Raw genomic sequence first — 257663 nt, 5'->3', positions numbered from 1 at the left:
TTTTGATGCAGATCGGTGGAGAATCGGTCCAGAAAGCGTTTAAGGTATTCCTGGCCAGAATCGGGGAAGAATTGGCGAAGATATAGCCATCTCAGGGGGCCATATGCCAAAAACCCACTTTTTGAAGGGGCCTCCCCAGGAAATTTTTGAAAAAAATTGAAAAAATATTTCGATGCGAGATTTTGATGCAGATCGGTGGAGAATCGGTCCAGAAAGCGTTAAAGGTATTCCTCGCAAGAATCGGACAAGAATTGGCCAAGATGTGGCCATTTCAGGGGGCCATATGGCGAGATCCCACTTTTTGAAGGGGTCTCCCCAGGAAATTTTTGAAAAAAATTGAAAAAATATTTCGATGCGAGATTTTGATGCAGATCGATGGGGAATCGATCTACAAATCGTTTAAGGTATTCCTGGCCAGAATCGGGGAAAAATTGGCGAAGATATAGCCATCTCAGGGGGCCATATGCCAAAAACCCACTTTTTGAAGGGGTCTCCCCAGGAAATTTTTGAAAAAAATTGAAAAAATATTTCGATGCGAGATTTTGATGCAGATCGGTGGAGAATCGATCAAGAAAGCGTTTAAGGTATTCCTCTCAAAAATCGGGGAAGAATTGGGCGGGATATATCCTTTCCAGTGGGGCACATTTGGAAATTTCGAAATATTGTTTTTTGTCGCTTTTCCCCAATTTAAATGATTTCATTCTAAAATATATGCACGTATGTTAAATAAATGCTTTGAATATTTCTGCGAATAAAGCCTATCAGTGGATTTTAACCTTTGACATCCGAAATTACGCTTCTGTCTATAATTGTTTGGCTTTCTCCCAAAGTGTGTCAATGGAAGGGTCGAGGCCAGCAAGCTCAGATCTGAGTAATATATATATTATATTATATATACATCCCATTTTTGGCTCTCTTATCTCAAAACTATGCCATTCAGTTCAGATTTCACAGACAGCTCTCGCATGAGTTTCGGGTCTGATAACAGATTAGAGTCTCTCGGGAGGGCTATAAGAGCCAGAGCCCGGGCTTTGGCTCCATCAGTCGAATTCTTCCAGTGGCCTGAAGGCAAAAGTGTGATTCTTAATCGAAAAAAAAGGAAAAATGATTCTACCCGCGGTGTTCCTGTGCTTAATTTCCATCTCCCTGGCATCGGACGAAGGAGTAATAGCGGTCTGGAGTGAAGTTGTTCCAAAATATTAACAAATATTCAAATTCCGTAGGCGTGCTACGTCACCAGTGAGATGGAGGATGAATGCGGGTCGGTCTTCTACCCCATCGTCAAGCCCCTTCTCAGATACTTTGAGGTTTGCCAGACGAAGGATCGGAAGAACGCAGAGCTGCAGGACTCACTGGATGAACTTAACCTCAAGTACTCAAAATTGCTAGACAAACATTTGGCATCTCAGGATAAGTGTATTGACGTTGCACTCAAATACGCAGAGATCCAGGAAAAGTTTCAGCAAAGAGGCCCAAATGAAACCAATTCGAAAAATGAAGAACTTCAGAATAAGCTAGTTGAAGTGAATCGTCAGAATGCGAGGCTGGAGGAACAGAGTCAGAATAAAGATGTGGAGCTCCGAAGTCTTAGGGCACAAATAGCTCAACAAGCTGCTCTAATCACTCGGTTGCAGGACCAAACCTCTGAACTCGGCAAGCTGAAGGATCTTTTCAGGGAAGAGATAGCAAAGTTGCGGGAAGTTGTGAAAAGTGGAAGTGGAACTGAACCCAATGAGGCAGAAAAGAATGCGACTATTGTGGAAAGTGAAGAACTGGTAAAAAATGAAGCTACGAATACTACTCAGTCCAACGCAACTCAAGTTAAAAGAAAGTTTCTGAAACTCAATAATTCGGAATGTGAAATAACAAATGTTTTTCAGATCTTCCAGATCGGTGTCCATCAAGACAGAATACATATCGGGTCTACCCAAAAATCCATTTCCCAGGATTAGAACCTTTTCAAGTGTGTTGCTACTCAGATGGGGAATTTGGATCTGGATGGATGGAGGTTTTTAGTAAATATTATAAATCAACGAAATCGAATCAAACATATGATCAGTATTTAAACGGATTTGGAGATGTGGAGGAGGAACACTTCATTGGACTTGAAAAATTACACATTTTAACGAGCCAGAAGCCGCATGAGGTGTATATTTTCTATTATTATGACAGAAGTTATAAAGTAAGATGCGAGAACTTCGTTGTGGGCGACTGGAGCGAAGGTTACAGCCTGAAACAGATTGACGGCTGTAGAGGAGATACTTCCTTCTTCAATCTCACTCAGGGAACAAAGTTCTCGACATTCGATCGCGATCAAGATGGAAATTCGTATCACAATTGGGCACAGGAATGGGGCCATGGATTCTGGTTTAGTTCCGAGTAGGTATTCGAATTCTTCATCATCTTCGTAAAATAATTGCTTTTATTTATTTTTCATTCGATAGAAAGCCAATGTGGGATAGAAGGTCAGAATTGCTTTTATATATCCGAAGGAAAGATTGAAGATCTTCCAAGCAACCACCTTCAGAAGTGGAATTTGGAAATAAAATAATGATGTCTGGAATTTGGAAATTTACATAATTTTATGCAATTTGTTGAAAAGTTAATACATAATAAATAATAAATAATAAATAATAAATAATAAATAATAAATAATAAATAATAAATAATAAATAATAAATAATAAATAATAAATAATAAATAATAAATAATAAATAATAAATAATAAATAATAAATAATAAATAATAAATAATAAATATCTGCTTAAAAATCGTTTCTCGCAGTGCAGTGCTCTGGCTCCTGGCTCCTGACCCAGGACCCGGCCTCCAGGCTCCGCCGGCGCAGTGGGGGTGGGGTGAGGGGGGGTTAAACAAAGACAGTGATAGGGAGGGGGGATGGAGGGGGGTTTAAAGTAAGACATTCTATATGAGAAACGAATTAAAATGGAATGAAGGAAACCATCAGCGATGAAGGAGCGTATTAAGGGGCAAGTGCAACGACGGCAAGGACGAAGGAAAAGGATAAGATGAGTCAAAGATAAAGAAGAAGACCCGAGGAGCCAGAAAGAGAAAGGTAATAAATACAGATAAATGGAATAGATAAGACAGATTACAGATGGAATTTATGTATGTGAGGCGGGGCGAGGGGGGTAGAGCAAAGAGAAGGGGAGAGAGCGATAAGGGAGCGATCCAATAGAGTGCCAAAGTAATGAGATGCTGGGGGGAGGGGGGAGCGAGGGAAATTAACCGGAAAGAGAGCTGGGAAATTGCTCAGGTATAACCCGCAAGTCAAAACAAAAAGCTCAAGAGAATGGAAAACCACACAAAGATAAGGTAAAGAGTGAAAATAACGGGACCCACGGTCAAAGATAACAAAGTTAAGAGGCCAGCCACAAGACGATGAAAAGAACAAGGAAGCCAGATGAGAGGAAATTAAGCGACAAAGCAACTTGAAGAAATGCAATATAATACAAAAGAAAAAGTCAAAAGATAACAAACAACAAAAAAAATAAATTTGAATTTCTTAAATAAAAAAAAAAATTACCCCAAGGCCTATAATAATTTTGTTTTCTTTTTTATGAGAAGAACTCATCTCTTATTTCCCCCTTCCCCCATCACTGGAACTCTTCTAGACTCCATTGTGTTGCCCAAAAGAATTTGCTCATTAGAACTTGGCGCAGTTCTGGCAGCAAACTTTTGTCAAATAGCGCGGAACAAAATAGAACAGAACAGGACCTACATACAAATACATGTATGTATTTATGTATGAAGGGTATATAGAGGAATGCAGCACAATTGTAGAGTACACCTACGATCATTCGCCCAAAAAGGTATGCTATAGTTTTTTTTTTTTTTTAATTACACTCAAAAGAGAATCAATTTGTATTTTTAAATAATATACTCTTAACTCTCTTAAATAAAAAATATTATCTTGAATTGTAACTAATATTTTGAACAGCAGTGTACCTTTAGTCTATCCCACTCCCACACTACGAAACTATGCGGTTGGGAGAAGTGTGCGCCAAGCATGTGGAACAAAACGCAAAAGTTGAGCAAACTTTTGCGGCGATCTCCACAAAAAGGAAATGCGAGAAGAGCGTTAAGAGAGCAGGAGGCGTTCAAAGAGGGCAAATGAAGCGTATGAACAAGGAATGTATGCACACACACCCTCACACACACACACACACACGGAGCGGTTGGATAGAAAAAACAATACATTTAATTAAAGTTGAAGATGAGTTGAAACTAGAAAATAGGAGCCATAGGAGCCATGCAACATGCAACATGCCACAGAACCAACTAAAACTACTTTAAAAATTGTTAAAGAGTTAAGAGAACGAGAGCTGGTCACACCTCATGGACGGACAAAGGTGAATGGGAGAGAAGAGCTCTCGAATTTAATTAAAATTATATTTTCAACAAAATACTCTCACAGCAGAGAAGAGAGGCGAGAGGAATGCAAAACTTTAAAGCGTAAATTATCCCCAAACTCCCGTTATCCTTCCGCCATCTCTTTCCTTATAGCATTATTCGGACCGTTATAGTGCTCTCATTTTCTCTCTTAACAGCACACTACTGTACAAGAGGTTTAAATACACTTAAAGAAATAATATAATAATAAGACAAAAATTAAATAATATATATTATTTTAATAATTTTTTTTTATTATATTTTTATTTTTTTAAATTTTATAGTTCAAGTTTTGAGATATTTTCGCAATTTCTATTTGCACAGTGTATAAGTTTAGCCGAAGAGCTGTTTTCGTCCTTAAAGGTAATCTACTGCTACTGCTGGGCCACCCCCTTAACTGCCCGCTACTCCCCTGGCTGTTGTTAAACAACGCTCGACGCTATCAGCTTGATGAATAAAACTTTCCAGCAGTTACCGTTACAGTGACAGTCACACAGTCACAGTCACACAGTCACGTCAGAATGTCCGAGGCTGGGAGTCGTCACGCCTTCTAACAAGTTACCCAGCCACGCCCACCCACGCCCACCCACGCCCACGGCGTGATTGTCAAGTCATGTTTTAAAATGTTGGCCAACCAAATTGGGCAAACATTTCGAAGTGCATTCGAAATTAGCAAATTGCTGTTGGGTTTTTGTAGTTTTAGGTGGTAGGGAGGAAGGGAGGTAGGGAGGTAGGTGGTAGGGAGGAAGGGAGGTAGGTGGCAGGGAGGTAGGTGGCAGGAAGTAGGCGTGGCTGTGGTATAGTCGAAGGATTCTCACGAAATTATCCCGAAAAATCATTTGTAATTCAAAGTACGCGTCGCCTTGATTTCAACAACGTCTTTTTCAACTCGTCCTGCCTTAAGGATATTTTCTGGTATTATTCTTGTTGTTGTTGTAAGCATTTCGTGTGGAAAAAGGGGTGGCTTCTGGCCCAGAGGGGACTACTAACTAAGCTTGCAGTTGAAATTGCGTTTGAGAGCAACAGTTTCCAGCGCGAAATGCCATTTCCTTTGGCTGTCGGCCATTTCCTAGGACACGACTGTCCCAAGGATACCCTGTAAGGCAAGGAGGGGTATAATAAGCTAGAGAATATAGAGATAGAAGAGAGACAATCATACAAGAACATGCGGAAACATGCCTAAACAGGCAGAAACATGCACAATCATGTTAAAAGGTATTATTATAGAGTAACCCCTTAGTTGATCATTAAATTCTGACATACACCTGCCATCTAACGGGAAATAGGTGCACCCCCCCCCCCGCAAAGGTGCAGAAATAATCGAGTTTTCGTGGCCTAAAAACCCAACTGAGGACTACTTGGCAACAATAAATGCTAATTTCCGTTCTGCCTCAACATAAAACATTCTTAATTGAAAGCGTTGACATAAATTGTGCTCAGCTATGGGGGTATACCCATTCAAAAAAAAGAAAATAAAAATAGGGGGTGAAACGAGTGGGAGGGCCATCAAGATTGACAGCTACTTAGGGTAAGAGAGAGGCCTTTTTTTCGGAGAGAGGCCTTGGAGAGAAACCAATGAGACAAGCCGCGAAAGGCAAATAAACAAATAAAGAGACAGCTTCACTAACACACACACTCACACACACTCACACACACACATACACACTCACACACTCACACCCACACACACTCACACACACCCACTTACACACTCTGAGATAAAGACCAAAATGCCGAAAAAGCCAAAAACAATGTAGAAATTATTTGAAAATAAAACATAAAATAGTTAATACTCTAAAAAATAATCGTATTACTTATAAAAATATTTAATAAATATTATTTTTTATTTATTTTCTTAAATTTTTACTAGTCGTATACTTGATATTTCAAAAGAAAAAGGCCAACTAGTCGTATACGTAATATTTGTATAAAAATCAAGTATACGACATGTTGTACACATTTTTTTTTTATTTTGAAAATAAATCTGAAGAGATAAATGACAAGGCAAGTCCTTGGCAGGGCATTGAAACAAATGGATAAACTTCGCCCAAGGAGTCCCGGGATCAGGACACCCACAAGGACATAAGCGACAATGGGGGAGAAGGGCGAGAAGTGAAAGCACAATATGAATATAATGAATAAATTGGCATATGTAATGCGTTTGCCCGAAAAGAATGGGGATAAGATGGGGGGAGCAGTACCTGAGGACACTCCCAAACACCCAAACACACACACACAACAAGGACACAACAGCCAGTGGGGGGAAGGACAACTTAGGACTTGACGACCTGCCTTCAACTTTGACATTTGTCTCTGTCACCGCAGATATCCATAATCACAGCTATCGGGCGAGATTTCTTCTGAGTTATGACTATCGATGGGCGATAAATGCGACAGTTTATTAATCGATTTATCATCATTTTCGACACACGCTTATAGGTATTCGCCTTCAGGATTCAGATTTGTCAAAAATATGATTCATTACTCGATTAATCGATAACTCGATAGCTGCGACAAATAGAGATGGACCTCTTGCAACGATAATAAATCGATAATTTCGATAACTATTATGAGAAGAGAGTTCAGGATGGGCGATAAATGCGACAGTTTATTAATCGATTTATCATGATTTTCATCGCTTCCAGGTATGATTCAGATTTGTCAAAAAAAAATTATTCATTATTCGATTAATCGGTAACTGCGACAAATAGAGATGGACCTCTTGCAACGATAATAAATCGATAATTTCGATAACTGCTATGAGAATAGAGTAGGTCGAGTTCAGGACATTTGTCGTGTCCTTTGCTCTTCGACAATTTGCCATCATGCTTGAATAAATTGGAAATAACTTTCCCATCTCCCGATTACTGCTATCGATGAGTGATGCTCCGGCATTAGTTGTGCCATTGATTGTGTTGGCAAATGCTGAAGGACGCTGTGCGACATCCTTCAATCTGATGATTTAACCCCATGATGTCCTGGGTCCTGGATCCTTGGTCCTGTCCCCCCCCCTCCCCCCTCCCCCCGCCCCCCTCTCTCTTCAATTCCCCCTTGCCAATGTCGAGTTCTTCAAATAAATTTAAGCTCTCGAGCATTTGACTGGTTTATGTGTGTAATTACAGACTGCTCTCTGGTCTTGGCCGCCCCTCTCTGGTGGCATCACCATTCTGTTGCACCATTCCACAACACCCCATCTCCCATCCCCCATCTCCCATCAGTGTCCTCATCACCCACTTGGCATACGACCCCCTTTAACGGTTGCTGGCCTCCCTCGATCCCTAATGCCGCTCCTTGTGCACACAAAATTACACGACATTAGCATAATGTGATTTTGTAAGCATCTGATTTGCACTCACACACCGACATGATACCTATATGTGTGTGTGTATGCGTGTGTGTGTGTGAGTATAGGTGTATGTGTCTCGTTGTCTGTGTGAGTCGGTCAGAGTGGTGGTGAGTTCAACTTGTTGACTTCATTTCGCCAAAGCACGGCGAGAAAATATTTAAGAAATATTTTCATCTAACTTGAAAAAGGTCTCGAAGGACCAAAAGCTTTTATTCTTAAGCGAAGGTCTTGGAAGGATCAAGTCTTCTCTGTCTTCTCTCTACAGAAATATGGGCTATAATATTATTAGTTCTTAAGCCTTTTTAGTTCTTATTTAGATGGAAATGAGTCTTTTTCGAAAGGGTCTCGAAGGACCAAAAGCTTGTCTTCTCGCAGCTCGAAGGACTAAGATGTCTCTGTCCATTCTCTACAGATTTCATAGAAATAAAGGTTATTATATAATTAGTTTTATAGAATTTTTGTTCTAATTTAGATTAAAATTGATTTTGGGAGTAGCCTCTTTCCAATAGCTCCTCTAGAAGTGGAGATAGAAGTGCTCCACCCGAAACATTAGCCACAAAATACTCTATCGCATAATTAGAGGCTTAGAGCCACAGTTCGCATTAACAAATTGAAATAAATCAGAGCCATTTCTCTTTCTATTTTCGTATTTATCTCCGTTGGCAAAGTGACACTTTGATTTCCACGTTCAACAGATATTTTTGTGTTTGAAAAACCGCACAATGATTAATGATGACTAATGTGGAAAGTCACACATATACATATATAGAATATATATTTTCACTGTGCATCTACCGACACACACACCCACTCATACACACACGCACACGCAGCAAGGAAGGACTCGGCTTCCTGCCACTTTAGTCCTAAACGCTGCAAATGAGCAAGTGTCGCATGTCTGCTCCCCTCCGCGACTGCATTGATTTCATGTCCTGCATCCTGCATCCTTGCATCCTTGCATCCTTGCATCCTGCGACTGTCATTGATGCAGTCATTCATTTTTATCAGGCCAACCGAACGCGAATGCAATAAAGGGGGGGGGCGCCACTTGCCACCCAGTGGCAAGTAAAAGCACTGAAATCAACTCTCGATGCAATTTCACACGATGTTCGTTCGGTGGCATGGTGGCAAGTAGTGTGGCAACTGTGGAAAGTGCCTGTGGTGGCATATATATTCCTAGTCTAGTCTCGGTTTATTTTTATTTTATGTGGCAAGTGTGGATATGGGTGGCAAGGATATACCCTTTCGAGGGTCACTTGACATTCAAAATCGATGTTTAGAAATCCTCCACACGCCTCATGAATAGCAATATTGGTTGAAAAATTTAAGAATTAATATTTAGATAAGTCCTATTGGATTATCCTTGGAGTATCCTGCCAAATCACCATCCAACCGAGATTCATTTGGCATTTTTCTTCAATTTCGATTTCGATTCCGATTTCGATTTGAAATTTTGCTCTTCAGCTGAGCTGAGCAGGGGGAGGAGGACTCTTTTCTCTCCAATTTTACCGTTATTCACCTTCATCGGTAACCAGTTACGCCATGAACCGGTAAGCGGGGTCTTAGGGGGCTTGTTTTGAATGCACATCTGCAGGGGGGAGGGGGGTGGGAGGCGGGGAGGGGAGTGGAGTAAAGTTGATGCAACGTATGCGCATAGCTAAAGCCTCTTCGGTTGCCCTCTTTCATTCCTCAAATCTGGCACTACACTGCGCGAAAATAATGAACATTTTCACATATTTTTTTTTATACTAAATATAAAAAATATTTAAATTATAAAGTGTATTTATTGTACTTACCTTGAAATAATATAAATATAAATATAAATATAAATACATTTGTATATTTAAATATTAAATATATGTATAATATGTATAATAATATAATTATTTATCAATTTTTAAATTGTATTAATTTTTTTTTTTTAGTTTATAACATTTTAAATATTTGACCAACAAATATTTCTCTCAGTGCACTGACTCTTGAAGAACTTACCTGATGAGACAGAGACAGAGACAGACAGAGAGAGAGATGGTCGAGGAGAATCGTAAGCAGAATCTGAAGAGCAGAAAAAAAGAAGAAAAAAAGTGGAAAAGGAAAGCATGCTCGGCAATCTATCTCCATCTATGCGATTGTCTATCCATTTCTCTTGTCCATTTGTCTGCCCCTAGCCACGCCCCATGGATGCTTCCTCCCCTCCGCCCATGGCGGTATGCGTGGGTGGTTCTGAATCTGCCGCTTTGTTCTCTGTACTCTGCTGCTGCATAATTTACCGTTCGAGTCAATAGTGTTTTCCCAACTTTAATTAAATTTGCGCTTCTCAGCGTATTGCGTTTGTGTATGGAATGTGTGTGTGTGTGTATCCTGGCAGGTGGTAACCCTATTGTCTGCGGTGACTACCATGGAACAAATAGCTCAAAAAATTTCACACCAACTAAAAAACACACCTACACCCACACACACATTTCAACCACAACAAACAGAGCGTAAAAATGATGGGAGAGAAAAAAAAACCCCCACACACACATACTAAAAAGAGAAAGAAAGAGAAATTAAAACCTCCCACCGAAAAAAAAAACAAAAAAAAATCATAGCATACCTTGAGGTGTTTATCGGGTAATTAACACTAAGGGTTAATTGGAAGGGGTTAATATGAGTGTATGGAGAACTAAGAGAGTTTAATTGGAAGGCTAATGGGTATTAAGCTCTGCTTGCACAGACATGTTTAGAAGTTGCCGGCAAGTTGTGCTTTTGATGTTTTTTTAATTAGCATTGTGCATGTTTCGACATGTTTATGACTTCTCTTCTGATTTATTCGTTTTAATTTTATTATATTTTTTGTTTTTTTTTTTTTAAATGATTAAGTGCTAGCTCTCCTATTGACCAATTATAATGCCCTGAATTAATATTGCTTTTGTTATCGATACTGATTGTATTATTACGCTTCGCTGCCTATCGATAATTGCATGGTATATGTTCGCTTCGATTCCGTTCGATTCCATTGTGCTGTGGAAGTAAGTTCCTTTGCTCTCCAATTCGCTCTGTTGCTTTAAGCATTACCACCAGCTGCGTGTCGATTTCTATCTGTCTACCGCTACCGTTATATAGGCCCCTCTCTTCTCCCATGCAGAGAGTGCCCCATACATATGCATATATTGGTGGTGGGTGTGGGGGGTATGGGGGTAGTGCAGTTCCATCAATCGCATCGAATTCAATGCGTTAACATTTGCCTTCCCATGCCATTTCGCACAACACCCCATAAGGATAGAAATATCCTTGGAGATGGCAACAATAATGTGTGTCTTTTAAATTATATAAAATGGTATTTTAAATAATATTATAATAAAGAAATAAGAAACTCACCTGTTTTTTCATATTATTTTCACTTTCAGTCATAATTATTGAGTTGTAAAGAGTAAGGATTTTACACGGTTAACGGCACTTTTCACTCCACGCACTTGAAAAAAAACTATAAGAGAGGCAAAGCGATCCTCTCAGTACTCTCTTAGTTTCTTCTCCGCATAGCATACTTTTCAGGAGTCACACAAACTAACGGTAAATAATCAATCAATCGATCTCTTCAGGAGAGAGTGTCCGAGAGCGCAAGATAATCTGAAAATATAGAGAAATTAGTAGAAAAAGCGAATGCGATCGAGAGAAAGAGAGAGATTTGTGTTTAAGAGAGTACAGGTAACGGGAAACTTTGATCCTGTAAAAAGAGAGCAATTCCTTTTAGCTCTCTCTTAGTTAGTTTAATTTTTGTTTAATGAAAAAAGAGAAAAAGTTATTAAAAAAGTATATTTTGAAAGTGCCATCACTAACCAATCATGGCAACCAATATCCCCGCCCACACACATGTGGAATAACATGGTCATGGGGCACACAAACATACCATGGCACGCATATCCTTTTGCTCCTTTCGCATCTCCTGCTATCTGGTGCACGCTGCTGGAGGTCCTGACCACATGCGGGCAGTTTTCCCAACTTTCCATTCGCTCTATCCCATACCATTCCCTCTTCCGCCCCGTCCACTCTGGCCAACAGGGCATCCTTCGCAGTAGTTTACAGTACCAGCCCAGTCCTTCGATTTGAGCTTGCACATTTAAACGACATTTAATCAATGCTGCCACCCAGCCGATGCACAAACCGCACGCAAAAGCCTCCAAACTATTTGCCCACACCCAGGCATAAGTACAAAGATACATATACAAAGATACATATACAAAGATACATATACAAAGATACAGATACTGATACAGATACAGATAGAGAATCCAACTGTTGCACAAACAGCAAGACTATACAGAAGAAGCAGAAGCACAGGTTGGCAGCCACAGGAATGGACTAATTGATAACCTCAACGGATGCGGATGCGGATGCGGATGGGGATACGGATGCGGATGCGGATATGTATGGAAAATAGCATACAGGAATGCCATTTACCTCGATTACAACCAAAACTGAAATAATCGCAACGGTAATTTGTCTAATAGTTTCAACCAGAAATTCAACCATTGTCTTGAAAACAAAAGCAAATACCAAAATGCCAAAATACCAAAAAAAAAAAAAAAAAAACCAAAAACAACAAATGAGAAAAACAATGCATTGTTTTGTTACCAACAAATTTTGGATTATGGCCAAAATAATCATTCAAAAATGTATGAGAAATAGAATAGGAATTTGTTCCATTCAGATCTATTTCTATTATTTGCCCAAAAGTGAGGTTAGCTTTTATTTACAGTTACATTTTACAGTTGGTATATTTTTTGTTCTGCCAGAACCCATTGAGAATTGTAGCAGCAGTGACAGCTTTTATTTGTATTTAAATGGATTTAAATAATCTACTTCCTTTTATTATTTTATTATATTATTATTTATTTGATATGTAATTTGTATTTGCATTTAATATTATTTGATAAATTGCTCTTCTGATTTGTTCTCTTTCTTTTCTCTCTTTATTGATTTACCTGGCAATTAATTAACTTGGCCAACTAATACTCTGACCTCTGACATAAATCAGTTGATACTTTCTGGCCAGTTTTCTGTCACTTTCTTTTATTGTTTATTGTTTGTTGTTTATTGTTTGTTTTGTCCTTTAACCGCAAAGTATTGCTCTTAATGCGTCCTGTGCTTTTTTCTCTTTTATTTTTGTTTTTGCGATTTAATTAAATGTCACTTTGATCGAAATAAACTGAATGTGTGTGTGTGTGTGTAAACATGTCTGTGCACGATTTGATCCAATAATGACGCACAGCATGACGATTTCCACCAAAAAAAAACATAAAATTCCCTCTCTGTCCACTCTCCTTTGAATCCTGCAGGGATTTCCCCCCAGAAGTGACGAAAGGGGGGGCAGGAGAGCAGGGGAGTTAAGAGAAAAGAGAAAACGAACGAAGAAAAAAGAGGGCAGCCCGCAGTTGAGATCCATGGGAGCGTAAGCAATGCAATTAATTATAAAAGAAACGAAAACAAAGGCAGCGCGCCAAATTGATTCATACACACACACTCACACGTTCACTCACACACACACGCTTATGCATAAATCCACTCACACACGCGAGTGGCAGCGAGTGTAAAGAAGTGTTGCATGCTTTTAGGCAGAGCTCACTCATAAATTGGCACAGCAGCCACACCCCCGCAGCCATTCCCCCGCTCAGTGGCGCTTGAGGCCCCTAAGAAGCCCCGCCACCTGATGCCCATAATCTTTTTTTTTTTTTTTTGTTGCAGACTCACTACACCGACAGAAATGGGGAGGAGATTATTTAAGGATATTATTTAACGAGATTTAATGAATAAATTTAAGGATTTAAAGGAAAGAAAAGAGAAAGGAAAGAAAGGAGAGTGGTTATCGATAGTTTGAATCGATTAATATTTGGATTTAATATTAAGAAATTAAATATTAACAAAATGAATTTAATTATGAAAATAATTTATTTGTGATTAAAAAATAACAAAATTCTATATATTAAATATTTATAATTTTTTATTATCCAATTAACATAAATTGTAATATTAATATTTTAATAAAAAACAAAAAATCAAGTAAGTAATTTGTGTCAGTGTAGGAGGGGGGCAGGCCAGAAGGTGCGTAAGCCTGTGTGTTTACAGTTCTATGTGTGTGTGTGTGTGTGTGTGTGTGGAAGCATCCTGCCATCATTATGAGAGGTTATGTTTATTTAATGAACTGTTTCCCCTTCAGGGCTTACAAGCTGTGGGCAAGGTCAGGCCAAGACCCACCACCCACTGACACCACCCACCCATCCGCTCCATCCGCTCCATCCAGTAGCTCCATAAATAACAATCAGCCACTCGAAAATATATATATATGTATGTATTTCCCATCAGGAGCATGTCCTTCAGCCCAAAACACAACAAAAATCCCAGATTATTGTCTTTAAAAGTTGCCATTTTTCTTATTGATTGACGATTAAAAAAAAAACATAAATAAAAAAATAAAAAAAAAACCATAAAAAAAAGGATACAAGGACAACAGCTGGAAGAGCCAATTGAATTTCGGACTGAATGGCACTTAATCATAAGCCTTTTACTTTCTCCTCTCGGTAGGAACAGTCATTAAATTTGGTTAACTGCCTTAACCCTTTACTTTCTCTTTTTTTTTCACTTCTTTACTTTTCTGTTATTGTTTTTGTTTTTGTTTTTGTTTTCAGTACAACGATCATAAAAGTTTTATTGGCACACTCCCCCCCTCCTGGGCGTCCTCTGGGCACTTGACTAGCCAGGATAACTGGGCCATCAATTATTAAGCGGCGTTAAATTATGGCAGGATAACGGCAGCAAGGATAACTATTCTAAAATATTTCAAGAGAAATAAAAAGGAGTCAAAGCTAAAAATACCCTCGGAGAAGTTATTTCGAAAATCGACGCGACTTCCCAGCATTTGCACACTTTTCACCAAAATTATAAACCCTCTGTAAGGGTATTAAAAAAATACCTGACCTCAGCATCGGATGACATGTTTTGGCTCTCTTATCTCAAAACTATTCCATTTAGTTCAGATGTCACAGACAGCTCGCGCATGATTGTTGGTTCTGATAACAGATTAGAGTCTCTCTATAAGATCCAGAGCCTGATTAGAGGAGGTCTATAAGAGCCAGAGCCCGGGCTTCGGCTCCATCAGTTGAATTCTTCCAGTGGCTTGAACATAAAAGTGTATTTTTGAAAATAAAAAAGTGAAAAATGATTCTACAAGCGGTGTTTTTGTTTCTGATTCCGGTTTCCCTGGCACTCGAACAGGAAGTAATTGCGGTGCAAAGTGAATTAATTTCAAAGTTAAGAGTCCTTTTTCCCCATTTCACAGTCCAGCTATCCTCTACTCACATTATTAGAGAAATGCCAATCGAAGAACTACCAGCTGCAGGAGAGACTTTCGGAGGTCCAGAGTCAACTATATGAAGTTAATCTCAACAGTCAAAAGAAAGATTTGGAGCTCCAAAGTCTTAAGGCACAGATAGCTCAACAAGCTGCTCTAATCACTCAGTTGAAGGACCAAATCTCTGATCTTAAACAGACTTGTGAGCTCGGCAAGCTGAAGGATCTTTTCAGCGAAGAGCTAGCAAAGTTGCGAGAAGTTGTGAAAAGTGGAAGTGGAACTGAAGCCAATAAAGCAGAAAAGAATACGACTATTACTTATACTACTCAGTCGAAATCAACTCAAGTTGGTAAGTTTCTGAAACTCACTAATTCGGAATGTGAAATAACAAATGTTTCTAAGATCTTCCAGATGGGTGTCCTTCAACGCAAGATGAAATCTATGTCTACCCAGAAATCCATTTGCCAGGATTGGAACCTTTTCAAGTGACTTGCTACTCATTTAATGAGATTGGATCTGGATGGATGGAGGTTTATTATAAAAATAATACGTCAACGGAATTGAATCAAACATATGATCAGTATATAAACGGATTTGGAGATATTTTCGGGGAACACTTCATTGGACTTGAAAAATTACATACTTTAACGAGCCAGAAGCCGCATGAGGTTAGGTTAAATGTGTATGGTGGCATATATTATGAAGTAATATGCGAGAACTTCGTTGTGGGCGGCAGGAGCGAAGGTTACAGCCTGAAACAGATTGACGGCTGTAGAGGAGATACTTCCCACTTCAATCTCATTCAGGGAACAAAGTTCTCGACATTCGATCGCGATCAAGATGGAAGTCCGGATCACAATTGGGCACGGGAATTGGGCTATGGATTCTGGTTTGGTTCTGAGTAGGTATTCGAGTTCTCCTCCGTCTTCATAAAATAATTGTTTTTTTTTTTTTTTTTTGTCATTGGATAGAAAGCTAATTTTGGGTAGAAACCAATTCTTGGATTTATTTATCCGAAGGAAGGATTGAAGATCTCCCAAGCAACCTCCTTCAGAAGTGGAATTCGGAAATTGAAAAATGATGTCTGGAATTTGGAAATTTACCTAATATTATGAAGTTTTATTTATAAATTGAACATGATTGAATATCTTAAATATATATTTCTTAATACATATTTAGTTGAATATGAGTCAGAATTCGTGAAACCGATCACTAAAAATGAGTCGGTTTTGTTTTTCAAATTAAATGTGGTCAATGTGTAGCTCGTAAGCAGTAAAAGTAATTCCCAAAATATAATTTCCAAAAAAAATTTATTATGCTAGTTATTGACATAAACAATTTCTTGACATTTTTTTTTCGTTTCGCTATATCTCATAATCTATTCGCTCAAATGGAATGAACTTTTCACAGCTTTTTACTATTTTGTCGTAGTTTATAATGAAATTTTTGTCAAAGCGAATTCTTTTTTATTTTTTTATTTATAAATGTTTATTTAAACAAAGTTTTTGCAAAATATCGTTCTGGAGCATCAAAAATTCTGAAAAAAATTATAAATATTCTATAGGTCTTATTTATTAACATATAAAAATTTCAAAGTGTGCGGATTTTTTGTTCAGAAGATACGATAGTTTGAACTTAGCGCTGCACGCGTAGCGTCTTTGAGTGCGAGAGCTAGCACTAAACAAAAACTCTTAATTTCATGACCGCCCTGGAAGTAGTGTGTGCTAGCGCTTGCACTCAAAGACGCTACGCGTGCAGCGCTAAGTTCAAACTATCGTATCTTCTGAACAAAAAATCCGCACACTTTGAAATTTTTATATGTTAATAAATAAGACCTATAGAATATTTATAATTTTTTTCAGAATTTTTGATGCTCCAGAACGATATTTTGCAAAAACTTTGTTTAAATAAACATTTATAAATAAAAAAATAAAAAAGAATTCGCTTTGACAAAAATTTCATTATAAACTACGACAAAATAGTAAAAAGCTGTGAAAAGTTCATTCCATTTGAGCGAATAGATTATGAGATATAGCGAAACGAAAAAAAAATGTCAAGAAATTGTTTATGTCAATAACTAGCATAATAAATTTTTTTTGGAAATTATATTTTGGGAATTACTTTTACTGCTTACGAGCTACACATTGACCACATTTAATTTGAAAAACAAAACCGACTCATTTTTAGTGATCGGTTTCACGAATTCTGACTCATATCTTAACTTGACATGTTAACACCTAATTTGGTTTAGGTTCTGGCTTATTATTTGTTATAACCACAAATATTTCTTCTAGTAGGACTCGAATTGAAACTCAAACACATTCAATGAATGGGGATTAATTTCTAAATTCCCCCAAAGAATTTTTCCTGGCCTTCTTATTATTTTGCGGCTTAAATCAGAGCCACTGCCACTGTCCACTGGGAAGCAGGTCTAAGTCCTTCTAAAAGGAACATCATCATCATTATTATTCGGCGAGCCATTCTCTGTGGCAGTTTAATTAAATTTGCTGCACGGCTCGTTTCAGAGCCTCATTAATAATGCAAAGGACATGTTGCGAGTGTTCTGGGAAAATACACACACCACATCACCGCCTTATTGGTCCCACCCACAACGAGCTGTTATCCTTTTGCTTCAGAATCCTTTCTCAAGAATTCTTTAAAATAAAAACTCTCCTTACCAAATTCCATTTTTTCGAAATCGTTAAAATCTCGGAAATTTGCAGAATTTTTTTTGGTCAAAATGGTCCTTTTTCAGCAATGTAATGACATTTATTATCGAAATCTTTAATTAAATGGCACGAAAGAGAGAGAAAACTGGCAACAGATAGAGATAGAGCGATGGGAGCTACTTACAAACACATTAACATACATAATTACAAATTAATTAGCGGACGCGACTCGCAAGGTCGAAAACAAACAATGCCACAATGACAGAATAATATTCCATACAAATGAATTAATAATTATATAATTTCTATAGATTAAATAATTAAAAAAAGGGAATTTTTAAGAACTAGTAATTGGTGCAATATATAGATATATATAATAATATATATTATAATATATATATAAATATTTTTTGGAAGTGCAGAGCGGACCATGAGACTCATGTCCTCCAGGCTCTACTCGTCTTGCCGCCATTTTCAGTAGAGAGGCGGCTGTCGTTTCCGGCGTAAAACCTTTTTTTTTCTTCCTTCTCATTATGGTAGACACCAACACACACCCACACACACCAACACACACCCACACACACCAACACACACCCACACACACCCATACATCCACATGGCAAAAAGAGATAATAACCGAAACCGGTCGACGCAACGGCGAGATAAAAATATTATTCTGTTCAAGTGAAATATGACACTCTCATGTATTCGCAATTATTTTCGCTATTCAGTACAGAACGGAAAAGTACTGAGCGGCACATAAACGGAGCAACTGACATGGCAGGACATCCAGCCAGGACACGCAGCCGCCAAAAAGGCGCAGAAAACTCCTGACAGTTCCTGTGACAGACCATCTCCAGCTACATACATAAAAAAAATATTTAAAAAAAAATATATATAAATAAAAAAAAAATAATTGTAATAATGCCATCACTGAATGATATCGAGAATCGATCGATCAAGCATCAAGTATCGAGAGCGGAAATTGACCTTCTTTTAAATCAGCTGTCACCTGATGATGGAACTCTTGGCACAATAGTCTCCATGGGCAGTAATTATACACTTTTCAGCACAAAAAAAGTTGAAAATATAAAGATTTTAAAATATATCGATATTTTCGATTATTTTTATTTAATCAGGTTTGTTTTAAACTAGAAGGAAAAGAGTACCACCATTAAAAACATAAATAAGTTAAGGAATAAGTTTCTAAATAATTCTCCTAATTATAATGACATCGATAAGTATCGATAAGTATCGATAAAAAGGATCGATAGTATCGATATGCAAATAAATCTAAAAATATTATAAAATAAACTAAAATAACTATAGCCTCGATGGAAAGTTCAAGTGTAGCATCATCTGTTGCATGTGGCATGAACCGCACTGTACCTTGTATCCTTTAATTTTTTTTTTTTTGTCACATTCCATACCCCAAGTACGAGTGAAAATTAATTTTTCCCATTTTGCGAATATTATTTTCGTTCCATTTCGTTTAATTTCACAGTTGCTACCCCCCCTTAATGCCATGTTATTAAAATATGAGTGCAAAGGGCAAAAATCCGCTTAAACAGCAAACAGCCCCTCTACCATCGCCCTAACCATCTCCAGTTACTGGTTTCTTTTCGTTAAGCTTTCGATCTGCTCTTGACATTCCCACAGACTTTCCCAAAAAAAAAAAAAAAATTGCGTAATATTTGTCATAAAACTTTATGGTGCACAAAATTAGTTTTACAGCATTGAAAACCGAAGACTCCCCCCTTTATTCTAGGGTTCTCGATACATTTTCTGCTTGCATGGCTTCTGCATTTTTGTTGCCAATCGATTTTGTAGCAACTTTAACTGGATTTTTTGCCAAAAGGTCGGAGCAGGGTCGGTGTTTGGGTGCCTCCCCACTTTGGATAGTGATGGCAAAGAGATATATCAAGAGAAATTAAGAGACTGTACTTTAGTTTTTCAATAAATCTACTGATATCGATAATTATCGATTATTTTGTATCAAAACTTTATTTTATTTATATTTCAACTGATATTTAAACAATTTCAAAGACTATCTATCCTTTCTAGACTTTAATCCACTGTTGTTGTAAGAAAAACATTCAAAATCGATTAATTTTCGATTATAATCGAATATTTTATCGATTATTTTATCAGGTTTTTTTTCGATATTCTATCAATATCATCTCTAGATTGGATTGGCAGTCACTTTGTTTGCACTCCTTCTGCGCTGAATATCCGTTGAGCCCTTGAGCCGTGCCTTTGCCAGCCATCCGTCCGGACTCTGGACACTAGACTCCGGACTCTGGATACTGGATACTGGACTCCGGACTGAATCACTACCACCCACAGTGCCAATATATTTATTTAGAAATTTTATGCCATTTAAGCGCGTAATTGTTTTTGCATGGCAGGCGAATTGCAAAAATTTCATTTATATATCCACATAGGACCCAAGGACACTGGCTGGCAGGCAGGACGTGAACTTAAAGGACGAGGAGCGAAAGAACAAAACCAAAATAGCAAACCAAAAAAAAAAAAAGGAAATTGACAGTTTAAGCGAACCGAACACCGAATGTCCTGCTGAATGAGAACAGCAAACCGGAAGTGAAAGGGATAAATATATGTGGTTAATTGAGCTTAAAGGATAAGCTATTGTTTGGCCAGAGAGAGAGATAGATATAGAGAAAAAGACAGAGAGAGAGAGAGTAAACAATATGTGGTTTTTGATTATTTTTTTTTTGAAAAAATACTTGTGTTTGACTTTAAATTAGAATTGATTTTGAGATGTTGGAGCTGGAAAACTAATTGGAAATAAATCACACATCCCAGCTATTTGATGAGGCATTCGTTTAATGGATACCTTGTCACCTTTTTCATTATCCTGAATAATACAAAGGATGTGTGCTGAATAATAATTGAATGCTTAATGGTAGCCAAGAGAGATAATTCTGTCGTTTAATCCTTTTGCTAACTGACTCTTTGGATTCTGCATACCCGTTTCATACCAATCGGTAATATAAATTATTAAATAAACATTTATAAAATGTTATTATTGATTTCAGTGTGTGTGTGTGTGTGTTTGTTATTTTTTTTTTTTTATTTTTTTTTGGGCATTCGGGGCCGAGAGCATACCATTGAAGGCTTCATTTTGTTTGCATTTTATGGCGTGGAAAGTATTGAAAATGATTTTCTGTTGGCAGAGCATGAATTTCATTATACTGTATATATAAAGGGGGGGTGTTATTATTTTCCCATTCACTATTATATACTATTATATACTATATGCTATTATATGTTTTCTGCACTTGAGCATATTAAGCGTTCATTGAAATGCCTTTCAATCTTTATAATTTTTAGCATTTATTTTATCATAGAATAGAATTTAAAAATTGAAAATGATACAAAAATGTCCTCTCAGGGCTTGGGGGGGGAATGGAAACATAATATTTGCCGAGCGTGTGATGTTCTGATAGAGAGAGAGAGAGAGACGCTGCGTATACGTAATATTTGAGGCGTACACTGCGTATGTGGAATATTTAATGGAAGGAATGGTTTTCCAATTTTTTTTTATTTATTTTTGGTGTGTGTTTACTTAGAAGTGGCAAGAAATGTGGCAAGCTGAACTCAATTGCCACAAAAATGTGTAAAACAAATACGAAATCAATTTCGTTGAACAATTGTGTTGACCTCATTGAAAAATCAGTCAGAAGCGTGAAAAAATCAAAAAAGAAAAAATAAAAGAATAAGAACCTTTTCCACTCGAGGAAACTTTCGAGTGAAAAAGATACTCCATCGCCATTTTTTTTATATTTTTCACCAAAGGAGAACCTCTACAGGACGAATCAGCAAAAGGATGAGCTGGATGGAAAGCGGAAAACTCCTGGAAGAAGCTGTCTCAGTTTTGCCAACTTTTCCTTTTTTTTTTTTGATTTTTTTTTTCGACAAAGACATCAACGATGAATCTGTGAATCAGCGAATTGCGAATTGCGAATTGCGAATGGAAGTTAACAGTTATACCATTCCGCACTCTGTCAAAACGAATTTATGCAAGCTGTCGCTGTCTTGTCTATCGCTTTTCCTTGACTTTTCCTCCAGCCTTCATGCCACATGCCCCCTAAGAGAACCTGCCACGAGATTTGAGATTTGAGATTCAAGCCTGCCCCTCGGGCCTTTCTGTGTGATGAAGCATATGCAGGTTGTAGATTTGCTTTTTTTTGTATTGTGCCATCTTATGGCTTCAGTTTGTTCAGAAATATGGCTTATGGGCTGCACTGAAAGCACAGAGATCGTCGCAAGTTCGCAGAGCCCATAAATGTATGCTACATAAATTTTTCAACATAATTATTGTGGCAAAATTTAGATATTTTGATTATTTAAGCTTTAATTAAGGGAAAATTATTTAAAATTAATAAAGTTAAAAATATTAAGGGTATTTTTATTGCAGAAATTAATTTAGGTTTTTTTTTTTAAGTAGGCATTATTTTTTAAATCATAAAATTATAGTTGAAAAATATATCTTATTTTAATAATTCTTTAAACTAAGAAAACTAACTTTAAAAATATTAAATTAATTTTAATTATTCTCTTTATAAGTTATAATTTAATATTTTAACTTGTCATGTATTATTCCTCAAGTGTTTAGATTTAAAAATCATCTCGGCCATATCCTTTGTCGTTTATTGTTATTTTCTAATTTAAAAGGTTCGAAGGATATACTTTTAGTGGCCATTACCAGAATTCGTTGTGGATCTGGGACCAACTCTATAGATGGTTTTCCAGCATATGGAGCTAGGGGGTTACACCCATGGTAATACAATGCGCATGCATTACACACACACACACACACACACACTTGGATCCTTGGGATGTTGGGATGTAGGATATAGAACCATCTACCTACCTCCACCCGAAATGTGGGCAACATCCTTGGGTAATATCTGGCCATTGTGTAGTTGTATTTCAAGTGTAGTTACATAATTTGCTGCTCGGGCGGTTGCCTAAGCTCCCCCTCCCCTTCCCCTCTCCCCCTAGACAAGCCATGGCCCCACTTCCATGAAACTCGGCGCCACTGTCTGCTACTGACACACAAATTACAGGCAAGGCCATAACATTCATGTGCCGGCTCCTAAAAATATGCAATAAAATGAAACTAAACTCTCGGCGTCAGCTGCCAGAGAGAAGGAGCAAAAAAAAAAAATAGAGCTAACAGAGTCCTGGACTCCTGGCCCCGGCAAGGATAATCAGCGTACCATAGAAAAACTGAAACTGAAACTGAAACTAAAAATGGGAAAAATGGCATTTGGGAGCGCTCCGAAAAACTGCAAACCAATCAAGAAGCAAATCCAATACAAGCCCAAGGGACTCTGGGATCACTAACTAACACACACACACTACCACACACATATATATATACCCAAACACCCCACATACACATAAAGAATACAAATCGTATTGCCACTTAAACTGAAAATGGCTTTCAACACATGTCCTTCCATATGCATATGACCCATTCATCTGTATTTGTAGCTGTGTATCCTTCCATCTGTGTATCCTTAGAACCTATCCTGACACACACAATTTGTGTGTGTGTGTGTGTTCCGAGTTGACATCGTGGGATTGCTAAATTGATTTTGTCCTTATTTGTGAGATAAATCAGTTTATGAAGTGACGACCAAAGACTTTTCTCCCAAGAAGTCAAGGAAAAAATAAAACAGTGGGTCGGAAACACCAAGTTTTAAAGCAAAAGCTTAAAGTTTAAGAATTCATTTAATAGAATTTAATATTTAAGAAAAGAACTCTAAATATTTAAGAACTCAAAATAAAAATCATAATTGAAAAGACTCTTCAAGTCACTTGAGGATAAAAAATAAACTAAAACACAAATACTAAGTTACTTTATAAATTAAGCTAAAAAATACTAGTACAAAAAACGAACAATAAAAAATATAAATAATAAAATATAAATAGAATATGAAAAAATAAAAAAAAACTAACAAAACTCTTCAAGCTTCAAGCTCAACATTTATTTTTAAAGAAATTTTCAGAGAAACCACTTTAAGAACCCCCTTTCTTTTTTCAGGCCCCTCTAGCTCTAGCCCACTTGAGACCTTAACCCTTTAAAGCCCCGTCCCAAAATCTCTTAACGATCGCCATGGTAGCAACGCTAACTTGTGGGGTGATGGGCTTTCAATTATGTCTGATACTGCCATAAAGTCCGAAACTGAAATGTTTGAATACATTGCCATTTGGATGAAAGACAGAAGCAGGGGCAGGATTGCAGGATTGGTGGATGGGCGATGGGTCAGGGGTCATGAGCAAGGGCGTGGCAAACGCATATATCACTTTGGAGTGCGACAGAAAGCGTAAATCAAATGATATGCGAGTGCAAGTATGACAAGTATGTATTATGTTGGTAACTATGTGTTATCAACATCACCATTTTGTCCCCCAAGTGCGGTAAGAGCGAGTGTCCTTGCCACAGGACACCGAACCGAGGGTGAGGATACAACAGGACAGGACAGGACAGTAGAGGACAGGACAGTACAGTACAAGACAGACATGTTTATCGCCATATTCTCCCAGCCATGACTAAAGATGCACAACGCATAAATAAATACTCTCTGAAAAGCCCAGGCGACAAAGCGGCTCAAAATGCCACCAAACACACACACACACACACACAAGGACGAAGGATAATGGCCAAGGATAGCAGTAGTGGTAGCAGGCAGTAGGCAGGCCGTCCTTCCAACATAAAGCCCCAAAGGCATTCACAAATCGCCGCTCTATGACCAAATAACAATGGGGCAACCAAAAATGCCAAACCCAATCCCAGATCCCCTCTCCACCGATAATTGATTGAAATCTCAACGATTGTCGATTGACATTTATGCTTAGCACTGGAAAATTGCACACAATTATCGATAATCAATTATTGAACAAGTGCCATCAATAAAAGTCAATTAAGAATGCACAGTGAGTGCTATTATGGTATTAATTGAAACCAAAAAGCCGATTATCCATCTTGCCTTCACTTTAATTAATTTTCAACATCAAACATAAAGCACAAGTACGAAACTTTAATTATTTATTTAAATAAAAAATTAAACGGCCTCATAATGGGCTGGAATAAATAATAATGGCGCTCCACTTTAATCTTTATTCAAATCAAGTTAAGAAAAGATTAAAATCTCATATAATATGCCTTTGAAGTGTCTTTAAGTTTAGTGTCTTAAGCGTACCGGAAGTTAGAAACTCTTTATTTTATCGATAAATTAATGATAGTGATGCTAGTTACTCGATAACTTGATAGAAGAGACTCCTAAACAAAAGCTCTTCAATTTTATCGAAAAAATCGATAGTTGTGCATTTTTATGAATTTTTATGCATTTTTACCAAAAATATAACTAAACAAAGCATAATTTCTGATACTCCTCTCTTTTATTCCATAAATCCTTTGAACTTTGTTGACTTTTGCTGCCACTCTATCGATGAACTTATCGATAACCCGCTTAGGCAATTCAGCCACCAAGAAGTGAGCGCTCTTTTTGGCTTCCATCTGGCAGAACAAATGACAAACTGCCATACACATTGTGACAGCTGTCCATGGCCCTTAGACCCACTCCACCCCCTGGCAGTCCTGGCAGAGTCCTGGCAGCATCAGTAGCGATAGTGGCCTGGTCGGACACCATCATCCATCTGCATAACATCCATCATCCAAGGCCCAGTCGGCACACAAAAAAAAAATATATATAAAAGCCCCCTCCAGCCCCAGGCAGTTACAATTATGGAGGGAACTATCGCGGGGTGTATGTGTGTCACTGGGAACTGGGAGCTAGGACCTGGGAGTGGGTAGTGGGTAGTGGGTAGTGGCACCCCCAATTGGCATTCCCAGAGTGCAATATTGCCGGGGGGGTGGTAATGCCAGAAGGGGGTCCTCTACGAGGGCACTAAAGGGACGTCACTGTCGTGTCAAGCGTAAAAAAAACTGAACGTAAAAAATTGTGAAAAAATGTTAAAATTTATAGCCTGGTTTATACCCTGCTTTATATTTTATTTGACTATTTTATTTTAATGTATATAGAATTGAAATACAGAATATAGAAATTTTTAGTGAGTCCAGTTACTTTTTTATTAAATTTCTAGAGATTACTTTTTCTTCAAAAATTGTGTTTATTATTCTATTATTATTATTCTATTTTTTCATAAGTCTTTTTCTTACTAGTTTTGGGCCAAACTTTAAATAAATAATATAAATTATTTAAACGTAATGTAAGGCCCATAATACCCCAACTTTTAAAGGGTAACACAAAGCGAGGGACCATCATTGAGATGTCAGATGTGAAAAGTTGCGTTGACTAGCAAGGATGAGTCCGCTTGAGTCCGGTTTTCAGTCCGCTGTCCGTTTGCCCGTTTGTCCGTAGTGTGTCCGTTGTCCGTTGTCTGTGGTCCTTTTCCCAGTAACCCAGAGTGTGTGAGTGTGTGTGTGGTGAGCCAATAAATATCGTGTTTAAGCCAAAACCCAGTAACAAACCGAGAGAAGGATACGGATGGGGGCGGCAGTCCTGGCGAGCATGATTTGGTTCCATTGTGTGGAAAACTGTGGAAAACTGTGGAAAGGCGTTGGAGCATAAACAGTTTTTGACATTGTCCGGCCAAGACACATGCTAATGCCACATACTGAATGGCTACCCCCCCTTTTACAGACAAAATGAATGATCGCAAGTGGCTAGTCTGATTGAGTCTTCAATGCCAGTTGAATTTTTTATTAAATTTTTATTTCTTAAAGTAAATAGTTATGGAATATATTTCTTAAAAAATAAAATAATATTTCAACAAATGGATTTGTGAAGTTTTAGTCCTGTTTCTGGTAGTGTTCCTCCTCCTGTTCAGTCGGCCGTGAATATTATCTACACTTTCTGGTCCTCAAAACCCAAACACCGAATTTTTCCTGCCAAAAATTCATGAATGACTTTTCTATTTTGTTTGTGTGTGTGAGTGAGTGTGTGTGTGTAGATGTGTGTGTGTGTGTTTGGTTGTGATATAAACCTCACATCTATAGAGAAGGCATAACCGTACTATATCTTTCGGCTTTTATAGCTCTCACCGAGATTCACGTTTTTAGGGTCTCGGCCTTTGGACTTTATGGACTCATTTTGTGACTGGACGTGATGTGAAAGTCCTCGTTCTAGTCCCTCCTTTTTGTCCTTTAACACACACTCATGTCATACTGCCACACACACACACACACACACACACACATATATATGTATACGTGTTGTGGGTAAACCGATTTGTCATTATTATTGAAGACCATAAAATCCTCCATGGTTGCATGGGGAGGTGGAGCAGCACATCGCTACTGATGTCCTGATGCCTCGATGTCCCTGTGTCCCTGTGTCCTCATTGTGTGGTTGGGTCACGGCAAGTCGAAACGTTTAGCAGACGCTTAAAAAGCAAACACAACAGCCTGACAGCCAACAGGACTCCAGAGCCTTGGACACTGGCTTCAATTTTGAAATTTGCCAAAATTGTTGGCCAAAATTGTTGGCAAAAATTTAAAGGATATTTTAAGGATATTAAGCGAAAGGAGAGTACAATCATGGCAACCGCATGAAGAAAATTCCAAGTGATTAGCCTGAACAATTTTTTTTTTTATATAATAAATGATGGAAAATGGAGGAAAAACTTCGTTTTGTTTGGCAGGCCAAAGTTGGGAAAAACTAATTAAAGCCATAATTTATGTGCCATAATTTTTTCACAGCTGAAAACGATTATATTTTTGGCCCAAAGCCTTTCTAGAAAGAGCTCCAAAAACTTCAAATAAATTGAAAAAAAACAAGAAAGGAAAGCTAACTTCGGGCGGAGCCGAAGTTTATATACCCTTGCAGTTCAGTCGCAGTCCGATAGGTGGCGCCACGCATCTATATTATTAGATATACAGCGGATCGTATATAGTCGGCCGATCCTTATGAAATTTGGCATATCGAATTATTTTGACCAAAGAAGCATACATTGAAAATCCCATCCTTCTAACTTGAAAAACAACGAAGTTATGCCATTTCCGATCAATCAGTTATATGGCAGCTATAGGATATAGTCGACCGATCTTTATGAAATTTGGCAGATCGTATAAGTTGGACCAAATAAGAATCCATAGAAAGTCCCAACCTTCTAACTTGAAAAACAACGAAGTTATGCCATTTCCGATCAATCAGTTATATGGCAGCTATAGGATATAGTCGACCGATCCCGGCCGTTCCGACTTATGTACTACCTGCAAAGGAAAGAAGGGTGTGTGCAAAGTTTCAACTCGATAGCTTTAAAACTGAGAGACTAGTTTGCGTAGAAACAGACAGACAGACGGACAGACAGACAGACGGACAGACGGACAGACGGACATGCTTATATCGACTCAGGAGGTGATCCTGATCAAGAATATATATACTTTATAGGGTCGGAGATGTCTCCTTCACTGCGTTGCACACTTTTGACCAAAATTATAATACCCTCTGCAAGGGTATAAAAATAAGAAGTTTATTAGGAAGAAGGAGGTCCTTTCAGAGTTTAGACTTCATTGAGAGAGATTCTTTCTGTCTTTAATTTACAAAAGAATTTATTTGAAAAGGAAAATTTTAAAACTCAAATTTAAATATAAATATGTAATATTCCAGAGAAAGGTGGAAAGTGTTTCGTGCCACAAGTTGCACAGAAAATGAGAATGAGAAGAAAGTGAGAGAGATATGTTTGTCGGATGACCCATACCGTCCCAGCATTACATTATGGAATTTCCTTTGTACTTCATTCCAATCAGGAAAAGTGAAATGTCCCCCGAGGAGAAAGCGGAAGAAAGTGGGAGAAAGTGGCAGAAAGTGGGTGTGTGAAATGTGGCAAAAGGAAAAGGAAATATTTTGTTGTACTGTAACCGAATGCAAAATGCAACAATTTGTGGCAACTTTTCTGCATCCTTCATCACAGGACTTTTTATTTCTTTTTTCTCATGTTTTTTTTTTCATTTTTGCTCTTTTCCCTTTTTTTTTGTGGGCTGGCCCCTCTTCCCTCCGATGTTTGCTTAACCAAATTAAAGTTTTGAGAAGAGAAACGTGTGGCCAGCAGGGTTTGCTTTTCCCTTTTTCCCTTTTGCCTTTTTGCCTTTTTCCCCAATTGGCAATTTTGGGGAAATTCTAGAGATGCGAGTGGCCAAGACTAACATCGGAAATGTATCGTAAGAGACTTGGGAAATTGATCGAATTAATCAACTTTATCGATAAGAGTGTAAGATCACACAATAATTCTACTATAATGTATTAAAAATTTCACAGAACTTTACCTAGTCATAGGTAGAACCGATTCTTATCGATATATCTGATAGATCTTTAATAGATCTCCAATCATTTTACCGATAAGAGTGTAAGATAATACTATAATTCAACTACAAAAATCACAAGTTATGTACTAGAAGCTCTTTAAAGTTTCCTAAACATCACTTATATAAAGCTATAAAGTAAAATCGATTTTTATCGATTTATTCGATAGACATTTACGTGCTTTTTTGATCATCTCTAGTGAGTGGTTCTTGCTTAATTAGTTGTAAGCGAATTTGTATTCAATTTGCCGGGTCTGTCAGTGGTGGGTGGTGCTGGCATTTTGGTTTCTCTTCCGGTTTCAGTTCCTGTTCCTTTTCCGGCTCCAGCTCTTGCTCCAGCTCCTGTTCCTGCTCCTGCTCCTGCTCCTTGGTAGGTCAGTCGATCTCATAACTCGGCCTGGCAGGCCATAAATTATGTTGCCTACGACTTGGCAATTAAGCTCCGTAGAACGAGCCTTGAAATATGAAATGGTATGAGGTTTTGGGAGCTTTTGGGGGAAACCAAAAAAAAAAAAGAAAATATATATATATATAAACCGGAAAGGCTGGCTAGTGGCGCGTGCCGAACCGACAAAATTATAGTTTTTGGTGGCACACTCTCTCACTCCTGGTTGTATTTGGATCCGTATCCCTGTCCCGTAATCTCCACCTCGTAGAACATCAAATTTACACCTAACTAACTTCATAACAAAGTCATAAAACCCAGGCACACGGCTCTGCTGGCCCATAAAAATGTTTTTGGGCCAAAAGGAAGCTGGCCAAGACGAGACCAAAGTCTCGAAAAGAGCTCCAGGTCTACCCTTTTTGTAATTTTTCTAGAATTTAATGCAAATGTTAGGCAGTTTCTTAGATAAGGTATCTTAACACTTGAAAAAAAATTAATATTTAATCTATCTTTAATGGTGTATAGTATTTTCTTCAAGTGCATAACCGCAGGCTGGAAAACTGAAACAGAAACTGCAAAAATGTTCAAAAAGAGCAGAGGATGAGAGTCGGAAAAGCGACAGAGGAGTGCTTTTCGGGGCTGTGGTCGGCCACTTAAAGGGCTCGGTAGACTCTTTAAAGTGGCCCAACAGTGGCAGCCCTCCCCCCCCCCCCCCCCCCCCCCTCCCTGCCTCTGGCTCCTGCCACCATCCCCCTTGAAAATTGTTCACTTTTTGGGGGGAAAAATATGCATATGAATGTATATAACGTATGCGGGTGGAAGGCAATGGAATGTGAGTGTGTGTGCGGTTTTGGTTTGAAAGTTTTTCACACAGACACGCCCCCCAACCGCCCACCTTCACTACCATCTCCACTTCCATCTCCACCTCTGACCTGAAGGCAGACAGTTTATGTTTGCATGTCACTGAGCCTGTAATGTATTCTAATTGAATGTTGAACTTGACCATCTTCACATATGCGACTAACTGGAAACGGAAAGGACCTCTCACACACAGACACAGATACAGAGAGAGAGAGAGTGTGTACAGGACACAGCAGGAAGCAGCAAGGCCTGGCCGAACAAATAGGAAGGAAACCCAACTAGGAGAGCTCTGAACTAGGATGTCAGGCCAGAAACCGAAAAGCAGAAAACAAGAAAACCATTCTCATTCTAGCCTATTAATTAATAAACTCCTATTATTTTATTGCATTTTTTATTTATTTTAAGATATGTGAGTGGCAGGTTTTTATTCAATTTCTGTCGTGTAAATAAAATGCAAAAATGACTAACAAAAATGCAATTAAAATGCAAGAATCATCATCATTTGCATGCAAGTTTTGTGTCCCATGTTGGCCCCAAAAAAAAAAAAAATCCACAAAATCCACACAAATGTTTAACCAAAATCCAGCCCTGATGGACTCTGTTCTATTTCCCTGTAATTTTATTAAAATTCATTGACCATCAAGCCTCGCCCATCCCTTTAAAAAAAAAACATAAAAGTTAACAATCGAATGGGAAACAATTTACCAAAAAAATATATATATATTATAGAATATGTATATAGAATATAGGTGCATTGTTGGCACGACAAATGCAATTTCCATAACAAATCAAATATTTTTTTGGCAAAAAACCCTGTGAAACATGGCAGGCGAGAAATGTGTCTAATTCTTTGCAAAAAGGCAAAGTGTTTCCACTTTCTAAATCACAAAATGGGTCAAAAATATTCACATTTCTCTACTAACAAATAAAATATATATTATATGTGTGTTTTGTGGTAATCCCAGTTGGTTTAGCCATTTTGCTGCAAATGATATTTGTCCCTTAATGTCCCAAACAGAAACGTCATAAATAAAACCGCACCAAGTCAAGTACGAGTAAAAATGTATAATAATTATTATTATTTCAAGTGGTTAACCCTTATTCTTGTGGATTAACTTACACACGGCTGTCATTATCAGTATAATAGATATGCCTTTGATTCAAAAAGACACACATTCGGAAATGCATATTTAATTCGTAACAACAAAACAGAAACTTGGCCACTTTTGGGCAAAACTTTTAAGCAATTTACGGTCAACGGGGGGCCAAATGAATATCCTGGCTAATCCCCAGCGACCCGGAACCCGGATCGGACAGGACTCCAAGTTTCCGTATTAATTTAAAAGTTTATGAACAAGTGAAAGAAACTCTTGGGCGATAATTGTCCTGTTGATGAAATTGAAATTTATTCACATTCTTTTTTTATATAAATTTTACAACATTTTGCTATCGATATTTATCGATTATTATTAATGGTTATTTCAAATAATATTTTATTACTTAACTTTTTAAATGGTTATTGTAGTTTTTAAGAAATTTTCTTTATTTTTTTCCCTATATTTTAATTTGAATTTAAATTGGAATCTTTAGTTATAGTTATCGAAATTATCGATTTTTAATCATTTTAAGAAAATATCTATATGTAAAATATTTCATATTTTATTTCATTTATCATGATTTTATTTTCTATTTAAAGTATTAATAAAATTTATGGAAATAATCGTTTTTTAAAAGAAACTTATATTGAAACTATTCCAAATGTGCTTTGTAATCGATAATCCGATTAAAATAATCCCAAATTTTTCTTCATTTTTATTAAATCGCTTGTAAGTAACCTAGTATATATTTTTTCTCAGTGCTGTTGCCTGTCTATTTGAATCCAACTTCCTGTTATCTATTTTCTATTCTGAATCTCATGCTATTTGTATCTTTGCATCTATTATTCAACGTCTTTCAGTCGTTTCAGTCGGCTGCTGATTGTTTTGCACTTGTTATTGTGTTATTTGTTTTCCATTCCGAAAGGCTACAAATAGAAATAGAAATTGGAGTAGAAATTGGAGTAGAAATGGGAATAGAAGTAGGAACTCTCACTCTTTCTGGATGAATGCTAAACTTTTAAGTTCACCGAAAAATACACATGTGATCAAGTGTCAACTACACTGTGTTGGGATTTTTTGTGGGAGGCGTTTGTAGGGGGGGGTGACTAGTATTTATACTGTGTGGGTGGGTGTGGCAGGCAGGCAGGGAGGCAGGGAGGGAGGCAGGAAAATGCGGAATGTGGCAGAAACATTTACACAAAAGCCCTGCGGCGACAGCAGCACCAAAAACCGAAACTAAAACTGCAGCAATTAACTGCCAGATTGCCCAGCACGAGGACACATACTACTCTAAACACAGCACCGGGCTTTATAGGGTTAAGGGCTATGCAGAAATAAATCAGGCGAAGCTAAAACTTTGATGCACTTGTTTTCCTCCCCAAAAAACATTCAAAGTTGCGAAAAATCGTTTAAGTAAGCCGGATTTTAAATACCGCATCAGAGGGTCATCAGTGGGTTAACAAAGGGCATGGGCGTGGGTGGTAAGCTTCCCTCCCTACCAAGTTTTTACGCAACTAAGCCTACGCAACCTGACCGAAGTAAACCCGACTCTACAGCACATCTTTTCCCCAGGCAGCAGTGGGTTAAGCCTCGGATGGACACACCGTCCTTAACCCACCATGGGCATGGGGAATGGGGCATGGGAAATGCAACAACAACAAAGCGCTTAACCAAAACCAAACACCAAATGCTGTCGCTGTCAGACAGTCACAAAGAAGGGGAGGGCGTCAGTGGGTTAAGAGGTAGTCGCCAGCTGCGAAAATTCACACCAACACTGAGAGAAATTTCATTTTTTTTAAATCAAGGGATTAGTGAACTAATTTATCAACTAAAATAACAAAAAAATATAATTAAAATATTTATAAAATAATTAATAAAAGATTTTTAGAATATATTATGGAATTATTTAACAGTATTATAATATTAAAAATTATCCAAAAATTATCTAAAAAAAAACAAATCTAAAAAATAGAATAATTTTAAATATTATCAATTATTTTAACTAATGATAAATTAAATAAATTAAATAAAAATAAAAATAAAAACAATTAAAGTGTATAATTTCAATTAAAATGTTTTAGAAAATGTGAAAAAGATATTCCGTTGATTAGCGACCGATGGGTCATTTTTGGTGGCAGTGCTACTGGACACTGCCACTGCCACTGCCGTTCATTTGGGCGTCTAATGAAGCCCCGCGACTGCAAATGTGCGTGGGCGGTTAAGCGACGTCAGCTGCTGCCATCAACAACGCAGCAGCCATTTTGGTGGAAAAAGTTTTTCCGGATAGGGTGAAGTAAGGGGGGTTGGGGGGCGGTGGTGGCAGGGCCATAACATAACGTTTCATTAGAGATGAGCTGATAAACATGCAGGCAGAACGGTAACAAAAAACCAAACATCCCACCAAAATGTCAGAACTTTTCAAACTTAACAAAATTTTACACTCGAAAAAAGAGAGAATAAAATGTGAAAAATAAATATAAAATATATCTAAAATAATATATCTTAATAATATTTAAATTCAATATTTATAATAAATGCCATTGGAGTACATGTCGTATACGTTATTTTTCAGAGACAGAAATTGCAGTAACTATTTTTTAAATTATTACAAAATAAATCTAAATAAAACAAGTTTTTATTAAAAATTAGATGTAATAATACATAATTATAAAAAATTAGAAATTTAGATTTAATTTAAATACAAATAATATTTGTATGGGACTACATGGCGTATGAGTTATATATTTTGTTAAGTATTATTATTATATAATAAAATATTAAAAGAAAAATCATATAACTGCTTAAATAATATTTAATCGTAGATGTAATATTTTTAAAAATTTAAAAGCAATTTTATTTTGTTCATATTTGGTACACACGGCGTATACTTAATATTCATTGAAGTGAAGGGCTTACGTGGGGTAATCTTTTTGTGAGAAACCGGCTTAGATACATATTTCCTCCTCCACATGCATCCTACACTTGGCAGCCCTAATCCTTTTTGAAGTCAACGCTTTTGTCGCCTGTTCACCGCATACATGTGTGCGTTTGGCGGCAATGGTTTTTATTTTTCTTTTTTTTTTCTGTTTTTTTTGTTTTTTTGGCATTGTTATGTTGCTGTTGTAATTGGTGTTTGGTCTGGAGCGGCTCTGGTCTCTTTTGTTTTTGTCGGTGGCCCCAACAATTTTGCACAGTTTCTTGTTTCTGGGCGTGGCATGCGGCAGAAAGAGGCGGAGGCGCACAGACCGAAATTCAGGAATGCCGGCGGAATGCCTCATGTGGTCGGACGCACGACAACAACAGCGTACAAAATTCGAGTGGCCACCAAGAAAAAAACAACAAAAACACACATAGAGTGGTAAAGGGGGAAGGGAGGTATATGGCACACCAATACAATAACAAATTAGAGGGACAAGGAATTTGGAATGTGGCACGGCTTAGCTCCGTGGTGGTGCCCCTTTCTGTTAGCACACCGAGAGAAAATACCAACATCTTTTGATATTTTCAAGATTGTCACTCACTTTTTGTAATTTGAAAACATTTGTAAGCATTTTTAGATATTATGTTTAAAAAAAAAGCAAGTTTGCGCTTATCAGTCTCTGGAATTCGTTGCGAAATATTACGACATTCGGATAACAATTTTTGGCTCTTTCCAAACTATTCCATTTAGTTTAAATGTGTTTTGAATTTAGTTCACTTACATGAGTGTTGGTTCTGATAACAGATTAGAGTCTGTCGGGAGTGCTATAAGAGCCAGAGCCCGGGCTTCGGCTCCATCAGTTGAATTCTTCCAGTGGCTTGGAGGCAAAAGTGTACTTTTGAAAAGAAAAAAAGGGAAAATGATTCTACAAGCGGTGTTTTTGTTTCTGATTCCGGTTTCCCTGGCACTCGATCTGGAAGTAATGGCGGCGCAAATTGAATTAATTTCAAAGAGCTAAGAGTCCTTTTTCCCCATTTCACAGTCGAGCTATCCTCTACTCACATTATTAGAGAAATGCCAATCGAAGAACTACCAGCTGCAGGAGAGACTTTCGGAGGTCCAGAGTCAACTATGCGAAGTTAATCTCAAAAACAAAGAATTGCAGGCACAAATAGCTCAAAAAGCTGCTCTAATCACTCAGTTGAAGGACCAAACCTCTGATCTTAAACAGACTTGTGAGCTCGGTAAGCTGAAGGATCCTTTCAGCGAAGAGATAGCAAAGTTGCGGGAAGTTGTGAAAAGTGGAAGTGGAACTGATTCGAGTCTTTTGAACTCAACAACACATGTTGAAGAAAAGTTTCCAGAACCCAATAATGCAGAAAAGAATACGACGATTGTGGAAAGTGAAGAATTGGCAAAAAATGAAGCTACGAATACTACTCAGTCGAACTCAACTCAAGTTGGTAAGTTTCTAAAACTCAATAATCCGGAATGTGAAATAACAAATGTTTTTCAGATCTTCCAGATCGGTGTCCATCAACACAAGATGAAACCTATGTCTACCTAGAAATCCATTTCCCAGGATTGGAACCTTTTCAAGCGGCTTGCTACTCAAATGATATGATTGGATCTGGATGGATGGAGGTTTTTTATAAATTCTATCAATCAACGGAATTGAATCAAACATATGATCAGTATATAAACGGAGTTAGAGATGTGAGGCAGGAACACTTCATTGGACTTGAAAAATTACACATTTTAACGACCCAGATCCCGCATGAGGTGTATATGTCCTCTTCTTATAGCAGATTCTATAAAGTAAAATGCGAGAGCTTCGTTGTGGGCGGCAGGAGTGAAGGTTACAGCCTGAAACGGCTTCACGGATGTAATACAGATACCGAGTCCTTACAGCTCACCCAGGGAACAAAGTTCTCGACATTCGATCGCGATCAAGATGGAAATCCGGATCACAACTGGGCACAAGAATTGGGCTTTGGATTCTGGTTTAGTTCTGAGTAGGTATTCGAATTCTCTACCGTTTTCATAAAATAATTGTTTTTTCATTTTTCATTCGATAGAAAGCCAATTTTGGATAGATTTAAAAATTTCAATTTTTTTATCCGAAGGATTGAAGATCTCCCAAGCAACCTCCTTCAGAAGTGGAAATTTACATAATTTTATGCAATTTCATAAATTAAACATGATTGAATATTTCAATTTTAAAATAAAGTGTTTGAATTATAAAAAGTAAAATATAGAAAACCGGCAATCGAAGAGTATATAAATATAATGTATTCTTTAATAAGTATATACCAGGAAGAAGAAACCCCACTTCATATCGCAAAATCTCACTTTATGAAGGAAATCCCCAGGAAATTTTTGAAAAAAACTTCAAAAATATTTTGTTGCGATATTTTGATGCAGATCGATGGGGAATCGATCCACAAATCGTTTAAGGTATTCCTGGCAAGAATCGGAGAAGAATTGGACGGGTTGTAGCCTTCCCAGTGGAGCACATTTGGAAATCCCACCATTTTCTCACCAATTTGAATGATTTGATTTTAAAACATACGTAAGTATTTCTCTCCCTATAAGTTCCACTTTTAATTTATAAAATATTAAAAGTATTGTATTTTTTTGTCAGTGTGGAAGTGGTGGTGCGTGACAGGATAATGGAGAGACACGAGAGAGAGATGCAGGGAGGAGGAGAAGGGGCAGAATGCACGAAAATGCAAATGGCAGCTCTGCCATTGGAGAGTTGGAGACAACGGAGGAGGAGGAGGGGGTAAGCCTTGGGCGACCATTACCGGCGATTACCCCGGTTAGCTGGCACCGTTAGCCGTTACCCGTTATCCTTTACCGTTAGTTGCTGCTCGAATATCCTTCCCAGCACGACAACAACAACAATGAGTACAAAGTGTTGACAAAACTTTCAAAAATAAAAAAAAAAAAACAAAATTACACTTTAAGAAATTCAAATAAACTCATTAATTTTATTTTTAATTTTTTGATTTTATGATTTTCCAATCAAAATGCCAATCGTTTAATTTCAAACTCAAATTTTAATGAAAATGTTTTCCCAGAAGAGAAAGTCTTTCATCTGCTTTCACTCAATTGTCAATCAAACTTTTAAGAAACAAAGCACTCAAAAAAATAGTACAGTATATTAAAATATATTTTATATATTTTCTATAATTAATAAAATAAAAAGAATAATAAAAGATATATATAATCTTAAAATATTTTATTTTTAAAATTCTAAAAGATTTTCTCCAAGTGCTTGGAAATGTGTTTGGAAAATGCAATTGGGGAGGAGATCGTGAAAGGACCTTCCCCCCTCCTCCCCCTAATAAAATCACGGAGACATAAAGTTTAGATTTGGAGACTTTTATAAAGTTATTATTACACTGTTATTGGCCCTGGCAACTGCCATTTAGGTGATTAAAGCCAAGTTTCTTAGCCATCCAATTATGTGTCAGTCATCTCAGTTCGATGATTGATTAAATGATTGATTGACAGACAGACAGGGGGGAGGGGGGACGGAGGGGAGTTGCCTTCAAGACATCCTGCAACAGGTAGCACAGTAAGTGGCAAGTGGCATGTGGCAGGTGGCAAGTGGTTTATGCCGACACCAAGTTGAAAGGTAAATTAAAACACCCGATATTAGGCCTTCGAGCATTAATTCGCTTACTTACTTACTTACTTACTGGAACTGTAAGTGGAACCGGAACCGGAACCGGAAAACCCCATACCAGCCTCCCCTCCCCCAGCCTAACACCTCTGCTCTATTATCCTTTCCACGACACAAAATCCCACTCAGCTACTCGTACACACCTGCTCAGGGCACCTGATTTCTCGCTAACTGTTCGAGACTCTTAAATGCAATAAATTGCAGGAGAACTTTGCACTTTCCACGGGCTGGAGGGGATTTCCCTAGTGATGGCAGCGTGAGGCGCAACTGGCAGGACTAGCAGGACTAGCTCTGCTTTCACTCCCAGAGAATACAATTTTATTCAAGCTATTCTGGCAAGAGATTAATAGGGATTCGATCTAAGAATCGATCAGAGATCGATGGAGAATCGATCCACAAATTTTTTAAGATATTCCTGGCAAGAATCGGGGACAAATTGGCCATGATATGGTCTTTCCAGTGGGGAACCTCGGTTATCTACCGAAAAGAATACCAACATCTTGTAATATTTTAGGATTTTCACTCACTTTTTATAATTCGCAAAAAATATGTACGCATGTTTGAATATTATGTTTAAAAAAAATAAGCAATTTTGCGCTTATCAGTACCGGGAAGAGCATTTTTGGCACTTTTTTAACTATTTAATGGGAATTCCACACAGTACTCGCTTGAGTGTTGGTTCTGGGAACACATTTGAGTCCCTCGGTGGTGCTATAAAAAGACAGAGCCGTATAAAAAGACAGATCAGTCGAATTCTTCCAGTGGCTTGAACATAAAAGTGTATTTTTTAAAAGAAAAAAGGAAAAATGATTCTACAAGCGGTGTTTTTGTTTCTGATTCAAGTTTCCCTGGCACTTGAACTGGAAGTAATGGCGGTGCAAATTGAATTAATTTCAAATTTTTAAGAGTCCTTTTCCCCATTTCACAGTCGAGCTATCCTCTACTCACATTATTAGAGAAATGCCAATCGAAGAACTACCAGCTGCAGGAGAAACTCTCGGAGGTCCAGAGTCAACTATGCGAAGTTAATCTCAAAAACAAAGAATTGCAGGCACAAATAGCTCAACAAGCTGCTCAAATCACTCAGTTGAAGGAACAAACCTCTGATCTTAAACAGACTTGTGAGCTCGGTAAGCTGAAGGATCTTTTCAGCGAAGAGATAGCAAAGTTGCGGGAAGTTGTGAAAAGTGGAAGTGGAACTGAAGCCAATAAGGCAGAAAAGAATACGACTATTACTTATACTACTCAGTCCAACTCAACTCAAGTTGGTAAGTTTCTGAAACTCAATAATCCGGAATGTAAAATAACAAATGTTTCGAAGATCTTCCAGATCGGTGTCCAACACAAGATACACTTTGGCTCTACCCAGAAATCCAATTGCCAGGATTGGAACCTTCTCAAGTGTGTTGCTTCTCATATGAGAGGATTGGGTCTGGATGGATGGCGATTTTTTTTCAAACTCTTCAATTAACGGATTTTAATCAAACATATGATCAGTATATAAACGGATTTGGAGATGTGAGGCAACAATACTTCATTGGACTTGAAAAATTACATATTTTAACGAGCCAGAAACCGCATGAGGTGTATATTTTCCATTCTAATGGAAACAGAATGTATGAAGTTGGATGCGAGAACCTCGTTGTGGGCGACAGGAGCGAAGGTTACAGCCTGAAACAGATTGACGGCTGTAGAGGAGATACTTCCCACTCCAATCTCATTCAGGGAACAAAGTTCTCGACATTCGATCGCGATCAAGATGGAAATCCTGATCACAATTGGGCACAGGAATTGGGCTTTGGATTCTGGTTCAGTCCTGGGTAGGTATTCAAATTCTTCATCATCTTCATAAAATAATTTCTTTTATTTATTTTTCATTCGATAGAAAGCCAATTATTGATCGAATCCTAATCATGCATTTATTTATCCGAAGGAAGGATTGAAGATCTCCCAAGTAACCTCCTTCAGAATTGAACTTTGGATATGTTAAAAAAAATATTTAAAAAAAAATAATTAAATAAAAAAATATATAAATTTTATTTCCCAATTTTTTCCCAGAAGCCTCCACTCCACTCTACTGTAAAATAGGTCCCAAGGGGTAGATAACCTTTAGAACGAGACGATACCCGTGGACATCTCTCTCTGGAGCGGGTACAGTGCGGTACATACGAGCATAAACTGGAAGCGCCAAAGAGGGACATAACATTATTGAGTTGGCGATGGTCGCCGATAGTTTGCGGTGAAATGGTACCCCCTTCTGGGGGTGGTCGGGTGGAGGTGGAGATGGCGATGGAGATGAAAGTGCAGGTGGGTTTCGTGGCTTGGCATCCTGCTGGCCACTGCGGTGCGGAGGTCGGGCATTAGTTTGACATTTACTTGGGCACGTCGTTAGCAGCTGAGTGCCACATGCACTCGTGTGGGTGCTGCACTGAGAGAAAATAGTAGCTTTACTAATTTATAATTTAATATTTAGTACATGAATAATTTTTGCAGAATTTATGCGCTCATTTTTAGGCTAAAATTGAGAGTAAAAGAAAGAAAAGTTCATAAATTGTTTAAAATATTAAATAAAAAGTAAATAGAAACTCTTAATTATTATTTATAATATTTGAATGAAAAAATTGAAAGAAAAAAAACCTCCTCCGAGTTGTTGAAATATTTAAAGAATTAAGCAAATAGCAACCGCTTTTTTGGAACTTATCTCCTCTTAAATATTTATTTATTATTTAGCGAAAAACAAAACAATTTTTTATATTATACAGTCCCCCCTTTTTTTTATGAATCACTTGAAGTCACGGCGAATAAACAGTGATATCAGTGACATTATAGTATAGTATGATATAGTAAAGTATGAATTATTTGGACGAGTGTAGCACTCTAATGCCATCGCTCCGACAATTCAAATAGTTGAAATTGTTTGAGCTTGATTTAGGCAGACACCCACCACCCACACACCACCCACACACCACACACCTAGGGCACAACCACCCATCATACACAGTGGCGTCAAGTTATTTGAAGCACTTTAACCCCACACCATCACCCTGGCCCATCTTGGAGGCAGCCATCGGAATGCCTTCGTGTTCCACCTCTCATAATATTTCCCCAGCCCCCAGACCCAAACCCCAGACCCCAGACCGAAAGCACAACAAATTAAGCCTTTTAACAAACACAAACAAAAGTCCAATTTGTTGCCAACTTGTCGGTGACGCTGTCCGATTCCCCCAAGTACCCAAGTACACATCCCCCAATATTCTGGACAGATCTACTAGATATCCTAGTAGGCGTTCGCTTCTGTTTATCTTAGATAATGGCGTTAAGAAACCCGGTGTCCGTAGTACCTACTCTCCCATTCCCAAACAAGGCAACTGGCTGCTGATGAAATTAAACAAATTGTAGCGTGGAAAAATTTCCACGTTTAGGTTTCGTCATTTTATTTTATTGCCACTGGGCATGGTCATGAGAGACAGTGGCCGGGAATACTACGGAATAGTCTTAAACTCTTCAACTTAATTTAATTAAATTCTTTTTTTTTTTGGGAATTCTGTCAGACTCTTATTGAAATAATATAGCTTATGGCGAAGAGGGATTATCCCTAAAAGACTATCTCTTGACAATTTATGTTTCTTTCCAGGAACTATTTACCACTTAATTATTATTCATGGCTATGATTCACGGCCTAATCATATTCTGATCCATATATATAGCCTCACTGTGCATCGGCCGGCATCATGGAAATTATACGAAAACAAATCGCAGCACACGCCAAAATGAATCCAATCCAGATCCCCCAAGCCAGAACAGAACAGAACAGAACAGACCACACAGCACTAAGCTCCTACATGAGTAATCGTAATCCCGAAAAGTTTTGCTTGGGAAACCAACTCATAACCCGTAATCATCGTAATTAGTTTAGCCCCGATGACGACGACAACATGGTTGGTGGTGCCCTGGTGCTCTGCTAACTGGGTTTTGGAGGCGTTTGCAAAATTTACGGGGGTTCTGGGGTATGGGGATTAAGGGTTACGGATTGCCACCAACCGTTGCCAAGCTGGAAACAGCCAACTGGCGGGTGCAAATGGCAAAACGGTAATGGATACACGGGTCCGGACTAGAAATTTTCGGGAGAAACGGGAGCAGGAGAGATGGCTGGGAGGCCGTGGAGGCTATGTCGTCATAGGAGCCCACAATCACAACAAGTGCAGGTCATAAACTATAAGCCAAATAACGACTAAACGATACCTGACACTCTGGTTAATAAATATACTATACTATCTTGTACTTCTAGGTTCGAAGTATTATTTTATAAAAAAGAAATCTATCTTTAATATTTATTTTAAACTCCAGACTATCACTATGAATCATTGTGATTTAAATAGCCAATATACCCTCAGGATTACGTGGACATTTTTGGATAAACAACAAATCAGTAAGCCAAATCATGACAGCCATAAAGCCGCTCCATTCGCGTGGACAGCCGGCTGTGGAGTGATCGCAAACGACAAGGTGCCTGATACAGATACGGGGATACGGTTGATGATGCTCCTCCGGACCTGATTCCGATGATTCTGGTGATGATGGGCGATGATGGGGAGCCCCATAAACGGCTGAATAAACAAAAGGTGGGAGGCGTTTAATTGTTTTCATGCCAGACCGAATGGAAGGGCTTGATGGGATTCGGAGCACCGAAAAGTGTGGGGTCAGTGATGGGTGGATGGGCTCTAGTTAGGGGCTCTAGACATTTAGGGAGGCTAGTATTTAAGGGGGACTAGATTTCGATTACAACAGAAAACTGTTCAACGGAAATAGGTTTAAACGATTAAAGCAAATTAAAGAATACAATGGTCGGGGTCACCATCAGTCGGTTTCGGGGTCACCAAACGTACTTTTTTCCAATTAACTCCAACCCCAAACAACGAAAACACCTCAACTCATACAGGGTAATCTTCCGTCGCCAGTTAGACGTCATACAACAGCATCTCGCTTGTTTTCCCCTGTCAACAGAGTGGATTTAGGGCCCCGACGCCTTCTAGCCAGGCGGTAAGATATAACGGAACCGTCCAACGCCTCAACTTCAGTTGGCAAAGTCGATCCAAGCACTCAGCACGATGACTACCGAGGAATCCACCGGTGACTCTAAGCTTCCCAAGATCACCGAGCTGGCGGAGCACTCCAATCCATCAGATCTCGGCCAGAAAGATGCCAACAAATCAGAGGCTGCCGATTTTGAGACGGCCATCGATTCGGCCGGATTCGGGATGTTCAACATGCTGTTGCTCATTTCCGCCGTACCAGCTGCGATGGGAACCGTGTACGAAACCTCAACGATGTCCTACATCCTGCCCAGTGCAGAGTGCGACCTGCAGCTGAGCCTCCTGGACAAGGGAATACTGAACGCGATCACCTATGCCGGCATGATCAGTTCGGCGGTGATGTGGGGCTACTTGGCGGATACAAAGGGGAGAAGAAATCTACTGATTGTTGGATTCGCGGCCGATACTTTTTGTGTGTTGGGTGGAGCTCTCAGCCAGTCGGTGCTTCAGTTGATGATCTTCAAGTATCTGGGGGGTTTCTGGTAAATATCAACAAACTATCCCACTCTTTTAGAGAATATATATTTCAATTATTTTGTAGCATGAGTGGACCGTTTGCCGTTCTGATGACGTATCTGACGGAACTCCATGGCCGGCAGCATCGGCAGAGAATAATGATGATCGTGGGCATTATGTTTTCGATAGCCACTCTAACCCTACCCGGACTGGCCATGCTGATTCTGCCCCAGCAATGGGATATTCAAATATGGAACTTATCGCGTAAGTCGCGAGGGTGTGTTTAGCGATTAAGATATCAGCGAATTAGATAATCGGATAATCAGACTGATAAGCTACCGAAGCTGAAAAAAAAAAAACTTTTCAAACAGCTGATTTTTTGGAGGCCCCATCCCCCAAGGAAACGAGCCCTCACATCCCATTATACAATCTGTGATAGGAACTGTTTAGGACCTAACTCGCTAACACTACTTGTTTGTTTTTAATTTTGATTTCAGTTACATCGTGGCAAGTTTTTGTGGCCATCACCGCCCTGCCCAGTTTCCTGAGCTTCGTACTCTTCTTTTTCTTTCCCGAGAGCCCCAAGTTTCTGATGTCCAAGGGCCGGAATGAGGAGGCCATGGCCGCCTTCCAGTTCATATATCACCTGAACACCCGCAAGCCCAAGGACTCTTTTCCAGTAAGTCCTTAAAGTGCTCTTTAAAGTAATATGTTATTATAATAATTTCTAAAAACAGATTAAGCTGTTGGCGAATGAAGTCATAGTGCCAGTTAAGAAGCACAAAGACATAGCTGAGGTCAAGAGCAGTGAGGTCAAGGACCAGGATCCCGAACAGGCTTCAACAAAGCCGGCAAAGAAGCCCTCAGGAGTCTCCCAGCTACGACCCTTGTTCCGTAAACCCTATTTGGGTCTCTCACTCTGGGTTTATCTTCTCAACTTTTGTGTACTCCTGGGGTAAGTTCTCTTCTGTTTATTAATTGAAATTAAAATATATTGTAATGTGTTGTAGTCAGAACACTATGCGACTGTGGCTGCCACAACTGTTCGCCTCCATCAACGAGTATGAGAATCTGATGGGCGATGAGAGCGATTCTACGAGTATCTGCAATATTTTGGAGTACAGCGTCAATCGCACCCAACAGCAACTCGCTGCCGCCGCTCTCAATAGCCCGGATGTGGTGTGCAAAGTTAATATCACACCCTCGACCTACACCAATAATTTGATTGTGGCTGCCGCCGGTCTAGTGGCCTATATGGTGGCTGGATTTTTGGTCAATCTGGTTGGCGTTAAAAGGATAATGAGTGAGTCTACTTTGCCTCTTAATTACTATAATATTTACTAATAGTATATGATTTTGTAGCGTTGGGCCTGTTCTGTGCCGGATGCCTGTCGATTGGGATGTATTGGTCCAACTCGGCGATTGTCACGGTCGCCATAGCCTCCCTGTTTGTGACCATGGGCAGTATATCGGCCACATCGGTGATCAGTGCGTCGGTTAATCTATTTCCCACATCGCTCAGGTAAATAGAGTTAATAAGATACTAGTTTAAACATTTTCTCTATAATATCTATAATTTTTTAATAGAACTATGATAGTATCGCTGGAAATGATGTTCGGTCGGTTGGGTTCTCTTCTGGGGAATATTTTCTTCCCAGCTCTAATGGGTCTGGGCTGTGTGCCGCCCTTCTTTATGATCAGTTTGTTTATGTTTTGTAAGTAAAAACAATTAATTTTAAATTGAAAATAGGTGAATAATTTGTTAAATTATTATTCCAGCTGGCTCTTTGATGGCTGCCTTCTTGCCGCTGAAAAACAAAGCCGTTCTGAAGTAAACCGACTGCAACCTCCAACTTCTGTATATAAATACTATTTAAATTAGTTTGTAGTTTCTCCTCCTTTTTTTTTGTTTGTTTTGTATTCTCCCCTTTTTTTTTGGCTTTGCTTTAATCAAAAGTTAATTTATTTTAGATGGAAAGTCTTCTAGGATTAAGCAATTTGTATGCAATTTCATTTCTCCTGTCAATTACACGAATTCCTCGCCATCAATTACCATAAACCGATGCACACTCTTATCACTGCCAGGGAAAGGACATGGAAAGGACTTGATTTTCTTTAGTGTGTCCTGGAAGAAATCAAGGAATAAATGCAGGCGGCGGGTAGATGGCATTCAACTGGCACCTTCCAACCGGACTTATCTCTCGTTCGACCGTAACATTGTGACATTCCGACCGGACGGCACAAATTGAGTTGGATTCAAAGGACTCGATGCCGTGAAGTGTGGCTGGAGAGCTCTTTTGACCTGATGGTGACTCCTTTCAAGGACTAAAATCATCCCACACCCACACCCACTTGTTGCCACACCACTTGGCCTTTGAACCCAAGGAGCTGGGGCATCCTTTATCGTCACCGGGCATGTCAAGGGTATTAATTAAAATCATTAAACCAAGGATATGCGATTTTATTGCTCGAATATTCTCAGATTCGGGTAATTTAGTGATTCTTTGATTGGCAAAATTTAAATGGCTAATAAAGTGAAAGAAAAGTGCTTCTTAAATGGATCAGATTCTTTGGAAACTTTCCTCAGCTGCACTGCCCTGGCATTATTTTAATTAATTAATCTACTTAGTCATAGATTTTGATTAATTGCAATTGAGAGAGAAAACAATTTGTGCGAAAATCCCATCAAATTCACAAGAAATCATCTCCCAAGACAGTCAAGCTGGTGTACAGAAATTCTCAGACCATAATCCGATGTAGTCCAAGTTATGGAGTATCTACTGTAGCATAATCTTGGACTGTGTGTGTCCTCCAAAGCTCCTCCAACCCGCAGGGACCTTATCTTTTTGGCCAAAAGGCGTTGATATACGAGCTAGCACTCGCCCCGAAATGAAAATGCTAATTATCTGACAACGGAGCCGTTCAACTTGAAGTTTTACATTTTTTTTTTGTGCTATTTTCGAGGGGGTTTCTCATCTAATATTTTTTGTTGGGGAGGCCCGTCACTTCTAGGCGATAAAATACACAGTTTTTTGGTACTAGCTCTGGGCCATGATTTCACCAATGCCCGAAATCAGACAAACTTTTAATTAAAAACTTTTTTTTTCGAAGCCATAGTCCGCCATTCTGGGGGTCTCTAATGCGATGCCAGGGCCTCGATAAAGAGCCATCATCGTGGGAGATTATCGGATGAGAAAACATGCCTGAGAACTTGGCTGAGAATCACAAGTATCCCGAGACACCCGAGAATCAGAGAATCTGAGAATCTAATAATCGAAAATCCAAAACGCGACCCGTTTCCAAGGTGAACTTCTACAGGTTGTTTTTCCTGGAGAGCTAACTTTGATTTGCGTCATGGCACACTGAGAGAAAAGAATACTACAATATTTTACACACAAAAAATAATAGAATAAAAATATAAGTAATATAAGAAAAAGAATATTGAGAAGTAGAGCAAGATGTTTATATTTAAAGCTTAAAGTATTCAATTTTTAAAAGATAGTTTCAAAAATTTTCAATTTCTTTATCAAAAAACTATATTTTTTAAATAGAGAACCACTTACTTGTATAAATTTGACGAGTAATTAATTTTTTTAATGCACTATATCCCTAAAAACAAACAAATATTAATAATGTTTCAATAAAAAAACGTGTTGAAATTAAAAAAATATACATATATAGTTTAAAATGTTATGAGTTTCTTATTCTACAAATATATTTTTAGAAGAACATTATAACTTACCTTCAAATAAAAAAAAGAAAAGAATTTAAGAAAGACAAAAAAAATCTTCAGAAAAGAGTTTTGAAACTTTAAAAATATAAATATAGTTTCAATATTCCGAAATCTCTTTCAAAAACAATATAAATATTTATATTTCCAGCTTCAAAAACCTTTAATTTCTATAAAAATATAAAAATTAATTAAAAAACCCTTAAGGTGACCCCCAAAAATGACTATTTCATCCCAAAACTTTCCGGTAATCCAGCCATAAAAACAATACCAAAAATAAATCCATTTATTTACTTTTCTCTCGCCGAGGAGATAAAATTTCTCCGAGTGTGGGAGAGTGGGAGGGCCGGCTCTCCCGCAATCTAATCAGATTTCATGGAGGGAGGGAGAGCTCCATAAATTCCGAGCCCCGAGCAGTCGCCGGCACCAGTTGTCCAAGATGAGTCTCAGCGAGAAGGTGATTATCGTGACGGGAGCCAGCAGCGGTATCGGAGCTGCCATTGCCCAGGTGCTGGCCCGGGAGGGCGCCACCCTGGCTCTGGTCGGACGGAATGTGGCCAATCTGGAGGCCACCAAGAAGAATCTGAAGGGCGTCAAGGCCGAGATCGTGGTGGCGGATGTTACCAAGGATGCCGACTCGATTGTCCAGCAGACGTTGGCCAAGTTTGGCCGGATCGATGTCCTGGTGAATAATGCCGGTATCCTCGGCAAGGGCGGACTCATCGATCTGGATATTACGGAATTCGATGCTGTCCTCAATACCAATCTCCGTGGCATCGTTCTCCTGACCAAGGCCGTCCTCCCCCACCTCCTGAAGACCAAGGGCGCTGTCGTGAATGTCAGCAGCTGTGCCGGTATCCGTCCATTTGCCGGCGCCCTCAGCTACGGTGTCTCCAAGGCGGCCCTCGATCAGTTCACCAAGATCGTGGCTCTGGAAATGGCGCCCCAGGGCGTCCGGGTTAACTCCGTGAATCCCGGCTTTGTGGTCACCAACATCCATCAGAATATTGGCATTGTGGGCGATGAGTACAATGGTATGCTCCAGCGTGCCATCAACTCGCATCCCATGGGCCGTGTCGGCGATGTCCGGGAAGTGGCCGAAGCTGTCGCCTTCCTGGCCAGTTCCAAGGCCAGTTTCACCACCGGCGCCCTCCTGCCCGTCGACGGTGGAAAGAACAATCTGACGCCTCGTTAAGCGCTCATCCGTAATTACATTTTCTCCATTAATATCTTACCTTTCACTTTTCCTATCCCACATCCCAATCCCAAAAACTCCTCCTCCCAAATCTTTATTTTCTTACATTTTTTTTTTTTTGGTTAAAATAAATAAGTTGTAACCACACTGAACGAAAAAAAAATGAATGTTTTCAGAGGGGGGAGGTTGGTAACTTTTTTGGCAAGACAAGTCATAAAATGTTTAAAAGTTCAAACAAAAAGTATTCTTGAATCAAAGCCAATTTTTTTTAAGGCTTTGGGTTTTATGAACTCTTCAAAATGAAAGGGTATATAATACTACTTCTCTCTAGAGTCTAAATCTCTAGATATATCTGGACAAGTAGAGGCAATCTTAACCCAGAGGTGACCCCGAAATGACCGTCATGGGCTTGCTGCGTCAGACACTCGATGGACTTATCTCTCCAGGCCCATCAAGAGCCCGAGAGTTTCCCCCAACTGATTAGAATTTGCTTGTCAACAAAAGCAAAATCGGAATCCGAAACAGAATCAAGTAACCCCCCCCCACCAAACTAGACTGCGGTTTAATCTCCGGTAGCCTCTTATCGGCTACTCAAAAATAGCGGGCATTCCATTATCTTATCAGTTCCCCAAACCACCCACACTAATACCCTATCCCCCCAAAGGTGTGCTGGCCGCGTGCTACCTTAGACGGTCCATTTGGTCGGACTTGGTTTGGTAATGTAGGTCATAATTGCCAAATATATATATATTTATACCCCGCCCCTTGGAATAATAACAAAATCGCGGCATTTGTGACAGCTTTTTGGGACGTGGTGAATGGGAAATTGGTGAGAAGCTCTCGATTTGGGACATTTTAGAGCTTAAAGCTCGGAATTTCCCTGAAAATATCCCAAGCTCTTACAGGTCCTTGCTTATCTAGCAGCTGACTATCAGGATAATCACTTGTTGATTCATTTTAAGGCATTATTATTACGATTTTAACAAGAAACTTTACAAAAAGTTTAAACTTTAGCTTGAAGGACTTCTGGAGTCAAAAGGATAGTTTTTAAAGGACTATTTAGCAACTAAGATACGATCTACAAGTTAGTTAGTTAATGATTTTAAAGAATATAAATATTAATTGCTATTAAACAAAGAAAGGGCAATAATTGTTGAATTTTCAATAAAATTACTTATTTTTTAGTGAATAAAAATCTAAGCAAGATCTTACCTATTAAATTTTGTCCTTTATATTATTATTTATTTATTAAAATATATAAATTGAATTGAATTTATTATTAAAAAGCTAAGCCTTGTTTACGAACCATTTTCCCAAGGGTTGCAAAGCTCAAAAGCTTTTGGGCTTAAGGGTTGTAAGAAAGTTTAGAAAAAGGATACAAGATTCAAGCTTTAAAGCTTCAAAATTAAGCTTTTAGATCGGGGTTTAAATCAAATTTAAGGGATGAAAAGCCAACCTATAGCTTTGAAAGCTTTTTCAGATTATTAAAAAGCTTTTCGGGTTGAAAAACTATATCCTTAATGATACTTTCCCTTACGAACCCTGGTTTAAGCAAATATTTGCTCTGGGGGGGATGAAAAGCTCAAGAAAGCTCAATGGAAAAGTTAAAAGTTTTCATCCCCAAAAGCGAAAAGTGAAAACCCATTGAGGAAAGCTTCCTGGTGGCCCAAGTGGCTGCCACAGGGATGTCAGTGCGTCAGAAACCGTCGCCGCGCGCTCTTCGTGGCCGCCAAAAAGAGAAAGCCAATACAGGGAGTAAAAGAGATAGCTACAGCGGGCCAGAGGGAGATAGAAAGAGCAAGGGAGCCCGACCAGCTGGCACACAAAAAAGCGAAACAAGCCAACAAATTGATTTTTCTCGGACCACGTTACAAACTAATACGGAAAATTTGAAAAACAAACATCCGAAAAAGGTAGTAGAAGAAGAAGGAGAAGTCTCCAGGATTTCCATATGGAAATGAAAATGGCAGAGGACCAGGGGGGGCATGAGGCCAAGGACTCGTTATTATGTGCCTTCAGGGTCGAAGGCCAGCAGCAGAAGCAGCAGCAGCAGCAGCTGCCAGCTGGCTCCGTCGAAGAGGAGCTCGAGGAGGAGCAGCAGGATCAGGAACAGGATCAGGAGCAGGAGCAGGATCAGGAGCAGGAGCAGGAACAGGAGCTATTAAGCGAACGCTGGTCTCCGTTGGGCGCCAATTATGATGACGCCAATAGCGCCAGTTCTGGCGTAGATTGTGGCGAACTGGAAACGGTATTGGATGGCAAGTCGGAGACACGACGTGGCAGTGCTGGCAGTGAACTGTCCCGTCTGAGAAGCATCGAGGAGGAGCAGGAGCTGCTCACCAGCTCCCTGCTAGCTCTGACCTCTCACTTTGCCCATGTCCAGTTGCGAGTCCGTCAAATTGTTGAGGCACCGGCGGAGGAGCGGGATCAGTTGCTGCGCGACCTTGAGGATTTCGCCTTCCAGGGTATACCGGAGGCGGCGCAACCCAAAGAATCATCATCATCATCATCACCATCATCCATGGAGAAGGACAACGAAAAGGAGCCTGGCAGCGACAGTCAGTTGATTGAACAACTCAAGTCCCAGTTGACGGAATTGGAGCAACTGGCGTATGAGGCTGGAGAGCCTGGCATTCTTCCCCAGCAGGTCCTACTCGAGAAGCAGAAGTTCATCCTCGACGAATTGCGCTCGAAGCTCAACCTCCAGGTGGAGCAGCATGAGCTTCCAGCCCTGAGCACCGAGCAGTTGCGCCACCAGGTGGACAATGCCATCGGTGAGTTTGTCGGCCCGTTGAAGATGAAGGAGCAACTGGTGGCCCAATTGAAGACCCAGATCACCGATCTGGAGCGGTTCATTGCCTTCCTGCAGTGCGATGCGGATCAGGGTTCGGCCGGGGATCGTCTGAAGCTCCTGTCCGGCGCCTACAACAGCTACGCCGCCAAGCAGACGGCCAAGATCTCTCAGGGAGCGGCTCCCATCGTTGCTCCCATGGCATCTGCTCCTCCTCCGGCCACTTCGTCGTCCGCTGGCGGATCCGTCGGCGCCGGCGAAAGCCTGCACAGCAAGGCCCATGGTCTGCTGGACAAGGCCTCGCTCCTCATGCAGATGTTCGCCAGCACGCACCTGGCGAAGCCGCGCCACGACGACTTCCAGCAGAACTCCCTCAAGAAGACGCACAAGGGCAACCACTGGGGGTGAGTCCACCAGACTGCTATTTTTCTAAATTCATTCATTTTTCAAAAATTTATAGTTTTTTTTCTCTTCTTTCATGTATCAGTTCTCACCTTGTCCAGATCCTTCCGAGATTCCATCCCATTCTTGATCGAAATACTCTTGTCCCATGGTGGATTGATTATCCAGAATTCCACATCCAAGCCTCGTAACAGAATAATTTTTTCATATTTTTCCCACTTTTGTAAGGGAATCCCTCCCGAAATCCTGGATATCCCTCTATGGCCCCTTTCCGAAGCTATATCTCTGCCATTATTTATCCGATTCCCAAGCGGAGTACCTCAAACGACTTGCGGATCGATTACCCATTATTCCACACCAAAATCTGATTACAAAATATTTTTTCAATTTTTTTCAAAAATTTCCTGGGGAGACCCCTTCAAAAAGTGGGTTTTTGGCATATGGCCCCCTGAGATGGCTATATCTTGGTCAATTCTTCTTCGATTCTGGCCGGGAATACCTTAAACGATTTGTGGATCAATTCCCCATCGATCTGCATCAAAATCTCGCATCGAAATATTTTTTCAATTTTTTTCAAAAATTTCCTGGGGAGGCCCCTTCAAAAAGTGGGTTTTTGGCATATGGCCCCCTGAGATGGCTATATCTTGGCCAATTCTTCCCCGATTCTTGCCAGGAATACCTTAAACGATTTGTGGATCGATTCTCCATCGATCTGCATCAAAATTTCGCAACAAAATATTTTTTCAATTTTTTTCAAAAATTTCCTAGGGAGACCCCTTCAAAAAGTGGGTTTTTGACATATGGCCCACTGAGATGGCTATATCCTGGCCAATTCTTCTCCGATTCTTGCGAGGAATGCCTTAAATGATTTGTGAATGGATTCTCCATCAATCTGCGTCAAACCCAAATATCAAAATACTTTTTGAATATTATTCCCATTTTTGTGGAGAGACCCCTCAAAAAATACATATATCTCTATATATGACCCTTTTCCATGGCTATATCTTTGCCATTTTTAACCCGATATTGGACAGGATCGCCCAAAATTATTGGAAGATCGATAGATCTTAACATCTTTGTGGCAAGAGACTTAAAACTAAGAAATAGACTGTTGCTTCAATATAATAAAGATATAAAAACGTAAAACAATAACTTTGTAACAGATTATGATTCAGTTCTAAATTCTAAATTCTTTTGAGATTTAAAATAAGGAATGAAATCATATGTCACCTTGTCTGTTCGCAGGGATCTGCGGGCCCAACTGGAGGTGGACATCCAGGAGGTGGCTGCGTTGGCAGCCACCCTGAGCTGCGACCGTGAAAAGCTGGCCAACATCAAGCGGGCCCTGAGGCAGCAACGCACGGAGAACAGCACTGGAACGGCCATTACTGCCCAAAACGGTGCCCTGACCACCGTGCCGCCCAGATGTCGACGGGCAGTGGCTGCTGGCCATGAACTGGCGCCCTATGTCGCCGGCGGCAGCGGTGCGGTGTCCTCCGACTCCGACGAGGACATATCCTACGCCAACTTCGAGTGGGAGAAGGAGGGCAAGAGCCGGCGGATAGCCCACATGCGTGGCGATTCGATAGCCACGATCGGTCGAGAGCTGACCACCGTGGTGCGGAAGAACTTTGCCCGAACGCTGCAGCAACTGATCCAGCACGGGCTGCGCATTCCGGCCGAGTCGGCGGCATCTAGTTTAATGGTTCCATTCATGCGGTGCCTGCATCCGGCGCCACCGTCTGTGGTGATTCCGTCGGCGGGTGGGGATTCGCCATTTCTGGGATTGGGTGGCCTCGGCCTGGGACGGGCCATGCACGCCTGGGAACTGGTCCTGGCCTACTATCAACTGAAGAACGGCGAGGAGTATAATAATACGCCGGCACGCAAGCTATCGCAGAGCTTCCAGCTGGACATTGTCGATGCCCAGGCGGTCACCGCCAAGCAGAGCCTGCTCAGTGCCGTGGGCATGATCCTGGCCATGCATCGTCCCTACAAGCGGAGCAACAACGCCCACTTCAAGGCCTTTGTCTGTGCCGGTCTCAAGTGAGTACAATCTGAAATAATCTCTATTTTATTTAACTTTTTAATGCTTGGATTGGAATCTTACAGTTCCCATTTGCTGGTGGAGTGGCTTAACCTTATACTGAGCTGCCACGAACTGGTGGACACATACTACTCCACAAGCAGCTATGTGGCACGTACAGGATTCCGGGATTCCTTGCGCTCCATCGACGCCCTGTCGCGGTTCGACTTTGACCTGCCGGTGGATCTCGCCATCCGGCACTTTCGCAACATCTAGGCGACTTGTACATTCGGCTTAGACTAGACTCGCACTATTCCAAATGATGTCCAGAATCGTTGTATTCTCTTCAGTCTCACTTAATGTATAAACTCGTGTATATAACTTTAGATATGTCCCATTAAATCAATTGCTAATCCTAACGAAACTCCCTTTTATAGAACTCGTACAGGCACTGGCTGATCTTCTCGCCCAGCGGCCGTTCCAGCGGACCGCATGGTATCTTGGCCAGCAACTGGCTGGCCTCCTTCGGCCCCGGACAGTTATCGTACGCCTCCAGCAGCAGGCGGGGGGTGGGATAGAGCTCCACGATGGCGATGGCACGTTCCAGGGAGAGGGAATGTAACTGCAGGAGTTGCTGGACAAAGACCTCCCGCACAGTAAGCTGGGCATTCTTGGCGGAGTCTTCGTACAGGGCACGGAACTTGAGCAATCCGATCGTGGAGGAGGTCACCAGGCAGTGGGAACTGGGCACGACACCCCTCTCCACGCTCTGCAGGGTCTTCCTGGCAAAGATCTGCTGCAAGGAGCGCGTCATGGAGGCCAAATAGCTCATCGATCGGTAGTGATTCTCGGTGCGTACCACCTGCACACCCGTCTGCACCCGGGCATTGGCCAGAGCCTGCTGCAGGGAGTCCAGGGGCAGGCCGAGCTGTTCGTTATCGCCATAATCCTCCACCAGGTAGATCACATGCCGCAGCCCGCTCTGCTTCAGGCGATGCTTCTGCTCGTGAAAGCGACCGTCGCGTATGCTGGACGCCAGGTCGTCCATGCGCTTCCGTTCGATGATGTAGGGCAGCACCAGCTCGTTTCCTGCCCGGTCCTTGGCTATCCAAAGGAAGTCACCAATGGTGAGGCGGCGGACTTCGTGTTTCGCTCCGAAGGATTCCAGGTAGCTTCTGGTCTGGTCCAGCACTCTCTTGTTCTTGCCACTCGTCTCTTGGGTGTCCACCAGAAGGAGAATTTCAAAGGATCCCGGTATCATCTCCACGAAACGCTCTCGCTCTTCGGCGGCCGCCAGTTCCAGTTGCTCCTTTTTGGTCAGCTTCTTGGGCTTGGGCGCCTTGGCCGGTTTCGCCGGTTTCCTCTGATCCTGTTGCGCCTCCTGCACCCTCTTCACCACCTTCTGCACCTGTTGCTCGTACTGCACGCTACTGGTGGCGGCCGTTGTGGTGGCCGTCACCAAACTAAGACCCCGATGCTGTCGCAACTCCTCGTCTATCAGCTGACAGAGGGTGCCACCGAATCCACGCAGGACAGCACAGTCCCGGCCGCTGTACAACGGAAGAGGATAGCTTTTGAGGGCCTCCAGAGCCAGTCGCAACTTAAATTGGGATTTTTGCTGTCGTCTCTCGGCTTCGCGCAGCCAGCGCTCCAACCACCGAGTGAACAGTGGATTAGGTTCCCTAAGACGCACTTCCAGACGCGTTTCCATCGTTTTAAATCGATTAAAAACAAATTTTGTTTTCACTTTTCCAATTAGTTCATATATTTCGCGCGTCTCTCAGCTGGCAATGCCATAGAGATGGCACTTAAGCATTGATATACAATCGATAAGATATATTTATCGCAAACTCTGAAACTATCGATATTTCGTAAAACATCTCCCTTCTCTGGCTGCCGCACGTTTGGTTTTTGCGCCGCCTACTTTCTGATTTTGATTTCGTCTGAAAACGAAAGTCCCCGATCCTGATATGACCAGCCAACTGGAGGACATCAAGCTGGAGGCTCTGTCCATCAGCGAGGGCATCCGCGACTCTCCCGTCTGCATCATAGTCCTGGGAATGGCCGGCAGCGGCAAGACCACCTTCACCCGCAGTCTCATCCAGCACGCCCAGGAGAAATTCAATCCGTACGTGGTGAATCTGGATCCCGCCTGCCGGGAGGTGCCTTATGCGGCGCACGTCGACATCCGGGACACGGTCAACTACCGCGAGGTGATGAAGCAATACCAATTGGGGCCGAATGGAGGCATTGTGACTGCCCTGAACATGTTCACCACGAAAATGGCCCAGTTTGCGGAGCTAGTGCGTCGGGCTGGGGAGCGAGGCCATAAATGGTGCATCATCGACACACCCGGCCAGATCGAGGTCTTCACCTGGTCCGCCTCGGGCAACATAATCACCGAGGGCCTGGCCACCCTATTCCCCACCATTGTGGTCTATGTTATGGATGTCGTCCGCAGCGCCTGTCCCACCACATTCATGTCCAACATGCTGTACGCCTGCTCCATCCTGTACAAGACCCGCCTGCCCTTTCTGGTTGCCCTGAATAAGGTTTATCTCCTGTAGATATCCTTTTTTGTCCTTAAATCTCAATTCCTTTATTTCCAGATTGACTTGCAGGACTGCAGCTTCATCAAGGACTGGATGACGGACTTTGAGGTCTACCAGGAGGCTCTCGAGGAGGAGCAGAGCTTCGTGAGCAATCTGACACGCACCATGTCCCTCACCCTGGACACCTTTTACGAGAACCTGACCACCTGTGGCGTGTCGGCCAAGACAGGCGTTGGATTCGCTGAGCTGCTGCAAAAGGTGCTGGAGTGCGTGTCGGAGTACGAGAAGAACTACAAGCCGGTCTACGAGAAGATGAGGAAGGAGCGGTTGGCCCAACAAGCTGCGCCCCAACCGGCTGCCAATGTGGAGGAGTCCGGAGTGTCAGTGCCCCTGGGCCTGGGTCTACAAGTAAGATGCTACGAAAAGTGAGATTCCTAGCTCATCCTTTTGATTTTTGTCCTTAGGATCCTCCTGCCAACACTGGAAGTGGTATATTTCTGATGGCTCCTGGCTTGGTGCCGATAGCAGCCGAAGACAATGAGACGGAGGAGATGGAACTGGACCCAAAGGAGCCGATGGAGGATCAGAACTTCCAGAGCTTCGTCCAGAGCCACCTAGACGCACAGAAAACCAAGAGGGATAGGCTGGCGCAGCAGGATCGGGACAATTCTTAGCAAGGATCATGGATCCTCATTAGGATTTAGATGAAAACGAGTGATAATAAGAATTAAAGTAATATTTTAAAGATAAAGAGTACTAAAGAATGATCTTTTTTTAGTTTTCTTCTTTATTATTCACTTTAACAAGCAAAAACATTCAATATAGTGTGTGTGTGTGTTGTGTTGTTCTTCACTTTATAATCATGTCTGTAATGTGTGTATGAGTAGTAAGTCCGGATCCGGATATATATATATATATATAGATGTGTATATGTATGTTTCTGTTTCTGTTTCTGTTCTGTATACATGGACTTGGTTTAGCTTTGCAAATTAGTGATAACATACACATATTAAGGATATATCCCGCTCTTAAATGCAAGCCTTATACTTTGCGTTACATTATATACTTTGTAATATATATATATTTTATACATATATACATATATGTATTGTATATACTGTTCGGATTGTGTGTGTATATATATATATATATATGTTGAGCAAATCAATTGTTTGTGGCTAGTGCCGCATCGGTTATCTTCTTACGCCTATATAGTTGCTTCTCTGGATTGGTTTTTGTTTTTTGTTTTTTTTATTGGCTTCCCGCATTAAATATTAAATATTACGCTTACAAAAATACAGATCATCTCAAATACTTGTCAATGCTTCACAGTTATACACAGTTTATATAGACATACAGTACTCCCCCGCTACGTACCACGTACCACGTACCACCACCCCTCTTACAATATCTGGATTCTCTTCTCGGCAAGCTATATTTTTTAATATCATTTTTATATATATATTTTTTTTGTGGTGCTCTCGGCGGCTGCAAGCTGTGCAGGATTTCTTTAGCCTCAAGGACCTTTAAATCCAGGCGTAAATGCATCGGCTCCGTATATATATATTTATATATATATATATATATATATATATATTTGTGCTAAAAATCAAGTACAGTCCAGACTCGTTAAAGAAGCACTGCTGCTGCTACTGCTGCTGTTGCGAAAAAAATATTCTCATTTCTGGACGTTTTCATTTGATTCGAGTGTGTTTGCCTTTGGTTAACACGAATTAAGTTTAAACTTTTCATTATTTTTTTTTTTTTTTGGGATATCTTTAAGCAGACCCCATTATTATATAATATATATATATTTTTTTCCCTTCAAAATACAGTGCTTTTCGGAACGGTAGGGTCTTTTTAAAAAGGTTCTCTAGCAGCTCGAAAAAAAAGAATATCAATTAGAAAAACAAGCTCGCTTTAAGTTTGAATTAAAAAATGTGTCATAATATTAAATATTATATTTTACTTCAAGTTCCTACAATTCTGAAACGCACTGTACTTTTTGTGTTTTTTCTCAAGAATTTTTAATATAATTTAATTTAATATGGAAACTGTTCTTGCCTGTAACTTAAATTTTCGTGCCTTGCTTTTTTGGAATATTTAATTAAATTTTGTAATTTTTTTTTTAATATCTATGTATCTTTTGGGATGTATCTAATACACACACACATGCACTCACACATTCACACAGAAACAAAGATACTGTTATTTGCTTTTTGGGGAATGGGAACTTTCGAAAAAAACAAGTTTTTGAAAACGAGCGGAAAATCATAAAGTCTTGGATCTTGTTTTTTTGTTTCAGAAACAGTCTTCTTTGGATACTTTTCTTTTTCATGTCCTCTTTTTGGTTAAATTTATTAATTTTTTTTGGAGGGAAAGGGAAAGGTAAATAAGAAATAAGAAACATAAGAGAGAAAGTCGATCCGATCGGATTAGGCATTAGCTTGGCTTTTGGCTTCCAAAGAGCTCTGAGATCTGATCTAATCCGATCCTGGGATCTGTGCCTGGAAATCGAAATAAGTGGAATCGTAGCCCGGAAAAGCTGGAATCATAGGTGAGTCTGGAGATATTGGGGCTTCGTCTAGACGAGTTCCAATTAATCGTCATCCGATAGGTTTGTGGTTGTGAGCAAAGTGGCATTGTCCTCGGCCCCCTGCTCCTCAATGTCCTGCAAGGATACAAAAAAAAAAAACATTTTAATTGTAAATATTTTATTTAAAAAATAACAGACTCATTAAAAATATATTTTAGTTGGTATTTAGAAAGGTTTTCTTTCAATATTTAAAGTTTTAAAAAAAAAAAGGAACATAAAAAGTATTTTTTTAAAAAAAAAGGTATTTTGAAAATATTTTCAAACCTGATTTAAAAAAATATATATATTTTTTATACAAAAAACTGTTAATTTGCATTAAATGGTAGTGTAAAAAAAGGAAAAAATTTTTTTTTTAATTGTGTTTGAAAATATTTTAAAAAAAAAGTTTTCTTGAAAAAAAAATTGTTGAAAATTTTGTTTTATTTTTGTAACCTCATTAGTATAATTAAAATAATAATATTTTACTAAAGAACAAGTTAATTAAACCCTAAACTACCATTTTTTTAACAGTGTAAAAATCTATATTTATTTTTAAATTAAAAAAAAAAACGTATTTGTGAAAGTAAGTTTTTCAAGAAATATTTTTTGCAGATATCTAAATTTTTTCACTTTCTCCCCACTAATTTCTGTCAGTGTAAAAATAGGCAAAAAAAAATATTTTATCGAGTCTCCCCAAAGATAAGTGCAGAAATGTCTCAATAGTTGTGATTCTTTTCTGTTTCTTTTTTTATCTAACAAATTATGTATTATTAAGTCGCGTTAAAAGTGATCTAAAGAATTCCGAATTCCTCCCCCCATTTTATTTTAAAGATAAGATAGGAACTTAATGCGAAAATGAATTACTTCCGCCCCGATACCGGCCCAAGGAAAAAATAGATAATATTTCAGTTTTCTTATACAAAATATATATATTTTTTTATATATTCAGCAAATGATTTGCTTTCTTTCTTCATTACAATCTTGTTCTGGTTCTTCGTATCTTTCTTCTACTATTTCTCTTCTCATTTTTTGTGTGATTTGTTTTTTATGCTTTTTTTTTTTTGTTTGTTTTTTTGTTTTATAAAAAATAGTTGTACATGCAAATAGGACGATTGGAAATTGTTAAATTATTTTTGTAAGCATTTTGAACAATTTGCTTATTTTTCAAGGAAGTTTCAAGGAAGAACAATACACAAAAAAAAATAATAATAATTAAGAACCACACACACATTACAATATTCTTACTTTTCTCTTTCTTTCTTTCTTTTTTTTTTGTTATATATATATATATTTATATATATTTTTTGTTTTTATAAAAATAAAAAAATTTGTTTAAAAAAAAATTAGATAAACTTAAAAATGAAACAAAACATTTAGGCTAGGAATTAGTGGCTGGTGTGTGTTTCGGTCTCGAGGAAGTAAATGCAGCAGAAATGTATCCAGTTTCCAGTATCCAGTTTCCGGTAGTTCTTGAGCTAAGACGAGATTTACAAAGATTTCCGGATAGTCCGGCAGTAGTTGGATGGTTGCTTGGGTGCTTGCTTCTTCAATTAAATATATATATCTGTTTAGTGTTTTTTTTTTTTGTTTAGTCCTTGGCGGGCTAATCCTTCTGTCCTGGTGCTGCGCTCTCTCTCACTTCTTGTTACTATCTTTCTTCGGATCGGTGTTGTTGGTGGTTGGAAGTGTGCGGAAGATTTTGTTGCTTTTTTGTTGCTGTTGGTGGAGAGGCTTGGACGCTTCTCATTTAACCTTCTGCTTGATGGGACTGGCAGAGGACTGATCCGCCTCGGGCAGATCGCTCTCCTTCTTGCGCTTCACCTTCTCCTTGATCGCCTTGGCCGGCTTCTTGGTCTGCAGCGCCAGCTTGGCCTCTCGTTTCGCCTCCTTCTTGGCCTCCCGCTTCGCCTTCAGCTGCTCGGTTATGAACGAGAACACCAGATAGCCCTGCAGGGCGATCAGGCCGCCCAGGGCGAGCAGAGAGCGTGCTCCACCAATGCCATAGTAGAGGGTCAGCACACCAATCACCGAGGTGGCAAATCGGATGAGGAAGAAGACACCGTTGTTAACCACACGCAGCTTGGCCAGGCGCTCCTCGCGATCAAAGACACCGATCAGCTGGAAGACGTGCGACAGCAGCTCACTGAAGTAGTGCAGGGTGAGGAGGACGAGGGCCAGACGCTGGAAACTAAGGATGTAGGCCAGGACGATCAGAGTGAAGCCACTGACCGAATGGATGATCTTTGGCTGCTGCTCCTCCTTGGTCTTGATCTTCTGGAAGTAGAGCTCCGGCAGCATGTGCAGGTAGTACGACAGCTGGATGATGAAGTAGAACTTGTGCAGGAAGCTCATCGGATGGTCGGGGAAGCCCTCCCACAGCTGGGCCACCTGGCCGAGGTAGCCCTCCTTCACCAGGATGTGAGCGCCCCAAAAGAACGACATCAGATAGAAGGCAACCAACTGTCCAGATTCATTGAAGCGGGCCAGCTTGAACTTGGAGAGATGCATCTTCTTGCTGATCTTGTCCAGGACAAATTCCTGGATAATCGCATGCATGATGATGCAGGTCAGGGTGTAGAAGAATATCGCACAGTAGTCCTTGATGCCGGCAATGTAGGTGAAGGCCTTGCCGTACGGCTGCTCCCGGCTAGGATCCTCCCCGCTAACATTATGATGCAGCGAGATGAAGGCGCTGGCGAACGCCGCCGTTGATTCGTTCATCAGACCGACGACGAAGACCATGGCCACGCAGGAGATGATGTCGGCATGATTCTGGATGACGAACTCGTGGCTCAGGATCGGTGGGTTCTTGTTGCTGGTCTTGCGACCCAAGCCAGGTTTGATGGCCATTTTATGTCCAGGCGGAGGCGCAGTAGCGGGCTAGGGGCTGTAAGAGTTGAATTTTTTTTTAAATTATTTTTTTTTGTTTTGTTTCTTGGGTGCCTGGAGTACCCATGTGGCTTTGCTACCTACTTTGGCCCAAAAAAAAGAAGAAAAAAAAAAGAAATGAAAACCCAGCAAGATGCTAACTTTCACCAACACCCCCCTTCCCCTCCCCAGCGACAGACACACATGCTGCTGACTGGGATTTTCTGGACAAGTTAAGATATTTTCTCTCTCAGTTAGATGTCCTTGGCAGGCATCACTGTGGCCAGGATAGCCAGGATGCTGCTCCACTAGTTGGTAAGAAAATAGAACCCTAAAATAGTGCCACGATTCCCACCGGGGGCCGCCTCCACTACAGCTCAGATCGATTATTCGCACATATCCGTTATATCCTGGCACTGTCACTGACCCGGTTCGGTCCTCTTGGCCCAATCTTCACTGTATTGGAGATGCTCCTCCGTGGATGCAACAACCAACAACAACAACATACAATTTGCCTTGTTGGCACTACTCTCACACACACACACACAAACACACACTGGGTAAGACACACAGATACGGATGTATGCCTGCAAATCCGCTAACAGAGCGCGCCCACACACACGCATCAGAGAGAGGAGTAGAGAGGAGAGAGCGGAGCATAAACTGGGGTACTCCTTGGGACACGATGGCAGTTTGTTGTTGACTATTGTTGATTTTTGAAACATTTTACTCACAGGACTTTGGCGAATCCAAGCGACGTGCAACGTGGTCTGCTGACGTAGGCGGTGTAGCGGTATAGTGGCACCCAACAGCTAATGTATATCTCCCGATTTTGAGACCGATTTGTTGATGTGTTGGCGGGTAGAGGTGGAGAAAAACATCGATTGTAGGCCGTGGCAATTATCGATTTATCGATGTCTCCCACGAGGGGGCGGGGGAACTATTTAAGAGGTCCATCTCTGAATCGGGTAATAGTGGCACATATTTATCGATAGTTTTGGTATTTTTTTTTTCAATCCTTCCATTTCCCGCTCGATGTTGAAAAGGATATGTTTGTAAATTTAAATAAATATGTAGAAAAGCAACTTAATTCCTTAAGTTCACGTCTGTGTCTTCCTTTTTCTGATGAATGGGTGAAATCCCGAAGCCTTTATGAGCCTAGAGATGCAAGTTTGAATGGAAACTTGGCGCCATAATTCGAATTTCACTTTGCACTTTGTTATTACATTTCTGATTTGATTTAAAAACTAATTCACTTTCACTTATTGCACTCGTAGATTTATGAATTTAATTTGAGATGCAAATGACTTAATTGGTTGACCCGTAAAGGAACATAAATTACGGAAAAAATTAAGTGCCGTGAAATTGGTTCAAGGCCGACGCCGGTCGTCGTGGCCCGTAATTAATTGCATTTTGTACTCACGTTGCGATTCCGCTTGCGGACGGAGGAGACGATGGTGCGCTTGTTGCGTGCCACCAGGCATACCGTTATGATCAAAATCACGCCAATCAGGGCAAAGCCCAGCAGAGCGGGAAGCAGCACGCTATCCTCGGCCTTGTAGCCCTAAAAATACAAAAAAAGGGTTTCAAATAACGGTCTAAAAATTTAGTATTTTGATGGGTTTTAGTATATTATCTATTTTAGGGTTAGGGGGTTATGATGGGGTTGGGAAACATGATACCCGGTACTCTGGTTTGGTATATTTTTCGGTATTATTTCAAAATGAATTCTTCTGAGTCCCCCGAGAACTTACCGTCCACTGGAAATAGGTAGAGGGATCGATGTAGGCCCAGTGCGTCTTGATCCAGGCGCTGTTGCTTCGGTTTCCCGCCACATCCTGCCCCTGTTTCGCCTCCACCGGCGCCTGATTCGGCTGGACTTGGTTGCCCTGGGCCTTGGCCAAAACCGGCGGCATAATCGGTTTCTTGGCGGCGGATTTCAACAGAGGCACCTGGATGATCCGTGTGGTGATGGTAGTACCCGGTAGCTGATGTCTCTGGACAGGATATGTGGCTGGTTCTCGGGTTGTGGTGGTTGTTGGAATTGTTGCAACTGGAGCTGGTGGCGGTGGCGGTGGAGGAGGAGCTTCAGTGGTTGTAGTTGTCGTAGTTGTTGTTGTTGTTGTAGTGGTAGAGGAGGAGGTGCTACTGGGTGGTGGCTGCTGGGTTGCTGCGGTGCTGGTGGTGCTCAAAGGATACGTTTTGTTCAATCGGAGGACGAACTGCTCGACTCCGTTCCGGTTAACGATTTGGACATTCCGGCCGACACTCTGTTGCAGGAGCGGCGATCCTGTCGGCAGCAGATCCCCACCAATCGGCAAAGAACCTGATCCTGATCCTGATCCTGATCCCGTTCCCGTTCCCGATCCTGATCCGTGTTGTATGAAAGCCGCTTTGGTTTTTAGGAACCACTCCTTGGGATTCGGCAGACATTCGGCGGAGACGAGGAAGGGTATTAAAATGGCGCCAATGATAACGGTACAGACGAAAATGAGACCCAAATAGGCGAAGAACGAGCGCCGACGTCGCTGACCCTTGACCTTGCCGCTGGCGGAAGTTGTCGCACCGGAAGTGGAGGCTCCACCGGAAGACGCCGATCGTCCTGCCCCCGATAGCTTGCCCTCGATACGAAAATCATCGTTTTGCGGCAAAATTGTATATTGCAGACTATTCTCGCCGTGTCTTATGGTTTTGTACATTTTTGAAGGATATTTTCGGTAAGGACTCTAAGCCACTTCTACTGATGGGTTAAAAGTTACAGTGTCTTCCTTGCTTGATCCTGGAAGTTGTATCCTTTTCTCCTGGAACTTAATTCAATTAAGTTGCCACAACAAAAAAAAAAGTTTCCACCTTAAGCCGCAGATTTTTTAGTATTTTTTTTTATCGCTGTTGTGTGTGTGTGTTGTTGTTGTTGTTTTTTTTTTTTTGTGGCTTAATCCTCGAACTTCAGCTCCAATCCCGTTGTTTTTATTGTTGTTTCTCTCACCTTTCGCACCTCGCACCTCGTCGCCCCTCTCTGCGTCTCTCCCCGCCTTGCCCCTTCTTCTCACTTTCTATTTCCGTCTCGCGTTTCGTGGTGTGCGTGTTTGTTGTCGCACAGGTAACGGTAAATACTCAATAATTGTTCAACTTTCCAGTGCAACGGATAACGGTAAATCGAGGATATTATTTCCAAATTGTTATCCTTATTTTTTTGCAGGACTATGCTATGTTAGTTTTGCGTCCTTTACGCAAAAAAATTACAACAATTACTCTCTACTCGCGTGTGAGTGATTGTTGTCCTTTTTTGAGGGGAATATTGTTTTTGTTCCTTTTCCTGTTCCTGCTGCTGCTGATGCTACTGCTGCTGCTGGTGTTCCTTGCGCACTAAATTTTATGTTTTTATTGATTGAGTGAGCGATTTGTTGTTATTTTGGCGCAGGCGCTGTTGTTTTTCCCCCCGTTCAGTGTTGCCAAACGACAATCGCAAAAGGACTCTCCGCCCAGTGTTGGAAAGGCGAATGTGAACATGAACTATCGCTTTATGCGATGATTTTCTTATTTATTTTCTTGATTATATAGTTAAGGATTATAAATACAATAAAATAACTAAAAATATATATTAATCTTATCACAATTAATTTGTTTTTATTCTTATTTTCCCGTTTCAGTGTTGAAAAAGTGTATTTGAGTACACTTTTCAGATCATGTTTTGAATATTTCTCGATTGTAATCATAATGCAACCAAATAACTTAAAATATCTCTCAATCTAATCACAATTAGTGGACTCTTATTAGGTATTTCAGTTTCTTCGGTAAGACTTTGCGCTCTCTGGTTTGTATAACAATAATAGACTTTGCACTAGAAGATAAAGCGGATCGCTATCTCAACCTCGTTAATGGATCAATCAGAAATTGCGTCCGCAGACAGATCCAGATTTACGAGCTAGTCATATACGGAGTCGGGTCCGTAAAACCCGCCCCTCATAGGTTACTCCGGGGTTTATCTTACAGGTGGTATTAGTATAGAGTAGCTTATCGACGGACGGATGATAAGCGACCGGGCTTCCAGTTCCCCACATTTCTTTGCCCAGTCAGTCACGTAAAAAACGCCAAGTGGTTAACAATTAAGACTCTATCGTAGAATCCAACAAAAAAATGGTCTTCCTACTCGCTTTGGGTCTATTCTTTGGCGGCCTATTGGCCGTCCTCAGTCTGGTCTTCAAGCTTTTGGGCTTGAAACCGCCCATGATCTTCGACAAGTATCCCCTGAAGGGCATCTTCTATCGCTTCAAATTCTGGATATCCCTGCTGGTGCTGAAGAATCTGCGATATAGGATCTATCGGAGGAACGAAGAGGTCCTGGGATCCGACGAGCACTTGGCCAAGATCGACAGGGCCCAGGAGCTGGGCAGTGATCCGAAGAGCTATGATGTGGTCAGCTTCATGGCGGCCAATCGAGAGGGCCAGAAGCTGATGGTGACTTTGGAGCGACGCCGGCGAGGTGTCCTGAAGGCGGCCCTCTACCTGTGGATGCCCGACAAGGGTGGACTCTTCGGTTCCCCCAAGCTACCGGACATGATACACTTTACCACCGAGGACGGGCAGGAGAATAACGAGTTCCGAGGCGGTGGCTTTCACATCAGCCAGGAGGAGTCCATGAAGGTATGGCGGATCCGGTACGAGGGTGTCCTGCGACGCCAGAATGCCAGCGAGGAGGATGTGACTGTAGATCTGGATCTGAGATTCAGGAGCTCCTCCGCTGAACACTTCGACTATAGCCGGGACTTGAGCTCCGCCCTGATAGCCGACTCGATAGCCCGCGAGGCGTGGAACGAGCGATTCTACAGTGTCCTGCGGAGCGTCAATCACATCGTGGAAAAGCGGACCCACTACGAGCAGAACGGGGAACTCACCGGCCAGATCCGCATCCAGAAGGAGGAGATACCACTGCGTATGTTGGGCTTCCGGGATCACAGTTTCGGCACGGAGCGGTGTCTGAGCTCCATCAATCGGTATGTGTACTTCGCCCTGTTCCTGGACGACGGCAGCAGCATGGTGGTGGGTAATCTCAGCCAGCCGAGCTTCTTCCTCTCCTCCCTGAAGGTGGGCTATGTCTGTACCCCCGCCGGCGAGTACCAGCCTCTGACATGGAGCAACTTTGAACTGTACTCCTACGGGGAGAAGGGTATACCGCCGCAGCATCAGAACTTCATTGTCCGGACCGAGGAGCAGGAGTATCTGGTCCAGATCCAGGTGGAGGGATCGGCAGTCCGTTATGTGGGCGGAGACTGGGAGTCGAAGGTGTTTAATCAGTTCCTCGCCTGCACCGTCAACGGGATATCCGGGCAGGGACATGCCGAGTTCCTCTACCGGCACAAGGGCGGCCGGCCCGAGGAGATCAATGCCAAGGATCCCAGCTGGTATCAGGACATCAAGCGGTTCGAGAAAAGTCTCAGTCTGCTGGAGGAGGAGGAAAGGGACTTTATCTTCTAATATCTCTCTTCCATCTCTAAGTCTGAGTTTTTTTTTTTTCTTTAAGGAGTTAAGTTAAAGGTGATCCTTAAAATAAAAAATTTATAAATTAAAAAATAAAAACAATATAATTTTATTTATAAATTAAGACACAAGGCCATCAGGTGCAGCTGCAATCGAATCGGTTATCTCATAAGCCTCTATAGATTAATGGAAGATTAGGGAACAAGTAGTCCGATAGTTGGTCCCCCGCGGAGATTCCGGCCGTAGCACTCCGTTTAATAATACCGGAGTTAAGTCCGTATAATAAATTAGAATTTGCCGGAGAGCTATTGAAGAGCGGATAAGATTGCAGAAGTGCTCAGGGTTTTCTCACAATAAATTATAGAATATAACTCGGTTTTATGGCAACTATGGAAGACAAGTCATGTAAGTCCATAAATATTACTTATTTTAGAGATATAGATAGTCAGTCTTCCAAACTATAGAATCTTAAAATTTCTAACACTTTCCGACCTACCGCAATGCCAATTTACGATCACCGATAAGTGATATATCCCATATCTCTGGATCTATATAGAATATATATATAGATCCAGATAAGCCCCCCAGACCGACAGATATTTCCACCGATTTAAACGGAATTCATTTTGTCATATCATTCAGTTGAAAAGTATTACTTTTTGGAATTTCTGTTCCACTGAAGTGGCTATTTTGGCTATTCCCCCAAAAATCAGTTATAATGTATTCGTTTTTAGATAAGCCAGTTATTGGAATAACAATGCTGATTATTAATTCGCAAATACGAAGATTATTTTAATAGAAAAGTTCTTTAAAAGATAAAGACTTCAGACTATAGAATTTCAATTCAAAAATATTCAAAATATTGTCATAAAAGATAGTCTTTTTCTCATTAAAATCCCAAAACCATAGTAGTTTTTTTAAGAAACATCATTTAAAATGTTGAAAAAGTTAGTTAATTTCCTTATTTCTTAGAAAACGGTTAAAAAAAATTTTAAAGATTATATTTATATTTTTTTTGGGTTTTTTTTTGCGAAATTTGAAACAACATGTACGCTGAGAGAAAAGTACCGGGGGGATTGGAGGGTGATGTCCAGCAGGATGAACTGAAAACGGCGGGCATTGTGGAATCGCTGCGATCCCTGGACACCCAAGGATCATCCGCCAGTCAGTTGGACGCCATAGAGCCCGCCTTGAGTCCGGCGGACTTGCCGGCACGCTGCCGTAAGGCCTTTCTCCGGCACATGATCGGACAATTGCCGGATACGGTGCAGAATCGTATTCGTGCCCTCCGTCAGAATCAACTGCAGCAGGTGCGGATTGCGGAGCAATTTTTCCGGGAGGTCTACGAACTGGAGCGACGATTCTACGGTCAGAGTTGTGCGCTATTCGATGCTCGGCGGGATATATTGGACGGAGTGCTGGAGCCGCCGTTGCAGACGGAGATCTCCTGGCCGGACGATGCACTGCCGCTGGATCTGGAGAGTAACGAGGAGCTGCGCCAGCTAGTGGGCCAATTGCCGCCAGTGCCGACGGATACGCTGGGCATTCCACGTTTCTGGCTAACCGTTTTCCGGAATGTGCCGCAGCTCTCCGAACTGGTCCAGGACCATGACGAGCCGCTGCTGGAGTGCCTGCAGGATGTGCGACTGGGCTACGAGCAGGATAGCTACACGGTTACGTTCCAGTTTCGACCCAATACCTTCCTCCACGACTCGTCCCTGCTGCTAACGAAGCGCTACTTCCTCCAGCACTCGGCCGATCAGGATTATCCCTTTCAGTTCGAGGGCCCGGAAATCGTCCGATGCGAGGGCTGTCACATCCATTGGCGCGACGGCTCCAATCTCACCCTGCGCACCGTCCAGAGCCGGCGACGGGGTCGGGCGCGCAGTGTCCCCAAGGTGATGCCGCGCGAGTCCTTTTTCCGGTTTTTTGCTCCGCCCCAGGCCCTCGATCTGTCGCTGGCCGACGAGAAGACGAAGCTGATACTGGGGAATGATTTCGAGGTGGGCTTCCTGCTCCGAACTCAAATAGTTCCCAAGGCAGTGCTCTTCTATACCGGCGATTTGGTGGACAACGTCAACGAGGCGCCGACGGACAATGGTTCCGTATCCTCCGAGAATATTGAATCAGAACAGTTGCCGTAAATGTCACAAACAATATAATAAAAAAAAGATATATAAATAAAGGTGATAATCATTTAAACTTGCTTTTATTGTGGCATTTTGATTTAAAAACTACTTGAATATGCTGGTGTAGTACTCCTCCTCCAAGTCGTACAGATCCATGGCCATCTCGTCCCTGAGTTTCATCAGCTTCTTATCACATTCTATTTGGGTGGCCCGGAATAATTGCGAGTTGTTGGTGATCGCCTCGTTCACCGAATGGAAGTCGTTCAGGATGAGGTACTGCTTGAGGTCCGCCACCAGCTTCATCAGGGATTCACCGGCGCGAACTGTAAGGGTAGGTGGTTCGTTAACACATAGGGTTACTTCCTGGGAACTCCATGATCTTACCCATGTTAGCCGCCCGCACCTGCATCTCGAGGGCATCCTGTTCGCATTGTGTCGTCTTTGAGATCTGACTGTGGCTCTCCCTGCGGGCCAATTTCAGTATTTCTAGACGGGCAGAATAAACGACAGATAAAGGGGTTTTTGGTAACAAACATAGCACTATTTTACCTTCAAAGTTCTCCAGCATGCTCCGGACGTCGTCCTTTAATCGTGCATTGTACGATTTGAGCAATGCCTCCTTCGACTGCGGTAGAATCGTAGTCCGCGAGGTACTCGCCATCGCCTGGGCTTGCCGAAACGCCTCCGTTTTGATTTATTTATATAAAAACACCCACAAGAAAGACAAAAACCAAGCGGGTACTAAATTGTTTTGGTTTTTGATGCGATTAGAGGTGTGCTCGTGAGAGATATCGATATTTTTGGGAATTGCCAACTCGATTCATATTCAAATAAAGAAATGTAATCAAGCACATAAGAAAACAATAATAAAAAGCAATTAGCATTAAAAGTAAGTAGATTATAGAGAAAATTTCAAATAATTTTCGTTCGGAATACAAATTTCCTATCTTTCGATAGACAATAGCGATCGTTTATCGGATGCGGCTCCTCGCTAACAGTGGCCACCCCCACGAGAGTGAGCGAGACGGAGCTAACGAACGCAACACATACCAGATTTTTCCCAATTTTCTGCTGGAAAAAAATAATATCTAAAGGAATTGAAAGCGAGCCCAGAAGGGAAAGGATCGAAACGATATAGATAACGGAGAGGACTCCGAAAGTGTGATGCATTAATGCTAAAGTCGTTCAGTGGCGGCATTGGCGTGGCATCCACGGGAGGAGGCACTGGCAGTGGAGGTGTCGTCAGCGGTGGCGGTGGGGGTGGAGGAACTGGAGGCTCTGGTGGCAGTGGCGGCAGTGGAGGCAGTGGCGGCGGCGCGGGATCATCAAGGAGTGGGCGTGCCAGTTGTGGTCTGGGCTCCAGTTCCATTTCGAGCGGATTGAGTGCCGTATGCGGTTTTGTGAGAGGCGAGGATCGAGGCACCTCCAGTGGCGGCAGTACACCCGCAGGCGTTATCTATTGCCCCGCCTGTGTGGCAGCCTCCGGCAGTCAGGGCCAGAGCACGAGTCCCGGCCAGAATCCGAGCCCCCACCACGAGTCCTTCTTCTCGCGCAGCTCCTCCAAGTCCAGTAAACGGCAAAAGGCTAGGAAGAGCGCCTCAACGGCTGGCTGTTTGGACGCCCAACATATTCGCGCCAATCTGAGAATGTCCACATCGAGTTCCATGCGGAGCACCAGTACCAGGGGCGGCGGAGGTGCCAGTACCAGTGCAGGGGCAGCCGGCAACTATAGCCTGGCATCCTACGATGCCGCGAGTAACGCCAGCAGCGGCAGCGGCAGTGGCAGTGGCAGCACCAATGCCGCCTCCCCCGGTAGCTACAGTTGCAACGCATTAAATGTCGATTTCAGCTCCTATACCGCCACCCATCAGTGGACCCGGATGCTGGAATGTGCCGAGTTTGTGGGTGCCAAGTAAGTAGCTTCTTAAATTGAATCGTAACGAATCCCACTCAATAGCTGTTCCTCTTCTATTCGCGATAATACAGGCGGAGCAAGCACACCGTGGTGGCCTACAAGGATGCCATGTTTGTGTTCGGCGGCGATAATGGAAAGAACATGCTGAACGATCTGATACGGTTCGGGGTGAAGGACAAGTCGTGGGGGAGAGCGTGCGCCACTGGTACACCACCGGCGCCACGATACCATCATTCCGCTGTAGTGGCCGGCAGCTCAATGTTCATATTTGGCGGCTATACCGGCGACATTCATTCCAATTCGAATCTGACGAACAAGAATGATCTGTTTGAGTACAAGTTCCAGAGCGCCATGTGGGTGGAGTGGATGTTTTCGGGTCGTCAGCCAGTACCGAGATCGGCCCACGGAGCAGCCGTTTATGATAACAAGATGTGGATCTATGCCGGTTACGATGGCAATGCCAGGCTAAACGATATGTGGACACTCAACTTGACGGGCGAAAATCAGTGGGAGGAGGTGGAACAGCTGGGGGACAGGCCACCGACATGTTGCAACTTTCCGGTTGCGGTGGCCCGGGATGCCATGTACGTATTTTCCGGCCAGAGCGGCCTGCAGATCACCAACTCGCTGTTTGAGTTTCATTTCAAGACGCGCACCTGGCGACGCATCTCCAATGAACCGGTATTGAGGGGCGCCACATCGGCGCCACCATCCCGCCGTTACGGACACACAATGGTCCATCACGATAGGTTCCTGTATGTCTTTGGCGGTTCGGCGGACTCGACGCTACCCAACGATCTGCACTGTTACGATCTGGACTCGCAGGTGTGGTCGGTTATCCAGCCGGAACAGAATTCGGATGTGCCGTCGGGTCGAGTGTTTCATGCATCGGCCGTGATCGGGGATGCGATGTACATATTTGGGGGCACGGTGGACAATAGTGTCCGACGGGGGGATACCTATCGGTTTCAGTTCTCCTCGTATCCGAAGTGTACGCTGCGCGATGATTTTGGCAAGTTCTTTGTGGAGAAGCAGTTCTGCGACATTCAGTTCATAGTGGGTGCCGAGGAGGTGCGCATCCTGGCGCACATCGCCTTCGTGGCAGCTCGATCCAAGTATCTGCGGAACAAGATACTGGCGGCGCGAGAGGCGCGTCAGCAGCAAATGGAGAAGGTGTATGGGGTGGGCCAGGTGGATGCCAAGGCGTTGAATACGGGTGCGGGCGGGGACCGTGCTCCCATGCTGGAGGTTCGCCTGGCCCACGCCTCGCCGGAGGCCTTTGACATTATACTCAACTACATATATACGGATCGGATCGATTTGAAGGATTCGTACAACAAGAACATCATCATCCTGATCACGGACATCTATCAATTGGCGGGCTTGTTCACTATGCCGCGGCTGGCCCACGGCTGTATCCAGTATTTGGATTACAAGATCAACAAGCTGAACGTCCTGGAGGCCCTCTACAATGCCGACAAGAGCAAGTGGGTGTAGTTTAGTCATCTTAGTTGCATATTCCTCATATTCCTCGAATATCCTTGTTTAGCATTAAAATCATCAAGGATCATTGCATGCAGTTCATCATCAAGGACGAGAACTTCACCGATGTGGTCATGTCCAGTGAGTTTAGCGACTTGGACAAGCCACTCCTCGTGGAGATCATCCGGAAGCGATTGCATCCCAGCAAACTGGTGATGGAGACCAGTTTCGAGTCGAACACAGGCAGGACCTTGGCATCCAAAAAGGATACAAATCAGCAACAGTGATAACATTGTATTTTTTTTGTATATTCACAGGCACTACCCTGGAGATCGATCTGTGCGCCTTCCTCGAGTCAACGGGCAATGATTTCTGCGACATAAGTCTCATACTGGAGGACCATGTTATACCGGCCCACAAATCTGTGTTATCATCACGTTGTACCTACTTCCAGGGCATGTTCCGTTCGTTCATGCCCCCGGATAACACCGTCAATGTAAGCCAACTCCGTCTAAATATAAATCTAAAACTAAAATGTATTATTTTAGATACAAATTGGCGAAATATCACCATCATTGGAGGCATTCCATTCCCTACTACGGTATATCTACTATGGTGAGACAAAGATGCCGCCCCAGGATGCACTGTACCTGTTCCAGGCGCCATGCTTTTACGGTCTGGCCAATAATCGGCTTCATGCCTTCTGCAAATATTCGCTGGAACACAATATCAACGATGAGAATGTATTGCAAACGCTTGAGGCGTCTGACATCACCAAAATCTATGACATCAAGGAGTATGCACTCAAGTTGATTGTCAAAGATTTTGCAAAGGTGGCCAGGCTGCCGAAGATAGCGGGTTTGTCGCGCGAACTGTTGCTGGAGATCATATGCGCTGTGGCCGATTCGCACGGCGAGTTTATGACACGGATCAATATCAATACCGATATTTGAAAGCTGGTGCTGCTCCAGCCGGCATTGCAGTTGTTGCTCGCCTGGTTGCAAATCGGGCGTAGCACGTAGTGCGGCAGTAGCGGTTGGCAGCGCCGAACATAAACCCAAAACCCAAACATTCTTTTCCCCTTGATCTATATACCCCCTGGAACCTATCTCCCCATCCAGTATAAATATTTAATCTAATATATACTATTATATATATATGCTTCCCTATGTGTAACACAAGTATTATCCCAAAATCCCCTAATAAGGCACTTCTTGAAATCCCCCCAAAAAATAGATTGAAAATATCCTGGCAGAGGACTATGCTTGTGCACTATTTATAGAAACTATCCCTCATCAAATGGTTCAATATCCTTGCCAGGATGCCAGGTCAAGACCTTTTTTTCTTGTTAAACGTACTCTCTCTTATCCATGTATAACTAACTCGTTGTTAAGTAACTAAATCTTAATATATATATATCTATATATGTATGTATGTTCTATGCTAAGGAATGTCCTTCATCCCATGAAACTTCATCCAGGACGAAAAATAAGAGAAGAAACAGAGTTAACGTTTTTGCCAAAACAAACAAACAAACAAAAAAGCAAACAATTCTAAACAATACAAATATTTACACACAATTTCTTATTCTATTTATTTAATTTGATTTCATTTTTCATTATTATACAATTATTAATTAATTATTATTCTTATTTCGATTTAATATATTCAACTATTGAAACTTGCCTCCAATATACAGCGACCAAAATTGTGATAATTACCCCGAAATTCGATTTAAATTTTGGATTATTAATTATAAAGTATGTTAATGTTGTACTTTTAAGCAATATTTGTAGAATTATTATTACTTGGTTATTCATTTGAATTGCGTTTCAGTTCAGTTGAATGTGTATGTGTATGTACGTTGATGAAAGTCAAGAATAAATAATATTATTATTGATGTAATCTAAATGGAAAAGCTTTTCTGGCCTCTGCAATAAATAGAGCTCCAAATGGCTGCCACAGATAAACTCATTTCAATGGAATTAAAACAAAACAAAAAGTCTCAAGTGCCTCGAGGCACGGGGCAAGGACAATGACAATGACAAGAACGAAGGACGAAGGAGAGCACCCAAGTTGCTTATCAAATGCAAATTACACCAAATCGGGTAGGTCGGGAATGGATTCTGCTTTCGATTCCCATTCCCAGATGTTGATTCCCAGAAATCCATTTTGGGGAAATGGGAAATTACTGAAAAGAAATTCCACAGAATGTAGCATACTTTTGAGGGCATTAGGTCGAGAGTCCTCCATTTTCAATAACCACCACATAGATTATGGATTTTTGTAAGCTCCTCTGTTAATCTAATTAATATTTATCAATTAAATAGATTTTTTTAGACAACTAAAAAAATATAAAAATAATTGTTAGCTGCCTTTAAGCCTTTTAAAGAAATTCTGCGGGCTGTAGCATACTTATGAGGGCAGAGTCCTCCATTTTCCAGTTTCAACCTTCTCTGTTGATCTAATTAATATTTATCGATTAAATCGATTTCTTAGATAACTAGAAAAATATCAAAATAAATGCTACCACCCTTTAACCCTTTTTTTTTTACATACATACATCCCTAATCTTAACCCTTGCTTATCGTTTGCCAACAAAAATGTCAATTATCCGATTCAGGTCAAAAGGGTAGAAACAAAAAAACTAGTTAACCCTTTTTCGCTTCGGCCTTTCATGTGCCTTGCCTGTCAATTTATAAGTTCATAATTTAGGGAACGGAAGGCCTATGGGTTGGGGTTTCGATTTCAGATCCTTCTCATGCCTTTTAATATCCGTTTCATGGGGATTTATTCGCATCAAGTTCACGCTGAGCGACAGCCCATAAATTTCATAGCCATACAGGGTAGTTGCTTCGCATCGAAGTATCGAACCATTGATACCCATTACGAGTGTTATTTCCATGCTCGTATCCAAAAACTGAGATTTCAGGGTTAGAGACCCCTGCAAATTGTTGGATTTCTCGATTTGCCCCACTGGGATGGCTGTATTTTGCCCAATTATTATCCGATTCTTAAATGGATTTTTGCTGGAAGCAACTTAAACGATTTTTGATGTTATTTTCCTCCAATCTGCATCAAAATCTGAGAAAAAATATTCTTCCGATTTTCTTTTTCAAATTTTTCCGGGGAAAATCGAGGTTTTAGGATATGGAGTCCTATTTCTTCTTCCTAAATTATACTTTTTCATATTTTTCATAAATTTATTAATCATGTTTAATTTATGAACTGCAGGATCCTTTTTTAACAATCAAATAACATAATATTCAAATTCCAGTCATCTTGTCATAATATTTTATTTTCCAAAGGCCACTTCTGAGAGCTTATGAGATCTTCAATCCTACCTTCGTATTAGAAAATGAATGAATGCCCCTTTTTCAAAAATTGGCTTTCTATCGAATGAAAAATAAATAAAAGCAATTAGTTTATGAAGATGATGAAGAATTCGAATACCTACCCAGCATTAAACCAGAATCCATTGCCATAATCCCGTGACCAGTTGTGATCCGGATTCCCATCTTGATTGCGATCGAATGTCGAGAACTTTGTTCCCTGAATGAGATTGAAGTGGGAAGTATCTCCACTACAGCCGTCAAGCCGTTTCAGGCTGTAACCTTCGCTCCTGTCGCCCACAACGAAGTTCCTGCATAATACTTCATAGAATCTGCGACTATGGATGCCTGCAGGAGGTGTATAATAGGTAATATACACCTCATGCGGCTTCTGGCTCGTTAAAATATGTAATTTTTCAAGTCCAATGAAGTGTTCCTCCTCCACATCTCCAAATCCGTTTATATACTGATCATATGTTTGATTAAATTCCGTTGAATAATAATTTTTAAAAAAAACCTCCATCCATCCAGATCCAACCCTCTTATATGAGTAGCAAGTTACTTGAAAAGGTTCCAATCCTGGGAATTGAATTTCTCGGTAGACCCGCCATGTATCTTGTGTTGATGGACACCGATCTGGAAGATCTTAGAAACATTTGTTATTTCACATTCCGGATTATTGAGTTTTAGAAACTTACCAACTTGAGTTGAGTTGAAGTGAGTAGTATTCGTAGCTTCATTTTTTGCCAATTCTCCACTTTCCGCAATAGTCGCATTCTTTTCTGCCTCATTGGGTTCAGTTCCACTTCCACTTTTCACAACTTCCCGCAACTTTGCTATCTCTTCCCTGAAAAGATCCTTCAGCTTGCCGAGTTCAGAGGTTTGGTCCTGCAACCGAGTGATTTGAGCAGCTTGTTGAGCTATTTCGGCCTGCAAGTCTTTTTTTTTTAGATTAACTTCGAATAGTTGACTTTGGACCTCCGAAAGTTTCTCCTGCAGCTGGTAGTTCTTCGATTGGCAGGTCTCTAATAATCCAAGTAGGGGTTGCCACAAAGGATAGCTCGACTGTGAAATGGGGAAAAAGGACTCTTAACTCTTTGAAATTGATTCACTTTGCGCCGCCATTACTTCCTGTTCGACTGCCAGGGAAACCGGAATCAGCAACAAAACCACCGCTTTTAGAATCATTTTTTCTTTTTTCGATTAAAAAACACACTTTTGCCTTCAGGCCACTGGAAGAATTCGACTGATGGAGCCAAAACCCGGGCTCTGGCTCTTATAGCCCTCCCGAGAGACTATAATCGGTTATCAGAACCAACAATCATGCGAGAGCTGTCTCTATGGGCAATAGTCTCTATGGGAAATAGTCAAAAAGTGCCACCCAATCCTAGGGTCAGGGTTAAAAGTATATTCTTAAGAACTTGATTATTTTCCAACGCTCCAAGGCCCCTCCAATTCATAAACTAAATGGTAAATCGATTAAGTTTAAAGAATAAGGTAAGAAGTCCAGAATATGGCCTTCTCAAGGAGTGAATTAGTAAATCCCATTTTTTGAAATCTAAAAATATTTTTTTTCGCGTATGTTTAATAAATGCTTTGAATATTTCTACAAATAATGGCTATCAGTTGGTTTTAACCTTTGACATCCGAAAGATTAGGCTTCTGTCTATAATTACCGACTCTGATACGAAACTCTCAGGTCCCTATCATAATAATATATATTATATATACTACATATACTACTAATTAGCTCATCAAGACTATTTCTTCCCCCTACCATTTTCAATTTTTGAAAATATTTCCGATGCCATCTTAAATGCTTCTATTATCCACAAATATTAATATATAAAGAAGATGGAAATAATCAAGCTTTTAATTAAATTGTTTTTAACCCTTAGCACCCTAGCATCGGATGACAATTTTTGACTTTTTCTAAATCTGTCCATAGAGACATGAGTGTTGGTTCTGATAAGAGACTCCCAAGAAAGCTCGGAAGTGCTATAAGAGCCAGAGCCAGGGCTTTGGCTCCATCAGTTTGAATTCTTCCAGTGGTTTGGAGGCAAAGGTGTATTTTTTAATCGAAAAATAAGCAAAAATGATTCTAAAAGCAGTGGTTTTGTTTCTGATTCCGGTTTCCCTGGCAGTCGAACAGGAAGTAATGGCGGTGCAAATTGAATTAATTTCAAAGAGTTAAGAGTCCTTTTTCCCCAATTCACAGCCCAGCTATCCCCTAGTTGGATTATTAGAGAAATGCCAATCGAAGAACTACGAGCTGCAGGAGAAACTCTCGGAGGTCCAGAGTCAACTATACGAAGTTAATCTCAACAGTCAAAAGAAAGATGTGGAGCTCCAAAGTCTCAAGGCACAAATAGCTCAACTAGCTGCTGTAATCACTCGGTTGCATAACCGAACCTCTGATGAAGCTACGAATGCTACTCAGTCCCACTCAACCCAAGTTGAAAGTAAGTTTCTGAAATTCAATAATTCGGAATGTGAAATAACAAATGTTTTCCAGATCTTCCAGATCGGTGCCCGTCAACACAAGAGTATGTTTTCGTCCACCCAGTAATCAAATTTCCAGGATTGGAACCATTTGAAGCAAATTGCTATGCAAATAATTTTTGGATTGGATCTGGGTGGATGGAGGTTTATAGCAAAAATATAGATTCAACGGATTTTAATCGTACATATGACGATTATATAAACGGATTCAAAGGAGGGAGCAAAACTCATTTCATTGGACTTGAAAAATTACATATTTTTACGAGCCGGAAGCCCCATGAGGTGGTTTTGTACAATTATGATTCGAGTGAATATACATTTAGATGCGAAAACTTCGTTGTGGGCGACAGGAGCGAAGGTTACAGCCTGAAACGGCTTGACGGCTGTAGTGGGGATAATTGGGTCTTCAATATCACTCAGGGATCAAAGTTCTCGGCATTCGATCGAGATGAAGATGGAAATTGGGGTCACAACTGGGCACAAGAGTTGGGACTTGGATTCTGGTTTAATGCCGGGTAGGTAGTCGAATTCTTCATCATCTTCGTAAAATAATTGCTTTTATTTATTTTTAATCGATAGAGAGCCACATTTGGGGAGCACGGGAAACTTGTACTTATTTATCCGAAGGAAAGATTGAAGGAAGCCACCTCCTTCAGAATCGGACTCTGGAAAATGAAGGCAAAATTTCTGAAATTATTAAATTGTATTGTTTTTGGCCAATTGAATTCCAGAAGATGACTTTTGATAGTTATGCCACAGTAATGTCAATAAAGTTGTTTGTTTCTCCATAAATTACCGAGCGATCCTTGGAGTTTTATTATTGCAGCTGGTGACCCATCCCTTGGACCCATCCCTCGGAGGTCCTTGAACTTTGGAAATGGACAGTTGATGGGAGAGTCTCCATTTCATTTGATGGAAAAATGTCACGAAAAGTTAATAAAAATTATGGGGAAAAATAAGTCCAATCTTTCTAGAATAAATATTTTGAATAAAATATTTTGTAAAGAAGATAATTCATCTAATTCATAAATCAGAAACTCAGACTCAAGCTCACTCATATTTTAATATATTTATTTTTTATTTCCAATAAAATCCAATCAAAATCATATTACGCATACGCCACCGTGCCCCAAAGGAGAATTCAGAAATCAAAACGCATCAAAATGTTGAGCTAAACTTTATTCGCAGACACAGGAATGAAAAAAAGTGCATTTCGAAATAAATGAAAAGCAGAGGAAGAGTGGGAAAAAGTCTGGGAAAATCCCAAAAGGGCTGGGAAACTGATGGGAAAATTCCTCAAAAAAAAAGGAGAAAATATTATTTGCTTTGGCAGAAAAGCAAAGGGAAAAGGATTCGGAAGCGCGGAAGGAAATATAATAATCAAAGTTAAAAAAATCAACTTAAAATATCTTTAAACAAGAAAATATGTATATTTTATTTGACAAAATTTAAATTTCAAAAAAAAAAAAATAATCATTTTTAATTCAAGGACATCCTATATCCTATATCTTATATCCTTTCCTTCCGAAAACCTCAACGCAGGGCTTTGTTAGCTCACAATGTTTATCCTTTCAGTTTGGCGTCGACATCGTAATGTTGCAAATGTTATTGTTAAATGTTAGTTTTGTTATCCAAACACACAGGCACACAGTAAGGGGGGTGGCTTATTCAGAGACTGTGAAAATATGAATAGTCAAAGTCGAAGTCTCGGCCATATGTTCGCTCCAACTTTATCCCACAAAGCATTCGAAAAATGGCGAAAGACGAGTTGCCAGCGGCAGAATGCCATGTTATTCTGGATACACTGAGAAACAAAATTCTATTCTACCATTAAACATACATATATATTTTAGCAAAAAAAATCGTAAAAACTAAATAACAAAAATTTAAAATTAAATATCAAAATAAATGCATATGAGAATAATAGAAATAAATTTAATTTTCAACAACCTTGATTATCGATGACTTTCGATTAATATTTTTTTTAATTCTTTGTAATATTTTTTAATCTTAAAATAGAGAAATGAAAAATAGTTACTTGAGTTATTTATTTTAAAGAAAAATTCAAAGTTATTACTTGATTTTCAAGCAAATGGTTTCAGAATTATTGAATTATCGATTTTATCGATTTAAAATCGATAAATTTTGATATAAATATTTGTGAGAAAAATGGTAAATATTTCTCCTTGTGTATTTTAGTAAGCGAGGCATGGGGGTAGAGCGCTAATGGGAATTTGTGGTGCCGGTGTGTGGGCGTGGGAAAATCGGGGGAAAATCGAGGAAAACTCCTGCCCTGGCACGTCTTGCACTTTAAGCTGCATGACAGAGACAGGGACATAGACAGGGACGGAAACAGAGAAGGCAACAACAATGGCGGCATGAAAATGCAGTTTCCGTTGCGTAGACACCGGAAGCTCCGGGAAATGCATAGAAAATGCGAAGCATTGGGGGAGGGGAGGGGAGTAACAACTGCAAATCGGCCACGTCGAAATTTTTATGCACAAAATCGTAAAGTGGCAACAAAGACAGAACTTTGCCACATGTTGTGGCCGTTTGGGGCTTCTTCCCCCTTCAAAAAATAAACAAACACACAAAATTACGCATACGCCCCGTTAACAAGACACCAGAGTCCCATACACTTTATGAATAAAATTAAATTATTACAAAATAGTTATAAATTTTAAAAAATATAAAATAAAAGAAATAAATATTTTTTATATTTTAATTCTCAAGTTCTAAAAACTTGTAGCTATTTCATTTTATTTATTTCGGAATTCATTCAGTTTTTGAGTTATTTTTTTTTTACATATTTGTTTTGCTGTGCAACATAGTTCCGGTTGAGGCATGTGGCATGTGGCATGCTGCATGCTGCATAGCTTTTGGCCGCATGAATATGCAATGCAGCCGGAAAAAGCCACTAAAGGTATTTGTTGGTTATTGGCTTTTAGCTGCTGTTGTTGTTGAAAAAAAAATAGAAAAATAGAAACAACGATGTCTGGTTGTGTTTTTGTTTCCAATTCCTGTTTCCGCATCCTGCGGCCATTTTGCTCGGCTTTTGTTCAATTGTGCATACCAGAGGGATATAGCCGGAGGAGCAGGCGTTGCAAGGATATAGAATAGGATAGGATAGCTTGTCCAGCACCAGCAACCATTAATAATCCCCATCTCTTCAAGTCCCTGACAAATGTTGTGAGTCCAAGACAACACAAAACAAAAAAAACCAATAAATAAAACTATCAATCAATTAATAATTTTAAATAAATTAAATAGTAAAATAATAAAATAAAATAAATCACTTAACTGAGTCTGTAGAAATGTTTGTCTATTTTGTTGCCTATATTTTTTTTTTGCAGTGACGAAACTAATGGCAAAAATTTTCCGCCGTCCGAAAGCTTTAACAATGTAATCCATATTTTGCTGCCTGATTGCCAGCAAATTGAAAATGTCAAGTGCACACACGCTTCCCAGTGGAAATAGTCGCTAAGGGTTAAAATAAAGCTTCGGAAGTTCAAATTTAATATTTAATATTTGTAGTTTTTTTGCAAGTGAGCGAGACAGTGAGAAAGAAAATTCAAATAACAAACTATTTCAAATCATTGGTTTGGAAATCTAACAATCATGGATTTAATTTTATTAAGATAATTTTCTTAGATTTTTGTCACGAAAGAATGAAATTTATTTAAAGCCACTGACTCGCTTGTTAAGGATTCAAAAAGCAACCCCAACTTCGACCTTCCCTCTCCCTAAATTTGGAAATTCAAAACAAAAGCCGTATAACAAATTTCGGAGAGAAATATAGGAAGAACAAATATTATTATTGCGAACTTCACGGCTGCCTTATCAAATATTTAACTCGCTTTTCATTGTCTGCCCGACGAGGTTGTCTTTTTTTTTTTTTTATTATTTTCCCTCAACGTTTTTTATGTTTATTTTTTTTTCATATGCATAAATTGTATTGCCCATATGCTTTTGTTTATGCGACTCAACAACAATGCCAACAAAAGTTAATGCAACATAAAATTTTCATTTTTTATTTATCACAAACACAAAATGTTGCTCATTTTTCTTTTTCGTTTTATTTGGTTTGTGTCTTGTTTATTTGTTTTTAGCCCCTCCACCCCCCACAAAAATAAACAGACACCCAAAATAATATCAAAAGTGAATAAAATAAACCATAAAATATAAGGGAAAAATGAGTTATTTTCAAATTACTCGACTTGGATGGTTTTCTTAAAAAATCAAAAAAATATATTATTAATAATTTAATACATAAAGGATATATATTTTATATAATAAAATACTTTATATTATTATTATACATTAAAATGGGAATTTTATAAAATTCCTTTAAATGAATAAAATTTTAGGAGAGGTCAATTTTCATTTAATTTGCCTAATATCCTTTTTGTGTTACCCAGCAGGCGCAAAAAAAATACAACAAAAAATTGTGGCAATAAAACTGCCACACACATGGCACAAACCACAGACGTTGGCCACGCCCCCCTCACACTCACACACACACACTCACACACACACACAGGATAGGTATGTGCACATATATCAGAAATATGCTAAATCAGCATATTTGCGAGTTTATTTACAAGGACATTTATAAAAATTTACGACCGTGTCGTAAATTGCAGCCGCCGGGCAGGTCTTGAGATTTATGCGTCGACGATTATACCAAAAAAAGTACAAAAAAAAGGGGTTGATAAAAGGGAAAAAGGATGGGTGTCAGGCCTACGGACCCAAAGGACCTCAAACCTTCAAATAAAATAAAAATTCAAAAATCAACGTTTCTCGGCGTTTTTTTTCACATCATTTAAAAGTCATTGCCGAATAATGTTTATTGAAAAGTGATGGGAAAATAAGAATATATTTAAAAAGACAAAAAACATATAGACTTGGTCACACTTAATCAATTCAATTTGTTGATTCAATTTTCGTCCTGCCGGATCCTGCTACACAAATATCACTGGCGTTAATCCTTTTCCAAATCATCAAACAATTTCATCAAATAAATCTAAAGTGATTTGTATTTGTCACACGCTTTTCATTCCATTTTATGCTATCCTTGCATCCTTGCCTTGCCTTGCATTTCCTTTTGATTTTCCTTATTTTCGTTTTCGTTGCATACCCCCAGGCGAACTGGCTGGGAAACCAACATGTCTGCCTCGAACTGTCACTCTACCATTGCAATGGAGGTATCAGCTTCCATAACAGTCTTGCATCACTTTAAGGTTTAAGGATATTTTTTCCATTGATTATAATAGATTTTAAAATAAAGTTTTATTTATATTAAGGTACGTATTACTTTTTATTTTATATTTTGTATCTGAAAAAGTGTATACAAAAAGTTATTCCTTATACGAAATGGTTTTTTGTAGTGTCCTTTTTTCGCCAGCTTGCTGATTGACTGGAATTGCTGGAGAAATCACCATTGACATCAGCCATTGGACTCACCCCCCTATAGTTTCTCACTGTGTATGTTTACTTTGCTACATTTGCCATTTAATGCCATGGCGTTGATTGAAAAGTTTTCCCTACCATCCATCCATCCACTTATGGTGGTGGCAGAAGTCTCAGTTAAGGGGTATGCTTATGACATTCCTACGTAATCCTACGTAATCATCTGGTCCATAAAGCAACAAATCCATACATGAGGAAAAAAGCCAGGAATTTATAAAAATATTGGAAACACAAAATAAATAAATAATAAATAATTGAGTCAAAATTATGCAAAATAGATGCTGCCATTCAATACTCTATATATCCTGGTATCCTCACACGATTCCCTTCCTTTATATTTTCACATTTTATTCCAAAAGCACTTCCACTCCCACCTCGGTCGGATCGCCAATTAAAATGCAATTGCCAGGTGGCCGAAAGAAGCGACAAAAGGACATTGTAGATATGCTGATTTTTTAATTAAACTTTGAGTGCCAGTGTGCCCCCAAATTGATGACTTTAATCAGGCATCAGCCACTGTAATGACACTTTATGCGCGGCAGAAGGACTTTCAATGCGAATCCTGCACGCTGCCAGGCCGGGGAGAGCGTCAGTGGGAAGGGAAATTAATCCAATTGAGCGCCCCCAACAGTCCCAGACATTTTTAATAATCGGCAATACGTGATAAGCTCTGAAAAAATCAAAAATTAAACCTGAAATTTGTCCAAATTCCACATATTAGTCTTCACATCATTAATTAATGGGATCTCCCCAGAAATTTTTGAAAAAATTTAAAAAATATTTTGTTGCGAGGTTTTGATGCAGATCGATGGAGAATCGGTTCACAAATCGTTTAAGGTATCCCTCGCAAGAATCGAAGCAGAATTGGCCAAGATATGGTCATTTCAGGGGGCCATATACCGAAAACCCACTTTTTGAAGGGGTCTCCCCAGGAAATTTTTGAAAAAAATTGAAAAAATATTTTGTTGCGATGTTTTGATGCAGATCGACGGAGAACCGGTTCAAAAATCGTTTAAGGTATCCCTCGCAAGAATCGGGTAAGAATTGGCCAAGATATGGCCATCTCAGGGGGCCACATACTGAAAACCCACTTTTTGAAGGGGTCTCCCCAGGAAATTTTTGAAAAAAATTGAAAAAATATTTTGTTGCGAGGTTTTGACGCAGATCGATGGAGAATCGATTCACAAATCGTTTAAGGTATCCCTCGCAAGAATCGAAGCAGAATTGGCCAAGATATGGTCATTTCAGGGGGCCATATACCGAAAACCCACTTTTTGAAGGGGTCTCCCCAGGAAATTTTTGAAAAAAATTGAAAAAATATTTTGTTGCGAGGTTTTGATCCAGATCGACGGAGAACCGGTTCAAAAATCGTTTAAGGTATCCCTCGCAAGAATCGGGTAAGAATTGGCCAAGATATGGCCATCTCAGGGGGCCACATACTGAAAACCCACTTTTTGAAGGGGTCTCCCCAGGAAATTTTTGAAAAAAATTGAAAAAATATTTTGTTGCGAGGTTTTGATGCAGATCGATGGAGAATCCATTCACAAATCGTATAAGGTATCCCTCGCAAGAATCGGGTAAGAATTGGCCAAGATATGGCCATCTCAGGGGGCCATATACCGAAAACCCACTTTTTGAAGGGGTCTCCCCAGGAAATTTTTGAAAAAAATTGAAAAAATATTTTGTTGCGAGGTTTTGATGCAGATCGATGGAGAATCCATTCACAAATCGTTTAAGGTATCCCTCCCAAGAATCGAAGCAGAATTGGCCAAGATATGGTCATTTCAGGGGGCCATATACCGAAAACCCACTTTTTGAAGGGGTCTCCCCAGGAAATTTTTGAAAAAAATTGAAAAAATATTTTGTTGCGATGTTTTGATCCAGATCGACGGAGAACCGGTTCAAAAATCGTTTAAGGTATCCCTCGCAAGAATCGGGTAAGAATTGGCCAAGATATGGCCATCTCAGGGGGCCACATACTGAAAACCCACTTTTTGAAGGGGTCTCCCCAGGAAATTTTTGAAAAAAATTGAAAAAATATTTTGTTGCGAGGTTTTGATGCAGATCGATGGAGAATCCATTCACAAATCGTTTAAGGTATCCCTCGCAAGAATCGGGTAAGAATTGGCCAAGATATGGCCAGCTCAGGGGGCCACATACTGAAAACCCACTTTTTGAAGGGGTCTCCCCAGGAAATTTTTGAAAAAAATTGAAAAAATATTTTGTTGCGAGGTTTTGATGCAGATCGATGGAGAATCCATTCACAAATCGTTTAAGGTATCCCTCGCAAGAATCGGGTAAGAATTGGCCAAGATATGGCCATCTCAGGGGGCCACATACTGAAAACCCACTTTTTGAAGGGGTCTCCCCAGGAAATTTTTGAAAAAAATTGAAAAAATATTTTGTTGCGAGGTTTTGATGCAGATCGATGGAGAATCCATTCACAAATCGTTTAAGGTATCCCTCGCAAGAATCGAAGCAGAATTGGCCAAGATATGGCCATCTCAGGGGGCCACATACTGAAAACCCACTTTTTGAAGGGGTCTCCCCAGGAAATTTTTGAAAAAAATTGAAAAAATATTTTGTTGCGAGGTTTTGACGCAGATCGATGGAGAATCGATTCACAAATCGTTTAAGGTATCCCTCGCAAGAATCGAAGCAGAATTGGCCAAGATATGGTCATTTCAGGGGGCCATATACCGAAAACCCACTTTTTGAAGGGGTCTCCCCAGGAAATTTTTGAAAAAAATTGAAAAAATATTTTGTTGCGAGGTTTTGATGCAGATCGATGGAGAATCCATTCACAAATCGTTTAAGGTATCCCTCGCAAGAATCGGGTAAGAATTGGCCAAGATATGGCCATCTCAGGGGGCCACATACTGAAAACCCACTTTTTGAAGGGGTCTCCCCAGGAAATTTTTGAAAAAAATTGAAAAAATATTTTGTTGCGAGGTTTTGATGCAGATCGATGGAGAATCCATTCACAAATCGTATAAGGTATCCCTCGCAAGAATCGGGTAAGAATTGGCCAAGATATGGCCATCTCAGGGGGCCATATACCGAAAACCCACTTTTTGAAGGGGTCTCCCCAGGAAATTTTTGAAAAAAATTGAAAAAATATTTTGTTGCGAGGTTTTGATGCAGATCGATGGAGAATCCATTCACAAATCGTTTAAGGTATCCCTCCCAAGAATCGAAGCAGAATTGGCCAAGATATGGTCATTTCAGGGGGCCATATACCGAAAACCCACTTTTTGAAGGGGTCTCCCCAGGAAATTTTTGAAAAAAATTGAAAAAATATTTTGTTGCGAGGTTTTGATGCAGATCGATGGAGAGTCGATTCACAAATCGTTTAAGGTACCCCTCGCAAGAATCGGGCAAGAATTGGCTCGGATACATCCTTTCAAATAGGGAATTTCGAGAAATGCCAAATTATGAAGGGAAATCGCAACTCTTTTTGCCCTTATGATAAAAACTCTTTTATTTTGAGTTAAAATATGCAATCATGATTAATTTATAATTTCTTTTCATAGTAAAATCATACAATTCATTTCTTCATTTCCAGAGACTACTTCCGAAGGAGTGGCTCCCTTCAATCTTTTCTTCGGATTAGGAAATACAACAATAAATATTTCCCCAAAACTGGCTCTCTATCAAATGAAAAAGAAATAAATTACCCAAACGTAATTGGGGATATGAAGGAGTTGATGAAAAAATGGAATACCTACCCAGAACTAAACCAGAATCCATGGTCCGTTTCTTCTGCCCAGTTGTGATCCGGATTTCCATCTCGATCGTGATCGAATGTCGAGAACTTTGTGCCCTGAATGAGGTTCAAGACCCGAGTATCTCCAACACATCCATCAAGCTGTTTCAGGCTGTAACCTTCGCTCCTGTCCCCCATAACGAAGTTATCGCATTTTACTTTATAGCGTGTGTCTTTGTAATTAAACACTAGCGCCTCATGCGGCTTCCGGCTCGTTAAAATATGCAATTTTTCAAGCCCAATGAAATGTCCGCCCTCCAAAGTATTGAATCCATTTATGTAATTATCAAATGTACGATGAAATTCCGTTGGGCCAAAAAACATTCCGATTTTAAAATAAACCTCCATCCATCCAGATCCTATATCCTTATTTGAGAAGCAAATAGCTTGAAAAGGTTCCAAGCCTGGAAGATGGATTTCTTGGTGGAATTTAAATGTATCTGTTGTTGATGGACATCGATCTGGAAGATCTAAAGCATTTATTATATTATTATTATATTTATTCCGAATTATTGAGTTTCAGAAACTGACTCGTAGTATTTGCAGCTTCAGTTTTCAGTGGGGGTGTCAGCATGGGCTGTAAAAAATGGAAAGTGGTTTCTTAACACTTTGAAATTAATTCACTTTCACTAATTAACCATTACTTCCTGTTCGACTGCCAGGGAAACCGGAATCAGAAACAAAAATACCGCCGATAGAATCATTTTTTATTTATTTTTATTAAAAAATGTACTTCCAGTTCGAGTCAGGGGAAGAATTCAAACTGATGGAGCCAAAGCCCGGGCTCTGGCTCTTATAGCACTTCGGAGCTTTCTCAGAGTCTCTTATCAGAATCAGTGACCTCAGAGTTCTGTCTATTAAATTGGGACTATATGGACAGATTAAATTCTTTAAAATTGTAGATTCCAGAAAGTGAAATTTCCCATCGCTTAATTAATAAATTATAATTTTTTTTTAGCTAAAATAGAGCCAAGGGAGGAAATGCCTTTGGATTGGATTGGTTCTGGTTCTGGTTCTGGTTTTGGGCTTGGGCTTGGGCCGTAAAAAGGTTTATGGCTTGGCTTCTAATTAGAAGAGCGGAGGGGTGGGAGTAGGGAGTAGCGCCCAAGGATAAATGTCCTTGGGCGGGATCGTAAAGATGTCGCTACGAAATGGCGCCGCGACATATTGAATTAAATATTCAATCATAGGAACAAAAGCCAAACGAAAGCGAGGCAAAAACTTTCTCTGCTGGCAGTACCGTACCTGCCTTATGTCCTTGCCACGCCTTCTGCTCAGCCGCCTACTCCTCTCCGTTCTACTCGTCGACTTCCTTTCGAGGAGGGCAGGAGAGTGACATTTTATGGCAACGACGTCAGCTGAACTTGATAGACAATTTCGAGTGCGTCATAAACATTTACCGTTCGACGTGAGCCTCCTTCAGATCCTTGGCTTATCCTGTATCCTGTATACTGCATACAGGACATACACACATACATACACATATCCTTAACATAAAATTAACTGCCACACACATGGTATGGTAGCTACAGAAGTGTCTTGCATCCGACATTGTCTCCTAGCTGATGAAGTGCCCAAATGAGTAGAGATCCTCCTTCGGACAGGGACGAGGTGAGGGAGGGAGGTGGACTTAGCCAGGACTTGGGCCAAGGATGCGGCTGATGGGCTGGCGTATGTTGTGGCAAGTACGAGTGTCTCATGTTATCTTCAAGTGGCAATTAACCGACAGATTAGAGTTCAACTGCAATTTTTTCATATTTTTATAATTAGTTTTAAAATTATAAAAAAATTAATACTATTAACAGACTAGTAACAACATATTTTATTGATTCTTGTGCTCATTTTTATTTATTTATTATTATTATTATTTAATTTGGATTATTTTACTCGAAATTAAATGCTAATAACTCAAGTTCTTAGTCCTCATTTCTCATTTCTCAACTGTGAACTTTAATCCGTGATAAATAGAAGCCTCTGCCATTATCCTGCAGAACCGGAACTAATCCCATTTGCCAGGACTTGGAACAACAAAGGGAATACCGCTCCGGGCGGCTAAAGGCTTAAGTGGGCGGATGGGGTGGCCACTTGGAAGTGGCTCCAAGTGGCTTCGAGAGCCACCACCACGTTGTGCATATGCATGGCATGTAATTTAATATTTTATGGCATACAATTAGGCGCAATGCAAATGCCCTGGGCCATTGCCACATGCAACTGCTACGTGCTACGTGCTTCACCAAAATATATCATACATATACACATAAGGTATAGCTCTCTTGCCACCCGTGCCACCCAATAATGCCTCCCAAAATCCGGCTTAGATGCGCTGCAGTTGTTATTAGTTATGTCGGATGGCAAGGCAATTAGCCAAAATAATTCGTAATCTTATTAGCTGCCACACAAATTGTCTATCAAACGGTCTTGCCTCACATCCTTATTTCAGTCAAAATTATAGTTTAATTTTCAGTTTTGAAACCTCAACTCCCTGGGGCCTTAAAGTCTTAAAGATATAATTCGTGGACAAAATAAAGAGTCTTCATATTTACATTTTACAATAAAAAATAAATCATCAAACTGACAATTTAACTTTATAAGAAATATATATTAAGGAGACTGTAAAACTTATTCAACTTCAAACTGCTGACTGTGTTCTTGTTACATTTTCGTATTTTTTTTCGCCCAACATTTGTCCTCAAAGTTGGCCATAATTTATACGGGTCTGGCGTCTACCAATTGGCTACCAATCCTTGTTGACCAGGTCCTGGTGCTGCTCGTGTGTGCAAAGTGCCATTGTCTTGGCCGACGGGGAGCAGATTTATGGTCTGCTGAGGCAGACGGCTCAAGAGGTTAATAATAAAGCTCAATAAAATTCCTTTCGCCTTACTCTCGGCTCCAGTTGCCTTTAATTTCCGGTTTCCGGTTACCGCTTTTCACTCCAATCGAGAATCAAAAAATTCAGGTGCTTCAAAGGTCGTAAAATCTTACGATCAAAAATTTATTTTTACTACACAAAAAAAAAACAAAAAAAAATTAAATTATATAGTCGGTCGCTCAACTTGATGAACAAGTGGCCATAAAAACAAAAAAAAAAAGACTTAACTGAAAATGGAAATGAGGACAAAAACAGTAGAAGCTGGAGACTGGAGACTGGAGGCTGGAGGAGATATCTGGAGGCATCTGGACGTCAGCATAAAAATCAATCTAATTTCATTAAAGTCAGTCAACATAAAAAAGCGGACAGCGCTCTTTCTTTTCTTGTTTTTTATATATATATATATGGGTATACCCTTACAGAGAGTACTATGATTTTGTTATAAAGTAATCCCCAGGTTCCAGAATATATCTAGAAGCCTGTCCACTTGTCCGTCTGTCCGCCAAACAGATTCGAAGAAGACTGGTCTTGTCAGTTTAAAAACTATCTAGATTAGCTCTAGATTTCTTACACTCTTTTTTCTCTTTTTTCGCATTTGAATATATATATTAATTATATTATAAATATAAAAGTAGAGAACAGAATCGTTGGACTATATCCTATAGAACTTTTCCCCTTTCTTCTTTATTTAATTTCTTTCTTTTAGGATTTTTCGATCCCCCTTAAAGACAGAGTAATAATTCATATATTTTTTTAAATAATATATTTTGAATAATATCTTCAAGAGTATTTAAACATCGACTTGTACCAAAGTAAGCCATTCTTTCTTATTTTTTCCTTCATTTTTTTTTATTCTCATCCTTCAGGACAATGGATGGCCAATGGCCTATAGGGAAAGGGCTTGGGACTGGGGAAATTTAATTTTGGATGAATAGGGGGTACTGCGGTGTAAAAAAAAAGATACTGCGGTGAAAGTTTAAATAATATTATCCAACTTCAAGTAAATTGAATTGGTTTAGTTTTAAGGGCATTTTCTTAACTTTTTAAAGCAATAACAAGGCAAACTTGTGACATATCCTTGGCAAAAATAAATAATAAATAATGAACGATAAATAATCGATAACTTATGGGAAGGTGGCAGTAATCGCCCCATCCCTAACTTGAAGGTACAGTTGTGCTTGGCTGGGAAAGTGCGGAAAAAGGTGAAAAATATGGAAAAGGGGCAACCAGGAGGTGTAATTTCTTTGCCAAGCATAATGTAAATCTCATGTTAGACCTCCACAGGCAATAAAACATTTCCCATTTTCCCATTTTTCCACCTATCCATCCATCTCGCTCCTATGCCGCCTTAATGACCCAACCGAACCACCCAACCACCCAACCCAACCACATCCCAAACCCACCACATGTGAGATGGTTGTTGGGTTCATAAATTCAATTCAATTCGACCAGCAGCTGCAGTTGATTTCCATTCTCCGTTCTCAGTTTCAAGTGATTTTCCTAATGTAGTTCAAAGGAAACTGAAAACTCCTTAAAAGGACCTCCTTGGAGGCGTGGTTGGCGCAAAAAGGGCTGCCCTTAGTGCCACCAAGGGGGTGGTTCGTTAGACTCTCATCTAATAAATTTTCACTACGAAAGCTAGAAAGTCAGAGCCAGTCTCTTTGAGTTTTCTTTTCTGAATGGTGTGGGGGGTTACAGATTTTTGAATAATATTTCACTTGCAGGTGGTTATGCATCATGTATGTGTGTGTGTGTTTGTTTGTTGGGTGGATGGGTGGATGGGTGGGTGGGTGTTTGGGTGTATGTTTGAAAAGAAAAGTCGCTGGTGTAATTGTCTGAAAAATTACCATGTCTACATGACACCCCCACGCACGCGCCGCCCTTAAATCACATTTTCAAAGGTGTCTCGGATAGTAGGAGGGGATCCAAACATGGGGTTACTTCTTTTCTTTCCAGATTACTTGATTCCTTGAGTAATTGTTTTTTCTTTCTGCCAGCAAACATTTTTCTTTTTTAATTCAAAAATAATGTGAAAATAAAATGAATTTTTAAGCAATTTTAGTTTTATTTTCGATTAAAATATAATCTTTTATTTCCCACTTATTTCCACGTGTTCCTTATCAGAACCAACGCATGTGCCTATATCTGTCAAAAAAAATTAATATTCAATTAATAATACAAGCAATTTATTTTTATAAAAATTAAAAATGAGAGGCCTGTCCTGATAAGCTCATCTTAGCCTTCTTATCTGAATCGATGAACTTGAAATGGAGGCTATTGGCACACTTTTGGAAAAAAGCCACAAAATTTCAGAGATGGAAGAGGTCAGAGGTCAAAAAACAATAGATTAGAAACAATAAATTATTGTTATTGTTTTCAGATTTTAAATACAACACCAACTAATTCTTAAATAATTTTTTTAAATTAATAAATCATAAACAGCTTAGTAGTTGTCACATTCTGGGGTGTCCGTTGACGAGAGGGTTCCATGTCCGCTGTCCTTAACATGTCAAGGCGAATCCCAGCGTTTATTTTATGTTTGATTGAAACTCTGATTAATTTCATCCTCCTCCTTGGATACCCGGATGAATGGACCACCACCCACCCACCTCGACCACCTCGGTGTGTGTCAACACCTTGGCACAGGTGTGTCTCATTCGCTTTCGGCTTTCATTTGTAATGAGTCCTGGGCACACGTACGGCAGCGGGAACTGTAACTGTAACGGTTACGGGAATGGTTCCGGATACGGAGTACGGAGTAATCTGGTGGAGTGGAGGAGCAGGATGCCGGTGATGCCATTTCCCATTTCACATTTTCCCATGTGTTTTGGTAACAATCTGTCATACACTTTTCCTAGGGTATGCCACAGGGTATGCACAGTTTTTGAACTCACTTAGAGTCTCTTAAATTATATATTTAAAAATATTTAATATTATATAAACATATCAGATAAAAAACAATTTTTAAAGGAATTATTTAAGAGCTATTTTTATTTAATTTATTATTATTGAAATTCTTTTTTATCTAAATAAATATTAAACCCTAAAAAATCCTATTTTTATTATATCTTTTCTAAAAAGATTTAAATATTAAGCAACTATTTATTAAATAATTAAATCATAAAATAATAAAATCGAAATAATTTCTTAGAGTATTTATGGTAGCCTGGCTTATCCTTTGCAAGGACTCGCCTGATTATCACTTTGCACGTCCTAGCCTGATGCTTTATAGTTGCTTGGCTCGGCCCATCTGCTCCTGGCACTGGCACTGGCATGTCCTTTCCTGTCCCGTATCCTATATCCTGTTTCCTGTTTATGCGCTTTGCGTGATCACATTTAGTCGTGGCCCCCAGGACATGCCGCTGCCACTCCCATTCCACCACCAACCTGCCTCATAATGTCGCCAACAAGCTCGTAACTCTCGCAGGATTTAATGGCCGCCAGTTGGTGTCCTTGCGACTTTTCTAGGGGGGAGGTAGGGGAGTAGGGGAGGGCTAATGCCAAGATCTAATTGCTAAAATCAGTGTATAACTAACTCTATCATTGCTACTCTCAGGATGCCGTCTTTATCTATAGCATGTCCTGTTTAGTCCTCTTGTCCTCGACTGTCCTGTGTGCTGTGCTCTCGTCCCGTTATTATCCTTAAAAGCCGGCAAGACATTGCCAAGACCATAACCAACTTAAAAGCAGCTAAAATAGACACCTGGGACAACCAGGAAGGAGTCTTGGCCAGGATGCCAGGATACTAGGATGCTGGGTTGCTGGGTTGCCAGGTGCAGCTTCAGATGTCCTGATGTCCGTGTATTGAGCAAGTCCTGGCTAAGTAAGTGCCAGCTCCAGCCAGCTCAGCAAGCTCATCTCCTCAGGACTCCAGCTCCACGTTATCCTGGCAAAGGCTACCAGCTTTGGGGGCCAATCCAGTGCCACAAAATTTATTGACTTTGTCGCTGTCGTGTCCTCAGGACTTTTCCACACTTTTCTCCACCTTTCTTCGCCTAGTTCAAGTCCTTTCTACACTGAAAGGATATTCGAGTCCTTTTTTTAAGTAGATTTTCGTATAAGTTCTCCATTCATTTATCGAAATAAAATGTAAAAAATATTTTTAAATGAAAATAAAAGTGTATTTGAAGGGAAATTTAAAGTTGGCAGGTGTCTGTCTCAATAATTGGACACCTGGCCAAAATTAAAACCCAGTCCGGGCCATAAATCCTGCAGAGTCCTGCTCCATCTCCCCCACCCCCTCCCCCAGGACAGAAGTGGCAGGACAATGCTTATGAGGATCATGATGATGGTGTTTGGTACTCCAAACTCGCCCCAAAAACTCCCATCCCTGCTGGCCACTCCAAATGTCCTGTCGTCCTGCCAACCTGCCACATCCTGGCCATGTTTTGTCTCCCGTTTGCCAGGACTCTGACTGCGACTCTGGCTTGTGGCAAGGAGTGCCAGGTCCGGGGAGGAGGTCCTGTTGTTTATGAGCACGTGTAATCACTCGGCCATGGTCCACTTGATGGCCATAAACTGCGACTCCACTTGCTGCATTCCAAAGAGTCTGTGGCATGTTCCTTAAAATCCTTGCCACAATTTTTAAACTATATTTTAAAGCTTTGCTTTAGGGAATTTTTTTTAAGAAAATATAAAATATTTTTAAAACAAAAAAAACTAAGAAACTTCAAACAACAAGTAGATAAAGATGTTGAATCATAAAGGACTTTGGTCACACTGTCTTTCTCCAATGATTATTTTATTTTATATTATTATCCTTACAAAAATATAGGTTAAAATATATTTAAAATAAGGAGCTATGAGGCTTCAAGGATTATAAGAAAAAAATATAAGAAATATAAGATAAAATGGGAATTCAACTTTAAAAAGAAGCCTTAAAGGACCTTGGTCACACTCCCTTTCTCCAAATGACAGCTCGCCTTCAACTCGATGACTCCTTGATTGCAGCTCTACTTGCACCTGCCGCAGGACACAGGCGGCCAGGCTAAGGATATGGGGGCAGACACATTCGAATGGACACACCAATACAAACACACACACACATGTATGGAAGAAGGATTTCGCATTCCTGTGAATTTTTGCGAATTGAAATTTTTGAAATTTCCCGTCAGAGTCGGAAAAACTCTTTGCAGCCGTCCAGACACATTGGAATCCCGTTAATTGCTCCAACCGGAACTGGGGTACAGTACGGTGTGCCACGCACCTCCCCCCTCCCCCCATTACATATGTCCCTGAAATACCTGTCACTTCCAACAAAAACAAAAACAAAAAAAGGGAAATAACGGGAAAGCCTATAAGAAATTTAAGAGAATGAAAGCAGTTTTAAATTTAATTTATAATTTAAGCAGTTAACAATTTATTTATTTGCTTAAAACAAATATTAAAAAAATGTGTAAATAAAAAATAAAAATAATGTTTAAGATTAAACATAAAGTTAAAAAAAAGAGTTTTAAATAAAATATACTGCTAAAAATAGATATTTTTAAGCTCTAAGCAATTTCCACTTTAAGTAATATTATAAATCATTTAATTAAATATTCCTGTGATAAGAATCTTTTAATTTATTATTTATTTAATATCTTTTCTCTTGACTCTCTCTCTTTGGCTCTCCCACTCTCGTTAACAGCGCTGTTAACAGCGGCGGGTGGAGAGAGCCATCGACGTGGCTTACTCTCACTTGGCGCTCTCCCGTTAACAGCTGTTGGCCGTTACAGAGCTGCCAGCAGAGCTTGAAAGCATCAACAAAAACAAATTTTTTTTTCAAAAAATCGGTCGCGTCGCTAACTTCGCTGCCGCTTCGCCGAGGAAATATTAATTCAAAGAAATCGCCTTAAATCGTGTTTAAAAATTAGTTAAAAAACGGTTGGTGTTTCATTTGATGTTTATTCCATTGTGGTTTGGATTTTTATTTAATTTTTTTCATCGTGTAACGTGTGTGTGTGTGTGTTAGTTTTTTTGTTTGTTTGTGTTTTCGCCACTTGGTCGATCAAAGCAAAAAAAAAGGAAAAATTAAATAAATTAAAAAAAAAAGCAAAGAAAAGAAAAGCAAAAAACCTTTCCCAACACAAAAGCAGCAGTGCCAACAACAACAAGTGCGCGAGTGCGAGAGCGAGAGCAAGAGCGAGTGCGAGAGTGTAAGAATAAAAACAAAACTGGCGACAGCTGTTTATAAAGTTTTTGGCCAAAATGCTAAATTAATACAGCCGCAATAATAAAATATAAATCCAAATAATAACAACAACAACAACAACAAGTAACAACAATGAAAAACAGTCGGTAGTTGGAGGGACATTTCAGCATTTACCGTTGCTTTTTTTCATTGCCTTTTGTCGCGGCAGCAGCAGCAGCAGCAGTCGCAAAGGAGGCACAGAAGAGGAGGCACAAAGTAAGGAGAAAGAAAAGAAAAACAATAACAAAAGAAGAAAAAAAAAAAAGTGCTGCCTGCGCAAAAGTCGTCTCTCACGTGTTTTGATAAATGCGAATGCAAAAGGTAGCCGGGCAGGGGGGAGACGAGGAAAATTCCCATGCGACCGCTTATTCCGCCCCAAAGCCGATGATGATGAAAATGAAAAGCAGCAACACGATAATGATGTTTGGAGCAAGCAGCAGCAGCAGCAGTAGCAGTAGCAGCAGCAGCAGCAGCAGCTGTTGAAAAAACAGAGGTGTGTACTGTATTTGTTTTTCTTTTTGTGTTTTTTCCTTTTTGTTTTTGCAAGATCCTTGATCATGACAGGTGGCTGCTCCCCCCATTTTGTTTTTCTTTTCTCTTTTTCATGTTTTCATTTTGTTGTTGCTGTACTCCTTTGGGAGCGGCATTTCAATAAGTATGTCAACAGAGAGAGAAAAAGAGAGGGAGCCGAAAGATGGAGAGAGGACATTTGTCGTCGCCTAATTTGGCAAAAAACAAAAAAAAAACAACAAAAATAGCAAAGAAAATAAAAAACACGAATAAGGAGACAAATCAAGAGAAAAACTGTAAATACAGTGGGTGTCATTCAAATAGGACACAGATTCTACTAAAATACTTACTTTTCTTACTTTAAATAATTATAGATTTAATTTTATTTTTAAGTTTGTAAAATATTATTTAAATAATTTTTTAAGAAAACTTACATGGAAAGTATTAATAACTAAAACAAATATATTTTTTAACAAAAATTTTATAAATAAACATTTTAAAATAATAATATATTAAGAATAAGTTAATTGTAAAAATTCTAAATCTAAAAACTTGATAAAAATTCTATTTTAATATTTTATTTACTAATAAAGCTTACTAATATTTCTACCCTTGACTGTAACTGGGCGCTAGTGGGTGGACTAGAGTGGGGTGTGGGCTGGGAGGGGGGTTGGGGCAAACATGGCGCAATATACCAAACAATTCCATTGATTTTTCTTGTGGGAATAGTTGGAGAAGCGACACTGTAGACATAGGAAACAACGGTTTGCTTTTCTTTTCATTTTTTTTTTTTTGTTGTGTCGCACCCCCCAACCCTCCTTGGATCCTGTTTACCGTTATCCTGGCATGCTCCACATCGTTGTCCTTTCCCGTTGTTGCTGTTGTCGCCTTCCTTTTGCGTCTGTCTGCTGTCGTTGAACTTTTTGCAACATGCTTCGACTTCTAGTTTACCGTTACTCCGCCCCTTGCCCCCCGCCCCCTCTATGTTGCATGAGTTGTGTAAGTAACAGTTTCTTCACCACCCACCCTTCCCCTCCCCCTGGCTAACGGAATTTATGTTAATTTGGTGCCACATTCCTTGAGTGCCACCCCCTCCATCTCCTATCCCCCCCGAAGGATATTCGAAATATCCTCAATTGGCCAAAATATGTGAAATATTTATCAAAAAAAAAATAAATATCAATCTGATTCCAAGGATATCTAAGGACAATAAAGTCATCAACATTGACAAAATATTTAATTTAATTTTATTTTTTATTTAAAACTATCAAGGATAATATAGAAAATTATACAAAAATATATAATATAGAAAACAGATTGCATTTTCAGCTGGGTTCTCCTGCGATTTCCTCTTCAAATGTCCTGCCAACACGTAGATACGTGACTGGGCCTCCATTTTCCTGCCGTTTTCACCTACGAACCCCGCCCCCATCCCATGGCTCCCAGACATTAGCCAAAAGGGTTGGACATTTTTCACTCCATTTTCCCCAACCACTTCCTCCTTATTTTCATTTTCATTTTTGTTGTTGTTGTTATTTGTTCCTTGGAAACACTTCAACACTTCAGATGCGTTTTCCACACTCTGTTCCTCTAGTGACGAGGAAAATAGCCAAAAAAACAAAACCGAAATTGGAAATTTTCTGGAAATAATTAGTTTTTGTTTTTCATTCTTCGAAGTAGATGTTTTCTCACAATTTTCAAAACATCTAGTCTTAATTCTACGAAAATCAAGCAGAAATTGGAATTAGATTGCTTTTTGAGTTGGTTTTACTTCAACCCTCTCTTTAACGGACCCCCAAAGCGGACACAGTAATTATTTTATAAATAAAACCCACATTTGGTTTAAAAAAAGGGTATATCTTTATTAGAACTTAGTGATATAGGATCTAAATAGAATTAAAACAAATTAGAGTTATATTTTAATGAAATTTATTTCTCAACCCTCTCTTTAACGGACACCTTCTTAAAGAGACACCCCTTTCGTTTAAAAAGATAATTGCGATTTGATTAGAGAAAAGGGTATATTCCTATTTAAACCATATAATAAGTATGAAAAGAAAGAATGATCTAATTGGAAGTTTTTAATTCCACCCTCTCTTTAACGGACAGTTAGGGGGTATGCCTGTTGAAAACTAGAAAGGGCGAATCAGATCTAGACAATTTCCTTGTGTTTTTGCCGGAAAAGGGGGAAACTTTAATAAAAACATGTCAAGAGCACTTTTCTGCCATTTCCCCACAACGGACACGGACACGGACACGGACATGGGCCGAACCAAAACCACAAAATAACCCACCCACCCTGGCTGGTCAAATGTGGGTACAGTGGGTGGGTGGTGCAGAAAACTGGCTAAAAACCAGCGAAGGAGACCGCAGTTGGCAGTCGTTCAGTGGCTGTTTTTAGACTTGACCAAGTTTATTGCCTGCCATATGCAATTGCCGTAGATTATTTTTGGGAAGGGGCGTGGGAAGAGCCACTGGCTCTCTCTCTCTGTGCTAAGGACATCGGCGGGGAGTCCTTACCAATTCCTAGCTCCTTCCAAACGTCCCATTGTGTGCACGGATTTGCCACGCCCCCGACTGCAAGCGGGGCAACTCCCTAAAAATAGCCACCGAAACTGAGACAGTGGCTCTTCTGTGTAGAGTGCATACACTGAGAAAAATTAAGGGGATTTTTTAATAGGGAAATTTAATTAAAATTTTTATTAGATAGTATTTTATTAGATAGTAATAGTATTTAATTATTTGTTAATATTTTATTTAAAATAGAAGTTTTTTTTTCAACGTGTATGAATTCGCATTCGACTCCGAATGCCTCTCAAGTCCGCTTGGCAAACGGGTCGGCTACGTGATGTTGCCTCACTTGGCCAATTTTGGCCATCTGCCCCTTCGCTGCCACGCCCCCTCTTGGCTCAAGTGGCCCTCCAGTCTTCCAGGCAGAGTCCTTGCGAAGGAAGAGCTTCGGGGAGTACGCAATGGGGATATATCGTTGCAGATATCGTCCTTGCTGGGATAGAGCGGGCTCTGAATGGAAAACTATGAGCCAGCTGGCAGAAGGATATATATTTAAGAGTTAAAGGAGAAGGAAGAAGTCCTATATATATCTACTATCTACTTCTATCTACTATTTAACTACTACTATATTACTACTACTATGCTACTATGCTACTACTACTACTAATACTACTACTACTACTAATACTACTACTACTACTAATACTACTACTACTACTACTTTCAAGAACTACTCTTCTCAATTATATGATACCCGGTACTCTCCGGATAGTCCTTTAAGCTTCAAAGTACTCTCGCGACATGAAAAATATTTAGTATCTGATAACTGACTTATAATTAACCAAAATGCCTGTAAAAGAAAAACTTTTAATTAAGATTCTCGAAGGTAATTGAAATAGTTGGAAGCCCGATTATAGAGTCCAAGTTGAACTTTCGTCGGTAATCAGTCATTCAGGGGGGGAGGGGGCTTCCCCTAATCGAAGTGGCTTTCGGTCCAACAAGGACCGAACGAGTCCTTGGAGCGCGTAACAGCGAACAGCGATTGCCAGCCTGCGGCACACGTGCCATAGCCCCAATATTCTTTGGCAGGATAAAGCGAAGGTCCTGCCTCTTGGCGATAGGGGGGTGAAAAAGTGAAGCCAGTATCCAAAAACTGCTGTACATTTAATTAATTATTTATACAAGAAAAGGTAAACGTGCCAGGATATGGATACTTTTACGAACAGGCAACAGGAGGAGGAGCAAGGAGGAGCAGGTTACAGGACTCGGGAGCAACCGTGGCAAACATTTTACGATACATCGTCGCTGTCGACGTCGACATCGTTTTTTGCATAATTGATTAAATGACTGGCTATATAACACGACAGGGGGGAGGGGGGTGGTGAGGAGTGCCAAGGATATACAGGACTACACACACAGGACTATGGAGGACTTTTCCAGGAGCCGTAAATGAGAATTTACGGCGGAAAGAAATCAAGCAGCTACACAACCTTCTAGATGGCAAATGGGCAATGGAAGAGCTGCCAGGACGAGCCAGGACGAAGAAAAAAAAGGATATATGTGTGTGTGGGGGGATGTTGCATGTTTAGTTATGGTGTTGGTAAATGTTGTGATTATTGGCCAAATGAAAAATTCAGGAAATCGTCCTGCCAATTGCCCGCAAAAACACCTTGTTTCTTCTTCCTTTTTTTATTTCCATCTCCATCAGCATTAGAGTTTTGGTCCTTGCCGTGTCCTGTGACCTGTGACCTCTTACCCTGACCCTGGAAAACACAGAGTTGAATATTTGAAAAGCCACTAATGTAATGAGTCAGAAAAAGGTTGATTTTTTAAATATTTTAAGTGGTTTTTTTTATAAAAAATAAAAATAATTAGTATAAGAGAAATAGAGTTTATAGAAAGGGAGTTGGGAGTACCGGTTATTATATAGTATTATTATTATTATATTATATTTTGGGATAAAAGGATTAGTTAATCTATTGTACTAGTATTATTAGCAGGAGTACCTGGTATCTCATAGTTATGTTTTTTTTTTTTGAGAAATTCAATTTTAAATGCAATGGAAATGGAGAAAGAAGTACCGGGTATCATATACTATACAAGAAATATGATAGTTGATTCATTTTATGAATATAAGAGAGGCTATTGAATGAATTTAGGTATAAGAGTCTAAAAAGTACCGAGTATCTTATAGTAATATCCTTTTTAGAGGAAAATTAGCTTGAAATGAGAACAAAAAGGTGGAAGAAGTACCGGGTATCATGCTATAACATATATATGTATAATAAAAATAAATAGTAATAGTAATGATCCATTTAAGTGATATTTATGGTTATTTTTTATGATAAGTATAAGAGTCAAAGGAGTACCGGGTATAGATATTTAAGTAAAAAGTATAAGAGAATATAATATAATATATATAAAAGGAATATAATAGATATGTAATATACATTTATTAGAATATAAGTAGAAATAGTTAATTTTTATACAATTTTTCTAAGAAAATATAAGAGGGCGAGTATAAGAGAGGATACTAGGCATATCCCTAGACTCAAATATCCCTAAAAGCGAACCCTATCCAGAGTTCAGTGCCACCAACTCGCCAAATCTATAATATTGGTCTAATACGTCTTGGCCATTTCTCCAGCGGAGCACTTTGTTTGTTTGTTTTCATTGATGGCCCCGATTTGGCCCATTTGAACTTTGAACCTTTGGCTGTCGGGGAGACAAGGACTGGCAGGAGCCAGGACCTGTCGTCCTTCTTTCCTTCCTTCCTTTTTTTTTTCTTTTTTTGTGTCGACTTAGCCTGGCTATGCAAACATGCACCCCGTGTTGGCATCATCAAATGGCCTCCCCACCCACCACCTCTCTCTCCTCCTTTTTTTCCCGGCCATATGCTAATGGCTTATACTGTACATGTGTGTGTGTGTGTGTGGTTGTGTCAAGTGTATATCCTTTTGGCATAGCGAGTGCATTTTCTTGTCAACGCTGACATTTCCTGCACTTCGGCCTTGTTTTTTCCAACCTCACTCCCTCACTTCCACTTCCACACTCTCCCCCCACTCATCCCCCTTGTCATTTCTCGTTTAATGAGCATTTCCCTTTTGTTTTCATGTTTTGTTGTCTCCCCAAACCCCCTTCTTTCTACCACCTCCCCCTCCCCCCGATGGATAAAAGCCAGGAATTATGATTGCTCCACATTCGTGGGATGTCACTCGGATTTATTTTCTTTTTTTCTCTTTTTTTTTTTTACATATATACATATATATATATAATTCTGATTCATGTTCTTTTTATATATGTATATTTTTCATTTAAATCTCAGATATGTAATACTATATAGATAGTGGGAACTATTGGAGGTGGATTTTTGGTTGGAAAAGTATCTAAACACCACATGGATGGGTTTTAAAATTTTATTTTTATCATTTTTTAATTTTTTTTTTATTAGAAATTTTGTTTAAATTTAAAATTATGATAAAGATTGATCTTTTCTAGGGAATTTATAGAGTAGATAGATAGAAAAATAGATAAAGATAAATATAGATATAGATAGAAAGATATAGATAGATAGATAAATATAGATATATATAGATATATATAGAAGGATATAGACAGATAGATAGTTAGATAGATAGATAGATAAATAGATAGATTTTAAAGATTCTATAGCTTGATAACCTTCTATCTTCATGTTCTTCTATCTTTACTTTTTAATATCTTATTAAATCTATTATTTTTATTTAAATATATTTTTATTTATTTATTTCTTTTTATTATTTTTAAAACATTTTCTTTCTAAATTCTTTTTTTTTTTTTTTTGAAAAAATTTAAAATCCCTTTCAGGAAAAACAAGGTCAGGGTCGCTTGTGAATCTATATTTTGTTGCTAAAGAATTTTCTTTATGGTCCCCTCCCCTTTTTTTTCCGCCAGCTCCCCTCCCCACCCCCCGGAAATCGCAAAAGTGATTCCCATTCTTGTTTAATCGATGGCGTCAATTGCACTCCACTTGACTCGCTGGGCTTTTTTTTATTATTTTTTTTTTATGGCACACCACCACCCCCACCCACCCATCCAAGCCCACGCCCACGCCCATGGCTGGTTTTTTTTTTGTATTGACTTAACAGGCTAAAACAATTGCACGCTATTTTTGTATAAACAGAAGCGAAAAAATGATATAAATTTATAAACATTTTCCATTGACTTGGCCGCGGGCTGATGAGAGATTCTTTTTTGTAGTTCATGTTGCCAGGGGAAAAGCGCCCACCGCCCACCGTCCACCGCCCAACCGGCATGCCAAGTCATCAGATTACAGTAGACACTCCATAAATAATACATTCCCATAAACAATTTATCTTCTTGAGAAATAATAATAGAAAGAATAAGAAAATAGTTTCTCATACACTTATTTTTATTAATATTTTTTTATTGTTTCATTAAACTAAGCTTCACTGTACATCCTATGGAATGAACCTTTTACAGAGCTCTGTTAACCTGCTCTGGAATGAACCTTTTACAGAACTCTCTCTCTCTCTCTTGTAAACGCACTGAGCATAACGGAGAGAGAGCGCTTGTAACAAGAGAGTGAGCCTAAGCTTGCTGTAACTTTGCTTTTTTGTTTTTGTTTTTTTTTTATATTTTTGTTGTTACTGTCATTTATTTTATAGATTTCTCTTCGTTCTCGTTCACCTCCTTCTTCCCCCTCCCCCTACTTACATTCTTATTCATAAGCATGCGCCTCGTTTTGTTTATTAATGATAAAAAGCAACAAAAATAACAACAAAAACAGCCAACAACTCTGCGGACTCCATTCAAAGTTAAAGTCAATGTCCCTCTTTCTGATTTTCCATATCTTATTGTGTCTCTATCTATGTGTGTGTGAGTGTTTGTTAGTGTGGATGTATTTGCATACAATCGGAATCGGTATCGTTGCTTATTTATAGTTATTTTGCATAAATAACGTATATTGTTCTTGCCAGCCGCCTGCTGCTGTTTGTTGATGCTGCATTTTAATTAAGATAACTTCGCTTTATGACACATCCGAGTCTTGTCTCCCTTGCCCCACGACTCCACTCCTGGGACCCCCATCCCCTCTCGGGGCACATCTTATAGGACTGTCACTCAAAATGCATTAGCTATCGGTGCCTCCCAGGGAAAAATTTCAAAAAATATATAGAAAATTAATAGCCATCAGATTTTAATAAAGATTAGTAGCAAATTGAACCACAAATCGTTTAAGGTATTCCTTTAAAGAATCGGATAAGAATTGGCCGAGATATAGCCTTCCCAGTGGGGGATATTGGGAAATCCCACTTTTTGAAGGGGTCTCCACAGGAAATTTTTGAAAAAAATTGAAAAAATATTTTGTTCCCAGATTTTGATGCAGATCGATGGGGAATCGATCCACAAATCGATTAAGGTATTCCTTTAAAGAATCGGACGAGAATTGGTCACGATATAGCCATCCCAGGGGGCTAGGGGCCCAAAACCCACATTTTGAATGGGTCTCCCCAGGAAAATTATTAAAAAAATTGAAAAAATATTTTGTTGCCAGATTTTGAAGCAGATCGGTGGGGAATCGATCCACAAATCGATTGAGGTATTCCCCGCAAGAATCGGATGAGAATTGGCCGAGATACAGCCTTCCCAGTGGGCGATGGGCCCAAAATCCACTTTTTGAAGGGATCTCCCCAGGAAAATAATGAAAAAAATTTAAAAAATATTTTGTTCTGGGATTTTAATGCAGATCGGTGGAGAATCAATCCACAAATCGATTAAGATATTCCTCGCAAGAATCGGATCAGAATTGGCCGAGATATAGCCTTCCCAGGGGGCTATGGGCCCCCAATATCCACATTTTGAATGTGGACATTTTGAATGTGGCCTTCCCAGTGGGACATATGGGGAAATCCCACTTTTTGAAGGGGTCTCCCCAGGAAATTTTTGAAAAAAATTTAAAAAATATTGTGTTCTTGGATTTTGATGCAGATCGGTGGAGAATCGATCCACAAATCATTTAAGGTATTCCTGGCAAGAATCTGACAAGAACTGGCCAAGATATAGCCTTCCCAGTGGGAGGAACACTTCCCAGGAATACTTTCGTATTCCACTCTTTTCCCGAATGTACCACCGGGCTTTTAATTTTTCCATTTAATTCTATTTTTAGGGTATGATTGTGCTATTTCTTTAATAAGTCCCCGGCTTAAGTTCCGTAGTTCCACTCTCCGATTTCTTTGTCGGCTTCAAGGGGGTAATTGGCTTTAATTAAATGCACGTCGTAAAGTCAACTGTGTGTGTGTGGCTCCGCCCCCCCTGTCGCCTCGCGTGCCCCGGCCAAACCGTGCAAATTTAATTAAGGCGAATGCGAATCATAAATATTGTAATGCCCCCTGCCCTCTGCCCCTGCCCCTGCCCCATGCCCCCTCCCACACACACCCGCGCCGTGCGAGCCAATTGTCAAGCCCTCGCAAAAGTTTGCGAAACTCAAGCCGCCTAAAAGCCCCAGAAAACTCAAGCCAGCCAAACTCAAGCGAACTCAGGTGAATGTAGGTCAGTGGTGGTGTGAGTGGTGGTCTGAGGGGGGAGGGGATGGTGTACTGGAGGGGGTGGTGTGTGGGGCATTACTAAGCACCTGAGAGTCCAACTTGGATCTTAAGCTTGGTTGCAATGCAAGAATTTTATAAAAATACTCTATTATGAGCTTATCGATTACTATTGTTCTTTTAGCTTTTAATATAAAAAACAAATCAATAAGCTATCGATACATAATATTTCTTAACAATATTTTATCTTTTGTGGTCAGCTATCGAAGTTTATCGATTACTCTCGTTCTATTAGCTTTTAATATAAATAAATCTACAACTTTTTATAATATTTATTAACATTATGTTATAATTTGTTGCCAACTATCGAAGTTTATCGATTACTTTCGTTCTATTAGCTTTTAATATAAAAAAATCGATAAATACCGATAAACTTAAGTAATTTTTATTAATATTTTGTTACAATTTATTGTTAATTTTTTTATTATTTATTGAAATACTCTTTTAATCATATTTTTTATGATTCGATTTTGGTAGAAAACAATCGATAATTATCGATGTCCTAAAAATATCATAATTAAAGTAAAATAGTTATCAAAAAAATAATCTCTAAATTTTTTGAAAGAGTATTTCCCCTGTCGTCTATTAAAAAATGTTCCTAATTATTAGTTTTTGCTTTTTTTTGTCTTTTTTGGACTTGCAATTGCAGTCCAAACACCCGCTCCATAAAGTAGACCCCCAACACCGCCCAGTTTCAGCCACCTTCTCTTAAAAAAAAACCCAAAAAATAAAATAAAAAACAAAGTAAAAAAAACTGGTCCATAGGAAGGTCGAAGTTGTTCTGCTGTTTTTTAGTTTTTTTTTTTTATCTGTTTCGGATTTGGGATTGTGGTCTCTGAAATGGCCAACGGTCATGCCTCTTAATTAGTTGCTTATTTTTTGACACTTTTTGTTTTTGTTGCTTGTTTGTTTGTTGTTTATTTGTTGTTGTTGTTGTGTTCTCATTAAGAGCAACATGCTGTTGTTGTTGTTGTCTGTTGTTTGTTGGAAGTTTATGCGAAGCGGGTGGCTAACCGGTTTGTTTCTTTTTTTTTCCCCCCCAAATCTTGTCAATTTTTGTCAATTTCTGTTGGTTAATATAGAAATATTCCTAAATTTTAAATATTTTTGCTTTATAGAGTTTCTATATTTTTTTAAAATAAATATTCAACACATAAAAATGCATCTGAAGTCGGAAAAAAAGCCAATTGACATGCATTATGCGGTCGGTCAGCTATTAAAAGCCATGAAGCACCCATGCTTGCACTTTCAAGGGACATGACACACACACACACACCCCATAAGTACACCCATTTAGTGTGTGCGGGAAGATATATGGACATATATTCCGTTGATCTAGACCCCAAAGTCGTTAGTCGCCAAGTCCAAGTCGGTGCTTTGTTGAAAGTCTTATTGCTTGTCACGTAGTGGGGGTCATGGGTGGTGGCAGGAGTGTCTGAAAAGGGGATAGCAAGGGATAGCTCTGCTCCACTGAAAGCCCTCTTTAAAAAAACCCGTCAACTACCATAAACAAGAACAACAAGAAGACAACCGCAGTTCACAGACAACAACCAAAAAAATAAAATAAAAAAGAAAATATACAAGCCAGACGCACCCAAGAGTTAAACTCCCCACTAGCTAGCCCCCACACACGTACACGCATTCATATATATTCTATGCACTGGAAAAAAATCTACAATAAAATATAAATAAGATTATAATTTAGAAATAATCTGAGGTACTTATCCTACTAAATGCTAGAACCATTTGAGAATTATAAACAAATTTGGAAGAATTGTTTGTGAAAATAATATCTTACAGTGTATAATACACTGTTTCACGGCTTGTCTGGCTCTATAGTAGTACCCCCCCTTTAGTACTCCCAGCCCAGCCGACTCCCTTCCGAAGTTATTGTGGCAGGGACCAATTAAAATGCGCGACATCACATGTGCGCTACCATTTATTATAAATTTTTCGTTGGAATTGAGTGAGAAATAGTTGAATGCGAAGGCACTGAGAGAAATATTAAGGACAGGGGGTGCTAGGACAGGACAGTGCTAATACAGAAACAAGTGTTTGAGACAAAGAAAAAGTCTAGAGAAGGTGTCTAGTTATCCTTTTTGGACACACGCCCACGCCCACTCAGTGCATGTTACAATGTTGTTAATATGACGCTTAGTAGTTACTTCACACCCATCCAACCAAACTCCACTCCATCCTCCACACCATTGACAATGACTGGGTATCCTGTAAAATTATTGGCATGCGAACGTTGCTGCTGGAGCGTTTATTAAATTTTTCAAGTGCCACAACAGGAGGGAGGTGTTCTATCTATCTATCTATGTATGTATAGTATGTGTATCTGAAGTGAAGCTCAACGAGGTGTTCTGTTGCATGGAAATTATTTTGCAACCAATATTCTGAGCTTCACTTTTCCACTTTATGTTCTATTAATTTTACTTTGTACTCCTTTCTGGAATATTTAACTTTAACACAAACCGGAAATGCAGAAAAAGACCGTTTCCCTTTTTTTTAGATATAGATATGGTTGGTATATGGATACATATATGTACATGTTGTATCCAATAAGGTTCCTGTATCTGCTCTGGCACTTCATTGGAGCCGTGAACAAGTTTTGCCAACTATTTGAGTGAGTTTTCCATGCCATGTCGCCCTTCTTATATACTCTACTACCTCCATTAGGGAGCTAAGCTAAGCAAAGTGCAAACAGAAGACAATGCAGTTCCACCCATCCACCATCCTCCGGCACTTAGAGAGCGAACTTTGGTGGCAGGGTGGTCGGTATCCGGTAGTTGTTCAACTGTATCTTTGTATCTTTGGCCTGTTTCCTTAACGGTTTCAGTGGCATGCGTGTGTGTGTGTGTGTGTGGCGAGAGCCAGTTGGCCAAGTTCATATTAAGCCGTGTGGTAAACAAAGATATGTACTAACAAGTTGGCAGTCGCAAAGCCCCGCTAAGCCGCTTACACTTATGACTTTCAGGCCTGCCAACCTGGGCCAACTTTTCTCCACATAATGCCGTCTAATGAGTTCGTTAAACCCGTCGAAAGGAAGTACACTTGCGCTGGTAACAGTACAGTAAGAAAATAACTACAGTCACACTATTTTCTCTTTTTCAAAAATGTGACCAAAGCACTTTAGTTTTCTTACAAATAGAAGTAGCATTACTGACTAAAAAGTTTAATCTTAAAGGCTCTAAAATATAACTTTTATCCCCTACCACTGCCACACTATTTATTTATTTTTGAAAATGTGACCAAAGCTCTTTGTGAAGCACTAGTGCTCTGTTGCCGTACTTCTCTGGCTAATCAAGTGGCCTGTGAGACACTTCCGGCTGCCCTGAACCGGAAACATGCTGAGACAGCCTCGGTCTCTGGCGCTATTGCCAATTTTAGGCGAAAACTCTAAGAAAATTAGAAACAATTTGCCGTAAAGTGCACTTAAAATCAAGCTGGAGAGAGAGAGGAGCTTGCAGCACTTACAAGTGAAGTGTCCTGCACATTTTGTCATATCAGAAACTGAATTTGAATTTGAATTTCAATCAACTCGAATTAAATCAAAATTTGCAAAATAAAGTGAACTCTGCCACCCGCCCCAGCACTGGCCATGTATGGAGTATAGTTATAGCAGCCAGCCAGCACGAAATTGGAATATAATTCTTATGAATGGGTCGAGACTCTGCCCTCAGACCTCAGGCTCTCAGGCTCTCAGCCAACCGCAGAGCCACAAACTCGATGGAAAATTCAAAAGACTGACTTTTCTGGGCTGGTGGGAGTCGAAGGATGGCTCACAAATGGAGTTTGGAGACTGAAGACTGCACTTTTGAAACTGAAGGCTCTTGGCCGCAAAAATTCACAGCCAGAAAAGGGGTGTTCCTTCATGGAATGGTGGCTAGATGGATGGATGGATGGATGATGGAAGTCCACAAAAGCGACCACAAAAAGATGAAAGCGTCCAGCATTTTGGTATTTGGTCATGCAACTGTAGAATGTCAAGTCTGCTGTCTATAATTTAGTGGCATATTCAATTTTCCAACTGGTTGGATGGACGGACCAGGACAGGACAGCCCTTCCATTTCCAAGCTTTTCTTTTCCTGCTTTGGCTTTCGTTGATTAAGAATTGCACACACGTAGTGGCAATTGATGCCCCAGATTCGTTCACCTGTTGTTCCCTGGCTAGTTCCCTACCTACCTGCCTGCCACCTCCCAAGATCAGACCACGTAGTCGGAGGTGCAAATAGAAGCTCTGGTGTCTGGTAGTGCCAGACATGATGGATGGCCAGATATCCTTTAGCCACAAGATTGATTTCCTTCCATTTGGAGAGTCAACAAAAAAAATATAATACCTTTTAGGCCTTTATTTTTGTCCTTTTTTGAAAGGTTAGTCTTCACTTGGAAATTTTACGTCGAGTTTTCCACTCCATTCGAGTCTGTATATATCCAAAAGTCCTGTCTTCGAGCCAGATAATCGGTATGGTAGGGATTCTAGGAAGGATCTACGAGGACCAAGAACCGAATAGTCTCTGGAAGATGCTGCGTCTGGCCTCCGCCGGAGCAGCAGCACTTCCAGTTGCCGGTGTACTTGCCAGATTTTCATTTCCCGAATCCGCCATGGCCACCACTGTGGCGGCGGATGACCGGCGTTCGGGCAGTGGCCGGGCGAGTGGTGCTGCCGGTATGGAGGCGGCAACGGCGGCCGCCAGGGCGAGGGTATCCTCCGAGGGATGGGAGGCCACCAGGGGCTGGGGCGTGGGCGGGGCGGCATCGGACATGGCCACGTTAGTGGGGGCCACCTGTGATTCGGATTGTGAGCTTGGCTGCCCGGATGGATTCTGCTGGCGGCCGTGGTTTTTTCCAGTTTTCGCTGCCTTATTGGCGGCACTCGTCTTGGGATTCGCCATTCTCCTGGTTACGGATTAAGTGTCCAAATAATTCCAAAAAAGATACAATTTGTTCCCCTTTTTGTGTGTGTTTTTTTTTCGGTGTGTGGGTTTTGGAATTAATTTTTGAAACTACCTTTTTTTGTGCCAAATGGGTTTTTGGATCAGGCAGTGTCCGAATCTCTGGCTCGACTGCCGGACTGAGAGTTTCGAGGCAACGACTTTTGGCAGCTCACTGCCAGGCTCACTAGATCTTGAATAAGAAAATATTTAGGAGTCTATATAGAGGAATGGAAATATTATACATTTTGTAGATAAATTGACTATTTAGGTCATGGAGAGGTCTTATAATCTGGTAAGCTAGAACCAATTAAGAATTATTAGGGACTTAAGGATAATTATTATTTTATTATAATTATATTGATAATTTTGCACATATTTTTTTCAAATTTCCGACAACTGACAATAAATATTAAAATTTTTGCAAAAAAGCTAGAACCATTTGGGAATTATAGAATCAAGAAGAGCTCTTGTCTTGTTTTAGATGCTAGAACCAATTAAGAATTATTAAGGAAGTAAAGAGAATTATTATTTTATTTTATTTTTCAGGTATTTTTGTTTAATTTTCCTATAGTGGGAATAACTATGAAATTTTTAGGAAAGAAATAATATCCACCGCTAAAACCAATTGAGAATTATAAACAAATAAACACTAATTTTTATATTTTTTATTTTATTTTTCAGCTCTCTTCTTCAAATGTCCGACGAAGTGCCTTTAAGTCGCCTATCGCAAATCTTCGATACCCTCACCAATCTCCAACAACAACAACAACATCCGCATCTGCATCCGCAACATCCGCATCCTCATCAAGTGGCAGGTGCAGAAGAGCAACGTCGAAGATCTGCCTCATCCTCACCCTCGCCATCGGCCAGTGCCTCTGCCTCGACCTCGGGTCGGGCCACGCCTTCTTTGGGCGTGGCCGGGCCACTCAGTTCGCTGCAGTATTATGGCCACGCCCCCCACTACTTTGCAAGGGGATGCCAGGATGGCCCCAACAGTGGCTACCTGCATACATTTCCATCGCATCTCTATCATCCGCAGATGTTGCAACATCACCAGCACTTGCAACACTTGCACCATCAGACCCAACAGCCGCCCTCGCTGCCCGCCCAGTTGGGTGGTGGTGTTGTCGGCGGTGGGCGTGGCATCCTTAGCGGATCACAATCCCTGCAAGGATCTCCGCTTCTGGCCAAGAGAGCCACATCGTTTAGCGGCCAAATAACCTTGGCCCAAGGTCGTTCGAATGCATCATTCGGCGGCGCCACCACCACCACTGTTTCCACGCCCAACAGTCCCCGTTTGTTGCCACGCCGTGTGCCCCGCCCGCCGCCCATACCGGCCAAGCCCGGCCAGACGAAGGTGGATAAGAAAGTTGATAAGATGCCGCAACCACCGGTGGCGCCACCACCTCCCAAAGCTGCACCCGCCTCCGCCTCGGCTGTGGCAGCATCGAATCCTGTTCTGGCCGCCCTCGATGCTCCGGATGCCCCGTGGCCGCACTTTTCGTCGCTCACCGAACACCTGGACGTCCGCCAGGTGAACAATTACGGACAGGCACTACCGGAGGTAAGAGGGGGTCCTTGAAGGCTGTAGCTTAGTCCTAAGATCTTAAAGGGGGGAATGGGTTTAATTCTTGTAAAAAATAATCCTTTTTTGTGGCTAATTTCTGATGAAACTTTTTTTATTTTTGTATTATGACATTAAATGGAGAATTGTAGAGAAATTTCAACAAATAGGGCATGTCCTTGTCCAAAATAACACCATTTCACTTTATATTTTTATTTTTAGGAGTCTATTTTAAAGTAGAAAGTATGGAATTTTTAATAACTTATATATCTTATACAATAAAAAAATCTAAAAAAAATTACGAAACTACTTTAGAGGGTTATCTAGTAATTAATATTAAATTAAATATTAAATACAATTAAAAATTTCAGCAGTTTATCTCTCAGATCTCTCAGAAGAGACTCTTAGAACTACAAGTCGTGCCACGAAATGGACTTAAACAGTTTTCCAATTTAAATAAATCACTTGAGAGTGCTCTTTAATTATTAATTAATTATTAATTACTATTAATTAAATGCCCGTTGTCTCTTCCGCAGATTAATTGGCAGGAGAGATGCCTGGAGTTGCAACTGGAGCTGCATCGTTCGAAGAACCAGGCGGGTCGTATACGCGATATGCTGCGTGAAAAGGTAAGTCCTGTAACGAGTATCCTCTAGGATAGAATGGCTGATAGTTGTGATTAGCCCAAATGAGTTAATAAGTAAAAAGCAACACACAGCGGTGCACAGGCATTAATTACTCTGTCCTGTCCTGGCGAGGGTCGGGGGCCACATCTTGGCGCCTAATTATGATTTATGATACGGGGGTGCCATGGTTGAAACATTTTTACGACACATCCCGCACAACAATTATCATCGGGGGAAACCGCCACACACACACAGGAGCAGGACACTTTACCACCGAGTCTAGAGTCCTTTTTTTTTCGCCGCCTGCGATGTGTGTGGGTGGTGGTTGCAGAACCGGAAACCATCTCCAGCCACATCCTAGCCAGCGCTCTGGCTCATTATTAGGCTAATTAAGTCATTAGGCATTTGGCCAAGAGTCTCGGCCATCTCGACCATCCCGGCCATCTAATGCAAAAACTATATGAATTATGTATTAGTCAAATATGGAGGAGGGTCCTCCCCTGGGCATTGGGATTGCTTTCATCTGCCATCCTCTGCCTGACACAAATTCATTTTTGCTTCAATGATTTCCAACCTCATGAATATACCATGAAGCTCTAACCTTTAACCTTTTCTCATTTAAAACTATATACTATTATATATATATATTTAATTGATGGAAAATGAATAATAAAAATAATAGAAAGTATGTCTAAAAGTATGCAATGAATATTTAATTTCTGTTTTATGCATTTTTTGACATTTTCCCTTTGTTCCTGTCACTCTGTATGAGTTGCTCTTTTTTTTATATTTTTTCTCCCATTTTGTCCTTTGAACCATTCAGTTGACTTTTGAACCTTTTGAGCCAGCTGCAGTTCAAGTGCATCATAAATTTTAAATTAGTTGCACTAAACTTGCAATGGTCTCCTGGACAGAGGACGTTGCCGGTGCCGGTTCCGGTGCCGGCTGCCATTTCGCCATTTTGCCATTAAAAATGCCAAAGCGAGCGCCCTTAAATATGCAATATTATTTATAAAATTTCAACTTCCGTTTCATTTGGCACAAAAAGCTCAAAAACAAGAAAATAAAATTATAGTCGAGTATATCAACTCTGTGATACCCAGCACTTATTACTATATTTTGAATAAAATTCTTAGTTTATATTTTTATTTTTTTTCTGTGTAAAGGACAAGGTAGAACCAGAAACAAATACAAGCTGTAACCACAAAATTTTGACTGGCCAGGAGTGTGTGTGTTTGTGTATCGAAGGTCCTTCGGGCTGGGGCAACAATGTGCTGAACGTTGAAATTATGGCCAAGCATATTGCAACATTCTTGTTGGACAATAAAATTCAAGTTTATTACCAAAGCCATCCGGCCAAAAAGAGAAGTCCCAGCAAACAAATGGCTCAGAGCGAATGGCCGAGACGGGCGTTGCCAATTTTCAGCCCCAACCTATGCATATTGGCAGCACTTTTGTCGCAACTGGGATTCGCCAAAGATTCCAAACTTCTGCCAAAAATACAAAACAAAAATATTGTCAGCTCGACGAGGGTCAGCAGCTATCCACTTATTGGGAAATAATTTTTAGGGGAAGGATTTTCCATCTTGATGAGCTTTTCTATAATTTCTTACTTGGAAGGCCATAACTCCCTCAATTCTCTTCCTATGCTTGAAAGGAATACCTCAATCGATTTGTGGATCGATTCCCCATCGATCTGCATCAAAATCCGGGAACAAAATACTTTTTCAATTTTTTTCATCATTTTCTTGGGGAGACCCCTTCAAAAAGTGGATTTTGGGCCCATAGCCCCCTGGGGAGGCTATATCTCGGCCAATTCTCATCCGATTCTTGCGGGGAATACCTTTATCGATTTGTGGATCGATTCGCCATCGATCTGCATCAAAATCTGGGAACAAAATATTTTTTCAATTTTTTTCATCATTTTCTTGGGGAGACCCCTTCAAAAAGTGGATTTTGGGCCCATAGCCCCCTGGGGAGGCTATATCTCGGTCAATTCTCATCCGATTCTTGAAAGGAATACCTCAATCGATTTGTGGATCGATTCCCCATCGATCTGCATCAAAATCTGGCAACAAAATATTTTTTCAATTTTTTTCATCATTTTCCTGGGGAGACCCCTTCAAAATGTGGATTTTGGGCCCATAGCCCCCTGGGAAGGCTATATCTCGGCCAATTCTCATCCGATTCTTGAAAGGAATACCTCAATCGATTTGTGGATCGATTCTCCATCGATCTGCATCAAATTCTGGCAACAAAATATTTTTTCAATTTTTTTCATCATTTTCCTAGGGAGACCCCTTCAAAAAGTGGATTTTGGGCCCATAGCCCCCTGGGGAGGCTATATCTCGGCCAATTCTCATCCGATTCTTGCGGGGAATACCTTAATCGATTAGTGGATCGATTCCCCATCAATCTGCTTCAAAATCTAGGAACAAACTATTTTTTCAATATTTTTCATCATTTTCCTGGGGAGACCCCTTCAAAATATGGATTTTGGGTCCATAGCCCCCTGGGGAGGCTGTATCTCGGCCAATTCTCATCCGATTCTTGAAAGGAATACCTCAATCGATTTGTGGATCGATTCCCCACCGATCTGCTTCAAAATCTGGGAACAAAATATTTTTTTCAAATTTTTCCTGTCGGGAAGTCGGATTCCTCATACCCGCTATATACCTTCAAAGATTACCAGAGATTATCCGATACTCCATGCCCTTTATAATTTAAAAACTTGATTTAAATAAAAAATAGTGTGAAGAGTTGAGTATTGACTTTAAGAGATCTGCGGCCAAATGGCGATACTCCGCCACTCACCTGGGATGTGGCCATAAATCTGCGCAGCCCGCTGGCCATGATTGCACATTGTGGAAATTGGCTGGGCCGTCAAAGAGCAAACAGCGTCAAAGTGGCCACATTAGAGTGGCCACCATTGGTCGTCCTCTGCCTCTGCCTCGACTTGGGCGTGGGCGTGGGTGGTGGGCGTGTTTGCGAAACGCGTTAACGCGTTGAGAGGAGCGCTTAGAGGCAACTGGCCGTCAGCCGTGTCATCCATTTCAATTTTCGTCCTCATATCGTATGAAGTCTAAGCTAAAAGTGCTCTTCAATAATCGAATTATAAATATAAATAATCAATAAAATATAAATTATATTTCTAGACTGCATGTAAAACACTAAAAATATATTTAAAAATATCAAAAATTTTAAACCAAAAAGTTATGAAAATCAAGAGACTCTATCTTTGGTTAGAGTATAGAACAAACGTAAAGTACTGACAGAAGTTTGGTCCCATTGTCGATGAATATGGAATATAGTCCTCGCGATACACCCACACAACCAAACACACACACACACACCCAAACACACACACACATCACGCGTCAGCAACAATGCAACATCCGGTGGATATGTCAGCTTCAGTTTCAGTTTCGGTTGCATTTGTTGTTGCAGCTTCGATGTTTTGATATTTGAGCCTCATAAGGAGGGGGAGAGGTGGTGGGAAATAGGGAGGGATATAGGGTACAAGGACCTAAAAAGGATTGTCGGGCTTTTCATGCCCATTTCATTGGTGATTCAATGTTCAACTGCCTTTTCAACTCAAAATGGGAAATGGAAAATGGGAACTGGGTGGAAATCTAAATCTCATTGACATTGATAATTAATCGATAAATTATGTTTACTCTGTTTCAATCGATAATTAATCGATAGGAGTGTTTGTTTTATTTAATATATATTGTTTTTTCTATATAAAAGAGGTATGGTATTTCGAAACTTCAGCCTTCTAGCTTTCCTTCAACCCCTAAGGTTCATAGTTCATGAGCTTCTGAGTAGAAGGCTAGGATTCGTGTTTAATTAAAATTTTTGACAACCTCGTGCCTTGGCATAAATTTCAGCATCGATGCCAGGAAGAATGCCCCAAAGGCTTCTGGGCCAAAAATTCTGGCCCGGATACTTCTCCCAACTATTTCAGCAACTAGACTTCCTTAGACTCTAAATGGAACTATGATACTAAACTAAAAGAATGAGGTTTTTATTTTATATTTATTATTTTTATTTCATACTATCAGTTAGTATATTTTTTTCTATTTTATTTTTATAAAATTAAAGGGTAATAAAGCTTCGGTTTATTTAATTTTCTTTTTAATAATTAGTGAAGGAGAAATGCCTTGTTTTGCGGAAAGATGAAAATAATTTCGATGGCTGCTTTGGAATCTGGCAGGCGGTTATTCAAATTAATTTTGGAATTCAGGACCTACTCCTTTTTCCACACACATACACACTCACACACATGTGTGCTCCCCCACAAGATAAGTTCAAGTCCGCAAAATAAATGGCCATCAGTCGCATAATAAATAAAGTCTTCCAGTCTTCAGAAGCAGCTCCGCCCCTTGCCCCGGGCCACGCCCACTACCAGAATAAGGCGTAGACTAGAACGGACAACGAAATATCTTGAAAGAAAGTTTTTTCAGATACCTCTTTTTGAGTTAAAAAAAAATATATAAATATATATATTTTATTTGATTATTTTTTAAAGGAGGTAGAGATGGTGGTGGGGGATTGGTATGGGGGGTAAGGGGAGTAAGGGAGGGGGTTCAAGGACTAACAAACTCTGTCGCGACAAAGCCATTTTGTGTATGCGGCACACATGCCGGCCACGCTCGTTTATTCATTTGAATTATTCCCAAAAGCGCATTTAATTTTAATTATGCGTGACAATGCCTCATACGAAGAGTCCTTCTCTGCCTCCCTTTGCCATCAAGGACGACGAAGAAGGACTAGTTGCTGGGCCTCTCCCCATCTCATATTTGCTATAGAGAGCTCTACAAGGCTATATATACAGATCCTTGGACTATATACCATTTAAAAAGGATATACAAGCTTCGGCTTCGGCTCCTTTGGAAAGTTAGTTTTCCTTTTCCTGAAAGATTAAAAACCGCAACAAAGTTGGAAGATAAGCGGCTTTGGTTCATATGTACTTAGCCCTTTATGGCGAAAATTCATACAAGTCTAATGCAGGACTCGGGCAGAACAGGACTCTGGGCGACAGGATGCTGGATAAATGGAATGGAACGGCTGAATGGTTAACTCCACTCCGAGTAATTCCAGAAAAAATGATTATAAGCGGATTGCGAGAGTCGCCAAAAGGGGATACATATACAAGAACATAAACATACATATATAAAGTCACAGGATCCCCTATTTATGACCTACGATCCCCTCCCGTACGCCACTGTGCTCTGGCTATGAAATATATATTTATGTTTTTGGAACTAAGTCGGGTATTAGCCAGTTTCCTTTGGACAAAAGGGATATTTTTAAAATACATAGCCAGTCGAAAAAAAGGATCTTGGAGGCTAGGGTCTTCTAAAAAGAGAGTCTTCCAATAATTGATTAATAAAAATAAAGGACTTGCTCGTACTAATATATTTAATTATTAATTAATTGAATTTAATATTCGGAAATATTCCAAGGGCAGTCCTTGGAATTTATATTTATTTTCTTCCAAAATATACATTTCCTTTTAGGTTCCATCTTAAGGAAAGTGTGTGTGTGTTTAAGGTGCCTGTGTCCTTTATCCTTTTTTGTTGTGGATTGCGGATCGAGCTGGCAGGCCTGACATGTTGAGCGTTTTGGCTTAATTGCTCAACAAGTTGGCCTCCTGCTGAGACCTAAACGCCATGTATATATGTACTTTTGGCATTCAATTGGATTTTGGCTTTTGTATATTTGTCGCAGCGTGTGATTGCGCCTGCCAGGACACCAGGACAACTGGCAGGACATTTGCAAAAGTGACAGCCAGCGGGTGTCCTTCCATATGTCATGTTCAGTTTAGAAAATAGCTTTTCTTTTTTATTTTTATTAAATATTATTTTATATTCAAATTATTATAGTTTTTTTTTGGTGTAATCCTTAATCGTAGTCGATTCCTTTAGTTGCTCAATTAAGCAGGAAAATGTGACTCTGATCCCGATCCTGACAAGACCCAAGGACACTCCCCCCATTTAATTGGCATTCGTTGGCATTTGGAATTCTGTTTCAGCTTCCCTTTTTGCTGCTCCCGGAAAAAAAAAAGGTCAGCCGAAAATCAATAGCGACAACTAATCTTCCTTCTACTCTACCTCCGCCCCGACTTCTTTCCCAGGACCTCCTCCAGGTGGGGGCTCCTGGTCCGCTCTTTGGTTTGATGTTGACATGTTGTCGTCATCATCATCGCTCGCTGACGACGACAACGGCGACGTTTAATTTAAAATTCAAATGCAAACATGTTTGGCAACGCGAACCGTAAACGAGGAGTAAGGTTACCAAAGTGGGCAGGTGGCAGGAGGCAGGATGGCAGGTGGGCAGGAGGCCCAGCGTGATATGGTTGGATGGAGGGTAGTGGGGGGTCATTAAAATTCGGAGGTGGCCAAAACATGTGGCCAACTTGGTTGGCTGGCCGCTTTAAGGTTAAGCGCCGGACTCCTTCGCCTTCGGACAATCAGAGCAGAAAAGTATGCTACAGAATGCGAGGGAATCCTGTGGGGGAGGCTGAGGGATGGGGGGCAGGAGGGGAGGAGCTAGGGAAGAGGGGCGAGAGAGCAGCAGGACCAAAAGGCAACACTCACCACGCCAGCGAAAGGGAAATCCAAGCCGCAACAAAATTCCCCCTAAATATGGGGAAATTCCTTTCAAATATCCTTTTCTTTTTTGTTTAACCTTTAAATTGTTATTTTTGTATTTTTTTATAATTAAATTTCAAGTTAATTAAAAATGTCAAATATAAAATGTTTTTAATTTATAAGAAAATTATTTACTTTCCATTTTTTTTATAAAAATAAAAAACAATTAACATTTAATAATTAAATTACTAATTTTAATACTCAGTTTATATAATTTTTAAAATATATTTTTTTCATACTATTTAAATACTTGCCTCCCAAAGGGTTAAGGATAACCGTAAGAATGCCCAGAGTTGGGAAATTCCCCAATTGTTTTCATAAAGGAAACTCACCACACTTTCCCACACACACAGACACACACACTTGCACTTGCATACCAATACTTGGAAAGCTAAAGGAAGCCCGACACACACACATGCGCATTCCCTGACAGCTGTTCGGGCTCTGGCTCCGTAAACCCTTATACCGTTATAACCACTACAGCCGTATAACGGTATATACAAGTGTATGTGTGTGTGTCTGTGTGTGTCTGTGTGTGTGGGTGGGAATGTTGTTGTGTGAGTCGGTAAATCACAACCATGGCATGGCACACGGCAATCAGTTTGTCTCCGGCTGCGTAACGCGTTGCGTGCTCCGTGCTCCGTGCTCCGTGCTCCGTACTCCGTTCTCCGTACTTCGAACTCCGTAGTCCGTACTCCATATTCCGTATTCCGTGGCACTGTCCGGGCTTCCGTATCCGCGTGCCGCGTGACTAGCAAAAAAAAACATAAAACAGAAAAAAAGTGAAATTGTTTGTTGACATTTCTCGGCAATTTTCTTTAAAAATAACATTTAAAAAATACAATAAATTAATTCTTTTTTTTTAGAGTGGTTAGTGAATAGTGTAATTTTTTTTAACATAAATTTTATGCGTAAAAAATGAAAATAAAAGAAAAACCATAAATGAAGAAAAAATAAACATTTTTTTGGGAAAATGTTTGCTTTTCATTTTTCGGCCAGAACTTAAAAAAATGAAAAAAAATATTAAATGCAGAGTTTGTGGCGCAATTTTATGGCACAGTTGGCTCCACACTCTCTAGTTTAGATTAGGAAGGATATGGAAGTTTCTATCAAGGACTATAACGATTTCTATATCCTTTAACTGAGCACTCTCACTCCCGCCTGGAAGCCCCTGAAACCCGTGTCCTTCTGGCGGCAAAGCGTTGGCTTTAAATTTCAAGCTTGTGTCATTAATATAAGCCTATGTGTGTGTTTGTGTGTGTAAGTGTGTCCTGCTTGGTCCTGTCTGCCAGACACACACACTGTGGCACTTGGGGCGTATGTATATTATCTCCAGTGAATTATGGCCCGACCATATAGATTCCAAAACGGCTTGTCCTTACAAGAACTCCTGCCACAGACCAAGCCAGCAAAGTTGAAAGTAAAGTGGAGGAGCTGCAGCCTGGCAGCCTGGCAGCCACTGGCCCATGTCCTGCCGCTCGTCCTTCCTCTGTAGGTGTGTCTGTTAGTGTGTGTTAGTGTGTGTGTATCATCATCATCGTGTGTGGCACACATTGTTAAATGGACGATACAAAACTTCAGACACCAGTCCAGCAGCAGCACACACACTTGCACTCTTATAGACATAGACAGTGTCCTGACCAGGACACCAGGCCTGGCTCCTCATCCTTCCAACAACTCCTCGCATGCTGTTGCATCGCATTTCTCTGACAACTTCACTCCGAAATCTGATCTCTGATGTCACACGGAGAAAAAAAAGAAATCAAATCACAGTCATAATCCTTCGGAAGTAGAGGACATAACATATATGTCCTTCTTGCAGTGATTTTTGTTGCAGTGTATATATCGTATATTCAGGCTTAAATCATGCCAATCTGTGGCGCATAATCGAAAAAGGTTTAGCCACTAATTAGCCAAGTTAGGGAAGCTCTCCCTCCCTCCTTCCCTCTTAAATTCAACTTTACAATCTGTCCCAGCACCGCGTCCTTCGAAGGCGTCCTCCCTGCCAGGCAGGTCCTGGACAACATTCCGGAGAGAATTTATTGATGGCCGGACAGCATTAGCCGGAGGGGTGATGTGGCAGGGCTGTGGAAATTGAGTTATTTATGCTCTGGAATTGATTGCTGCTTGTTGTAGATGGCCGGCGCGTCCAACGTCTGGCTCAAGTCAAGCGTGTGTGAAGTCCTTTCCTTTCCATTCCCTATTTATTTTTATTTTTTCCCTCAATCCTCAATCCTCAATCATTTATTTATCGGCTTAAGCATTGTAAAATCTGATACCTCCTGCCCTCGCTCGTGTGTGTTTTTTTAAATTTATTTAATAACAATACAAGTTATTTCACAAAAAAATAAAAGAAACCAAACACGATGATGATGGCGTGGTGTCTGGTGTCAGAAATCGGATTTAATTTATTTATATTGTGTATTCGGTTTTCATTTAACATTTACATTCTCGACTATACTTGTATGTATGTATATGTATATGTGCCTGGTGGCACACTGCAATTTCGATTTAGTCCCATCAAATGGCAAATGACAACAATCTGTTTCTGCGGTTGATGCCACCCCAGGACCCAGGACCTCTCATATTGTAGCTCTCGATAGGCCCCTGGGGCCATTAATCATGTGGGCGATGCGCCTAAAAGTATGCAGCAGCCTGCAATTTAAAAACAAACACTCGCCAACAGCAACATCAATTTGCATTGCCAGACATCCAGAGGGATAGAGAGCCATTCCTTGCAACTTTTTTTTTTTCACTTTTTTATTCAGAATTAAAGTGGCCAACGTATACTTTGAATAATGCCATGGACGGCGGACAGCCCAGTGTGACCAGTCGCTAGTTTTTTTTTTTTTTTAATGTTTAAAAAGTGAAAAGAAAGGACATCGCATCTGAAATCAAGCCACATGGACGCCACAAGCCACGGATGCCACGGAGGTGGCGGGACAACCATGATGCCACAACGGGAAACCGAAAGACCAGCATCTGGATCTGCGGGCGGAGCACCCGGAGGAGGAGGAGGATCTACAGTAACAGCCATGAACATATCCGGCGGCAGCACCACCAGCATGGAGGTGACTGTCAGCACCACCACCACCACCACCATCATAGAGTCCTCGAGTGCCGCGAGTGCTACTTTGGTGGAGAACGGCAGTTCGGCGGGCTCTCCATCACCGGGCAGTGGATCCCCAGCCGCCGCCTTCCTCCAGCAGCAGCAGCATCAGCATCTGCATCATGGATCTCCGCTGCACCACCTGCAACTGCACCACCATCATCATCATCATCACACGGCGCCGCCATCCCCGCTGGCTGCTGTTCGCAGCGCCGCCTTGGCGACTGGAACGGTTGCAGGATCCGGATCGGGGTCAGGATCGGGAGCTTGCTCTGCCATGTGCTGTTCGCCGGGCGGTTCGTCGCACCACCACCAGCTGGGGCATGTGGCAGCCCACCTCAGTGGTCATCCCGGTCTGTCCCATCACCAGCTGCCCCACCCGTCACTCTACCCGCTGATGGCAGCCGCCCAACTGGGCTACGCCGGCTCCAGTGGACCCAGCTCCCTGGTGAACTCCCCCGCCCTGGGACGACGGAAGCGGTACACCAGCACCTCCTCCAACTGCTCCAGTCAGTTCAACAACAACTACGCCGGCCTGGACGTCGACTCCCTGGACGATATGCTAAGAAAGGTGAGTATTCTGTTCGATCTGGGAAGGCTATCCATATCCATTCCTGCAATCCATAAGTTATGGGAATCCCTGATTTTAAAGTGTCTTTGGGGCCAAGGCAAATGGGCTTAGACAGTGAACTCCTTGCTGGTCCTTGCCAAGGAGGAAATCAACGCTTCGCTTGTTTGGTGTTTTGGGTTGAGTCTTTAGGCTCGAATTCTGGCCCCCTTCCTTGGAAGACCCTCTAAACTTTGTGGTTTTCTTGAAGTTTCATTGTTCCGGGGTAGTGCTTCAAGGGCTTCCAGTCCAAGTCCTCCTACTCCCCCCCATTTTTTTTATGGCCACTTGCCTTTCTTTCCCCATTTCCGTGGCCTGTCTCTGTCCGTCAGGCTCGTTCTTTAGGGCTGTCTGTCTTTTTCTTCGTCTTACTGTTTGCCCTTGTCTGTTTTGGTTCTCCGGCTGTCCGTTTGTCCGTTTGTCCGCTTGTCCGTTTGTCCGTTTGTCCGTCTGTCCGCTTGTCCGTCTGTCCACTAGCTCCGCCTGTCGCAAAGCCATAAATCTTGAGCCTAGTCCCACAAACACAGCGTGTGGTCCTCCATTCGTATCCCGTTTTCAGTTCTCGTATCCTGTGCTCCTCCAGTCCTGCTCCCGAAATGTATGCAAAGCTTTTTGCTTGTTTAACATTTTTAAGCCGACTTCTCTCCCCTCCCCCCTAATATATAATATATATATATATTTGTGTGGCAGTAGGGAACTAACCCCATAAATAATATGCGACAAGTTTTGCCGGCCCGGCCCGGCCGCATGCGAACAATTTAAATTGTAATGTTCCCCCAAAACCGACAAAGAAAAGCGGCAATAGAAAATGCCAATGCAAATGTGAGTGGCAACCCTAGTTGGTCATAATACATATGTGTGTGTGGGTTTAAGTGTGTGAGGCGATAATGAACTCGACACGTGCCAAAAAGGGGGTAAAGGCGCAAAAATGCAGCGCACAGTGCGGTTGCGGTTCGGTTCGGTCTCATTCTCACCTGCTATTGTCGCATTGCGGGGGGAAATGGCAGGACTCTGCCACTGCATTGCATTTGTGGCGGCCATAATCGGAGGGAAATCGGAGGGGAAGGATGGGAATATAGGATGGGAAATTGGAAAAGTACCGAGGAGAGCGGTACCGCCCGTTCGAGGCGGAGGCGGAGGCGAAGGCGAAACAGGTCGGCGTGCATAATGGCAATTTGAGGAATGATGCCAAATATGCGGACATTTTATTGTTTACCCAACCAGCCACTGAAAACGCTCTGCATTGGCATTCAGTTTTGGGCCAGAAACGGAAAAATATATCCTTTCTGGGTGGTAGGTAGGGGGACTAGTCCACAGATCCTGTAGATAGGGATTTTTAGGCTCTTTTTTAGGGGGGGGGGTTTAGGTCTATGAAGAGTGAGGATATGGAAATATATTCACAGATCGAGTAGATAAAGGTACTTATCATTGACTAGAAAGTGAAGAAAGCTTGCTCCTTTGTAGATAGGGACATCAGGAAAGGATCCTGTAGATCTTTCTAAAATAAAGATACAAGGGATTAGAAATTGAAGAACTTTTAATCGATTGTAGATAGGGGCAGTAAGAAAATGGTCAAGTAGCTTAAGAAATCTTAAAACTAATACAGTTTGAAGAACACTGGCTCGTTTGTAGATAGGGACAGTAGAAATAGATCTAAAAGATATCTCTAAAAGAGTGACAAAAGAAAAAGAAATAGAAGGACACTTACTCGTTTGTAGATAGGGACATAAGGAATAGATCTATGAGATCTTTATTAAAGAAAGCAACAAGGAACAGGCATAGAAGAAAATTTAGTCCTTTGTAGATAGGCACATTAGAAAAAAGATACAAAAGACAAAACTACTTACCATCCAACAGAAATTAGAGAGAACTTTAACTTTGACAAATAGCGACATTACAAAACCTAGTTGAACAAAAAACTAATTGACAAAAAAGAAATTCCCTCCAATCTAATCAAAAAATGATCCCAATCAAACTTCAACTGAACGGAGCGGCATCAATTTGGTATTAACAAGGCCAGGTCATAAAAGAGCTTAAACAAAAAACCATAAAAAGAAGCCAGAAACGGCCAGAAATCATAAAAGAAAAGCTATAAGGAAGGCACAGTCGTTTCCAACACACAAAGTCAAAGAAAACTTCCAATAGGCAAAAACGAAACTTAAATCGAATCGAATAAGAACCAACACACACACACACACACACACATAGAAGACGGAAAATTTTGAAAGGACTTGGGGAGCGTGGAGAAGAAGGCGAAATCCTGTGGTCGCCGGAACAAACTTCGCCAGTTTGGAGAAACTTTCAAGTGAATCGAGACACGAAAGATTGCCAAAGATTCCACAGAGTTCTGGTTATGACTAGAAAACCAGAAACAATCGACAGGACAATGCACTTTCCGAATAGAAACTTTCCGAGGTCCTTTGGCAAGTTCAATAGGTGGAGTTTATTGAAGAAAAAATTCTTAATAATATTACGTCTAAACAAATACATTTCTAAATTATAATTCTTGCCAAAGACTACAAAAACACACACCCTCCGCGAGGGACGAGTAGACGAGGTGTGGGTTTTAATATGTCCTGGTTTTTGGCTTCCTCTTTGGGGTCATGTGCTCCAGGACCTATGTGCTCCTGCCACTGGCTGGGGCCAAAATAAGGAACAGGGGCGTGTAGAGGGCCCAAAGTGCTCGTTAGCCAACATGAAATGCCTGCGTGGCAACAAATAAGCTTGCCCTCATGTCCTGGCTTCCTCCTGCTTCCTTCCATCGTCCTGTATGTGTGTGTGCGTGTGAAATAATGTTTTTATAAGTCACCTTTATGTAATGACAATGGGGAATCATTAAATGTCTATTTGAGCATTTTTTATTTAGCCATCTCCCTCGCTCGCCCACTTCCTCATTGTCCGTCGGAGTCCTTGTCCCAAAAGGAAGTCCTTTTTGGGGCGATGCTCTCCTGTTCTTTGTAATTATGCGCCATGCGAGCGGAAAAGTATGCTACGCTTTTTGATTGAAAGGATAAACCAAAGAAAAAAGGATAAATAAAGAAAATTGAGAGGGTCTGGATGCGTTTTGTTGTCTCAAAAATGTATCTACCCAGTCTCATATGGGAGATATCCCCAAATCGTTAGTCTAGAACTAACACAAGGTCATAAAATAGCCAAGAAAGAAGGGTTGCCACTCAGCTAGCTCCAAAAAAAAAAACAGAAAAACAGTGCGTGTCCATCAGGGATTTCCCTTCAATTAGGATTAATACTCAAGATACCAGAGCAAAAGCAAAAAAAAAAACCCCGAAAAAGAAAAACGAGTTGGGAAAAACGAAAACAACGGAAAAATTCAACCCAAGAGCAGACCCAGATCCAGATCCAGACCCAGACCCCACTCTAACTAGGGTAATGTGTTACATGTGTGTCCTTTTTACGCTGGGGGATGGGTCTTCGCCCGGAGACTGGACAATCCTTTTTTTTCTCCCCTCCAGGAATGGAACACAATTGAGGCATTATTAGTAAAGTAGTTTTACATACCAAGAGCCAAGAAAACAAAAATAAATTCAGAATGGAATTCTGGTCAGAAGTCAAACCCTTTTTTTTCCCTTGACTTTGATGAGGAGCTCCCTAGCTCCTCTGTTGTTGTAAAATATTTGTGTTTTTCTTTCGGTTTAAATTGCTTAAAAGTACAATTTATCACAATTGCCAATTGGATGACCTCTCAGCCTGCCCTCTGCTCCTCTTGACCGACTTGTTTTGGACACAACCTACGACCGTTTTTCCTTCTCGGTTCTCGCTTTTCACTTTTCCACCTCACCTCCATCAGCTGTCAAAATGACTTTTCTTTCTCTGGGCCCCCCATCTCACTGTTTATTTTTGGAGATTGGGTCATTGCAATTTATTTCGATTTTTTTGTTATTTTGTTTTTTTTTGTTTTTCTGTTTCTGTGGTCGATAATTTGTTGAAAAGTTTTGTATTTGTGTGTTTGTTTATTTATTCGCTTTCCAGGGTTGATTTGTTGTCCCAGTTATCGTTGTTTGTTTATTGCGCTGAGTTGCAATGAATAATCTATCGATGATGGGCATAGATAGTTTGCAGGTCATCGATAAATTTCATTTCTTATCTTGCAAGCTTTTTATTTGAATTATAGATTTAATGGCAGAGACTTTTAAGCAGAAATTTCAATAAATCTTTATAATTAGAGAGTTTTAACTATTCCTGCGATAGGTTTCGATAGTTATCGATTATTTTAGTGTTTATCCAGGGTTGATTTGCTGTGCTAGTTATCGTTTTTTTTTTATTACAAATCTATATCTATATCTATCTATCTATATCTATCATCTTTCTATTGTGGCCTTATTTCTCCGATATTTATCGATTATTTCATCAAAACCATTACCTAATCTTATATTTATCGACCTATTATCGTTTATTTCAAATGTAAGCTCTATTGAAGTCCTTTCCTGTTTATGAAATTATTATTTTGAGCAACAAAGCGTCCTTTGTTCGCTTTGTCAGCTCCTTGTTTGTGAATTTAAAATGGGATTTTGCAAAAAGCACCGCCAGGCATACTCCATTATGCAACACCTGCTGCTAACCCGATAACCGATAACAATGTTTTTTTCACGACACTGTGTGTGTGGCAGCACTTTGGCGCAATATGCAAATTTAATATGATTTTAATTTGGCCAAGCGACACGACGGCGAACCACCCACCCACTCACCTCCCACTTTCCAGTCTCAGTCGCAGTCTCCGGCTCTGGATATTATATATTTTTTTTTTCTATTTTCCTTAGAGGGTTAACAAAATGACGTCAACATGTCGTCAACGTCATTGTCATCGTCAAACTATTCAAAAAGGAGCTACAAAACTGGCAGCACTGCCAGGACTGCCAGCATTCAGGACTCTCAGGTTGTCCTTTTGTGCGACTCCCTCGCCTCCAGCGATGGTACATTCATGTTCACGTGTAGATTTTATTAAACATATGAATTCATTATGTAAATGCTGAGTTCCTGAAGCCGAAAGAAAGCCAGGAAAATTGTATGGAAATCATGCAGCACCTCCTCATCATCCTTTATTCTTCGTCCTGCGAACATTGTGCATTCTATATAGTTGGGCAGCGGTGGGTTAATGGGTTATGTGCCGTGATTTTCGAACGAAACTCCAACTCCACCACTTTCATTCGCAATTCCTTAAAAAAAAAAAATAAAAAAAAAGCAACTTGAACACTTCGCAGCCTTTGTTGATTTTTGTATAAAGCGCAAATTGATTTGCCATTGGGAATGGAAAATGGAAAATGGGAAAATGGTGAATGGAAAATGTGAAAATGTAAAGGACCAGGTCAAAGGCAGCAGAAAGGACTCATAAATGGAAGGACTCGTTATGGTTAAGATGCAACTATGGTATGAGTAATGGGCTTCAAGAATACCCTAGAAATGTCTTACAAATTGTGATTAATCATTAGCAGGATTTTTCTTTTAATTATTTTAAAATAAGTAATCGATATGTTATCGGTAAAATCGATAAAAATCTCCATCAATCCCCTTCCTTACCCTATAAACCATCTACTGATATGAAAAAAGCATCTTTATATCGTTGCTTTTATTTTTTATTGAACTTTAATTGGAATTTCCCGTCCTTTTTTGTATCCTTGCAGGTGAGTCTTTTGCTTCGATGAATCTGATAAACGAAAAGAGATGGAAATTCATAAATTTTGTAAGGTAAAAAGATCAATATTTTATCGAATTCCTACTCTGTTCTAACATGTCCTTGTCCATCTGGAGAATGGCGCGGGCGATGAACTGGCGATGGAAATGGACATCGGTGAAGAGGCCCGGGTGTCGGGGATTGTTGCAACTTCGAAACCCGCTCACCATCCCGCACACTTCTTCATCAATCAAGAGGGGACTCCCCGAATCGCCGTGACAGATTCCCTCCTTTTCCGTAGAAACGGCACACGACACACCTGCCGGTAGTTGTGGGAACTTCGATCGACACTGGTTCTGATTATCGATATCGATATGAATCGATTTCAATGGTTCCGATAGGTTTAAAACATTCCAGCCCACAAGCAGGACTTCGGTGCCATTCTTGTCCAAGGGCAGTGGCTTGGAGCACAAGGACATATAGCTAATGAATCGATTATATTGTATGGGAGTCTTGACTCTCAGAACGGTAATATCGTTGCGTAACGTTAGGGATGAGAAGTTCGGATGCCGATGTATCGCAGCCACCGATAGCCCCTTGTTCTTGTCCGATAACTTGTTCTGCCCGGCGATTATCGTTAGTTTTTCCGGCTTTACTTTTCCGGGAAAACAGTGGGCGACTGTCAGAACATAGCGGGCTGTAAAGAGTGTCCCGACTGCCAAGAAATTCTCATCGTGGATCTGTACAACATATCCGTAGTCTTGACGCATAACCGGCTCACCTCCTATCAAGGAATGGATTTTTTCGGGCAATACGAGTAGAATAAAAGGCAGAAGTAGCTTTACTTTGAGGGTCATCGGGTTGGTTTGTAGACTGAGACTGGAAATCAAGAGACACTCTAAGACTCTGACTTAAAATCCAAGGTGTGAAAATTATAATTTCCTCGGATCATGTCCATAAAAAACTCCATATGCCATGGCATTTATATATATACCCCCTTTTCTGTCAACCTCAAATCTCATTTGGCGCAAAAGAACCCCCCTTTTTTTTGCTTTTTTCCACACCCACACCCATGCCCTTTGTTATTGTTGTTCGCACACAATTAACACTCGAAATGTTTAACAGGCTTATCGAAGAGCTCAAGTGGCAGGCACTCTGGCAGAGGCAGAGGCAGGGGGTGGATGGCATGGCATGGGTGGCATGGAGGTGATTGCAAGTTGGTCATGCGTGGCCACATTCCCACATCCGCCCACGCTCTGGATGGCAAACAAAGCAACAACATGCCACTTAATTTCATTTCTTTTCATTTGAACCACTGCAATCCAAGTACAGTGTAGCCTAAGGATAATGGAATATAATATATTTTTTTAGTCTTACTCACTAGTCTTTTTAGTCCTTTTCTGTGGAAATACGTTGCTTAACTTATTTGAAAAAATATTTTGGAAATCTCCAGTCCAAAACCACTGTGCCTCCAGACTCCGGTTGTCATAAAGCGGCGTGAATGTAATCAAGGCGGCTATTATTCTTAGATTTGAAGCGCAAATGAAAACGCCCTGAAAGTCTGAAGTCTCCGCTCTTTTGGCTGTCGTCCTCCTTAGCCTCCTTGGGTTCAATACAAACAATGCCCCACGTATGTGGCATATGCGTGTTTTCCTCCAAAAAAAAAACAAAAAAAAACAAAGAGGCAAACGCGTTGTGGCACACAAAAGCCTCATTGTTTGGCTGGCTGCCGAAATGCTGTCAAAGGAGCTGGAACAGGACCAGAAACAGGACCAGAAAAATCACGAGGACCAAGACTGGAGGCTGGTGGTGGAGGAGAGCCAAGAGAAATGGGGCCTGAAGAAAGGCGAAAGTCCTGGAGGGGGGGACTCATTCACATACATAAGTGCTGTGCTTAAACATGCCAGTTTATTGCGTGCGAAGGCATTTCCTACAGCCGTTTTAAGTAACTTTTTGGTCTTCATTTCAGTGTTTACCCCCTCTTCCAATCACCACTGTTCTTTTCTCCACTCTCTTCTCATCAGTCTTCAATCCTTCGATTTTTAAATAGTTTTTTTTTGCTTTCACCCTTCCTAAACTTATATCTCAATTCTCCACTTTCTTCTATCCAGTCTCCACTCTCTTCTATCTTGTCTCCAATTTTTAAGGTTAAATTTAGAATATGATAAATACGGTTTAAGTAACATTCTGATCGAATTTCTCCAATTTCTTCGCTCTTTTCTTAAGTCTCCACTCTCTTTCCAGTCTCCATTTAATAAACTTGGTGTTCTTTCAATATCTACACTTAACTGTATGTTCTACAGTAAAAACTGTCTACTCTCCACTGTCTTCTCTCCACTCTCCACTGTCTTCTCTCCATTCACTTTGCCATTACGTATACGTAATTTTTTGTATTCCATCGAGTACCTTGATTTGTCATGAAAAGAGCACAAAGAAAACCGCACAGCCCAAAATTATGCAACAGTTAATCAGAAAAAGTGCAGCCCCAGGATTGCCAACACCTCGCATATCCTCTCTTTATCGCTTTTTATCTCTTTTTTTTTTATTTTTTGTCTTATTTTTTTAAATCGATAATGGCTGCGTCACTTGAAAATGACGATGCCAGGCTGTCTGCGAATTTTTGAGTGTTTTGCGGCCTTGCTGCTGCTGCTGCTGCTTTTCCCCCCCAACTCTCTTTCCACTCTCTTTTTCTTTTTTGTGTTTCCTCCCAATTTTTTTTGTTGGCCATCTTTGGTCCGACTTTTGGCTTTTGCGGAGGAAAATTTAAATTGGGAAATGAGGAAAGTGTGGAGGCGGCAGCGGAAAGACCTCGGCTTTCCATTGCCAAACAAACGCATTGTAATTTTTCACATAGGCCATGACTGGACTCGGCTATACATCGGGTATATGGGTTCTGTGTTTCATTATTTTTCTGGAAAATAATATCACATTTTTGTACAGAAAGGACTAAGAAATAATTCGAAATGGAATATGAAATTATGCTTTTCACTAAAAAACTTGATATTATGGAAAGGGTATTCTTCTAGTTGCATCACTCCTTTTTTTTTTTTTAATTTTTTTGTGGACTTTGTGCCACAGAGTCTGCCACTGCCACTGCAGCAGCTTTTGTTGCCACTGCAGTTTGGTGTTTTTTTTTTTTTTTTTTTGTGGTTCAGTCTACGCGTCACTGCCACAAAAGCCACTCGAAACATGTTTGCCTCGTGTTCCCTCTCTCTCTTTGGCCACACTGGCCGTCTCTTTCGGCAAACAGAATTATTGAACCGCGTCGACCGAAACTGTTTCGAAGCTGGTCAGTTTACTCCTGTTTTTTGTGCCACTTTCGCCCCGTCCTGTAGTAAAGAAATTAAATTGCAGTCCCTGCCCATTTGGTCTATGGCGTTAACAGTAACGATGGCCCGATAAGCGATAAACGATAAACGATAAACGATAACCGTATCCGATCCCATTATATCGAGGGTTTTCGGCGGCCTACAGAGCATAATTGGGAGTGAATAGAGATTCAAAAGCGCGTAATGGACAACCTCTCATCCAACATTTTTAATAATATTTATCTTTTTTCGCCATGAAACCCCCTGAAAAGAGGGATTTCCCCCATAGGGCCCACAAAAGTGGCTATATCTTCCCCAATTCTGATCAGATTCTCTAGCGGAATACCTTAAACGATTTCTGGATCGATTCCCCATCGATCTGCATCAAAATCCTGACACGAAATATTTTTTCAATTTTTTCTCAATTTTTCCCCATGGAACCCCTTCAAAAGTGGGTTTTCCCCCATAGGGCCCACAAAAATGGCTATATCTTCCCCAATTCTGATCAGATTCTCTAGCGGAATACCTTAAACGATTTCTGGATCGATTCCCCATCGATCTGCATCAAAATCCTGACACGAAATATTTTTTCAATTTTTTCTCAATTTTTCCCCATGGAACCCCTTCAAAAGTGGGTTTTCCCCCATAGGGCCCACAAAAATGGCTATATCTTCCCCAATTCTGATCCGATTCTATAGCGAAATACCTTAAACGATTTCTGGATCGATTCCCCATCGATCTGCATCAAAATCCTGACACGAAATATTTTTTCCATTTTTTCTCCATTTTTCCCCATGGAACCCCTTCAAAAGTGGGTTTTCCCCCATAGGGCCCACAAAAGTGGCTATATCTTCCCCAATTCTGATCAGATTCTCTAGCGGAATACCTTAAACGATTTCTGGATCGATTCCCCATCGATCTGCATCAAAATCCTGACACGAAATATTTTTTCAATTTTTTCTCAATTTTTCCCCATGGAACCCCTTCAAAAGTGGGTTTTCCCCCAAGGGTCCCACAGAGATGGCTATATCTTTTCCAATTCTGATCCGATTCTCGAGCGGAATACCTTAATCGATTTCTGGATCGATTCCCCGCCATTCTGCGTCAAAATCCTGACACGAAATGTTTTTTCAATTTTTTCTCCATTTTTCCCCATGTGGGTGGGATAGATGGCTATATCTTCTCCAATTCTGGTCCGATTCTCGAGAGAAATACCTCCAATTGTATTGGAAAAAGGTATAATTTGTTGAAACTTTCCTAAATATCGTGTCAAGTTTTTCGAAAACATGAGTATATTTTAAAAAAGTTTAATTGAATTCCTGGAAACTTCGATAACTACTCATTGTCGGATTTTCGCTTGCCTAACTCCGGCCCCGAGCGATTTTAGCAAAATGAGCAACTAACTGACGGCATCTGTTCCCAGTCCCATTCCCATTCCCATTCCCATTCCGGGAATCAACACAGCAGAGCCCCGACTCTGGCAATCTTTGAAGAATTTCTCCGGCTTTTGGCTCGGCATACGGAGCAGGAAAGTACGGCGTACAGATTGCTGTTGCCGTAGACCGAATTTTTGTTTTCCTCCTCAACTTTTGACTGCTCAAGCAGCAAATCATATTGCTTGGCAGGCGTTGTCCCGTCCCGTGGAAACTTTGTCAACAATGTTGAATAATTAAAATGCTCCCTCGGCATCGAGTCTGTGTGCAAAGAGCAAAGCGGGCCGGCCGGGCTTCAAATTCGGCACTGTCACCAAAAATGCCATTCACATTCGTTGCCTACTTTTGGGCGGGGGCAGTGTATATAATACCCGGTACTCCTAGTAACTTTTTAAGAAGTATTAGAACTATATGGCATAGTTTCCAGATATCATATTGTGTAATAATATAAAGGAAAAATATATTTTTCAGTGTACTTTGTTGTGAGCTGACAGTTTTTGGAAAAGGCAGGGACTAGCCTGGGTCCTGAGCCTGCTGGCAGGGCTCATCAGCAATTCTCAATTGCTATTATAATATTTTTTGCCTTTGTTGTTGCTCTCTCTCTTGCTCTACTCTATGTATGTGTGTGTGTGTGTGTGTTTTATGCTTTTGTGTTAGTGAACCTGGTAAACACCTGATACAATGCTAAAAGGGCCAAGAGTCATTGCTCATACTCTGCCTTTGTGGAGCACTGAGAACTTCAGTCGCTTAATGCCAAGTCCCCGTGCAGCGACGAAGTTTCTCGGGCTAAAAATTCATCAACTTTGTTGCATAATATTTCAATAAAAAGGAAAGAGACGGGACTAGAAATGGAGAAAGAGATAGGAAGATAGATGGAGACTGTTGGTGTCATAAAATTAAAGCATACTTTGCAGCGTTGACAGACGGGAGCCGAAATGAGTTGCAAGCTCGTCGAATAGTGCACTGGGGAGTGGTCTCCCTCCGTCCGTACCCTGAAAAGTGTGCTATAGAAAACATATTGTGGAATTTGTCAACATTCCTGAGGCCCAGACCACCCCCCCTCGTCCTTTTTCGCCATCATTTTCCCCCTGAGCTCTTGCTCCGTCCCGTCAACAAATTGGCTTGTAAATTAAATGAAGCATACTTTTGAGCTCTGCCCGGCCCTAATAGAATTTTCCATTTGCATTATAAAGCAGTGCAGGGGATCACAACCCAACCCATAGCGAATAGGGGCGATTTTTGATTAGGAAAATTTCGTATATACCTCCGGAGCTCCCTCCTCCGTTTTTGTCGCGACTGTACTTTGTCCTTTGTGGGCAGGTCTTTGCAATATGGGCCATGGGCCTCCATGGCATATGCCCTGCACTGCTCTGTGTATAATTTTGTATAATTTTAATCCAATTAAACTTAATTAACTTGTGTGCAGTCGGCCATTTTTTCACCCACTCATGGGCCTCTGGCATCCGGGAGTTGTAATTATTACCACTTACGGCTAAATACTCAAGTTTCCGGCAAACAATTTTCTTTCTTTTTTTTTTTTGTGATGGTTTTGTTTGCCTTTTGGCCAAGAAAGTTAAACGAATGTACGTGTGTGTTATGGTTGTGTATATTTATGTATAAAATATATATATATCTATAAACATATTGCCACAAAAATTCAACGTATCATGCAACCTCTGCTGCGCCAGCCCCCCCCCAAACCAACCAACAAAAGTGAAAAGTTTTATCCCAAAAATACCACCAGACTGGGATAAAGTTTTGGCTTTAATACCTTCCTTTTTTTTCACCTTTTGCCACGTCCTGCCGCGGCCGTTGGTGTTTGGCTTTTGGTGGTTTTTTTTCTTTTTTTGGTTGCCCACTTTTAGGCGCATCATATTTATGTTTTTAGCTCCAGACCGGGCATAAATCTTTGTTATGGCCAGCGCCAAAGACTCTGACTCGACTTTTATTCCCATAAAAGTACAAAGAGCTTGAAAAAAAAAAAGAAAATCTCGCGTAATTATTTTGGTCCCTTTTTTTCGGTTTTTTTTTTTTTGCACAACTTCACTCTTTACTTCCGCTTCCGCTTTTGGGTTTCCGGAAAAGTTGGCCAGGCCTGTGTGATGTGCATTTCATTTGCTGCTTTTAATTAAGGCCCGTTCCGGCCAAGGCAACTCCTTTTCTTTTCGTTTCTTTGGTAACATGAACTGGGAAATTTTTTCATATAATTCTTAGGTCCTTTTCCGGTGACTTTCTAATGAGTTTTAATAACCTGCAGGGCTTTAAAAATGTGAAATATGTCGGGCAATTCATCATGATGGGAGGGACTACCCACTTCTTAGTTAATCGATACTGTTCTCATCCATCAATCAGCGACAATTGCCTTGACATTAGCCATAAATTAAAGGAACGGAATGGAAGGCAAAGTAAACCATTTCGATCCGATTCAGTTGCATTCAATGAACCGCATAACAAACTGTAAACGGTTTCCGGTTGCCGGTCAGGTCCTGTAAATTAAATAATACGAAACACAATGCCAGGGACAAAGGACTACCACTGGATATTGGATACTCGGTACTGGATACTGGGTAGTGGGGAGAAAATCTAAATCAAATACGGCAGTCAGACAGTGAAATATTTATCGATAACTATTAGCAAGTGATGCATGAAATGCGATAACATTAATTAGCCGGGCCAACGAACCACAAGTGGTGACCCCGATGGTGACCCCGTGCATACCAATTACCAATTCTGCACAAATTTAATTGCCATCCATGGCTCCAGTAATAATAATAATAATAATAATAATACCCTGGTCATAACTCATGATGGAAATATGCGCCACAAATAAGGTTCAAAGTGGATTGGGATATATATCAAGTTAAATTATGGGTTAGAAAAGGGAGTACGAATTGGATTACCCCACTCGCTCGACCACTTCAAAATTGATTAAATAATGGTACACACATACCGTATACCTTATACCTTATACATTGTGTGTATATATTATTATTACGTTTTTTTTCTTGCTTTTGTTGTGAAAAGCTAAGTAGTGACACACACTTGGGGGTTAGGTGGGCCGTAGCCTCTTTTGTGTTTCCAAAAATATCCAGCCAGGCTGCTCAAAGGAAATTTAAGAAAGTGCGAAATGTGAAATGCGAAGTGCGAAGTGCGACTTACGCACACAAAGCCATACACACACACACCAACACACACACACTCATGCATGCCGTCGAGTGTGTGAGTGAGTGACACAAATACGAGACGACAGATGCCACTTAGAGAAAGGCAAAAGAAGCTCCGCAGGACGAAAAAGTGAAGGAAGGACACGGCTCAAGATGATGATGAGAAGAAGGAGAAGAAGGAGTGGGAGTGGGAGATGGGTGGCCTGAAGAAGGCACGGAGAGGTGAATAAGAGGACGGCCATGTTGGCAGCCATGTCAACACTTATCTTTATGAGTTTCCGCTTTCTGTAAAGTCATTGACATGTATTTTTTCTTTCTTCTTTTCGCTTTCCGATACCCCGCAATCGGTGGCGACATTCGAGGAGTGTTGGACTATATAGTTTTGTGATTTTAAATCTCCTTTTTAGCCGCCTAAAAGTATGCTTTGGTTTTTGAACAAAACTTTTGAAATAGCTAATTCATTGTTTTAAATTCTTTATATTTCTTTCTAGCCCCTCTTTCTAGTAGTGAGCCATTACTAGTCCTTGCTTTCCATTTTGGAAAGTCGCAGCTGTTCCCGCTGAGATGGAGGTACTTCTCCGCGTGTTTATGGGCTTGTTGTGCGTCTTATGGCTTGGCCCCAGTTGTTTTGTGTCCCCTATGTTGTCTACGGTGGCGCCCCCTGCCCTCCATTGGTATCTCTCGCTCCCCCTATCCCTCTGTCACAAATTGCTGAAATCGCAAGTGTGCTTTTAGGCGTTAAATGCTATAAATTACTTTTCGAATGGCATAAATAACAGTAAAGTCATTGAAATTTGCTCTCACAGACACACACACACACACACACACACATACATAGACAGACTGCACTCGTCGCACACCAGATGGCGCCACCCGGGGAATAGTCCTCGTCCTCGTTCTCGTCCTCATCGTCCTGTAATCAGCATATTTCCATGTATGTGTGGGTGTGCGTTTTTGATCCTGCCCCAGGGAGCCACTAAATGATGATTTGCTTTGGGGCGTAACCAGAGTACCGAGCCGAACAGGATAAACTTTAATTTCATAGATGAACAACCAATAAATTTGTCTGTTTTTTTTTTCTGGAGTAGTATAATTTCAGCTAAAAAGTATGCAATACATTGCTGACAAAGCCCTGTCCGTGTGTCCGCATATGTCCGCCAATTTGTTTCAGTTTTAAAGCCATCGAGTTGAAACTTTTTTAAAAATATATCAAGCACCTTAAATGCTACAAAATGTCCTGGGGGAGGATCTCCTCGAGCTTTTCACTTTTATTATCCTTTATGTGCGATTTCACACCTCCAATTGCACAGAAGGGCGACTTGAGGATGGTAGGGGAGGCAAGGCAAGGTAACTTGCCACACGTAGCACAGCAAATCAAAATCTTGAATTTATTCCACATACGAAGCGCATGAATTTCAAATTACTGTGGGAACATCAGACACACACACACAAAAAAACCAGAGAAGAAGGAATATACCGACTGACCCGGGTAACCCCCCTTTTTTGTTAGAACGTGTGCAACACGTTATGTGGCAGCCACATACAGCAAGGTGCCTCATACAGTCTCGTCCAGGATAATGACTGCTCTGTGGTCGTGTTTTACGATTTTTTCTCCCTTATTTTTTTTGTTAAGTTTTGTAAAAAATCGATCCTCCTGTTATCCTTTTTATATTTTAAGGTTTAGTTTCTATTTTTTCAAGATCTAAACTGTATGTATATTGTGTGGAAAGTAAAAATGAAACAAAAAGAAAGCCGGCGAAAGGCGACTCATTTGAAATTCATGCGGCCACTCACTGGGTGCATAAAGCAATCAAATCAACCACAAAACACCAACTTTCACACACATATGTGTGTGTGTATACTCTGGGATTCTTTGGGGATTTTTTTCCTTTGGATTTTTTCCAGCTTCCTGCTTGCCAGCTTGCCGCTTGCCTCTTGCCATCGGTTTTTATTCACGTTTCATTCGTGTAAATAATAAATAAGCTAAGCAGACTTTTGTGGCGTCCAAAACGTTTCACTCACCCCTCGCAGCAACTTGCACCTTTTTTTTTGTGTTTGCTGATATCTGAAAGGATGGGCCTGGGACCAAGACGGCTATCGATTCCAAATCTCAACCGAAACGTCAAGGAACGAGAAGCCTAAACAAAAGCGAAAGTTTGCCACTTGCTTACATCCCAGCCACAACCCTTTCGCCAAAAACAGTCCTCCATCGTTCTCCGTCCATGATTTATGCATGACCCCAATGGTTGGCTACGAAAGGGGGCAAAAGCTGCTCCAGATTTGCATGCGAATTGTCCATCTTGGATTCATTGGCTTTGGGGCAGATTTGGAACTGGGTTTACTCGTAAATACATTGTCGTCGTCGTCGTCGTTCCAATTGTTCCGGTGACTTTGCGGCTATTTTCCGGCCTCTTCAAAATGTTTTCCTACATTCAAATGTAATTTTCTTTGTCTTTTGGAATATGTAAGCAAGCTAGGATTTTAAATAGGACTCAGAAGGAATATATAAATCAATAGGTGACGAAAATGTAGAACTTTCTTTAGGACTCTTTAAGAAAAAAGAAATCTTACTGCTTAGATATTGCTTTGTAACTCTATAACTTGTCTATAACTAAATAAGCATCTCCTTCGTCACTGTAATACTTCTTGTAAATTGAAAGGGCATTCGTCACTGGAACTTGAACCTATTTGAATGCATTTCTACAAAGATTTTCTCCTGTTTGTCAGGTCTTGCTTTGTAATTGTATTATTTTTCATTGCCAGATGAGATACTCCTTCGTCACTGTAGTATTTGTAATTTAAGCTGCCTTCGTCACTGAAACTTGAACCAATTTAAATGCAGAATAGACCTCCTAATTCAGCATTTCTTTGGCGAACCAATTTCCATTTTCCTTTTCGAACTCAATTAGAGATTTTCAATGGAGATGGCCTGTGCAGCTTGGGATAAATTAAGTCCACAATGCAGTTGGACTGACTCTTTCACACCCCAAGCCCCATCTCTTTCTCTAGCCCCATCTCTTTCACTATCCCCATCTCTCTCTCTAGCCTTTCAGTCCGATGCACTCGATACCTTTGTCTGTGTCAAATCAATTAGCAAGTGCAATTAATGAAGCGAAATGCACGAAAATAAAACTTCCTACTCCAGCCCAAAAAAAAAATAGGAAAATAGGAAAAATTTTTGGTAGAAATCCAGGAAAATCAGAGCAGCGTAAAGAGAAAAGAAGCCGAGCGGAGAAAGTGGGGAAATTGCACACAGTAATTTGTCTTTTTCATTAATTATTTAGAGACGGCAGAAGCAAAATAATGATGATGGGGCGAAGAGCTAAAATGCAGATGCGGATGAAGGAGCTGCCCTGAAGGAGCTTCCCTTCAGCTATTGGCGGTTAATTAATTGAATTCTGTTCAGCAACGTGTTGCAAGTGGCACGTTGGACTCTGCTCTGCAGTTGCAGTGGAAACTTTTTCCCCTTCCATTAAATTGGTTGAGGAATCTAGTTACCTAACAACTTTTTGGCGCATAAAGTCATTAAAGTTTTCCGAATTGATTTGAAATCGTATCCCTCTTAGCCCCCATTTGCCAAGGGAAACTTTTAAAGCCATTAGGTGGATAAGACTTTCAAATTAATTTATGGCTGCTGTGATTAGTTTCGGCTAAGATCAGCAAGAAAAACAGAAAAATATGCGGGCATTTCCCCCATTTTCTGTAATCTTCAGGGAAAAGAATGCCTCAGTGTGACCTCCCAGCCTCATTTGATTATTCTGCAGCCCTATTATCACAAAATCCCCTAAAGCCTTTAAGTTAGGCGTTAGTGTGTTTGTTTCGGAAAAAGTAGGCCCTGCAATCGGTTTGATTTCTAGAATTTGTGACCCCTTGACTGAGGCCCAAAAAATATTCATTGGGGTGCCAGCCTTCGTCTGGCTAACATCCCTTTCCTCTTTTCTTATTTTTATTTTTAATTATTTTATTTATTATTTAAAACCTTGGGCTCTCCGAAACTGTTGTCTTGGCCTCAACCAACGGGTTCTCTTTTTTGCTGATTTTTATTTTAAATATTTTATTTTCATTTAAAGCCTTGGCCCCTCACCACGTGCCGATGCATGACATCTACTTCCTGATTTTCTTATTTTATTTTTAATTTTATTTAATACTTGGCCCCTCACCACGTGCCGATGCATGACATCCACCTCCTGATTTTCTTATTTTATTATTTTTATTTTTTTTATTTTTATTTAATACTTGGCCCCTCACCACGTGCCGATGCATGACATCCACTTCCTGATTTTCTTATTTCATTTTTAATTTTATTTTTTATTTAATACTTGGCCCTTCACCACGTGCCGATGCATGACATCCACCTCCTGATTTTCTTATTTTATTTTTAATTTTAAATCTTATTTAATACTTGGCCCCTCACCACGTGCCGATGCATGACATCCACCTCCTGATTTTCTTATTTTATTATTTTTATTTTTTTTATTTTTATTTAATACTTGGCCCCTCACCACGTGCCGATGCATGACATCTACTTCCTGATTTTATTATTTTATTTTAAATATTTTATTTTTATTTAATACTTGGCCCTTCACCACGTGCCGATGCATGACATCCACCTCCTGATTTTCTTATTTTATTATTTTTAATTTTTTTATTTTTATTTAATACTTGGCCCCTCACCACGTGCCGATGCATGACATCCTCCTCCTGATTTTCTTATTTTATTCTAAATATTTTATTTTTATTTAATACTTGGCCCCTCACCACGTGCCGTCGCATGACATCCACTTCCTGATTTTCTTATTTTATTCTTAATATTTTATTTTTATTTAATACTTGGCCCCTCACCACGTGCCGATGCATGACATCGTCCTCCTGATTTTCTTATTTTATTTTTAATATTTTATTTTTATTTAATAATTGGCCCCTCACCACGTGCCGATGCATGACATCTACTTTCCTGATTTTCTTATTTTATTTTTAATATTTTATTTTTATTTAATACTTGGCCCCTCACCACGTGCCGATGCATGACATCTACTTCCTGATTTTCTTATTTTATTTTTAATATTTTATATTTTATTAAACTTGGCCCCTCACCACGTGCCGTCGCATGACATCCACCTCCTGATTTTCTTATTTTATTTATATTTTATTTATTTACTTTTATATTTTGAAGACCAGTGGCCGCCTTGTTGCAAATTATCTAAATTTGGCCTTATTTTCTGATTTTCTTTTATTTTTTTAAATATTTTTTTTTTGCTGCCCAAAAGTTGGGGCTTCGGAGGCGTGGAAAAACTGTCGAAGAACTCGCCCCAGGCCTGGTTCAGGCTCTCCTTCTTTTATTTCATTAATTTAGTAACGTACAACCCCCCTTGGTTGGTCACGTGCACTGCGCCCTTCAGAGCCTCGTACCTTTCCGGCTTTTGTTCATTCTGATTGCTTTGTATCGATTACAAAATGCATTACAACAATTTCCAGATGATAAATAACCCAGCTAACAAGGGTGGAGATTTTTTCCCTTTTTTTTTATAGAAACTCTGGATTTACTGAGGGTGTGGCTGCTCCTGAAAGCTTGTTCTTATTTTCTTTATTATTTTTTATTATTTATTTTAAAAGAAGTCATAAAAAAATATAATATTTATAAAAGCAAGATTAAATATTTTTGCTTCAAACCTTTTTATTTTAATTTTGATTTTACAAACAGTGTGGCCCTGCTCCATTAATTAGCAGCGTCCTAGTTAGCCCAAAGTGACCATGCGCCATTAATAACACATTTCATGATTGCTTTCGAGTGACCATGTCCCATTAATAACAAATCGAAGCCACCTTCCTTCGAGCCTTCGAGCCACTGCTGCAGAAGTCCATTAACCCACACGTGACTGCGCTTCCCTCGAACGAAATAAAATGCAATTGCGTGATTATTGAACGATTTGTATCAATTTACGCAACAAGAGATTGGCCATCAACTACACATACATACATATATTTATTTATTTGAACTCTTTTTTCTTTTCTTTTTTGTCTTGAGGAGGGTGGCTTTGGTATCAATGATTATTGATATCTTTGGCTCGTACATACATATATGAACCCCTCACACTTATGAACAAAACTTGTGGCAAAAGCCGAAAACCAAAACCCCGAGGGGGTAGATTGCAGTGCCATAGCATTTATCGCAACGTGCAAAAACTTTGTGCCCCCCCCTTAACAAGTGTGGGGGGGTTTGAAACTCAATGCCCAGCGAGGGAGAACCTCCTTATACACTTGTTTGTTGGCTTCTCAAGTTTATTAAAGTGGCATAAAAGTGTCATTGGCGTCTAATGGGCGGCGATTAGTTGGAAAGGGGGGATGGCTCACAATCCCAATGCCCAAAGTCCCCAGAACGATCCAAAACAAAGTTCCCAGCCGGGAGTCAGACGACTGCCCACTAAAATATCACTTCCCGGAACAAAAATAGTAATTGAATGTGTCGAGTGGCAATGCGATTTGCTTAAACTTAATAGAAAATAATAATAAAACTGTTCAGTCTTTAAAAGATTAAAGTCTGGTATGGTCACATATGGTGGCACACGAATAATTGTTATTTTAGTTTATCGATATAGCTTATACTTATCGATTTAACAACTTATCGATATTAAACTTGGCATCTTTAATGGCCAAAAAGGAAACTTCATCCTGGCGCTGTGGCTCTTTGGCGCTTTGGGAGAAAACTTATTGAAAACTCATAAAAAGCATAAAATACAAAAATGGCTCAAGACGCTGCAAGGCAGCTTCAGAGCTTGTGGAAGCTATGAAGCTGCAAAGGACATAAACTGGGGGAAGAAGCCAACGAAATTGTTTTCAACATCCTTTTTTCAGTATTTTCTTTTTTTTTTATCCTTTTCTGTGTGTGTGTGTTTTTATACCCTTGCAGAGGGTATTATAATTTTGGTCAAAAGTGTGCAACGCAGTGAAGGAGACATCTCCGACCCTATAAAGTTTATATATTCTTGATCAGGATCACCTCCTGAGTCGATATAAGCATGTCCGTCTGTCTGTCTGTCCGTCTGTCTGTCTGTTTCTACGCAAACTAGTCTCTCAGTTTTAAAGCTATCGAGTTGAAACTTTGCACACACCCTTCTTTCCTTTGCAGGTAGTACATAAGTCGGAACGGCCGGGATCGGTCGACTATATCCTATAGCTGCCATATAACTGATTGATCGGAAATGGCATAACTTCGTTGTTTTTCAAGTTAGAAGGTTGGGACTTTCTATGGATTCTTATTTGGTCCAACTTATACGATCTGCCAAATTTCATAAAGATCGGTCGACTATATCCTATAGCTGCCATATAACTGATTGATCGGAAATGGCATAACTTCGTTGTTTTTCAAGTTAGAAGGTTGGGACTTTCTATGGATTCTTATTTGGTCCAACTTATACGATCTGCCAAATTTCATAAAGATCGGTCGACTATATCCTATAGCTGCCATATAACTGATTGATCGGAAATGGCATAACTTCGTTGTTTTTCAAGTTAGAAGGATGGGATTTTCAATGTATGCTTCTTTGGTCAAAATAATTCGATATGCCAAATTTCATAAGGATCGGCCGACTATATACGATCCGCTGTATATCTAATAATATAGATGCGTGGCGCCACCTATCGGACTGCGACTGAACTGCAAGGGTATATAAACTTCGGCTCCGCCCGAAGTTAGCTTTCCTTTCTTGTTTTTTTTTGTAAATCATTTAACACTCTCTCGATTTTTATTTTAATGACATGTTGGAAAAGTTCCTTAATGTCCTTTAGGTCGGAGAGAGCACTTTGGCAAAGGAGCGCCCCCACAAGGATGGTGTGGGCGATGGTGATGGTGTCTATGGTTAACACCATCACCATCGCCCACATATCCTTCTGAGCAAATTTGCTTTCGGGCGTTAAAGTCGGCTCCCGGACTAACTGCATCCTGTATGGCAAGGATATATGGCATATTCCTTGTCTTGGGCTCTGTGTTAATGATCATCATGAATATTCTGGCATTTGTTTGTTTGTTTGGCTTTGCCTTTGCCAGTTTGTTCAGTCAAAATGTTAATATGCCCAGCCCAGCCCAGACCAAAACTAAACCCTGCGGCTGGCATTCCCTCTCTCTTGGCTTGGTGGCTTGGTTCTTGGTTATCCTGCGAAAGGGACTCTCGAGCTAAATATTTGATTAACTTTCCTGTGACTCCTCTGCCACCATCCTTTACCTTGTGTGCGAGTGTGTCCTGGTGTGTGGAGTCAACTTAATTAAAGTTAAACAAGCAGCTAATCAAATTTTTATTACACAGTCTCTGCCAGTTGAATCCTTTTTTTTCCACACTTGCCTAAATGTGGCGTAATTTTATTTTAAAAATGCATAGTTTGGTTAGCGACCTTCCCTCTTTTCTTTAATTAAAAAAAAATTGTATTTTAAAACTTTAAAGTTTTATTTAGCCATTGCTTAGGAAACCCATTGTTAGACCCATCTATTCGACCACCAAACTAAGTAAAAATTGAGGAGTGCGGTGCCAGGATCTGATCACTGGAGGAGGCTCCTTGCAGCCACCAGGCGGTCCACTTGGTGGGCGTTCGCTCCTCGTACTCGTCCATGTCGTAGAGCTCCTCCTCGCAGGCCCACGAACTCAAGGTGGTGGACGTGGGAATCCGGTGGGGCAGGGCCATCAGGCTGGGGCTCATGCTCGGTAGTGAGGCCAAGGATCCGTTTGGCATTTGATCCCCGGTCAGTTGGTATTCGGATCGAGTGAATTCCTGCATCTGGATGTCGGTGGAATAGTAATGCTCCGTCGGCTTGTTGTCTTTGCTTTGCTTGGAGCGCTTTTTCTTGGGCGTGGGCTTTGGCGAAGAGCAGCCACAGCAGCCGAAAGAAAGCAGAAGACACATCACCGATGAGGTTGGCGGGATAAAAGCTGAAAAACATTCACAATTCTTTATAAGGCATTTAAAGCAACAAAGCGTTAGTGTTTCTTCAGGGCTTTTGGTATTTTAAAGTGATTTGTTTGGTATAATCCCAAAAAAAGATAGCTACAGCCACACTAAAAGCTTGAAATCTTTATGAAAAGTGTTTTTTTAGGAAGAAGGCAGTAATAGTTGAAGAAATAAACAGTTTATTGTTAAACTAACTTATAAGATTTCAAAGTGTTGGCTATTTTTTGTGCCTTTGGTCTTCGAGAGATGTCTTGTTTGGTATAATCCCAAATAAAAACACCTACAGCCACACCAAAAGCCTGCTACTTCTCGAAGAAATTAATCTCTCACCTGGACAATCCGCTATTATTTATTTTGATTTGACCAGAGCTTCTGGCTGGGAGCCTCCAACTGAGGCTCTACACCCCAGAGTCGTTTGCTTTTATAGCTAGGCAATTAACACTTCCAACTGCCATTGTAAACATTAAACACCTTTGTTCCAGTGCAGTGCAGGTACAGTTGTGTTACCTGGAACTGGCATCGAATTCTCCTCTCGGGAAATGCTATTTTTCTGCGGGTCTCTGGGGAGGGAGAGTAGTGGGCCTGCAGCTTATTATGCAAAATGATGTCACTTATGGTAATTTGTCAAAAATGCACCGGACTCAATATATATTCTATACTCTATAGCATATATAGATGCATATATTGCTGGACAGGAGCTAGTGATGATTTTGTGCAATTAAGTGGCATTCAACTACCTATTGTATTACCAATTTGCGAATGCAAATCACCGCCAGACTCGCATTTTATGACAAAGTGATGGTAACAGGCGAACGAATCGGTTGTCCTGAACTCATTTCGATAATGTCCTCGCTGGGGAAGGACAATGGCGCCTCCACCACACCCAAAGAGGAGTCAGGATCTGGGATGGAGGGTGGCCGGTGGACATCGGCATGGATGTGAAGTTCCTCGCGACCAGCCGGAGAATGTGAAGCTCTCCGCTTGGCCAGACCCCGGGGCATTCGGGGCACAGTACGTCCCCTGTGGAATGGCTCGGTCTGGACAATAGTTGGAACTAAAACGGGCACCGTCGCCACATCCAGTCGATCCATGAAAGTGTGACGATCATCGGCGTCGCCACATTCCCGCCGGCAGAGCACAAACATGAGGCAGTTCTCCAGGCTGTTCATTTCGTGCCGTTTCAATTCCAAATCCATTTCCCAGAAATTCTGTTTAGCTTTTTATAAGCCCATTACAAATTTGGTGCCAGCTGCCTAAGCCTCGGTCTCAGCCTCAGCCTGTTTTTTTCTTATCATTTATATTTTTTTTTGAAGTATTTTAGCAACAAACTGGCACTGCCAGTTGACCAAGTCATCTCAGACTTTTCCTTCATTCCTTCTCTAAACACAACTTCCAATTTCAATTAGCATTTTCGGGTACCGCTCGTACAAAGTTTCGGCACTAATGAGTTTTGTAATTATCCGAAAAAGTTGGAAATTAAAATGAATACAAAAGACGGAAAGAAAAATTCAAGTGGGATGAAGGCCGAGGAGGAGGTTCTTATTCAACATTTATATAAATTTGGAAAATGATTTACGAAGGTAGTGGTGGGAGAGCAAGTACTGGGTATCAAATACCTTCTTTTTTTTTCTCAAAAAATCATCAGAGATGTCGCTGACTAGACCCTCGACAGAGATTACTTGCCATTTGTAATTCTAGAATCTATTGGTTTTGGGTTTCGAGCTTCTAAATTCTAGATTCCAGGGATTGAAGTTATTCTCCCACTCCCCATTGGCTTGTTTCCTTTCCCTTTTTTTTTTTTTTTTGGCCATCACACCGCATCATTGTGGTTTTTGGAACAGAATTTTTCGCAATTCCCAGTGCGAGTGTTTGTTTATGTCACTGCGAGTGTATGTTTGCCAGAATTCTAGAGTGTTCTGGGAGATCTGGGAGTCAGTGGTATTACACATCCCCATGGAGGTAACTAGAAAAAGGGAATCAAGAGGGTGCTCCATAGTTCCTAGTTTCAAGGATTCTGTTAAGGATAGATAGCAGTGTAGGGTACCTTTCTAGTCGAATAGATATCTTGTTGGCTTTTCGGTTTCAACTTGTTTATATTGCGTACTTTTTCCCTGCTCGGTTGTGTATATTTTGGTATGGTCTCGTGACAAGCCAGGCGCATAACCGCAAAACAGACGCGCAGAATAGTGAGTGGGAAAAAGTGGGTGGACTGGTTTGGACCGGTTGTTGTCCGTCCACCCAACCCCACAACCAACCTAAAATCCCAACCCAAAACCCATCCAGGCAGCATAGCACCATCACCAGCTCCATTTTCAATTTGTTGAGCATACTTTTCGGGGCTGTCTCCGTTTCTATGCCAATCTGCGTTTCTCATTCAAAAAACAACCCAACCAGCCAGCCAGCCAACCAACCACCCATTCTGGCAGCTTCAATCTCCATTTTTATGCCCCTTTACTGGTTTTTGGCTGCTTCCGTATTTTGCTTTTGTGGTCATGCCCACTTGATGCGTATTTAATTAACGTTAATTGAAATTGATTTATGTATGCAGCCTGCGTACTTGCCACTGCCACACAGTTCTTCCCCCCATTTTTTTTTTATTTTTTTGAAAAATATGCTGCGTGAAATTTGTGGCAAGGCGTTGTTGTGTTTTTGGTCGAGGGTTGTGCATCAATTGACAAATTTTCGGCATATCCAGGCATGACAAATTCCGGCATTTCGGGTTCATTAAATTGATTAAATAAAATTGAAAACAAAAAAAAAACAGATATTTTTTGGGGGGGACTGTTTAGAAGGACTAATGAAAGGAGGCTGAAAAGGATATTCAAATTATTCAGGATATTAAATAATTATTTTTGCAGAGAAATTAGAAACTAGCAACTAACTTTTTTTTTTAATTTCAATAAATCTCTTCTATAACTTTCCTCTATAGATCAATATATTTTAGGCAAGTTATATAAGCTTAAGCTTGTAATAAAAGTTAATTTTCCTTAAAATTCTTAAAGAAAAACATATTTTTTAACAAATTAAAAATCGGAAAATATAAACTCTTATATTTCCGTTGCCTACATTTAAGGGCGGCCAGATGTCTATTGGGAATGAAGAGTACAATTTTACCGTTACTTTGCATATAATAACATTGCTGCAGATTCTTTAGTTTCATGGATATATATTAAAATAACAAAAAATAATAATAAAATAATTAATTAAAAAATAGCGCCCTCCTCCTCGATTCTCAAAGGTTGCACTTAAGCTGGCCTGAAAAATCCGAAAATTAGTTTCTTTTTTTTTTAATTTTTTTTTGTAAATTAAGTTTTTGTTGTTGCAATTATGTTGTTGTAAGTATGTTTGTTTTAAGTGTGTTGTTGTAAGTATGTCATAAGGTTGTTGTAAGTATTATGTTGCACTGTTTTTGTTGTAAATTTTGTTTGTTGTCATTTTTTGTTGTTGTAATTGTTGTTTGTTGTAAATGTTTTTATTGTAATTTTGTTGTATTTTTTGTTTGAATTTTTTTTTGTAAATTTTTTTTTTTTGTGTTTGTACGATGTGTCCAGAGACACGTGTCCTTCCCATGTATCTACTAGTACCTAAAATCAATGCCTTAACTAGTAACTCACAACCATTAACTATGATAGTTTATGGCAACTAATAGTAGTTAGTAGTATGAGAGTCAGTCTCCACCAGTAACTATAAATATTAAAGCAATCACTTATATTATGCTTCTCATTTAAAAACATCCTCTGCTTTAATGCACTTTAATTAAAACATTTTCAAAAGCCACAACCGAAAAACAACAACAAGAAATGTAGAAAACAAACTAATTTCAACCAAAAACACAAATCTTTTTTGGCAAAATGCAGTCCCTCCCTCCCTTTTTTTTGGGGGGGGGCCATGAAAATTAACGAGTGGCGAATGAAAGAAAAGCATTCGATGCGTGTTTGCGCAATTTCCACATCATTAATTTTCGTTTCTACAACTGGCATAGAGAGTCCTATATTCCACATAGTACTACCATCCTACGTCCTTCGTCCTTTTGTATCCTGCGATACGCAGAGCTTTTATGTTGATTTAATTAGAAGAGAAATCTCAGGGCGTACTTTTTCTGCTTTTTTGGTGGATTCTTTTATTGCATAATTTTAGGTGTGCAGTCGAAATCGAAAATGAAAATGAAAAAGAAAAACAAAGCCCACAAGGATGAAGGATACTGCAATCAGGAAGAACAAACACCAAACAGCAAACATCTAAACAAAGAACCATAACAATAAACCCAAAAAAAAAAGAAAAATAAGAGGAATATAACGAAAATTCATCTTAAACAGGCGGCCTGGGAAAAACTTCCTACCAGTTCCTTAGATCGTAAATTAGAAATGGCATTTTATGCGTGAGCAAATAAAAATTCTCCATATATCTCAGATGTTTGTTTGTTTCTTTGTTTGTTTGTATGTTTCTTGCATAAAAAGTTTCATTTTCTTCAGGGTCTGTCATAAAATTACTCATACGACTTGTTAACCGTTTCTTACAAAAGATACACATTGATTTTTCTTCCTTTTTTCTCATTCTCTTCTTTTATTTTCTTTTCAGGTGAGTTTTCGGCATCGTTTTCCCTTCTTTATCCTGTAAGTGTGTATGTGTGTGTGTGTGTGTGCGTCTGTTCGAGAGGGTGTACGAGGAGGTCTACAAGGAGGTCTGCGAGGAGGTCTACGTGGAGGTACGGGTGAGTACAAGAGTCCTTGGTAATGCGAGACGAATGCTATTGGGTTTCTATTGATGATGAAATGGAGAAGCTGTGGAGAATCCGAGAAAATGCCAGGCCCCGGCATTAAATGTTCGCCCATTGATTCAATGGCAATGTAAACAAATGAGATTTTTCGCTGCAAAAACTTCAACTCACTCAACTGAAAGCGCTGCACTGAAAGAAACGTGTAAGATTTATGCTATTTATTATAGTTTGAGAAGATAAGCTTAAAACTAGGAAATGATTAGGTAAAAATTAAATATTTGGCTTCTAAAATTATTTATTTAACAAAAAAATAATGAAATTTTACCAAAAAAAAAGGGCATTTTCGTCATTGAAAAGTCTTGAAATAATTGAATTTTAACATAAAATAGAACATTTTGTTGCTAACAAAAAATTATACATAAAATAATTATATTTTCACAAAAAAAGACAAATCAATTTAGAAAACTAAGATTTTCGTCACTGAAATAACACAGGCCAACAGCAAAAAATCTCCACGCATAATTTCACTTGCTCCATAACCTTTAAGCTCCCCTGAACCAAAGTCCAGAACAAACATAGGTTCTATAACCCACAGTTTCCGCGGTACACCTACGAGAAGAAATTGATCAAATTTTACCATATATTGAATTATGTAGGCCGTGTAATGGCGATGACCATCATAGTTTCCAGTACATATCATTTTTGAAATGTATGTGTACCAACTAAAATTCAAAAATGGTATCTAGCAGTTACCATATCTTTGGAATACTCATCCAAAGTTGAAATCTCAGATTTTCTACGTTAATTTTTGGTCTTCTATGATTTTTCCCCAAACATTTTTCTAAGGAAGATTTTTATTTTCTTATTGAAATCAGTAGATCATACCATGTTTTAATTTTGGATTTAAGGGATAACTCGAAATAATTTTATTGAATTTATTATAGGTGGTTCAACAATATTTTCTTCATTTAAATTGGAGTTTTTAATCTCATATTTTCAAAAAGTCATGGCTATCTACAACTTCTGTAAAGCTTTACTAAACAAGCTGAACCTGCAATAGATACGTTTTGAATATAGAAACAGTTTTAGATAGCCATGACTTTTTGAAAATATGAGATTAAAAACTCCAATTTAAATGAAGAAAATATTGTTGAACCACCTATAATAAATTCAATAAAATTATTTCGAGTTATCCCTTAAATCCAAAATTAAAACATGGTATGATCTACTGACTTCAATAAGAAAATAAAAATCTTCCATAGAAAAATGTTTGGGGAAAAATCATAGAAGACCAAAAATTAACGTAGAAAATCTGAGATTTCAACTTTGGATGAGTATTCCAAAGATATGGTAACTGCTAGATACCATTTTTGAATTTTAGTTGGTACACATACATTTCAAAAATGATATGTACTGGAAACTATGATGGTCATCGCCATTACACGGCCTACATAATTCAATATATGGTAAAATTTGATCAATTTCTTCTCTTCGGTGTACCGCAGAAACGGTGGGTGATAGAACCTATGTTTGTTCTGGACTTTGGTTCAGGGGACCCTAAAGGTTATGGAGCAGGTAAAATTATGCGTGGAGGAAAAAAAAAGTTGGAAATTGTCGGCCTGTGTAATTATAAAAATCAAAAAAAAAACCCAAAAAAAAGCTTCTAAAAAGTATGATATTTTACACAAATAAGTATAAAATAAAATAGAAATAAGTATAGTTTAATATAGAAATAAGTTCGCAGTGTATATTTCTGGCTTTGTTCCGGTTTTTTGCTGCCCCCCTCCCCCCCCCCCCCCCCCACGAAAAACACAGAGTAACAACAAAGGAATTTTCCTAATTATGCGTTCACCTGCACGTACACAGAGCAGAGGAGTGGGCGGGGTAGGATGTTAGGGGGGGACAGTGCTACCCTTAGTACATACAAGAGATTTTCTCAACACAGAAAGCCAAAAACCAAATGGACTATGAAAACAAAAATCGCACAACAATTTTTTTGGAAAATTGTAAAAACAAAAGAAATCCCATAAAAGTCGGGAGGGGGGGAGGTGGCGTAGAGTAAGAGGGGGTGTGGCATTAAACTTTCCAAGTCTAAGGGAGGAAGGGGGTGTATGGGAGGTAGTAGAAATAAAGCCAGTGAATATTCAGAAAGTTGAACTTTCTGTGATTAACAATTACACAAAAACCAGATGAAAATCCCCGCCCCCGAAATGGCAAAAGCAATCGAGGAGGAAGTTTCACATTCCAACCCCTCCCCCACCACCACCACCGCCCCTGCTATTATTTATTTTTTTTTTTGGGTCTGTGTGGGCGTGGCAGAGACCGGTACGTGAGCTTTGCCATAAGCAATTTAGCTAATTTAGCTACAAAACCAAATTTAGCTACAAATAAAATTCTTAAAGAAAAACATATTTTTTAACAAATTAAAAATCGGAAAATATAAACTCTTATATTTCCGTTGCCTACATTTAAGGGCGGCCAGATGTCTATTGGGAATGAAGAGTACAATTTTACCGTTACTTTGCATATAATAACATTGCTGCAGATTCTTTAGTTTCATGGATATATATTAAAATAACAAAAAATAATAATAAAATAATTAATTAAAAAATAGCGCCCTCCTCCTCGATTCTCAAAGGTTGCACTTAAGCTGGCCTGAAAAATCCGAAAATTAGTTTCTTTTTTTTTTAATTTTTTTTTGTAAATTAAGTTTTTGTTGTTGCAATTATGTTGTTGTAAGTATGTTTGTTTTAAGTGTGTTGTTGTAAGTATGTCATAAGGTTGTTGTAAGTATTATGTTGCACTGTTTTTGTTGTAAATTTTGTTTGTTGTCATTTTTTGTTGTTGTAATTGTTGTTTGTTGTAAATGTTTTTATTGTAATTTTGTTGTATTTTTTGTTTGAATTTTTTTTTGTAAATTTTTTTTTTTTGTGTTTGTACGATGTGTCCAGAGACACGTGTCCTTCCCATGTATCTACTAGTACCTAAAATCAATGCCTTAACTAGTAACTCACAACCATTAACTATGATAGTTTATGGCAACTAATAGTAGTTAGTAGTATGAGAGTCAGTCTCCAGTAACCAGTAACTATAAATATTAAAGCAATCACTTATATTATGCTTCTCATTTAAAAACATCCTCTGCTTTAATGCACTTTAATTAAAACATTTTCAAAAGCCACAACCGAAAAACAACAACAAGAAATGTAGAAAACAAACTAATTTCAACCAAAAACACAAATCTTTTTTGGCAAAATGCAGTCCCTCCCTCCCTTTTTTTTGGGGGGGGGCCATGAAAATTAACGAGTGGCGAATGAAAGAAAAGCATTCGATGCGTGTTTGCGCAATTTCCACATCATTAATTTTCGTTTCTACAACTGGCATAGAGAGTCCTATATTCCACATAGTACTACCATCCTACGTCCTTCGTCCTTTTGTATCCTGCGATACGCAGAGCTTTTATGTTGATTTAATTAGAAGAGAAATCTCAGGGCGTACTTTTTCTGCTTTTTTGGTGGATTCTTTTATTGCATAATTTTAGGTGTGCAGTCGAAATCGAAAATGAAAATGAAAAAGAAAAACAAAGCCCACAAGGATGAAGGATACTGCAATCAGGAAGAACAAACACCAAACAGCAAACATCTAAACAAAGAACCATAACAATAAACCCAAAAAAAAAAGAAAAATAAGAGGAATATAACGAAAATTCATCTTAAACAGGCGGCCTGGGAAAAACTTCCTACCAGTTCCTTAGATCGTAAATTAGAAATGGCATTTTATGCGTGAGCAAATAAAAATTCTCCATATATCTCAGATGTTTGTTTGTTTCTTTGTTTGTTTGTATGTTTCTTGCATAAAAAGTTTCATTTTCTTCAGGGTCTGTCATAAAATTACTCATACGACTTGTTAACCGTTTCTTACAAAAGATACACATTGATTTTTCTTCCTTTTTTCTCATTCTCTTCTTTTATTTTCTTTTCAGGTGAGTTTTCGGCATCGTTTTCCCTTCTTTATCCTGTAAGTGTGTATGTGTGTGTGTGTGTGTGCGTCTGTTCGAGAGGGTGTACGAGGAGGTCTACAAGGAGGTCTGCGAGGAGGTCTACGTGGAGGTACGGGTGAGTACAAGAGTCCTTGGTAATGCGAGACGAATGCTATTGGGTTTCTATTGATGATGAAATGGAGAAGCTGTGGAGAATCCGAGAAAATGCCAGGCCCCGGCATTAAATGTTCGCCCATTGATTCAATGGCAATGTAAACAAATGAGATTTTTCGCTGCAAAAACTTCAACTCACTCAACTGAAAGCGCTGCACTGAAAGAAACGTGTAAGATTTATGCTATTTATTATAGTTTGAGAAGATAAGCTTAAAACTAGGAAATGATTAGGTAAAAATTAAATATTTGGCTTCTAAAATTATTTATTTAACAAAAAAATAATGAAATTTTACCAAAAAAAAAGGGCATTTTCGTCATTGAAAAGTCTTGAAATAATTGAATTTTAACATAAAATAGAACATTTTGTTGCTAACAAAAAATTATACATAAAATAATTATATTTTCACAAAAAAAGACAAATCAATTTAGAAAACTAAGATTTTCGTCACTGAAATAATTATAAAAATCAAAAAAAAAACCCAAAAAAAAGCTTCTAAAAAGTATGATATTTTACACAAATAAGTATAAAATAAAATAGAAATAAGTATAGTTTAATATAGAAATAAGTTCGCAGTGTATATTTCTGGCTTTGTTCCGGTTTTTTGCTGCCCCCCTCCCCCCCCCCCCCCCCCCCCCCCCCCCCCCCCCCACGAAAAACACAGAGTAACAACAAAGGAATTTTCCTAATTATGCGTTCACCTGCACGTACACAGAGCAGAGGAGTGGGCGGGGTAGGATGTTAGGGGGGGACAGTGCTACCCTTAGTACCCTTAGTCTCAACACAGAAAGCCAAAAACCAAATGGACTATGAAAACAAAAATCGCACAACAATTTTTTTGGAAAATTGTAAAAACAAAAGAAATCCCATAAAAGTCGGGAGGGGGGGAGGTGGCGTAGAGTAAGAGGGGGTGTGGCATTAAACTTTCCAAGTCTAAGGGAGGAAGGGGGTGTATGGGAGGTAGTAGAAATAAAGCCAGTGAATATTCAGAAAGTTGAACTTTCTGTGATTAACAATTACACAAAAACCAGATGAAAATCCCCGCCCCCGAAATGGCAAAAGCAATCGAGGAGGAAGTTTCACATTCCAACCCCTCCCCCACCACCACCACCACCACCGCCCCTGCTATTATTTTATTTTTTTTTTGGGTCTGTGTGGGCGTGGCAGAGACCGGTACGTGAGCTTTGCCATAAGCAATTTAGCTAATTTAGCTACAAAACCAAACAAAACAGGGCCAACAACAATGTCTAAACCAGGAACAGGAACTAAGGCCAAAATAATCAAAGTGGAGGAAAAACAAAAGGGGAGTAGGGCTTTGGGAAAGGGGAGTAGGACGGGGTAAGGTTCATAAAATCTAAAGGGTATATACATATACATATATACCCAAAATATTCACATTTCTTAAACTTTTTAATAGAAAACACTCTCCAAAAATCAAGAAAGAGCCATCGCTTGGGCCTCCGCTAGTTTGATATAACTTGATTTTCTTCGTTTTCAAAGGAGGTCTATAAGAAAAATTTTGAAAAATAGGAAACAACATTTTGTTATAAGGTTTTGATGCAGATTGACGGAGAATCAATCTACAAATCATTTGAGGTACTTAGTTTAAGAATCGGATAGATATTGCCCAAGATATAGCCTTCGCAAGGACCACTTTCCCTTAACCCTTGATTTTCAAAGGGGGTCCATCAGAAAATTTTGAAAAAATGGGATCGAAAATTTTATTTCTAGATTTTGATGCAATTTCGTAGAGAATTAGTCCAGAAATCGTTTGAGGCATTTCATGTAAAGATCGGATAGAAATTAATAAAGATATGGCCTTCGAAAGGACGAAATTATAGTATTTCTTGATTTTCATCATTGTCAAAGGGGGTCCATCAGAAAATTTTGAAAAAATCGAATCGAAAATTTTATTTCTAGATTTGGATGCAGATCGATGGAGAATTGTTTCAGAAATCATTTAAGGTATTCCTTTTAAGAATCGGATGGATATTGGCCAAGTTATAGCCTTCTCAAGGACCACTTTTCTATAATTCTTGGTTTCCGCATTTTCAAAGGGAGTCCATTAAAATAATTATTAAACGCTTTACAAAAATATTAAAATTAAATTAGAATTCAAATTTTAATATTCTATTTATAAAAAATATGAAATCCCTGCATTTTGTGCCGCAACTTGCAGGAGAAAAAAAAAGGAAGTGCATGAAAATAACAATAAATGTAATACAGTGCTGGCAAAAAGTAGATGCACAGTGGCAGTAATAATAATAATAGCAATAATAATAATAATCCAGCCAAGGATGCTCCGGCTACCGGAGAGCTCCTCCGCCGGACAGCCCTCTCTCTTCGCCGCCCCTCTAATAACTGTTTCTTTTTATGGCCGCACAACAAAAGGCTAAAAAGGACGAGGGAGGACTCAGTAGCAGTGGCAAGGACATGGGCTGGGGAATGGGAATGGGATCGCACAAATGAAATTTCCAGTGGAAGTAGTCTGTCTGAGAGCAGAAAAATGCATTTGATTGAATTTTGAATAGTCGTGGTGGAAAGGATACACGCTAAAAGGACTAAATTGTGAATGGAATCCTGTTTGCCAGTTGGCACGTAGCCTTGAAAATCAAAGTCGTCCAAAGGATGTTCGGGATTATTCTCAAATTTAATTAACAAAATGCTTAGAGATTAGTGGAGACTCTTTCTCTTTAGTCCTTTTATGATATATCCTTTTTATTATAATTTTTCCCCACAAAATTCTTAAATTTCCCTGCTTATCCTGTTTTTAAAGCATACTTTCCTGGGCCTCTGCCTGCCACCTCCTTTTGTGTTTTTTTTTGGATTTATCTTTCGGTCGTCTATGGATATCGTTGCTTTATTCACCGCCGGCAATCACGCGCCTCACCCAGCCACGCCTTGGTCCAATTCACTGCCTGCCACGCCCACCCTGCCACATCTAGGGGTCTAGGGGGTGGTGCTATCTCATAATTGCGTAGGCGAGTTTTTAGTGCTCATTAAAAGCGTTAATCGTTTGGCTGCCTTTGTCTCTATCGTTCGGACAGCCGTCTCTTTCTAGGACTATCTGTCTGTCCTACTCCACCCCCTCTCCAAGCCGACTCTGTCTGGCAAGGCAGGGGCTTACAAAGGGGGGTTTTAGCATGAAATTAGTGATGTATTTATCACTGAAAAGTAGTATTTCCTGGAATTAAATTCTTTATAATTTTTTTTTATTTAAAAATTCATTTAAAGGCCCCCCTTTTTTTTGGTCCACCTACCCCCCTGTCCACCTATTGTTCCTGCAGTTGAAACACTTCACTTTTAATTCAGTGGGCGGCGTGGGATAGTCGGGGGCTCAAAACCGATTTGCATAAATTTCCAACAATGATAGCCCAGGATCCGTACTTTTATCCGTATCCCTGTATCTCTGCCTGTGTCCTTCTCCGTCCTTTTATCCGCCTGTCCGCTTGTCCGTCTGTCCGCCAGTCCGCTTGTCTGTGCGGCTCCGTAATTTGAAAAGTGTGATGGAACGCTGTCATCGCTTTCGGCGAAAAAAACGAGAAATACACATAATTAAAATTTTTATTACACAAATTTTGCTTTTGTGTCGATAATTTTATGCTTATCATCAGCGGCAGTCAGCGGAATAGTGGACAGGACGAAAGAGAGTGAGATTGTGGAAGGAAGTTCTCTAATTTGCAACATCAGCGTTTTCACCTGGCCAGGTGTTTGTTGCACGAAGTTGCCCTCCCCCCCCACGCCTTGAGGCAAACGCATAAAAACGGAAATTAAAAAGGAAGCAGAGTTTTCTTTCCACTTTTTTTTTCTTTTCTCCTTGGTCGTTTCGCTTTTCCGTCGTTTTCTTTCCAGCTCGGAAGTTTCAGCTTAATATGAAGGAAATTTCATTAAAGTTGATACAACTCTCGAGGAAAATCGCGAGCTTTTCTTCACAGACTTGTCACTTGATAGTTGGCTCTCATCAATCTCGTCAATTTTTCAGTCTCACAATCACTTTTCCCTTATTCATTATAAATATTCTCAAGAACTTCAAAGGATAGTCTTAAACGGAGAATCTTAAACACAATTCCTATACTTGTTTGCTTCCTAACTGCTGACCAAAACTGCTCTTAGCCAATTTCCTTGTGCCTTTTGGGCCACCGAGAAGTGCAGAATATTGTTGCCAATTTGCAGGGAAAACCTGGAAGGTAGAAACCCCAAAAACCGCAACCAAAACTAATGAGTGTCCATCACAGTTAAAATCCAAAATCGAGAGCAACAATTGCTGGTGGAGAGTGTGCCGTGTCCTTACACACCTGTCCTGCAATCAATTTAACAGCCATGTGGCACTTGGCCAGGCGGATCCTTCCTGGAGGACAACATGGAGGATGGAGGACCAGCCAAATGAGTTTCAATCATGAGAACGACACAATAACCACCCAGACCAGAGCCCAGAACCCAGAACCCAGAGTCGAGGCCTGGCAGGCGTGAGCCATAAAAAATTTAAGCAATGCGGCATTTTACACCTTCGCCAGGATAAGAAGAAGGCCCTGTAGGTCCGTCTGTAGGTGGAAGCTGAAGCCATCAGGATGGCAATCAAAAGCAATGATTGTTGCTCATAAAACGAAACGGTTATGTTTATCTGGCTTGTGCCCAGAAGCGGATATACTACGCCCTCTCCATACATATATATATATTTTTAGAAGGAGCTGGCGGGAGCGGGATGTTGGCTAATGGAATGCGATGGCAGCGCAACTCTCGGCGAATCCCATTGCCTAAGTAAAAGAAATGAGAGCGCCAAGTAAATATTTAATGACAGACTCCTGTCTTACCTACCACCTACCTCCCATCGTATCTGGGTCTCGTTCCAACCGGGGCTAATGGACATCCTGGAACAGGCCAAACTGAAAAACGCCCACGCGGCGAAACGATTCTGTTGTGCTTACTTTTTGAACAAGTGCAAATGTTTTTCATGACTTTTCATTTTATTTAATTTCGCTTTTATTATGATTATATTTTCAGCCGGCTTCCGGTTTCCTCTCGCTCTCGGCTAACGACGAAATGACTTAATAAAAAAGTTGTTTCCAACTTTTTTTTCTGGCCATTTTTGGCTCAACGGAAATCGAAGTTTGTGCCATTTCGGTGGAAAATGTTATTATAGGCTTTTAACTGTTTCAATTCCGCTACATAGCATGGTCACACTGTCGAGTAGAGATGACTATTGAACTTTTGGTCACACTTGAAAGGGTCTAGATTGCATTTTTTTTCGAAAAGACTCTCATCCCAAAGTGAAATCTTCCCAAACACAAGCAAATGGCATGGAAATTGAAAATGAAACATACCACACCGCAATTCAAGAAACAAATGGATGGCCAAGACTGGAGTTTTCTTCTCTTTCTTTATTTTTTTTTTTGGAGCTAGCTGATGAGACTGGGGAGGAGGTGTAGGAGGAGGTGTAGAAGTTCCAGCAATGCAATTTCCAGCCAAGAAGCACCGAAAACGAAGCATTCAGAAATAAACGTGCAGACATGTGCCGCGCCAGTAAGCGATAGTCACTTAGTGCCTTTCCTCCGAGGAGAGGGCGGACAAAAAACTATATACGGGGTTAGGTGCCGGGGATAGTGGATAGTGGATAGAGGATGCAGCTCTGCCATGGTTTAACTTTGGCAAACGCTTACGCAACGTTTTGTTGGACAATGGATGCCAGTGGATGTACCCGGGAATGGAGGGAAGTGAGACAAATGGCTGCGCCCGGGTGGCAACTGGCTGACAGGTGAGGAACGTGGCTCCCAACCACCGTAAAAGGACTGCAGGGGAGAGGACTGCAAGTCCGTAAAAGCACTGGGAAATAACACTGAAAGCATGGGAGCCTGGAACACCAGAGGTGGTGGTGGTGGTGCTGAAAAATTTACATAAAGCAAATGAAGCTGAAATGGAGAAATTCTAAAGTGAGTGTGGTATAGTGGTGTGGTGTAGTGGAGTGGCACGTGGATAGTTTCCATTGCCTTGACCAAAAAAGGTAAATACTTCAATTTGCGCAAAATGTTTCCCCACAGATGTGTTTGAATGTTTCGGTTGAAAAATGTTCAAGATAAATACTGTAGAAATCCGGAAATTCCCCCGCAAAAGATACAAAGTGAAATGGAAAATTCTCAATGCCAAAAAGAAAATTTAAAACTGCCTGCCTTGTCCTGCCCTGCCCTGTCCTGCCTTGCTACCTTAATGAAGTTGTGAAGTTCAAGTCCAGTTTAGTTCAGTGCAATGCTGGGTATCCTCTTCCGTTTGGTGTCATGTTTGTTTAGTGTCCTGGCAGGCTCCTGGCTCCTGGCCACACTGTTGCATATCCCAGGCCGAACCGAACACATCCTTTTATCTTGGGCCTGCCACACGTCAAAGCTCATTGACAGGCCATATGTCAGAAATTGATTCGTCGCTGCACCTTTCTCCAGACTCCTATATGTCCTGGCTATGTCCTTCGCTTGGCATTCCCCAAAAACATCCCTTGGAGAACCGAAATTGAGATACCAAAACCAAATTACGTGCGACAATTGTTAGACAGAGAAAGGCATGGGTAATTCTAGAGTAGAGTAGACTGGACTGGACTGGACTGGCCTGGACTGGAGTGGAGTGGAGTGGAGTTGTGTAGAATGTGATGAAGCACTTCCTGCCCCCATCCTGGCCAGCTTTCAGAGGCGATTTGTTTTTCAAAGTCTCAAGTGCATCCGCAATTTGTTTGTTTCGGTTGTTTGTTTGTTCGAAAATGCATTTGCAGGACATATCAAGGGGTCACTGAATGTCCTTAAGGGGCTTTTATCTAATGAATGTGTACATTCTGAAACTGTCAAAAATTCCTCAAAGCATTCCAACGTTTATGGCCCAACGTGACCCGAACTCTGATTTACTAAACACTTCAAATATTAAAATAATTGGAAATAAAACTCAAAAGCCTTGAGATTCGACCCCTGAACTTTATTTTTTTTTCAAAAGCAAAGTTTAAATCAACTGGGTCACCATCTGTTTCTGTTGAATCTCTCCCTTTCTCCCTGGTAACTCGTTGTACTTCTCACCTGGTGGACTCCCGCCGTTCTTGGAGTGAAGATCCTTTAAAATTTAATATTGACAGCTGTCACCGTTTCCGTTTTTATTTTCCTTTTTTCTGCTAATGTCAATCGCAAAGGACAACAAAGGACATAAGGTAAAGAGCGACGGAAGGAAGCACTCTAATGTATTTTATTTTTAATACTTTTTCGCTGTGTTTTTTTTAATTAAAAGAAATTAAAATGTAAATTTCGCGCTCACTCCACACGGCCCCTGGAATCTTATTAAAAAACAGCACCGAGGACAGACTCTGCGGACGAAATTGAGAGGGAGCGACAACAAAGTGCTGCAAAATAAACCAAAATACAAATGTAAACAACAATTAAATGTTCACTAAGCTAACAATAAACAAGAGCGGGGCCAACAGGAAGGAGCTTTCCAGTAGAAAGTAGAAAGTAGAAAGGAAGCCTTCGAGGACACCGCACCTTCTTCCTTCTAAAAGTGTATGTGTGGGACAAGGTATTAGGGTGTGGAGCACATGCTCACTGACATCTGTTGGCTTGCCATTTGTTACTCGCACAAATGCGTTTAAAGGATGCCAGAACATGACAGGCAAGAACAAAGGGATAAACTGGCAAATTTCATGGGCGGAGAACCCCACCATCGGAGTCACTTCTCCTTAATTTATCTAATGGTAGCAATGCCACTACTTGCTTTATTATTATGAAAATGAATCAAATTTGTTGGCATTGGCTGTAAATAGTTACCGTAATTGCAGCGTGATTCGTTTTCCCCGTCGCTATGCAGGGTCACACTCGCTCACCGTGCCTCACACGCTAACCTGGTCACACAGGCAATTTGTCGTCGTTCCCTCTCCCTATCCTGCAACTGCAGCACGTAGCAAACATAGAGAACGTGGCCGCATCACTGCACAAATCCAATCAGGAGCATTATTTCCTTGCGTGTGTTTCTTGGGGGTCCTTAACTTATTTTGTGGTATCATTAACCTTTAAACTTGGACGCGGATGCGGACGCGGACACGGACACGGACACGGGCGCAGGAAAGTATGCAGGCGAACTGTGTGCAGAAATTGTAAACTTTTGCACTCGCCGCCAAACTTTCCCGCAGTCGCAAACTTTTTGTTTTTTTTTTTTTTGCACCCACACCGGGGCCGGGAAAATGGAAAAAAGGAAAAATGGGTGCCCAGATACTTACAACCAAGTAAAACGTAAAATTTTTAACTTTATTTTCGATTTTCGTTTGCCGCAAAATCGTATTTGCAGCCGAAAAACTTCATTTGCGCCACCAACAAAATACGATTCGGCAACGGAAAACGGAAAAAGGGAAAACTTTTGCCGCGTTTTCTCTCAAAAGCAAAACCCTCCACCCTACCCCCACCCAGTGAAATATTTTGTGTTTTTTTTTTTAATGCAATCAAGCGGAAATTGATACGTCACCGGCAGCCAAAGCTGCACAAAAGTGTTGCCAAATTGTTGCAAATAAAATTGCTGATATGGAAATTTTATGCGCAAGTTTTTCTTTGCCTTCACACGCCGCCACAAAAACTCACAAACAAAACTTTTTTTTCTCCCCTGGTTTCCCACTTTGTGGGCAGGTATGCCACTGTAGTTTTAGCTTTTCCAAAATACAAAAACTACAAGCTACAAGCTACAAAACCAAAAACAAACTCAGGTAGCAACTCAGAAATTTACAACTAAACTGATATTCGGTGACTTTGTGCTCAAGTGATTGTAACTTTGAAAGAAAAGAAAATCAAGATGATGAATCAGAAGATGGAATAAATTGGGAATGAAATGTTCCACATTCCGTGGCATGGCAAGGTCACACTGAGTTGAAAGAGTTTAAAAAGTCGTGCTAACCTATAAAATTCTGCCTGCAAGTCCTGTCCTCATGATGGGCAGAGACATAAGGATTTTTTCGGAGGTGTTTGTGGCGGTGGTGTTGGAGAAACTATGGCACTGGCACTCCTCACCCTCATGTCGCCGCATCCTGGCGGATGAAATGAAAACGCCCATCAATTTGAAACTTAATCTGGAAGAACAAATAAGCCGCGCCAAAAGTTAAGACCCGAGACTCTGGACTTTAATGCTGGGGCGGCCCCGGAAACAAATGGCTAGAGGTCTTTGTTTCCTTTTTTTTTTTTTTTTTTTTTTGTTTAGGCCATGGGATCTCTCCCCAGCTAGTTGGTCTATTTTATGCAAACAATTTACAGCGTAAATGGCCAGCAAGAAGATGAACTGGCTGGAAGGAGAGAAATGGAAAAAATGGCAGCACAAAAATAGGGAATTTTTGGTTCGGAATGAAAAACTAGGCAACGATGGCGATGGCGATGGCGATGGCGAGGGCGTCTCATGCATAAAACTGAAAATGAAATACAAGGAGCTAGCCCAGAGAAATGAAAATGAAAATGAAAATGCAAGGAATAGATGGACTGGACCCCAAACAAGGATAATTGAAATTCACCACAGGGACTAGGGAATGCACTGGCAAGGATACCGAAAGCAAGGTAATGCCTCAAAAAAAAAGAAAAGGGCAAAAATTGTAATTGAAATGGAAATGGAAAGACTCCGAATGGATTTGTCTAGGAATTAAGAGATTTGTTGGCAGTCTTGCCTGCAAAAGCCTGCAAAAGTCCTTCAATAGGATATAGTCGACTGATCCTAGTGGTTTCGACTTATAGAGTCCTCAAGATAAGAAAATAATAGTGTCAGGGCTATACTCTCCTACTTATAGAGTTATTAGGAGAAGGATATAAGCCATGTGCCAAGTTTATGGAAATAGTTCTCAGTGCAGTTGTGGCCAAGAGTTGTGGCTTCCACTCTTAAAAGTGAAGAATCATGAATTGAGTTGAAGTTGTTTTCTGCATAATTCCGCCAAGAGTCAAGCCAAGAGTTTTGCCAGTTAGCCAAATATTATATTCAAGAAATTCTTCAAGGACCTTCGACAAGTGGAAAACGAAGAGGGAGTCGCAGACGCGGTTCCATGCCCCATGAATGCATTGAACTTTTGAGTGGCAATTACATTTCCTTCAGGACTCTCCTCTCCGGCTTCTAACTGCCCACAATTAACTTAATTAGTATGGAAAAAAAAGGGACCAATAAAAGGTAGTCCTTTGTATTGTGTGTGAGTGCTATCTGGGCACTGATGTTTTGTGCAATTAACTTGATTGCGCCTATAAATATGCAGCACTTGCCTGTGATTATTGCGCGGACTCTTGTTCTTTGTCCTGGATGTTCTTCGCAGGATATTCGCTATCGTAGCTCTCTCTCTGCTTGAGCCTAAAAGTATGCACTAATTGTTATTCCTCGACTGTCTGTAAATCTTCCTTCAAGTCCTCGTCCTTGTCGCTGTCGTTCTCCTTTTGTTATCCTTATCTGAAGCTGTTTTGGGCCTTCTTTCTCTTTACTTTTCGCAGGCTTAGACCGAGTCCTTGAGTCCTTGCTATCAAGTGCTAATAGCTTTGGGATATACATATTTCGAGCCCCGTGCCCCGGGCATTATGACAAATGGCTTTCGAGTGCGTTCATCAAACTCTTCACACCCTCTAGACACCGGTTAGACATCATAAATCAACCCACCCAGATTACAGATCTTAGATTACACAGAATGTTTCGAATTATAAAGTGTCACTTTAAATATTCGCCTTAAAGCATCCTTTGATCTTGCCATTGTCCTTTGAGCTGCTTCCTTTCGTTTCCCCCAACTAATAGTGGGAGTGACGTGAGCAAACCTTATTGTCTAACTAGCTGATGGCATCCTTCTGCTGTCCTTTTTTCATTTTTTCTCTTTTTTTTTAGATAGATCCCAGTCGTTATCCTTCCCGTTCTCCTTTTGTCTGCCATGTCTATCCTGTCGCTCCTGTTTGGCATTGTTAATCTTTAACCTGAGTCCTAATCCGTGCGTCATGATTGAACGCAGCTGCGTGGCTGGAATTCATGCTTTTATTTTTCATGTCCTTGCCAGGACGAGAACCAGGACATGATGCGATGCCAACATTGTCTAATCTGATTGCAAGCGATGTGTACTCGCCTCTCCTGCCAATTTGCGTCAATTTGGATGATGGGCTTAACTTCCACGGCTGCTTAAAGCTGCCTAATTAGCAGGTGCCCCGGCGGGGAGGTGCAACTGCATCTGCCGTCATGTCCTTGGTACATTATCAGGATCCCAACGAGCGAATTAAGGACCTCCAGTGACTTGCCATCAAGCTGCTCAGCCAACTATGCTTTCTTAAACTCGAAATTTTGAGAGGAAATTTTAAATCAATAATGAGTTTGTGTGGCATGTGGCATGTAAAGTGGAGATAAAACCCATGGACTGCCCCCCCCTTGGGGAGAGTGTGTGTGTGTGTGTGTGTTGGTGGCAAGTTAATGACACACCTTAACCCATGTTAACCTACTTTTTCATGTTGTGGTTTATTCTTGTTGTGCTTGTTGGTTCTTTCCACTTGACCTAAAGCCAAAAAAAAAAAAAATAAAAATAAAATGGAAAAAAAAAAAAAACCACAAACAGAGAGAGAGAAAGAAAAGTGGCGGCCATGGTGCGTTTTATTTATTTTCTAGAGGACTGGCCTTCATGCAATTGACATGAATTTTCCCAAAAAAAAAAATAAAAGAGAAAAAAGCGCCATAGGTGGCCTACTTTTCAGTCACTCATCTTGTCCATCCTGCCAACCAACCATTATTATTTCAGCCATTTAAACAGGTCTCTTTTTTCTTTTCTTTAAAGCTTAATGCCAGGCAATTAATATAAAGTTCCATTAGGAGGGAGCTGGAGAGCTCCATACGCTTAGCACGCACCAGTTACTATCTCTTAATTATGCAAAATGCGAAAGCGCACCGGGAATAGCCAGAAAAATATAAACAATAGCCCGGGAAGGCAATAAATTTAAGTCACTGGCCAGGAGAGGAGAGAAACTAGCCAATCCTCTGGCCAACGGACACCTGGCGGACAGGGTTTATCTCTTTTTTTTTTGCATAACAATATAATGTTATAATAGTATCTTAGGGTTATTCCTATATATAATACATTTTAGTTTCTTTTTGGTAGTTAAATACCTAAAAATGGGAGAAGAACTAAGTAATCCTCTCCATAACGGACACTTTTAACGGACACAGTTTGTTTTACTTCTTAGGAAATGCAAAAAATAACAACTATAGGCATCTTCTGACATATATTTCAGTCTCCTGCTCTTTAAATATCTAAAAATGAGAGAAGTACTAAGTAATCCTCTCCTTAACGGACACTTTTAACGGACAAATTTTGTATTTTTGGGATAAATCGAGTAGTATCTTACTTATAGTATATATATATAGTATATATATTGTAATATACACTATCATAGTCCCTTGTTCATTAAATACCCAAACCAAACAGAATAACTAAGTAAACCTCTCACAAGCGGACACTTTGAAAGCACAATGTTGGACATAAGGGTTAGTGTTTTTGTTACTTTGTTTTGTTTTTTTGTGAAGCCCCCACAATAGAAGCTTAGAGTCCTTTGGAGGAGTTGGATCCTCATTTCGCAAAAAGAATGAAAGGATAGAAAGGCAAACAATGGCTTAACATCCAGTGGCTACCAAAAGAGCAACAAACAATGCAACAAGGAGTTGCAAGCTGGAAGAATAAAAAGAAAAGACTGCTTCTAAGAAACCTTCTGTCTTCTATATTGTATTTAAAATAATTAAACGGTGTGAAGATATTAATAAAATGAAAATGCATAAAGTGTGAAATGGGAAATGGGAAATGGAAAATGTGAAATGTGAAATATGAAATGTGGAATGATGGCTTGCCCAGAAGACTTGTGGCCTTCATTTGTCTTCCTCAGCTGGTGTTTCCGTTTCCGCTTTTCCTACCAGGACTCTACCATCTTCTGCTTCTTCATCTTCAGCTTGTTAAGCATAATTAAAATCACAGAGCAGGATGGAGATATTTATAAAGAAAAGAGATGGAGAGAGGAAGGACATCCTTGCAGCTGCAGGGAGTAGCGAGTAATGTTGAGTGAGTGAGTGTGATTAAGAGATTGCAAATTGTTTTTGTCATTGGGGGGCTGGGGTGATGGCAGAGAAGGTCCTGGCTCCTTCCCCTCATTTAACTCTTCTTCTTTCCGCAATTAAATTGACCGTTAAGCTGGGTGAAGGGTGAAGGGTGAAGGGTTCTGGGTGCTGGGTGCGAGCGAGACGGTCACGAAAAACAAACATGAACGGCGAAAAAATTGAATTTTTGAACGTGCCAGGCACCATTTGCCGATGCATTCACCTCGACCTTAAGTGCTTCCCTCTCTTTCCCACCTTTCTGTCTCTTTCTGGGCTCTGTCTTGCTCTTTTCTGTATACCCTTCCAAGGGGGTTACCTAATTAGCTGTGAAGGAGAGCTTATTTTGAGTCAGGACTAGGTTTTGTCCGCTTTTCTGTCCGCTATGGAGAGTATTATAAAGGAGTTGGGGTTCTATGAGGTCTAGAGTCTTGGAACTTGGTTCTTAAACTTCAATTTGTTTCTAGATTTCATAAAACTAGATATTTCTGTCACTCCAAGGCCCCTGTCCGCTAAGTTGTCCGCTCAAGAGAATATCAGAACAGATTTAGGCTTCTTAGAGGTGTTTTTACTAGGAATTCGATGAATAAACTTTAATTATTTTATAACAAATAATAAAATATTATAGGATTAGCTCTTCTCTACCTAATACACCCAAATATCCCTGTCCGCTAGCTGTCCGCTCAAGAGAATATCCCTTAAAATCTCTGTAAATACCAAGTATTTTTGTAAAGAAAGAGTATTTTGGGATTTCCTGAAACAAATGTCCCGAATCATTGTGTCTTTACGAGTCTTTAATGAGTGCCCAGCAAAAAGACAAAATAAAAAAGATTAAAAGGATGGGTAGGACGTTGGGTGGATTCGTTATGCAAATGCTCTAGCCCCATTGAATTTGATGGGCGCGCATAAATGTAATTATAATGGGCATTCCATGCAGATATGTGCATAACTGCATAAGTACATTAATGCGTTTCCCGATACGCCCAGTGGAGTCCAGTGGATTTTGCAGAGTGGACAGTGGAGAGTGGACGGTGGAGAGTGGAGGGCCCTCCATGATGCGCCATCAAATAATGTATAATGAATAATGCATGATCGCTCTCCTTAATCAACGGCAACGAGCGACATTTAATTTTAATTTTAATTAATTTTGTCATTTGCCCAATGAAAGGGTTTTGGTAATCTATCCGTTTACGAATTCTGATTACTGAAATCCAAAGTAAATATATATTAAAGTGTACATAGTGCCTGTTGTGGATGCAGGTGGTGCTGTGCTGTGGATTGTGAATTGGGGATTGGAGATTGGAGTCTACCCACAGAGTTCTACTTGTCCGGTCCGAGTCAGTGCTTGGCCAGCAGACATTGCGAAAAGTTGTAAGATGTTCCTGGGCTTCTTGGTGAATCTGTTTGGGTGTGGTGGGTTCGGCAGTTGCCGGAAGAAGGAGCCGCCCGTTTACCCCTTTCCGCCGCCACTGCCCTACGACACCGCCAAATGGCCAAAATCACCGGAGATTATCATAATCAAAGTGCAATCACCGATGCCCCGGATGGCCACCCCATCCCCAACTCTCACCCTGACTCCCTGCCCGAGTCCGATTTCGAGTTCGAGTCCGAGTCCTTCGCCCAGTCTCCAGCCGTGTTCTTCGATGCCATCGACGCCCACACCCACTCCGCCACTGATTTTTCACACCATCCTCAATCCGATGAACCTGTATACGTTGTACTGGGAGGACGAGGGCTTCGATGATCCCCGATTGCCGGAATTGTTTATTTGATAGAAGGTGTAGGAGATAGTATCCTGCTGCCAGGGCCTGCCTGCTGGCCCATTTCGTTTAATTAAAACTCTTTTTTGCCATAATCCAATTACGGGCAATCGCAAAAAACCAAATGACAACAAATGGCATAATGGCCAGACAACGGATAGAATATAAATAATAAAAAAAATAACACAAATACAAATAATATAGAAGGCAAAATGCAAACAAACAATGCAATAAAATTCAATTACAACAACGTTTTTAATTAACTTTTTGCAATCAAAAAAGCGACAAACCCAATCCAATGAGGAGCCAACCAAAAACAGTCCAACAAACCTCTCAAATCCATAAAAGTCAACTGCATTATACAGATATACGCATTTCATATCGGATTACTGAATCGGCATCGGATTACTTGTTTATATCGTTCGATATTTGGACAAGTGCCCCAATCCATTAAACAGAAGCCTAAAATGTTTGCTCCAATGAGATATATTACATTACCCAATCAAGGGATCAAGGGATACACTTTCCATTGTTCCATTATTCCATTATCACAAAAAATAAACAAAAATTACTCAGTCGGTGTGGGTTTAATTTTGTTTTTATTTTGCAAACTATCCTTTTATTTCTCTCTCAATTAAGCTTATTTATGTTACTTTTGTGTGTCAAGTTTATGGTTATTATTCATGAATAAAATATAATATAATCTGCAATTATTTTATAAACTCCTGTTGACAGTTTCTAGAGGGAATTAGTGTGATTTTTTGAAGTGGAAAGTTTGTTTTGTTTCCATTAGGGGATTTACGTATACTTGATATTATATTACGTATACGTATAGTATTACAGAGTTTTATTTATTATTATTTTCAGTAAAAACTAGAGAGATATTGTGTTTAAAAAAACTAACAATATAATGACATAAAAGGGTCTGAATTTAAAATAAATATTTTACAACAAAAATTAAATATCACGTATACGCCAAGTAGGTTTCCCAAGAAAAATATCCCAACAAAGTAACTAAAACTTCCTGTTTCTAATACTGTAACTTTTGAAATAAAATTTAAAATATCTAAAATAGAAAAACCCTTTTTTTAAAAGAGAAACTCCCTTGAAAACTTTCTCCATTTAGAGAGAAAAGAAAGTCATTTAAGTGGGATACGATTCCCAATCGGTTAAAGGTGAAATGGGCGGCTATTGCCGACTATCAAGATCCTTTTTTGGTGGCCCCCTTTTACCCCATTTTACTGTTATCGGTTGAGTGAAAAACAAAAACTAAAAGAAAACCAAAATATTCACCCACAATCGAGGGGAAAAGGACAACTTTTAGTGCGACATTCGGCGGCGCAACTTTTTGTCGACGGCAGGGGAAGAGGCAGAAAGACACCTAAACCGACTAATGGCGAAAGTCGAAGGACCTGGAAAAAAGGGGTTAAATAACAGGGATGAGGTGAGATGGGATGGCTTTGTAGCACTATTACAACCAGTTGCAACTAACACCCATTGTGAGCCATTTGTTTTGCGGGGAATTGCATTCGTGGCTGCGAAATTACATTTTCCAGAGCGCCTCGTTTCAGCTTCGCGGTGATTTTCCGCCCCCTCATTGTTTGCTCTTCTGTTTTCTGTTTTCTGTCTCTTTGTTTTTTGTGGCAAAGTTGTAAAAGTTGTTTGGTTGTTTCCCAGTTACCAGTTACCAGTCTAAAGTGTCTGAAGAAACAGTCTCCTACTCTAGCCCCTACCAATTAATGCCAAATGTTTCTGGCTTAAAGCTCAAACTGTTTCTCCCTCAATTAACTACCAAATTGGTTGCCACACACAACAAACACCACCTATATTTCGATGGGGATTAATGGGATATACATATATGTATATATATTATGGTGTAAGTCGGAGGCAGTCAGGCAATCCTTAAAGTCCACAATCTTTTCACGCACGCCATCCAATCCAGGCCTAACTTTCTGCCTTTGAGATTTTCATTTAATCCATTAGTTTGGTCAACTTTCTGCCTCCGCCTTCCCAGAAACAAATAAAACTCACCCTTAAGATGGTTTGTTTTTATCAAAAAATATATGTCAATATTTATAATTGGTTAATTAAAGACTTGTAGAGACTAAATGGTCTAAAATCTGTTTAAATTTTAATACTTTTTGAATCAAATCATTTCTGAAATTCTAAACAGAAAAGCTTAATTAAAAAAACACCATAATTTAGTTTAAACATTTATTATTATGGATATTCTCTTTAAAATATTAAATATATAATCTCCCCTGGCCCTTAAAACTGATCTGGAATATGTCGGTTTGTTGAAGTCTCGCCAGCCTCGATGTCAGGACCTCCGAAAATCTCATCGTACCGCTCCATGGCCTCATAGGAGATGCGCAAGTCCCGGGACAGAGGACGGATGCAAGTGCTCGTAAAGCCGGAAGTTGAGCCCAAACCGGAAATGCCACTGGGCAGTGTGGCCGAACGTTGCTTCTCCTTGCCGCTCCTCCGCCGGCGATCTCTGGCCAAGGACTTGTTCTCACGTATGTCCTTGCCAACCTCCTCGTACTCATCGTCCAGATTATGCCGTCGATGGGTCGGACTGGTGTAGTCTTTGTCCGAGCCACCCTGGGACCTGATGCAGGAAAAGAAATCGCTGAGAGTGCACATTTCTGTTCATCCACTGTGGATCCGATTCTGCTGGGCTTTATCTAAAGTTCTTTCGGTTTTATAGGGACTTCTTTTGTTGTTTTGCTCTTTTATGATCACGATTAGTAGCTCTGGTACTCTGGTGGGCCGACAGCTGTTTTTGGCTACCAGAGTGACTCACAAAAAGGTTTCAAGACAAAACTATAGAGAGGCTATGATGTATTTTTAATTATTTGATGACTTTGAATGGGTGTTCGAGGGGAATTTCAAGTACCAGGTATCATCTAAACCCTATGAAAGCCACTTGCAGAACTCTATTCATCATCAGTGCTGAAATAAATATGAAAGGCGGAAGGCCGTGGGATAAACGAGGTTGGCTTTTCCATATTTTCCATCGCCCAACAGCTTGACAGCCATCAATCAATGGCATTTTTCCTCCGCCACTTTCCCGGAGTGGCCACTTGAATGGCATAAAAAGCGGAAATTAATGCACTTAAGGCATTCAAAATAGACGAGAATCCTGTGGACTTTTAAACGGAATATCCCAGTCTTTGGGCCTCCGTTTTTTGTTTCTCGCAGGCCACTTGGGTGATTAATTGGCAGATGGGGAGTGTGCCTCTTGAAGAGCAAAAAAAAAAAAAAAACCCCCAGCCGGATGTCTTTTAACCTGGCTTAATGGCACGTCATTGAGAAGTTAAAAGCGCGCATCCTTGTAGCCGGAAAAATGTCCTGTTTAAGATGATTATTATAATGGCTTTGAAAGCCCACGGCCGAGCAGGTGCAAAAATATATCCCACGGCCATGAATTGTATTAGCCCGAAGCGCATTATCCTTATTAACCGCAAATTGTGTGTCATTTCCCATGATTGATTCATTGATGGATAAGCGAGGGTGTCTATTTTGTGCGGGTGGTGGCGGGAAATAGATAAGGCTGGGGGTTGGGGGGATATTTCATCCCGCTCCCCCCGGAAAATAGGAAAACTGTGACACAGAAACCCCAAAAACCGAAGCACTGGCGGCATCTAGGGAACAGTTCAAGTTACTCACCACGGCCAAGAAACTGCGAAAATACAGGGAAATTGGTGAGTGTCTCCGCTGTGAAAAGCGTGGTGGTTAGGTGAGAGTGTTGGCTAAAAAGAGAAAATGGTGTGGTGTCTTGGCTAAAAAGAACTTTTTGAAAAAATATAATTATTTGTGAAATATTATTAAAAAAAACTAAAAAATAAGAAACTATTTTTATTAAGAATTAATAAATTTAAAAATATTTAAAAAAACCATTATTTCTAGTTAAAACTTTAAAATATTTCAATACCCTTTCCACTTTTTTAAACACATTTAAGATTTCTGAACTCCCCCTTGTGAAATCATGTAGAAATCATAATTCTACCATTACCGATAAGAAACAATCGTTTCCCCCCCCCCCCCACTTTTGTATCAAAAATCATGAAATCTAACTCCGAAACAGACAGTACATTAGCCACATTATTCCCAGCATTTAAGTAACTTGCAACAGATAGGAAAATATTCATCCACCAGCTTGAGTTTTAACCAACTTTTCGCATTTTTTTTTTTTCATTTTCAGCTAACGGAGCTGGAACAGCGCGTCATCGAAGCGGAAGAACGCGCCGAGGAAGCCGAAGATAAGGTAAGCCATTAAATGACTGGCATTTAGTACCCAACCCCCGAATCCCCAACCCCTTTAGCCACTGGCACTCTGCCACCCTTGACCCCCGACCCCCGACCCCCCCTTTTTATTGTGGGAATTAAAACAAGGATAAACAGACATTAGAGGAGTCTTTCAGGAGCTCCGCACAATAGCCACACCATTAAAGAGCGCTTTAAAGTTCCGTGATATTAAAGAGGTGACTCTTTTTTCTGATGGCTTCCGATGGGGGTGGGCTGCGCCCGGACAGGGGCTGTTCGCCAGCAGCTGTGCTCCACAACAGTTGCTGGTCGAAAAACAACGTAAAGTTGTCACCAACTCGGGCGGCAGCAAAACAATTGCGTAATATACAATTGCCAGAACATGGAGACATGTTTTTAGATGAAAAAAGGATACCCTATCCTGTAAGGGTCCATGCAAAAATCGAAAATTATTTTTACTGGAGTTTCTGATGCAGATTCATGGAGAATCGATCCACTAATTGTTTAAGGTATTCCTTTAGAGAATCGGATGAGAATTGGCCGAGATATGGACTCGACATGGGCGAGGGGTACCATCAGGGGATACCATCAGGGAAATTTTGAAAAAAATTGAAAAAATATTTTTTCTCAGATTTTGATGCAGATCGATGGGGAATCGATCCACAAGTCGATGAAGGTATTCCCCGCAAGAATCGGATCAGAATTGGCCGAGATATAGCCTTCCCAGGGGGCTATGGGCCCAAAATCCACATTTTGAAGGGGTCTCCCCAGGAAAATTTGGAAAAAAATTGAAAAAATATGTTGTTTCCAGATTTTGATGCAGATCGATGGGGAATCGATCCACAAATCGATTAAGGTATTCCCCCGCAAGGATCTGATGAGAATTGGCCGAGATATAGCCTTCCAAGGGGGCTAGGGGCCCAAAACCCACATTTTGAAGGGGTCTCCCCAGGAAAATGATGAAAAAAATTGAAAAAATATTTTGTTCCCAGATTTTGATGCAGATTGATGGGGAATCAATCCACTAATCGATTAAGGTATTCCGCTTAAGGATCGAAGGTGTACTGCCTAAGATATAGTCCTGGCAATGGACCCTATCCGGCGCCCCAGAAATTGTAGTGAATATTTTGGGATTTTTTCGTTCGGCGCCGGGGAAGGGCCATGGGTAATGGCAGATGACACATCGTGTTTAGCTTGGTACACAGAACATAAATCGACTTCCGTTCAGTGTCGCTTGGCAGCATCCCCCGTACCCCGTCCCCTGTTCCCTATACCCATCCCCCTTTGCTGCCCACCTCTTCAACCGGAAATAAACATTAATGCAGGCACTGCGTTGGAGTTCGTGCGGTTGCAAGCGAAACGGAGCTTTAGACAGAGCTTCTCCCCCGGTTAAAATAAAACTACCCCATCAGGAGCAAAGGACATAGACACACACGAGCCACACACCCCACTCCATCTCTCCCCCTCTCCGATTACCTGATCCTGCCTCCTTATTTTCTCGTCGTCCTGGCGATGCTTTCAATATCAAATGCGCATTGTTTGCATTAACAAGTCCCCGGAGGCTGTTCGGTTTGCCAAACGCAACACCCCAAAAAACAAGCGAAATGCAAATATTTACATCCCCACCTTGAAAATGCCAGAGACACTGAGAGAAAATTTTGTTAAAAAAATAATACAAATTTGTAATAAAATTTTAAAGCAAAGGTAGACCTTTTCCAGCTCTTACTCCTAGATATCCTTTAGGCTTAAGGCTCTTTGCCTTTTAATATTTTAATAAATTACCTAGAAGATTTTCTCTCAGTGCTTTAGTCAACTCCCAAACCAACCCAGATCCTTGGGCTTATCTCTCTCAGTTACCGTTGCCAGGCAGGCAGTGTTTGCCTTTGGGCTCCTTGGCCACCTCGAGCCACCAAGCTCTCCTCCGCCGTATTATTGCCGTAGAGTAAGCCCGGAACCCGGAATGCGGAACCCGGAACCGGGTAACGGGAATACAGAACGCAATACCCAAAAAGCCGGAACTCGGAACCGGGCCCAACCACTGTGACAAATTGAATTCTTGTTACTTTGTTTGCGTCGAGATTAAATTCATGTACAAACACGTGGATTGTTAACTAGCCACCCCCACAGGCTCTTCCCGGCAACCCCTTTTCGTCCCTTCCCAGGACTGGAATGGGGGCAGTTACGGCGTTTTTAGCCAAGTCGTTAACACGGCCGCATTACTTATGCTTCAATTAGTCGTCGTGGGGCTTTAAAACGGGTTAACTCATTAGAACTATTAGGGGAGTTCTGAGAGGGTTGTTAGAGTCTTGCTTCGAAAATGATTGATGGATTTTTTTATACGACGAAGTCTTACGAATAACAAAGCCTACTGGATTAGCTTTTATTAGCTTCTCTGGAGGGGTTTGAAGTATTAACTCAGCTTTTCCTATGATTGAAAGTTTGAAATGGTCTGAGAACGAGTACAACCCTTAAAGACTCTATCATAAAAAGCATAACGAGTATAATAATAGTTTATATATAGTATTTCCTATACACTATTTTAATATAACTCTACGAACACTCTATAAGTATTAGTACTTCTTGGTAAGTAACTATTATTCCATAATAGTTCCTATAAAATTTTTTTTGAAAATAAATAATTGTGTTTTTATATTATTTAGAACCTGTTGTGTAATACCTGTAATAACTACTATTAAAATTATATTTAAAAAAATGATTTTCCAACAAGTCCTGAAGACAAGAACCAGTCCTTTCACAAAAAAGACCGTAATGGAAGTTATGTTTTTAATATTTATAGAACCCATAGGACTTCTATTATAGACTTTAAAGTTTGATCACAATGGCACAATAATAGCCCTGAGTTCTCAAAAAATTTCTGTCCCTCAATTATCAAATTATTGAACAAATGAACAAAAATGAAACCCTAAACCCAAAAAAAGTTAATAGAACTAAATGACTAGTCCCGACAATAACCATTTAAGTTTTATTCAATTTCCTTAAATGCCAAAAGAAAGAGGGCTCCAAAATGTTGGGAGTCCCCCACACTCCTTGAGTCAATATTTTGGCAACCCTTCTGGTCCTGTCAAGGTCAGAGGTTGCAGGCTCTCATATTCATGGCCCACCACCCCCCACCATTCCCAACTTCCTTTTGACTATTTATCCTTGGCTGTCAGGACAAGCTGTTGCCGTTAACTGTTAACTGAGGCAAAGGGTTCGGGCCCGCATATCCTGCTCCCTTATCGCATTAATTATGCATTACAAAACGAAAATGTAAACACGAGAACACTTTGAAATGCCTCGACGCGGCCAATTAGGAGTTTCGGAAGGGAAGTCCCTTCCCAAGCGTTGGGGCGGTAGGTGTTGCATACTGTGCGGGGCCAAGCACATGGCGGACAAGTGTTGGAAAACGGAAACAAGTAACAATAACAAAAAGAAGCCAATAAGTGTCAAACTGGATGAAAGGCAGTGGCCCTCAAACTGTAAACTGAAAAGAAAAATGGAAAACTATGACAGAAAAATCCAATAAGCAGCCCTATAAACTGCACCACATTTATGTAATTTCTTGCAGTGTTACCAGTAGGGGTTGAAAAGCTTGACAAGTGCTAGGAAAACTGAGAGAAGCGTGAGAAATTGCATTTTTTAGACCTCCAGCTGTCGAACAGAGAAAACAACCCCGAAAAAACAACAACACTTGCGAATAGAAGAAAAAAAATCCTAAAAAGCTGAATGAAAGCAAGAGAGAAATGGTGAAAGAGAGAGAGAGTACTCGGTGGAAGAGAGCGAGAACAGGACTGTCAGTCGAGAAGGGAAGAATCAGCGTAACAAAAAGCAGAGCGTACAAATTGTGCAAAAGAAGACTTGTAGCTGCGCGAGTCTGTCACCCGAAAGTTACAATTACGATTTTGTTTTTTAATTTGCTTTCAAAGTACTTGGCAATTACTTAAAAAAATGACGGCAATTGCCAGTGTTCGAAACCAAATGTCGGCCATAAACTTAATCGAGGAGTAACGGTGAAGTCATCGCGGTAAAAGGCGCGCGCACACACGTCCCACATACACATAACAGTTAAATAGTGGCTGTGATGAGACACATCTGAAGGAAATTAAAGTGGTAATTGATTTTTCAAGACGAATTTCCTGCAAAAAAAAAATCCAAAAACCAATTGTGTAAACGCTGTAAGCAGATTCTGACATAAAGTGTGTGTTGTTTCTTTGAAAAATTAATAAACAAATTCATTCGTTTGAAGAACATAACATTATTGCATTGTACAACACCAAAAAGTCAAAGCAGGGCGGCCATTCACATTACTCTCGCCCTCTCCGGCGTGACAGCTAGAGGGGGTAGCTTACAACACTAGAAAACACAAAGAGAGAGAGGCTGAGAGAGAGAGAGCCAAATACCAGCACAGCTTGCGTGAGAAAGAGAGCGGGAGCGAAGATGAGAGCACATGTCAATGACAGCTGACTGCCGAGGAAGAAGAAGCAGAAGACGAAGGATAGGAAGCCCAAGAAGAAGAAGAAACGGAGAAAGGACATAACTGGAAAGGAAAGCGAAATGCTGAAGAAGAAGAACCAGTGGCAGCAAAGGGCAGACAAAATACAATAAGAGCAGGAAGCTACAAAATTATAAACAATTTAAAGCCTCCACACAAAGGACACAGGACAAAGGACAAGGACACCGTAAAAGCAACGCCAAAAACACCAAAAAAAAACCAACAAAAACACACATATCAAAATTAAGCCAAAGAAACGCCAGCAGCAACAACAACAAAACGTCCATTTACAACAACAACAACAACGAAGGAACGGCAGGATATCGAAGAATCTACAACAAGGATAACAAGGATATGGAATCATCAGCGAAATCATCATCCAAATAAGCGAAGAAATTGGGCAAAAATGCCGCTACATGCAACAACAAACAACAGTTAACCCTTAGGAATCCTTCAGGAAGGACATGGGTAAGAAGGAATAAGGATAAGGAACAATTCGCAGGTGCTACCCCCCCTTCGAAAAAAAAAACAACAAAATATGATAATTTGGACGGCAGGATATTTGGGAAAGCGTCGTCGCTGTCGCTTTTGCTTTCCCCTCTCCACCTCTCCCCACAAACAAAGGATATACCAGCAACAACGACAACAACAACAAGAGCAACAACAGCAACAATAGTAAAAGTAACAGTTAACAATAACAGTAATAAGTAGCATCTCTAAGAGTGAGAGTGAGAGAGAGAGTAAATAACCAAAAACAAAAATAAAAAACAAACAACGAAGAAAGAAATTAGCTTCCATTTGATCCTTTTGATTCAAAAAAAAAGGATAAAATTCTCATCAAAAGCAACGAATATAATTTTTTACATAAATGGATAACTATAGGAAAAAGGTAAGATCTATCCGAGAGATAATTAGATCTCTTAAATCCCTAGAAGGTGATAATATATCTTATAGGTTCTACTTCAAATAGATCCTCTTTCAAGGGAGTTCTTAATATAATATTTATATCTTTAAAGTAGGTTTTGTTCTCTGGGTTCTACTTTAAATATATCCCTTTTTGAAGGACATCCCTAATATAATATATATATCCCTAAATATCCCCTATATAGATCCTCCTCCTTCTCCCATATCCCTCAAATAGGGTCTGTATTATGGGTTCTACTTGAAATATATCCTTCTAAAAAGCATCCTTAATACCCCAGAATATCCATATATATCCCTAATATAGGTTTTGTTCTATGGGTTCATGACTTCTTAAAGTAATAATAATACCTGTTATTCCTTTATAAGGCTCTACAGTACAGGTTCTTCTTTAAAGAGATCTTTCTTCTTAAAATAATACCCTTATCCCTAAAATAGGTTCTATTCTTTATTTCTACTTCTGAAAAAACTCCCTTTATTATCTATCTTTTATAGAAAAATCATTTTTAAGAGTTTTTTTTTAGATACAAAAATTAAAAATATGTTGAAATCCTAAAAGATTCTCCGAATTTCAGGCACTATTTTATGAAATTCCTTTTTGAAATAACTTCCCCCAACATTCCTTAATATGCTCTCTCCCTGAAAAAAAAAAACCAAAACATAGAACCAAAATTCCGCAGTTTATTTTTCGAAAATAAGATCAAATAAAATATATCTCTGTAAATCTCAAGATTCTAAAAACTAATGCCTTCCAGTGACAAATCTGTTTTCGAAAACCGTACCAGGCATTCCCCCAACTGAATTATGAGTTTGGAAACATATTTCAGATATTTGTTTCGCTCCAATCCCTTTCTGGAAACCGCCCACCTGAGCAGACCAGCTACCTGACAAATTTCGTATTAATTTTTATAATTTTTTTTTTATAAAATTCCTATTTTTAGATCACTAATTTATGTGCATTTCAAAATCGGGCTGGATGGCGGATAATTTATGGCCGGAGTGCTCCCATTTGATCGAAGCTCCATACCTCCTCTCTCCATACCCTCTGCCGTCCAATTGGAAATCCAATTAAACATTTCGCATTTGAACTTTTAACCTTTTTGGACAGAGAGAGAGAGGAGTGAGGGGGGGTGGTTGTCAAGTGGGTCAACAGCAGCAGCGCCTGTTGATTGAATTTCTTCCATTGGAGGCCACTTATCGGCCATCCGTCGACTCTTTGATTGTTTGCATGATGAATAATCCCCACCACCACCCTTTCGACTGCACTTTCAATTAACGTGGGTGCATCCGTCAGATACATTCGCATTCACATTCACATTCACCGGGATGATGCAGCACAGTGGCATGTTGATTGATTGCCTGGCCCGAGGCAGAGACTATGGAGGAGGCACGTGGATCTGGGGAGTCAGGGCTCCTTGCACTGACTGGCCATTTATCTCTTTGTAAACATTGATTAGATGCGCCAGTTTCAGATGCAAAGATACAAAGATACACATTGCAGAGTCCACAGTACAGACCCAGGCACCTACTCCCATCCCATCTCATTCCATCATCCAAGTCCCATCCAATCCGCGGCCTCGTAAGTGGGCCACAATGTTAATTGCATTTGGCAATAGTCACTGAACACAATGATACCCTGTAGCTGATGGTTTTTGCTTCAGGAGAGTTTACTCGAAGAAAGGGAAATTATGGTTGATGTATTCTATATACCCAGTACTTTATGAACAAAGGGAAATTGTAATTAAAAACTATTAAGTTTTGTAATAAAATATACCTCTTATATTCATTTCTCATTGCCACTATAATTCGCAACCAGTTCTAGCCAAAAACTATATAAAGGGCAGTATCCCAGTACCTACTAAAGTAAAAAAAAATTGAATTAAAAAAAATTTTTATTTCCTTCTTGTTTCCACTACAATTCCCAACTAGTTCTACCCTAAAACTATATAAAGGCACCTTCTTCTAGAGTATTTTCTTAGTCGCTACCCTATTATTTCCCTTAGTGCATTTCGATTATAGAAAAAGTAAAGCGTTGGCGGACCTTTGTCCCCACTTTCCCTCCCATCCCCCCCCCTCAGTTTGTGAACATTGTTTCTGTTGAATTAATGATGCATGCATCCGTCATCGGAGTGCCAGTCTTTTGGCCTCTCAGCTCGCAGCTAACAGCTCCAAGTTGCCACTTTCGCCCGGAGTCGTTCCTCGCCCACATGACTCCCGTCTCCACGGCGATACTTAGTAGATACTATGGCTATGGAGCCAGTGCCTCAGACCTGAGACCTCAGATCTCAGATCCCAGTCTCTGCATTTGAAAAATGTAATGCGTTTTATGCGCCTATCCCCCAAGACTATTCAAGACTAGACTCTTTAGTACTTAGGTGGCAGATACTAGTACCTAGGGTATATTGGTTTTTGGAGACTAGATTTTAGACTTTTTAGTCATTATTTTTATACTTCTTAGAATCTAAAAGATACCTGAGATTAAGGTAGCTACTTGTCTATAGTCTATATAGTATAGTAGTTCTATTATTTATAGTTCTATAATATAATGAAAATAAATATAAAAGTTAAGAGCTCTTGGAGTTTAAAGAGTAGTCTTAACGATAAGATCTTCCAAAGACTTAAATACTTAGTATCTACCACTGCTCTTTAGTAATATTTTTCAATTATTTTTAAAAGCCAATACTCCCCTTAGTATTATTATTACTTCCCTGTCCCCCCTCTCCATTTTTAAGTGGTTTTTGCGATTGGACTTTCTTTATTTTAAACTCATCATCATCAGCATCAGGCTGGCGACGACATCATTTGCTCTGCAGTTGCTCTGGCCAGTTTCTTTAGAAGACTTGCACTTCCATTTCCACGTCCACATCCACATCCACTTCCACCGATGATGGAGCCACAAGACATGAGTCTGGGGGACTGGGGGCCGCATAAATATTTATAAATAGCGTGAAGAAGTCGCGACTCCGAAACCGAAATGATGTGATAGATATCCGCGAGATACTTTCCAGTGTCTGCTTGAGAGGCAGTGCTTTGGGTGGGTCATCCAACTGGAGGAAGGGAACAGAGTGTTATGAAATCAAAAGGATACCCTTGGCTAGGGGAAAGTTGGCCGCCATCCAGGACAGGACCTCCCAGGACCGCCGTCTGGAGCCAATCCCTTGGCATCCTGATGGATGGCCCCGCCACTGACTCATCGCTCCAGTCTCCCTGGCCTTTAATCAGGCAAATTGTTAACACCGAACCGCAAACAATCAGCCAAAGAGCCGAGTCCTTTCCAACATGTTGCCATGTATTACCAGAAAAAAAAAAAACAAAAAAGAAATGAAAACATATTTGGGCAATGAATGGGTGAGGTTTTTGGCGGAACAGAGATTAATGGGCGGGGCGATGGCGCCACTGCTGTTGCCATTCAACTTCCACTGAACAAACACACATAATCTGACAAGTAACGAGCACCTGCCTCCCTCGGCTCAGAGACTACTCCTGATCCTTCAAAGGAGTCTCGCTTAGAAGCTTCCCCTTTGAGAGCTGCCCGCCACATGACACGCACTTTCATCCGACTGACATCCGTCTCCAGCTGGAGGACTCCGTTTCTCTATTATTTTTCTTATTTGTCTTGTTTTTTTTTGGGGAAGTCATTGACACTGTGAGTCATGCGTGGGGCAAGGATAACAAACAGGACACTAAAACATGACTCTTCCAATTCGGAAGCAATAAAAAGTTGCTGGCTTTTTTTTAATAATTAATGTTTGAAATTAAAGGTCTATAAAAAATATATTAAAAATTAATAGTTTTTAGGGAATTAGAAAAAGTGAAAAGTAATATTGGAAAAAGGGGGTTTCATTATTTATTTTCTTTTAAAAAAATTACTAATCTATTACTATCTATCTAGATTCTAGAAGTAGTATTTAATTTATTTATTTTATTATTTTTTATCAAGTCTTAAAGGTTTCAATTTGTTCAAATAAATATATAAATATTTCATTAACTCTCTCTTAAGTTCTATTTTTCTATTATCTCAGCTATTAATTAAATTAACAAATTATTATAAACAACAAATACTGAAAATAAACCCTCTAAAATACCCTTAAAAACCCTCAAAAATCATAGAAAATAAATAAAATATATTTAAATATAAAAAAAGATTATAAAAGAGGATGGCTGGTGGGTGATGGGTGATGGGTGGGCTGGCTGCCTGGCCCGAACCCATGTCCCCTTGGTTCTATGACGATGCCACCCCAAAAATAAAACTCGCACGCATCACTGGAACTTCCCCGGCAGCTCAGCTGCTGCTGCTGCTCTGCTGCAATGAATTTCCCTCGGAAAATGGCAGAGACTAAGGCAGAGGCAGCAGCAGCAGCAGAGCAGCAGCAGCAGCAGCAGCAGCAGAATTTCCCAAAGCATTTCCCCCGCAGTCCAGTCGGTTGAGTTCAGTTTCGGTTTCAGTTTCAGTTTCAGTTTTGGCTTCAGTCAGTTCCTGTTGGCAGCTCGAGTCGTTCGCTTCGCAGTTCGTTCTCCGGAAATAAAAATATTAAATAGATTAATAAACAAAATCAAAATAAATACAGGAGATTAAGGAATAAAATATATTCTTGATTTTTTTTTTGCTGTGATGAAAGATTCTTTCAAAAAATAAATATTTTAAAAATAGAAAAGTGAACTTGTTTTTAACAAAAAATTCGACTTGAATTCGAAATCGAAGTCGAAACCAACCCTTCGCGATCGTTGCTCCTTTTGGCACCACCCCCGCCCGTCTACCCCCTGAACCCCGTTTTGGAACCTGAAAACCGGTTTCCCAAAAGCACCCCTCCTACCACTGACCTTTTTTTTTTTTTCGCCGCCCCTGACTCTTTTGTCGGCCACGCGAATTATTGTTGTGCGTGCGAGTGTGTCCCGGGCTGTGTGTTTGATATTTCGAGTGTGTTCTTTGGGAAACCAACCCCGCCAGAACCCAAAAAACAAACCCTAAACAGAAAGCAAACTGCCCTGATCTTATAAGAATCCAGTGAGTGAGTCAGTAGTGCCAGAAAACAGCCAGAATATATACAATATAGAATATAGTTCCATTGAAAATGGCGAAAACAGTGATAACTGACAGCAAGGACCAGCGCACAGGATGTCCTCGATGTAAGGATTTTTAGAGAAATTTATTGAATAAGCATATATTATCTTAAATATTATGAGTCTAGGTATTAAGTTTAGAGAAGTTTAAAATGATTCAAAATAAAAGGAAATATATATTCTTAAAAGATATTATTATTGTTAATAGATCATATATGTTAAAAATCTTATAGATACTCATATAGAGAAGCTCTTCATAGAGTTCTGGAGATACTCTTATTATATTTCAGTGTTTTATTAAAATAATAACATAATATCATGATATAATACCTAAAAATGATATAGTAACTGATCTTTCGGCCAGATCTTCAATTATTTTAGTATAAACAACCTTAAAACTATATACTTTCTTTTCTTAAACTGTTAAGGGAAGTATGGTATGGCTCTATAGCTCTCTCTCCTAAAACCCCCCCTATAAAATACCCCTCAACAACCCTGAACACATGCCAACCATAACTCAGAGCCCCAAGTATTAAGTTCTCATCAGATTTTTGGCTTATAGGGCGAGGGAAAAAAGACCATCTGAGATCCTCAGACCTCTGGGGAAGTGGAATCACTAATCTCCGAGTGCGAATAATGAACTGTCTGGCCGAACAATGTACATGTCTTGCGTTTTTATTCATTTTTTTTTATTATTAATATCTCGCTGGCAGTCCTAGACCTTAAGAAGTTGGCCAGACCCTTCCCCCATTTGAGTGTCTTGACGGGTTTTCTTGTTTTTTATTTTTTTGTTTTTACGTGTCGGCGGGAGACCCAGCTGCGAACAGTCGTCGCGAATGCTTCATAAAAATCTAATATTTATGAGTTGAAGAAATAGAATCGAGAATGACGAGGGGGAGTGTGGGAGTGCGGGGGCTCTGGAGAAAGCTGAAGAAAGAAAATGCTTTTTAATTGTTTTCTGTAAGTTCTGTTCTTTGTCGAAGACTCGACCCGTTCCACGGTTAATTGGTTCGACAAAAGGGTCACCTTAACGAGTTTTGATCGAAGACCAAAGTTTCTTTTTTGTTTTTTTGTTTTTTTTTAGTTTAATGACAACCTTTGTTACGCAGGTCCCCCTCTGGAAGGGGGTCTGTCGCCGCTCCGTCCTCTCCCCGCTGCCACTTACACTTCAATGCACTTTTTTCCATTCGGCCGTGCAGAGTTTTTTTTTTGCCCCACTCGGTGGTTCGGTTCTTTTTGCAACAAAAGCCTTTTCTCTAAATTAAAAATAAAGAGGGGTATGAGCGAGGGTAACCCCTTTTTTTAAGAGGGTTATGAGGCTTTTAAATACCCTACTTATGTTTTTTAAACTTGTTTGCTCGTAAATGGCTTTATTGTTTTTCCACTATGAGTTTTTTAAACTCTCTAGTATTTCATGTCTCAGAAATCCCTTTTTTAATATTATTTTTCTTTAAATTACTTTTAAAAAGTAAAAACTTAAGAACAACTTGTTTAAAAATCAAAGAAATCTAAGCAAGAATTTAAAATAAATACAATTTCAATCATTTTCTTTAATTCTAAGATTAAAATAGCCCCTTTTTAGTACCATAGACCTCAAGATCCATCTCTTATAGATGTATATAATTATTTGTATAAAAATAAAACCCATATACCCCCTTCTACATAGGGTATAGGAAAAGAAGAGAAAAAAAAACTGTAACTGCCTGGGACTGCGACAACAAAGTGCAATTGGAGGCCCTTCTGGGGTTTGAGATTCGTGGGGTTTCCATAATTAAAGTCCGCCCAGTCCAGGCTTTACGAGTTGACTTCTCCAAGCTCCCTAGCTCCCTGGCTCCCAGTTCCCAACTCCCAGCTCCAAATTCCAAACTCCAAGCCTCGGGCCATTGGCAGTTTCGTAATGAATCGAGGAAAGCTATTTAACTCGATCGGAATGGGGAAAATGGTAAATGGTAAATGGTATTTTTGTATTTTGAAATTCTAAGGTCTGAGAGCCAAGAGCTTGGAGCTCAGAGCCATTGGAGCGGAAAAACATCATTTACACCCCGAGACTGAAAAGAAAGAGAAACCCAACCCATTTCTTTCGTCACAAGCAGTTGGCATTGGATTCCCATTTTTTTGGGTTGGGGATTTTCATTTTTGAAGACTTTCAAAGGCAAAAAAAAAAAACGGAAAAAACAGAAAAATGAGAGGAAAAGCTATTGAGGAGCAGCGCTAAAATATCGCGTCGCATTTCCATTAAGAGTCCTGCAGAAAAGTCCTGGGGAGTCCACTCATCCTGCCCTCGTCCTGCCATCCAGGCATCCCGGCTCCTGGACATTGTTTGCCATTTGGCAGAGCTGCTCGAGTGCCGTCTCCTTGACAATGTGGCAGCCCAGTCAGGCTGAAGGACTTTTTCCTTTCTAATTTTTTTTCATTTTTTTTTCTCTCCAGCTTTCAAGGAGCAGCTGTGAAGCTGGAAAATGTCAAGATCGTAAAGGGTTTAAGGGGGGGAGTTTTAAGAGGATTTTTTTAAAGTAATTTCTTACTCTTTTAAAATAAAAAAAAAGTAATAAAAAAATGCAGAATAAGTCTAGAAATTTTGTATAAAAAAAGGGGGTAATAGCAGCTTAAATTCTTGACAAAAAAAAAAAAGTCAAAGGCCCGCCTTTGGGAACAAAAAAGTTTTATCAAAAGCGTAAAACTTTTGTTTTTAGTTTATTGTCTGGCAGATGGTTTGAAAAACTTTCTCCGCATATACATATATATATACTATATATATTTTTTTTATATATTCACCCCCTTTATGCGCCCCCTCCCCCCTTATTTTGCAACTGATTAAGTTAAGCCATTCGGGGCAGAGATACATCAAACGGTGTCTGCATTATAAATCAGTTTCTGGTCCTGCTGCCATTAAGGACTAAATCGACCTCATATATAACCAGGAAGGATAATGCATAAATAATGATTCGAGAGGGGTCAGGGGGCTTCACCTGCTTGGCACTTTCATTTAAAAGGATATATCTCTCTCTAAAGGATATCTGTCAAGTCCGAAGAACCATTACTTGTTTATAATTTTCTTTTCGTCCTGGCTGACAGAGTCATCTGCATGACGGAGCAGAGTTAAGCGAGGTCCTGGAGCAGAAAAGGATGCCTGGCTTGGGGCATGGGGCATGAGGCATGATGAAGCTGCCACGTTCCAGGATAATGCGAAACATGCACATTTTCAATTTCAAAGCTGCCAAAACACGCTGCAAATATTGACATTGACTGTAATGGGAAAATCAGTAACTCCGAAGGAGCATTGTCCTTAAATCCTTCAAAAAAGGGATGTGCCAACTATTTCCCCAGGATCAAAGGCGAAGAAAAAAAAACTAATTAAAATGGGATTTAAGGATAGTATTCCCTTTTTTTTTTTTGAAAAAAGAATCAATATTTTGTGGATAATTTTTTTGGAGAGAGACAGAGAGTCCTTCTGAATCATCCGAAGATATATCCCCCAATGGCTGTATATATTCTGCAGATAAGTGGCAGTTGCCCCCCCCCCCCCAGACTAGGCGGCAACAATGAAGAGGAAGAGCAGCGCGTGCCACAGAATCGGGAATGGGAATAATACTGTTGAGGAGAGTGGAGAGTGGGGAGTGGGGGTGGGGTGGCTACAATGTTTTATGGAGTGTTTTCTTGAGTGGTTCTGCCACTGATGCTGATGCCCCCTCCTACACCCTCCTACACCCCCCACTTCTGTGGCAGCTCCCCCATCCTTAAACATCCTCGTGTGGCAGCCTCTCAAACGGCTGCCGCTCTGTTGACTATAAATAACAATGGAATCATGACTCCAAATTAAACGTCGTGGCATGGACACAGGATGGATAGAGAGTGGAGGGGGGGGGGGGGGGGGGGGGGGAGGGGGTGCAAGGCAGCAACTAGGGGGTAGGTTGCACATGCAGAGGCGGCGGTACAGCTGTTTGCCGAAGAAGTCAAAGAAACACGAAGGAACGCAAATAAAATATATTTTTTTTTCTGACTCGCATCTCAGACTGGGGGAGAGAGGAAAAAGGAAAAAGGGGGGGCTCTCGTACTAACAGGAAATTAAAGGAAGGGAGGGGGAGAGGCGCCTCGGAGAGGGGCAGTCTGTTTGCGTTGCGGCACATTTTGAGTAATATTAACAAATTGCCAGAGCACTTAGAGAAATTTAAGATAAAAAAAGATTAAAATCTAAGAGAAATGGTTTAAAAAAATGTTTAAAAATTAAAGATTAAAAAAATAGACTAGAGGCTATAGCCTATAGAATAATATATATATTTTTCTCTCAGTGTAGTTTGTAATATTCCCCCCAGAGCACCTACACATAGCTCCCCCCCCTTATATATTCCTAGTACAGTCATTATATCTTCATCAAGCAAGTCTTCATTATAAACAGATTAATCATGCATCCCCCCCTTAATGTTTGGGGTGAGGGTTGGGGTGGAGGTCCTTGGAACCCTTTCAGGACCCACAGTGAGTCACCACCACAAGTGGCCAAAACTAATAGAAGCCAGAAGGCAGTAGCCCCCCTTCCACAAACTATCCATAATATGGTTAGTCATCTCGACCTAGCCCCCCCCCCTTTGTGAATAGCATTACCCCCTTAATTGCGTCTGAGCTTCAAGGATTTTCAATTGAAATTTTATTCAAATTCCGCAGCTTATTCATCTTTTTATCGGAGCGTCTTGAGCGTTTTTAGGAATTTATTTTATTGAGGGGGATTTCTATTAATTCCCCCCCTATTTATTGTCTGGGATCTGTGAGGATGTCTCCCTTTTTTCTTTCTTTTTTTATCGTAATCCGATTGTGCTTTGGAGCAAATAATTGTCGGGGAATCCTTATAGATTTTCTTCTCTTTTTTTCCCAGCAAGGAACAGATATTCCTCTATTTATTTTCGAGAAAAGTGTCTCCAAATATGGTTATCTGATATATTTTTTGTTTTAAAGCCAGCTCTTTCCATAAGGACAAGCTAACACCTGGTGTTTAATCATTTTCACATGCCAGAGACAGAGTGGGGGTATAGGGTTCGACCCCCCTTTGAGAGACAGAAAAAAAAAGATAGAGATTGGAAATCCAATAACGAAAATTGCCAGGATTTGGCTGTCTGTCTGGGATATTCATAGATGGCCTGGCCCAGCTGTGTGTCTATCCTAGAAAACGCATTTAGATAAAGTCGAAAAAGAAGGATTCCTTCCTCTTTCCCCCTTCTCACAGCCAGGAGGCTCTGGCGCGCCTAAAAGCAGGCAATTCATTTGAATCTGAGAAGAGTTTAGGCGAAAGTTTGGTCCTACACGGCCATTAAATAAGCCATTGGCCGTGCAACTTTTAGTTTTTAGCGGTTTCCAGGCACAAGCCTGTTTAATGGCTCAAGTTTCTCGTTCCAGACTCTTGGTCCTTGATTTCCTTAAAGGTTCCACCCGTTCAGGATCTCAGTTTCTTCCTTCTTCTTTTTTCCAGAGTTCGTAGAGTTTGCATGTCCATAACTCTTGTCTATTGTAGTTCGCTTATCCTGTGGACTGGGCAGGTCCTTTCCTGGCATATCCTTTGGCTGGTAAAGTAAAACTACTCCCTGTTCCGACTCCCAACTCCCAACTTCCTCGGAATTCCCGGCTCATGTCATGACGGGCATAAACTTTGGCATTTTATATGTATGTGCGTGGTGGGAAAGTCAGTCCCCCCCTTTTGATACTATTTTTGGCGGCTTATCTATTCTTTTTTTTATTTTTTTGTTCCTTGCCGCAATGGCAAGGACCTCGATACATTCACCCCGCTTGTTCCTCCTGCCTCTCCCGCCCCTCCAGCACAGCGGAGGACATTAAGCAATTGACCCATTTGGGGTACACAATCCCGGGAATCCTGTCTGACAACTAATAATGCGATAGGTGGCGACACTTGTGGTAACAAAAAAAAGCGAAAAAAAAGAGTATTAGTTGCTGCTCCACCCACCCACTGCTTTGTTTCGAACTCAATAGTTGATTGCTTCGCCTCCTAGGACCAGAACCAGGACCAGGACCAGGACCGACTGCTTCCGGCTTTGTTTAGTTGTCAGTTTGGTTTCCTGACGTGCCAAATGAAGTTATTTCTTTCCTGTCTCCGGCAACAGCCACTCCCTCCGGCTCCGGCTCCGTGGCTGTGGCTGTGGCAGTTGCAGTTGCATTACTTGCAAATTGTTGTGTAACCATAAAAATACTCATTTCCTGGGCAGGATGGTGGCATGTGGCATGTACTCCTCGTGTTCCTTGCCCCTCCCAAGTCTGGGGCAAGTGTTAAATGGTGCTCCTTAATTACACAACTTTTGTGGGCCTGGCAGGATGGGGATCTCTTCCCGTTGTCCTTTTTTTTTTCGTATTTTCCAAGTGTCTAGTATCCGAGACCCGACTTCCCGAAGCTAATCCCTGGATGCCGCCTGGGTCATGTGTAACCATTAGACCGAAGACCCTCTCCCTTCTGGCGAACTTTTTTTTTTCGTATTTTCCAAGTGTCTAGTATCCGAGACCCGACTTCCCGAAGCTAATCCCTGGATGCCGCCTGGGTCATGTGTAACCATTAGACCGAAGACCCTCTCCCTTCTGGCGAACTTAGTGCGAATTTAATTTAATTTCCACAAAGTTTTCTCCCAACTCGAGACTAACCCGTATCCTTTTATCCTTTTTTTTTCTCGCTCGTCCTTAGGTGCGTGCTATGGAACAGCGGCTGAGTGAGTGGCCCAAACCACCGCCACCTCAGCAGCAGCAGCAGCAGGCCCAGCACCAGCACCAGCTCTCACATCCGCATCCACATCCCCAGGAGCAGCCCAGAAGTAACAGTTCGCCCAGCCATCAAGTGGGATTGCCAACTGTAGGAGGAGTAGGAGGAGTAGGAGGAGGAGGAGGATCGGGAGTCGCCACACCGCCCATCCAAGAGGCAGAGAAGACCATCACATCGCTGGAGATCCAGGTGGAGGAGCAGCGTCAGCTGAGACTCCACGACGCCCGACAAATCGAAGCCAAGGCGGCCAAGATCAAGGAGTGGGTGAACAACAAGCTCCGCGACCTCGAAGAGCAGAACCAACTGCTCCGCGAGCAGAACATCAAGTGCAACCAGCAGCTGGAGCTCCTCAAGAACCACATCGCCAATCAGTCGCAGCGCCACAGCATCGTCGGTCCGGTCCGGAATAGCCTAAGCTTGGACGTCCAGGACTTTGCGGGCGGCAGTGGCGTGGGAGTCGGTGGCTCCAATCCCGAGCACCGGCGACGCAGCGAAAGTCTCGATCCCCAGGAGATCATAGGCAGACCCCTTACCAGCTCCTATCCCCATCACCAGCACCGCAGGAATCTCTCGATGGAGCCGCAGGAGCTGGAACGCAATCTGGTGGCAGCCGTCGACGGGCTCACTTTGGCGCCGCTCTCGAGCATTTCCAGCAAGGCGCCCGGATCGGTGACATCCTCGGGTGCCCGGCCCGACAGCTCCGACACGGACACCGCCCACGACTATGCGGAGATCTATACGCCCTCCTGCGAGAAGCTGCCCGCCTGGATGAAGAACAACCCGGCCCTGATGGCCAGTGGCGGCAACTCCAGCACCACCACCACGACCACCAGCGAGCTGGGAGTGCCACGTCCGCCCACCCCGCCGCTGCATCGCTTCCCCAGTTGGGAGGCCAAGATCTACCAGGTGGCCAACGACGGACTGGCCGGCACCGGAGGCACCAGCACGGCGGAGAGCACCACCAGCCAGGAGCCGGACATCCAGGAGGGAACTACAGGAGGAGGAGCCGGAGAAACCGGAACCGGGACTGGAACGAGTCTCTCGAATGGCCGGCGACATGGCCACAACACCGGAGACGGACACGGAACACTGGGCAGTACGCCGGGCACACCATTACCGCCGTCGAGGCAGCAACAAACCGCCAGCGGCGGCTTCTGTGATATATCCGTGCCCGTTTATGCCACGGTCAAGGGCCGGGCCTCCCAGATCCGGTCGATGCCCTTCACCGGCGACTCCAGTGATGACTCTAGCGATGGCGAGGATCATGCCGTCATGCTCACCCATCACTCGCACAACTCCTCCAGCACGGACAACACGGAGACCTCGACGTCGGGCAGTGCCTCAAGTCCCTCGAAGAGCCTGAAGACCTCCTCCAGCCTGAGTCCGGCGAAGCGGAGTGGTTCGGAGAGTCCCAAGAACGCCAAGGCGCGTGGTAAGTTGGCCCGATCTCTGATCCTCTTTGGTCCTGTTAGATCCCTTCGTGCAATCCGGCGTAGCGTAGCCTCCTTGGAGAGAAAGTCCCTGGAAGGACTCTAGTGTCCACTAGAAAAGTAACAACACTTGACACTACTAACACTTGAACTCTATCCCCACATATCCTAGACGATCCTTGTAAAGTTCCTCCTTAACTGCATCCTGAATCCTCTCTAGAAATGCCTGCTTCTCCCCCCAAAAGATTCTTGTAGAATCTAGAAAGCTCTATAGAAAGTCTAACTCTAACAACTTGCGATTCTAACCACTTTTGTCCATCAATCGACCATCGCCGACCGAATAACCACATAACCTTTGACCTCCGACCTCTAGTCCAACTCCAACCACGCACATCCATCACCCACACCACCAGCCAGCATCTTCAACCGCACTCGCTTCCGCACCATCACCTCCACCACCACCATCACCATACTCTGCCCCACAACCACAATAACCACCACAACCTCAACCTCAACCACAACCACCCGTTCCAAGGGGCCCAGACGACGCTGCTGGTGACGCCATCGAATGGCCAGAATACGCTGCCACGCCCTCGCACGCCCACGAGGCGCAACCACGGCCCCCTCTTGCCCAACCACCAAGCCCCCCTCCTGCAGCACATGCGTGGCACAGTAATTTCAGATCTCTCCTTTGAATCAGGACTCTCGGACGACTACGCCCTGCCCCCGGACGCCGTCTCCGAGTCGACCTGCATGGACGCCTCCATGCCCTCGCTCCTGATGCGCCAATCCTACGTCGACTCGCCCAGCAAGAAGATCGAGTCCCTGGAGAAGGTAACTATGGCTTCTTTTCTGTCTAGAAATAGGATGGGATAGAATAAGATGGGAGTATCCCCTTGGAAAAATTCAAAAAAATTTAAAACCATATTTAAGGAATATTTTGAATAAGGAAATAAGCTACTAGGATCGCTGATTATAGAACTGTATGCCTTTTTCCGATCGGATATAAATTAGAGAAGTTATGAGTATCGGAAGGGGGCAAAGTTGAGATTATCGGAAAATGCGATTTTTCAAGGGGTACCCCTTGGAAAAATTCGAAAAAATTTAAAACCACATTTAAGGAATATTTCGAATAAGGAAATGATCTTCTAGGATCTCTGATTATAGAACTGTATGCCTTTTTCCGATCGGATATAAATTAGAGAAGTTATGAGTATCGGAAGGGGGCAAAGTTGAGATTATCGGAAAATGCGATTTTTCAAGGGGTACCCCTTGGAAAAATTCGAAAAAATTTAAAACCACATTTAAGGAATATTTCGAATAAGGAAATGATCTTCTAGGATCTCTGATTATAGAACTGTATGCCTTTTTCCGATCGGATATAAATTAGAGAAGTTATGAGTATCGGAAGGAGGCAAAGTTGAGATCATCGGAAATTGCGTTTTTTCAAGGGGTACCCCTTGGAAAAATTCGAAAAAATTTAAAACCACATTTAAGGAATATTTCGAATGAGGAAATGATCTTCTAAGATCTCTGATTATAGAACTGTATGCCTTTTTGCGATCGGATATATATTAGAGAAGTTATGAGTTTCGGAAGGGGGCAAAGTTGAGATTATCGGAAAATGCGATTTTTCAAGGGGTACCCCTTGGAAAAATTCGAAAAAATTTAAAACCACATTTAAGGAATATTTCGAATAAGGAAATGATCTTCTAGGATCTCTGATTATAGAACTGTATGCCTTTTTCCGATCGGATATAAATTAGAGAAGTTATGAGTATCGGAAGGAGGCAAAGTTGAGATCATCGGAAATTGCGTTTTTTCAAGGGGTACCCCTTGGAAAAATTCGAAAAAATTTAAAACCACATTTAAGGAATATTTCGAATGAGGAAATGATCTTCTAAGATCTCTGATTATAGAACTGTATGCCTTTTTGCGATCGGATATATATTAGAGAAGTTATGAGTTTCGGAAGGGGGCAAAGTTGAGATTATCGGAAAATGCGATTTTTCAAGGGGTACCCCTTGGAAAAATTCGAAAAAATTGAAAACCATATTTAAGGAATATTTTGAAAGAGGAAATAAGCTACTAGGATCTCTGATTATAGAACTGTATGCCTTTTTCCGATCGGATATATATTACAGAAGTTATGGGTATCGGAAGGGGGCAAAGTTCGTCACCTTTCTTATAGATTATACTAAACCTGAACCCTCCACTTGGTCCTCCTTTCCAGATGGGCCACCTAGCCAAGCTCGGTGGCAAGCTGAAGACGTGGCGCAAGCGATGGTTCGTGTTGAAGAACGGGTCCCTGAACTACTGGAAGAGCCAGCACGACGTGCAACGCAAGCCCCAGGGCCAGATCCAGCTGGACGAGGCCTGTCGCATCAACCGGGCGGAGGGAGCCTCCACCTTCGAGATCGACACCGGGAAGAAGGTCTACTACCTCACGGCCGACTCGCACGCCACCATGGACGACTGGATCCGGGTGCTGCAGAACGTGCAGCGGAGGAATGCCACCAAGCTGCTGTTGAGCCGCGACGACCAGAAGCCCACGGTGCAGGGTTGGGTCACCAAGGTGAAGAACGGCCATGCCAAGAAGTGCTGGTGCGTTCTCCTTGGCAAGATGTTCCTCTATTTCAAGGCCCCAGCCGAAACGGTGAGTATTTCTTGATATCCATGCTGAAAACTTATACTAATTAGTTTTATAAATTCCTTTTAGAATCCCCTGGGTCAGATAAACATGCGGGATGCTCGAGTGGAGGAGGTGGAGCACGTTTCCGATTCGGATTCCGAGGAGCGCGAGGATGCTGCCCAGGATCAGGCCCGGCTAACGGTTGCCATCTATCCGGCCCATCAGGGACCGACCTATCTGATCCTCTCCGGCAAACCGGAAAGGGATAACTGGCTCTACCATCTCACGGTGGTCTCTGGAGGCGGTCCTAGTGCTGGCACCCAGTACGAACAGCTTGTCCAGAAGCTCATGGAAACCGACGGCGATCCAAGTGGGTTTTACTTTTCTATTTCTTCTGAAGATCTTCTCATAACTCTTGTTTCTTTGTAGACTGCGTTCTGTGGCGTCATCCCATACTACTGCACACCAAAGACACCATCACGGCACCGCTTTCGTCCATGCACACGGAGACAATGCAGCCGGAGGCCATCAAGCTCTTCAAGGTGAGATTAATTAGCCCTCTCTTGTAATATTAGTTTCTGAAACCAAATCTTAAAACCCCTTTAGAGCATCCAGTTGTTCATGTCGGTGGCGGTGAACCAGCCCGGCATCGACTACCATGTTGTGTTGGCCCAGAACGCCCTCCAGCACGCCCTGGACATGCCCGAGCTACAGACGGAGATGATCTGCATCCTGATCAAGCAGACCTCCCGGCACATGGGCCAGAAGCTCAGTGTCGGCGTCCAGGTAAACAAGAAGCTGGGCAAGCAAACGCGCGTAAGTTTTTCAGTTGCAAAGCTTCTTATGTCCCACTCTCCCCACTGTCCCCATTGTACCTTATTAACCTCCTCTAATGGATAAAAAGAAATCCCTGCATCCCCAACAATTGTGTTTAGTTGAATGTCCTTGTTTTTTGGTTTTTTGATGTAGCATCTCTCCCTAATCCCCCTAAACTTCCCTTTCAAGTCCCACTAACAAATTGCAAGAACAGCCCAAGAACTAAAGAGCGTCCAAGCTGTTGGGTAAACTGTACTCGAAAAGGTACAGTCACCACCCCGAGTCTCCATAGGTATTATTTTCTTTGCGATCATAACCTAAAACGAATAAAGGCTTTGCTTTAAGATACAAGCTTACGAACGCTTTCGAAAATAACATGAATAATCCACAAAATATATCATATCGAATAAACTATATATACCCAAACACTAACCAATAATATATCATCACAGCATGCTCATCTAACCTCATAAATAACCATATTTCGATTGGTTTTTGATTTATTTTTGAGTTAAAGTACTTCTTGAGTTTCGTTTCGTAGAGAACAGACAAAAAATTTCCCCCATAACTGTCAGACATGTATCCTGTATGTACATATAGCTTTCAATACATATCTGTATAACTCTATGTGTATCCATAATTGTAATTAATCATCAAACGTGCAAAAAACGACAACAACTACAGCTCATTGTAAAAAGTATTTGCTGTAAATTTAATCAAAAATAAATGAAACACAATTCACTGAAAAATCAAAACCCCAAAAAAAAAAACACCACTAGAATGAATCACCAAACCACCGATCAACAAACATAACACCAAGTTACGCAGCAGCTTATAAATATTTTTAAAGCTCAGTGTATTCTTATCTCCTTTGAGACTTTTGCATTTACCAGCACTGGCGGAGTGATCGCGAATCTGTGTTGGTAAATGTGTTTGCATACATTTCGTTATACTCTTCTGTTAACTGCTTCAATTTATTTTCTTAATTCGCTTGGATGTGCTGTATATTTCTCTATGTCTCGTTATATCGTTATTCTTTGTCGCATTATTGCTTTTTTTAACGAACATTACGAAGCGTTAAACGTTACAAAAGAACACTGCAAACAGAAAACAACATTCATCACTAAAGATTTAAAAAAAAAAACAAAAAATATAAAACCAAAAACACACACTGATAATTAATGATGAGTCGAACAACAAAAATTGATCCGAATATGTTCTCTGGCTTCTTCTTCTCTTCTACATCATTTTGTTGCATTGCGTTGCGTTGCGTTGCGTTACGTTACGTATTCGAATGTGTTTCGTGAACATACGTTTTTCAACACTGTACCAAAACCGAACCGAACCGAACTGAACCGAATGACATCGCGAAATTTACAGCAACTACTGTTGTGCGCCACCCAAAGCCTGTTCACCTGTGATACCCAACAGGCGGGCCACGCTCAAGCCAACGGCAGTTCGCCCACCTCCATACAGGTATGCGGGGAAATTTATGGTCTCACTAATACAACATACCGTTTACCAACACTCTCTCTCTCTCTGTCTGTGTGTGTTGTGCGAGTACAGTTGCGTTCGATTTAAGTAGTCACGTAGTTAACTCTCTCTCTCTCTCCTAACCTCACATCTACTAACTCCATTCTCTTACAAGTTCCTCCCTAAACTTGATCCTTTGATGTCTAATCTTATGATATCCGATTCGTAGGCTCCAGCTGCCACGCCCATTATCGACTGCAAAAGCAACCCGCCCGCCTACAGCTTCGTCCAGGGCTGGCAACTCCTGGCCCTGGCCGTGTCCCTATTCGTTCCCCGTTCGAGCCGACTGCTCTGGTACCTCAAGCTCCACTTGTCCCGGAATGCGGACAGTAAGACGGAAACGGGCAAGTACGCCGCCTACTGCGAGAGGGCTCTGGAGAGGACCCTGAAGAACGGTGGACGGGAGACGAAACCCTCTCGGATGGAGGTGCTATCGATATTGCTCAAGAATCCCTATCACCATTCACTGCCACATGCGATTCCCGTGCACATGATGAACTCCACCTACCAGGTAGGTTTCTCTTCTGTCTCCTTAACCTTTTACTTGAATAATCTCATACTTTTATGTCCTTTCCCGCACAGGTGGTGTCCTTTGATGGTTCGACAACGATTGAGGAGTTCCAGGCCACCTTGGCCCACGAACTGGGCACCCGAGATGCCACCAATGGCTTCTGCCTGTTCAGCGATGATCCTATTGAGAAGGATCTGGAGCATTATCTGGAGCCGCTGGCCAAGCTGTGCGACGTGATCAGCAAGTGGGAGACGGCGCTGAGGGAGAAGGGATCCGGAAAGTTCGAGAACTCTAGGGTCATCCAGCTGAGCTACAAGAACCGCCTCTACTGGAAGCACACCATCAAGTGCGAGACGGACAAGGAGCGGCTGTTGCTGTGCTACCAGACCAATGCCCAGATCGTCCAGGGACGCTTCCCCCTCTCCAGGGAACTGGCCCTGGAGCTGGCCTCCCTGATGTCGCAGATCGATATGGGCGACTATTCGCTGGAGAAGTCGCGGGACGTGGGCGTGGGCCTCAAGGGACTGGACAAGTTCTATCCGTACCGCTACCGGGACGCCCTGGGCGCTGAGCAGCTGAAGGATGTCCAGGAACTGCTGGTGTCCAAGTGGATGCTGCTCAAGGGACGATCCACGCTGGACTGCGTGCGCATATACCTGACCTGCTGCCGGAAGTGGCCGTACTTCGGAGCCTGCCTGTTCCAGGCCAAGCCTCGCCAGAGCGAGACATCCTCGGCAGGCACCTCGCCGGTGGCCTGGCTGGCCGTGGCCGAGGATGCGCTGAATGTCCTGGAACTGTCGACCATGGCGCCGGTGGCGCGGTATCCCTACAGCTCGGTGATGACGTTCGGCGGCTGCCAGGATGACTTTATGCTGGTGGTGTCGCACGACGATGGCGGCGGCTGCGAGCAGAAGCTTCTGTTCGCGATGAGCAAGCCCAAGATCCTGGAAATCACACTGCTCATTGCCGACTACATGAACGCATTGGGGCACACGGTGCCGGGTACTCCCCAGATGAACTCCCTGACCCGGAACGGATCGCACCGCTCGCTGCGGACGTCCCAGCGCCCGACCACGGCCGGAGGCGGCAGTGGAGCCACGGTGGCCGGGGGTGTGGGCACCGGATTCTCCACCAACGCCACCACCACGGCCCACAACACCCTCAACTCGCACGCCACGCACACGTTGAATTCGAATCACTCGCACACTCTGAGCAGCTCCCACCATGCCGGCGGCGGTGGCAGCCAGCCCGGCACCCTGAGCTCCGGCCACCATCATCCGCACCACCTGCACCACCATCAGCAACAGCAGCACCATCAGCCGGATATACTGAAGAGCACGCCGGACCATCAGAGGATTAAATAGGTAACAAATGCCACAAAGCCCACTGTACATAGCCTCAGAAGACGAGAAGTGAGAAGGATCATACATATAAAGGACTAAAAACGGATACATATGCACCAGCCTAGCGGCAACAAATATACACCTAACGTTAGAAGGATATATATATAAACAGTTAGAGCAAGGATCTACGGAGGAGGATGACATAATGGATATATAGCTTAAAAGGCCCGGGGTTGGGAACTCTCTTCTCCTTGCGCAGAAAACTATGAACACTTACTAACACTTATTTCCTAAGCTAATAACGGTACTCGTACTCTAAACTTTAACTGTAAACGCAAGCATGCATATATATATATATATATGAATATATATATTATATTAATTTTTTTTTTTAATAGTCCTAAGCTCACTATTTAAGCTTATCCCCCAAAAAGAAAGTGCGGGAGGTAGCTGGAAAAAAAACGAAATGAAAACTGTAAACAGAACTCTAATCTCGATGTTCAGATTCTTTATTTTTTTTTTTCATTATATTATAACTATTTTTTTTTAAAGCAAAACTATATAGAATTTCGAGTACTCTTGCTCTTCGATGCTTTGTAATGGAATCTCAATTCGTAATTCGTAATTTGTAATTTGTAATTTGTAATTGTCCCTCCATGCGCGAAAACTGCCTTTTAAATTTGTAGATGTCGGAGCCAAGAACGAGAAACAAAGAAATCAAGCCAAAATAAAAAAAAAAAACCAAACAAAACAATTAGAATTAGCTGAAACCAATTGAGAAACAAACGAAAAACACAACAAATATTTTGTAATGAATTTTTGCAACATCAACCAACTAGCATCTCCATTTAAAAAGCTTAAAAAAAAAAACTAATAAAATCCAGGTGTTTATAAATACATATAGTATCTATAAGTATCCAAGTATCTATGAGTCCCGGATCTGGTTTCCGCTTTCAGCAGCGTTTTTTTATAAACCAACTATTTCGAAATATTATTTTTTAAAGCCTCACCTAACTCGAGCTTTCCCTTTTTTTTATATATATTATAAAGTATAATATATAATATATATTTATAAAGAAATCATAAAACCAAAAAAAGTAGTCAACAAAATTAGCTTTCGGTTCAATTTTGATTTTTAAAAAATTATCTTTCCCCCGAAAAAAGTCAGAAAAGCATGAAAAAAATAGGCATTCATATAAATTATAAAAATATATATAGAGATATATAGGGAGCGTATACACCATGTATTCGGATTCGATATTTAACAAAATTATACACACAAAATTAACGATATAGAGCAACTGTGTAAATGGTAAACAGCGCATTTTTTTCCTAATTGTAAAAAATAAAAAACAAAAAACAAGAAAAATAACAAATTTGATATTACAAATTTATATGCGCCGAGACGCAACGAAAACTGAAACTAAACAAGAGAATCGAAAGTCGATAGCTTGCAAGATGATATATATATATATTAAAAACTATATAAGCGAATGTATCACATCACACTCCAGTGAAACGAAATATATATATAAAGGCAAACTAATAATTAAAAACTAAAATCCAAAAAAAAAACACTAAATGTTTTTCATTCTGGTAGTTCTAAGGGGGCTTCTTCTGCAGACATTCTTCAGATCCTATTCTCCCCAAAACCCTTCAAATTTAAACACTATTTTCTTATATTAAACAATGTAAATTGATTTATTTTGCCTTAAATGTATACATATAAATTGCCTAAAACTTGAACCGCTTTCGTTTCGTTTGCTTTGCTAATATTTTCAGTTATTTCCATTTAATTTTCCGGTTTTCAATCACCCTCGACCGATCGCTGTACAGTGTTGCCTCAGTTTAAACAACTGGCACAGCAGTGACACACTAATCTAGACATTGGACAATAGAGACATGGACACACACACACGCATTTTTGAATTTAAAAATTTTTTCAATTTAGTTTAGCTCCCAAAAACAAATATAATCGCAACGTAATCAAAGAAATAATAATAATAATGCAAGAAAAACTTGCGCAAATAAGGGGGTTATTCCACGTTGACGATGAGGAGGAAGAGGAGAGAGGTGGTGGCATTTTGGGGCATGGGGCATGGGGCACCTAGTTAATAGTTAATGGAATCGAAGAAAAAATATATATAACAATCGTTAGGTGGAAAAAATAGACTTAAATTAGAAGGTAAATAAGCCTCGAAAGCGGCGCCCGTGTCGGAAATTGTTTCGTTTTTCGTTATTTTTCGCCCCATTTTCAATGACTGGCTGGGTTTTGGCTACTCTTTCTATGAAATATATCTATATATATATATATATATGCGGTGTGTGTGGGGGCAGAGTGGGGGTCTTGCCAGGTAGGAGAGGGTACAGGTGAACGCGTAACTCTATGAAAGTCTTTTTGCCGTCCGTCTATGACGTCCGACAGCCGACGTAAGTCGTTAAAAAAAAGGTCGTATAAAACGCCGTACTTAACACCGTACTAGCTGGTATTACAGAACCCAAAAGTATAGAACGAACACTATGAATATAGCAGCCCCGGCAGCGGCCTTCACGTACATCGACTTCCGGTTGAGCATCTTGGCGTCCTTCTTGTATTTCTGCGACATCATCGATAGGTTCTGGGTTTTTGTGTCGAGTTCTGAAGTTAAAAAAACAATAAGATAAGAGATAAGATAGTACGAAATATTTAAAAACATCAGGCCATTTATCGATTTCGCTTGACACGCATATCAAAAATAAATTACAAATCGCACGATTTGTGATTTATTATCCGATTAGCGATAATCTTTAGCCATAATAATACCAACCTGCTAGCACGGTGCCACGTTGAAGTACATCGTCTATGTTTTGGACCATGATGCGCTGGACATCCTGGAGCTGGGTATTAATGCTGCTGATGTTGCGCCTGCGGTCGGTCAGCTGCTTCTTGGCCTTCTGTATGTACACATCGAACTCGATGAAGGCGTACGGTCTGGTCACCGAGTTGACCCTTCTGCCGTAGTTGGTGTGGAACTCCTGGGCCAGATCCTCCAAGTAGTTGAAGGCCAGTCGCTTGGAGTACATCTTGTCCACCATCACCAGATAGCAGACATCGTTCTCGATAAGGTAACTGCAAAATGCGAATGGTAGTTTCATTACAAAGTGGGTCAATTGCATCAGTCTGGACGAGATTACAAAATGCATTTCTTTGTGTGGACTTCTCAGATATGATTCAGATTGTTCAAAAGAGTATTTGTGGCAGAAATATAAGCAAGAATCTAGAAATCTATGGGACACGTATCATATTCGCTTTCCATAACTGAAAGTTCCCCTTGATCTTTGACCCTGACCGGCCGGCCCGATGGCATTACTCACTGGAATAGATAGGGTCCGGTCTCGATGCTACTGCGAGCTGGCGAATGAGTGCCCAGTTTGCGGAAGAGCATCTTGGCCTGGTTCTGGTAATCCAGTATACTGCGCCCGCTCTGAAAGTGAAAGTTTTCGAAACCGCAAATGCGAGACATTAGTGTGTGGAGCGGGTATGTGGAGCATGGAAAGTGACGACGGCTTACCTGCTCGTCATCCTGCATGGTGCCCACAAGGGGTAGGCCATCGATGACCCGGGCTATCATGGTTAGCTGCGCCATGGCTACGGTTACGGCTTTCTGGTTATCCTCGCTTGGCGGCCAACGACGAGTGTGGGTGAGATCCCGGGTAGCCTAACTACCTACTAGCTACTCCTATGCTTGTTTCCTATGTAAGGGCCGGTGCTCGTTTTCATTCAGGGCCTGAAACGAAGCTAAAGTCAGAGGTTTCCCAGTCAAAACCTAGATGATCTGGCCTGGATCCGGAGTCGGAGTAAGCGGCCGATTGGCGATTTCTCAATTAGTTGGCGGACTGGATCCTGATCCTGCCTGGTGGTTACGGATGATTATCCGGGCATGGCTTACTTTGAAAACTATATTGCAACGCGTACGGGCGCGCAGATTGTGGGTGTTTCAGTGGAAACACCGTTTCGTGTTTAGTTGATTGTTGTTGGAAACACGTCAGCGAGATGCGGTCACACTATTTTGGCTAGTGAAGGGCAACATTCGATAGACGGTCTGCAAGGGCTAGGCATCCAATGTGACCATGTCAGCCGAGGATATGTGGCGGCAAGATTTGAAATTGAATTGCAAAGCAGTTAAGTGGCTGATGTAGGAATTACTAACTTGGATTCAAAAGCTTGCTTTGGTCTTAAAAACCTGCAACTCCAAAACAAACAAATTGGAATCTCGGTTGCGTAACATCTGCACCAAATCTGCGCCACAAAAGCGGATGGAGGAAGTGCACCCGATCGACACGCACTTCTCCCAGCAGGTCTGTCCGAAAGTCGGTGACCAAAGTGAAGCCCAACAGGTTTCCCCGCCAGCCATATCCCAGTTTTTGTTTCAGTTTTCGGTTTTTAGTGTTAACTGCTGCTGCCCCGAAAAGGAAAAGCGGTTCGCCCGCAAAACCGGACCATGTTTCGGGAAATTAAATGGCCCGGTCACTTGGCGGAGGTGCCTGGGCGCCCAGGTGCCGGTGTCCATGCCGGTTCCGGTGCGTGTGTTGTGCGTTTCGACTGACCATTGCCATGGGCGACTCTCAAAGGGAAACTTGTTTTTACACTCAAAAAAAAACTCCATTATCTAGGATTTCTGTAGATCCTTTTAGATCCTAAAATCTTTTAGAATAAAAACACAAGACACTGATCTCCAGAACCCCATAACTTCCATTAAAATAGCTAGAAATTTTTCTCAGTGCCTTGGTTCACCCGCCTCTGCTGCTGAGCCGGCACTTCCGTTTTGATGCTTTTCAATTCCTCCTTCCGATCCGATTCCTATTCGCCCCGAACCAAAATCCAATCTGGACCAAAAACCGGCCCAGTGGAGGAGTCTCATATAAAAGGCCACCGCTCCGCCCAGTGGCTGTACAATTGGAAGCCAAGCAGAACCATGATCGGGTCAGTGCGCGCCACGTTGCTGGGCCTCGTGCTCCAGATCCTCGTCGATGGGCTGGCCGGCCAGCAGCCACAGCAGTTCGTCCTCGCGCGTCCCCAACGCTCCCTGTACGAGCCCCTGGAGCACCTGGGCCCGGTGGCGCCTCTCGGATGGAATACCATCCCGAGCGGCGGTGGATTGGGCCTGGATTCGGGCCTAGGACTGGGAGAATGGTCCTACAACCCTATTGGCCTGGGGCATATGAGCAAGGACGAGCTGCTGACCCTGTTGGAGGCGTGGAAGGAAGTGGAACAGGAATCGGCTACTACTACGGCTGCTCCTCCGCCACCGCCGACTACAACGCGACCACCAATCCTCATTCTTCCACCTCCGTCGCCCCCTCCACCCCGTCCTATTATTCCGGCCCCTGCTCCGGCTCCGGCTCCTGCTCCTCTTCCAGTTCCGCAGCTACCCGCCGGAACTCCCATCACCGTTCGCCTGCCAGCTTTCGTGCCCATTCGACTGGCGGCCATGTTCACTCCCCCGGCAGGTGGGGCAGGCATAGCAGGTGGACCTGATGCTGCTCCAGCTCCTGCTCCCGACGCCGCCGCTGCTGATGGGGATGACCTGGTCACTGATGACGTCGCCGACGATGACACCGCCGCCGCTCCCCGACTCTTCCGCTTCATGTCCATGCCGCTCAACAGGAACAGGGCTCCGACCAGTCCCCAATCCAGACAGCAGTTCGTGGTAAGGAACACACTGGACAGCGTGGATGCGGGAACTGCTCCTCTGAAGCAGACTATCAAGCCCATTGTCAAAGCACCTGCTCCCAAGTCGCCAGTAGCTCCGCCAGCAGCGCCCTCCTTCCGCTCCAGGTAAGCCATAAGATCGAGTGAAGAAACCTTAGTTCTTATTACCAATCCCCGACAGATACGGCAACTTGCCGCCTCACCTGGCCAATGCCCGCTTCGAACTGGTGCCCTCCTCCCAAATCATCGGCGACTGGCGGGAGTAATCCAATCCTCTCCAGAAGGAGCAACAAAGCCTCCAAGCTTCCCTGTCCTTGTGTTATTTTATTTTATTATATTTTTTTCTTCCCAAAAATAAAATATATGCACTTAGTCATAGATTTAAAAACAAAAATGTTTAAAATTATGGCTTCTATAGCTACATGTTTCCTGGCCCGCCTCCGACTGTTGCTTCATCAGTTAGTTCCGGAATTCCTTTCAAATCGGCACACAGAAGTTTACAAAATCAAAAAAAAAAGTATTTTCCACAAAAAAAATAAAAATAAAAATAAAGTTTTGGAAATTGAAAATCCTGGTAAAGTGAAGCTACCGAAGCCAAATGAAGAGTTCCAAGTCCTTGGAAGTTATCTTTGAAGTGGGCCGGCCTCGTCCCAACTTCCAAAGACTGATATCCTTCAGTGAGACAAAGCCAGAGCCGCCGCCGCTGGTCGTCCGCCACCAGAGATCGGGTGCCCTCTGCCGGCAGAGATCCTCCTTGAGCGAGGTGCGCTTGCGCTGCCCGGACTCCATGGTCCGGGCCACCATTGTGAGCGTCAACCCGCTGACCGGCCGGCCCATGGCCTGGGCGCAGACCTTCCACCGATCCCTCAACCCAAGGTTCGTGCCGCCGCACAGGAACTTGCAGCGGCGTCCCAAGACCATGGACTTACAAATGGAGCGCATGATGACCCAGCTGGAAGTCTCCCACAAAGATGAGCACATTGATGTCATCTACAGGAGACCAAAGAACAGTACGAAAAAGATGTCAACGAAGAAGGAGATAAAGGAAGATGAGGAGAAGCTGAAGGAGCAGGAGGAGAAGCTGGAGATTAAAGAGAAGAAGGTAGTAGATAAGGGAGAGAAGTTAGAGGAGAAAGTAGAGAAGAAAGGAGGGAAAAGGGAAGAGAAAACGGAAAAGGAAACACTGGAGGAGGAAGTGGAGGTGATCCTAATTAAGTCCAAGGTGCAGTGCTTCGACAAGGCCACCTCCATGAGCAGCTTTTGTATTCCGATAGAGTCTTCCCGCTCCTTTCTGGACAAGACGACCTCCATGTCCAACATGTGCCTACTCTCCCAGGATAATGTCCCCCTCCACAGTTGTCGCAGCTTCGTCATACTGCCCAAACCGACCACTAGAGCTCCCGAGGGCCAAAGAATTAAGGAGGAACTGAATCGCATGATCACCCAGTACGGATTGTCGGTCGGACAGTTGGCCAAAAAGCTTCAGATTATTAAAGGAGAACAACTTGCTGCAGAGAAGGTGAGCCAACCGGAGCCGGAAATAAATATAAAAAAGATCCCAAAGCCAGCACCAGGAATAGAGCTGAAACTGGTGCCGCCGACAGAGTTGTCGGCCATCGTGCCCTGGAGCACCACCGACTCTGAACAGGACGAAAATCGCGTCGAGGATAGCCTTAGTTCTAGTGAGCCAGTTTCCACTAGTCCGCCCAATAACGGCTCTGGCTACTCCTGTGCATACGAGAGCGATGACACCAGAAAACCGGAGCAAGATCTCAAGAAGCTGTATCCAAACCCGATCGAACAGGCGGTGGCTAAAGCGGAGGAGCCCACGAATAGTTTCCCGGATTCTGGCCAGACCAGCGACTGCCAGGACCCAGATCTTTGCTCGGCGGCTGTTCTTTCCGCAGCTTTTGCCCGGAGCCACAAGATGTTCGAGCGCCTTGCCAGGGAGTCCTTGAAAATGGCGCCTCCAACGGCCCCAAAGCCACCAAATCCGGGGCGCCTCCAAGCTGCAGGTGGCAAGCAAAAAAAATAGCATTTCTGTTTTATTCTTTCGCGTAAATTGTTTAGTGAAAAAGTAAAAAAAAAATCAGTTGGAAAATTTTCATAATTTCAAAAATATTGAATGTTTTTCAAAATATTTTCGAAAACAAATAAAATTTGTACGTTTACCAACACTGATGGCTCATATCTTCGCAACTAGTGCTGTAAAAAGACAAAGAATGTGTGACCAGAGGCCGTTAGAGGTCGCGGTTTTGCAAGTTCTAGTAATATTTGCAAGTGATTAAGATTATTTAGCCACTTATTGTTAGGTGCTGCCTACGAGGTAATTCTTATATTGCAATTAAATCAAATAAAAGGGTACTTTCGGCCAGATAAAGTGTTCAAACCGATCGAACTGATGATCGAATAGTGTTGTGGAGCAAAATAGGCCGCCGCCCGGTAATTTACAGCACGGTAGCCCCCAAACGACTGGCAACCCTCCGCTTTCCCGCCTTTTTCTATGGCGAGAAACGGACACTTATTAATCAGTTGCATGCCCGTGAGAAGAAGAAACGAGAGGCGAGTGCCAGTTCATAAGAGGAAAACCAAAGGAAAATAGTCTCCGCATAGTGACCGCTTAGAAATAGTACCCATTCCATACCCGTTTCCCGCCGCTGCCGACCGCTGTTGCCGCCTTCGTCACCGCCTTCTGTGCCGCACCCCCACCAATTCACCTCCCCTTGGCTGCCCTCCGTTTTGCTACGTGGAAAAGTGCAAGAAAAAGGCAAAGAAAAACGAAGAAAATCAGAAAATAGCCCAAGGGGCATTTGGGTGAGCAAGATGAGCGAACCCGAGCCGCAGGAGCTGGGTGCCGAGGTGGTAAGCGGATCGCTCGTCTCCACAGAGGACACCCAGGAGCTGACGAAGGCCAAGTACAACAATCTGTGCCGGGAACTGAACATAGACCGTCAAACGGAGAAGGATGGATACCAAATGTTTCATGAAGTCTCCCAGCGCTGCTCCCTGGAGGTAAGTTTCAATACATTGTCACTGGAGGACTCCTTCTTGATAGTCTATGCTATTTTCAGGGTGAGTTCCCCCACTGGCTGGGCTGTGCACTGTTCGCCGCCTGTCGCCAATCCAGCACCCCCACTGTTATTGGCCAGGATGCAGTGGTCCGGGGCAACTGTGTCTCCCTCAACAATCTCCTGCGCTGCTGTCAAATGAGGTGAGTGCCCACTGTCCACCGTTCACTGTTCACTTTCTCCCCTAACATATATATTCCTTTGTTCTAACAATTATAGTATCTACGACTTTAAGACCAAGATAAAGCAATGGTGCGACATGGCCAACCTGCCGCAGGAGTTTGTCAACGAGATCGAGGTTCTGGAACGAAGGTTCAGCATTACCTTCACGCTGTACAAACGCTACCGCTCCATCTTTGACCAGCTATTCACCTGTCCGCCCAACGAGAAGAAGCCTTCGAAGTACATGTATGTTCGCCGGCAATCCCCCTAAGATTTGTACATTTTAAATCATGCCCAAATTCTTTGTTTACTTTTGCAGTTCCCTGAACTCCAGCCGCGCCCACGGCAAGTGCTCGTACATCAAGCTGGACGACATCACCTGGCGGCTGTTTCTCTGCGCCAAGAACCAGAAGCCCAGCACCACGGTGGACCTGGTGACGTCCTTCAACCTGATGATCTGTTGCATCGATCTGATATACAACAACGTGCTGTCCGAGAAGCGCGCCGATCTCATCAATCCCAAATTCGAGGGCCTGCCAGCCAACTGGATGGAGCAGGACTTCCGCCACCAGCAGCACTGTATTCTGGACCACTTCTGCGATATGACCGAAGAGGCCAGAGCCATGAAGGCCACCACCTTCCGAGAGATTATATCCAGTTTCATGCAGACCTCGGTGAGTTAAGCTGTCTTTTCTTTTTTATGATTTATTAATGAAGTTCTGAGACGTTTTCTTTTCAAATAGACCATCTATGGACAGAGGGACACCATGCTGGGCCTGCTGGCCAATGAGAACTTCGAGCGCAATCTGAAATCGCTCAACATTAGCTACGAGCAGTATGTCCTCAGTGTCGGAGAGTTCGATGAGCGTATCCTTAGCGCCTACGACGCCGGCGACCACACCGGCATGAATGACCAAGCCCTGAGGCCGCCGGTGACGCCTCTCACCCGCAAACAGGACCTGCCGGCCGCAACGGCAATGTCTGGCGATAAGTTCGAACCCGTCCTGAATGCCACCACCAATGTGAAGCAGCTCGCCGCCTTTGCCCGTATCACGGAACCCACGGAGTTTGTCATGTGAGTATATGTCCTGGATTTTAAGGATACTTTTTTGTCAGAAAAATAGCCATAACTTGGCTAATATTCTTCGCCCGGGTGAATGTTATACCTTCCCGTTCTTGTTTCTTCGAGTACTATCATATGGCGCTAAAAAATAGCAATAAAATTTTTGAGCCCATTTTTGAAAATTTTCAAAGGGGTACCATCATGATTTTTTTCAAAAATTGACCAAAATTTTTTTTGCTCAATATTTCCAAACTTTTGATGCAGATCTAAGGATATTAGAACACTGATTCATAAATGGTATTCAGTTCCTAAATCGGTTGAGAAATGCCAGAGATATAAACTGAAAAGTACATGAGAAATATCGATTTTGGAGAAATCTTGTTACCATCTTGTTACCTTGGCCAATATCCAGTTTTTTTCATGGGGATTGTAGAAAAATATGTTCCACCAGAGAAATTGGAGTTCCTAGTACTCCAACTGGTCTATTTTATGGAATTTGACGGCTGTGGTTAGACCATGGGTATATCTTTCTCCAAGATCGATTTCAGTTTGGAGCTCAGATTTCCTCAGTTCCTCGTAAAAAGTGAAATATTTGGCCTGTGTTTGGCTTTTCTATTTATTCTACAAACAATACAGTATTAGTAACTAATATACAGCCACCATATCCTAAGCTATTAATACTTTTCAGTGGAAAAGTAGAACTGGAACTATGCTAACTGTGTTTATATTTCGTTCAACGTAGAATCACACCTGTTTTGAAGTAGGATAAGTTTATGAGCTTGTCCAGGTGGTGGCACATTTGAGACGTTGTTGGTAAACCCTCTCCATTTCCATTTTACAGGCAAGCTGGTCCGGAGGTTATCGCCAAGCTGCTGAACAACCTCGACGAGATGCAGCAGAAGTTCCTCGCCAAGTATACATCCCCGGAGGCGAAGAGCCGATTCAAGCTGGCCAAGTCCTTTTACTTCTACCTGCTGGACCAGATCCTCCAGGCGGAGATCAGGAACAAGCCGGACATCGATCTCAAGCGGCTGTTGGTGCAGAAGATCTCCCTCGACATCTTCAACATTACGCTGATGGCCTGCTGCGTGGAACTGGTGCTGGAGGCCTACAAGACGGAGGCCTACAAGTTCCCCTGGGTGCTCGAGTGTTTAAGTATTAGTTCGTTCGAGTTTCAGAAGATCATCGAGATCGTGGTGCGTCACGGCTCCCACGGCTGTCTGACTCGGTCTCTCATCAAGCACCTGAACTCCGTCGAGGAGACGTGCCTGGAGCAGCTGGCCTGGGTCAGCAACTCGCCCTTGTGGACCATGATCTCCTCGGCGTCATCGCCGCTGCCGACGTCCCTGGATGTGAACCGGAACCGTACTGCCGGCCCACTGGAGATCTTTCTGCGCAAGTTGTACTTGCTGGCTTGGCTGCGCATCCAGAAACTCTGCTCGGAGCTGGGCCTCTGCGATCCGGAGCGCATCTGGCACATCTTCGAGCACTCGATCACCCACGAGACCGATCTGATGAAGGACCGCCACCTCGATCAAAATATCATGTGTGCAATATATATCTACATTAGAGTGAGTATAAAATTCTTAAATTCTAAAAATAATTTCCAACTTACAAGATCTTATTAAATGTCATTCTGTCTCTTTCTGATTCAAGAAGTTACATAATGAGAGCATGACGATCATTTATTCAAAAAATACAATTTTAACTTAAAATTTCTGTATCAAGATTCTATGTAAGCTATCCGTTCCGATTCAGGTAAAGCGAATGGAGGACCCCAAATTCAGTGACATAATGCGAGCGTATCGCAACCAACCGCAGGCGGTGAACAGCGTCTACCGGGAGGTGCTCATCGGGGTGAACGAGGATGGGGAGCCGAAGGTGAAGGATATCATTTACTTCTACAATCACATCTATGTGCCGGCGATTAAGAAATTTGCTATCGGCCATCTGAGCATGACGCCGGATGTGAGCGGCGGTTGCACGATCAGTAGCTCCGATCTGTTGCTCTCGCCCCATCCCAAGGAGCGGGCCGCCCAGCCGAAGAAGGTTACCCAAAATCACTCGCTCTATGTTTCGCAGATGTCGAAGAACGAGATCCAGCAGTCGCCTAATCAGATTGTCTACAGGTTCTACCATAGTCCGGCCAAGGTATAGTATTATAGTTTAAAATATTCAGATCTGTACCTCAAACTACGGCTTGTTCTTTTCTTCTCCCAGGAGCTGCAGCTAATGAACGAGAAGGTGCGCGGTGGCAAACGGATGCTGAGCTTCGGAGACGACCCCACACCCGGCACAGTGACGGAAACGAAGCGTGCAGTCCGGGAGCTGCCGGGACATCTAAGCCAGATCAAGGCCGTGATGGATGACCGGGAAAAGGAGCAGGAACGGGAGCTGAGGGAGCAGGTCGAGCCACGGTCCGCTGGTACGGCGAGGGCAGGAGAACATGAGACATAGACATTGGGATCCAGGGGGCAGCTTAGAGTTTAGATTATTACAAACAACAAACAAACAAACAAACAAACAAACAAACAAAACAAAAAAACGGAAAAACTAAACACAAAACAAAACAAAAACAAAAACAAAAAATCAGCCAGAGCCTGTGTCCATACGCCGGTCTCTATTCTCCTTTCGACTCTTTTATGATTGTTGTTTTATTATTATAATTATTTTTTTAGATTGACATTTGTATTTAAAGTAGCATCTCTTTTATAATTTGTTCAAACACCAGCCAACAACAACCATATGAATCATATGCTAACCATTTCTAATATACATATTTGTAAAGAAACAGCACTTGAATTTCTAGTAACGGCCTGTACACCACCCATATACATCAAACTAACAAATCAAATTAAGGCAATCCACATTATATATACGCATATATACAAATACACTTTACAAAAATTCTGATCCTGCTTATGATTCTGATTACGGTCTTGATTCGAGCATCCAACTGCGGTCTGCAGTCTCCCTCCAGCTTCCGTTGAACTGAATATTGAAGTTTCCTTTTCGATTGTATATAAAATGCAACACAATGTCGACGTCGTATATCTTTGGGTTGGGAAGGAATCAAGGTCCTGTGTCCTCTTTCGGATTCGATTCTATGCATGGGGGTTGCCTTGTAGTGCCATTTAGATTAAATCAGCTACTGAACAGCGTCCGATGTTAAAATAAAGTGGTCATGGATATGGCGTCTTGCCCGCCATGAATCAGAGAACTAATCCCCGAGGATCTGCATCAAAGGATCCTTAGGCCCCATTTTCGGCCCAAATCATGATGGTACCCCTTGGAAAACCCTTGGAAAAGTGCGATCAGCACTTTCCTCGCAGTATTTGGCGAATATCTTTACTATTTCGCATCCAATTGAAAAACGGCGTACCATTTATGAATCAGGGAACTAATCCTCGTCAATCTGCATCAAAAGGTCCTTGAAATTCTCAAAATTAAATTTTGGCTTCATTTTTGGCACAAATCATAATGCGGCATGGCATATGCCGTACAGCATAGGCCGCATGGCATAAACCGTACAGCATATACCGTACAGCATAGGCCGTGCAGCATAGGCCGTACAGCATAGGCCGCATGGCATAAACCGTACAGCATATACCGTACAGCATAGGCCGTACAGCATAGGCCGCATGGCATAAACCGTACAGCATATACCGTACAGCATAGGCCGTGCAGCATAGGCCATGCAGCATAGGCCGTACAGCATAGGCCGTGCAGCATAGGCCGTACAGCATAGGCCGTACAGCATATACGGTATAGCATATGTCGCATGGCATACAGCATATACCGTACAGCATAGGACGTGCAGCATATGTCGCATGGCATATACCGTACAGTATATTCCGTACAGCATATACCGTACAGCATATACCGTACAGCATATACCGTACAGCATATACCGTACAGCATATACCGTACAGCATATACCGTACAGCATATACCGTACAGCATATACCGTACAGCATATACCGTACAGTATATACGGTATAGCATATACCGTACAGCATATACCGTACAGTATATACGGTATAGCATATACGGTACAGCATATACCGTACAGTATATTCCGTACAGCATATACCGTACAGCATATACCGTATAGCATATACCGTATAGCATATACCGTATAGCATATACCGTATAGCATATACCGTATAGCATATACCGTATAGCATATACCGTATAGCATATACCGTATAGCATATACCGTATAGCATATACCGTATAGCATATACCGTATAGCATATACCGTATAGCATATACCGTATAGCATATACCGTATAGCATATACCGTATAGCATATACCGTATAGCATATACCGTATAGCATATACCGTATAGCATATACCGTATAGCATACAGCATAGGACGTGCAGCATATGTCGCATGGCATATGTCGCATGGCATATACCGTACAGCATATACCGTACAGCATATACCGTACAGCATATACCGTACAGCATATACCGTACAGCATATACCGTACAGCATATACCGTACATCATATACCGTACAGCATATACCGTACAGTATTTTCCGTACAGCATATACCGTACAGTATATTCCGTACAGCATATACCGTACAGTATATTCCGTACAGCATTTACCACACAGCATTTACCACACAGCATAGATCGTATAGCATAGATCGTATAGCATAGATCGTATAGCATAGATCGTACAGCATTTACCGCACAGCATTTACCGCACAGCATAGATCGTATAGCATAGATCGTATAGCATAGATCGTACAGCATTTACCGCACAGCATTTACCGCACAGCATAAATCGTATAGCATAGATCGTATAGCATAGATCGTATAGCATAGATCGTACAGCATTTACCGCACAGCATTTACCGCACAGCATAGATCGTATAGCATAGATCGTATAGCATAGATCGTACAGCATTTACCGCACAGCATTTACCGCACAGCATAAATCGTATAGCATAGATCGTATAGCATAGATCGTATAGCATAGATCGTACAGCATATACCGCACAGCATTTACCGCACAGCATTTACCGCACAGCATTTACCGCACAGCATAGATCGTATAGCATAGATCGTATAGCATAGATCGTACAGCATTTACCGCACAGCATTTACCGCACAGCATTTACCACACAGCATTTACCGCACAGCATTTACCGCTCACCATTTACCGCACAGCATAGATCGTATAGCATAGATCGTACAGCATATACCGTACAGCATATACCGTACAGCATATACCGTACAGCATAGATCGTAGAGCATAGATCGTATAGCATAGATCGTACAGCATTTACCGCACAGCATTTACCGCACAGCATTTACCACACAGCATTTACCACACAGCATAGATCGTATAGCATAGATCGTATAGCATAGATCGTATAGCATAGATCGTATAGCGTAGATCGTACAGCATTTACCGCACAGCATTTACCGCACAGCATTTACCGCACAGCATTTACCGCACAGCATTTACCGCACAGCATTTACCGCACAGCATAGATCGTATAACATAGATCGTATAGCATAGATCGTATAGCATAGATCGTATAGCATAGATCGTACAGCATATACCGTACAGCATTTACCGTACAGCATATACCGTACAGCAAATACCGTACAGCATATACCGTACAGCAAATACCGTACAGCATAGATCGTATAGCATTTACCACACAGCATTTACCGCTCACCATTTACCGCACAGCATAGATCGTATAGCATAGATCGTATAGCATAGATCGTACAGCATTTACCGCACAGCATTTACCGCACAGCATTTACCACACAGCATTTACCGCACAGCATTTACCGCTCACCATTTACCGCACAGCATAGATCGTATAGCATAGATCGTACAGCATATACCGTACAGCATATACCGTACAGCATATACCGTACAGCATAGATCGTAGAGCATAGATCGTATAGCATAGATCGTACAGCATTTACCGCACAGCATTTACCGCACAGCATTTACCACACAGCATTTACCACACAGCATAGATCGTATAGCATAGATCGTATAGCATAGATCGTATAGCATAGATCGTATAGCATAGATCGTACAGCATATACCGTACAGCATATACCGTACAGCATATACCGTACAGCATATACCGTACAGCATAGATCGTATAGCATTTACCACACAGCATTTACCGCTCACCATTTACCGCACAGCATAGATCGTATAGCATAGATCGTATAGCATAGATCGTACAGCATTTACCGCACAGCATTTACCGCACAGCATTTACCACACAGCATTTACCGCACAGCATTTACCGCTCACCATTTACCGCACAGCATAGATCGTATAGCATAGATCGTACAGCATATACCGTACAGCATATACCGTACAGCATATACCGTACAGCATAGATCGTAGAGCATAGATCGTATAGCATAGATCGTACAGCATTTACCGCACAGCATTTACCGCACAGCATTTACCACACAGCATTTACCACACAGCATAGATCGTATAGCATAGATCGTATAGCATAGATCGTACAGCATTTACCGTACAGCATATACCGTACAGCAAATACCGTACAGCATATACCGTACAGCAAATACCGTACAGCATAGATCGTATAGCAAATACCGTACAGCATAGATCGTACAGCATTTACCACACAGCATTTGCCACACAGCATTTACCGCACAGCATAGATCGTATAGCATAGATCGTACAGCATTTACCGCACAGCATTTACCGCACAGCATTTACCGCACAGCATTTACCACACAGCATTTACCACACAGCATTTACCACACAGCATTTGCCACACAGCATTTACCGCACAGCATAGATCGTATAGCATAGATCGTATAGCATAGATCGTATAGCATAGATCGTACAGCATTTACCGCACAGCATTTACCGCACAGCATTTACCACACAGCATTTACCACACAGCATAGATCGTATAGCATAGATCGTATAGCATATACCGCACAGCATTTACCGCACAGCATTTACCGCACAGTATTTACCGCACAGCATTTGCCACACAGCATTTACCGCACAGCATAGATCGTATAGCATAGATCGTATAGCATAGATCGTATAGCATAGATCGTATAGCATAGATCGTATAGCATAGATCGTATAGCATAGATCGTATAGCATATACCGCACAGCATTTACCGCACAGCATTTACCGCACAGCATTTACCACACAGCATTTACCACACAGCATAGATCGTATAGCATAGATCGTATAGCATAGATCGTACAGCATTTACCGCACAGCATTTACCGCACAGCATTTACCACACAGCATTTACCACACAGCATAGATCGTATAGCATAGATCGTATAGCATATACCGCACAGCATTTACCGCACAGCATTTACCGCACAGTATTTACCGCACAGCATTTGCCACACAGCATTTACCGCACAGCATAGATCGTATAGCATAGATCGTATAGCATAGATCGTATAGCATAGATCGTATAGCATAGATCGTATAGCATAGATCGTATAGCATAGATCGTATAGCATATACCGCACAGCATTTACCGCACAGCATTTACCGCACAGCATTTACCACACAGCATTTACCACACAGCATAGATCGTATAGCATAGATCGTATAGCATAGATCGTACAGCATTTACCGCACAGCATTTACCGCACAGCATTTACCGCACATCATTTACCGCACAGCATAGATCGTATAGCATAGATCGTATAGCATAGATCGTACAGCATTTACCGCACAGCATTTACCGCACAGCATTTACCGCACAGCATAGATCGTATAGCATAGATCGTACAGCATTTACCGCACAGCATTTACCGCACAGCATTTACCGCACAGCATTTGCCACACAGCATTTACCGCACAGCATTTACCGCACAGCATAGATCGTATAGCATAGATCGTATAGCATAGATCGTACAGCATTTACCGCACAGCATTTACCGCACAGCATTTACCGCACAGCATTTGCCACACAGCATTTACCGCACAGCATTTACCGCACAGCATAGATCGTATAGCATAGATCGTATAGCATAGATCGTACAGCATTTACCGCACAGCATTTACCGCACAGCATAGATCGTATAGCATAGATCGTATAGCATAGATCGTATAGCATAGATCGTACAGCATTTACCACACAGCATTTACCGCACAGCATTTACCACACAGCATTTACCGCATAGCATTTACCGCACAGCATAGATCGTATAGCATAGATCGTACAGCATTTACCGCACAGCATTTACCGCACAGCATTTACCGCACAGCATAGATCGTATAGCATAGATCGTATAGCATAGATCGTACAGCATTTACCGCACAGCATTTACCGCACAGCATTTACCACACAGCATTTACCGCATAGCATTTACCGCACAGCATAGATCGTATAGCATAGATCGTATAGCATAGATCGTATAGCATAGATCGTACAGCATTTACCGCACAGCATTTACCGCACAGCATTTACCGCACAGCATTTACCACACAGCATTTACCGCATAGCATTTACCGCACAGCATAGATCGTATAGCATAGATCGTATAGCATAGATCGTATAGCATAGATCGTACAGCATTTACCGCACAGCATTTACCGCACAGCATTTACCGCACAGCATTTACCGCACAGCATTTACCGCACAGCATAGATCGTATAGCATAGATCGTATAGCATAGATCGTATAGCATAGATCGTATAGCATAGATCGTATAGCATAGATCGTATAGCATAGATCGTATAGCATAGATCGTATAGCATAGATCGTACAGCATTTACCGCACAGCATTTACCGCTCAGCATTTACCGCACAGCATTTACCGCACAGCATTTACCGCACAGCATAGATCGTATAGCATAGATCGTATAGCATAGATCGTACAGCATAGATCGTATAGCATAGATCGTATAGCATAGATCGTATAGCATAGATCGTATAGCATAGATCGTACAGCATATACCGTACAGCATATACCGTACAGCAAATACCGTACAGCATAGATCGTATAGCATAGTGTAAATCGTTGCTATTAATTTCAAGTGTTTATATCTCGGCCATTTCCCAACCGATCTGTCAACGCCGTGCATTTTTGGAATCAGGACTCGAATGTCCTTCGAACTGCATCATTGGTTTTTCGATATCGAACAACTCATTTTCGACCCGATTTTTGAAAAAATGGAAAGGGGTTACGTACGTTCTAAATCAAATTTCAGAATAGTAATTTTTTTGCAACGAATATAAATTATAAATTATAATTATCTGAATCTTAGAGAGAAATTACATCGTTGCCAAGTATGTTATAAACATTGAAGGGTTTATTTGAGGGATACCCGAAATACAGGTGAGTAATAATGAAGTCTGGCTGGGCCATTAGTTACAAAGATCATTGTCTACGGATCTAGCTTGAGGTTTCTGGCTACGAACGCCAACGATGAACGCTGCTGGGGTAGGACCGTCTCGGCTTGTAGTCGCTGCTCCAGTAGCGGAATGCAGGTGAAGAGGGGAGCCGACTGCTCGGGAACGATGCGGTAGGCGACACGGCGCCAGGTGCTACGCACAGCCTCCAGCCGATCCTCCTCGAGAGCTTCACGCATTCCGGGCAAATCCGCGGCCTTTGCCAGTGCCAGAAGCTTGGCAATGGCGAGACAAAGCTGTTGCTGCAGTGCGTCGCGATGATTGTACTCCTCAAAACTGTCCAGGGCATTGGAGCGCTCGAGCGCCTCTAGGATTGAACGCCACACCAGGGCAAAATGGTTGCCCAAATCCTGCCGCTGCTCCAACTGAAGGAGCACAGCTGTGGCATTGATTCGCACCTTGAAGTTGGCATGCTGGACGATTAGTTGACTGAGGGCGGGAAATAATATGCCCGCTAGGTGGGTGGTGGCGAAGAAGGCCCTGTGTCGCACCAGATTCCCGATGGCGTGGCAGGCATTCCACTTCACCTTCGCACTGCTGGCGTTCTTTACGCAATCCAGCAGCTTGGATATGGCCAGCTGCATCTGCTCGGAGTTCGCGCCCGGCTGAAGCTGGAGGACCTGGAGGAGATTGCCCAGGGACCGCACAGCATTGGCTTTCACCTTGTCGTGGTCCCCGCAACTTTTGGTGGCCGCTTGGATGAGACGTCCTAGGAGTTCCTCTGAGATCCTTTCCGAGTGTTGGGTTACGCCGCCGAGTAGGGCGTCGCTGATATTGCCCAAGGCCCAGGCCGCCTTGGTGCGCACCACCAGTTGGGTGTCGTTTACCAAATATAGTGACAGCTCCGCCGCATTCTCCACAAAGACCAGATCCCCCTTTAGGGACGGATGCAGAACATAGACGGCCATTGCCCGGAGAGCAGCAGCTCTGACCAGCGGCTCCTCGCCATCGTCACTAGCACAGCCGCTGAGGAATGCCAGCAGGGCATTCCTGTGGCCCAGGGACAGTCTCTCGAAGGTAAAGGTTCCAATGTTCGACAGGGCATCGCACAGGGCGCACTTCAATGATGCTCCGGCAGCTTCATGGTAGGCCGTGTAAACAACAGGCAGCAAGTGCAGCCAGAAGGATAGCTGCGATTCTCGCTCTGACGACTCCGGCACTAGTCTGCCCAGTTGGTAGCCCACGGAGTCCAGGCATCGGGCGGCATACAGTCGCACATCGAAGGTTGCGTCCCCAAGTCCTGCCATAATCACCCTGCACAGCCTTGTTTGATGCCCGCGCAACAGGCCGATGTGCGTGCCCATGGCCAGGAGCACCTGATAGCACTCCACGCGTATGGGTGGAGCTGTGCCCAGACTTTCCAAGTATCGGAGCACCTGCCGCAGTAGCCAGGAGTTGCGAGGAATGGGAGGAAGTCGTGTTTGATCAGCTGGAACTGTAGGCTTTTCACTCTGCTCCGATGGTTCTGGCTCTGCATCCTCTTCGAATTCCACATCCGCATCCGAGTCCAGATAGTCCTGTTCCGCACCTTGCACATCTTCCAGCTGCAGATTACGTTGACTTGGCGAGAGACCCACTGCACTGGCCATCTCCGGGGTGAGTCGTGGCGAGGACAGCAGCATTTCCATTACAAGAAGGGCTGAAACAACCACGGGAATGTCTCCGCTTTTGGCCAGCTTCTTTACGTGGCCCACAAACTCGTAGACGAAGCCCATTTCCAGCTGCTCAAAGGGCGTGGCCTGAACTAGAACCGCCAAGCACTTGAGGCCCTGCGTCAGGACGGGCGGGGCGTACTCTCGTTCCAGGATGCTGCTCAGGCATCGGTATGAGCTCATCAGGGAGCTGGCCAGGCTCATGGCGAAGGGTGTGTAGTTACTGGGTCCTTGGGAGCTGGCCTGGCTCAGGAATGACTTCGATCCGTATAGAATTTGGGCAGCCAGTTGCAATGCGACTGCTCGGCAACGGGCATTTGTGTCCGTGTGTCCCAGGAGCAGAAGATGACTGTTGGTAGCTCCATGTTCTCCGCTTGGGAAAAGTATGTGCCAGTAGCCGTACAAGAAACGGCGGGGCAGATTCTTCGCCAACGATCCCAGAAGATGCAGAGCTGATATTCTCACTTTGGCCTGGAGATTGCGCTCTTGACGCAATCCCGACGATTGTGGGTCTCCCGCGGAGTCCGAGACGGGGCAGTTCTCCCCAGAATCTCCAGTTAGGCAGCCATAGTCCAGGTGCCCAGTTAGCAGCACACGGTCCCGGGGATTAGTCTCCTGAACATCATTTGTTGACTGATTCCGTTGCCGGGCCAGCGACCGCATCTTTCTCGTTTTGTTCTTCCGCCCGCCCGTGCGTTGTTTCTGTGAAGGCTGCGGCTCCAGCTCGAGTTCATCGTCCTGGCCATAGGCTGCCGACTGTTGGGCTGGCTGCACCCTACGAGGTGGCTGGTTCCGGGCTGACGCTTCTTCAGTTCCGAAGATCATGTAGGCCTGGACCAGACCCATCAACTCCGGGACATTTTGGGTAGCAAAGTCCGGCTGCTTGGCCACAATCCTCTGCAGCAGATGCAGCGAGTGGGAGAGCAGTAGCGACCACTGCTCCTCTTTGGAATTTTTCAGCCAAACACCCTCGTAGAAGTGGTTTATAAGGGTATTGGCCAATTGCCGACAGCTGTTAGTATCACCATCCTGAGACTGCTCTAAATCAGCAAGAACCAGATCCTGACACTGCACGACCAGCACAGCGCAGCTGACATCGTTGGAGTAGGGGAAAGTGGCCAATTCTCTCCAGTAGAGACGAAGTTCCTCCTTTGGCAGCGTCTTCAGCACAGTCAGGATTAGATTAAGTTCCACTGGGGTCTTGTCCTGCTGTCTGCCATCCAAGAGCCACTGTAGAAGCATCTGTGGCCGCACCAGGATCACCTTTCTGCCGAGGATCAGCTCGTTTAGCCACAGCTGGCAATTCCGCAACAGGTCGCTCTGGCCTCTCGCTCGCACCTCCTCCAGCCACTGGCGCAGTCGTTCCGCGGCCACACCCACTGGAATGCCTTGGGGATGACGTAGTTCCCGCATGAAGGACACATAGCGATGGATAGTGTCCTCGTCCAATCCGGCAGTGTCCAAGATCCCCTGCTGAAGATTATCCAGCATGTCCCGGTCCTTGTCCATAGCGGCTGTCACTCTCGGTGTGACCGCATTCCAGTAGTGAAATAATACCATCTGCTAGAAGTTAGTATTTTGTTAGTATTTAATGGAGGGAAATTCAAATTTAAAAAAAGGGGAAATTTTTCAACGTATTTTATTTATATCCGTCATATTACCATAGAATTTAATTGAATTTTATTTGAAAAAAAGAGAAATTGCCAAATACTTACGTAGAAATTTGTATATCTATCAATGATCGGAAGGAATATGTTTAAAGGTAAATAAGAATAATAGACAGGCTACTCAGTTTTATAATTTTTATTTAAACAAACATTTGAAACAGATTCATTTATGTTTGGAAAGTAAAACATTAATTGAAGCATCATCTATGGGACGGCTAGAGTCCCCTGGATAAAACTAAACGCGATCTGCACCAAGAAACTAGGTCCAACACCGAAATAATCACGGCGAACCCAATACAATATAGTTACAATTACAATTACAACTAGACGGGGGAACAAGAACGAAAGCAATTTGAACTGGCCGCGGGCCAGGCCCCGAATATCAATCGTATAATATCATACAAGTATATAATATACAGCACATCGAATAGTCCCTGGCCATAGCGCCTGGGGGCCATGGCTCGCGGTCCTCCCTAGTCCTATCTATAAAGTATATTGTGTATATCGTCTCTATAATAGATATATATATATATAATGTGTGTACATTGGTATAAACATGTATAATGCAATGCAGGCTAGGCGGGCTTCTTCTACTCTTCAAAAGGCGGAGGGGTGGGCGAGGAAATTTATGTAAAGTCTCTGGGATTTGTACAATTTCACTTTGTTGTTCGCCTTTTGAGTACAGATTGAAGTCTTTTACGTTCTTTTTGTTGGGAAACACATGTCGTGACAAATATCGTGAGCTGGTATAGAAATAGATTATACTATATATAGAAATATGTTGAGGACTATCGCTAGTAATATCAAGTTAGAGATAGAGAGACATGAGCACACGCACAGTTTGAATCTTTGGCAAGACCGCAGATACTGATCACAAGAATCGTTTCGATTTAGTTTGTTTCCTAAAGCTACAATACACCTACTCGTACTCGCTCGAAAAAAAAAAAAAAAATTTGGCTAACTTTGGAGCACTGACCTGGAGGGTGGCTGGCAAATTCGAATACCTGTCTGTTAAGTACTCTAAACTCTAAGGTCTAAATTCGCTGTTTTTTCGCTCTGTTTCCTCTGCTACTGGTCCTGCACCTCGCCAACTCCCGTCTGGCCTGGATACAGGTTCACCAGTATGGCATAGTAATGGCATGCGGCGGCCAACACCACAAATAGATGCCAAATTGCATGGGCCATTGGTATTAGACCGTCCGCCTTAAAGAATATAATGCCCAGAATGTAGAAGGCGCCTCCGAACTTCAGCTGCAGCATTCCGTGAAAGTGATGGCCAGTGAGGACCACCACCAGAGCCGGGCCCAGGCCCATTACCAGATAGAAAAACGTCTCCAAGCACTTGTAGCGTTCGTGGAAGAGCTGCTGGTAGGCTATTCCGATCCCAGCCATCAGCCAGATGACCCACTCCATGCAGAACAGTATTGTGGACTGGTCCGTATTCTCCAGAGTCAGCCAGGGAAAGTAGGAGCCAGCTATGAAGACATAAATCATGGCCCTGTCGCACCGATGCAGCACATTCTTGAGGCTCTGATAAGTCTGCCAGCCAAGGGTGGGCCAAGCCTTTACGTTTTTGGGCGGTCTGTTTGGGGGAAAATGCAATTATAAGTCTCACAATAACAAGGGACAAGGACACCTGGATGAATTACAAACTCACTTGTGCTCGGCGCAGTAGCAGGAACAGTGGAAGAAGGTCGATACCGTGAAGAGCATGCAAAGGGCGCCACCGTAGACCCAGGACACCAGGTACTGGCTAGCACTAGTGGAGCGTTCAAAGAGCTTAATTGCCGCAAACACGGCTGGCACAATCCAAATCCCGTGTGTAATCACATTGGCCACCTGCTCGATCTGTTGGACGAATGTACAACGAATATAGTAATGCCCCGCCTTACCACTGACACCTGACGCCCATTAACTCACCTCAGTTGGTTGGTAGGCGCAACCCGGCCTGGCCTTGGCATTCTTCCACTTCACATTCCGCAGCTGGAGCTTGAGCCTCGAGTTCGACTTGATGATGGACTTCCAGAATTTGCTGAAGAGGTTCTCCAGGAACGAGTACTTCTGCTGCAGATCCTGCATCAGGCTGAGATCCCCATTGACGCTGCCGCTACCGCTGGCGATGCCGCTCCCATTTCCGTTGCTCATTGTGGACAGACTGCGGATTAGATTTCAAATTGGTTGTCAGACTCGTAAAATTGATTGATTACCCCGCCCTGGCCCCGGCCCTGGCCATGGCCCTCCTCCCACTTGTGGGCCAAATGTCTGCGGGCTAACCCGCCACCCACGCCCCCTCGTTTTATGGCCAATTGATTATCATCCGAGCCACGACGTCTCGGCGGCTTATCTTACGCCGTAAACGGCAGCGGAGGGGGCCAGGCCAGGCCAAGTGATAAGCACTTGACGGGCAGGCAAATGGCTGGACAATGGCAGCCCTCTCTGAGAGATTACCCCAGTATGGTATGCCAATTTATGTTCATTTAGGAGGTGATGCATTCAAAATGCGCACACAATGGGCCAAGGCATTGATGGTTTCTGACCCGCCATTGAAACCAGTTCTGATTCTGATTGGCGGCGGCTGCTTATCTCGCGTGCTCCAGTCCAGTCCAGTCCACTCTATGCTCCAAAGTCCAAATCCCAAGAGCATTGGGGTCTTCCAGAGACATGCAAGGTCTTCCAACTTGGTCACAGACAGTGTTTTCAATAATTATGGGTCTCTTAAACTCTGATTTATGATTACTTTTATTTGATTTTTAATATTTTCAATTAAAAAGCAATCAGCAAGTCTCGATTTTCAAAAACTTATCATTTAAACACCACAAGAAACTGTTATTTTTAAACACTTAAGCTTAAGATGAAAGTAGATTCTCGTTAAGAGCACCACTCTGACAGAAAAGCTTCTCAAAATCAAGAAAATGTTGACTTAAAATCTAAAATTATTCCTCCTCCAACTTCTTACTCTGAAAATTCTATATTTTCTCCACAAATTTCTTGAGAAATTGAAAACTTTGTACGGACCTTATCGCCGCTTGAATGAAAACCAATAGGCAGGAAATTATTTTGGGCAGAAGGTAGGTAGTGGTAGTGGTGCCTGTCTCCCGAAAGTATGCTTCGATTCCCACATCGGGGCTGACGGGAGGCCAACATAACGGTCGGATGGATGCCCCCACCGATACTTTATCACCATAACGACTATGCTAATCGTTACAGAAATAGCCCAGTGCCTTAGGCATTCCTTATATATTGGCAATTACCGAACAGCAGGTGAGGTAGTGCAGGTGGTGCACAGAAAGAAATTCATTGTTCTCTATTTTTATCAATTTTTAAAATCTTTTAGCGTAAATAAATATTTATTCTTTAAGGATTATGTGTTCTTATTCCCAATCTTGGAAAGTATCCAATAGCTTTGGGTTCTCCAATTTCTGGCAGTGTCTAGGAGACGGAAGATTGTTTACATCTCGCAGTGAGAACCAGTGGCACGCTAATCCAATTTGCTCGGCTGGCGTCACGCAATTCGGCCATGCAACAACCTGTCCGGCGCCGCACTTGTTCCACCTATCTACCTGTCCAATTTCCCGACTTAATTCAATTCCCCCCAGCCGGAATATACATTTATGCGAGGGAAACTTACCTTTATGTTATTAGTTATTGTTGGTGTTGTTGTTGTGGAAGCGGATGCTGGAGCTTCCAGGTGGGAACGGGGCAAGGTTGCCTGCAGCCTCACGTGACGGCTCGAAGCGGGAATCCCACGCAGGACATCGCTGCAGCAGGCACAGAACGTGGATCTCGGGAAGAATTCGTTATAAACAACGTCCGCGCTCACGGCTGTGGAATCTGTGAATAGAGAGGGCAGTCAGGCGATAGTTTTACATGGGCAAATATTACATAAATATCGATATATTCATAGAGATGGTACAGATGCCCGCTAATTTTGAAAATGGAAAACAATCGAATACATTATCGATAACAGGCAGATCTCTGGTCACGATCACTTTCAAAGTTTAACTTGAAAGCTGCTTTTTTGAAGCAGATACGTTTACGTAAATAGAACTCAATATAGATTTTGATTTCGTATTGTTTACTTTTCCTGTCAAGCAATGCTTATTCTGTTCTTACTTTTATGGCCAAACGAAAAAAGAGAATTAACAGCCCAATTACAAACTGAACTAACAACTAACGTGATTTTAACCAACCATACCATCGAGAAAGAATTGTTATTCATTAAATAATTGTTTCAAATTTGCCACCTGGGCGACCGATAACACCAGCAGCATAGACCACCACTAGGGCCATCGATAGCGATTGGCGAGAAGAAGAAATCGAGAAAACGTGTGTGATAAAGGTGTGTGACCTACCAACAGCGCCAATTTCTTGCTAATATTTAACGTTTTCCGACTATTTTTCAAGCAGAACTAGCAGGGCAGAATGTCTGGACGCGAAGGCGGTAAAAAGAAGCCACTGAAGGCACCCAAGAAGGAAGGCAAGGACCTCGACGAGGACGACATGGCCTTCAAGGCAAAGCAAAAGGAGCAGCAGAAGGCTCTGGAGGCGGCCAAGGCGAATGCCTCCAAGAAGGGTCCCCTGGTCGGTGGCGGCATCAAGAAGTCCGGCAAGAAGTGATAGACAGTCTGCTTCAATCTCACCCGGATGGATGCAGTACGCAGCATTTTCTTTCATACAAGTCTAAACGAAACAACTGAAGCCAACCCATGTGCACTAAACTAAATTGATTGTGTAGCCAGTTCAAACCATATTCTTTTTATACTTACGATTACCATTAAATAGATCATTGTACGTGATGCGGAATGAGGTGTATTCTATTCGGAGGAAGAATCAAACACATGGTCTATGTACGTATTGGGTTCCGGTGCGTTTCGTACGCTTCACTGGAAACTACTTTATGGTGGTATTATGATTCTGGCCGAGATTTATTGTAAAGTAAGTACGAGGAAGGGCATCCTCTGCCTCCGCACCTCGGGGCTTAGGCGCGTGGAAAACTGCTCTGGGTTCCTGGCATCTGGACGGACTGGGAGGCCACGGCGCAGGCGGCTGCCACTTGTTCAGTTAGTTTCTTGTCCGTATGACGGGCCAGATTGTGGGCCAGAGCTCCAATGAAGGCATCACCAGCTCCGGTAGTGTCCACCACCTTTTCTGGCGGCACGAAGGGCGCCTTCACATGCTCAAAGACACCTGGCTTCGATTTCCATCCCAGAACGGCGCCCAGCTTCCCCAGGGTTATGATCACCGTGTTGGCTCCCATCCGGATGAGCTCAGTGGTGGCTACTTGGGCTTCTCTACAAAGGATAGGGAATCAATTAAGGCTAGGAAGTGTCCTGCTAGCGTACTTACTCAACGGTCTCGATCCTGGGCACCTTGGTCATGAGGGCCGCCTCACTTTCGTTCACACAGAAGATGCTGGCCAAGGAAAGCAGCTCGCTGGGCGTGTTCTCCATCGCGGGAGCAGCATTGACAATGGATGTGCCCTTGAAGGCTTTCAGGGCCGTCAGGGTGGCCTCGATGGGGGTTTCCAGCTGGCAAACCAGTACCTTGGCCTCCTGGAACAAGGAATCCGCTGCAGCCACGTCGCAGGACTTAAGGCACTTGTTGGCTCCCACCACAATGATGATGTTGTTCTCGCCTCCGTCCGAGACTCCGATCTGGGCCACACCTGTGGTCTGATCCTCCAGCTGCTGGACATGCTGCACATCGACACTCTCCGCCTGGAGATGCTTCAGGTAGTCGATGCCGAAGCTATCCGCTCCCAACTTGGCCACCAGGGCTGTGCGGGATCCCTGGCGAGCAGCGGCCACACACTGGTTGGCACCTTTGCCGCCGTATCCGGTCTGGAAGCGATGTCCATGGAGCGTTTCTCCGGGCTTTGGAAGGCGTGGGGTGTAGCTGGAATGAGAAACGCATAGTTTTGTTAGAGTTCTTTGGAGTTAAGGAGGTCTAGGAGGTAAAAAGTGTGGACTCTGCATAGATTCTAGGGCTCAGATGGTGTCTCTCAGTGGGGGACTCCCACCCACTTTCCTTTGTTTCCAAAAACGATCTCCAACTCACCAAATAAAATCTATAATGGCAGAGCCGAACACCAGCACCTCGATGTGCTTCCTTGCGGCCAGTTTTCCGCTCATCTTGCTGGCCGTACTCCCTGACAGTTGCAGCTGACAGTTCCAATCACTGGCGAACGAATATAATTTATTTATATTTCCTCCGGCTGGTCCGCTGGTCCGCTTATCGCCGCAACGAGTGCTATAATGTGACCCGGCTAGAGGACAGGGGCAAGGGCAAGGGCAGGAGCTGGTTAACCTTATCAGCTAGCCACTCCACTCATGGCCAAAAGCAGGAGGGGGCCGGGCCAGTGGGTGCTTCGGAACACTCCGCGAATCTAAGATAAATTTTTGAAAAAAAAAAAAAAAAAATACACAATTTATGACCAAAAAGTTGAAAGTGAAAAATACCAAAAAAACATACCAAAATTACAGGGTTCCCTTTTTTTCTAAATTTTAAAAATCTACTTCACTTTTAAAGCTAATAGTAGGCGGGGAACTCAATTTAAATAAAAAATACTTAAATAATAAATATCCTAACGCTTTAAAATTTAAGAATTAAGTGTCTAAAACAAGGAACTACTTAGTATTTCCTAAAATATTGATTTTTGAGTTTCAAAAAAGCGTTTTTAACAGAAAATAAATTCAAAAAAACAAACACATTTTTAGGAATTAAATTCTTACTTTAAAAATAATTAAATACCATACATTAGTACACTGAAACACCAATTAAAAAGAGACAAAAAACATTTAGATAAATCATAAACTTTATTTTAAATATACATAATACAAATAGAACGATTTGGCTGGCCATGTGACAAAATAATGGACCAAAACGAGTATACCTATTATTGGGAGAATCGTGACGGAGTGAAGAAATCTATTTGGGGAGATGGACTTGGATTTGGGACTGGGACTGGGACTGGAGTTTGGATATACAGTGTCACTGATATCTGGAGATGGGGGGTGGATCTGGACATAACACAAGGGGTTTCCCGCTCAAGGAGTATAATTAGAATTATTTGAAAGCCTAGCACTGAGCTCTGGCCTCTTTCTTCTACCAATTTACAAGTGTTTCTTTTCAATTATTTTGTTTGTTTGTGTGTTTGTTGTTGTTGTTTTTTTTTAAATATTAGCCTACAACTAGCGAGCGTTTTTCTTTGCATTTCATTACTGTTTTAGTGTTGTTTGGTTTTCTGTTCTCCTGAACGGACAAAGCGGCCCGACTGATCCGTTTCCGGTCCGAAGGATTCCTCTAAACCTTCGATTACTGCTGGCCGCCATCGACTGTCGTTTATAAATCTCCGCCTTTTTTTTCCAGCTCTGTTCAGTGCGTTCCTTCCTATCCTTATTTATCTTCTCCCTTCTCCTCTCTCTGTGGGCCAGAGGTCCTGCTCCTGCTTAGACTCTATATTGCGACTCGCGGCGGCGGCGGCGGATGGATGGATGGAGGTGTGTGTGTGGTATGTGTGTTTCTGTGTGTTACTGTCTGTGAGAGATATTAAACATTCATCATGTACATCCTAGATACCAGCTCGTTCCAAAGCACTCAGCTGGTTGCCCAAACGCTCCTCCTTGGCTTTGCGCTCGGCGCTGATCTTCTTGGAGCTCTGGTAGGTATTGAGGAACGTCTGCACATCGATTTTCCCGTTCAGGAAGTGCTCCACATGCCGATCACAGTCGGCATCGGCATTGGAGGCAGCAATCTGAAGGAGTTCCTATCGGGAATTAAATAGAGAAGTGATGGATTATTGGAACAGTCTTGTGGAACAGAAGTTCCAGTTCTTAAATTCCAGCTAACTCAGGTCTACCCATAACTGGCCACTTGGTTTAGATGGAATTTAAGAAAACTGGACAGCTGTTATGGGAAATTTGATGACTAGACTAGATTCCATAGACTCCCCTATGAACAGGACACTCACTCTAATGTGCTGGGGTGCATACTCCTCGGACTTTTTCAAATACTTCTTGTTCAGCTGATCGCACTTCTCGCCCAGAGTCTTCAAAGCAGTGTAGTCATCGCTGAGCCGTCGCTTCAGCTCCACCAAATGTGTGCCCTTGCTCTCGTTCTCCCCTGGAAGGGTGTCTAAGGATTAGGATTGGTTCTTGTTGGATGCATCACATCTGTTGCATCATCATCATCATACATACTTGATATATTCTCCACCTGGTTCATCATCGAGTCGAGCTCCTCGTTGAGATGCTGCACCACGGACATCTCCTCGATGAAATCGTCGAAGAACTCAGGATCTCTGTCCAGCTGTTTAAGTTCATCCAGCGATAATGTGGACAGATTGGGCATATTGGCACCCTCCTCTTTCCCCTTAACCAACGCTTCACCATTGTCCTGCGTCTGGCCTTGTCCTAGTCCTTGGCTGGGTATGGGGCTGGGGCTGGGGCCTTGATGGGGGGCGTGTTGGGGATGACCCTGGGGCGAGTGTTGGGTGGTGGGCATCCTGTATCGCTCGAGCTACCGTTACCGTTTCCGATTCCTATTCCAGTTCCAGTTTCCAATAGCTGTGTGCGTTAGATCAACTTCAAATTTACATTGTGTCAGGCCTACTCACCAACACATCTAACTCAATCCACACACTTACTTGGTTTTCCAATCCAAAAATAATTCCAAAATAGTCTCAAGGATAGTCTCCGAACGCCACGGAGCAGCACCCTGTGACCTCCCGAGGTGCCAGGACCCCAGCTACACTGCCAAGGACTACGCCGCGAAAATGACGCAGTGTGTCGTTGCAAATTCTAAAGTTCCTGAACTTTCTGTTTCGGTTTCTGTCTCCGCCGTTTCTGTTCTGTCCGGCAGCTCCCCACTCCGCTCGCCCAGCTCCACGGATGGCAGGGAATCTCGGTGGTTTGTTGGTTATTCCTTCCTGGTCGGCCTGCTGGCGGCTAATTCCGATTTCCGATTTGTGCAAGTGGTGCGTTGGTTTTGTTTGCCCCGATCGGAGTTTCATTATCTTCTGTTCTGGCGGCGCAACAACAACGTTCGCCTGCTCACAAAGCACCGTTGTTGGTTGGCTCGGCTGTCAGGACAGGGTTGCCAGCCCACCCTGCTGTTTTTAACCCTCCGTTGAAGGTCGTTGAGCTCGTAATCAATAATTTATTGATTTAAATATTATTTTTTTAAATAAAAAACTATTAAAAGAGTTTATTTATTTCTCTAAGAAACGGATAAATAGAAACATTTTCTTTTGAGATATTTTTAACACTTATTTTTTATCACTGTTTTTATTATTTTATGGTTTAACTTATGGTAGCTAAGAGTTAAAACTCTTTTTTTGAAAAAAAAAACTAAAAATTTCAGAAATAGCAAGGACTCTTTCCTTTCAACCCCCTTGGCAAGCAGAGGGTTAAGTTATGTGCCCTCGAAAAGACTCGACAACCCTGTCACTTACCGTCAGCTGTTCGCACTCCGTTTTTGTTTACCATTTTGGTTTCGAGCTGCTGCTTTTATATAACATTTAGCGAATAACAAGTGTTTACTGGCGAAATGGCGCTGTTCGAGATGAAGTGGCTGCGTCGCATGGTGCGACGCCACACGAATCCCATTCCGGAGCACCGGGCGGAGATGTGGAAGCGGCGATTGAGCATCGGCTACGCCATCCTGGCCTGGCAGGCGTTCGGCCTGGTCTGCTACATGGTCTACACCGGCAGGAACGACTGGGCCAAGTTCTATGGCTACAAAACGGAGGAGGATCTGGCCTTGTCCCCAGCCCAGCAGTTCGCCAGGCACCTGAATGTCGAGGGAACTGGCAAAATCATCCGCTTGTCCGGCTTCAAGAAGGTGGAGGAGATTCCATTTGACGCCAAGGAGGCGAAACGAGTGAAGGAGTAGCTGGAAGGCTGATTTAGCTTATAGTTTAAGGTCTTTTTTTTGCCAAATGCTTTGTTAGTTACCAATAAACTGTATGAATCATATTTTTGTGTTTATTTGGGAGGAGAACGGGCAGGGGAGCTACCGGGGCGATTTGCTTAATGAATATGAACTATTTATTTGTTTACACTTGTAGTTGGCTGTGTAGTTTCTCTTGTATCCTTATAGTAAGTAAACTTTTCCGGCAATTGTCTTTCCCGCGTATGTTTTGGTTTTGATATTAGTGATGGCACACCGAACAGGCCAGATGTTGTGCTATCGATAACAGTAAATCGATAAATTTTCAAGAGTACCTCTTAATAATAGTAATTTTAAGTATTTCTTCATTTTTCATATAATTTAGTTGAAAATGTATCCAAATTGAATACATTTAAGTATACACAGCGACTGTAAGGTCTATTAGCTCAACAACAATCTTGTTATCGATAAATGCATCGAGTCATGGCCATCACTAGGGCGACGCGACCGCGGCAAACACAAACAAAAAGCAGCGCGTCGCGGATGGTTCGGCCACGAAAGATAACACAATATTTACGGCAAACAACAACAAAAACAAACGTAATAAGACTGGCGGTGATTATAGCGAGCCTTCGGAGTCAAGTCCTTAGACCTTCCGTCCTTCGCGTATCGGTGATTGCAGCCGAGATAGCTGATGGCATCTCTTAAGTGACAAAAAAAAACAACAACAAACAAGCAGAAGCAACAGAGCAGCGCAGTTGCAGTCAAACAGCATCCCAGTCTAGGCCGGAGCAAACGCAGTTTTAATTGTAGCGAAAAAAAAAAAAAAACAAAAACTAAATGAATATTAATTGCCGAGGTCATCAGCGGTGCTCCCCATTTTCCCCCCACCACCATCACCACCAACCTCCTTTCTCTGCAATCTTTTTCTCTCCTTGCTTTATGCGCGCTGCTGCTCTCTTCTAACACTGCACTCTCCGCGTCCGTCTGTAAAAAAAAAATAACGGGACTGACGGCGGCCCCAAAGCAACAAAACAACAATAACAATAACAACACATCAAATGGCATTTGCAGTCGTCTAATTGGAATTTGTGCAAAAAGAAGTGGAGAAGGAGGAGAAGGAGAAGGAGAGGTGGTGGTGGAGAAGAAATGCCAAAGAGCCGCAAAATAATTGCTAATTAGTTGCATTTTTTCCATTGTTGCAAGGCTTCGGCAACGAATTTCTAATTACTATTTGCAACTTGCAACTGCCACACACACACACACACTAACTGCACAAGCAGCTGTTTGTGTTGCAGTTGTTGTTGTTGTTGTTTTTGTTGCATTTCTCATTATTTTTGTTTTTTTGTGTTTGTGTTTTTTGTTTTAGAAGAAGAAGAGTGACTAGAAAAGGTCAAAGGTGCAAATGCCGCTCTAATACATAGATACTAATACCAACACACACACAGACATACAGAGAGAGGCACCTCCTGCAACCTCTTCTTGCAACATTACTGACAAAAAAAGGGTGAGTTGAAAAATAAATAACAAAAAAAAAAAGAAAAGCATTTTTTTTTAAACTAAATAGCATTGTTGCTGCCGCTAGTTTCGAAAACTATTAAAAGCGCATTAATTATATAATTTCGGGGAAGTGAAACTTCCACTTTCTGCTTCCACTTCTAAGCCCCAGCAACAATACAACATCGATAAAAAAACAGAAAAAAACATAAAAAATGCGGCAAAATGTGAACCATCAACAAAGAAACTTACAACCCGAAGTGAAAGAAGCAGAAGTCGCGCATAAATATTTATATTTTAGAGTCGATGGAGAGCCACGGCCACGGCAGCCGAAAAAAATAGAGTTAAGAGTGAAAATGAAACCGTTTTCTAAAAATAATTTATTGTCACTGCCTCGCGAGCATTTCTATTTAAAAAATAAGACAAAAAACAGAGGCAGGGACAGGAAAGTGTCCAAACATATGGCCTTTTAGATAAAAAAAAAAACAAAAAACTTCCCAAAACACATGTAATATTATAATAGAATAAGAGATAGGCGATCAGGGGATACTCTCACTAAGGAGGTTCTAAAAAAAAAGGTCTTAATAATGTATATTTTTAAGAAATTATAGAAAAAAGGAGCTAAGTTATCTAGGGGATCTTGAAATATCTTATACTATAAGTTATATTTTTAAGATCTATAGAGAATTTATACAAAAGAGAGTTAGGATCTAGCATATCTTACTAAAAAAAAGTATCTAGAAACAAGTTGTAATGATAAATTGTTACAAGTTTTAAGTTTTAAGAACTTTAAGGAACCATTTTTGAGGTCTAACCCCAAACTAGACCCAAGAGTTCTTAAAAATAATACAATAAATACTATATAATAGTATATTATGACTTAATTACTATATAATAGTAACTACTCTAATCCCAAGGCCTGTCAAGACCTATAATATAAAATGATATATGATAAAATATAAAAAAAGGTCAGATCTTAAAGGATAGTATGCAGATTAGGATACCCTTGGCTACTCTTTCTATGAGTGTATCTGAATATATGAGTGTGTGGCTTAATTAATAGAGTTATTGCCGTCAGACCCTAACCACAAGATAATATTTAATTGCTCAGCCCATTCGACTTTGATCGTATGACACTATTCCACCATTTGTGATGATTCTGCCTCCGACTGGAAGAGGGCTGCTATATGGACAGTAGTTCTTTTAGGGCTTCGATTATGTCATAGTTCGGGAACACCTGATCCCCTGATCCCCTGGCAGTCTGCTCTTGAATTATTACGCACTCTTCCCAGATCGTTAGTGCACTTTTTGTTCCCACCAATATACATACATACCCCCTCTGCCATAACTATGGAGCGTAGCGCAGATTTCATTGGGGTGCCAAAGCGTAACATTCATAAAGAAACTACAAATTCACAGAGCCACTGCTCCCCTGTTTTTTATATTTTTATTTTTTATTTTTTGTGGCAAGTCTCTTACCGAAGTGAATGGCCGGAGGGGAAATGGGCCCTCTCGACAGCTTCTGGTTATTTTATTTTTATTTTTTTCGAATGAATGGCCAAGTTTTGAAGTTTTAACTGGCTGGTCTTTGGCCGGCGCGCTTTTCTCAGGTGGCGGCGGGTAATGTGATCCGAAAGGGAGGTGGAGTTGGTTATCAGAGGGGGCTGCTACACAGGGAGAAAAGGGGTCTAGGGTCTAGACTACCAAACGCCTAGACCTCCAGACCACAAGACTATAGATCATCAGTCTCTAAGATGAAGACTAGACAGTTTCTTGAATGGAAACCCCTTCCTAAACTAGCCTAGTCTGCTAGAAACTACTGTACTTTTTCTCTCAGTGCCTGAGGCGCCTCAACGATAAGCGTAAGCCCTGTTTCGGCCTGGCTTTTTGGTCATAGACCTCCAAGTCATAGTCCCCAGTCTATGAAGTACACATGGCTTACGAACAATAAAAATCATAAAAAAAGAAAAAGAGAAACGTGGAGGGGAAAGTGTGTGGGGAAAGAGGGAGGAGGAGGAGGCATAGGCCGAGAGAGAAACAACGTGGAAGTGGCAGAAATGCAGAAAACCGCAAATGTGCCCCCAACGGGCGACGCGCTTTGCTGGCTTTTGCGGTTTCCTCGTCTTCAGATCGGTTGGTTTCTTGGCCAGGTTTGATAAGGCCACCCCTCTTCCCCTTCCCCAGCCCCCTTCAGAATCTATGAAGAAGAAGCTTCAGAAGAATCTGAAGAAGAACACGAAGAATCTGAGCCAGCTGAGACACACTGACAGAAAAAGAAACTAAGATTTTCGGAAAGGATTGAAGAGGACCACCCCATCCCACCTGGTAGTCCCATCCACCCTCCTAACCCTTTCAGAACTCAAACCCCTTGCCATGTGTACTATAATTTAATAAAAAACTTAATCCAAACCAAGAAAAAAAAGGACAACGCTTCAGGGACTCTACCAGTCTTCCAGTCTTCTTGGACAAGATCGGGCTATCCTCCTTCCCTCCCTCCTATTAGGCAGAGGATTTGGGGACACGAGGGGGAGTCTTCCGGGCGGGTGCGATTTGGATCTGGGATTGCGCCTTCCGCTTGACATCATCGCGCTGGGGCTGGGACATATCCGGGGGTAGCTCCTCGTTAGCAGCGCCGCCTCTCAAGCTGGGTAGGTCCTCCAGGCGGCACTGACTCCACAGGGTGGTTAGCGATGAGCCGATTAGGTCCAGATTGGGGCACGAACTGGTGTCCACGATTGTTAGTCCGCTCGGGCTGCTCTTGTCCTCCAGGAATGACATCTTCTAATTTTGATCCACTTTTTAATTTTGTACAAATTGTATTTTTTTTTTTTTGGTTTTTTTTTTTTATAAAAAGTGCGTGTGATTTTCCATACCAGTAGAACTCAACTGAACTTACGCTAGAATGTTTGGGAGTAGGTTAAATTTTTCATGGCCTACCCACTTCCATGGCCTACTTTTCGATTTGAAATGTATAATTTTTGGCGCCCTCTCAGTGTTGGACAACGCGCTACGCATGCGCCGTGCGCCGAGCGCCCTCTGGCGTCGGAGTTCGAGTTGCTGTACGCGTTAAGGTATTTTTGTTTGGCCCGACGATCAGAATCAGAAATCAGCAGCAGAAAACGCGCGTCGCATTGTTGTCTCTGCTCGTGTCGCGCACCTCGTTCGCTCGTTTGCAATTCCCTTCGCTCTGTTTTTTTTTCTTTTTGTTTTTACCTTTTAAATTATATATTATTTTGTTGTTTGTTGCTGTTGAAACATTAAATGTTTGTCAAACAATCTGAAGAAGAAACTCGGCTCGGTACGGTGATTGTGTTCGTGTGAATGGTTTGTGGTTCGTGGGCTTGATGGTGTGTGTGTGTGCAGCACACATTTTAGTGTGTCAGTGTATTGGTGTGGAGTTGGCTTTTTGTTTTGCTGGCGTATTCCGGTTTTTGGACGAATGCGAAGAGTTGTGCGAAATCCAAAGAGAAAAACAGAAAGAAATCCCTTTTACAGTTATCTGGTGCAAAACAATTAAACGGAGGTTTCCGTTTATATGCCGTCGTCCCCCCACTCTCTCTCTCTCTCTTTGATGGGGCATGATCTCCCCTTTTTCTCTCTCTCCCACACATCCTGTTTTGATCTCGCTCTCGGGCTGAGCCCTCTCCCTTTTGCAGTGTTGCACAACACCCAATTAAGGGCGCGATTTAAACTCGCAATTAAAGGAAAAAAAATTAGCACTCGCCTGCTAGGTGGTGAGTTGTGTCTTCGCCCAATTATCCAACTTATCGTTGTGCAAACAAGACCATTTCATGGAGGGAGATAAAGCCAAGCGCTCACCTGATAAAGCCTAAACCTAAAAAAAGTACCATGTCCATCAGCAATTAGGCCGAAAGTGTCCCTCAAATGTGAATTTAATGTGCTGCTGGTGATGTCATTTCAATTTAAGGCCCAGAGCAAAAAACAAAACAAACAAATTTGCGTGTCGAGCGTGGGCCGGAGCTGTCAAAAAAGGCCAAAAAGACGAATTCAAAATCAGTCGAGGCCATAAATGGAAAATCAGCGAAAACTAAACGCCCGCTAACACTATAACAGTGTTTGCCAACACTGCCCAGGTCGCGTGTTGCAAGTGCAGCAGCGCTGCTGCGGTCAGCTGTCAATGTCATGTGTCGTTAACAGTGGCGTAGTCAAGGTTCTCAACAGGGGGTGTCTTCTAAACAAATACTGGGGAGCAGGCCACCCCCTCTTCTTTGTGGTATTCCCCTTTCTGCTGCAGTTAGGCGCTGCCCTGCTCTCGATGTGACGCGTCGTGACATGAGTAATCCGGCATATGACAATGAGAAACTGGGCAAGAACACATGAACAAACAAGCACGCACGCACACACGGCCCTTGTGGAGTGGGGTGGGGTGGGGTGCAGGAGTCCTCGATCCCGCTCTCTGTCGCTCTGCCTAGTAGTTGCTCTCTCACCCCACTGCGCTTACTCACACGCATACGAGTGTACAGTAAAGGTCATTCGAATGGATACCTGGGCATCTAAATAGGGCAACTAGATAGTAGGAAGCTAGTAGCGACTAACTGCTTGTCAAAATGAAAAGCATTAGGAGGAGAAAGGGGAAATCAAGGAGGAAATAAGAGAGAGAAGTTGGTAGAACCCCCTGGTATTTGTAATATTTAAATAAAAAATAAAAAAAAACAGAACCAGAACAGAAAACCAGAAAAAAGAGTATAAATAATAGTCAGTTTAGTTTACATTAAAATACCCCATCTCTAAGCCCCCCATAAAAACCCCCATCTCTAAAACCCTACGAAGCCCTGCTCCTATTTCGCTCACCTCCACTGTTTACCTGCCTTTTGGCGTACGTGTGAGCTGCTCTGCTTCTCTCTTGCTCTCTCTAGCCCGTTCGGTGAGGGGGAGGGGGGACTTTACTGTCCGGCACCTCATCACTCCGTCCAGTGACATTCCGGCAGTGGCTCCGGCTCCAGAATTTCAATTTCAGTCGAGTGTTTATTAATTGGAGGAGTCTGAGATTGTGTTTGTGTGTGTGTGTGTGTTTGTTTTGATTCTTTCGCTCTCTTCTCTCTCTCTCTTGAGATCTCTCTCCCTTTTTGGGGACAACAATGCCAGGCGATTGTTTTGGGGGGCTGCACAAACGGGTTATATTGTTTGTGGCAAGTCACCAGTTGCATGCAACATTAGCATCTGGGCTGAGGCTGCAGAGCTGCAGCTTTCCTCCATTCATTCCGGCATTCATTCATTCCGTCGGTGGTCGTCTTGCATTACAAATACCATTTCCCATTTCGCACAGAAGTTTCACTTTTTTCACTTTTTTTGCCGCAAACTCGCTGGTGGAAAGAAAGCAGAGCAAATTGAATCGAATTGATAAACGAGCCAAGCCAAGCCAAGTGTATTTGTGATAACAGACGCGTCCCAAACAAACATGTACAAATAGCCGAACGTAGATACTAGATACGCGATAAACAGAAGAACAAATAACATAAAAGTGACAATAAAGAGACGGCGGGAAGAGTGGATGGTTGATGGTTCACATTCGGTCGGAAGAGCAGGATTAGGAGCGAAAGCACGATGATCAAACTGAAATCCTTGTTCCGCAGAGGACAGGGCACCTCCAGCTCCAACTCCTCCAACTCGTCGCACAAGCAGCAGCAGCAGCAGCAGCAGCAGCACTCCAACAACAATCGCCAAAAGTCACAGTCCAGTACGTCCCTGAACACGGCCCATGAGCAGCAGCAGCAGCAGCAACACAATCTTGCAGCAACAACCAAGTTCTATCCCCAGGAGGCGGCCAGCTACGAGAGGGCCGTGGATGTGGGCGATGAGGAGGCACTAAGGCTCACCAATCAACAGCAACAGCAGAGGCGACAACAGCAACAGCAGCAGCAGCAACAGTTGCAACAACAGTTGCAACAGCCACCGCAGCAGAGCCAGACCTTACCCACCAAGAAATCAAAACTAAAAGGACAGAAGCAACCGAAACAACTGCCAACCAGCAATGCCACTGACCAGGAGCCACTGCAGCAGCCACCACCTCTGATGACTTCTGTGGCAGCCGCGCCACCACTGGTCCCTGCCACCGGCAACACTAACTCGAACAGCAGCAGCAGCAACATCAACAACAACAACGCATTGGCCGCCTTGCAAGATGGTGGCGCTGCTGCCGCCGCTGCAGCAGATTTCTATCAGCAACTAGCAGCAGCAGCCACCGCCTCAGCCACATCCTCCAACGGCAGTAGCCAGAGCACGGATAGTCATAGTCCGGCGGCAGCAGCAGCAGCAGCTGTTGCAGTAGCCGCTGTGGCAGCCAGTAGCTTTCAACAACAACAGCAGCAGCAGCAACAGCAGCAGCAACAGCAACTTATCAACAGCGAGCAACAACAACAGCAACTCTTAGAGGTGACTATGAGATAGAATATCTTACTATATAGAATATATACTAAGATCTAACCCCGATGGGGGGCAATTGCAGGCTAACAACAAGATGCAGGAGCTGCACAAGCAGCTGGAGAGACTGGGCGGCGAGCAACTGCAGCTGGAGACACGGATCACGGAGCTGCTGCCATACCAAAGCGAGGTGGCCAGGCTGAAGGGTGATCTGGTTAAGATGCAGGTGCGCTTGAGAGGAGAGGGGGCGATTGGCAGGCATTGGCAGGCGGGCGGGCGGACGGGTGGGCGGTTGGCAAGCTGGCTGGGTGGAGAAACCACACCACAAGTGCCTGTTGTCATGGCTGATTGATGTTTCTGATGGTCTTGACACCCTGGCCGGCATTCCATAAAGAGTAGAAGTAGTCTAGAGGTCTTATTTCTTAAATAGTTATGGTCTAGAGGTCTATTAATCTATTAATTAAGAGACTCTGGAGAGCTCCTTCGTAAAGAATTCTTCAAGAAACTATCCCCCTACAGGGTACTCCCAGTTGAGACCCTCTAGAACCCACCACCTGGACCATGTTGCGGGGGCGATGCGCTTCACTAGAGTCCAGAGACTAGACCTAAACCCAAACCCAAACAATAACACTGACATTCAATACGATGTATAGGCTATGGAGTCCCTTAATTGACTTGAAATCGAATAAATAACTAATAAGAAGAGCTTTTGCGACGCAAGTGACGCAAGGTTAGAAACGGCTACTGATCAGTCTGGTATGTGTGCGTGTGCTTTCAGAGTCTACAGGAGAAGACCCAGATGGAGATCGGCAACCTGAAATACGAGAACGAATCTTTGCGCAATCGGCTGCGGGACGTTGTCAACTCGCCGCTGTCGGACGCGGAGAAGCACCAGATCATCCAAGACTCGCAGCGTTTGCACAGCTCGGCCCCAGCCTCGATAGCCCTGCCAAGTGTAAGTAGTCTGAGAAACTTTCATCCCTTCCTGATACTCATACTCACAATCCTTTGCAGACAAACGACGCCCAGGATGGCACTCCTTGCCTCACACCCGACTGGGACAAACAGTCGTCCTCCAGCGAGATTTCTGTAGCCTGCCTGCAGGACAAGATCATTCAGATGGAGGAGACGCACTACTCCACGAATGAGGAGCTGCAAGCGACGCTCCAGGAACTGGCCGATCTGCAGACCCAGCTGACCGACACCCAGACGGAGAACGAACGGCTGGCCGAGGAGAAGGACGTCCTGTTCCAGTCCTTGTGCCGACAGACCGAGAAGCTGAACGAGTCACGCACCCAGATCAGTACGCTCCAGGAGCTGCTATTGCGGGACACCAAGCAGGCGGCCACTGAGGTGAGTGCCTCGGAGCGGGAGGAGAAGCTGCTGGATCTGATCAAGACGTCGCAGGAGGAGCGCGAAGCCGTACTGCTCAAGCAGGAGGAGATGGGCGCCGAGCTGGCGGAGCTGCGGCAGGCCAGGGAAGCTGGCCAGCAGGAGCAGCAGCGGCAGCGGGAGAGGATCGCCCTGCTGGACTCCCAGCTGGATGCGGCCAATGCCGAGCGGAGGCAGGGCGAGGCCCAGTTCTCGCAGGCCAAGGACGAGATCTCGCAGCGGGCCATCGAGATCAGTCGCCTGAGCACTCTGCTGGAGAATGCCCGCTCCAAGATCGAGGAACTGGAAGCCGATTTGGCCCGTGGGGATAAGACGGATCTGAGCGATGTCCTGGACGCTGCGCGCAAGGAGAAGGACGCCCTGGAGGAGCGGGTGGCCGAGCTGCAGGATCAATTCTCGCGGAGCCAGGCGGAACTGCGGCGGCTGAAGGAGCAGCTCTCGGGCGTCACCGAGGAGTGCAAGGTGGCCAAGAACAATGCTAAGTGCGCTGTCTCGCACTTGGAATACCGGCTGGAGCAGCTGCAGCGGGAGAAGGACAAGCTGGCCGGCGAGTGGCAGGTCCTGGAGGAGCGCGTTGCGGAGCTGCAGGTGCAGTGCAAGTGCCACCAGGAGGACAAGGCCCAGCTGCAGTCGCTTCTGGGCGAGACGCAGCGTCATCTGGGCGATGCCAAGGTGCAGTTGGGCGAGACGGAAAGACGGCTGGAGCAGGAGACCCAGCTGCGCCGCAAGGAGGCCGAGGAGTGGCAGCAGTTCCAGGCCGATCTCCTGATGACGGTGCGCGTGGCGAACGACTTCAAGACTGAGGCGCTCAGCGCCCGGGAGCAGCTGGTGCTCGACAACAAGACGCAGAAGGAGAAGATCCATCTCCTGGAGCAGCAGCTCGACAAGCTAACCAAGCAGCGTAGGTTTTCTTTAGAGGATTAGGTTGATATCTTGAAACTAATGATCCTATTCTTGACAATCCTTTAGAACTGCAACCGTCCGAGACGCCGCAGTCGGTGCTGTCCACGGTCCAGCGGGAAATGGAGATGGCCACCAGGCGGAACAAGATGAGCTTCAGTCGCCAGGACTCCAGGCTCTCCGTGAAGACGCTCATCGAGAGCATCGAGAACAACAAAACGGTAAGGGGCTAGGGGCTCACTTCCATCCTTAAGGACACTTCTCTGAACTCTCTCCACTCTCTCCCGCAGCAGGCCAAAGCTGATGAGGCGGAGTCCCACTACAGTTCCACGTCCAGCTTGAACAGCGGCACTCCGGAACTGGGGCACACGCCCATCATTCTGCCACCGTCCAGTGACTGGCACGAGAGCGTAAGTGATGGGATAGCGCCTTCCAGACGTCCTTATTCATGTCCTTTTCCAACTCCTCCATGTAGCTACGCCTGCCAGTGCTGCAGAGCAGCAATCTGCACGTGAACGTGGGCAGTCCGGCGTTAGCCAGCAGCTCGGGAGGATCAGCTAGCACTACCAAAGCCACATTGCCGCTGCGGGATCAGCAGTCGGCATCGTCATCAGCGTCGCATCAGCACCAGCACCTGCAGCAGCAGACGTCCCAGCAGAGCCAGAGTTCGGTCCAGACTCTGTCGCAGCCCTCCACGCCGGCCACGCCCAGCAGTGCCGGCAGCAGCAGCAGCAGCGGCCTGCCCTTTGGCAATGTCTCAAAGTCCTTTATCAGCGGTACGAGCAGGGACATCTTCTCCATCCCAGGATCAGTAATAATCCTCTTTTCTTGGCAGGCGAACGGAAGGATCCGCTGAATATGCTGGCCAAGAACGGCGGCTCGAAGCGCAATGCCCTGCTGAAGTGGTGCCAGAACAAGACCGTGGGCTATCGCAACATCGACATCACCAACTTCAGCTCCTCGTGGAACGACGGCCTGGCCTTCTGCGCCATCCTGCACTCGTATCTGCCCGATCGCATTCCCTACGACCAGCTGAGTCCAGCCAACAAGAGGCGCAACTTTTCGCTGGCCTTTGCCGCCGCCGAGTCGGTGGGCATTGGAACGACTTTGGTGGGTCATCAGATCACACCTCCTTCTATTTAGATCCTCTACTGACCAGTGACTCTATCCCCTTTCAGAATATCAATGACATGTGCCAGATCGAAAGACCCGACTGGATGCAGGTCATGTCCTATGTGACGGCGATCTACAAGTACTTTGAGACCTAGACTATGAAGGAACTAGCTTTTGTGTATATTGATGATTTCCACATCCTGGACAGAAATCTTTTAAATCAACAACCTCCCCTCCCCCTCCCCCTATCCCATTAGATATATATATATATATTTTTTTTTTGTTAAACCCAAAAATATTCTTGATACTGATACTGATCCTCAAGTGTGTCTACGTCCATGTTCTTGCCCGAGTGCAGTGGTCTGAAGATGGCATTTTTGTTTGTTTATCGATTATTATCGGACTATCGATTACCTAGTACTTCTAAGACACGATTGGACATGAATCATCACAGTCTTCGGTTCGACTGCGCTCGGGGCGAAGTAGTTTCTAAAAAAAAAGATTATTTTTTTTTTATATTTCTATTGCCTGGTACAGAGTTTATTTTTAAACGCAGAGACATGATATGAAGAAGCCTAACTATAGGATTAAAAAAAAAAAGAGAAATGGAGATGGTCCGGACTAGCTTTAGCATATATACTATTAATTATTTATTCCGACTACAACAGATCACTATAACTATAACGTTTAAACGAAAACAAGCTGTATTTCTCTCAACGATTCATTCTACGATCCTACCATAAAGAACAAAATGCAAAAAATACAAAATACAAACAGAGCTAGCTTCTAAAAAAAGCATTGAAAAAAATTTAAAAAAAAAAACACTGTTTCATTTAATAACTGGCTTTGGGGGGATTACCGGGCGGGGTTTTTAAATGAAAAATTCCTTGAAAACTTTATAGCCTTTGTAATCATGGCCTTTCTGAGCCGCGCTGCTTATTAAAATGGATCAATCTTGGCCAGGAAGCTAAGCCGGGCGGACAGGCCAGGATGCCGGAATGGTGGTGGCTGGCAGTGCCAGTGATGAGAGCTAGTGATGGGAGTACTCTCAAAATGGCGTTCAAAAATTTCCCTCCGAATGGGAGATGGGGGGAAAAAATTTCCCAAGGAGCTGAAAAGAGATGGCTGCTTTCTTCTCCGTTGCTACAGTGGGCGGGATTCCGGACGTGGTTGGTTGAGATTTCAGTCGGATGGGTGGGCTAGATGGTGGGCTGGATGGTGGGTGGGTGGTTGGTAAGTGGGTGGTGAGTGGGTGTGGCATGTGGCCAACACAGCGGCGGAGCATTTAATTAAGTGCCCACGCCACGGGGGTGTTGAAAAGCGAGGAAAATGGAAATGGGAAATGGGGAAATGGGAAATCGGCGAGGAAAACAGCGTGCGATTTTTTAGTTCCGTTTTTTAATTTAAAACAAGCCGATGATTGATGTACTCGAGGCTAATGAGGAGAGGCATCCGAAGCCACGGGAGGATAACGAAACTGATGTCCTGGGCATTCTTTACAAAGGATACTAGGCTTTAGTATCCTTTAACCAAACTATGAAACTCTTTAAATGAATTTCATGAGTGACTTGGCCCGAAATTATCCCAGAATCTAAGCTATTCCCGGACACTCCTGTTAACTCCTTCTTGGATGAGCGCTCGACAGGACGAAATGCGTGCCAGTTGCCGTGTCCTGTTGTTTAGACCAAAGTCACGTAGTACCAGGACATACTAAACTATATCCCCCCCCCCCCCTACATCTGCGGCTGTCAATTAGTCGGCTCCTTGTCCTGCTCCCCGCACTCTGCACTCCGCACCTCTCTGGCACTCCGTCCGGCTCTCCTTAATGTCCGGCACATGTCCAAAATGAAATTAAACGCTGACGCATCATTTGCTGACCATCAGAGACTCCCAAAAAAAATGGAAATAAAATAAAATAAAGGGGGTGGCCTGGTGCGGGGAAAGGGCAAGGATAAAGGAAAACGCTTAGTCATAAATCAAGAAATCGGCAAAAATAATTTCAATGCGGCCAGGCCAACATTTTAATATACAAAACAGACTTGACCAGGCCAAAGGACAAAGCTCACAGATACACTGAGAAAAGGGGGTAAACATGGAGCTAATTAGGTGGTACTAGCACTAGGAACTAGGAACTATAAAGTTGTAATATAAAATAGTTCTAATTAGTAACTAAAGGGAAGTACTATTCTCAGGAACTATCTTTTGTCCCAAAAAAGGGATAATCTAACTATTTTTTTAATAGAGATTAATTAAAAACACCTTTAGTTACTAAAGTTTAGAGTTTAAAGAGGTTTGAAGTTCAAAAAAGTTTCATAAAAGGTCACAAAACATATTAATATTTAAAGACTACAGAACTACCTTTAAAACTAGGACTAGAATTGGGAATACCTTCAAAAATAGTTACTATAATAATAGTAATAATAATAATATAAACTACTAACCCTTTTTTCCAGTGCATTTATTCACTCACTCATCCGGTCATTCATTCCGTGGCGTTGCAACTATAAAAATATTATCTATAGTTTCCACTTAAATGCACAGCGGCACTTACCGGACGCCGCTCGTCCTTTCTGTCCTTCTGCCCTCCTGCCACACCCCTCGCCCATTACCACCACATAGACACCAACACCAACACACACACACACACACACACACACATGGATAAATCATAATGGGTAATGTGCACTCATAAATGGATAAGCCAGGCGGTATAGTGGGTGCATATGCTCCATGGACGAAAACAGAAGTCCGACCAACACGTGATGGTGAATATGAATCCGATTATGAGTGCTGCGGAGTGCGGAGTGCGGAATGCGGAGTGGGTGGTGGCCTGGATCCCCAGTCAGATTTATGAACGGATAGTGTCCTGGGTGGACATTGCTCATTCGGGTCAGGTCGTGTCAGCCGGGTGGCGGGGGGGAGCGCTTTGTGTGCGTGTCATTTATGGGTCATTTGCCAGAGTTCCACAATGGAGACAAAGGAAACCCAACCTGAACGGACAACAAGTGAGACTGGGGCTGGGAGTGCCAGAAAAGGGTATATATTTCAAAAAAATATATTTGTTCTTTGGGAAACACATACACAAGTCGTTTGAGGTATTCCGCTTAAGGATCGGATGAGAATTGAAGAAGATATAGACATGGCAAGAGGACTATTACTGAAATCCAGCGTTTCTTTAGGGGTTCCATCAGAAAAAGTTGAAAAAAATTGAAAAAATATTTTACTCTCAGATTTTGATAGAGATCGGTGGGGAATCGATCCAGAAATCGTTTAAGGTATTCCGCTTTAAGATCGGATGAGAATCGGCCGAGATATAGACATGGCAAGGGACAGATATGGAAATCCAGCATTTCCCAAGGGGGTCCATCGGAAAAAGTTGAAAAAAATTTAAAAAATATTTTACTCCCAGATTTTGATGCAGATCGGTGGGGAATCGATCCAGAAATCGTTTAAGGTATCCCTCTCGAAGATGTGATGCGAATCAAGTGAGATATTCGCATACCACTCTCATAAAAAAGTCATTTCCATGATCTCTGATGTCTCCTGAAGTGTCGGAATCTGAAGTCTGCCAGAGAGTCGATGCTCCACTTGCTCCACTTTTCAGAGGCCATGGGGGAGGACCACACGGAGAGACACCCGCCCACGGACGAGAAGCAGAGACGACTTCCTGCCGGAGGCGAATGTTAATTTGGAAGTTTGGCTTCTGAGCACTTCCGATGCCCGCAGGCAAATCCTGTTTACTGGCTGTCGACTTATAGACAATTTTCCATAAAAATGACGACGCCGCTGGGAGCAACTTTTGCGGCGGAAGTAGAGACTTTCCCAACAAGAATTTAACAAAAAAAAAAAATCATAGAATCTTGAAATCAAAGAGGAAAAAAAATGAATGAAAAAGGATTATAATCGGGTAATGGGAAATCGAAGACGGAGACGGAGACGGAGATTAAATGCAACTGGGCAACATTTCCGGTTCGGCCTTCGATGTCCAGATCCATGACGAGGCTTCTCCCATTTGATTTCCTCTCTTTTTTTTCGTTGTGAGTTTCTGAACAATAAGCTTTATGATTTTCCGGTCAATACAATTCGAGCGACTGCTGCAGTGCATCCTTACAAATCAACAAGCATGACACATTGCCGCCCAGCAGTTGGCCCAGAAGACCATTGTTGTTGCCCTCGAAGGAAGTACTAAAAAAAGTACAAAAAGGCAGACCGACCCAGACCCTAGGCTGGCACTGCCTGGCAATGACAGTCACAATGGACACTACAATGGACCATGGAGTGCCCGTCACTCTGTCCTCCAAGTCTCTCCTCCTTCAAAAGGTCAATAAATAACGATTACCCCCGAAAATGCAGTTCAATTTTTTAGTCTTTTAGGGTCCATTGCTGGGGGAATACTTGGCCAAGAAGATACATAAGGACTCTGTATAGTTTAGAAAGTGTAATCCTGTTTAGAGTCCACTAATATCCTTTGCCCTTTGAGGATATGACCTTCCCTGCTAAACGATCCCCATTACGATCCGCATAAAAATTCAATAAAGTATTCCCGTGTCCCTCTTTTGAGTCCTTGGAGGAGCATGAATCCTGTCCCACGGGCCGAGTTAATGCGCATCAGGACTAAACGCCTGCCGGGCCAATAAATGTCTTGGCACATCCCACATCCCACTCCCACCCATCCCCTTAGTCCTTGGACCCCCTTCGATCTGGGCAGGATCCTGGCGCCCCCCGGAGTCTTGCGCTTTGGCCTTTGGCTTTACTTTTATTTCAGAGTTTCTTACAAAAAAAATAGTTTTCTTGAAAAAAAATATATATTATAACTTTAAGAACGAGTTTTAATTAATTTTTTTAATATTTATTTTATTTTAAATATCTTAAAAATAATTTTTTTTTTTTTAAAATCTAATTTTCAAGACCTTCTTGCCTTTTTTTGAGTGTCCTTTTTTTTCCTTCATGAAAATCTCAGCCGTGTCAATGTTTATTTAGCACCCCTCTTATCCTTCCCCCCCTCACACACACACACACACAGAGAGAGAGACACCCTTCGTCCTTTCGTCCTGTTGCTAACCAGATTTCAATTTGTGCCGAGCAAAGTGTTTATGAGATTTCGAGCTGCTGCCGTTGCTAAATGGCCAAAATCCTTGTCCTGGGACGACCGACACCCTCGCAGGACTCTCGCACACACACACACACACACGCGTGCGATGTCCTTTGTCCTTTGTCCTGTTTTGTTTGGCTTTGTTTCGGCCTGTTTGGTTTGGTTTGATGTAATGTGACATGATGGCTCCATCAAAAGCGCATTAAAAACAGCAGAAACCAAACAAAGGACCAACAGGATCTAGTTGAGAAGTCCTTCCTCTATCCCTTTAAAGACTAATTAAAAAAATACTAGATTCTTTTTATAGAAAATAGTTTAAAGAGCAGGCCTCTTTATTCAAAAAAAACTGATGACTTCATTGGATTTTGGTTTTCTTTTTAGTCCTGGCAGACCTGGGGTTAGTCCAGGCCAATGCACTCGCTGTCCTGCGCCAGGACATGGCCCGGGCAAAGGCAAATCAAGGCAGCAAAAGGATTCAGGCCATTAAGTTCCGGAAGCCAGTTGATAACCAGACAACAAGTATACAAATCTGCAAGGACCTGCAGGGCTTTCGTGGAATTGCCGACGTCCTGTTCTGTCCTCGTCCTGACTGCGAATATTTATGTTTAAAAAAAATACATATATAAGCTGGTACTTTTGTTGGTTCATTGCAGTAATTGGCTGGCTTTTTCTCCACAAAAAAATATAAAATTTTCTGCATATGCATAGTCCGCTAAAAAAAGGACCAAAATATCCTTTTTTCCACAAGAAAGAAAATGAATCAAAGCCAGCTGGAAATTATTCCACTCTAGAGATTTAAAAATTGAAGCAACTTGGCAGATATCCTTTAGTTTTTAAGAAGAAATGAGTCCTGATCCTCTTAAAAGTCTTGATTTTTTAAATATTCTTTTAATCAGAAAATATCTAAATATCTAAGGACTATCTAGAATAAAAATATATCCTTGTATACCCTAGAAACTAGACCGGATCTGAGCAGATATTAGTTGCTTTTGTTTTCAAAGTAAATAAATAAAAGGCCCGTCAACAGGAATTAAGCAACCCTTCCGTTGAGAATAAATCAACAAATTAAACGAGTAGCAGTGGCCCTCGACCACCCACACCACTCCCCACCACTCCCCACCTCCTCACCAAGTTCGAAGGATCTCCTTTCGGAAACGGAAACGCACACACAGTTAGCCGCACATCAAAAAAAATATCAGAATATAAAAAAAAAGGAGAGGAAATCAGAAAACTTGGCAAACTCAAGTGGATTTAAATTGGTTTTGGGAAACCGCAGTGGAGATTTGATTTTAAAATTTTTGAAGCTATTTGTTGCTCCTTCCCCCCCGACCCTCGTCCTGTCTGCTGTCACTGAACGGCGACACATTTCCGTTTCCGTTCTCTGCCCCAGCCGAGCCAAAAAGGATACTATCTACTGTATCATAGAGATGAAGAAAATATCCTTTTTTTTTTGGGGATTCATTTGATTTGACTTTTCACGTTTCATTTAGCAAACGATTTCATTAGCTAAAAAGCGCAGTCGAAAGTGGTTTATACTATATAGATTGCGAGGGTGTCCTTTTTCCAAAACACACACACATATTGCCCATGTCCTTGCCGGTTCGCCCTTCTTTTTCAATCGCCTGGGCGGAGTCCCTTCTCTCCTTTTTTTTTATCGCCATTCAAGTTTGTTTTTCCGCTTAAAGTATTTTTATTGAATGTTTCGCAACGGTTTTTTATGGCCACTCACCACCCACCCCATCCTGCATCCTGCAGGACATTAATGCTAATCTAAACAAATTTTGTCATTAAGGGTCCTTGGATGTCCTGACTGTCCTGCCCCATGGCCGGAAATGTCTCACTGCCCGGCCACATGAAATATTGTCAATCAATTCAATTACAAGTTGACATCATTGTTACTTATTGTTGACGTCGATTGTCCTGTTCGGTCCGGTCCGGTCCTTACTCCTCCGCTGACCCCTGATTTATGGCTTGGTCCTCCAAGGACTCCAAGGACTCTCCTTCCTCAGTGGCCAGTTCAGTTGGCCTCGTTTTTATTGTGAGACATAATAAAAAAAAAGGATATACGAGTGGAAAGGGCACTGTAGGCGGATTGAACTTTCACTTGGACATGTCCTGACATCCTTGGTTATCCTTGAAGGATGCTTAAGAAATCTATTTCTTTGCTCTTGGGTTTAGGTTGAGAGAAGAAGTTAGGTTTCTGGGATTTTAAGACTTAAAAAAATCATTAAAAATTAATAAATAAATTATTAAAATATTTCCTCAAACAAGGACACTCTCAACTATCCTTGTAGGCCCTCCAGGAGCCACTTGAAACACCAGCAGCTCCCTCGGAGCGTGTCCTCTCGAATTACTGACCAAAAAACCCAGCCCTTCCACTCCACGCCACTCCACTTCATTTCAATCCCGCGCAATTAGGCATTCACCGAGTGGGGGTGGGGAGGGACTCGACTGGGCTGGGCACAGGATATGCGACACAGGACACAGGACAACACACAGGACACACTCCAAGGCGGCAACCCTTTTAATGACTTCCGTTTGGGCGCGATTTCGGCCGTCGCTTCGCTAATTGCTGCCACCAACAACGAGAAACAAGGACTTTTCCATTGATTGATTTCCCAACCCGATTCGTATCCCGTGTCCTGTATCCTTGCTGCCCGATCCTTGCTGGCTTTGTTTATTTACCAATAATAATGCAATAAAAGGCCAAAAAGGTTGAACTCTATTAGGGGAGCGGGTGACCGCGAGAAGTGTACCCTTTCTATTGTCTATTGTTTAGTTTCTAATTTCTGTTTTTTGTTTTCTATTTTCTATTTGCTTTCCAAAATCCTTTACCCTTTCTTAGGCACTGAGAAAAATAAGAGGAAAAAGAGGATATTTTGGGAGGTATTTTATGAGAAAATAGAACAATTTCTCAGGCCTCAAAATAATATTTAAAATGGTATGCCACAAAGCAGTACTAATTTTGAAGTATTTTTAAGATAATTTTTCAGTGAAAGACAGCTTCAACTTTGTTTTAATAAAATATTTAAATGAAATACTAGTTTGTAGCCAATGTTTTGCACTGTGTACCTTTCACAGGTGTCCTTGGGGCTGCTCTTTTGTCCTGCTAATGGCTCACATCGTATCAGTGTCGTGGGAAGGCGGCGCTGCCAAAGGTGCAAAGGTGATGGTGCAGTGGTGCAGTGGTTGTTGGCATTCAAATTCAAATTCAAATTCAAATTAGTTGATCGACACCACGCACCACAGCAACCACCGAAGAACCACTCACTCGCGGGTCATGTGAAAGTGCAAATTTTTATTTGATTTTCATGGGGTTTTCTGGCTTTGTTTAGTCGCTTCTGTGATTTCGAGGATACATATCTGGGAGAGTGGGTGTGGGAGTGAGTGTGCGTGCCTCGTCCTTTATGCAAATCATTGTAATGCAATATTTAAATTGATGTTCGTGGCTTTTTAATGGTTCGTGGCACGTTTTGCACGCAACTCCTTGCCTCGTCCTTGCTCCCTATCCCTCGGCATAGGGCTGAGGCGTCTCTTTCAGCGTCCATTAGGGGTAAATGAAATTATTTTAGTAACTTCTTGGACTGACTTTCGGGTTATTTATTTCCCCCAACCCTGACTGACTTATTGACATGTTAATTAGAGGCCTGAGAACGGCTCGGTATGGTGGGAAAATCGAAGGACCTATTTGGGGTTTGAATTTATAGATCGTGGAATATTTTTTGGATTTTTGAAAGTGCATATAATAATTTATTAATAAATTATAAAAGAAAATATCACTTTATATTCATTTAGAATCTAGGAATAATTAAAAATATTTATAAAGCAACTCACCTGGGACTGTACTTCTGTAGATGGGATGGTCACACTGTCTTCCATTCCAATAGTTGGGCGCCAATCACAATTCACATGTAAGAAACCTGAAATAAAATAAAATAAGTATTAAATTACATAAATAATAATACTACAATCATAACTACTACTTAAATCTTAGTATTATAGTCTTAAAATCTTATTCTAAACTTGAATACCTTGTTTAGGGGCTATAGTAGGCCATTTATTATCTTTCCTATTAATAAACATACCTCCAAAAATATATCTTTAAACCATTTTAGACTCAAACTATAGATTCCCCAGATCGGTTAGCATAAAATTAATTAACCCAACCAGAGCCATTTAATTTCTGATCAACCATTTCTCTTTATTAGCTCGCCCCTCGATTAATTACCAATTTATGATGCGACCAAAGGGACCTGCTGATCCCAGTTATCCCTGCCTGCAAGGATATGCCAGCCACCCACAAAAGCCCATTGTTCACACCCCATTTGGAGAGTGGAATCTGGAAGCGAACGAACAACAGCCCAATTCACACCCATTAAGTAAACCTCCAGTGCATATTGTCTCTGGGTCAGCACAAATCGTAAACATATTGGCCGCATCTTCTCATAAATAAATACGAAATACGTAGAAGTGTGAACCATTTCAGGAGGGGGCAAAAAAAAAAAAATAAAGGATACACGTGCGGGAGGAAAGCCACATAGAAACAATTGACTTTATGGACAAGATTACATGGCAGGAAATTCAATTTTAAAAGCAGCTGCCACGTGTCGTTATAGTGCTTGAAATTGTTACAAGGGTGGAAGATGAGGGACTCAGGACTGGGGACTCATCCTCATGGCCAGTCATCGATGAATACGTAATACGTAATGCCAGGACTATCGTCCTTTTGTCCAAAAATTGAGCAATAAAGCCGCGGAGCAACGCGTCAAATAAACAAAGGGGGAGGCGGCTGACAAAAGCGGAAACGGAAACACACCACCACCTTCACCGCCACAGCACACCGCCGCACCACCACCACCACCACCACCATCACAAACGTGTTAATTTTCAGCAAAAAATAAAAGGGAGAGGGGCTTTTTCAACTTTCCAGCTTTCCAACCAAATATCCTTGCGGTGGCTAAAGGGGCGTGTGATTGACTTAATTGACTATGAAAATGAGAAATTACATGCAGATAATGACTCTGCCCGCCAAATGAGCAACAACATTATTAAAAAAAGCCCGCCAACCATCAACTTGCAACTTAATTTGATTTGATTTTTCAATCCACCCCCCAGGCATTGCCACGGCCCACTGGGGGGGCTTTTCCGGCCCGTTTATCCTTCGGGTTTATGGCTAATTACATTGAGGTCCTGGGCCCGAGACTGCAAAGCCCTCTCCCCCCCCGAGACATTGTAACAAAATAAATGTTGCATTTTATAGCCATCTATTGGCTCTTTATTGTCAGATAGTCGCTTCTGCCATAGATAGATAGATCAGTTTCGGACTTGGTCCTTGATTCGTAAAATGCAAATTGGGTCTAGGTTCCAGGTCCCAGGTGGTCTAGGTGGTCCAGGTCCTCAATTCGCAGTATGTGGTTCCCTTTTGAAGTACTGTCCAATGCCTCGATTCTGGTAGTGTAGGTTCACATAATAAAGTTGCACTACGAGGAGAATATAAATTGTATTTAAATAATATAGGGAGTAAGTCTCATAACTCACCTTCAGTCCAGCCAAGCTAGACCGGTCCGTGGATCAAGTTCTACAAGGCATTTGATTTAAAAAACATAGAATGAGTATAGTTATATGATATATGATATATGATATGAGTATCTAGAGGATAGTATGAGTATGATATGATAATGATATATGAGTATGATATGAACATGGTATGGTATGAGAATGATGAGTATGGAATGAGTATGGTATGAGTATGGTATGAGAATAGTATGAGTATAGTATGAGTATAGTATGAGTATGTTATGAGTATCCTCACCACGATAAAATAATTCCATACATATAATTATAATACACAATATAAATTATCAAGTTAATCGCCGCAGAGTTGAAATTCCACTAACATACAAGCGTCACGCCTTTTGTTAATTTTGCATCTCACACTTGGAACTTAATTTAGGCTAAACTAAAAATAAAATATAATTAATTATTAAGAAAACCTCAAGAGATTTGAACTTACTTCCAAATGTGCGATTGGTCGATAAAGAAAGTGTGCCGTTCTGTTTAAGATAAAGTTTCACATTATAATCCAAGATGTGTTCAAAGTTTAAGTTAGTTTGCTTTAAAAACACATAATTTTAAATGGTTAGTTATAATGGTTAAATATATTAGTTACCGCTCTTCAAGAGACCCAACGTAAAGTGTATCTACGCCGCTCAATAGTTATTCATGCACTGTAATATTAAATAGTTTTTATATTTTAAACTAATATATCTAAGTATCTTACAACTACAAGCAGTATCTAATATAGATACTATTTAATATAGAACTATACAAGTCCTATATAGTTTAGTGTTTTCGCCGTCAAATCGTTTATGTTCTGTAATATAAAATATTAAATATTAAATAAATAAAAATACTATTTATATAAAACTTACTATTAGTTTTGTTTTGTTTTTTGCCTTATCGTCTATGGACTGTAAGATTTAAAAGATTTAAAGTCTGAACTTCTATTTTATCTCTCCGAAAACTTACAACGATTATCAGTTTATCAGTTTATGTTTAAGCCGCTAAAGTTATTCATGCACTGTAATATATAATACTAATAATTTTAACCTTAATATTATTTCTCTTAAAATCTTACAACTAGAAAGTGTATAAGCTTCTATTAAAGTTGAGTTTTTTTCGCCGTCAAATCGTCTATGTTCTGTAGTGGATAGTATTTTAATTATTAGTTTAATATATATCTCGAACTATATACTTACTATATTAAGTTTTGTTTTCGCCTTATCGTCAATGGACTGAAATATATTTAATATTTTATTTAAAGTTTCAACTTTCATTAAGAAACTTACAACGATTATCGGTTCAGGTTATGTGTCTGGTTATGTTTTCGCCGCAGAACCGTTCTTTACTAACTGAAATAAAATATTTAATAATATATAATTATGCCTCCATTATATCTTTAGAATATCTTACAACGATTGCAAGTGTATAGTTCAGTGTGTGCTATTGTTCCTCATGAGCTGAAATATAAAGTATTATATTAAATATATCTTCCACTATATCTCTAAGTATCTTACAACGATGCTAAGTCGCCGCTCAATAGTTATTCATGCACTGAAATAAACTATTATTAGTTGTTATTACTTCTTATAGTATCTTTAAAAATCTTACAAAAGCTACGATATATAGGTATAAGTAGTGTTTTCGCCGTTAAATTATTCTGTAATATAAGATATTATTACTTTATATCCATTATATCTCTAAAAAGCTTACAAGAATCTTTTAACAATCAACTGATCAGTGAAGAGAGCCTCTTTATTTTCTATAAAGACAAATTTTAAATGTTTAGTTAGTTTAGTTTGGAGTATAGTTACCCCCTCTCGATTATTTTCATCTCCCGGGATCATAAAGTACAAAGAATATAGAAAATCCTTTGGTTCCAAAAGAGGCATTGATACTGTAATGAATAGATATTTGGATTAATTAGATGTTACAAGAGATTTCTTTCAAAACTTACGAGTACTTCAAAAGGAAATTTATACATGTATGTGTTTAAGTTTCTAAAAAAGAGGGAATTATATTAGAAAATAGTTGGAGAAATGGTAAGGGGCAATACCTGTGATCGGCTCTTGTTACTTGTTCCCTTCGGACGGCAGGGCAGCTCCGGCTTCGATGACTTCACGGACAGGTCCACTCAGGAGGAGGAGCAGCAGGACCAGGTTTGATAGCAGCCTCCTGTTTTGGGGCCACATTGCAGATGAACTCTAGTGATGGTTGATCGATTACCTTCTTGGACATGGCCGCATGCAGCACCACCTCCACACACTTACTGCATATGGTCTTGGGCAACGGATCCGACTGGCACACTCGGATCGACAGGTACTTCTCCATCTTCTCCACTAGCTGCAGGTGGCGGGCCCTCTCCCCATACAAATGGATGACATGACGCTCCACCTCCGTGCACATCTGACAGAGGAAGCCAAGAATCGGAGCCTGCATGTAGCTGCCCATGCCGAATTGGGTGGAAATTTGGCACGAAATTATTTTCAAAAAAAATTGAAAATATATATGAACCGAAACGAACACAAAAATAAAAACTATATAAAAACTGGGATTTTTATTTTTTTATTGCCAAAAACTGGATGTGTTTGTAGAGGTCTTTTCACTCCGAGCACGAGAAACTTAATGAGGAATAACTTATTCCGGCTGGGGGCCTAGACATTTGACAGGAGTTTGGTCGAAAATTTCACTCCACAGCCTACTTGACAGATTTTTGGACAGTGTTGTAAGGTTACTAAGTTTTCTCTTCTGTCAGAGTAGAGGAATCAAAGCACTTTACAACACTAAATATAACATCTCTTAGAAGTCTAATAATCTAAAGCCAATTGGAATGACTTTTCAAAATCCCCCATAGACTAATTAACTTTTGTCCACAATCGGCGACAATATCGGTTGCAATTCTATATAAATATATGTATATATATCTGGGCAGCTCCACTTATCGATTATTTTATTAATTGTAATCTCATTTATTTGCCCCACAACGCTTTGTGTTTAATTTCCACGTTTATTTTCTGATAAATTTATTATTTGAACGGCCCAGGAATATATGTATATATAGTATATAGTACGGTTTAATCAATTTTTCATTACAAACTGGCTACGATTCAGTCTCCGCGTCAGTATCCCGTATCTGTATCTGTATCTCTATCTGTATCTGTATCTGTATCACAGTCTGGGGGCACTATCAATGCCAAA

General features: G+C 41.7%; 30 protein-coding genes and 1 long non-coding RNA gene across 62 annotated transcripts; 17 read left to right on the top strand and 14 right to left on the bottom strand.

Annotated features, from left to right (window-relative positions):
- The first annotated feature begins 1030 nt into the window (after positions 1–1030).
- On the top strand, positions 1031–17365 carry LOC116655364 (angiopoietin-4-like). Its single transcript, XM_032453175.2, has 5 exons — positions 1031–1164; positions 1224–1827; positions 1881–2379; positions 2445–2482; positions 16093–17365. The coding sequence occupies exons 1-5, from the start codon at positions 1105–1107 to the stop codon at positions 16110–16112; spliced, it is 1221 nt and encodes a 406-aa protein (XP_032309066.2). The 5' UTR covers positions 1031–1104; the 3' UTR covers positions 16113–17365.
- An 18054-nt stretch (positions 17366–35419) lies between these two features.
- LOC6504712 (fibrinogen C domain-containing protein 1) lies at positions 35420–36569 on the top strand. Its single transcript, XM_032453196.2, has 4 exons — positions 35420–35690; positions 35739–35837; positions 35891–36389; positions 36453–36569. Exons 3-4 carry the CDS (start codon positions 35995–35997, stop codon positions 36547–36549), a joined length of 492 nt encoding a protein of 163 aa, XP_032309087.2. The 5' UTR covers positions 35420–35690; positions 35739–35837; positions 35891–35994; the 3' UTR covers positions 36550–36569.
- A 6560-nt stretch (positions 36570–43129) lies between these two features.
- Positions 43130–45673, top strand: LOC6504714 (putative metabolite transport protein YwtG). Its single transcript, XM_001966308.4, has 8 exons — positions 43130–43640; positions 43700–43878; positions 44112–44293; positions 44352–44569; positions 44625–44917; positions 44977–45136; positions 45202–45329; positions 45394–45673. Exons 1-8 carry the CDS (start codon positions 43174–43176, stop codon positions 45447–45449), a joined length of 1683 nt encoding a protein of 560 aa, XP_001966344.1. The 5' UTR covers positions 43130–43173; the 3' UTR covers positions 45450–45673.
- A 2069-nt stretch (positions 45674–47742) lies between these two features.
- LOC6504715 (3-oxoacyl-[acyl-carrier-protein] reductase FabG) lies at positions 47743–48774 on the top strand. The gene has a single exon (XM_001966307.4). It carries the CDS (start codon positions 47784–47786, stop codon positions 48537–48539), a length of 756 nt encoding a protein of 251 aa, XP_001966343.1. The 5' UTR covers positions 47743–47783; the 3' UTR covers positions 48540–48774.
- A 1432-nt stretch (positions 48775–50206) lies between these two features.
- On the top strand, positions 50207–54177 carry LOC6504716 (RUN domain-containing protein 1). The gene is made up of 3 exons (XM_001966306.4): positions 50207–51734; positions 52978–53778; positions 53845–54177. Exons 1-3 carry the CDS (start codon positions 50491–50493, stop codon positions 54032–54034), a joined length of 2235 nt encoding a protein of 744 aa, XP_001966342.3. The 5' UTR covers positions 50207–50490; the 3' UTR covers positions 54035–54177.
- On the bottom strand, positions 54111–55576 carry LOC6504786 (crossover junction endonuclease MUS81). The gene has a single exon (XM_001966305.4). The coding sequence runs from the start codon at positions 55467–55469 to the stop codon at positions 54174–54176; it is 1296 nt and encodes a 431-aa protein (XP_001966341.1). The 5' UTR covers positions 55470–55576; the 3' UTR covers positions 54111–54173.
- Positions 55577–55629: 53 nt separating this feature from the next.
- LOC6504717 (GPN-loop GTPase 1) lies at positions 55630–57077 on the top strand. Its single transcript, XM_001966304.4, has 3 exons — positions 55630–56310; positions 56368–56718; positions 56775–57077. The coding sequence occupies exons 1-3, from the start codon at positions 55729–55731 to the stop codon at positions 56982–56984; spliced, it is 1143 nt and encodes a 380-aa protein (XP_001966340.1). The 5' UTR covers positions 55630–55728; the 3' UTR covers positions 56985–57077.
- Positions 57078–65166, bottom strand: LOC6504784. The gene is made up of 3 exons (XM_001966302.4): positions 63508–65166; positions 63177–63317; positions 57078–58981 (listed from the first exon to the last, which is right to left on the bottom strand). Exons 1-3 carry the CDS (start codon positions 64450–64452, stop codon positions 58910–58912), a joined length of 1158 nt encoding a protein of 385 aa, XP_001966338.2. The 5' UTR covers positions 64453–65166; the 3' UTR covers positions 57078–58909.
- On the bottom strand, positions 59789–62639 carry LOC6504785 (translocating chain-associated membrane protein 1). Its single transcript, XM_001966303.4, has 2 exons — positions 62488–62639; positions 59789–61772 (listed from the first exon to the last, which is right to left on the bottom strand). Exon 2 carries the CDS (start codon positions 61733–61735, stop codon positions 60629–60631), a length of 1107 nt encoding a protein of 368 aa, XP_001966339.2. The 5' UTR covers positions 61736–61772; positions 62488–62639; the 3' UTR covers positions 59789–60628.
- Positions 65167–65815: 649 nt separating the features above from the next.
- Positions 65816–67330, top strand: LOC6504719. Its single transcript, XM_001966301.4, has one exon. It carries the CDS (start codon positions 65891–65893, stop codon positions 67226–67228), a length of 1338 nt encoding a protein of 445 aa, XP_001966337.1. The 5' UTR covers positions 65816–65890; the 3' UTR covers positions 67229–67330.
- An 874-nt stretch (positions 67331–68204) lies between these two features.
- Positions 68205–69437, top strand: LOC6504720 (nucleosome assembly protein 1-like 1). The gene has a single exon (XM_001966300.4). It carries the CDS (start codon positions 68278–68280, stop codon positions 69373–69375), a length of 1098 nt encoding a protein of 365 aa, XP_001966336.1. The 5' UTR covers positions 68205–68277; the 3' UTR covers positions 69376–69437.
- LOC6504782 (mediator of RNA polymerase II transcription subunit 22) lies at positions 69413–70155 on the bottom strand. The gene is made up of 3 exons (XM_001966299.4): positions 69910–70155; positions 69745–69846; positions 69413–69683 (listed from the first exon to the last, which is right to left on the bottom strand). Exons 1-3 carry the CDS (start codon positions 70019–70021, stop codon positions 69466–69468), a joined length of 432 nt encoding a protein of 143 aa, XP_001966335.1. The 5' UTR covers positions 70022–70155; the 3' UTR covers positions 69413–69465.
- Positions 70156–70336: 181 nt separating this feature from the next.
- On the top strand, positions 70337–78414 carry LOC6504721 (leucine-zipper-like transcriptional regulator 1 homolog). Its single transcript, XM_001966298.4, has 7 exons — positions 70337–71272; positions 71347–72762; positions 72825–73000; positions 73075–73253; positions 73306–74865; positions 77988–78244; positions 78308–78414. Exons 1-5 carry the CDS (start codon positions 70533–70535, stop codon positions 73708–73710), a joined length of 2916 nt encoding a protein of 971 aa, XP_001966334.3. The 5' UTR covers positions 70337–70532; the 3' UTR covers positions 73711–74865; positions 77988–78244; positions 78308–78414.
- LOC6504781 (angiopoietin-4) lies at positions 75994–77348 on the bottom strand. Of its 2 annotated transcripts, none has more exons than XM_032453188.2 (4): positions 77218–77348; positions 76788–77154; positions 76215–76725; positions 75994–76149 (listed from the first exon to the last, which is right to left on the bottom strand). In XM_032453188.2, the coding sequence occupies exons 1-4, from the start codon at positions 77275–77277 to the stop codon at positions 76098–76100; spliced, it is 990 nt and encodes a 329-aa protein (XP_032309079.2). In that variant the 5' UTR covers positions 77278–77348; the 3' UTR covers positions 75994–76097. The 2 variants fall into 2 exon arrangements, with proteins under 2 accessions (XP_032309079.2, XP_032309078.2); XM_032453187.2 differs by having other exon boundaries at positions 75996–76149; positions 76215–76734.
- Positions 78415–87535: 9121 nt separating the features above from the next.
- Positions 87536–88588, bottom strand: LOC116655368 (microfibril-associated glycoprotein 4-like). The gene is made up of 4 exons (XM_032453190.2): positions 88471–88588; positions 88358–88403; positions 87789–88296; positions 87536–87710 (listed from the first exon to the last, which is right to left on the bottom strand). The coding sequence occupies exons 1-4, from the start codon at positions 88528–88530 to the stop codon at positions 87653–87655; spliced, it is 672 nt and encodes a 223-aa protein (XP_032309081.2). The 5' UTR covers positions 88531–88588; the 3' UTR covers positions 87536–87652.
- A 7840-nt stretch (positions 88589–96428) lies between these two features.
- LOC6504725 (uncharacterized protein CG43867) lies at positions 96429–200807 on the top strand. Of its 15 annotated transcripts, none has more exons than XM_032453206.2 (13): positions 96429–97360; positions 112112–112994; positions 113531–113623; positions 174364–174426; positions 191573–193079; positions 193451–193911; positions 195311–195733; positions 195797–196079; positions 196139–196251; positions 196316–196495; positions 197906–198001; positions 198228–198569; positions 198641–200807. In XM_032453206.2, exons 2-13 carry the CDS (start codon positions 112125–112127, stop codon positions 199931–199933), a joined length of 5724 nt encoding a protein of 1907 aa, XP_032309097.1. In that variant the 5' UTR covers positions 96429–97360; positions 112112–112124; the 3' UTR covers positions 199934–200807. The 15 variants fall into 15 exon arrangements, with proteins under 15 accessions (XP_032309097.1, XP_032309095.1, XP_014759789.1 ...); XM_032453204.2 differs by having other exon boundaries at positions 196316–196525; XM_014904303.3 differs by having other exon boundaries at positions 96430–97360; positions 193778–193911.
- Positions 129433–130557, bottom strand: LOC116655375 (chymotrypsin-2). The gene is made up of 2 exons (XM_032453216.2): positions 129725–130557; positions 129433–129651 (listed from the first exon to the last, which is right to left on the bottom strand). Exons 1-2 carry the CDS (start codon positions 130473–130475, stop codon positions 129581–129583), a joined length of 822 nt encoding a protein of 273 aa, XP_032309107.1. The 5' UTR covers positions 130476–130557; the 3' UTR covers positions 129433–129580.
- Positions 145941–146866, bottom strand: LOC6504777. The gene is made up of 2 exons (XM_001966291.4): positions 146791–146866; positions 145941–146441 (listed from the first exon to the last, which is right to left on the bottom strand). The coding sequence occupies exon 2, from the start codon at positions 146413–146415 to the stop codon at positions 146017–146019; it is 399 nt and encodes a 132-aa protein (XP_001966327.2). The 5' UTR covers positions 146416–146441; positions 146791–146866; the 3' UTR covers positions 145941–146016.
- On the bottom strand, positions 172372–172839 carry LOC6504776. The gene has a single exon (XM_001966290.4). It carries the CDS (start codon positions 172800–172802, stop codon positions 172425–172427), a length of 378 nt encoding a protein of 125 aa, XP_001966326.1. The 5' UTR covers positions 172803–172839; the 3' UTR covers positions 172372–172424.
- A 782-nt stretch (positions 200808–201589) lies between the features above and the next one.
- Positions 201590–203989, bottom strand: LOC6504775 (vesicle-trafficking protein SEC22b-B). 2 transcript variants are annotated; one of them, XM_001966287.4, is made up of 5 exons: positions 203842–203989; positions 203464–203679; positions 203267–203376; positions 202720–203021; positions 201590–202550 (listed from the first exon to the last, which is right to left on the bottom strand). In XM_001966287.4, the coding sequence occupies exons 2-5, from the start codon at positions 203536–203538 to the stop codon at positions 202402–202404; spliced, it is 636 nt and encodes a 211-aa protein (XP_001966323.1). In that variant the 5' UTR covers positions 203539–203679; positions 203842–203989; the 3' UTR covers positions 201590–202401. The 2 variants fall into 2 exon arrangements, with proteins under 2 accessions (XP_001966323.1, XP_032309109.1); XM_032453218.2 differs by having other exon boundaries at positions 203464–203971.
- Positions 203990–204153: 164 nt separating this feature from the next.
- LOC6504726 (formin-like protein 3) lies at positions 204154–206127 on the top strand. The gene is made up of 2 exons (XM_001966286.4): positions 204154–205730; positions 205786–206127. Exons 1-2 carry the CDS (start codon positions 204721–204723, stop codon positions 205868–205870), a joined length of 1095 nt encoding a protein of 364 aa, XP_001966322.2. The 5' UTR covers positions 204154–204720; the 3' UTR covers positions 205871–206127.
- LOC6504727 lies at positions 206083–208314 on the top strand. Its single transcript, XM_032453154.2, has one exon. It carries the CDS (start codon positions 206203–206205, stop codon positions 207637–207639), a length of 1437 nt encoding a protein of 478 aa, XP_032309045.1. The 5' UTR covers positions 206083–206202; the 3' UTR covers positions 207640–208314.
- A 112-nt stretch (positions 208315–208426) lies between these two features.
- Positions 208427–212810, top strand: LOC6504728 (retinoblastoma family protein). Its single transcript, XM_001966284.4, has 8 exons — positions 208427–208616; positions 208676–208815; positions 208892–209080; positions 209154–209508; positions 209578–209909; positions 210739–211468; positions 211656–212048; positions 212118–212810. Exons 1-8 carry the CDS (start codon positions 208428–208430, stop codon positions 212352–212354), a joined length of 2565 nt encoding a protein of 854 aa, XP_001966320.1. The 5' UTR covers position 208427; the 3' UTR covers positions 212355–212810.
- Positions 212811–219202: 6392 nt separating this feature from the next.
- LOC6504774 (HEAT repeat-containing protein 6) lies at positions 219203–222530 on the bottom strand. The gene has a single exon (XM_032453169.2). The coding sequence runs from the start codon at positions 222483–222485 to the stop codon at positions 219300–219302; it is 3186 nt and encodes a 1061-aa protein (XP_032309060.1). The 5' UTR covers positions 222486–222530; the 3' UTR covers positions 219203–219299.
- Positions 222531–222764: 234 nt separating this feature from the next.
- On the bottom strand, positions 222765–226508 carry LOC6504773 (monocyte to macrophage differentiation factor). 3 transcript variants are annotated; one of them, XM_001966282.4, is made up of 4 exons: positions 226272–226508; positions 224564–224798; positions 224301–224491; positions 222765–224225 (listed from the first exon to the last, which is right to left on the bottom strand). In XM_001966282.4, the coding sequence occupies exons 2-4, from the start codon at positions 224786–224788 to the stop codon at positions 223712–223714; spliced, it is 930 nt and encodes a 309-aa protein (XP_001966318.1). In that variant the 5' UTR covers positions 224789–224798; positions 226272–226508; the 3' UTR covers positions 222765–223711. The 3 variants fall into 3 exon arrangements, with proteins under 3 accessions (XP_001966318.1, XP_044572979.1, XP_044572980.1); XM_044717044.1 differs by lacking the exon at positions 226272–226508 and adding an exon at positions 225092–225135; XM_044717045.1 differs by lacking the exon at positions 226272–226508 and adding an exon at positions 224851–224891.
- Positions 226509–226712: 204 nt separating this feature from the next.
- Positions 226713–227446, top strand: LOC6504730 (translation machinery-associated protein 7 homolog). Of its 2 annotated transcripts, none has more exons than XM_001966281.4 (2): positions 226713–226982; positions 227051–227446. In XM_001966281.4, the coding sequence occupies exon 2, from the start codon at positions 227066–227068 to the stop codon at positions 227258–227260; it is 195 nt and encodes a 64-aa protein (XP_001966317.1). In that variant the 5' UTR covers positions 226713–226982; positions 227051–227065; the 3' UTR covers positions 227261–227446. The 2 variants fall into 2 exon arrangements, with proteins under 2 accessions (XP_001966317.1, XP_014759791.1); XM_014904305.3 differs by having other exon boundaries at positions 226774–226982; positions 227048–227446.
- Positions 227447–227549: 103 nt separating this feature from the next.
- On the bottom strand, positions 227550–229083 carry LOC6504771 (ribokinase). Its single transcript, XM_001966280.4, has 3 exons — positions 228701–229083; positions 227990–228538; positions 227550–227934 (listed from the first exon to the last, which is right to left on the bottom strand). Exons 1-3 carry the CDS (start codon positions 228772–228774, stop codon positions 227622–227624), a joined length of 936 nt encoding a protein of 311 aa, XP_001966316.1. The 5' UTR covers positions 228775–229083; the 3' UTR covers positions 227550–227621.
- Positions 229084–229439: 356 nt separating this feature from the next.
- On the bottom strand, positions 229440–231755 carry LOC6504770 (vacuolar protein sorting-associated protein 37C). Of its 8 annotated transcripts, none has more exons than XM_032453229.2 (4): positions 231258–231755; positions 230842–231182; positions 230613–230776; positions 229440–230408 (listed from the first exon to the last, which is right to left on the bottom strand). In XM_032453229.2, the coding sequence occupies exons 2-4, from the start codon at positions 231143–231145 to the stop codon at positions 230214–230216; spliced, it is 663 nt and encodes a 220-aa protein (XP_032309120.1). In that variant the 5' UTR covers positions 231146–231182; positions 231258–231755; the 3' UTR covers positions 229440–230213. The 8 variants fall into 8 exon arrangements, with proteins under 8 accessions (XP_032309120.1, XP_032309121.1, XP_014759814.1 ...); XM_032453230.2 differs by having other exon boundaries at positions 231288–231755; XM_014904328.3 differs by having other exon boundaries at positions 230842–231225; positions 231288–231754.
- A 306-nt stretch (positions 231756–232061) lies between these two features.
- LOC6504731 lies at positions 232062–232617 on the top strand. Its single transcript, XM_001966278.4, has one exon. The coding sequence runs from the start codon at positions 232190–232192 to the stop codon at positions 232532–232534; it is 345 nt and encodes a 114-aa protein (XP_001966314.1). The 5' UTR covers positions 232062–232189; the 3' UTR covers positions 232535–232617.
- A 388-nt stretch (positions 232618–233005) lies between these two features.
- LOC6504732 (cytospin-A) lies at positions 233006–244138 on the top strand. 6 transcript variants are annotated; one of them, XM_032453222.2, is made up of 10 exons: positions 237100–237326; positions 239368–240421; positions 240495–240635; positions 241188–241364; positions 241424–242702; positions 242771–242922; positions 242992–243111; positions 243177–243477; positions 243537–243811; positions 243880–244138. In XM_032453222.2, the coding sequence occupies exons 2-10, from the start codon at positions 239594–239596 to the stop codon at positions 243967–243969; spliced, it is 3363 nt and encodes a 1120-aa protein (XP_032309113.1). In that variant the 5' UTR covers positions 237100–237326; positions 239368–239593; the 3' UTR covers positions 243970–244138. The 6 variants fall into 6 exon arrangements, with proteins under 6 accessions (XP_014759792.1, XP_032309118.1, XP_032309113.1 ...); XM_001966276.4 differs by having other exon boundaries at positions 239364–240421; XM_044717043.1 differs by having other exon boundaries at positions 239316–240421.
- An 8791-nt stretch (positions 244139–252929) lies between these two features.
- Positions 252930–253376, top strand: LOC26514986. The gene is made up of 2 exons (XR_001408313.3): positions 252930–253047; positions 253115–253376. It is a non-coding gene; the product is annotated as an uncharacterized LOC26514986 (long non-coding RNA).
- The last annotated feature ends 4287 nt before the right edge of the window (positions 253377–257663 follow it).

Source organism: Drosophila ananassae, chromosome XL (genome assembly GCF_017639315.1).
Source record: "Drosophila ananassae strain 14024-0371.13 chromosome XL, ASM1763931v2, whole genome shotgun sequence".
Lineage (NCBI taxonomy): Eukaryota > Metazoa > Arthropoda > Insecta > Diptera > Drosophilidae > Drosophila > Drosophila ananassae.
This window is presented reverse-complemented; position numbering and strand designations above follow the sequence as displayed.

Coding starts and splice junctions, on each gene's coding strand:
- LOC116655364 (XM_032453175.2), top strand. CDS start 1,105: ATGATTCTACCCGCGGTGTTCCTGTGCTTAATTTCCATCTCCCTGGCA. Junction 1,165..1,223: donor CCCTGGCATCGGACGAAGGA/GTAATAGCGGTC, acceptor CAAATTCCGTAG/GCGTGCTACGTCACCAGTGA. Junction 2,380..2,444: donor GGATTCTGGTTTAGTTCCGA/GTAGGTATTCGA, acceptor TTCATTCGATAG/AAAGCCAATGTGGGATAGAA.
- LOC6504712 (XM_032453196.2), top strand. CDS start 35,995: ATGATTGGATCTGGATGGATGGAGGTTTTTTATAAATTCTATCAATCA. Junction 36,390..36,452: donor GGATTCTGGTTTAGTTCTGA/GTAGGTATTCGA, acceptor TTCATTCGATAG/AAAGCCAATTTTGGATAGAT.
- LOC6504714 (XM_001966308.4), top strand. CDS start 43,174: ATGACTACCGAGGAATCCACCGGTGACTCTAAGCTTCCCAAGATCACC. Junction 44,294..44,351: donor AGCCCAAGGACTCTTTTCCA/GTAAGTCCTTAA, acceptor TTCTAAAAACAG/ATTAAGCTGTTGGCGAATGA. Junction 45,330..45,393: donor GATCAGTTTGTTTATGTTTT/GTAAGTAAAAAC, acceptor TTATTATTCCAG/CTGGCTCTTTGATGGCTGCC.
- LOC6504715 (XM_001966307.4), top strand. CDS start 47,784: ATGAGTCTCAGCGAGAAGGTGATTATCGTGACGGGAGCCAGCAGCGGT.
- LOC6504716 (XM_001966306.4), top strand. CDS start 50,491: ATGGAAATGAAAATGGCAGAGGACCAGGGGGGGCATGAGGCCAAGGAC. Junction 51,735..52,977: donor CACAAGGGCAACCACTGGGG/GTGAGTCCACCA, acceptor GTCTGTTCGCAG/GGATCTGCGGGCCCAACTGG. Junction 53,779..53,844: donor TTTGTCTGTGCCGGTCTCAA/GTGAGTACAATC, acceptor GGAATCTTACAG/TTCCCATTTGCTGGTGGAGT.
- LOC6504786 (XM_001966305.4), bottom strand. CDS start 55,469: ATGGAAACGCGTCTGGAAGTGCGTCTTAGGGAACCTAATCCACTGTTC.
- LOC6504717 (XM_001966304.4), top strand. CDS start 55,729: ATGACCAGCCAACTGGAGGACATCAAGCTGGAGGCTCTGTCCATCAGC. Junction 56,311..56,367: donor TTCTGGTTGCCCTGAATAAG/GTTTATCTCCTG, acceptor CTTTATTTCCAG/ATTGACTTGCAGGACTGCAG. Junction 56,719..56,774: donor CCCTGGGCCTGGGTCTACAA/GTAAGATGCTAC, acceptor TTTTGTCCTTAG/GATCCTCCTGCCAACACTGG.
- LOC6504785 (XM_001966303.4), bottom strand. CDS start 61,735: ATGGCCATCAAACCTGGCTTGGGTCGCAAGACCAGCAACAAGAACCCA.
- LOC6504784 (XM_001966302.4), bottom strand. CDS start 64,452: ATGTACAAAACCATAAGACACGGCGAGAATAGTCTGCAATATACAATT. Junction 63,318..63,507: donor CTACCTATTTCCAGTGGACG/GTAAGTTCTCGG, acceptor TTGTATTTTTAG/GGCTACAAGGCCGAGGATAG. Junction 58,982..63,176: donor TCCGCAAGCGGAATCGCAAC/GTGAGTACAAAA, acceptor GTATCCTTGCAG/GACATTGAGGAGCAGGGGGC.
- LOC6504719 (XM_001966301.4), top strand. CDS start 65,891: ATGGTCTTCCTACTCGCTTTGGGTCTATTCTTTGGCGGCCTATTGGCC.
- LOC6504720 (XM_001966300.4), top strand. CDS start 68,278: ATGTACGCTGAGAGAAAAGTACCGGGGGGATTGGAGGGTGATGTCCAG.
- LOC6504782 (XM_001966299.4), bottom strand. CDS start 70,021: ATGGCGAGTACCTCGCGGACTACGATTCTACCGCAGTCGAAGGAGGCA. Junction 69,847..69,909: donor CATGCTGGAGAACTTTGAAG/GTAAAATAGTGC, acceptor CTGCCCGTCTAG/AAATACTGAAATTGGCCCGC. Junction 69,684..69,744: donor GGTGCGGGCGGCTAACATGG/GTAAGATCATGG, acceptor CTACCCTTACAG/TTCGCGCCGGTGAATCCCTG.
- LOC6504721 (XM_001966298.4), top strand. CDS start 70,533: ATGCTAAAGTCGTTCAGTGGCGGCATTGGCGTGGCATCCACGGGAGGA. Junction 71,273..71,346: donor GCCGAGTTTGTGGGTGCCAA/GTAAGTAGCTTC, acceptor GCGATAATACAG/GCGGAGCAAGCACACCGTGG. Junction 73,254..73,305: donor CCCCGGATAACACCGTCAAT/GTAAGCCAACTC, acceptor GTATTATTTTAG/ATACAAATTGGCGAAATATC.
- LOC6504781 (XM_032453187.2), bottom strand. CDS start 77,277: ATGATTCTAAAAGCGGTGGTTTTGTTGCTGATTCCGGTTTCCCTGGCA. Junction 77,155..77,217: donor CCCTGGCAGTCGAACAGGAA/GTAATGGCGGCG, acceptor CCCATTTCACAG/TCGAGCTATCCTTTGTGGCA. Junction 76,150..76,214: donor GGATTCTGGTTTAATGCTGG/GTAGGTATTCGA, acceptor TTCATTCGATAG/AAAGCCAATTTTTGAAAAAG.
- LOC116655368 (XM_032453190.2), bottom strand. CDS start 88,530: ATGATTCTATCGGCGGTATTTTTGTTTCTGATTCCGGTTTCCCTGGCA. Junction 88,404..88,470: donor CCCTGGCAGTCGAACAGGAA/GTAATGGTTAAT, acceptor CATTTTTTACAG/CCCATGCTGACACCCCCACT. Junction 88,297..88,357: donor TGAAGCTGCAAATACTACGA/GTCAGTTTCTGA, acceptor TAAATGCTTTAG/ATCTTCCAGATCGATGTCCA.
- LOC6504725 (XM_032453204.2), top strand. CDS start 112,125: ATGTCCGACGAAGTGCCTTTAAGTCGCCTATCGCAAATCTTCGATACC. Junction 113,624..174,363: donor GCGATATGCTGCGTGAAAAG/GTAAGTCCTGTA, acceptor TTTCATTTTCAG/CTAACGGAGCTGGAACAGCG. Junction 198,570..198,640: donor TGATGAACTCCACCTACCAG/GTAGGTTTCTCT, acceptor TTTCCCGCACAG/GTGGTGTCCTTTGATGGTTC.
- LOC116655375 (XM_032453216.2), bottom strand. CDS start 130,475: ATGACCCTCAAAGTAAAGCTACTTCTGCCTTTTATTCTACTCGTATTG. Junction 129,652..129,724: donor CAAGGACATGTTAGAACAGA/GTAGGAATTCGA, acceptor TTCGTTTATCAG/ATTCATCGAAGCAAAAGACT.
- LOC6504777 (XM_001966291.4), bottom strand. CDS start 146,415: ATGTGTCTTCTGCTTTCTTTCGGCTGCTGTGGCTGCTCTTCGCCAAAG.
- LOC6504776 (XM_001966290.4), bottom strand. CDS start 172,802: ATGTGCACTCTCAGCGATTTCTTTTCCTGCATCAGGTCCCAGGGTGGC.
- LOC6504775 (XM_001966287.4), bottom strand. CDS start 203,538: ATGGCGCAGCTAACCATGATAGCCCGGGTCATCGATGGCCTACCCCTT. Junction 203,377..203,463: donor CCATGCAGGATGACGAGCAG/GTAAGCCGTCGT, acceptor TTTCACTTTCAG/AGCGGGCGCAGTATACTGGA. Junction 202,551..202,719: donor ACGTGGCACCGTGCTAGCAG/GTTGGTATTATT, acceptor TTTTAACTTCAG/AACTCGACACAAAAACCCAG.
- LOC6504726 (XM_001966286.4), top strand. CDS start 204,721: ATGCTTTTCAATTCCTCCTTCCGATCCGATTCCTATTCGCCCCGAACC. Junction 205,731..205,785: donor GCGCCCTCCTTCCGCTCCAG/GTAAGCCATAAG, acceptor AATCCCCGACAG/ATACGGCAACTTGCCGCCTC.
- LOC6504727 (XM_032453154.2), top strand. CDS start 206,203: ATGAAGAGTTCCAAGTCCTTGGAAGTTATCTTTGAAGTGGGCCGGCCT.
- LOC6504728 (XM_001966284.4), top strand. CDS start 208,428: ATGAGCGAACCCGAGCCGCAGGAGCTGGGTGCCGAGGTGGTAAGCGGA. Junction 209,509..209,577: donor CCAGTTTCATGCAGACCTCG/GTGAGTTAAGCT, acceptor CTTTTCAAATAG/ACCATCTATGGACAGAGGGA. Junction 211,469..211,655: donor CAATATATATCTACATTAGA/GTGAGTATAAAA, acceptor GTTCCGATTCAG/GTAAAGCGAATGGAGGACCC.
- LOC6504774 (XM_032453169.2), bottom strand. CDS start 222,485: ATGGACAAGGACCGGGACATGCTGGATAATCTTCAGCAGGGGATCTTG.
- LOC6504773 (XM_044717044.1), bottom strand. CDS start 225,120: ATGAACATAAATTGGCATACCATACTGGG. Junction 224,799..225,091: donor AATTGGCATACCATACTGGG/GTAATCTCTCAG, acceptor TCTAATCCGCAG/TCTGTCCACAATGAGCAACG. Junction 224,226..224,300: donor TGCTACTGCGCCGAGCACAA/GTGAGTTTGTAA, acceptor TCCCCCAAACAG/ACCGCCCAAAAACGTAAAGG.
- LOC6504730 (XM_001966281.4), top strand. CDS start 227,066: ATGTCTGGACGCGAAGGCGGTAAAAAGAAGCCACTGAAGGCACCCAAG.
- LOC6504771 (XM_001966280.4), bottom strand. CDS start 228,774: ATGAGCGGAAAACTGGCCGCAAGGAAGCACATCGAGGTGCTGGTGTTC. Junction 228,539..228,700: donor GCCATTATAGATTTTATTTG/GTGAGTTGGAGA, acceptor TTCTCATTCCAG/CTACACCCCACGCCTTCCAA. Junction 227,935..227,989: donor CCCAGGATCGAGACCGTTGA/GTAAGTACGCTA, acceptor TATCCTTTGTAG/AGAAGCCCAAGTAGCCACCA.
- LOC6504770 (XM_032453229.2), bottom strand. CDS start 231,145: ATGCCCACCACCCAACACTCGCCCCAGGGTCATCCCCAACACGCCCCC. Junction 230,777..230,841: donor CCAGGTGGAGAATATATCAA/GTATGTATGATG, acceptor CCTAATCCTTAG/ACACCCTTCCAGGGGAGAAC. Junction 230,409..230,612: donor ATGCACCCCAGCACATTAGA/GTGAGTGTCCTG, acceptor AATTCCCGATAG/GAACTCCTTCAGATTGCTGC.
- LOC6504731 (XM_001966278.4), top strand. CDS start 232,190: ATGGCGCTGTTCGAGATGAAGTGGCTGCGTCGCATGGTGCGACGCCAC.
- LOC6504732 (XM_032453222.2), top strand. CDS start 239,594: ATGATCAAACTGAAATCCTTGTTCCGCAGAGGACAGGGCACCTCCAGC. Junction 240,422..240,494: donor AACAACAGCAACTCTTAGAG/GTGACTATGAGA, acceptor GGGCAATTGCAG/GCTAACAACAAGATGCAGGA. Junction 243,112..243,176: donor CCAGTGACTGGCACGAGAGC/GTAAGTGATGGG, acceptor TCCTCCATGTAG/CTACGCCTGCCAGTGCTGCA.